Source organism: Lagenorhynchus albirostris, chromosome 6, assembly GCF_949774975.1.
Source record: "Lagenorhynchus albirostris chromosome 6, mLagAlb1.1, whole genome shotgun sequence".
NCBI classification, from domain to species: Eukaryota; Metazoa; Chordata; class Mammalia; order Artiodactyla; family Delphinidae; genus Lagenorhynchus; species Lagenorhynchus albirostris.
The window spans coordinates 46954301-47242658 of NC_083100.1; the positions used below are offsets into that span (position 1 = coordinate 46954301).

Here is a 288358-nt window from a genome sequence, read left to right on the forward strand (position 1 = left end):
ATTTTCATTGTCTCAAGTTATTTTTTGATTTCTTTATTAACCCATCAGTTTTTTAGTGGCATATTGTTTAGTCTCAACATGTTTGTGTTTTTCCCACTTTTTTTTCTGTAATTGATTTCTAGTTTCATATCATTGTGGGTTAAAAAAAATGCTTGATATAATTTCTATCCTCTTAAATTTATTGAGACTTGTTTTGTGGCCTAGCATGTGATCTGTCCTGCAGAATGTTCCATGTGCACTTGAAAAGAGTGTGTATTCTGTTGTTTTGGGGTGGGATGTCATGTAGATATCTTTAAGTCCAACTGGTTTAATGTGTCATTTAAGACTACTGTTTCCTTGAATGTAAATTGATGCAGACACTATGGAGAACAGTACGGAGGTTCCTTAAAAAAACTAAAAATAGAATTACCATATGATCCAGCAATCCCACTACTGGGCATATATCCAGAGAAAACCATAATTCAAAAAGACACGTGCACTCCAATATTCATTGCAGCACTACTTACAATAGCTAGGTCATGGAAACCATCTAAATGCCCATTGACAGAAGAATGGATAAAGAAGATGTGGTACATATATACAATGGAATATTACTCAGCCATAAAAAGGAACTAACTGGGTCATTTGTAGAGACATGGATGGACCTAGAGACTGTCATACAGAGTGAAGTAAGTCAGAAAGAGAAAAATGAATATCATATATTAATGCATATATGTGGAATCTAGAAAAATGGTACAGATGAACTGGTTTGCAAGGCAGAAATAGAGACACAAATGTAGAGAACAAACATATGGACATTAAGGGGGGAAGGCAGGGGGGTGGTGTGGTGGGATGAATTGGGAGATTGGGATTGACATATATACACTAATAAGTGTAAAATAGATAACTAATAAGAACCTGCTGTATAAAAAATTAAATTTAAAAAAAGATATCTACAGATCACTTATGTGCTTTTTTGTATCACCTAGTCTGCTGTTTATTCCTTCTGGTGTGTTTTTCATTTTGGTCATTGTATTCTTTAGCTCTGACTGATTCTTTTTCATATTTTCTAGTTCCTTATTAAAATTCTCACTGTATTTATCTATTCTTTTCCCTGGTTCAGTTAGCATTCTTATTACTAATGCTTTGAACTCTTTATCTGGTAAATTATCTCTGTTTCATTAGTTGTTTTTCAGGGGGTTTTTTTCTTTTTCTTTTATTTGAAACAAACTCCTTTGTCTTCTCATTTTTTTCCACCTTCTCTCTCTCCATGAGATTAGGTGAAACAGTTACCTATCCCAGTCTCAAAAGGATGTCCTTGTGTGGGTACATCCCTATACAGTCTGAAAGTGCCCAGTGTCTTTGGTGGAAGAGCTGGATCTGAAGTGAGCAAGACATGTCTTCCCCCAGGGTGTGCTAGTGGCTATCACCTTGCTGGGAAGTGGGGCTGGAGATGGAGGGGCTAGAGCTAGAACCAGGTGTGAGTCAGGACTTCTCCTATGCTTAGTGGCTGACACCATCCTACTGGAGACAAGGTCAGGTCCCAAGGTGCTGAAGCAGAAGCCCTGAGGCTCAGGGGCTGGCTCTGTTCCCTCTGTGTGCTCTCCCCCATCCCAGCATTGGCACCTTTGCCCCAGAAGAGAGCAACATCTGGAGAAAGAGAGGCTGGATTGGGCACCCAGTGCATGCTACTACACATGCTGGGGTGGCCCCAGCACACCAGTCAGAATTCCAGACTGCTCCTGATCTGCTGCCTCCTAGCATGCCAGCAGTGGCCACCCCTGCCCCCTTCAGATGTACTGCCAGGTCCTAGACAGCACTATCCCTCACAACTGAGCACTCTCATCAGCAGTGACAACCTTCACCCTAGTGGGGAGCTGCATCATGGAGCAGGAGGGGCAAGACTGAGCACTTGACATGGGCAAGAGCATGCGCTGGGGCTATCACAGGAAACTGGCCAGAGTCCCAGGCACTCTCAACCTGCTTCCTCTACCTTGTTTTGGGAACAAGCAACCATGTGTATGCTCTTTATGAATGAAGTTCATGTTGCTCAAGCACCCCTGACAATCCCACTAGTTGTCAAACTAGCCAAGGGGACTAGTTTCCTAGTGTTGAACCCCAGGACTTGGGTACCCCATATGTGTTTCAAACTGCTCACTCCCCAGGGAGGATATCTGAGCCTGTGTAATCCCCCATTTCTGTGTCCCCTCCTAGAGGTGCATAGCCCTACATGATCACTTCTCTTCCCTTCCTACCTGACTCCAAGTGGATATTTCTTTACAGCTTTCTTTGTATAAGAGTCTTTCTCCCAGTTTCCAGTTTGCTTTCAGTAAGAATTGCTACATATGTAGATATATTTTTGATGTGTTCATGGGGGAAGGTAAGCTCAGCATCCTCCTACTCTGCCATCTTAATCTCCTCCCCTAAAATATATTAACTTTATGTTGTAACCAGTGTAAATTCACTCATATTACCTCTAGAAAATTAGTATTTTATCTGATGTTTAAAGCATTTAAAAAAATTAAATCTGAAATGCATCATATCTGCATGTATTCTCTAACTATCCAAATGCCTTCAGTATTTTTGAAGGATGGTATAAAAATGACAATACCTGATTTCCTAGAAGCCAGGGAGTCCTGGACTTTAATGAGAGAGTATTATATAATTTAATGGGAAAGAATGTTGTCTAGGGAAAAATATAACCAAAGGAATATGCAAGAACATATCTTTAATATTCTATATGAGAATTTAGCTATACAATTCCTAGTAGTTCTCCACATAATTCACTAAAGATTAACTTTATTTTTTCAGCTTTATTGAGATATAATTAACAAGTAAAATTGTAAGATATTTAAAGTGTACATCATATGTTTGTCAAGGTATATGTATTGACAGACATATATATTGTGAAAGGATTCCTCCCATCTAGTAATACATACATATATATGTATGTGTACATGTATATATATACACTTATGTGTATTTACATATACACATACATATATAAACATTTAAGTTTTACTCTCTTAGCAAATTTCAATTATATGATACAGAGTTATCAACTATAGTCACCATAACATGTTATTTTTGAGGAACCTCCAAACTGTTTGCATAGGGACTGCACCCGTTTAATCCGAAAACAGTGCACAAGGGTTCCCTTTCTGCCACAACCTTGCTAACACTTGTTCTCTTTTTGGTGATAGCCATTCTAATAGGTGTGAGGTGATCTCTCATTATGACATTGATTTGCCTTTTCCCTGATGATTATTGATGTTGAGTCCCTTTTCATGTACCTATTGCCCATCTGTATGTATTCTTTGGAAAAATGTCTATTCAGATCCTCTGCCCATTTTTTAATCATATATTTTGTTTTACTCTTGAGTTTTGTGAGTTCTTTATATATTTTGAATATTAACCCCTTATCAGATATATGATTTGCAAATATTTTCTCCCCTTTTATAGGTTGCCTTTTCATTTTATTGCTGGTTTCCTTTGGTGTGCAGAAGCATTTAGTTTGATGTAATCCCACTTGTTTATTTTTGCTTTTGTTGTCTTGTCTTTGGTATCAAATGCAAAAAACTCATTACGAAGATCGATGTCAAGGAGCTTACCACCTATGGTTTCTTCTAGACATTTTATGGATTCAGGTCTTACATTCAGGACTTTAGTCTATTTTTGAGTTGATTTTTGTGTATGGTGAAATATGGTGTAACATAGTTGTCGAGTTTCATTCTTTTTCCCAACACCACTGATTGGAGACACTGTTATTTCCCCATTGTGTATCCTTGCCTCCTTTGTCATAAATTAATTGACAATATATGAGTAGGTTTATTTCTGGGCTCTCTGTTCTGTTCCACTTATCTATGTGTCTCTTTGTATGTCAATAACAAACTGTTTTGATTGCTATAGCTTTGTATATACTTTGAAATAAGGAAGTGTGATACTCCATATTTGTTGTTCTTTCTCAATATTGCTTTGGCTCTTCAGGGTTTTTACTGGTTTTATACAAGTTTTACAGTTATTAGTTTTATTTCTGTGGAAAAAAATGCCGTTTAATTTTTATAGGGATTGCATTGATTCTGTAGAATATTTTGGGTAGTATGGACATTTTAACAATATCCTTCCTATCCATTTGCCTTATCTTCAGTTTCTTTCATCAGCATCTTATAGTTTTCAACATACAGGCCTTTCACCTCCTTGGTTAAATTCATTCCTAGGTATTTTATTCATTTTGATGCAATTGTAAATGGGATTGTTTTCTTAATTTCTTCTGACAGATTGTTATTAGTGTATAGAAATGCAACTGATTTTTGTATATTGATTTTGTATCCTACAACTTTACTCAATTTGGTTATTAGTTCTAACAGTTTTCCAGTGGAGTCCTTAGAGTGTTTATACATAATATCATTTCATTTGCAAACTATGACAGTTTTGTTGCTTCCTTTCTGATTTTGATGCCTTTTATTTCTTGCTTAATTGCTCTGGCTAGAACTTATAATACTGTACTGAATAAAAGTGTTGAGAGTGGGCATCCTTGTCTTGTTCCTGATCTTGGAGGAAAAACTTTCAGTTTTGCATCAATGAGTACAATGATAGTTGTGGGCTTGTCATATATGGACTTTATGTTGAGGTATGTTGCCTATGTATCCACTTTGTTGAGAGTTTTAATTGTAAAGAATGTTGAATCTGATCAAAAGGTTTTTCTGTGTCTATTGATATGATCATATGATTTTTATCCTTCATTTTATTAATGTGATGCATCACATTGATTTTGTGGATATTGAACCAATCTTGCACCCCTGGAATAAACCCACTTGATCATGGTATATCATCCTTCTAATGTATTGTTGAATTCAGTTTCTTAATATTTGGTTGAGGAATTTGTATGCCTTTTGTCCAGTTTTATTGAGATATAATTGACATACAACACTGTATAAGTTTAAGGTGTACAGCATAATGATTTGACTTACATACATGGTGAAATGATTACCACAATAAATTTTGATAACATTCATCATCTCAGATACAATAAAGGAAAGAAAAAGAAAAAATATTTTGTGCCTTGTGATGACAACTCAGAATTTACTCTCTTAACATTTTTCATATATACCATACAACAGGGTTAACTTTAGTCATCATGTTGTACATTATATCTCTAGTACTTTTTAATCTTATAACTGGAAATTTGTACCTTTTGACACCTTTCATCCAGTTTCCCCTCCTCTCACCTCTGGTAACCACAAGTCAGATCTCTTTTTATGAGTTTTGTTTTTGTTTGATTATACACATAAGTGAGATGACACAGTATTTGTCTCTTTTAGACTTGTTTCATTTGGCATAATGCCCTCTATGTCCATCCATGCTGTCACAAATTGCAGGATTTTCTCTTTTATTCATGTTGGATTAATATTCTGTCATATATATATATATATATGTCTCACAATCTCTTTATCCATTCATTTGTCAAAACACTTAGAATGGTTTCATATCTTGAAAATTGGAAAGAATTTTCCTATAAACATGGAGGTGCAGATATCTCTTCAACATAGTGTTTTTCTTTCCTTTCAGTATATTTGCAGAAATAGAATTGCTTGATCATATGGTAGTTCTACTTTTAGTGTTTTAAGTAACGTCCATGCTGTTTTCTATATTGGCTGGGATTGGCCACTTTGCAATCCCTCCAACAGGCATAAGGGTTCCCTTTCTTCCCCATCCCCACCAGCCATGTTATCTCTTGTTTGTTTGATGTTATCCATTCTAGCAGGTATTAGGTGATATCTCACTGTGGTTTTGATTTGCATTTCCCTAATTTTCAGTAATGTTGAGCATCTTTTCATGTACCTGTTGGCCATTCATATATCTTATTTGGAAAAATATCAATTCATGTCCTTTGCCCATTTTAAAATTGGATTATTTGGGGGGGCTTTGCTATTGAGTTATATAAGTTCTTTTTATATTTTGGATATTAAGCCCTTATCAGATATAGGCATACCCCAGAGATATTGCAGATTTGGTTCCAGACCACTGCAATAAGGCAAATGTCACAATAAAGCAAATCACACAAATTTTTTCGTTTCCCAATACATATAAAAGTTATGATTATTATCCAGTAATCCCACTCCTGGGCATATACCTGGAGAAGAACATGGTTCAAATGGATACATGTCCCCCAATATTCACTGCAGCACTATTTACAATAGCCAAAACATGGAAGCAACCTAAATGCCCATCGACAAAGGAATAAATAAAGAAGATGTGGTACATATATACAATGGAATGCTACTCAGCCATAAAAAAGAATGAAATAATGCCATTTGCAGCAGCATGAATGGAATTATCATACTAAGTGAAGTGAGTCAGACAGAAAAAGACAAATATCATATGATGTCACTCACATGAGGAATCTAATTTTTTAAAAAATGATACAAATGAACTTACTTACAAAAGAGGAAGCAGATTTACAGATATCGAAAACAAACTTATGGTTACCAAAAGGGAAATGTGTGGGGTAAGTGTGACTCAGGAGCTTAGGATGAACATACTCACACTACTATGTATATGATAGATAACAAACAAGGATCTACTGTACACCACAGGGAACTCTACTCAATATTCTGTGACAACCTATATGAGAAAAGAATCTGAAAAAGAATGGATATATGTATATGTATAATTGAATCACTTTGCTGTACACCTAAAATTAACACAACATTGTAGATCAACTATAGTCCAATAAAATTTTTTAAGTTATGTTTACACTATATTGTAGTCTATTAAGTGTACAATACCATAATGTCTAAAACAAGTATATACCTTAATTTAAAGATATCTTGCTAAAAAGTACTAATCATCATGTTAGAATACAGGGTTGCCACAAACCTTCAATTTGTAAAAAAAAAATCCATATCTCCTAAGCATAACAATGTGGAGTGCAATACAATAAGATATGTATGTACATGGGTTGCAAATATTTTCTCGCATTCCATAGGATGTCTTTTCATTTTGCTGATTGTTGCAGTGCAGAGGCTGTTTGATGTATTTCCAGTTCTTCATTTTTTATTTTGTTACTTGTGCTTTATATGTTATGTCTAAATTATCATTGCCAAAACTAATGTCAAGGAGCTTTTCTTCTTTTCTTTTTCTTTTTTTTTCTTTTTTCTTCTTTTCTACATTTTCTTCTAGGACCTTCATGGTTTTTCATCTAACATTTAAGACTATAATCCATTTTGAGTTAATTTTTGTAAATGGTGTACAATAGGGGTCTATTCTATTTCTTACATGTGAATATCCAGATTTCCCAGCATCATCTATTGAAGAGACTTCTACTGAGTATTCTTGGCTCCCCTGTCAAATATTAGTTCACCATGTATACATGGTGAACTAATATTGACTAATATTATTTCTGTGCTCTTAATTCTATTTAATTGGTCTATGTATCTGGTTTTGTACCATTACCATATTGTTTTAAAAACTGTTTAAAAATTGTTTAAAAACTATGTTATAAAACTGTAGTTTTATAATATAGTTGGAAATAAGGAAGCATGATGCCTCCAGCTTTGTCTTTTCTTAGTATTGCTTTGGCTATTCAGGGACTTTTGTGATTCCATACAAGTATTAGAATTGTTTGTTCTATTTCTGTGAAAAAAATATTGGAATCTTCACAGGGATTGTATTGAATATATAGATGGCTTTGTGTAGTATGAACATTTTAACAATATTAATTCTTCCAATCCATGAACATGGGGTAAATTTTTGTCTTCTTTGATTTCTTTCATCAATGTCTTGTAGTTCTCAGTGTAAAGTTTTCACATTCTTGGTTAAATTTATTCCTAAGTATTTTATTATTTTTGATGCTCTTTTAAATGGGATCATTTTCTTTATTTTTTTATCAGATTATGTATTGTTATTGTATAGAAGTGCTAATGATTTGTTTTGCTAATACTGTATCCAACAACTTTACTGAAATCACTGGGTAGATATAATATTTTTTCTGTGGAGTCCTTAGAATTTTCTCTAATAAAAATCATGTTGTCTGCACATAGACACAATTTTACTTTTTTCTTTCAAATTCTGACCTTTTTTAATTTCTTACCTGATTACTCTGGCAAGGGCTTCTACTACTATGTTGAATAGGGGAGAGTAGGCACCCATGTCTTGTTCCTGATCTTTGCAGAAAGGCTTTCCTACTTTCACCACTAAATATGTTAGCTGTTGGCTTGTCGCATGTGGCTTTTGTTATGTTGAGGTACATTTCTTCTATACATAATTTTTAAGAGTTTTTACATTAACTGATCTTGAATTTTGTGAAATTTTTCTTCTGCATCTATTGAGATGATTATATATTTTTTTTCATTCATTTCATTAATGTGATATCACATTGATTTTGTGAATGTTGAATCATCCTTACATTCCAGGGATAAATCCCACTTGATCATGTTGAATGATCTTTTAAATGTGTTGCTAAATTTGGTTTGCTAGTATTTTATTGACAATTTCTCATCTATATCCATCAGGGATACTGGCCTGTAGTTTTCTTTTCTGGTAGTGTCTTTGTCTACTTTTGGTATCAGCTTGCCTTGTAAAATCAGTTTTGGTGTATTCCTTCCTCTTGGTGTTTTTCTATGTCTATGAGTCTGTTTCTGTTTTGTAATTAGGTTCGTTTGTATCATTTGTTTTAGATACCACATATAAGCAATATCATATGATTTTTGTCTTTCTCTATCTGACTTACTTCACTTAGTATGATCATCTCTAGCTCCATCCATATTGCTGCAAATGGCATTATTTCATTCTTTTTTAATGGCTGAGTAATATTCCATTGTATGTATATGTATGTATGTATGTGTGTATATATATATATATATATATATATATATACCACATCTCCTTTATCCATTCCTCTGTCAGTGGACATTTAGGTTGCTCTCATGTCTTGGCTATTATAAATAGTGCTGCAGTGAACATTAGGGTGTATGTTTCCTTTCTTTTTTAAAAAAATATTTATTTATTTATTTGGCTGTGCTGGGTCTTAGCTGTGGCATGCAGGATCTTTACTTTTGGCATGCAGGATCTTTTCTTGCAGCATGCAGGATCTTTAGTTGTGGTGTGTGGGCTCTTTTAGTTGTGACATGTGGGATCTAGTTCCCTGACCACAGATCAAACCTGGGCCCCCTGCGTTGGGAGTACGAAGTCCTAACCAGTGGACCACAAGGGAAGACCCACATGAATCCTTTCGAACCATGTTCTCCTCTGGATATATGTCCAGGAGTGGGATTGCTGGATTATACAATAGCTCTGTTTTTAGTTTCTTAAGGAACACCCATACTGTTCTCCATAGTGGCTATACTAATTTACATTCCCACCAACAGTGTAGGAGGGTTCCTTTTTCTCCACACCCTCTCCAACATTTATTATTTGTAGACTTTTTGATGTTAGTCATTCTGACCAGAATGAGGTGATACTTCATTGTAGTTTTGATTTGCATTTCTCTAATAATTAGTGATGTTGAGCATCTTTTTATGTGTCTGTTAGCCATCTGTCTGTCTTCTGTGGAGAAATGTCTATTTAGGTCTTCTGCCCATTTTCTGATTGGGTTGTTTGTTTTTTTAATATTGAGCCACAAGAGCTGTTTGTAAATTTTGGAGACTAATCCCTTGTCAGTCACATCATTTGCAAATATTTTTTCCCATTCTGTGGGTTGTCTTTTTGTTTTGTTTGTGCTTTCTTTTGATGTGCAAAAGCTTTTAAGTTTAATTAGGTCCCATTTGTATATTTTTATTTCAATTAATCTAGGAGACGGCTCAGAAAAGATACTGATGTGATTTACGTCAAAGAGTGTTCTGCCTATGTTTTCCTCTAAGAGTTTTATAGTATCCAGTCTTACATCTAGGTCTTTAATCCATTTTGAGTTTATTTTTGTGTATGGTGTTAAAGAATGTTCTATTTGGTTTTTTACATGTAGCTGTCCAGTTTTCCCAACACCATTTATTAAAAGAGACTATCTTTCCTCCATTGCATAGTCTTGCCTCCTTTGTCATAGATTAATTGACCATAGGTGACTGGGTTTATTTCTGGGCATTCTATCCTGTTCCATTTATCTGTATTTCTGTTTTTGTGCAGTACCATACTGTTTTGATGACTGTAGCTTTGTAGTATAGTCTAAAGTCAGGGAGCCTGATTCCTCCAGTTCTGTCTTTCTTTCTCAAGATTCATTTGGCTATTTGGGGTCTTCTGTGCCTCCATACAAAGTTTAAGATTTTTGTTCTAGTTGTGTGAAAAATGCCATTGGTAATTTGATAGGGACTGCATTGAATCTCTAGATTGCCTTGGGTAGTACAGTCATTTTCACAATATTGATTCTTCCAATACAAGAACATGGTATATCTTTCCATCTGTTTGCAGCATCTTGGATTTCTTTTATCAGCATCCTATAGTTTTCAGAGTACAGGTCTTTTCCCTCCTTAGGTAGGTTTATTCCTAGGTATTTTATTCTTTTTTATGTGATGGTAAATAGGATTTTGTTTTCTTTAATTCCTCTTTCTGATCTTTCATTGTTAGTGTGTAGAAATGCAATAGATTTCTGTGTATTAATTTTGTATCATGCAACTTTTCTGAATTCATTGATGAGCTCTAATAGTTTTCTGGTAGCATCTTTAGGATTTTCTATGTATAGTATCATGTCATCTGCAAACAGTGACAGTTTTACATCTTCCTTTCCAATTTAGATTACTTTTATTTCTTTTTCTTCTCTGATTGCCGTGACTAGACTTCCAAAACTATGTTGAATAAAAGTGGCAAGAGTGGACATCCTTATCTTGTTCCTGATCATAGAGGAAATGCTTTCAGCTTTTCACTGCTGAGTATGATGTTAGCTGTGGATTTGTCATATATGGCCTGTATTATGTTGAGATATGTTCCCTCTATGCCCAAATTCTGGAGAATTTTTACCATAAATGGTGTTGAACTTTGTCAGAAGCTTTTTCTGCATCTATTGAGATGATCATATGGTTTTTATTCTTCAATTTGTTGATGTGGTGTATCACACTGATTGCTTTGCAGATATTGCAAAATCCTTGCATCCCTGAGATAATTCCCACTTGATCATGGAGTATGATCCTTTTAACATATTGTTGGATTTGGATTGCTAGTATTTTGTTGAGGATTTTTACATCTACGTTTATCAGTGATATTGGCCTATAATTTTCTTTTTTTGTGGTATCTTTGTCTGGTTTTTGTATCAAGATGATGGTGGCCTAATAGAATGAGTTTGGGAGTATTCCTTCCTCTGAAATTTTTTGGAATAATTTCAGAAAGAGAGGTGTTAACTCTTCTCTAAATGTTTGATAGAATTTACCTATGAAGCCATCTGGTCCTGGACTTTTGTCTGTTTGGAGTTTTTTATCACAGTTTCAGTTTCAGTACTTGTGATTGGTCTGTTCATATTTTCTATTTCTTCCTGGTTCAGTCTTGGAAGGTTATATACCTTTATAAGAATTTGTCCATTTCTTCCAGATTGTCCATTTTATTGGCATGTAGTTACGTGTAGTATTCTCTCATGATCCTTTGTATTTCTGTGGTGTCAGTTGTAACTTCTTTTTCATTTCTAATCTTATTGATTTGAGCTCTCTTGCTTTTTTTCTTGATGAGTCTGGCTAAAGGTTTATCAATTTTGTTTATCTTTTCAGCGAACCAGGTTTTAGTTTCATTGATCTTTGCTACTGTTTTATTTGTCTCTATTTCATTTATTTCTGCTCTGATCTTTATGACTTCTTTCCTTCTATAATACTAACTTTGGGTTTTGTTTGTTCTTCCTCTAGTTACTTTAGGTGTAAGGTTAGGTTGTTTGTATGTTATTTTTCTTGTTTCCTGAGATAAGATTGTATTCCTAAAAACTTTCCTCTTCAAACTGCTTTTGCCATGTCCCATAGGTTTCAGATTGTCATCCTTTCATTTTCATTTGTCTCTAGGTATTTTTTGATTTCCTCTTTGACTTCTACAGTGATCCATTGGTTTTTTAGTAGCATATTGTTTAGTTTCCACATGTTTGGTTTTTTTACAGTTTTTTTCTTGTAGTTGATTTCTAATATCATAGTGTTGTAGTAGGAAAAGATGCTTGACATTTCAGTTTTCTTAAATGTACCGAGGCTCACTTTGAGGCCTGGCAAGTGCTCAATAGTGGAGAATGTTCCATGTGCACTTGAGAAGAATGTTTTTTTTGGATGGAATACTCTATAAATATCAATTAAGTTGATCTGGTCCAATTTGTTATTTAAGGCCTGTGTTTCCTTAGTGATCTTCTACCTGGTTCATCTGTCCATTGATTGAAGTGTGGTGTTAAAGTCCCCCACTATTATTGTGTTACAGTCTATGTCTCCTTTTATGGCTGTTAGTATTTGCCTTATATATTGCGGTGCTCCTATGTTGGGTGTATATATATTTACACTTGTTATATCTTCTTGGATTGATTCCTTGATCATTATGTTGTGTCCTTCTTTGTCTCTTGTAACAGTCTTTATTTTAAAGTCTACTTTGTCTGATATGAGTATTACTACTCCAGCTTTCTTTTGATTTCCATTTGCATGGGATACCTTTTTCCATCCCCTCACTTTCAGTCTGGATGTGTCCCTAGATCTGAAGTGGGTCTCTTGTAGACAGCGTATATATGGGCCTTGTTTTTGTATCCATTCAGCCAGTCTATGTCTTTTGGTTGGAGCATTTAATCCATTTACATTTAAGGTAATTATCGATATGTATGTTCCTATTACCATTTTCTAAATTGTTTTGGATTGTTTTTTGTAGGTCTTTTTTCTTCCCTTCCTCTTTTGTTCTCTTCTCTTGTGACTTGATAACTAACATTAGTGTTGTGTTTGGATTCCTTTTTCTTTTTGTGTGTGAATATTTATTGTAGATTTTCAGTTTGTGGTTACCATGAGGTTTTGATATAGCAGTCTGTATATAAACAAGATTATTTTAAGTTGCTGGTCTTTTAATTTCAAATGAATTTCCAGTATCCTGAATTTGTGCTCTCCTCACAGTTGCTGATTTTGATTTATTTTTGTGAAGATGATTTCCTACCTTTACTTTATGTTTGCCTTTACCAGTGAGCTTTTCCATTCATAATTTTCTTGTTTCTAGTTCTGGCCTTTCCTTTTCCACTTGAAGTTGCTTTAGCATTTGTTGCAAAGCTGGTCTGGTGGTGCTCAATTCTCTTAGCTTTTGCTTGTCTGTAATGCTTTTGATTTCTCTGCTGAATCTGAATGAGAGCCTTGCTGGGTAGAGTATTCTTGGTTGTAGGTTCTTCCCTTTCATCACTTTAAATATATTGTGCCACTCCCTTCTGGCCTACAGAGTTTCTGCTGAGAAATCAGCTGATAACATTATGTGAGTTCCCTTGTATGTTACTTGTTGCTTTTCCTTTGTTGCTTTTAATATATTTTCTTTGTCTTTAATTTTTGTCAGTTTGTTTACTGTGTGTCTTGCTGTGTTCCTCCATGTGTTATCCTGTATGGGACTCTGCTCTTCCTGGACTTCAGTGACTGTTTCCTTTCCCATGTTAGAGAAGTTTTCAGCTATTATCTCTTCAAATATTTTCTCAGGTCCTTTCTCTCTCTCTTGTCCTTCTGGAACCCCTATAATGTGAATATTGGTGAATTTAATGTTGTCCCAAAGGTCCCTTAGACCAGCAGCCCCTAACCTTTTTGGCACCAGGGACTGGATTCGTGGAAGACAATTTTTCCACGGACCAGGGCAGGAGGAATGGTTTTGAGATGATTCAAGTGCATTACATTTATTGTGTACTTTATTTCTATTATTACTACATTGTAATATATAATGAAATAATTATACAACTCACAATAATGCAGAATCAGTGGGAGCCCTGAGCTTGTTTTCACTTTCCACTCACTGATAGGGTTTTTATGTGAGTCTGCAAGCAATTGATTTATTATGGTCACTATGCAGTCAAACCTCTCTGCTAATGATAATCTGTATGTGCAGCCACTCCCCAGCACCAGCATCACTGCCTCAGCTCCACCTCAGATCATCAGGCGTTAGATTCTCATAAGGAGCATGCAACCTAGATCCCCTGCATGCACTGTTTACAGTAGGGTTTGTGCTTCTATGATAATCTAATGCCACCACTGATCTGACAGGAGGTGGAGATCAAGCGGTAACACAAGTGATGGGGAGAGGCTGTAAATACAGATGAAACTTCACTCACTCGCCCACTGCTCACCTCCTGTTTTGCAGCCTGGTTCCAAACAGGCCACGGACTGGTACTGGTCCGTGGCCCAGGGGTTAGTGACCCCTACCTTAGACTGTCTTCATTTCTTTTCATTCTTTATTCTGTTCCATGACAGTGACTTCCAGAATTCTTTCAGCTCATTTATCTATTCTTCTGCCTCAGTTACTCTGCTATTGATTCCTTCTAGTATATTCTTCATTTCAGTTACTGTATTGTTCATCTCTGTTAGTTTTTTCTTTAGTTCTTCTAGGTGTTTTTAAAATATTTCTTGCATCTTCTCAATCTGTGCCTCCATTCTTTTTCCAAGATCTTACATCATCTTCACTATCATTACTCTGAATTATTTTTATGATAGATTGCCTATCTCCACTTCATTTAGTTGTTCTTCTCAGGTTTTATCTTGTTTCTTCAACTGGGACCTATTCCTCTGCCATCTCATTTTGTCTAACTTTCTGTGATTGCATCTTGCATTCAGTAGACTGCAGGATTGTATTCTTCTTGCTTCTGCTGTCTGCCCTCTGGTGGATGAGGCTGTCTAAGAGGCTTGTGTAGGCTTCCTGGTTGAAGAGTTCCTCCCCACTGGTGGGTGTGGCTGGGTCTTGTCCCTTTGGTGGGCAGGGCCATGCTCAGGAAGACTTTAAGGAGCCTGTCTGATGATGGGTGGGGCTGTGTTCTCACCCTGTTGGTTGTTTTGCTTGAGGCACCCCAGCACTGGAGCCTACAGGCTGTTGGGTGGAGCTAGATCTTGGGAAGGAGATGGCAGCCTCCAGAGGGCTCATGCCAATGAGTACTCACCAGAACTGCCATTGCCAGTAGCTTTGTCCCCACAATGAGCCACAGTCACCCCCCACCTTCACAGAAGACCCTTCAATACTAGGAGGTGGGTCTGGCTCAGTCTCTTATGAGGTCACTGCTTTTTTCCCTGGGTCTTGGTGTGCATGGGACCTTGTATGCACCCTCCAAGAGTGGAGTTTCTGTTGCCCCCAGTCCTATGGAATTCTTGCAGTCAAACACAGCTGGCCTTCAAAGCCAGCTTCTCTGGGGTCTCTTACTCCTGTTGCCAGAACCCCAGTCTGGGAAGCCTGATGTGGGGCTTAAGACTTTCACTCCTATGGGAGAACTTCTGTGGTATAAATATTTTCCAGTTTGTGGGTTGGTCACCCAGTGGGTATGGGATTTGATTTTATCATGGTTGTGCCCCTCATACCATCTCAATGTGGCTTCTTCTTTGTCTTTGCATGTAGGGTATCTTTTTTGGTAGGTTCCAGCATTTTGTTGTTATTGTTGTTGATGGTTGTTCAGCAGTTAGTTGTGATCTTGGTATTTTTGTAAGAAGGGGTGATCTCACGTCCTTCTACTCCATCATCTTGCTGGCCACTGTAGCACATCTTCTTTATCCATTATGTGTTGATGTATATTTAGGTTGTTTCCATGTCTTGGCTATTGTAAATAGTGCTTCTATGAACATAAGGGTGCATGTATCTTTTTGAGTTACAGTTTGGTCCAGGTCTATGCCCATGAGTGGGATTGCTGGATCATATGGTAGCTCTATTTTTAGTTTTCTGAGGAACCTCCAAACTGTTTTTCATAGTGGCTGTACCAACTTACATTCTCCACACCATCTCCAGCATTTGTTATTTGTAGACGCTTAATGATGGCCATTCTGACCAGTGTGAGGTGGTATCTCATTGTAGTTTTGATTGCATTTCTCTAATAATTAGTGATGTTGAGCATATTTTCATGTACCTACTGGCCCTCTGTATGTCTTCTTTGGGGAAATGTGTCTTTATGTCTTCTGCCCATTTTTCGATTGGGTTTTGTTTTTTGTTGTTGAATTGTATGAGCTGTTTGTATATTTTGGAAATTAAGCCTCACTGGCTGCATCATTTGCAAATATTTTCTCCCATCCCATAGATTTTTGGGTTTTTTAATTGTTTCTTTTGCTGTGCAAAACTTGTAAGTTTTATTAGGTCCCATTTGTTTGTTTTGGTTTTATTTATATTGCTTTGGGAGCAATTCCTAAGAAAACATTCATACAATTTATGTCAGAGAATATTTTGCCTATGCTCTCTTCTAGGGGTTTTATGGTGTCATGTCTTACGTTTAAGCCTTTAAACCATTTTGAATTTATTTTTGTGCATGGTGTGAGGGTGTGTTCTAACTTCATTGGTTTACATGCAGCTGTCCAACTTTCCCAGCACCACTTGCTGAAGATAATGTCTTTTTTCCATTTTATATTTTTGCTTCCTTTGTCAAAGATTAATTTACTGTATGTGTGGGTTTATTTCTGGGTTCTCTATTGTGTTCCATTGATCCTGTGTCTGTTTTTGTACCAGTACCACACTGTTTTGATTACTGTAGCTTTGCAGTATTGTCTGAAGTCTGGGAGATATATGCCTCCTGCTTTGTTGTTGTTGTTTTCTTTCAGGATTGTTTTGGCAATTCTGGGTCTTTTATGGTTCCATAAGAATTGGGGGATTATTTGTTTTAGTTCTGTGTAAAATGTCATGGGTAATTTGATAGGGATCACATTAACTCTACAGATTGCTTTGGATAATATTGCCATTTTAACAATATTAATTCTTCTAGTCCCAAGAGCGTGGGATATCTTTCCATTTCTTTGCACCCTCTTTAATTTCCTTCATTAATATTTTACAGTTCTCAGCATATAAGTCTTACCTCCTTGGTCAGGTTTATTTCTAGTTTTTTGTTTTGTTTTTGGTGCAGTTTTAAAAGGTGTTGTCTTTTTACATTGCCTTTCTGATATTTCATTGTTGGTGTAAAGAAATGCAACTGATTTCTGAATATTAATCTTCTATCCTGCTACTTTGCTGAATTCATTTATCAGCTCTAGTAGTTTTTGTGTGGAACCCTTAGGCTTTTCTATATATAGCATCATGTCATTGGCATATAATGAAAATTTTACCTCTTCTCTTCCAATTTGGATAGCTTTTGTTTCTTTTTCTTGTCTGATTGCTGTGGCTAGGACTTCCAATACTATGTTAACTAGAAATGGTGAGTGTGGGCATCCTTGTCCTGTTCCAGATTTTAGTGGGAAGGCTTTCAGCCTTTCACCAGAGTATTATATTGGCTGTGGGTTTGTCATAAATGGCTCTTATTATGTTGAGATATGTTCCCTCTATACCCACTATGGTTAAGAGTTTTTATCATAAATGCATGTTGAATGTTGTCAAATGCTTTTTTCTGCATCTATTGAGGTGATCATGTGGTTTTTGACTTTTCTTTTTTAATGCGGTGTATTACATTGATTGATTTGCTTTTTTTTTTTTTTTTTTGGTGGTATGTGAGCCTCTCACTGTTGTGGCCTCTCCCATTGCGGAGCACAGGCTCCAGACGCGCAGGCTCAGCGGCCATGGCTCACAGGTCCAGCTGCTCCACAGCATGTGGAATCTTCCCAGACCAGGGCATGAACCCGTGTCCCCTGCATCGGCAAGCAGACTCTCAACCACTGCGCTAACAAGGAAGCCCCTGATTTGCATATTTTGAACCATCCTTGTGAACTTAGGATGAATCCCACTTGGCCGTGGTGTATGATCTTTTTTATGTGCTGTTGGATTCAGTTTGCTAATATTTTGCTGAGAATTTTTGCATCTATATTCATAAAAGATAATGGCCTGTAATTTCCTTTTTTAGTGGTATCTTTGTCTGGTTTTGATATCAGGGTGATGCTGGCTTCATAAAATGTCTTTGGGTGTGTTCCCACCTCTTCAACCTTTTGGAAGAGTTTCAAAAGGATTGGTATACATTCTTCTTTGTATGTTTTGTAGAATTAGACTGTGAAGCCATCTTGTCCTGGACTTTTGTTTGTAAGGAGTTTTTTTGTTTGTTTATTACAGATTCTGTTTCACTTCTACTGATTGGTGTGTTCAAATTATCTATTTCTTTTTTATTCCGTTTTGGTGGGCCATATGTTTCTAGGAAGTTGTCCATTTCTTCCAGGTTGTCAAATTTGTTGGCGCATAATTGTTCATAGTATTCTTTTATGGTCTTGTATTTCTGTGGTATCAGTTGAGATTTTTCCTTTTTCATTTCATTTATTCATTTTCATTTATTTTGTTTATTTGGATTCTCTCTCTTTTCTTCTTGGTGAGCCTGACCAGAGTTTTGTCAATTTGTTTACCCTTTCAAAGAACCAGCTCTTTGATTTTTTTGATCTTTTTCTATTTTTTTTACTCTCTATTTTATTTATTTCCTCTCTGATCTTATTATTTCTTTCCTTCTGCTGAATTTAGGTTTTATTTGTTCTTCTTCTTCTAATTCTTTAAGGTGGTAGGTCAGGTTGTTTATTTGAGATTTTTCTTCTTTTTGAGGAAGGCCTGTATCGTTATTAACTTCCCTGTACAAACTGCTTTTGCTGCATCCCATAGATTATGTACGGTTGTGTTTTCATTGTCATTTGTCTGAAGGTATTATTTAATTTCCTTTTTGATTTCCTCCTTGAACCATTGGTTTCCTTTTTTTAACATCTTTATTGGAGTATAATTACTTTACAATGGTGTGTTAGTTTCTGCTTTATAACAAAGTGAATCAGTTATACATATACATATGTTCCCATATCTCTTCCCTCTTGAGTCTCCCTCCCTCCCACCCTCCCTATCCCACCACTCTAGGTGGTCACAAAGCACCAAGCTGATCTCCCTGTGCCATGTGGCTGCTTCCCACTAGCTATCTATTTTACGTTTGGTAGTGTATATATGTCCATGCCACTCTCTCACTTTGTCACAGCTTACCCATCCCCCTCCCCGTATCCTCAAGTCCATTCTTTAGTAGGTCTGTGTCTTTATTTCCGTCTTACTCCTAGGTTCTTCATGACTTTTTTTTTTTCCTTAGATTCCTTATACATGAGTTAGCATATGGTACTTGTTTTTTCTCTTTCTGACTTACTTCACTCTGTATGACAAACTCTAGGTCCATCCAACTCACTACAAATAACTCAATTTCGTTTCTTTTTATGGCTGAGTAATGTTCCATTGTACATATGTGCCACATATTCTTTATCCATTCGTCTGATGATGGACACTTAGGTTACTTCCATCTCCTGGCTATTGTAAATAGAGCTGCGATGAACATTTTGGTACATGACCCTTTTTGAATTATGATTTTCTCAGGCTATATGCCCAGTAGTGGGATTGCTAGGTCATATGGTCATTCTATTTGTAGTTTTTTAAGGAGCCTCCATACTGTTCTCTATAGTGACTGTATCAATTTACATTCCCACCAACAGTGCAAGAGTGTTCCCTTTTCTCCACACCCTGACCAGCATTTATTGTTTCTAGATTGTTTGATGATGGCCATTCTGACTGGTGTGAGATGATATCTCATTGTAGTTTTGATTTGCATTTCTCTAATGATTAATGATGTTGAGAATTCTTTCATGTGTTTGTTGGCAGTCTGTATATCTTCTTTGGAGAAATGTCTATTTAGGTCCTCTGCCCATTTTTGGATTGGGTTGTTTGTTTTTTGTTATTGAGCTGCATGAGCTGCTTGTAAATTTTGGAGATTAATCCTTTGTCAGTTGCTTCATTTGCAAATATTTTCTCCCATTCTGAGGGTTGTCTTTTGGTCTTGTTTATGGTTTCCTTTCTTGTGAAGAAGCTTTTAAGTTTCATTAGGTCCCATTTGTTTATTTTTGGTTTTATTTCCATTTCTCTAGGAGGTCGGTCAAAAAGGATCTTGCTGTGATTTATGTTTCAGATTGTTCTACCTATGTTTTCCTCTAAGAGTTTTATAGTTTCTGGTCTTGCATTTCGATCTTTAATCCATTTTGTGTTTATTTTTGTGTATGGTGTTAGGGAGTGTTCAAATCTCATACGTTTACATGTACCCGTCCAGTTTTCCCAGCACCACTTATTGAAGAGGCTGTCTTTTCTCCACTGTATATTCTTGCCTCCTTTATCAAAGATAAGGTGACCATATGTGTGTGGGTTTATCTCTGGGCTTTCTATCCTGTTCCATTGATCTATATTTCTGTTTTTGTGCCAGTACAATACTGTCTCGATTACTGTAGCTTTGTAGTATAGTCTGAAGTCAGGGAGCCTGATTCCTCCAGCTCCATTTTTCGTTCTCAAGATTGCTTTGGCTATTTGGGGTCTTTTGTGTTTCCATACAAATTGTGAATTTTTTGGTTCTAGTTCTGTGAAAAATGCCAGTGGTAGTTTGATAGGGATTGCATTGAATCTATAGATTGCTTTGGGTAGTAGAGTCATTTTCACAATGTTGATTCTTCCAATTCAAGAATATGGTATATCTCTCCATCTATTTGTATCATCTTTAATTTCTTTCATCAGTGTCTTATAATTTTCTGCATACAGGTCTTTTGTCTCCTTAGGTAGGTTTATTCCTAGGTATTTTATTCTTTTTGTTGCGATGGTAAATGGGAGTGTTTTCTTAATTTCATTTTCAGATTTTTCATCATTAGTGTATAGGAATGCAGGAAATTTCTGTGCATTAATTTTGTATCCTGCTACTTTACTAAATTCATTGATTAGCTCTAGTAGTTTTCTGGCAGCATCTTTGGGGTTCTCTGTGTATAGTATCATGTCATCTGCAAACAGTGACAGCTTTACTTCTTCTTTTCCAATTTGTATTCCTTTTATTTCTTTTTCTTCTCTGATTGCTGTGGCTAAACCTTCCAAAACTATATTGAATAAGAGGGGTGAGAGTGGACAACCTTGTATTCTTCCTGATCTTAGAGGAAATGGTTTCAATTTTTCACCACTGAGGACGATGTTGGCTGTGGGTTTGTCATATATGGCCTTTATTATGTTGAGGAAACTTCCCTCTATGCCTACTTTCTGGAGAGTTTTTATCACAAATGGGTGTTGAATTCTGTCAAAAGCTTTCTCTAGATCTATTGAGATGATCATATGGTTTTTCTCCTTCAATTTGTTAATATGGTATATCACACTGATTGATTTGTGTATATTGAAGAATCCTTGCATTCCTAGAATAAAACTCACTTGATCATGTTGTGTGATCCTTTTAATGTGCTGTTGGACTCTGTTTGCTGGTATTTTGTTGAGGATTTTTGCATCTATGTTCATCAGTGCTATTGGCCTATAGTTTTCTTTCTTTGTGACATCCGTTTCTGGTTTTGGTATCAGGGTGATGGTGGCCTCGTAGAATGAGTTTGGGAGTGTTCCTCCCTCTGCTATATTTTGGAAGAGTTTGAGAAGGATAGGTGTTAGCTCTTCTCTAAATGTTTGATAGAATTCGCCTGTGAAGCCATCTGGTCCTGGGCTTTTGTTTGTTGGAAGATTTTTAATCAGAGTCTCAATTTCAGTGCTTGTGATTGGTCTGTTCATATTTTCTATTTCTTCTTGGTTCAATCTTGGCAGGTTGTGCATTTCTAAGAATTTGTCCATTTCTTCCAGGTTGTCCATTTTATTGGCATAGAGTTGCTTGTAGTAATCTCTCATGATCCTTTGTATTTCTGCAGTGTCAGTTGTTACTTCTCCTTTTTCATTTCTAATTCTATTGATTTGAGTCTTCTCCCTTTGTTTCTTGATGAATCTGGCTAATTGTTTATCAATATTGTTTATCTTCTCAAAGAACCAGCTTTTAGTTTTATTGATCTTTGCTACTGTTTCCTTTATTTCTTTTTCATTCATTTCTGATCTGATCTTTGTGATTTCTTTCCTTCTGCTAACTTTGGGGTTTTTTTGTTCTTCTTTCTCTAATTGCTTTAGGTGCAAGGTTCAGTTGTTTATTTGAGATGTTTCCTGTTTCTTAAGGTAGGATTGTATTGCTATAAACTTCCCTCTTAGAAGTGCTTTTGCTGCATCCCATAGGTTTTGTGTCGTCGTGTCTCCGTTGTCATTTGTTTCTAGATATTTTTTGATTTCCTCTTTGATTTCTTCAGTGATCACTTCGTTATCAAATATTGTATTACTTAGCCTCTATGTGTTTGTATTTCTTACAGATCTTTTCCCGTAATTGATATCTACTCGCATAGCGTTGTGGTCGGAAAAGATACTTGATACGATTTCAATTTTCTTAAATTTACCAGGGCTTGATTTGTGACACAAGATATGATCTATCCTGGAGAATGTTCCATGAGTACTTGAGAAAAATGTGTATTCTGTTCTTTTTGGATGGAATGTCCTATAAATATCAGTTAAGTCCATCTTGTTTAATGTATCATTGAAAGCTTGTGTTTCCTTATTTATTTTCATTTTGGATGATCTGTCCATTGTTGAAAGTGGGGTGTTAAAGTCCCCTACTATGAATGTGTTACTGTTGATTTCCCCTTTTATGGCTGTTAGTATTTGCCTTATGTATTGAGGAGCTCCTATGTTGGGTGCATAAATATTTACAATTGTTATATCTTCTTCTTGGATCGATCCCTTGATCATTATGTAGTGTCTTTCTTTGTCTCTTGTAATAGTCTTTATTTTAAAGTCTATTTTGTCTGATATGAGAATTGCTACTCCAGCTTTCTTTAGATTTCCATTTGCATGGAATATCTTTTTCCATCCCCTCACTGTCAGTCTGTATGTGTCCCTACGTCTGAAGTGGGTCTCTTGTAGACAGCATATATATGGGTCTTGTTTTTGTATCCATTCAGCCAGTCTGTGTCTTTTGGTGGGAGCATTTAATCCATCTATATTTAAGGTAATTATCGATATGTATGTTCCTATTCCCATTTTCTTAATTGTTTTGGATTTGTTATTGTGGGTCTTTTCCTTCTCTTGTGTTTCTTGCCTAGAGAAGTTCCTTTAGCATTTGTTGTAAAGCTGGTTTGGTGGTGCTGAACTCTCTCAGCTTTTGCTTGTCTGTAAAGGTTTTGATTTCTCCATCAAATGTGAATGAGATCCTTGCTGGGTAGAGTAATCTTGGTTGTAGGTTTCTCTCCTTCATCATTTTAAGTAAGTCCTGCCAGTCCCTTCTGGCTTGCAGAGTTTCTATTGAAAGATCAGCTGTTAACCTTATGGGGATTCCCTTGTGTGTTATTTGTTGTTTTTCCCTTGCTGCTTTTAATATGTTTTCTTTGTATTTAATTTTTGACAGTTTGATTAATATGTGTCTTGGCATGTTTCTCCTTGGATTTATCCTGTATATGACTCTCCGTGCTTCCTGGACTTGATTAACTATTTCCTTGCCCATATTAGGGAAGTTTTCAACTATAATGTCTTCAAATATTTTCTCAGTCCATTTCTTTTTCTCTTCTTCTTCTGGAACCCGTATAATTCAAATGTTGTTGTGTTTCATGTTTTCCCAGAGGTCTCTGAGACTGTCCTCAGTTCTTTTCATTCTTTTTTCTTTATTCTGCTCTGCAGTAGTTATTTCCACTATTTTATCTTCCAGGTCACTTATCCGTTCTTCTGCCTCAGTTATTCTGCTATTGATCCCTTCTAGAGTATTTTAATTTCATATACTGTGTTGTTCATCATTGCTTGTTTCCTCTTTAGTTCTTCTAGGACATTGTTAAATGTTTCTTGCATTTTCTCTATTCTATTTCCAAGATTTTGGATCATCTTTACTATAATTATTCTGAATTCTTTTTCAGGTAGACTGCCTATTTCCTCTTCATTTGTTAGGTCTGGTGGGTTTTTATCTTGCTCCTTCATCTGCTGTGTGTTTTTCTGTCTTCTCATTTTGCTTATCTTTCTTTGTTTGGGGTCTCCTTTTTGCAGGCTGTAGGTTTGTAGTTCCTGTTGTTTTTGGTGTCTGTACCCAGTGGCTAAAGTTAGTTCAGTTGGTTGTGTAGGCTTCCTGGTGGAGGGGACTAGTGCCTGTGTTCTGGTGGATAAGGCTGGATCTTGTCTTTCTGGTGGGCAGGTCCACGTCTGGTGGTGTGTTTTGGGGTGTCTGTGAACTTATGATTTTAGCCTGCCTCTCTGCTAATGGGTGGGGTTGTGTTCCTGTCTTGCTAGTTGTTTGGCATAGGGTGTCCAGCACTGTAGCTTGCTGGTCATTGTGTGAAGCTGGGTGTTGGTTTTGAGATGGAGGTCTCAGGGAGATTTTCGCCATTTGGTATTACGTGGAGCTGGGAGGTCTCTTGTCGACCAGTGTCCTGAAGTTGGCTCTCTCACCTCAGAGGCACAGCACTGACTCCTGGCTGCAGCACCAAGAGCCTTTCATCCACACGGCTCAGAATAAAAGGGAGAAAAAGTAGAAAGAAAGAAAGAGCCTAAAATAAAATAAAATAAAATAAAATAAAGATATTAAAATAAAAAATAATTTTAAAAAATTTCTTTTAAGTAAAACAAAACAAACAAAAAAAAACGGATGGACAGAACCCTAGGACAAATGGTGAAAGCAAAGCTATACAGACAAAATCTCACACAGAAGCATACACATACACACTCACATAAAGAGGAAAAGGGGAAAAAATAATATATCTTGCTCTCCTCCTCCTCAGTTTGGAATGGTTCGTTGTCTATTCAGGTATTCCACAGATGCAGGGTATATCAAGTTGATTGTGGAGATTTAATCCGCTGCTCCTGAGGCTGCTGGGAGAGATTTCCCTTTCTCTTCTTTGTTCGCACAGCTCCCGGGGTTCAGCTTTGGATTTGGCCCCGCCTCTGCATGTAGGTCGCCGGAGGGCGTCTGTTCTTCGCTCATACAGGACGGGGTTAAAGGAGCCGCTGATTCGGGGGCTCTGGCTCACTCAGGCCAGGGGAGAGAGGGGCACAGAGTGCGGGGCAAGCCTGCGGCGGCAGAGGCCAGCGTGACGTTGCAGCAGCCTGAGGCGCACCGTGCATTCTCCCAGGGAAGTTGTCCCTGGATCCTGGAACCCTGGCAGTGGCGGGCTGCACAGGCTCCACGGAAGGTAGGTGTGGATAGTGACCTGTGCTCGCACACAGGCTTCTTGGTGGCGGCAGCAGCAGCCTTAGCGTCTCATGCCCGTCTCTGGGGTCCGCGCTGTTAGCCGCAGCTCGCACCCGTTTCTGGAGCTCCTTTAAGCAGCGCTCTTAATCCCCTCTCCTCGCGCACCAGGGAACAAAGAGGGAAGAAAAAGTCTCTTGCCACTTCGGCAGGTCCAGAGTTTTCCCCGGACTCCCTCCCGGCTAGCTGTGGCGCACTAGCCCCCTTCAGGCTGTGTTCACGCCACCAACCCCAGTCCTCTCCCTGCGATCCGATCGAAGCCCGAGCCTCAGCTCCCAGGCCCGCCCGGCCCGGCGGGTGAGCACACAAGCCTCTCGGGCTGGTGAGTGCTGGTCGGCACTGATCCTCTGTGCGGCAATCTCTCCTCTTTGCCCTCCCCACCCCTGTTGCTATGCTGTCCTCCGTGGGTCTGAAACTCCCCCCTCCGCCACCCGTAGTCTCCGCCCGCGAAGGGGCTTCCTAGTGTGTGGAAACCTTTCCTCCTTCACAGCTCCCTCCCACTGGTGCAGGTCCTGTCCCTATTCTTTTGTCTCTGTTTATTCATTTTTCTTTTGCCCTACCCAGGTACATGGGGAGTTTCTTGCCTTTTGGGAGGTCTGAGGTCTTCTACCAGCGTTCAGTGGGTATTTTGTATGAGTTGTTCCACGTGTAGATGTATTTCTGATGTATCTGTGGGGAGGAAGGTGAGCTCTGCATCTTACTCTTCCACCATCTGCCCCCTCTCCCATGCCCATTGGTTTTTTAGTAGCATGTTGTTTAGCCTCCATGTAATCGTTTTTTCTCATTTCTTTTCCTGTGGTTGATTTCCAGTTTCATGCCGTTGTGGTCAGAGAAGTTGTTTAAAATAATTTTATACTCTTAAATGTGTTGAGGTTAGTTTTGTGCCCTAGTATGTGGTCAATCCTAGAGAATGTTCCATGTGCACTTGAAAAGAATGTGTATTCTGTGGTTTGTTTCAATGTAATGTTGTGAAAATATCAATTAAGTATAACTGTTCTATTGTATCATTTAGGATCTCTGTTGCCTTATTGATCTTCCATCTAGAAGATCTTTCTTCTCACTCACATTGATGTGAGTGGGGTGTTAGTCCCCTACTGTTATTTTATTCCCATCAATTTCTCCCTTTTTTTCTGTTAGTATTTGTTTTATGTATTTGGGTACTCCTCTATTAGGTTCCTATATGTTGACAAGTGTAAAATCTTCTTATTGATCCTTTTATCATTATATAGTGTCTTTCTTTATGGCCTTTGTTTTAAAGTCTATTTTGTTTTAAAGTCTATTTTGTCTGTTATGAGTATTGCAACTCCCACTTTATTTTCATATCCATTTGCATGAAATATCTTTTTCCATCCCTCATGTCCAATTTATGTGTGTCCTTTGCCCTAAGATGCGTCTCCTGTGGTCAGCATATTGCAGCCTCTTTTTTTATTGTCAGCCAGTCTGTCTTTTTTTTTTTTTTTTTTGGCTGTGCCACGTGGTTTATGGGATCTTAGTTCACTGACCAGGGAGTGAACCCATGCCCACTGCAGTGGAAGCGCAGAGTCATAACCACTGGACTGCCATGGAATTCCCCACTCTATGTCTTTTGATTGAAGCATTCAGTCCATTGACATTTAAGGTAATTATTGATACATATTTATTTATTGCCATTTCAAACCTTGTTTTCCAGTTGATTCTATGTTTATTCTTTGTTTCTTTTTCTTTGTTTCTTTTTGTGGTTTGATGATTTCCTTTTATTTTATGCTTGTGTTCTCTTATTTTTAGTTTTTGTGAATCTATTGCATGTTTTTGATTTGTGGTTGCCCTGTTTTTCAAGTATGTTAACCCCTTCCTATATCTCCTTGCTTTAGACTGATAGTCATATAGGCTCAAACACATTCTTAAAAATAAGAATCTATATTTTCATACTCTCCTTCCCCACAGTTTATGATTTTGATGTCATTTTTTACTTCTTTATATTAATTCTTTTGCTGTCCCTTGTGATTATCATCGCTTTCACAAATGGTTTTTTTTTTTTTCTGATCTATATACGGGCTTATTCAAGTGATTTACTTTCCAACTGTGATTTCCTCCTTCCTGTATCTTCTTCTTTTCTATTTAAAGAAGACATTTCAATATTTCAACACTAAACCTATTAGGATAGGTTTAGTATTGTTGTATTTTTTTAGTTTTTGCTTGCCAGAGAAATTCTTTATTTCTCCTCCTATTCTATTCTAAATGATAATCTTGCTGGGTAGAGTATTCTAAGTTGAAGATTTTTCCCTTTCAAGACTTAGAATATATTTTGCCATTCCCTTCTGGCCTGCAGAGTTTCCGTAGAGAAATCAGCTGATCACCTTATGGGGGTTCCCTTGTAATTAACTCTTTGTTTTTCTCTTGCTGCCTTTAGAGTCATCTATCCTTAACTTTTGCCATTTTTATTATATGTCTAGTTGTAGATCTTTTTGGGTTCATCTTGACTGGGACTCTCTGTGCTTCCTGTATCTGGATATCTGTTTCCTTCTTTAAGTTTGGGTAGTTTTCAGCCAAAATTTCTTCAAATACATTTTAAGTCCCCTTTTCTCTTTCTTCTCCTTCTGGAATCCCTGTTATGCATAGATTGGCATGCTTTATATTATCCCATAGGTCTCATATTGCTTTCTTTCTTTTTTTTTTCATTTGGCTTTCTATCTGCTGTTTTGATTGGGTAATTATTCTATCTTACGGATCACTTATTTCTTCTGCATTATTCATTCTGCTATTCATGGCCTTTAGCTCGGCTTTCATCTCAGCAAATGAATTTTCTAATTTTTCTTGGCTCCTCCTTTTAGTTTCTAGTTCCTTTTTACATTTCTGTTGATAGCCTTTCTTAATTTCTTCAGTATTTTCATTACCTCCTTTTCGAAATCAGTGTCTGTTAGATTGAAGAGGTCTGTTTCACCGTTTGTTCCTCCAGGGGAATTTTCTTGGTCTTTCATCTGGGAGTGGTTCCTCTGCTTCTTCATTTTGCTTATATTTCTTTTACTCTGTGAGCTTAGGAGAGACAGTTATCTACTGTAGTCTTGTGGGGCTATTTATATGTGGGAGTGTCCCTGCCTAGCTTGTGTGGGTTTAATATTTTTTTCACATGAGGGCTGTTTTTGGTTTGGATGCTGGCTGTCTCTTTCCTTAGCATGTGCTGGCCATTATTCCCTTGATAGGGGCTGTGCAGGTGAGTGGCCTGTGCCTGCCCCCGGGAAGGTGGGGGCAGCAAGTGACACCTACTCGCAGGACCCTTGGCAGTGACAGCAGTCTGCACCCACCTCTGGAGTCTGAGATGGCAGCGGCATCTTGCACACACCCCTGGAGCTTGTGTAGGAAGTGCCCTCCTGCCTGAGAGCACACACACGCAGAAAAAGAAACTCTTATGGTGGTCCCACCCCTCTCCTTGCACACCCTCCTCTCCTTGCCTCTCTGGCGGGCCCAGGCTTCTTCCCATACTCCCTTGGTTGGGGCGCACCATACCCCAGGCCCCTCAGGCTGTCTCCACACAGCCAACCCCAGTCCTTTCCCCAGGTCTGACCTCCACAGCCCGAGCTTCAACACCCAGTCCCCACCCACCACAGTAGATGAGCAAGCATCTCAGGCCAGGGAGTGCCAGGCGGTGACACAGACCGTCTCTGCAAGTCTCTCTCCCCTTTGCCTTCTGCAAACTGGTTGCTGCACCCTCCTCTGAAGCTCCAAAGCTCCCCCTCTGTCCTGGCTGATCTCCCCACCAGTGAGGCAACTTCTCAGTGTGCAGAAACCTTTCTTCTTTCACAGCTCCCTTCCAGGGGTGCAGGTCCCATCACAATTCCTTTCTTTTTTCTTTTTTTTCTTTTTTCTTTTGTGCTACCCAGTTTCATGAAGATTTTCTTGCCCTTTTGGAAGTCTGAGGTCTTTTGCCAGCATTCAGTAGATGTTCTGTGAGAACTGTTCCACATGTAGATGTATTTTTGATGTATTTGTGGGAGAAGGTGAGCTCCATGTCCCACTCCTCTGCCATCTTGATCTGATCCAAAAAAGAATTCTTATTCCCACCTGGTGGCATCACAATGCCATCTCCCACAGTACTTTTCCCCCACTTGCACTAGGACAGGACAGCAATCCAATCATAGAAAGAGATGTCTGTGTCCCCTTATTGTAGATACCCCCAAACTTCACTGGTGATCCTCTTGTCCCCCCACTGAAACTTCTGGGAGGAGTACCAGTAAAGTGCTCCTTTCACCACCACAGGGGGTAAGGTGAGGGGTAGCTCCCTTCAATGACAACCTCTCCCCAGAAAGGGCACTTCTCTGCTTCCCCATCTTCCTCTTGCATTAATGAAATGGGGTGGGGGGTGAAGTTAGCACCAATTCTGCAAAAAAACTGCTCTCAACAGACATTTTGAAGAGATGGTTGACCTGATAACTGAGGGTTCTCTGGACTGAAAACACACGTGTTTTATTCTTCTTCTATGGACTTGATCCTTCGGGCTACCAGGAAATCTCCTACTCAATGTTTTGGTCCATTTTTTACAAGTTTTAGAATACATTAAAAATATCAGTGAAGAGATAAAGAAAAAGTTTTCTAGAAACAATCTGTTTCTGAAGGAAACTGTATAATTAAATACTTCTAGTTTGTATAACATATTTCAGATTAATAAAAATGTAGGAGAAAACTACTAGGGTGAGGATGTTTAGAAATAACTCAGGTTCCTTTGATTCATGAATCCTGAATAATGGTGATTTTTTTATGCCTCTTTGATGGTTGTTGCTAAATCATTCTAGATAGCTGAGCAGTTATTGAGTTATATGAGACAATATGAAGTATGGGAGGCAGGATATGCATGAGAGCCGTACCCCAATTTATCAAATTCCCTAAATAATTTGAGTGGTTCTCTTCTTTCCCCAATTCCTAATGGTCCTAAGTGAAAAAGCACAATAGTGGCTGTAAGGAGAACTCTGGCATCTGGAGGCTACACTCTGATAATTAGCTATCAGTGATATAGGTGTTAGTGTGCAGTGATAATCAGCTCTTAACTGGAGATAATCCTATTGGTTAAAAAGGATTGAATCACAAAAGTGACCCCTTGTAATTTGTAAATTCATCAAACGTAGTGCCATAGGTCAATAACTAATATTTGCCAGGTCTGTGCTTTTCCTTTGTACCACCTTCAGTCTTACAATATTACTGTTCTGAACATTGTCAGAGCCAGGTAACATGAGGAAACTGAAGTTTACTAGAAATGTGAAGTGTCATGGCTTGAACCCAGATCTCCTAACGTTTGCTCCACTACTTGTAAAATATTTATTGAAAATCTACATTGTGAAAATGCAAGATAGAAAAAAGAACAAATTTAGTAATGAAGAAATTGACTTATTTGCCACTTATTTTTAAATAAGATTCTACTTACAAAAATTAAAATTATATTCAACTTGAGATGTAAAGTGAAAGTCGTATCTATGAAATATAAAAGGAGGTGCTGAAGTCACTGTCTTTTTACTTTCAACTTAAATATATACACATCAGTTTGTTTGTAAAACCAATATTCTTAAATAGAATTGATATTTTACTTATATTTTTAAGTTATTTTTTACATAAATAATTTAATGACATCAGTGGGAGTCTTTTCTCACCATACATACTCTTTCTTGACCATCTCACCTTTGCCTGTAGCTTCAAACAACCATCTGAAATTCTCCAAATCTCTACTGCCTGCATATCTAACATCTGATGTGACCCTAATAGCTAACCCAAGATGGATTCAAAGGTGCACAGGAAATCTCCTAGATACCACACTGATCCTTTTAACTTGGAATATCCAAAAGAAAATGACAGATCTCCTTTCAAGCCTTCCTGCAGTCACCTAGTTACCCAAATAATCAGTAACAAACACCAAATTAAAAAATTAATAATGAGAATATATGTAAAAGTACATGTTAATAATTAAACATTTCTGTATTTAATGGACAAGTCTTTCAGCAGTTATCTAAGTTAGAACTCAGGGTTTCAAGATAGTATTTATTTCAGAATGCTGGATATTAGAGATAAATTTAAGCTGAATAAACTTACTTTAAAAGTATTTTCTACATAAAACAAAAAAAATCTTTATTTTCCAGACTGAAATATGGGGATATATAAAATAAAAATTATTTTGAAAAAATATCTACTGCACATTACTTAATAGCTACAATTCTACTTTTCAATACAGTATTTAGGAAATGTTCTTAACCAAGATGTTCAAGTGTAATAAGGCCAGAGACTCCTGGGAATGTAATTATCTGGTTTGTTTTGAATTAGAATGTCTGCAGTTAGCCTAGTGTTTTAATAAGGTCTATAGGGATTAGAACCAGTCAACATATGAATTATGAAACTTCTAGTCAACCTGAAGAATATAAGTAGAAAGAAATAGACTAAATCATTTGGGAAACTGGAGTATCCCTACCGGACTGTGGAATGTTATTTACAATTGTAACAAGTGTAGGTTTGAAAACCAGGAAATATAGGGTTCAACCAAGAAAAGTTTTGCCACCAAAGGTTAAAAAAATACCATATGCTTCTTCTCAACACGTGAACTTTCCCAACAGAAACAGGCAGATATTCATCTACTATAGCAAACACAAAGTGGAGAAAAGTTTTACTGCAGTGTTTTGACAAACACCACAGGTAATTTTAAAATGTGACCTTTAAGCTTAGCTATCTTAGGAAGAAAGTATTTATCAAGAAAAATAGTTATTTTTCCCTTAAGAAATTTTTCATATATATCTAATGAAAATGTTTCTCCATCATTTGTAATTGAGTTAACTTTTGGTATTTAACATTATAAATTGTGATTGTCTAGAAATCAATTTTTTTTAATTTTATTTATTTTTGGCTGCATTGGGTCTTCATTGCTGCACGTGGGCTTTCTCTAGTTGCAGCAAGCAGGGGCTACTCTTCGTTGCAATGTGGGCTTCTCATTGTGGTGGCGTCTCTTGTTGCAGAGCATGGGCTCTAGGCACATGGGCTTCAGTAGTTGCAGCACACAGGCTCAGTAGTTGTGGCTCATGGGCTCAGTAGTTGTGGCTCGTGGGCTCTAGAGCTCCGCCTCAGTAGTTGTGGTGCACAGGCTTAGTTGCTCCATGGCATGTGGGATCTTCCTGGACCAGGGATGGAACCCGTGTCCCCTGCATTGGCAGGTGGATTCTTAACCACTGCACCATGAGGGAAGTCCTAGAAATCAATTTTTCTCTAGTCAAACTGAAAATGTTTTTATAACGAAAAATACTAAGTCAATGGTGAGAAGTGCACAGTCCCAAATTAGAGGCCCAAAATAAAGGAAAAAGATAAGAAAACAAGTCAAAGGAAAAATATTTATTTATTTATATAAATTTATTTTATTTATTTTTGGCTGCGTTGGATCTTCATTGCTGCATGTGGGCTTTCTCTAGTTGCGGCGAGCGGGGGCTACTCTTCGTAGTGGAGCACGGGCTCTAGGCACATGGGCTTCAGTAGTTGTGGCTCGCGGGCTCTAGAGTGCAGGCTCAGTAGTTGTGGCTCATGGGCTTAGTTGCTCCGCGGCATGTGGGATCTTCCTGGATCAGGGCTCGAACCTGTGTCCCCTGCATTGGCAGGCGGATTCTTAACCACTGCGCCACCAGGGAAGCCCAAAAAGTATTTATTTTGATGGAGAAAACATATCCAAATCTAAGACAATAGGGCTGATTTTGCAAAAGAAATTAACTCAATTTATTGAGAGAGAGCTTACTGTTGGAATCAAGCTATCTCACTGTAGCTTATGATAAAGAAATCCACCTATAAAAAGGCCAAAAGATGATTTTATGAAGTCTAGATAAAGCAACACTACCATATAGTTTAACATTTTTCCAGCATGTAGTTCAAAGGAAGGGTCCCTGATTAGCTGTCACAATTATCAAGAACTGATGAGTGAAGACTTTTGATAAACTTTTAAAAATACCTACTAACTCCATTCACTTTTTTTCCTGTAGTTCCTACATATCCGTCTTCCCATATTAATTTCCCTTGAGAATGTGATGAACAGTTCATGAACTTCAGTCTGTTTGGAAGCTAAATTTCTGATTGTGATTTATGAAATCTCTTTTCTGTTACAACCAATTCCATGTGAGGTTGGGTCCTGCATGATTCTTCCAGGGGCTACATCATTTCTATTAAGACTCCACACTCTCCTAGATGGAGACCAGGCCCTGAAAAAGGTGGCCATAGCCTGGCTTGCACTTGGGGATCCAAGCGGAAGTGTCTATTTCAACACCAGTGTTGAGGGTCATAATCTCCACTGTGTTTGTGAGTAGATTCAGAGCCCAATTCCCGTTAGAACTGACCACAGGTATTTCTAGTACCATATTTATTTAAGTTGTACAAAATGTCTAAAAACATGAAGTCAGGATAATCATTCTAAAAGATCTAAAGCCCCAAAATACAGACTGCATGAACTTGGGCATTGTTCAATTAACTGAGCAGAAAGCGTCTTGAAGGAGATCTAACTCTCTAAGTGTAAACAGCCTTTGTGTCATCATTTAGTCTTTGGTTTAAAGTCAAAAGAAATTTTTTTGCAGGGGCTGTGGGAGGGTGTATTGTATCATTTCTCCTTTAGAATATAAAACTGCAACTACCTAAATATCTATCAGATTATCTTGAAAAGTATTCTCATTGAATGGAAAAATAATGTCTATACTCAGCTTTAGTAGTAAAAATGTGAACCTTGGAGAACGTGAAATACAAAGAGAAATCAAGTTCATTATATAAACAAAGGGTATTCAAATGTTTATTTTACTATAGGGAGTGTAATGAAAAAATAATTGAATATCCGCTATATTAAACAACAGTTTGGGAAGGAATGTTTCATAGTTTACCCAAAATAAAACAATGCATCAAGTACATTTTTAGATTTATTTTATTATCTTTACTGAACTACGTTTAACATTTTTCAAATCTTCAGATTGTTAACAGTTTTCAGCAGTAAATATCCTAGTAATGGCACTAAGTACACTGAAATGTGAGATTCCTCTGATGAAAAAATACAAAAGATAGAAACACTTGGAAACAAGAGAGCAAAATGTCAACTCTAGGTCTGAGATGGAAATTAACATAGTCAAATTCTTTACAACTCTAGTACATGGAGAAATGAGTACTTCATTCCCTATAAATGAATACGTAACTTTGAGCTTCACCTTCCTGGGAAGTTTTGAGGGACACAATTTGACCCACAGACCCCTAAAACTCTATACTATGTATTGATACCAGAGGATTCAAACACATAGAAAGTGATCTGAAAATGACTGCCAAAGCAAAGAAGTGCTTTTATTCCTCAATACTGGTGACCTTCGTGCTATACTGTGTATTATAAAAGGGCGTAATCCCTATACAACTGCATAAATGTCATAAAAATGGATTTTATAAATTCAAGATCATAATATGTATTCAAAAATACATATAGCTGTGCTTTAGTAAATGAACCCATCAGTTAATTAAGGGATAATTTTGCCTTTAAGATATATCCAAAGTATATATAAAGGATCCACAGATGTTAACATTTGTGACCAAAATTCTCAAGGTTTTCATTTGCAAAAAACTGTTGGTTTTCAATTTAAAAATTTTAAGAAAGTTGTGAATATTGCAGGTTTATTATCACTTGGGTTAAGAAAAAGTAGATGGCTTCAGCTTTTTAACAGGAAATCTGCGAACTACTCACATTTTGTTTGGATCATTAGAAAAGATAAATTGCCTATACTTCCCAATTGAGAACAGAATGTGCAGTGTATAAAAAAATAAGACTTTATTCTGAAACCAAAAACAGTATTTCTAGAAAAGCCCTTGGGGATACATCTTCTCATTTCCTTTACACAAGAATGAGTAAGTGGCATACCTGAATGGTATACCCTTATATCAATGTGTGTATTCCATTACCAAGATAAGAGATTAAACATTTTTAAGGGTGGGGAAAATATACACTTAAAATATTGAAGTGCAATATATTACTATATAGTTTCTAACTTCATTCCAACATAAACAATGTATCAATATAAACTGGATTCAAAAAATAATTAAACACACAAAGAGATGTCACTGGCATGCAAAATTCATTGTTCCAACGTGAAACACGAGGTCTATATTTTTAATTAATAAAAACGGCACATCTGTTTAATTTGGCTAACAGAAAAATGCACATTTAAGAAAGATGTTATCATATCCTTCTAATAAAGCAAGTCTATATCAAAGGCACTTCAGCAGAGCACTAACTCCTTAACCTTTTCCAAATCATTTTCATTTATGCCGCTTTTACTACATCTTTCTGTGTAAACCAATAAGAAGCCGCTTCTAATTTTGGACCTTATCACTCCCCCCCCCAAAAAAAAAGTAAATCTAGGTATTATCCAAAACATTTATCTGTTTCATGGATTGGGGTAGAATATAGCAAACTTCTGCCTAGGTCTTAAATTCTTCGGGTTAATACAGAAAGGTAGGAGTGTTATATCTGACATGTTAGATGCCTCAGAAATGGTTGCAGGAAAAAACTGGCTGAAGTCTACTGTCTTGGGGAAAAAGCTGTTGCCTTTTGTTGTATATCTATATAATTTGACTGAAGCTAATGTGGCTAATTTTAGTTCTTTCAACTTGTTTATGTGCCTTGGGTCTCTACGTTGCTTCCAAGTTAATTAGTAGGGCATGAGAAATAAAGCAATTTAGTTTCATTTTTTCCCCAGGGGAAAGGGGAAGCTGCTTCAGACATCTGTCTTTATGGAAATTAAGAAAAATGGGATGAGCTGATTTTAATTAACAAAGAGCTTCATTTTTAGGACATATGAATGATAATTTGGAGTTGAAAACACATAATTAAAAAGAGCTGTTGAATGTGTTCACACTGAATTCTTTGCTATGATGAAAAGAATATGAATATATGACTTCCAAACTTGGAAAAAATGTTATATAACTTAAAGCATTTAAGTGATTTAAGAAAAATCTTTTACTTTTCCCATGAAATTGAAACTGTTTTTCCCAAACATTTTTTATGAATGTCAACTGAAAAAAAAGATCTGGATATACACCTAGTATCATTAAGGTATTTTTGAGTCTCAGGGAAATGGCATTTTTTTTTCTGCTTGACATTTCAGAAAATATTGAAATATTTACTTCCTTTAGCTCCACATATTTTAATTTTCAGTGTTCATAAGAAACTTTCAATTCATTGATTTTTTAAATCAAGTTTAATAGTGTTTAAGTGACTAAATTTTTTTAAATAGAAGAAATACCTTAAAACTGATTTTAGCCTACATGTATCAGTGAGTCTTAAACTAAAAATTGGGGAGGGGGGAGGAATGTTTGGGTTTTTTTTTTTTTTTTTTTTAGATTGGTAAGTTTTCCTTGACAGCTAAGCTCACTTCACTTTTGGTGATGGGGAAGGGGGTAAGAAATTTTTAAATAAAAATTCAGTATCAGGGCATTCATTTCTCAGATTTCTAAATAAACTAACACCTTTTTATTCTGTCACGTTCTATCCAAAAACAACCAAAGAGCTGGCATTTCCCTCTCTAACAACCAAGTAGCTTCTTGCCCATCTTATGTGAGTATGGAATTTACTTTTGGGTTGATAACAATACACATGCTGTTTTAAAAAAGAAAGAAAATGAGGTTTGGCCTTTGAACTCTAGAATAACATCAATCCAGAATATTTATCAAGTTATTTTCAAGTATAGGCAGTGGAGAACATAATAGTAACATTTCACAAGAATATGATGCCTGAAGAATACAGTTTCATTTCTAAACATTTCACAGGGGTAGTCATCAAAGCAGAAGCAACATTTTTGGAAGCAACTTTAGGAGTACACTTTTCACTGTTATTCTTCAGAGTCAGGACTCAACTTGCTGACTGAGCAACATTTTTGGATAACTAACATCTTGAAGCTATTTCACATTTTGAACTCTTGGATACTTCAAATTCATCACCCAAAAATAAATGAAAAGAATAGGCCAGAAAAAGCATTCCTTGGTATCTTTCTCTCACTACTGAATTACCATTTTACTATTTACTCTGCTTGAGACATGTCCAGGGACCATGAGATTGCTCAGTCTCAACTTCTGCAGAAGTTCATACGGCAGTTTACAACAACAAGCAAGAATAAACAGCACGAGACAGCAGAGACACAACCACTCTTGCTGTTAATTGATGGGAATCAGTGGGCGTTCCTCTCGCTTCTTCCAGATATTAGTCTTGCTATCTTTTTTGACTAGTGGTGGTCTTCCCCTTTTTTTAGTGGGGGATATATTGGCTTCAAAATCTTCAACGGTGCTTTTTCTTCCTGGGGACTCTTCCCCAGGGTGCTCCATGATAGCTCCACTCCCTCCATCTAGGAAGTGCCTTAAAGCTGGGTCCTCGGGGGAGCAGACAGTGGTTCCACTCTCACTACTGCTCAGGTCTAAATCTTCTAAGTAAAGGATCTTAGGCTGATGCATACTTTTGATGAACGTTTTTTCCCTCTCCAGTTTTCTACCTGAGTGGTGCTCATTCATGTCTACCCCAGAGTCCAGACTCGTGTCGTTGCTCTGGGCTCTCTTGCCCTTTTTCAGGTCTATGAAGGAATGCCTCACTTGTGCGACTGGCTTTCCATCAAGAGACACAAACCAGGCTCTGGGATGGGGGGAGGGCTTTCCTTTGGACAGTTCTAGGAGGGTCTGTTCTGAAATTCCTTGAAGCTCTGATGAAAAGGGAGTCATTACAACAGCTTCATTTAGTGTTCCAGGAACAGAAACAGATTCTAGTAGGCTGTTTGAATACCGGCTCCAATCTGCAGTTTGGGATGGCAAGCTCTGTTGACCTTCGAGTGGGATATTCTCTTCCCTGGCATCTGGTGGCTGTACATGAGAATGCATTGGCATTTTGGGCAATGTCTGCGTAAAGTTCTCTCTATTTACTGGTTCCATCAATTGGCCATAGACTAACTGTCCCTTTCTTGGCAAAGTAGCTGACTTAGCAGTATGTAACTGCTCTGGAGTGGAGAAGAGGTCAGATGTCTGAAGGATGGCAATGGGCTGGCTGTAGATATGCATAAGCTGTTCTGGAATGTGAGAATGCCCATACACCTCTTCACTACCTGTGAGATACCTCTTTTCCTCTTGAGCATCACCTAGAGATGAAGATATATTGTTGTTAATATGTTTAGGTTGTTTGGACCCTACATTGGGCTCCAAAGACTGAGCTGGGTTTCTTGAGTAATTATTTTGATTGACTGACAGAAATGAAACATCTTCATTGTAGATTTTTAAACTGTCCCGAGTTTTTACCATGGAAACTCTTTCTTCTGCTTCTACCTTTGATGGTTCCTTTTTCTGAGGGTTGTATGAGGAGCTTTTGGCACTGAATAACTGTGACTTGTCCTCGGTTTTTAATGCAACTTTGACTGAACTGATGTGATTTATGTGAGTTGTTGACGTTGTCTGGTCTCTCTTGAGGACCTCAAGTTTAGTGATATTTCTTTCTCTTTTCTGTGGAGTACCACACTTATCCCTAGAGTAGAAGAGAAGGCAAAAAAATGTTTAAAACTTATCTAGAAGGTTTCATTTTTAAAAATCGTCTCATAATATGTTTATTAATATATGCAATGCTACTCTAAGAATATATCCATTTTTATTTTAATCTACATATTTTAAAGATCAAACCATTGATTTCTACTAATATTGTAATACACAGAACTGACATGATACTATAGTCTGATAGTTTCTGTGTTCATACACATTAATATTGTTCTTACCTGCAATAACAAAGAAGTACAGCAAAAAATCCAATGACAATAACTATTGTTCCTCCTAATATGGCTGAAAGAAACACTGTGTGGTAGGCAGTTATGTCCTTTGAATCTCCATTTATACCTGACCCTAAATGGTTCAAAATAAACAAATAAAGAGAAAATATATTATTTTAGGTCAAATTTTCAATGTCCTATCTTGGGCAAGGCAGACTAAATACGTGTATACACAGTTGTATTTATTTGCTCCCCTCCCATGGCAGGCTTCCCTGTGGGTGGAGATTACTTTCCCTACCCCCTTTGGGCTTAATCAATTGACTTGTTCTGCCCAGTGAAATGTGAGCATCTTAACTGAGGCTGCCTGAATGGCCTGTCCTCTTGCCAAGGCCCTCTATTATGTGAATAGTATATCCCAAAGTTTTGCTATTCCTTCAACCTAGGTTCTGGAACGAGAAAAAATGTTGAGCCGAACCAAGCCAAGCCCAACAGTCATGAAGTGAAAGCAACAAACAAGTGTTTGCTATCGTTAGCTGCTGAGATAACAGGTTTATTTGTTACTTATGGCTGAGTATTGCAGAAAGTGGCAGTGAGATGCTGAAGTGCTGCTATGACAAAACCTAAAATGTGTGACACTGGCTTCCAAGCCAGGCAGTGAGGAAACTGTTGCAGGAGGCAATAAAAATGGTGGCCCAAGCCATGTGGTAGCAAAATATTTGCTGGAATAAACTGGGAGAAAATATTTCTAACGAGAGCTTTGTGCAAAGAGGTTTTGAGATAGAATGGAGTGAGCGTTGACTATGATTAGCTGCATTTGATTAAAAAAGAAATTTTAAAGATAAATCCAAAAAGAATTTGCCAAAGTAAGCAGGGATGAAAAGGACCAAAGAGAATGCAAAAACTGGGGGACCTGAGGAATTAAAAGTTGCAACTTTTAATTGCAGGCTGGACTCCAGAACAAGATGACGCTATGATCCCAGCAAGCTAAACCCAGCAGCGGCACAGGTGAGCCATTATTCTTCTTCATGAGCACATATATACAATGAGCACACATATACAGTGCTGTTGTAATTAGCTTAACTGCAGTAAAAGCAGACTAAGCACTGGGATGATCAGGGCAGGCTATGAATATTCTGCACGAAAATAAATGCAACTTATCTTGAGGTAATGTTTCAACGTCACTAAGACCTAATTTTGCTCAAAAATGTATATAACAACAACTCTACAGATCAGTATCAACTGGATTTTAATATGTATTCAAGGTGATGAGACACCCGATTTTTTGGTCATCTTGACCATGAGATGATGTCCAGCGTGAAGCTTTCAGCTTCACCAAGGACACTGGAAAGACTAAGGATCATGAGGCCTTTAGATCCTTTAACTTTTGCATCATCTAAGTTGATTAAAGTAATAGTAATATTAAAGGATTTGGAGAAGCAGTGTTGTGGTTATGCATTCAGACTTTAGAGCCAGAATGCCTGAACTGGAATCCTGGCCTCACCCTTTCTTCCTGTGAGGTATTGGGCAGGCTTCATTTACTTGTGTCTCAGTCCATAACTGTCATACCTCACCCATGTGGGTTGTTACCAAGATTAAATGGGTCAATACGTATAAATATTTACGACAGTGCTTAGCACATGATAAGCACTCAGTAAGTGTTAGCTGTATTATACCACTGTTGTTAAATGAAACATCAAGGTTATAGAAGAACAGGCACTTCAGTATTGACCATGCTTTCCTATATGGTAACTGATAACAAAATGTTTATCATATTGGATAGGCAACCAAGCACAGCATCGCACAATATGAAATTTCTTCAAACAAAAAAGAGATAAGAGTAACAATTCTCCCTACAGATTCTTATTCAGGATCCAGAGCTGCAACAGAGTAAAGTTCGGCTATTCACTGGGTGAAATTCAACTTCTTCTCCAAAAGAATATTGAATATATATTTCCACAATAGAGTAATGCTAACAATTTTCACTCCACAGAATTCCAACAGAACTCACTTTTGGAATTAAGAGGCTGACATTGTTGCATTTGTCCCAAATCTTATATGTATGACAATAGCAAAAAAGCATACATCTGCATGTGTGTGTGGGCGCACTGGGTGTATATGCGCATGCCCAAAAGGGGTTAGAAAGGTAGAAAATTACAATATATTTTCATTCAAATATACCTGAAAATGCATATTTAAAAAAAGTAATGGTACTTGTTTAATAAATTCTATACTCAGCCACCTATTTACCTGTAGCAATCTGTGAAAAACCAATTGATTTTAATTTCTTGCACTTAAACAGATTTCTAGAATTCCTTGAAAAAATATTAAGATTTACTTTAAAAACAGATTTAGTATATTATTAACCAAATTATAACTAAAGTAGCTCTAGCACACCAGACACTAACTGGCCCATCATAGGACCAATTTTGAGTTTACTGTAACACTCGCATCCTAAAATGTTTAGGGACATTAGTGATCCTCATATCCAACTCCCGCAATTTAGAAAAGAGAAAACGAATACTCAGATGGGTAAGTACCTATTTCAAGCTTACCCTGTTAATTACTGTCAAAGCCAGAACTACAGTCAAGTTATCAAGTTATCCATATTTCTCGTATGGATTTTTCAAAACCATCACTAGAAGGTATCTAATTCAAACTGAACGGGAATCCCACACTTCTGTGTTAGTACTCTGATTCACACAAAATCGTTCCTGACATACAAGCTAAAACAAAACTTCCACCTATTTTAGAAAATTATTTCAGCTTTTAGAATTCATAGTCATCTTGTATAGATTGGTTGCTTCAGGTATATTTTCAGTGGAAAGCACACTTCTCTATAAAACTCAAGTGCCCCTTAGGTCATTTTTATTAGAAATGAAAGAACTTGGATTTAGCTGAAGTATTAAATATTGTTCTTTTTCATCTTTTCATCATTTTATAGTTGCAAATCTAGAATGGGATATGGTCAGATAGCGGGCAAGACTGCATGATATTTTGCACCATGAAAAACAAAAGTAATCACCCTCTGGTTTCTGAATAAATCTCATAAGCACTAAGTTCAAACAAAAACAGAACATCCTCTTGATCGTAATGGTTAATATTAATAGCTCATATTTCTTCTATTGAAATACTAAATTTTAGCTTCAATAACAAGAAGTCTTGTTACCTTGCATGGTTTAAAATTCAAAGGTTGTCAAATGTAAAATGAAAATATCAAACTATTTTTAAAATTGCAGAAAAAAATCAAAGCCTAACAAAGTTAGCAGATAAATTGCTAACAAAGTTAGCAGATAAACTGCTACAGAGAAATGTATGTAAAATATCCACATCCTGGATCAGGGTGTGCACTGGGACTATTCCTGAACAGCATGAAATAGCCAGGTTGCAGCTGCCTTTCAGCTGGGAACCGAGACACTAGATAAACCAAAAGAATTTTCTCTGACACATGATTAAAGATGAAGGAATGACATATGCATACGGCTTTCACACTTTCCCTAAACTTTACTAAAATGACACTGAAAGCTTTGTTTTTTTTTTATATTATTTTTTTCATCTTGGAGTACACTTGCTTTACAATGCTGTTAGTTTCTGCTGTATAACAAAGTGAATCAGCTATATGTATCCATATATCCCCATATCCCCTCCCTCTTGCATCTCCCTCCCACCCTCCCTATCCTACCCCTCCAGGTGGTCACAAAGCACCGAGCTGATCTCCCTGTGCTATGCAGCTGCTTCCCACTAGCTATCTACCTTACGTTTGGTAGTGTATATATGTCCATGCCTCTCTCTCGCTTTGTCACAGCTTACCCTTCCCCCTCCCTGTGTCCTCAAGTCCATTCTCTACGTCTGCATCTTTATTCCTGTCCTGCCCCTAGGTTCTTCAGAATGTTTTTTTTTTTTTTTTTAGATTCCATATATGTGTGTTAGCATACAGTATTTGTTTTTCTCTTTCTGACTGACTTCACTCTGTATGACAGACTCTAGATCCATCTGCCTTGCTACAAATAACTCAATTTCATTTCTTTTTATGGCTGAGTAATATTCCATTGTATATATGTGCCACATCTTCTTTATCCATTCATCTGTTGATGGACACTGAGGTTGCTTCCATGTCCTGGCTATTGTAAATAGTGCTGCAATGAACATCGTGGTACATGACTCTTTGAATTATGGTTTTCTCAGGGTATATGCCCAGTAGTGGTATTGCTGGGTCGTATGGTAGTTCTATTTTTAGCTTTTTAAGGAACCTCCATACTGTTCTCCATAGTGGCTGTATCAATTTACATTCCCGCCAACAGTGCAAGAGGGTTCCCTTTTCTCCACACCCTCTCCAGCATTTATTGTTTGTAGACTTTTTGATGATGTTTTGTTTTTATAAATAGACAAAAACCCATAGGTTAAGGCAGACTGAGATAAGAGACAAGAGCAACAAGATGCTGACTGCTGGAAAGTTGACTTAGCAGAGCTGGCAGCAGGGAAAGCCAAGAATTTATACGAGTGAACACCCAGATGCCCTAGAAAGTGGTAGCAGGTCCATGATGCAACCAGTCTACACTACAGTAGGTTAGAGTATTTCTTTTTTTAAGATGAATTAATGGAGTAAACATGCAATGTTTGAGTATTTTGAGATAGAAATCCTACATCTTGAGTTGTGTTTAAGTACAAAGTAAATAGATAATTTGATACCATGTTAAATCTAGGAAAAATGAAATACTTATTTCTCCTAGAATATGAATAGGCCATTCCTAGCAGATAGCTCTTGGTTTTTGTCCACCTTCTGTGCATATGTCAGGCCACTCTCCATTTGAGCTATCACTTGTCTTATCTCGGAAACAGTCTGGGGACGCTATTATTCAACAGCCCCTCCTCCTCCGCACCACAGCCCCACCAAGGAGAATGCTCACGACCTAAGTCTGGGCCCATCTAAATTCCACATCTCTAGAAAGGTCAGGAACAGTATGAGGAAAGGACTGCAAAGGGTTAGTATCAGCTGTTATGAAGCAGCAGTCTTCCAAAGACAGTCAAGTAGGTCTGCTAACTAGGCCCTCTAAGATTCCTGCCTTTTATAATCTGCTTCTTCAGCTTTCCCTAGGATCCTGCAAACTCCCTATATCCTAACACATTTTTTTAATTATCTAAAATCTATTCCTGTTTTTTGCAACCAAAAACTCTAACTGATCTGGGTAGAATTTATTCATAAAAAGTAAATTAAGGAAATTCTTGATTTGAATACACTTCATACTTCAGATTCATCAGATATTACAGCTATAAAGGACCTTCGAGTTCATGGAATTTAATCTTTCCTGATACACATGGAAAAAATAAAATAAAGCTGAGATCAAGAGACTAAAAGCTTTTTCCAGTGTCATACAGTAAGTGGCAATGCTCAGAATAAAACAGGAATCTCCTAATATCAATTTCAGCATGACTATTTGGACTTTTAAAAATTTACTCTTTGTTTCATTTTTACCATACCTCTAGTTCCTGGAAGTGGAGCTGCTATCCAGTAGCCCAAATGAGGTGCCTCGTATGTCCAAATTAAATGATTGTTATATTCCTTGACCATTCCCCGGCCATGATTTACCCAAGCACCTACAAAGGAAGGCAAGTAAAAAATACTAATCAATTAGTTTATATATCTTTAACGCTGATAGGAGTTTGCTGATAGTCATGTATAGAATACTTTGCAAGACTTTTTCAAAGATTATGAAAATTGTGGCAATATATTATCATGGGATAATATATATATTACATCATAATACAGTACATATTATATTAAATAGAATAATTTGATTTGTTAAGACTAAAGGAAATAAAATCAATACTAATAAACTAAGGATATAGATCTATTTAGGGAAATCATGACTCCAAATAATGTCTACATTGTGCATATTGAGATATGTCTTAATAAGAATGTGAGTAATTAAATCCAAATTTATCAACAGGTGGTTGTTACCTATTCTGGGATTCTGATGAAACACTTATAGTCTATGTTTTATGGCCTTATTATTTATTAAATACTGTTTTGTTCTAGTACTGCTGGCATAGCTCTTTTAGAGCTCAATTTTTTAAAACTTTAAAAAATGCTATTTGGATTCAATTAACTGTTATCCACAGAAAAAAGCATTCAGTAAAGCCAGTATCTTTTATGAAGTCCAGCATAACAAAGCTATTTATAAGTTTGGTGTATAGTTGTATTTGGTTTATTGATTCCTTGTAATGATGTATATCTATAACATGTAAAACAGTGTTTTTAATAAGGTAGACAAACTTGGCATTATCAGAATAAGTCAACCTACTGCTTTTTAAATAGTCACATTAAAACTAAGCATTACATATGTGACAAATTAATTCAAAAATTTTGCCACTGGAAGGTACATTAGAGACAAAAGCCTTTTCCAGGAGAAACAATCAGAAAGCAGAACTCAAAGCAGATATTCTTCTTTAAAGTGTCTTAAAACAATTCTCTCATTCACAAATTAGGAAATTGAGGCCGGAATAAATTAAGTGATTTGTTCAAAATCACACTGCTGGTAAATGGACCAGAATCCAGGTCTTAGAGCTCTTAATCCAATGTTTAACAGTAGTATACCACTGTGACATTGTGATTTATAATAAGAAATATATATGTGGTTTTAATCCCCAGTCCTGGCACAGAGCTCCTAAAACCTCGGAATTTCCTATGTGATAAGGTCCAAAAAGGTGGAGAGTGTCTTTTGTTGTTCATAACAAGCTGCTTTCAATGACACCTGAGTTTATGTTAATGAGATGAATTTTGGAAAGTCCCTGTGGATAGGAGGCTGGTTGCCAGAGGAGCCAACCACGTGATCAAAGAGTTGGACCTTTCATCCCCACCCCTACGCACCCCTGTAGAGGAGGAAGAGGGGCTGGAGCTTGGACTCAATCACCAGTGTTCAACGATTTAATCAAGCATGCCTACATAATAAGGCCTCCATAAAAATCCCTGAACTCCAGGGTTTAGAGAGCAGAGTTGGTGAACACGTGGAGGTGCTGGGAGGGTGGAGCCCCCAGAGGAGAGAGCACTGAAGCTCCAGGCCCTTTCTCCCATACCTTGCCCTGAGCATCTCCTCCATCTGGCTATTACCAAGTCGTACCCTTCTATAACAAACTGATAATCTAGTTGGTAAACTGTCTTCCTGTGAGCTGTTCTAGCAAGTTATCAAACTCGAAGAGAGGGTCATGGGAACCTCCAATTTATAGGCAGCTGGGCAGAAGCATGGGTGACAAGCTGGACTCGCAACTGGCCTCTTGAGTTGGGGGCTGCAGGACCGAGCCCTTAACCTGTAGGATCTGACACTAACTCCAGGTAGAGAGTGTCTAAATTGAATGAAATTTTAGGACACTTATTAGCTTGTGTTAAGAGTCCTGCTTGGTACAGAAAAAACACCCTCACACTTGGTGACCAGAAGTGAAGTTTTGAGTGTAGAATAGAGTTGAGAGAAGAAGAGTTTGTCCCTTACAACTACCATTGTTACTTATATAGTTTCCAGTCTTTCTTAAACAATAATATATCCATGTTTTTATCTTCTATAGTGAACATGTGTGTGTTTGTGCCTCACTACCTACCCTTCCAGTTACAGTGAAACCTCATTCCAAATCTCCTTTGAGGATCTACTGCTCCCTATTCTCAGTCCACATGACTAGTTTAGGGCTCCAATCCCAGTTCCAACACATGACTTAAGCCTAAGTAAATTTGTGCAATCTATTTGCAGACCACAAAGACTGGTTCCAAGATGGGCATGCAAACCCCATTCTACAAATGCGGTGAATCCAAGGGCTTAGGTAATAGCTACTAGGAAAAGAATTTCTCTTTCCGTTGGACTTTAACCTGGGTGGTATAAAGTGAGAGCACCTACAGCCTTCTTGATACTCAGAAGGGAAATCCTATTCCAGAAAGGTATTAACACAGGAAACAGATGAGAAAGAAATCAGGTCCTGCAAAACTGTCTAGGTTGTGTAACATGACTTAACCCAAGACAGTTCTAGCCCTGGACCCAGTTTTGGACTGATCATCTTTTCTTGTTTTTGTTTTTTGGTAAAGATTCCCACCTTATTTACATGGAAACACAAGAAAACCAAGAGAAGCAGAAGGGAAAAAAGTGCATCCAGCTGCTATTTAGGAGGATAAACTCAGGGAACAAAATTGGTACGAAAGATTTTTTTTTGGAAAATAATCTCTCTACTCTCTCTCTTTCTCCCTCTCTCTCTCTCTCTATAAATATAATACACATACATATATACACACACATACATATAAAAAACAGTGTTATTTTCATGAAATTAGCATATATTTATCAATTGCTTTAGCCAAGCTTTTATATATAACTTCATATTTCCTATCAAAACAAAAATAAACTCATAAGAGCAGAAATAATTTTAAAAATTTTATTTATGCTCAAAATATAAAAACATGGGAATGTGAGTAAATAATGCTATCTTAAAATGTAACAGTGATATCCTTTTCCCCACAATTGTATTATATTAATCAAAGTAGGGTCACTTTTCGTCACTAACAAAGTGCTTAAAATTATAATATTACTGATTTAGTACTCTACTAAAGATAAAACATTCAAATATAAATATTTTAATGTTTTAAATAATGCATATTAAAATTTAATATTGTGTATAAAATATAGAAAGTTTATTTGTCAATTATACCTCAATAAAGATGAAAATTTTAAATAAAAATATAGAAACATATTTCTAAAATATTCAGAACCTTTTCACCTAGCTCACATACCTGTGTTCATATCAAATGTCCAGGCAGGTATGTGATCCCCTGCACTTATACCATTTGTACGTAGAAGTGGGAGAGAAATTTGAATAGAGCCATCCACCTTTAATTCTTTTCCTCCAGAATATATTTTCACACATATTGCTGCAAGAGGAGTCAGTTCATTGCCTTCAAAACCTAAAAACAGAAGACAGTTCATTAAAATCATATGTAAAACACAAACTGTAGTTGTGTATTAACAACAGACTAATATGGGCCTAAAATATCTAGTTCCTCTATTTCACCCAGGGTTATCCATTTTAATATCAAATAGATACTGGATTCTACTTAAGGATTTTTAAAGTATATAATATATCATAAATAAATGCTATACTTATGTAACATTGACAAATCAGTATGAGCCTGAAGATCAAATTCTCTCTGAGTCCTCTGATTTAAGGTCACTGGAATCTAATTCAATGTTTTTAAAAACCTACAAAACCAACAGGAAGGCTGCCTCTCTGAGGGGGAGACATTTGAGCAGTGGCCAAATGAGAAGGTGCCATCCATGCAGAGACCTCAGAGAAGAGCCTTCCAGGCAGAGGAAACCAGCACAAAGCTCCCAAATCGGAAGTGATCTTGGCATGTGTAAGAAAGAAAGAAGCCTGGAGGTCAGAGAGAGATGGAAATAGCATAGCGCCTTGGAGGCCATCGAAAGGAATCCTTATTATCGCTGCCACCGAATCTGGTATATGTCTTCAGTTATCAGACAGGGCAACCACTGGCTTATTGGAAATTTTCTGTTAAATGTAAGAGAATTAACCTTTGCAAACGTCCTGAAACTCTAACCATAAGGTAAGCAAAATAATGCCATACGTATTCTGTAGACTAGTTGCACTGGTCAGTAATGCACTGTAAAAAGTACTATGTAATCTGTAAGTAATTATAATCTCTTCTATCAAACTATTTATAAAGCCAGCTGGCTTTCTTAACTCCACCCCTCAGTTCTATACAGTCGGTGGCGTCACATAGTGAATGCAGCTGAAACTGATGAAATCAGCATCCCACCATTTGGGATAAGGCCAACTCAAAGAAGAAAGAAAAAAGAGTCTGCAAAACAATGAGGAGGAAACTTTCACAAAGAATTTTCATACTCGTAGAGCTCTAGAACTGTACAATCCAGTAGAGTAGCCAGAAGCGCATGCAGCAATTTAAATTTAAATGAAATGAGCAACACAGTTTCTCAGTGCACTGGTTATGTGTCAAGAGCTCAACAGCCACATGTGGCTCAGCAGCTACCAGACGGGGCAGAGCAGAAATTCCCATTTGTCAGCACAGCTCTAGAACTTTGAAAATGTTAGCAGTTCTAGAACTTTGAAAATGTTAGCAGCATTCTCAGGACAATTGAAATGTTTAATGAATAATCTCAAAAGCAGGGGGTAGAGGAACGCTGAAGGGCACAGCACACTATGACTCCTTCCCACTGAATCTAATGAGTGTTGTTCATAAAAACCCTCCAATGCACCGTGAGCTTCATTTGCAATAGTGTATATATCGGTACCATTCTTGTGATGTTTTTATTTTGAAAGCATCCTGTAACTTACAACTGGAAAACTTTGGCAGGTATCTTAGATTGGCTTCCTCAAGAAGCAAACCCTGAAATAACAATATGGAGGAAGCACCCACCACTGAGGGACTGGAGGAGTAACACAGAAGAAGGAAGCCAACACAGGATGTGTTAATGAACAGGTGTGTATGCGTTATGTGCTCTTTATCTGTCATTGGTTGAGAGCTTGCCCCTTGTGAGGGCCAAGTCTGCATCCTGGACCAGGGAATGCCCTTAGGCAGAGTCGCAGTAGGAAACATAGGCTTGTAACAGAAGACAGGGTCATGTGGCTGGGGTATCAACAGCATCAGCTACAGCAAGTTAGGAAAAAAAAGAAAAAAAAAGCCTATCTAACCATAACATCTATATGCTTATTACTCTAATTTCTGACTACTCCCCAAACGATATGGACCAAAAATTTGACTCAAGGGAAACCATAAAAATTACATATTGTCTGAGGTGATTTTAAAAACAGTGGAATAAACAGAAGTTAAAAAAAAAAAATTGCCAGGGGACGTTCAAGATGGCGGAGGAGTTAAGATGTGGAGATCACCTTCCTCCCCACAAATACATCAAAAATACATCTACATGTATGTAACAACTCGTACAGAACACCTACTGATGCTGGCAGAAGACCTCAGACTTCCCAAAAGGGAAGAAACTGCCCACGTACCTGGCCGTGTAGCTAACAGGGTCTTGGTGATCTGTCCGGGTGTCAGGCCTGAGCCTCTGAGGTGGGAGAGCCAAGTTCAGGACATTGGTCCACCAGAGACCTCCTGGCCCAGCCTCATGTAATATCAATCAGCAGGCGCTCTCCCAGAGATCTCCATCTTAACGCTAAGACCCAGCTCCACTCAATGACCAGCAAGCTCCAGTGCTGAACTCCCCATGCCAAACAACTAGCCAGACAGAAACACAACCACACCCATTAGCAGAGATGCTGCCTAAAATCATAATAAGTTCACAGACACCCCATAACACACCACCGGACACAGTCTTGCCCACCAGAAAGACAAGATCCAGCCTCATCCACCAGAACACAGGCACCAGTCCCCTCCACCAGGAAGCCTACACAACCCACTGAACCAACCTTACCCACGGGGGGAAGACACCAAAAACAATGGGAACTACAAACCTGCAGCCTGTGAAAAGGAGACCCCAAACACAGTAAGATAAGCAAAAGGAGAAGACAGAGAAATACACAGCAGATGAAGGAGCAAGGTTAAAACCCACCAGACCAAACAAATGAAGATGAAATAGGCAGTCTACCTGAAAAAGAATATAGAGTAATGACAGTAAAGATGATCCAAAATCTTGGAAGTAGAATGGAGAAAATACAAGAAACGTTTAACAAGGACCTAGAAGAACTAAAGAGCAAACAAACAGTGATGAACAACACAATAAATGAAATTAAAAATTCTCTAGAAGGAATCAATAGCAGAATAACTGAGGCAGAAGAAAGGATAAGTGACTTGGAAGATAAAATAGTGGAAATAACTACCACAGAGAAGAATAAAGAAGGAAAAGAATTGAGGACAGTCTCAGAGACCTCTGGGACAACAATAAATGCACCAACATTCGAATTGTAGGGGTCCCAGAAGAAGAGAAAAAGAAAGGGACTAAGAAAATATTTGAAGAGATTATGGTTGAAAACTTCCCTAATATAGGAAAGAAAATAGTCAATCAAGTCCAGGAAGCACAGAGAGTCCCATACAGGATAAATCCAAGGAGAAATGCACCAAGAGACATATTAATCAAACTATCAAAAAATTAATACACAGAAAAAATATTAAATGCAGCAAGGGAAAAACAACAAATAACATACAAGGGAATCCCCATAAGGTTAACAGCTGAGCTTTCAGCAGAAACTCTGCAAGCCAGAAGGGAGTGGCAGTACGTATTTAAAGTGATGAAAGGGAAAAACCTACAACCAAGATTACTCTACCCAGCAAGGATCTCATTCAGATGCGACAGAGAAATTAAAACCTAAGAGAATTCACCACCAACAAAACAGCTTTACAACAAATGCTAAAGGAACTTCTCTAGGCAGGAAACACAAGAGAGGAAAAGACCTACAATAACAAACCTAAAACAATTAAAATGGTAATAGGAACATACACATCAATAATTACCTTAAATGTAAATGGATTAAATGCTCCAACCAAATGACACAGACTGGCTGAATGGATGCAAAAACAAGACCCGTATGTATGCTGTCTAGAAGAGACCCATTTCAGACCTAGGGACACATACAGACTGAAAGTGAGGGGATGGAAAAAGATATTCCATGCAAATGGAAATCAGAAGAAAGCTGGAGTAGCAATTCTCATATCAGACAAAATAGACTTTAAAACAAAGACTATTACAAGAGACAAAGAAGGACACTGCATAATGATCAAGGGATCAATCCAGGAAGAAGATATAACAATTGTAAATATTTATGCACCCAACATAGGAGCACCTCAATATATAAGGCAAATACTAACAGCCATAAAAGGGGAAATTGACAGTAACACAATCATAGTAGGGGACTTTAACACCCCACTTTCACCAATGGATAGATCATCCAAAATGAAAATAAATAAGGAAACACAAGCTTTAAATTATATATTAAACAAGATGGACTTAATTGTTATTTATAGGACATTCTATCCAAAAACAACAGAATACACTTTCTTCTCAAGTGCTCATGGGACATTCTCCAGGGTAGATCACATCTTGGGTCACAAATCAAGCCCTGGTAAATTTAAGAAAATTGAAATTGTATCAAGTATCTTTTCTGACCACAATGCTATGAGACTAGATATCAATTACAGGAAAAGATCTGTAAAAAATATAAACACATGGAGGCTAAACAATATGTTATTAAATAACCAAGAGATCATAGTACGGAAGAAATCAAAGAGGAAATCAAAACATACCTAGAAACAAATGACAATAAAAACATGATGACCGAAAACCTATGGGATGGAGCAAAAGCAGGTCTAAGAGGGAAGTTTATAGCAATACAATCCAACCTCGAGAAACAAGAAAAATCTCAAATAAACAACCTAACCTTACACCTAAAGCAAGTACAGAAAGAAGAACAAAAAAACCCCAAAGTTAACAGAAGAAATCATAAAGATCATATCATAAATAAATGAAAAAGAAATGAAGGAAACGATAGCAAAGATCAATAAAACTAAAAGCTGGTTCTTTGAGAAGATAAACAAAATTGATAAACCATTAGCCAGACTCATCAAGGAAAAAAGGGAGAAGACTCAAATCAACAGACTTAGAAATGAAAAGGAGAAGTAACAACTGACACTGCAGAAATACAAAGGATCATGAGAGATTAATGCACGCAACTAATTATATGCCAATAAAATGGACAACCTGGAAGAAATGGACAAATTCTTAGAAAAGCACAACCTTCCGAGACTGAATCAGGAAGAAATAGAAAATATAAACAGACCAATCACAATTGGTCTGAAATTGAAACTGTGATTAAAAATCTTCCAACAAACAAAAGCCCAGGGCCAGATGGCTTCACAGGGGAATTCTATCAAACATCATAGAAGAGTTAACACCTGTTCTTCTCAAACTCTTCCAAAATATAGCAGAGGGAGGAACACTCCCAAACTCATTCTGTGAGGCCACCATCACCCTGATACCAAAACCAGACAAGGATGTCACAAAGAAAGAAAACTACAGGCCAATATCACTGATGAACATAGATGCAAAAATCCTCAACAAAGTACTAGCAAACAGAATACAACAGAACATTAAAAGGATCATACACCATGATCAAGTGGGGTTTATCCCAGGAATGCAAGGATTCTTCAATATATGCAAATCAATCAATGTGATACACCATATTAACAAACTGAAGGAGAAAAACCATATGATCATCTCAATAGATGCAGAAAAAGCTTTCAACAAAATTCAACACCGATTTATGATTAAAAAAACCCTCCAGAAAGTAGGCATAGAGGGAACTTACCTCAACATAATAAAGGCCATATATGACAAACGCACAGCCAACATCGTTCTCAATGGTGAAAAACTGAAAGCATTTCCACTAAGATCAGGAACAAGACAAGGTTGCCCACTCTCACTACTATTATTCAACATAGTTTTGGAAGTTCAAGCCACAGCAACCAGAGAAGAAAAAGAAATGAAAGGAATACAAATCGGAAAGGAAGAAGTAAAACTGTCACTGTTTGCAGATGACATGATACCATACATAGAGAATCCCAAAGATGCTACCAGAACACTACTAGAGCAATCAATGAATTTGGTAAAGTAGCAGGATACAAAATTAATACACAGAAATCTCCTGCATTCCTACACACTAATGATGAAAAATCTGAAAGAGAAATTAAGGAAACACTCCCATTTACCACTGCAACAAAATACCTAGGAATAAGCCTACCTAAGTAAACAAAAGACCTGTATGCAGAAAACTATAAGACACTGATGAAAGAAATTAAAGATAATACCAACAAATGGAGAGATATACCATGTTCTTGGATTGCAAGAGTCAACATTGTGAAAATGACTCTACTACCCAAAGCAATCTACAGATTCAATGCAATCCCTATCAAACTATCAATGGCATTTTTCACAGAACTAGAACAAAAAATTTCACAATTTGTATGGAAACATAAAAGACCCCCAATAGCCAAAGCAATCTTGAGAAAGAGTATCAGAGCTGGAGGATTCAGGCTCCCTGACTTCAGACTATACTACAAAGCTACAGTAATCCGCATAGTATGGTACTGGCACAGAAACAGAAAGATAGATCAATGGAACAGGATAGAAAGCCCAGAGATAAAGCCACGCACATATGGTCACCTTATCTCGGATAAAGGAGGCAAGAATATACAATGGAGATAGACAACTTCTTCAATAAGTGGTGCTGGGAAAACTGGACAGCTACATGTAAAAGAATGAAATTAGAACACTCCCTAACACCATACACAAAAATAAACTCAAAATGGATTAAAGACCTAAATGTAAGGTCAGACACTATCAAACTCTTAAGAGGAAAACATAGGCAGAACAATTCATGACATAAATCACAGCAAGGTCCTTTTTGACCCACCTCCTAGAGAAATGGAAATAAAAACAAAAATAAATGGGACCTAATGAAACTTAAAAGCTTTTTCACAGCAAAGGAAAGCATAAACAAGACCAAAAGACAACCCTCAGAATGGGAGAAAATATTTGCAAATGAAGTAACTGACAAAGGATTATTCCCCACAATTTACAAGCAGCTCATGCAGCTCAATATCAAAAAAACAAACAACCCAATCCAAAAATGGGCTGAAGACCTAAATCATTTCTCCAAAGAAGATATACAGATTGCCAACAAACACATGAAAGGATGCTCAACATCACTAATCATGAGAGAAATGCAAATCAAAACTACAATGAAGTTTCAGCTCACACCGGTCAGAATGCCCATCATCAAAAAATCTACAAATGATATATGCTGGAGAGGGTGTGGAGAAAAAGTAACCCTCTTGCACTGTTGGTGGGAATGTAAATTGATACAGCCACTGTGGAGAACAGTATGGAGGTTCCTTAAAAAACTAAAAATAGAACTATCATACAACCCAGCAATCCCACTACTGGGCATATACCCTGAGAAAACCATAATTCAAAAAGAGTCATGTAGCACAATGTTCACTGCAGCACTACTTACAATAGCCAGGACATGGAAGCAACCCAAGTGTTCATTGACAGATGAATGGATAAAGAAGATGTGGTGCATATATACAATGGAATATTACTCAGCCATAGAAAGAAATGAAATTGAGTTATTTGTAGTGAGGTGGATGGACCTAGAAACTGTCATACAGAGTGAAGTAAGTCAGAAAGAGTAAAACAAATATTGTATGCTAACACATATATATGGAATCTAAAAAAAAAAAAAAAAAGGTTCTGAAGAACCTAGGGGCAGGACAGGAATAAAGACACAGACGTAGAGAATGGACTGAGGACATGGGGAGGGGGAAGGGCCAAGTGAGAGAGTGGCATGGACATATATACACTACCAAAGGTAAAAGAGATAGCTAGTGAGAAGCAGCCGCATAGCACAGGGAGATCAGCTCAGTGCTTTGTGTCCACTTAGAGGGGTGGGATAGGGAGGGTGGGAGGGAGAAGCAAGAGGGAGGGGATATGGGGATATATGTATATGTATAGCTGGTTCACTTTGTTGTGCAGCAGAAACTAGCAAACCATTGTGAAGCAATTATACTCCAATAAAGATGTTAAAAAAATAACCTTGTAAAGTTTTAGCAAAATACACTGTAACTCAAAGTGAAAAAATAATAATAAAAAAATAAAAACAGTGGAGTTTGTTAATTGCAACAACTGGTAGAAATGGTAGAACAAGTGTGGATGTACAGAGGGAAGATACAGTTTTTACAGGTGTCATTCATAAGTTAATTGTTAAATAAAGTGTAAGATTCCATCATCTTCGTAATGTAGGTCATGACAGCCTTATGTAAGTGTACTAGTGCTGCTGAATATAAAAAGTACTTTTCAATATTACCGTTTTACTCAGAGTATATCAAATATATTTGAAAAGAAAAATTTCCAGTTGCTTACTCTAATCTATAAACTTTTTTATATCTAACAATTATTGACACTGCTGATCAATTTGGTAAGAATGAATAGGTCAAATTATAATATATATGTAAACTTCTTAATCAAATTTCCACTTTCAATATTTTTTAATTTGCAAAATTATACAATAATCATTACTATTTTCTATACCTTGATTACCTCCTTTGGATAAAAATATCCTGTAAATTAAACTCTCTATTAATTTGAAATAATGTATGCAGAAGACTGGTATAATCTTTCATTGGATCAAAGGGACTGCCTATAAACACTTTAATAACTATATTTATGTTTCAAAAGTGACATGTCTCCTCCAAAGCTTAAATGAATTTCAGACATCTAAATAAATAGTACTTGATGAGAGATTTATGTGCTGTTTTTATAAATAGATTAGATTATAAAAAATTAGAAAATACCTGACTTATTGAGAGTAATTCCAGTCGTATACAGAAAATTATCCACTGTCAAAAACTGTTGTAGGACTGTAAGGTAGCCTGTAACGTTGCTAATGTGATGGCTGTTGGGTAGTCTAATTAAGGCTTTTGAAAACTGAACACTTGGTTGAGATTTGGCATCTGGAAAAAGGAAACCTCATTAGCAAATAGACAAAACAAATGCATATTAAGCACAGCACTATTGGTCAGGACATTTTACTCTAAGTGAACCAGTTATTTCTAAAACATTACTGACATCTCCTAATTATAATTATTATTTTATATTCAGATCTGAATAAATAAGAAATGCCCCTTTCTTTAGATCATACAAGGCACCTTTAGCCTAGAGAGTGCTTGATTCGCTTGCCCAGAATTTCTTCACCCTTTGAGTTTCACTTCTAGGGAACCACACATTGACCCATGTGGTTCACTTGGGGTTTCATTTCTGTAACAAGAGTAGAGGTAATGGTGCATGCCAGAATGGGCTGAAACCAATCAAAAGCATCTCATTATCCTGTTGGCCACAGTGATTTGTTGAACTATGGGACTTGTGACAACCACAGTTAATGAGATGCAAAGTGAGTTTTGCTTGGACTTCTAGGGGAAAAGACCTTCTATTCCCCACTAGATTTTATGTGAGCAGATATATGTCTGGGAGTTGCAAAAGCCATCTTGTGACCAAAAATGAGAGCTCCTTTGAAAATGAGACAATATTTAAGGACCGGAGAGTTGAGAAACAGAAAGAGTAAAACTAGTTCTCAATTATTTCAACTGAAGCCCTGATCAAGTCATGTCTAAAGGTGGTCCCATCCCTACACTTATCAATCATTTGAGCAATAAATAAGTGCTTCCTTTGGGCTTAAACTAGTTTCGGGTTGGGTTTTCAGCAACTTGCAACAGAAAGTATCTTTGATGATAAGCCATATACTTAAGTGGGTAGGTTTCTGCATCAGGCAATTAAACATGCATTAAAAGCTTTTCAAATGCCAGGCATTCAATTTATAAATATTATCTCATGTAAATAACTTTGAATTGACTATCCTCTAATTTATCGAGAACCCAAGGACAATATTGATTTTTTTCTGTATTCAGCAGATCTTTAACAATTCAAGGGTCAACTCATATCATTAAAACTAAAAATTATCAGAAACAATCAGTTAAGTTCTTAGGACGAAAAAAGTATCCATTTTTAAAGAGTTACATGACAATAAAAAATAAACTATACACTGACTGAGAATTATCTTACATTGTTTTATTTATCATTTATGTATGAAGCTAGAAAAATGGTACCTGGAAAATAAACAGTTAAGGGATATAAAGAAAAAAAACAACACATCTATATTATCCTTGTTAAATTGCTTTAAGGGAACAATGTAATACCTTTTGATCCCTTACAGGTACTATCTACAACTTACTTTTTAAAAATGTGTGGCTTAATTATGATGAAAATCCAAACTTCTTTACAACTGAAAACATGTACACTAAAGGAAATGTCTAACTGAACTTCTCTAAGGTTTTACACATTTCTGAAGTTCCCAATTTTTGCTGCTCCTTTTACTACAAATATATTTACACACAGGCCTAACACATTTTTCACTACACAAAATGAACAACTTCCTGATAAAATCTTAGAAGGAAAAATATTAACGTTTTCTGGAAGTTAAGAAGTGAGGATGCGCACTTTCCTAAGGAAAGATTTAACATCATCAGAAACATCCATCCTTTCTTGGTTGGCCTCACCAGTAGGTCAACTCTTAGGGAAATGAGGCAGTAAAAGGAATTCCAGAGGGCTCACAGTGTTCTCACAGAGATGGGCACGTGGCATGTGCAGTGCCACCCAGACAGACGAGAGCTCACCACTGCTTTGTACAGTGGCAAAGGAGTGGTACATGAACACGCTCACGCTGACCCTTTTCATATAACCCAGCAGAAATTACAATTTGTGATGGGGTTTGAAGAATCCAGGAAGGAGTAGGATGTGTCAAGATAAAACCAAAACAAACAAATGAAGCAGGACTGTGGAGAACCTGATTTCACTAAGGTCCCAGCAGTGTACAATGTGGCCTCTCTCTGCAAACATGTACTTCCTATTTACTTTCCACCTTTCATACTCAACGCTACATCCACCCATTCTGCCATGCACCGGCAAACTCAGTGCAAGAGTAAGAGATTCTACTGCCTTGCTCAGTAAATTACTCTAAGATTAATCAAGCCCTAGTTAATTTTTTCCAAATGATAGTGTTAGGCTTTCTTTTTTAATACATTAGGACTAAATAAGATAAGCTTCTGAAGATGAAGAGAACTTCAAAAACAGTTCTTTTTACCATGACTCTTGTATTAGACTTTGAGGTTTTCTGCCTTTACCAGTCATTCTTATTATGCTTTAGTTCTCAACATTAATTTCCCAAAAGAAAAAAAAGGCCAATTATTGTCATTTATAGAGGTTTTACATAATATGCAGTTAAGAGTCACAAAATGCTGGGACTAGTTAAGGGGGTAAGGAGGTGAGGTAAGGATAAAACTGTCATCTTCGTGGTTGGTAAAGCAGAGCTGGAGGACACAGCTTGAATTAGACCCCAAATCACGCTTCCCGTATTCCTGCCCTTGGGATATGTGAGTGGGGCAAATCATGTCTGCCAAGCAGATACTTAACTCCCCAGCCTCAGACCCTTCCCACACAGGCAGCAAGATTAATGTCAGAGGCAGGAATGAAGGTGGCCTGCAAACTAGAAAGCCCCAGAGATCTGAGTCCTTTTCCCAATTTCACCAACCACTAAAGCTCAGTGAGAGATGTGATTTGGAAAGCAGTTCAGGGACTCTTTCCAGTACTTGTGCAAGTCAGATGTTCTACTGGGGGTGGCTAAAATGGTAAAAGAGAGAATGATTCCCACTACACACACACACACACACACACAAATGCTATAGTTTGATAGTGAAATAAGAATCAGTTCAGATCAACTTATAGTCAGTACTAATCATCCCTGATCAACTTAGATTTTTCCCACCTTATAATCAACACTGATCCACTGGTGAAGAAGTACAGTTATACAATATAGTCACAATATAGTCTCTTTACTTACTAGCTAAGTAAGAAGTGGTGTACTTACCAGCTAATTTTCCAGTAATTAAAACAGTGTCTTCAAATAGCCATATATTTGCTTGGCTTTGCGGGAACAGTGAAAGTGTAACTGATGAATATACTGTGAAATATAGCATAATTAGGATATTTTATTAGACATGGGGGGGAAAACTGGGACAAATATAGTTCTGCTCTGGCAGGTCCTAAAATTGTGGGGAAAAAGAAGTTCTGTGATGGGAAAAGCAATTCAAAACAAAGGAAGAATGCATGTATAATATGATGGAGGAAAAAAAGGAACATAATAAAGTGAGACGATTTGGCATCACTATTTTACTAATTTTTAAAAATTTTATAAGTAGTTTGTACCAAGGTGACTAATAATGTTCTCTAACTAACCCCAGATATATTTGGTCAAGTTAAATGCTTAAACAACCCTCTGCTATTTTCTCTATATAATCGTTACTTATTTCCTTCTTATACTGAATAATTTTTAAGCCGTTTTTTCCTGGCCCCATGATTCAAGGTTCTCTCAGATGGGGAGTATATCCACTCTTCTTTTTTAACTTCCCATACAAAGGTGCAGTGCTCTTCTTCACAGTGTGGTTCGCCAAACAGACTGTGCTTTGCCAAAGGAAGAAACAGTTTAACACATAAAATGATCCAGAGGCAACCTTTAGTAGTAGGGAGGATGGGGCTGGACCCGCCTACAAGAGTAGGCACCTGAAATGCCTGGTGGGATGAGTAAGTGCAGATCCCCTGAAAGATAACTAAATTCTTTCAAGATCCGGAACAAGAGGCAGGGACAAAAGACCATCGTTTTATAAGCAACACCAAATCAAACAACCTGACCAATCCTGCAAAAGAAAAATAAGTTCTGAGGCATCACCTAGAGTTCAAGTTCTCACTGACCTCTCTCCTCCATGCAATGCAAGTAAATATCAACAGAAATGATACAATACCCCTAAATCACTTAAGAAAGGATAAAACACACTTGCATGAGAATACTTTTAAAATTTGGAGATATTTCAAAGAGCTGTAAAGGAAATACGGAAAAGACAGGATAAAATATTAAAAGTATACAATGATGTATGGGTGGATGTAAAATAATATACTTGTTTCTTAAGTAGGAATAGAGGACTACCAAATGAAAGTAATTTTAATTGAGAATACACTAACATTTAGATGGATTGTTAGACGTATTAGATTGGAGAGGAGGTGGTTAGGGTAGTAGCTTGGACCCGAGATGATTGTATCCCATATTTGGATACTTTCTTAGTCCCAGGTAGGTTAAAAAGGGCTTTTCTATTAAACCTGAGGAGAATCTTTCAGAAAGTCACTTAAACTTAGATTCAGATTTCCTTTGAGTTTAAAAAATGTTTCTGATTATAAACGGGATATATATCCACTCTGGAAAAGTTGAGAAACACAGAAAAGGAAAGAAGAAAATGATGGTCATCACAATACCACCATAGAGACAACCACTATTAGTATTTCAGTGTAGCTCTTCCTGGATTTTTCCTGTGATTTTGTTTTTAAAAAGAGGGAGTATGATATTGTATACAGAATATTTTCACCCTGCTTTTTCACTTAAAATAATATTGTAAGCATTTCTGTTCCTCAATAGAAACTTTCATAACATTTTCAAGGTCACATATTTCTTAAAGTATCAAGATTCACTTAACCACTACACTGTACAATACTGTATATTTAGATTGTTTCCATTTTCACTATTACAAAATAATATTTGACTCAACATCCTTGTGCATAGATATCTGTCCACTTTATTTGTATGTTTGTTTTTAGGATATATTCCCAGCAGTCAATGATGATGAAGATTTCGAAGACGCTGACACACACATTTCAAAGTTGTTATCCAGATAACACTGCCGACTTCTCCCACCAGCAGTGTTTGAGGATGGCCGTCTTGCCCAGCTTGTCAATATTGAGTATGTCCACTTTTAAAAAATGTTTCTAAAGTGAAAAAATCTAAGAAATGTGTATTTTGGAGGCGTACTTGGATTATTAGGAAGGTAAAATATTTTATCGTATTTACTAATCATTTGTATTTCCTGTTTTGAAAACTAAGTCATGATTTTATCCATTCACCTTATTTAGGCAGGGCCTTGGTTTTTTACTGATGTGTATGAATTCTTAACACATTAAGGATATCATTCCTTATTATTTCATATATTTTTTTTTACTACTTTTTAAAATTATGGGGAAATCTACCTTTTATGACATCTTTCATTGCTTTTCGGTTTAAAAAGACCATCCTAAAAAAATAAGATAGTTTATTAAATTTAATATAATTTAATTTTCCATATTTTAACTTTTTGAGCAATATATTTTGGAATATGGATTCAAATTAATTTACTCCAAATAGTTAACCAAAGTATCCCAATATTACTTATTGAATATTCAGGTTTTTCCTCTATGATTTATGATTCCTATCATAGATTATATTTTTTATGCCTACTAGTATCTGATTTGTACCACATTACAAATCATAGCACAATATCACTTAATTCTGTAGCTATATATTTTAGTTATCTGGAATGGCAAATTGCCTCTAGTAAATCGTCTTTTAAAACAAGATTTCAGGTATTTTGACACATCTGTTCTTTAAGGGTTATTTTGCCAAGTGTTTTGTTAATGCATTAAATCTATAAATTAATCTGGGAAGAATTCAAATCTTTACAATATTCAAGCTAAGAAAAAATATTTTTCCAGTTTCTGGTGTTTTAGTTGATCTGGTTTTTTTTTTAGGTCTATCAGTAACATTTGGTAGTTTTATTTTCCCTCCCCACAGTTACTTCACTTTTTTTTGTAGGTTTCCCTGCATATTTTGTTTGTTCTTGTTGTTCTGAGAGGGATTTCTTTTCATTATTTTTCCTAATTGGTTATTACTTCTGGTATATAAGAACATGTATTGATTTGTAGCAATACTAATTTGTAGTTTTCCAGGGATATGATCATAACCAGAAAAAATGGTTTTGATTCTTCCTTCCTAATAGCTATTCCCTTTTTTATCTGTTAATATCTTTTTGCTCTGATAATAACTTCTACTACAATGTAAAATAATATAGACATCTGTGTTTAGTTTCTTATTTTAGTAGGATCACCTCTAATATTTTACAGTTAAGTATGATTTTGAGATACCTAAGGATATCTTTGTGGTCCTAGTTTTTAAAGAGTGTGTTCTTGGTTAGGCATGAATGGTGAACTTATAAAATGCATTTCAGGCAACATTTCAGGCAATTGTTGATATTATCACATATTAGTTCTAATTTGTTCTACTAATATGATACATAAAATTAATGAAGTTTGACATCCTTATAGTTCTGCAAAGAAGAAAAATCCTACTTGGTCTTGACAGTATCCTATATTTAAATAATGGTGAAATTCTTTTCTGTATTGTTTAGGAATTTTACATTTAGAGTTATAAGTATGACTGGTCAATAGAGAGGTGTGTGTATATGAGAGACAGTATGCACACATGAGGGCATTTAATTTTGTATTACCTTTGTTAGGTCTCAGAATCAAGGCTGTACTGATTCGGTAAAATGATCTGGGGCACTTTTCCTTATAGCCTTTGAAGTTATTTTTACCCAGAACATTTTACCCATGGTTATTAATCTACCTCATCTAAAATCAATATACCATTTATATTATCACAAAATTGTTTGTTTTATTGGATTTTTAAGATTATTGCCAAATTTTTTGATAATTTTTATGATTTTTAAAGCTTTTATGTATTTTTATCTTTTATTTCCCTCATTTTTGTTTAAATTAGCTAGATGTATGTATAATTTACTTCAAAGAACTAACACTTTGTCAATTATTTCTTTATATTTTTCTAATATATGCCAATCTACTTCAATCTTTTTATTTCCTTTTTCCCATTTTAGTTGGTTTCTTCTTTATTTTTCTCACTTTTGTTGAATGAATAGTTGTACTTAATTTCTGTCTTTAAAAAAATTTAAAGCATTTGAGACCATGAAGTCACCTCAAATACATCCTTATCTGGATTTTCCAGTCATTTTATTACAATTTTATTCACATGAGTCTTATTAAATTATCTAATTCATTTTTCATTTTCTTTCTCATTCTAAATTTAAATAGTTCAGGAATTTAAATGTTTCCATTATGAAACTAAATAAAATATCTAAAACCTAACAACAAGAACCACCACAATAAAAAATAAAATTTTTAGAAAGATTGACTACCTAATGTATCATCCTTCCAGTCAATCAGACTTGTATTCTGGTACCTTGTATGGCCAATTTTCCCAGTATTCAATTAGTTATAATCACTCCTACCAATTTTTTTCCAGCTTTATTGAGATATAATTGACAGCTAACATCATGTAAGTTTAAGGTGTACAATGTGATGATTTGATATATGTTTTTATATTGTGAAATGATTGCCACAATAATTAATAATTCTTTCTCCAGTATGCCTCTTGTACTCTCACCTCTCCTTTCCATTTCCTTTCTTACATCAGGCTACTGTCCAGCAGCACAACCACAGCTTCATAGCCAGGCTCCCTGAATCCATTTTAGCCCTGCTGTTGCCCTGTTCTTTATACACTGTAAATTCAGTTTCTAAACAACTTACTTTCATGTGCTCAAGAATCTACAAGAACTGTTTTATTATTCGTCACGTAAATCTACACTGTTCATCTTATCTTTTGAGACTGTCCTTTAATTATCTGGCCCTTTACTTTACTTTGGGCCAGATAATTTACTTTACTTTACTATCCTGCTTCTAACTAATTCTTTGGGCATGCCACACCCCTCTCCGCCACCTGCAGACAAGCTTTGTGACAGAGCAGAGCTGTAGCTCGGGATTCCTTCAAGCTTCTGTAGAAGGAAAAAGACCTTCATGTTTTCTTCAAACTGGCACGCCTTTCTAACCTCCTTATATTGGCTTCACATAGTCTCATTTTCGGTTTATCAGAACAAGAGAAAAAAATCATTTACATTTAGTGAAAGCAAAACATTGTTTAACTGCTTACTTGGCATTCTTCCAGTCTTCCAAGGCAGAGGTGTCAACACATAGCCATCTTTGTAAGCAATAATGGTTAGGCTGAGTCCTAACTTGTAGGGTACTCTTATCAACACTGCTCCATTGTTTCTAGTTACTGTGGAATTTGTCTTCGTGTGGTTTACAAACACTTCTACAACTGCTTGACTCAGGTACTGACGACTGATGATGTCATTCACCTGGACCTTCAGCATAAATACAGACACTGGAAGAGAAAAAGAAAATCGCAGCACGTTATATCCTAGAAAGCGTATGTCACTATACTTTAAAATGTCATTTAAGGCACCTGAACCAACAGTACAAAACTGTTGAAAAATTTAGGAAATACATACACATGGATGGATAGGAAGAGATGTTAAACATTCCAACAAATTCATTATTCTCCCTAAAACTGAATAAATTTGAATTTATTATTAATACGGCGCAGGATTATCACTCCATTTTCTCTGCCATTTAGAAGAAGAAGGGAGAACAGTGAATAATGGAAAGAGTTTCTGGCTTTAGGAAAATAATTTTTACTTTATGTTACTAATTTCTAATATTATCAAGTTATATAGATTTAATACTAATTTAAACTACAGTCAAAGGTCTTAGAATAAAATGCCATCTCACCAAACCCATTAGTGCATGGCTAGCTCCTTTATTTTGTTCTGTTGTCTGGAAAGCAGGGGATGTGTTTTAGTTCCAAATTACAAAATATCAAAACAGAATCTCAGATGCACCTAGAGAATATTATGCTTAGTGAAATAAGTCAGAAAGATAAATACTGTGATGTCACTTATATGTGGAATCTAAAAAATAACACTAATGTATATGCAAAACAAACACATTCACAGACATAGAAAATAAACTTAAGGTAATCAAAAGGGAGAGGGAAGGGGGAGGGACAAATTAGGGGTATAGGGTTAACAGATACAAACTACTATCTATAAAATAGATAAGCAACAAGAAGGTATTGTATAGCATAAGGAATTATAGCCGTTACTTTGTAATAACCTATAATGGAACATAATCTGCAAAAATACTGAATCACTATGCTGTATACCTGAAACTAATATTGTAGATCAACTATACTTAAGTTAAAAAAAACCCTTTTTCTAAAATATAAAAAAACATGATCCATTAAATATATAGATACAACATGTGAAAATAATAAAGTCAAGAAAATAAGAATTAAAGCTTTTTCTACTTAAACCTCCAGCCTTATAGATCTTGACAATGTGTCCATGCATTTACCAATGATAATGTCTGGCTACAAAAGAACTTTTACCATCATGGAAATGCCTTTGCAAAGCCTGTATCATAACACCTTTGCTAAAGATGCCTTATCTTCTACCATAATGGGCTCTGCAGCCAGTCAAGGTCCATCTCTGCCATTCCCTAGACATGTGACTTTGGGTGAGTTACTCACCTCTCGGTCCATTTGCTCATCTGTAAAATCAGGAGATAGCAACTATTTTGAGCTAGTAAAATAAAATAATGCAAATAATGTGCTCAGTACAGTGTTTGGTTGTCACATCTAATGTTAGTATCGTTATTTATAACAAAAATTATTACTTCACAACTGGAGACCACTTCATAAACATGAGTACTTCAATAAGAAACATCTCATAAGGATTAATTATGCTGTTATGCATTTGTGTAAACAAACCCATTTTTTAAAAAGAATTTTTAGCAAGAACATCACGTCAGGTAAAAAATCCTAGTCAACAATGATTGAGTTGCAATATTGCTACAAAACTTTTGTCACACCGTATCTATTTTTTGTTAAGATAAGCTAGACTTTAAATTGCTTTTGACCATACAAAGACATTTTAAATACAAATAGAACCACTGTAACTGCCCAGTCCTAGGAAAGGTACCATTCAGCAAGTTATAAAATAGTCCTTATCCTTTTAAGAATCAAAAAATGAGGTTAAATGTTATCCAAACACAATTCTTTACATATTCAGACACAAACATATTTTTCATATATTTCCTCATACATGATAATAATTAACTCTAATAAGAACTAAAATGTGTTGGCGGTTAATGAACCAGGCATTGTGTTAATTTTTAAGTGCATCATTCCATTTTCTCTTCAAGACATCCCCATTAGATAGATAACGACTGTCTTCATTTCATATATTGGTAACTGCAGGTTAGCACGGTTTGTAAGTTGGCCATGGAGGAAACCAGACACAAACTTGCCACAGTCTCTCCTCAAAGCTTGTGCTCTTATTGCACTACAATTGCCTGATTATACCCTTAAAAGCTACTCTAGTCCCACTTTAGAGCATGGAAATGGGAAGAACTGGGGGAAAAAATGACTCCTGTAGAGTCACACCTTAAAATGAGGTTCCATTAGTATATCTGAAAAGTGGTTAATTTCCAAAACAACTTTGTATATATTCAAATGTAAATATGGAGAATAGATTACAAGGAAAAATATAGATAACTGATGTTCATCCACACCTCTACTTTCTTGGCATTTTTAATAATAAAAAGCCTTTGTGGGAGGTTAAATTATTTGTGAGCAGTCATTACTATCATTACTTTTAATAGAAAAATTCAGGAGCATCTGGTACTAAAAGGTCAACTAAGCCTTGGGCCGTAACTCCAAGCTTTCCTCAAATTATTTAACTACCTCCCCATCATATAAATTCACACTAAAATAAATCATGTTGCTAACAATTTAAAATCAAAATATGGAAAAGGGCTAGGAATAAATACATGTTCCTGTTGCCAAGCCTTGTGTGTATATTATCAAAAAAAATCTCAATATACCTTTGTAAAATATATAATATCAAGTCCATTTTACTGATGAAGAAGTGAGATTTCAGACATTCAGGCAGCTATGCAAACTGCCTCAAATCTCACAGTCATTAAGAAGCTGTGTCAATACAGCAGAAACTAACACAATATTGTAAAGCAATTATACTCCAATAAAGATGCTAAAAGAAAAGAAAAAGAAGCTGTGTCAGCCTTCAAGTGTCCCCCCCATGAATGACTCCAAAGCCATCTTTACATCATGTTATAGTGAGTCCTGGGGTCACATTACTCAAGTTAATTCAAGGAATGTATGATTGCAATCATCACTGAGAACTTAAATTCTTATACAACATCAATTAAAAAGAAAAAAAGTAATCATACGTACATGCTGATGCCAAACCATGGCTTCAAATTCAAATGGGAAATACAACTCTTAGGCAAAAAAGTAAAAGGTTGCCATATGTAAATAGGGCATGATGGGCTTCTAAACCAATGTCCTTGAATAGAGCCACCTAGTACAAAACACTAGTTATGTGTAGAGGACAAGTAGCTGCTGCTCAATTCAAAGTAATTCCCCCAGTCACTTGCCCCTAATCCCCTAGACAAAATGTATTGAGCCACTGGCATAAAGCGTCTAACTAATTCAGGCCAGACAGTCTGTCAGGCCCTCAAAATGTGAATAAAGATACACAGAGGCTAACAGTTGCTGTAGCTGAATCATCTGAGAGAGTCTATGAACTCCTACTCTCTGTGATTTCCAGTGCTTACATGTCCCTCTCCTTCCAGAAGCTGGGTTGTACTGTCCCTCTGCTGATCTGTGAGCTATATCAAAATCCCTCCCCCGAATCTTGTAGCCAGAGTTGGGTTCTGTTGCTTGCTTCCAAAGCAAGTACCTTAAATGACATGGGATATAACTGTAAATATATGATATTTTATTTAATAGGCTACCCTATCTTTTATAAGAGAAGGCAAAGGAGGGAAGGCTAATGTACCAAAAATATGAGAAACCACATAAGAGGGAGACTGCACATAACTAGAAGATAAGAGAATTAACATTCCCTGTTAAAATTTGGTAATGGGTCTCATTCAAATCAAATGTACCTACAATGGTTCCTTCAACAGCATTTTCAGGAATGGGACTCAACAGGGAATTTTTATTAATTTGTTTGCTCCAAAGATTTTAGAAATTCTCAGAGCCTTTGGATTTATAGACAAAGTCCAATGTGTAGTAAGATCTTAAGCTAAACTCATTAAAAAAAAAAACCTCTGCATATTCCATATGTTTCATCTTTGTAAAAGTACAGTTGCCAAAATAAGACACCCTAAAGCCTCCTGGCATTCTGAAGCTGGGTTTGATTCATAAAATGTTTTCTAATCCAGAATGGATGATTTTTTTCCACATGTGCTAATAATGTTAATGTAATAAATTTGATGAGAAAATGAGTATCAAATTCAGAAAAAACAATTTGCAAAGGTCAAATCTTGGCTATCAAACTCATAGCCTCTCTGTCTGTGGAGATCCCCTATGTCTGTACCTTAGATTGCCTAACAGACTCAAGACATACTGTAGGCCTGACCAGCACTGTCCTCTCTAGCCCAAATGGGAAAAACTAGTTATTTGTATAATACACACACATTCACACACACATCCTGCTCTCTCAGGCCCAGTTCTAGAAACTTTACACATGTTGTCCAATTTCATCCTAATACAAACCTGCAAAACTTCCCCCTTTTAAGGCAAGGAAATCGAGGCTAAAGTTGAGCAGCTAATAAATTACAGGCAGGATTAAAAGGTTCATTTTACTCCAAGTTCCATGTGTTTTACTCCACATTCTCTCTCATTGAAAAGCCTTAGGAATTTGGTTTCCATCATATTCACTAGCTCACTTATTTCCTCCCAACCAGTGCAGAGAAGGAAGTGCTCATTTGCTGATTCTCTGACCTGCTCATCCCCTCTCTCAGCCCGGTTTTTCTGGCCCCGACATAAGCAGCAGCAAAAATAGCATTAAAATAAAAAAAAAAAAACCGAAAAACAAAATCTTGGCTGAAAGCCTGGTTACAGCAATTAAAGAGGCACAAACAACTCTTTTTCCTTCAAATAAAAAGTTATAAAGAATTACCTGCCATTGACTTAAACAGGATGCCTCTGACTTCTGTGATGTCAAGTTTGACCAGGCAAACAGCACTGGCAGCCAGAAGTAATATATATCCATAATAATCCCCCTCACTAGCTCTCTTCTCTAACAAAAATACTCTGGCATTTAGACGGGGCAGATTGTGTGATTAAATATATGATTTTCAACCAGAGGTGCTTTTGTCTCCATAATCTACCTACTCTTCTCCATTGTATTTTTCAGCTTTCCATGCCCATATTATTTTCTCTGTCATGTAATTATAATCATTATGTCTTGCCCACATAATTTTCTTTTCAGTATGTCACCATTGGTTTAAAAATGGTTCAATATCAAATGATTTCAACTGCACCCTAAGAAAACATATAATCTAAATGTTGAGAGAAACAAGGAAAAATAAAATACACACCCATGAGCGAGGTCTGAGGTTGCTGACAAAGATTTAACTATTTAGCACATGATTAGAAGCATTAAGGAATGAGAATCACAAATTCAAAAGACTACTAAATAGGTATAAAGAAATGTTCTTGCAAAAGCATATTAGAATCAACACTGTATTATGGTTTTGCTACAGGATATAGATAGGTAAATCAAAGTCCAAAATAGCTATTTATTTGACGACATCTGAAGTGGGGTGCGCTGAGAAATTACAACCCCACTTCTTTTCAAGAGAATCTGACATCATCTTATTATGTTGTTACTATTATGTAGGTTACAACTATACCCATGGAGAAACTTTTTCAGATTTCTCCAGTACAAAAACAAGCCTACTTCTTTTCAATTATGTTTCAAGCATCTACAATAATTTAATATACAACTTTTTTCCTCTCTAGGAATATAGTGCTAAAAATATACTAGGTAGATAAAGTTTTTATAAACAGATCACAGATAAAATTTAATAAAATATTTTAACAATGAAAATTTTAAAGCTTTGAGGTTTATGCATTCTAAATGAGAGCTATAAAAAAATAAAGAACACAAAAATATAGTGAAATTAAATAATTGGTTGGGAACAATTAGAAATGTTTACCTACATTGATTCATTCAACAAATATTTATTGACTGCCTGACTTTGGCCAGATCTGCACTAGCTAGGTAATGGGGCTGCAAACATTAATAGGATACATTCTTACCTTGAGGAAGATTCTAAGGAAACGTGAAAAAACAGTACTGCAGAATTATCTGATATTACTATAGAGGAAGTTTTAAAAAGGCAATATTGAAACCAAGAACAACTTTCTATAGTACCTAATACAATCTTCTATGAAATTATGTAGAAATTCAGAATCAACATGTGTCACTATTCCTATAAGTATCAGTCTCAGAGAGATGCCTGCACTCCCATGTTCACTGCAGCATTATTCCCAATAGCCAAGATATGGAAACAACCTAAACGTCCATCAGCAGATGAACAGATAAAGAAAACTCGTATATACATGCAATGAGATATTATTCAGCCTTTAAAAAAAAAGGAAATCCTGCCACTTGCAACAACATGGATGGAGCTGGAGGACATTATGCTAAGTGGAATAAGCCAGACACAGGAAGAAGATAATGTATGATCTCACTTATATGTGGAAACTAAATACTCAAACTCATAGAAGCAGAGATTAGAATGGTAATTGCCAGGGGCTGAGAGGAGGGGGAAATGGGGAGGTGATGGTCAAAGGGTGTGAAGTCTCAGTTATGCAAGATAAATAATACTAGAGATTTAGTATACAGCACAGTGCCTATTGCTAACAATACTGTACTATATATTTAACATTTCCTAAGAGGATTGATCTTACTTTAAGTGTTCTTACCACAAAATAATAATATTAGTAGGGGCGGGAAGAAACTTTGGGAAGTGATGGATATGTCTATGGTTTTGATGGTAGCAATGTTTTCACAGGTGTATAGTTATCCCCAAACTCATTAAGTTACATTAAATATCTACAGCCTTTACATGTCAACCATGCCTCAACAAAATGGTTTTTAAAAAATGTGGATCTCATATCTATTTTGGAATCAGTTCACATTATCATTTTTTGAACAGGGAAACTGTGGACATTTTGAGCTCAGATCTCCAAAGGGCCTGCCCATTCATTCTCTCCTGTTTTCCATGATCTGACTTTTTGGTCCATTCCAGTGGAGACTTTATGTTATGACTCAAAGATGTTATGACTCAAATCAAACTTTACTGGGGGCATTCAGAGGCCTAGAGTTTGTTCTCCACCCACCATTTTCATACAAAATATTCAGTCAGAGAAATCTTGGAATAGAGCTAGCTATACAGATATCTTAGGATGTAAATAGGAAACATCTGGTTCCACATTTAAATGTTAAGGTATTTAAAGCCTTTAGTAGAGACATCATCATGGTTTCACTAAAGAGAGTTTCAATTAATTCCCAAGCCTTTAGCCTAGCATTCAAAAGCTGACATCTGGCTACCACCTTCCATTCCAGCCTTATTTCCCACTAACCACTCTTTTATGGGGATTAGCAAACTACAGCCTGCAGGCCAACTCTGACCTGCAGCCTGTTTTTGTAAATAAAGTTTTATTGGAACACTGCCAATATACTCATTTATGGATTACCTATGGCTGCTTTTGCTTCAACAGCACAGGCCATAGGGTCTACGAAGAAATTATTTGCTCTCTGGCACTTTACAGAAAAAGTTTGCAGAACTCTGCTTTATATCGTCACATGAATGGGTCACTAAGTCACTATCCAAGACCAACCCACTCTCCTGCTATATCATTCCTTTCTTCTATCTGAAAAAAATCTTAATTTTAATCTCTACCCATCAAAAATCCTAAGCTATCCTTCAAAGTTTAGGTCAAACGACACTCTTCAAATAAATGTGGCCTTATCCCAGTTAGATGGGCTCTTTTCTTCTGTACTGATTCGTCTGATAGCACATAGTATTTATGGTGTATGTTTTACTTTCTGTGCATTTGTCTTCTCTGTGAGAACAATCTCTTTGACAGCCAATACTGTTTCAAACTCAGCCTTGTGTTTTGCCAGAGTTTAGCATGTAGATTCTAGATGAATGCAACAGGGGTGGGGAGGAAGGGAGGGAAGATGAGAAGAGCAGGAAAGAGAAGAAATGAAGGAAGAGAGGAACAGATGATCAGAAGTGACCACGAACTGGGGAAAGAATGATAATTATAGGATTTCTACAGAAGCCACTTGAAATTACAGCCAGCTTTCCGGCCCCAGTATTTGGTGAAATTTTGAGCTTAATCCCACAGTTGCCAATAAGAAACATTTTCCATTATTACAATAATCACAAAAACAAATATTAAGATTCCTTTTCCTTTTGGAAATTAACACGACTTTTCCTTCTTTCTAAGAATATTTAACTTGGAAATTTTGACTAGAGAACACATAAGTAGCAAAACTTGCTAAATAAATATAATGCAATTGTATTACATCAAAGATTAACTTTACTTTCACTATTACAAAACAATACCAACAAAGTAGTTTTAAAATTCTTTCTCCCGGGTACCAGCACAATTTCCGTATTTAATTGGAAGGAGGGCCGAAAGTTTAGGAAAGAGTGAGGACAACAAAGGGGCTTGTGAAAGAAAGGAACATATTATTCCACATTCTGTAAAGCAGGGTGGAAAGGGCTTCAACAGTTTAATCTTTACAGCATTTCAAATATAGACACACAGCCTCCTTCTTTTAAAGGAACAAAAGGGAGCTGAATTAAAGAAAAAGTTCAATAAATTAGAAAAGCCTCCTTTTCATTGCTTAAGCATCAGATTGGATCCAAAATTCTTACTGGCTATGGAGTTTAAGAGAAAAAAAATCAGTGCCTGTTTGAAGCAAAAACAAATTTATTGTACTAATATTCATTACAGAGAAAATGTCAAATCTAAGAAGAAATTACAGAGATAGAATAAGGACACGATCTCCAAAGGTGAAAAATGTTATACACCAAGTAAAATGCACATTTTCTCCATTAGGACCAGAATCTTAAATGAGTGTGATTCACCAAAACTAATGAAATGAATGACATAAAAAAGAGTCCTTATAACTTAAGAACAAGCACATTGCAGATGACTGAATAGGGAACAAATGAGAAAGTGAACCATTAGTACTTGGACTCAGTTCCTTCTTGCCTACCCAAAGGGCCCCTTCCCTCAGTAGAAATAAATCAGTCTGATAAATAAACAAATCAAAATCCTAAAACATATTGCCCAAGCTCACTCCACAGGCATTTCTCATCCTAACTTTTATCTTGTCTTCTCAATTTTTCATCCTGCCTCAGAATCACAATTATTCATTCACTCACAAATTTCGCCCAACATGCATTAATTACATACACTATATACGAAGGTGCTAAGTATGGAGTGACAGAAGAACTGACAGCCCAATGGCATCACAGATGAAAAGACTGAGAGAAAGAGAGATTTCTTTTCCTGAGAAAAATCAGCAAAAAAAATTTTTAAGACTGAGGAAAGAACAATGAGGTTAAACAGAATATGTGAAGTCTCCACCAAAGACAAACGATTGAGCTAAGAAAACGTGAGAAGCAGATATTCCTCCTTAGAGGAAAGATGGGAATTTAGTGACTTACCCAGCAAGCATATGCTGACTGACATCATCCCCTTCCCTCAAGAAGGTCCTTGCCTGAGATGACGTGTCCCACTGAGTCTTTGAGCTTAATCCTCGCCACTCCATCCTCACTCCTCTGATCCACATTGGCCCCTTGCACTTCCTTGAGCCAGGCAAGTGCCCACCTTTGGGTCTTTGCACAGGCTGTTCCTTCTGCCTAGAGTTCTCTCTCCCACCCCCCGCCCCCTCCCACATATCCAAATGTCTTACTCTCACCTCCTTAAAGTCTGTGTCAAAATTATACTTCTCATGAGTCCTACCCTCCCAGTCCTTCTTGCTCTATGTCTCAGGGGTCCCAAGACCACTTTCACGTTCAGTGATTCAGCAGAAGGCAAAAGGTACCACTTACTGGCAGGTCACACTCACAACTAAGATTTGTAACAGCAAAAGGATAAAGAGTAAAAAACAACATGAAAAATAAACACATCAGCCATGCCCAGAGAGGTCAACTTAATAACTGCAAGGGAGGATGCAAGTGTGTGATATGAAGTACATAAGTCTTGCAGTGGAGGGAGGGGCAAGGAGATAATGTGTAAGCAACCATTTCTGTGCAGAGAACATTCATAAGTTATGTACTTTAAGCAAAGTACAGATTCTTTGATTCTTTACCAGTTGTTCTTTCAATAACTTCTTCAACAGATACGTTCACTCTTGTGATGTTGAGAAAGAACTTTACAAAACAAGATTAGGGCAACCATTGTGGCTTTTCCTTAGAAAAGCAATTAAATGACGATTAAGTTCTACCAATTATTGCCCAATTCTAAATAATTAATTGGAAAAATCTCTGTAGCAGATCATCAAGGAGCCAAAATTGAAGTTGACAATAAAAATGGAAACAAGTAATATGGGTGAAAACAAGAGACTGCTATAAGGGAAAAAAACCCATTTGGGAAAATAATTGAATTTAAAAATATAAAGTTGTTACAAAATCTATTTCACACAGACTTAGATTTCTTAATAAAACGCTATTTAAAAGGAAAAGTCCATTAGGAATCTGTGAGTGGTAAATGTTTTTCCCTTAGGTATTTCAAATATATTAATGATCGTATATAGGAGAGAAGACCTTTAGAGAACCAACAATCAATGAATGTTCCCTCTCGTGAATGTAACAATGGAAATCGGGTTAGATGTGTTAGCTGGTGTACGATACCCACTTGGGAATGAATTAAGTATGAACTCTTTGAACTGAATACAGAGTACTCTAGCCTCCTTTGCAACTTAATGACTCAATTTCCTTAAGTATCCCTAATTTAGTAAAATTGATGGATGAAGTCTGGAAAGGACTATGTCGTCCAGGCCAAAAGGAGAATCAAGCTATTGCTATTTATATAATTAATATCCTGAAAAAGATTTAGCATACCAAACTAAAAATGCCTCCCTCAAATTATTCCCCCAAAATATTCCCCACCAAGTTCCCAGAAAGGATGTAATACTCCAAAGAGCAAATAATTGTAAAGTGGGATTATTATTTTGGGCTGCACAACTCCAAGCCAGGGGACTTGTAAGAGAGAACTCATTCCTGGAGCCCGCGTTAGCACGTTTCTCCAGAATGGGCTTTCAGGTAGGGTCACGGTCCATCCCAACTGGAATGGACCCTCCACCTCCTGCCAAGAGCACAGTCAAGCACTGCCCAAAGACCACCATCTCTAAGCCCAACACAACAGGACAGACAGCCTATTCCTCTCTGTCCTGCATCAGGGAAGTTTTGTGAGATCGTTCAATTTCAAAAACATGATAGAATCAAAGAATATGATACTATAAAGTACTTATTAGTACAGTGCCTTGAATCCAAGTGCTTTTTCTAAGTATCTATTTTTAGTGGTTCCACATCTTAATGCTATAAAAAAGAAAGACTATGATTAGTCTTCTGTTAGAATGTACGCGTAGGCTTAGCAATTGGATATCTAAAGCAAACAACATAAGCAACAAAAACTTAGTAGACAAATCCTCTGTCGTGCCTATAACAGAAAAACATTAGAAGCCCCAGATTTGGGGCCACAAAAACCTAAACTATGCTCGAAGCCACCAAAGGTGACACAACAAACTCAGAGGTGTCAGAAGATATTTTAAATTTTCATGAAAGCAAACTAATTTGAGAGTCCATAATTCAACATTCTATACTCAAATCAATGACATGAGATCTTTGAGAAGTTGAGTGCTCAGTGATTGTTCTGCTAAAAAGTAAACACTGCATGAAAACCAATGTTGAACAGAAATGAGGATGGCAGTGTTCCATCTCACTCCAGGGTCAGAGAAGTTGTGCAGTGTCTAACAGACAAGTACATCCCATTAAGTAATTAGCAAATAGGATTATTTTTTTCAAATGACTACTAAGTTGTTAGAAGTTGCTGTCCGGCCACAAAAAAAAAAAAAATTACTGAGGCACTAAAAGGACTGTGAACCAAGAAAGTTCCAGAGTCTGGGTTTGAGCAGTCATTTTATGCTACACATGCACCTACAATATGCATGATCTGTACTAGTCACTGTGAGAGACGCAAAGAAATTAGTTGCCTTCAAATACCTACCTGAGAGAATCAAATGAAAAGAGTGATAGTGCCAAAAAAAGTGCACATAAGAGAATTGTATGATTAAATTATTCTGGTTAACAATGTTAGGCAAGAAACGAGTCACATGTGAACTCTTAGCATCCATCTTTCTAAAAGTTCTGTTCACTTTGTCTTAGTAAGAACATTCCAGAAAACAATTGTTCTTTGGAAAAAACACATTTAGAATTGTAAACATGCACGTGTCTACTCAATTATTTTCTGAATGTGTGACTGATTGCTTGAATAAACAAATACATGAAATATTAAATGAAAATCTAACAAAACCTCAAAATTATCAATTTGCATGATGTGTTACTATTGTTACCTTTTCCAGCATGTGCAACTCTCTTGGCCTAGGACAGTGGTTCTCAACCCTGTGTAGATATCAAAATTACCCGGGGAAGCTTTAGTATATTCCCAGGCCCCACCCCAGTCCAATTAAGTCAGAATCATTGCAGATGCAGTCCAGGGAATCAAATTTTCATAAGGTCCCAGATGGTTCTAATGCACAGCCAAGGTTGAGAACCACTGACCTAAACAATAAGTATATCCCAAGGGGATAGGATCATGACCTAAAGCCATCCTCTTCAAGTATTCTGTTTCTTTTACTACAAAAGAATTTAAACTTCTTATCTTTGAAACGGGCATGCACATTTATTCCATGGCTTGCATAAGCACCCCAGGGAATCAGAGACGTGGGATACTGACATGAAAGAAAGCTGACCTTGGTGGCTACGGCTACTAATAGTTACTGTTGGTGGTTTGGGGTATTTTTTAAATCACTGATATCTGCTATTTTTTAATCATTTATCTCTGTGTCCTTCTCACATTCAAAATACCTGGTTAACTCAGGTATGGCTTCACTCAGTGTTTTTTTTAATGTTCTATATAGATAATTTGGAAAATACAGAAAAATAAAAAAAATTTCCTAATCCAATTTCTCAGAAATAACTTGGATTCCATCCAAGTTACTTATAGATTTTAAAAGTACTGGATTCCATACAGTACTGGATTTCACCCAGTACTTTTAAAATCTATAAATAGATTTATAAAATTAAAAACATATTGTATATATGTATATAATTGTGTATATGTTTATATAAGCATGAAGGTGTGAAGGAAACTGACCAAATTGTTAACACTATTATTATTATTATTTATTTTTTTTTTTTTTGCGATACGCGGGCCTCTCACTGCCGTGGCCTCTCCCGTTGCGGAGCACAGGCTCCGTACGCGCAGGCTCAGCGGCCATGGCTCACGGGCCCAGCCGCTCCACGGCATGTGGGATCCTCCCGGACCAGGGCACGAACCCGTGTCCCCTGGATCGGCAGGCGGACCCTCAACCACTGTACCACCAGGGAAGCCCAACACTGACTATTATTAATTGGGTCATGGGGTGATACTATCTGACTTACTACATACAACATGCGATGTGACTTACTACAGTGAGCATGCATTATAGTAAGAAGAAAAAAGAAAATAGATAAAGAATGTTATATGCTGTGTTTTTCAGTTAAGATTGTGTTGTGAACATGTATCCATGCTATTAAATATTTTTCAAAATTACCGTATTCATTAGTGAAGAATATTTTATGGGTTGTTATTCATTTACCTATTCTCCCATTAGTGTGTTTAGTCATTTATAATTTTTCGCATTTGCAAACAATGCTTTAATTAAAATCCATGTACATATATCTCCATCTGAATTTTCAATTATTTCCTTGGGAGGAAAAATAATAGGCCAAAATGTATATAAACTGTTTAAAGCTTCTTGATATGTATTATTAAACTGCTTTCCAGAATATGATACCAATTTATAGTGTAAACAGAAGAGTATTCATATTTTATTTTGCTGTAGTCAATATATCAATATGACTGCTCCTGTCTCCCCAGGGAGTTACCATGAAAACTATTCAGTAAAGTTTTGAAATCATTTATTCTATTTTCCTTTTACTTTAAATTTCATTCCTAACACTGTTGTTTTTTTTCCTTCACACCCTCTTGATAGGTTGAGAGAGCTTTCTTATGAACAAAACTAAATAGACAAACAATAGCCTGACAAAGAGCCCAACATATACTACGTATTTTGTTGTTCTGGGATGGCATTGGTGAATTTATAGACTTTATTCACGGGAAAATAAAGTGGAAAGGACTTAATAAAACATCCATTTTCCCTTTTTCAGAAGACATTCTCCTTGTTCTCTCCTTGTTCTTTCTACATGCAAAATATGTCTAAAGCAGTACAGAGAAAATGGAACTTATTTAGAACCTGCCAGATACATGCTTCAGCATGGCTTTTTTAAAAGGGTCTTAAACTTACTGTCAGCATTTCGTTTAAGCAGATGAGACCCACCCTGTGGGGAGAGTGGTTAGATTTAAACAGAATGAGTACCAGAATTTTCTCCAATGCTCCTCTGACAACTTAGTAAAACGTAGCAATTTCCCTTTAATTAGACATCTGAAAGGAATACTGACCAGTAAACAGAAATTCAGGTGTTTGAAGAACAAGTGCCTAAAGCATGACCATAGCATGACTACTACAGCCTGAATGGGATGCAGTTTACAGTATTAGCAGAGAGGCAATATACTGGCCTGGAAATTTCAAGCAGAACAAATCATTAATCTCTTTTTTCAGTGAAAAAAATAACATGAAATCAAAAGATCTTAAAAGGTAAAGCAGTATGCATTTTGTATGAAAGAAAGGTCCATAGGTAGCATCACAATATTTTCAAAACTCCAGATGAAATTCACTTGAGTGACCAGTTATTGAATATTGACCAGGCATCAGGTTAAATGCCAGATCCAGTGGAGCACATATCATAACTTTTATTTATTCAACACCATCTTTGTATCAGAAACTATGCTCTGCTAAATTTTTATGTTATTCTATTTAATAGTACCTAGTTTCAGGTCTGAAACAGTTCAAAATCTAGCAGGAAAGGCATACAAAAATGATATGAACAAAGTATTATAGGTATGCAGAAAAGGGAAATATGAATTCTAAGTGAGAATGTGAGGTATTTTCAAGTAGGAATTAACTGAGGCTAAACTCGAAAGAGTAGCTAAATTTTATAATAGACTTGACGCAAGGTCACATCAGGAAGAAGGACTAGCATGAGAAAGGGCACCAAAGTTAGGGGCCTTCAGTTTCACAGAATTGGTTTGCAACTCCTTTAACCAATCAAACATTGACAAGTTGCCTCAGTGAACGCCCCTCTGTAAGGCAACCACTCAGCGACCAACACTCCTAAGCATCAGCCTATCGGGAGCAGACTCACTCCAACGACTGTGCCTCTGCCCTGCCACCCAAACAGCAAAAGCCTCACCTGAGGAGCCAGATTCCACTGCCAACATCATCCCACAACACCTCTGAAAACCCGTCAATCCCAGAACTCAACACTTCCTCAAAAACCTCCATGTAAGGTCAGTTTCCTGCTCTACTGAGAAAAACTGTGCCCGACCAACATAGCTCTCCCTATCAAGCATGCGATAAATTCAGCATTTTGCTTTTGTCTCAGATATCGAATGGTGGTCTCATCCTTCGACACAAAGCATGCTGTGTTAGGCCTAAGCAAACATCGAAAGTGATATTTACCACATTAAAAAATAATTTTGCTAACACCCTTCCAAGGCTAAGACCGCATCCTTCACACCAGTACTAGGTATGACATGAATCGTTTTCCTTATGAATTGCTTTCATTTTGAATGCTTTGAAAGCAGTATTACTTCATAAATAAAGAGAACAGAATACATATTTAAATAATTATTATGCACCAAATACAAATAACTGTACATATTGAATAAAAAGTATAGGTGCTTTTTAAATTTTCTCATATTTCTTGAAGCTTATTGAAAACTGAAAAAAACACTAGATAAAATCTAACTGCCCATCAGTGTGGCTTTTATATACAATGGACTATTATGTAGCAATTAAGCTGAATTAATGAGATGTTAATGTATCAACAATGAACATGATATTGAGTAAAAAAAAAATCAAACTGCTAAAGGACATGTATAATATGTATGCACATCTGTTCCAGTTTTTGAAACAGATTAACACCAGTTTCAGGATAGTGATGAATTCTGGATAATGAGGGAAAGGGGATGAAAGTGGGGCTTGATTTGACCCTTAATTTTTATTTCCTAAAAAAAGACGGAGAAAGAAATCTGAAACAAATAGAGCAAAAGGCTAATATTTGATTAATTTCAGTGATGAAACTATATAGACTATATTTCTATGTTTGAAATCTTTTATAATTAAGATGAAATTGTAAAAAATAAAAACAGAATAGAAGTGGGAAAATGTATTCCTACAGTGAATAGGTGAGTAAATATAAAAACACAAACCAAAATCTTAGTTTCTATTTCCTCCTTCTACCATCTGGCCTTCTACTGAGAGACAATCAGCACAAAAAACATTCTCCTCATTGCTTTCCAGCCACCCCCTGTAATGTAGGCTCTAAAACTGTGGTGACGAAAAAGCAGGTAATTAAACCATAAGCAGTTGGGAAATCAGTCCCTTAATGATTGAAAGTTTGTCTCTCCTTCCCTTAGGTTCCCACAGCACTTTGAAACTCATAATGGGGCATATTATGGCAACTTATGTTAAATTATATTTACATATGTTTATGCCCTCTCCATCAATTAAATGTTAAGTATCTTGAGAGCAAAAACCTTACTTTTCAAAGTTCCTTCAAAAAGTCAAAGAGACTTTGCATAATAAATGTTCACCTGCAGTTGCTATATTGACTTTGAGTGTTAGACTATACGCCCATCTCTCTATCTGACTGAATAATTTTCCATCTTAGAACTTCAGTATATCATTTAATTTTTAACTGTTGGACTTAATAGATTAAGAAACTACCACTTCTAAACTAAGTGCTTCTAATTCTTTCTCATGACAATGCCTGAGAAGATAGCAAAAGCTGCTTTAGGTTAAGAACTGAGCAGTAGAGATCAAATCTTATATTTAGCCAGCCATCACTTTAGACACAGCTGCCTTATTAGCCTTTGCCACACCGGTCAATCAATTCCACCTAACCCATCAGGAAGCATACATTTATCCACTGATCCAACCATTCAGGAAGCTATTACTGTGAACCCAACACAAGTCCAGGGTTGATAATGCCTTCCTGCCACTTGCCAGGCTCTGAAAGTACAGAGTAAAAAAAAAAAAAAAAATCAGTCTGACATAGCTGAATCCTTTGTTTCCATGTACATTCAAAGTGGACTAAAAATAATTCCTAAACTACTTGCTCTGATTTATTTTTGTCCTACGAACTTTGTAAACCTTCATCTGGTTTACTACTTAAATTTGAACACAACTGTATCATCATGACTAGGAATTTTCAGTAAACTCCTGATGAATCCTATTTGGCCTTTACAATTCATGACTGTCTCCTGCTTCCTACTTATAGAGAGAAGAATGGCAAATAATTTCAGAATCCTTTTCTCTTAATGTGTAGTTTATAATAATTCTATTTCATTCTTTCATCCCATCTTTTAATGAAGACTCCTTAAAATGTTGTTTTACTTGTGAATGTTGTTAACATTAGAAAATTTTAAACTGGTTAGATGCAACTGCCATACCAATCGAGAATTCAATCAGCCTTGAATTTTACAGAACACAATCTTCCAGATCTAATCAATAACGTTAATCAATCAGCTGGCTCCACTAGGATGTCAATGCCCTTATCTGCTGTGGGGTAGTAACCGTAATACTACAAAGAAACATAATTTACTACTCCTCTGAGACACGTATTCAAAACTAAATTAAGATTTCATCTGCTTTGCAGAATTCTTTTCTAAAGAGAATGTTTCAAGACACACCATTTTAATGGACAGATCTGACTCCCCAGCACAATGCCAAGGCTAGCAAAAAGAGAAAGGAGGCGAGCTGCAAAACATTCCTGTTTGTTCCATAAAGAAGAAACACTACCTTTTCCATACAAAGTTTTCCAAAGGACCACAGCCAGTATCCGTTGGCTTATTTGTATGCTGAGAATATTCCAGCTCATGTTAAGATTTTCTAGACAGAAAAAAGAATAATAAAAACTACTGTTTGAATTCAGCCTTTCTTAAGAGCCAATTTGTCTTCTCAGCAAAACAAAAGGAATCAATATAGTAGTGAAAACATGAAGCTCACAGATGAATACCCTCCCTCTGATTTTTGGCTTTCAAATATATTTTGCTTGCTTGCTTGAGGTAACGTTCCAAAGACAATGTTGTTTCTAGGTTGCTTTAAAGGAAAAACAGAAATTTTATTCCACGATATGTTTTAATACTTCTTACTATATAAACATATTCTCTCTAGAGTCAATTTATAGGAAACGCAATAAAGCAATGAAAAGAAATCCAGCCTCATTTACTAGAAAGTGGTAAAACTGACACGTTACCTTTTCTGTCTACTTATTCAATCCTTACCACCATAGAATATAAATCAAGACAGAATATTCATATTTCTGAAATATTTAATTTACTAAAAATCATCTCTAATTCTAGCAGTAATTGATAGGTATCTGTTAAGTTCTAGGTATTTCACATACATCAACTCTAATACTTAACAATGCTGCAAGGTAAGTATCATTATCTCTGTCTCAGAGAAAGTTTAATTAGTTTGCCCAAGAGCCTACCTAAGAAGAGGCATAGCAGATTTTGAACTCCAGTTGCTCAAACTCCAAAGGCCATGGTCTAGCCACCAAACCACGCACCCTAGAAGGATTCCTCTTCTGGTAAAGACATCAACCACAGAAGCAAGTAGGAGTGCACGGAAGCCAATGTGCTGCCATAACCAACCATACCTGCATCCCTTAACCACCCCATCCCCCCCACCCTCTCATCTCACTCTCCCCAGGGCAGCCACACAGGCCTTCTTCCACAGCTCAAACTCACCAAGGCCTTTCCTCTCCAAAATTACAATCATGAACTGCAATTCAGCTAGTCGCCCAGTTTTTTAAAGTGCCAAAAAATAATCTTTAACGACTACCCTCATTTGTTATGCTTTTTGTGACACAGAACTTTTATTTGATAATTATTGAGGACTAGATTAATTAAATGTACTTGTTTGCAATGTAGATTTAGAAATTTGCTTCTGTGAGTCAGAGGCCTGAGGGCAATATTCGGAGAAAATAAGATCCCTTTATGGAAACCTAAGGACATCTAAATTAGTACTGTGAAGTGAGGGGGAAATGTAAGTGAGAAAAAATGGGAAGCGGGAGTGAGAGGCATGATGTTTTTTCATCATGGACCAGAAAGTGACAAAACTAAGTGCTAATGAGAGATAAAAAATAAAGGTAGAAGTAAAAGGAAACAAAAATATAGAAAAGGGAAAGAAAATGGCTCTGACCAAGTACTCGGGGTTTAAGAACTGTACATGGTTGACTGACAGTTCACAATCTTAAAGCATCATAAAGTATTATTCAAATCATCATCCTCAAATTCATTTTAATATCATCAGCATTTACCCCAAACTCATAAATCTAAGAACAAATATTTTTTCATTAACATGAATTTTAAAGCACCTACCCTATGTCTAGCACCGTGATAGGCATGAGGAGTAAATGAATAATATGAATAACAAAAGATCCTTGGTTCTTAGATAGTTCTCTTAATATATACTATCATAGCATGTTATGAATCAACATGCCATGCTTTTATTGAGCACTTACTTAGTGTTAGGTATTCTGGAATGTAAAAACGAATGAAGGAATATATCTATGCTCTAAAGGAATTCAGAAGTGCAAGAAAGACAAAATAAACACACCAGAAACAATTAGGGACTAATTCTAAACACCATATTATCAAGTACTGAATCACCAAATAGAGACTGGCTGATGTAGTAAGAGAAAATAATTGTGGACTGAAAAAGCTTCATGAGAAAAGTAGAGCTGGGCTTCCCTGGTGGCGCAGTGGTTGAGAGTCCGCCTGCCGATGCAGGGGACACGGGTTTGTGCCCCGGTCCGGCCCACATGCCGCGCAGCGGCTGGGCCCGTGAGCCATGGCCGCTGAGCCTGTGCATCCCAGGCCTGTGCTCCACAACAGGAGAGGCCACAACAGTGAGAGGCCCACGTACCGCCAAAAAAACCCCAAAAAAAACAAAAAAAAAAGGAGAGCTAAGTTGGTTTCTGGTGGAGTTAGAGATAAAAAAGAGGTAGGGCAGTGCCAATGGGGAGGGAAAAGAGTCAAAGGATTTAAAATTTCCTTGGAGCTAGGACTTAGCTCGGGAAATAACATATTAAGCTATTAAGCTAGTTACGACTTTTTCAACTAAAGTTATAGAAATCCAACCAGAGTTTCCTGAGGCAAAATGGAAATTTATCAACTGATGGATACTAGAAAGGGTTGTACAAGAAAACCACAGGGATGGCAACTATCCAGCCGATCTGGAGAATGACTGGGACCAGGAACTCCATCTCTGAATACTGGCTTCATCATTTCCATTCATAGGCTTTCTCCACATGGTGGGCAGCATGGCTGAAGACAACTCTCAGGTTTTACGTCTTACCATTTCCAACATCAAATGTGGATGGATAAGGGCGGCATAAGCAGAAGAAAGGGGAAGATAGGTACCAGACAGACAGTTCTATATACGTCCACCATAAAAGTTACAAGTAAAAATTTGATTAATGGGAATTGATCCTAGATTGGTGGGAAACGACCAAAAAACAAAGTAACTTGAAAGCCTGGCAGAACCTCCCATTTTGTAGCATAATGTAGCTAAATTGCTACCTTTATACAAAACTCAGTCTTATCACAACCTGGTGGATATGTAATGTGTTATTTGCACAAATATAACAAGCCAAAGTGAAACCTTCTTAAAAATTCCATATACAATCTATAAGATTCATTTACTCATTCATTCTTTACTTGAAGCTCTATACCTTTTCTTCATTGATGTTATACAGTTCAATTAAAAGTTTTTAATAATTGTTTTACCATTTCAAAAAAAGTGTTACTTGCCCACTGAATGTACCCCAGATCTTAAGAGAAGCATGCTAAAGCTTTTACGGATGAGAAGTCAGGATGTATAAATTTAAGTTTCAATTGGTTCTGCAATACTGTGTGTGTGTGTGTGTGTGTAAAGACAGATAATAATAGAGATAAAGCAAAAATGACAAATGTTAACAATTGTTGCATCTTGGAGGATATATGGATACCCATTACACTAATTGAATTTTTCAGTATACAGTATTTCAAAGTATTCATTATAAAAATTTGGAGGGAAGTAGAAGCCTGACAGAAGACTTCAAATTTTAAATGACAATATAATGAAAGCATAAAAAATGAAAGTAGTGTTTCTGGAAGATAATGTAGAAAGGGTATGGTTTGAATTAGAAGTAGTAAAAAATAGAGAGACCTAAGAGATTACTGTATAAGTCCAAACAGATGGGGGGCGGGGCAGCAATGGGCTGGACTGAGAAGGAGGCTGTGAAAATGAAACAGAAGGAATGGATACTAAAGACTATGATGAATACTTAAAAGAACCAGTGAGTGACAGGTGAGTGTGGGAGAGAGAGAAGACAGAATCAATGATGATCTCTGGTTCCCCAAGTCAAATGATTAGGGAAGGGATAGAAATAGATAAGGTCTAAAGCAGGGAACAGATTTGTCGGGTTAAGACAATGTCTTTCATTAAATATGTTAATATATTGCCTCTTCCATGTAAATATAGTTCATATTCTGACTATGTGGTATAATCTCCTCCTATAGTCTGTGAAAACCCAAAGACAACGTACCACACAAGCACCCTAAGAACGAGAGGCAGACACACTGGGCTAGAGCCTGGGGGAAAACAGCCAGAGTCAGCCCATATGCTCCCCCTGTTAAGCCACCTGTTTCAGTGTCTCAGTTCCCCTAGCCTGGAAGATTTACAGAATTTCAGGGATTTTTTAAAAATGCAAAAACTGCATGATAGGGTGCTTTAAAGTGGTAAGAGCAAACTTCGACTGTATCCACAAAAATACCTCAATGTATATAGCTTCAAGTAAATGTGAGAACTTTTCTCATGCATTGGTAATTTCAGCTAAATGGCCTCTTGCTATGAGTACACCTCTAGATTAACCTTAATGGAGAAAAAGTTCATGAATATATAAAATTCCTATCTATTATTTTTCATATACTTTCTGATTTAGCAGAAAACCAGGCAACTGCTATGTGCAATTACATTTTTTTAAAGTCTCAATTCGGATGGTGCAAACACAATCATTAACAAAATAAATCTTAAATCACTCACTGCCTTGTGGTGGGGTGTGGAAATAAAATTTGGGGTCACTGAGGAGGAAAGAAGAGAAGCCAAGTTGTTCCCATGATAGGGTGGGGAAATGGCCAACAGGCTGGCCCAGATGGGAGAGAGAGGCTACAGGAGACGCCAAGACACAGCTTTCTGTGCTGTGTTCATGTGGAGAACTGAGATGTTAAGAAAACAGCACAATTTGGTCAAGGTGGTGATACCGCACTGTTAAAGGCAGGGGAGAGTTATTTCTGCTATATATCAATGTAAAGGCAAGACACAGTCACTGCTAATTCACAGCAGACCTAAATTGATAGAAATGGGGCTTATCTTTGAATCCTGAATTCAATTCCTTTGTTTAGAAAGGAGAGGGCACATCTGGTGTCTTCAAGAAATGAGGAAACGGTGGAAGAACTATGTTATTTTTTTCTAACAGCATGGAATGATGAGCGGTAAAAGTATGAAATAAAGAGAAATTAAAGAAAAAAGAATTCTAGAGGATACTAAAGATAAAAGGAACAGAATTATTATACTGTTAATCACAAAAGAAATGGAAAAAATAGATCTAAATCAAAAATAATAAATAATTTCCTTTTGCTTTTCTATATCACTTTGGGACAGACTTTAAATGTGCATTCTTCCAAGAAACAGGCCAAATTATTTCCCCTCAAACCTGTGTTCCCACTGTCCCCTATATACTCCTCGAATAAAGCACTTATCACACTCTGTTATGATTTGTGGTCTCTCTTTGTCTCCACCAAGTGTTCTCTGCAATTAGTGAGATTTAAAAAAAAAAAAAAGAAGAAAAAAATGAAATCATTTACTGTATGAATCTTTATGTTATCTCTAGCCCCACATATAAACCAACATATGATGTGTTAACTCCAAATAAATACCAGTTCCTCTTTCAGTATATTTTTTTCAAATCATGGAATTGCTCTTGATATAAAACCTGCATACTTTGGCCACTCATTCTGCATGTCTTACAGTCTTTTCCCTATATAATATTCTTTTCATACATATACTCTCTAGAAGCCCACTCGAGCTTGGGGATGAAAGAAGATAATCAACTGCACAAATATCTATCTATATTCAGTCATTCATTTATTCACTCAACAACTATTTATACAGGAATACAGTCCCAACCAAAACAGTTATTGCACCTGGCTTCATCTTGCTTCCAATCTAGAGGTGAAGACAAATATGGAATTATGGAATAGATGCCTAGCTACAGATCAACTACAGACCATGAGTGATTAGGAAGTGCTTACAAGAGCACATTAACAGAGGAACCTAGCTCAGACTGGAAAGCTAAAGAAAATCTGTTTAAACGAAGTGGCACTTAAGCTAATACCTGAAGTTTAAATGAATTTAGCCAGGACAGAGAGAGAGTGAGTGAGTGAGTGTGTGTGTGTGTGTGTGTGTGTGTGTGTGTGTGTGTGTGTGTGTGTGTGTGTGTGTGTGTGTGTGTGTGTGTGTGTGTGTGTGTGTGTGTGTGTGTGTGTGTGTGTGTGTGTGTGTGTGTTGGATGGATCAGGGAAGTACTGCAAGCAGAGATACAGAGGAACAACCTGTACAAAGGCCCTGAGGTACAAAACCTGTCACACTCAAGGCACAGAGAACTGGAGCTGAGACTGGGGTGGGAAAGCATGCAGGCCCTTATAGGTCACTGGTTCTCAATGTCATGGGAAGCCTGATAAAATTTGTTCTTAAAAATAAACACTATTTGTAGGGTGTTGGGGGAGGATTCCCATAACTGGAGTATGGATTTTTAGAGCACCAAGAATGGAATAAGGAGGCCAGTTAATATGCTAACCTGAACTAGAGTGTTAAGAGTGACCTGGGCTAGAGCAGGGGCAGTGAAGATGAAGAGAAGTTAACAGATGAGGAATATTTAGGAGATAAACTTGGTGGGTTTGGTGATGGACTAGGAGAGGAAGGTAGAGGAAGCGGCAAGGACAGCACCCTCAACTCTCCTTATTGGCCAGAGGGGCACTTTAATAACAGTGGGGTTTTTAGTAACAAAAGGAAGAATGAATGGTGAAGGTGGTCGAAAGCTGAAAACTGCCAGTTATAAGTTCTGGAAGGTAATGTACAGCATGATGACCCTAGTTTAAAAAAAATAAGAAGGGGACTTTTTTTTTTATCCTGGAAGGTCTGGTGAGAAATGAAGAGTCCAGACTTAGACATGCTTAAACTGAAATACCTGTGATCTATCCACATAAAGATGTCAAAATAATTGGTGGGTATATTCAGGAGTGCACTCTGGGAAGTCTTAGCATATAGGTGGTATTTAAAGCAACTAGAGTGGATGAGATCACCTTGTGAGAGAGGAGAATGAGAAGAGAGAATGTTAAATTAAATGGAAAAAAATTTTTTCTACTTTTAGAATATAAAGATATTTTAATTACCTACATATTACACTATCAAGTATTTTATGCCTATAATACTTAAGTATAATTTTACAATATAATGTAATTATTGCATAGCAAATTATTTAAGAGTTACAGACTTGAGACTGTATTACTGACAAAGGATATTGATAGGGAAGAAAGGGGAGTAAATTGGGTCACCATATTTTCATCTTCCTTTGTCAGATCTATCTCTAAGCTGCTGGATCCATGAAGGGCCCCATATACAGTCCCTGCATACAGTTCCAGTCTGTGAGCCAGTCCTTACATACAGGAAACACAAAGGCCACAGTAAGATGGATTTGTCAGGGGAAGCTTATGTCTTTTTTGACCTCCCTGTCTGTTCCCCCGTGCCATTCTCTGAAGCTGTAGCTTTCCAAGTCTCAGCACATGCTATTATTTATCTTTGGAACATCAGAATGTGTTGAAATACAAATTTTTCCATTTGGACTTTCAAATGAAAGAAAAATTTTGCAATATAAATCCATTCCTCAAAACAAGGCATCACTCTGCTATTCACTCTTCCTAGCATCTAGCTTTTCCAATGTAGTCAGTTATTAGTGAAACCAGGAGAGGTGTGAATCAAAAAAAGTAAATAAGGAAAACATGAGTTTCAATGAGTTTAGAGATGATATTAATTCTGAAAGTCGAGAAGAGCACTGGTGATGAAAAGAGCAAGTTCAATCACAGACGTAAATCACAGTAGCCTGAAATTACTATTTTGACCCCCAAACTGTTAAAACACCAAAGATTAATACTTGTTTCAGCAGGTGGGAAATGGCTTAGGTTTTTATAAATGCCTTCTCTGAAGGCTAATAACAACCAGGGCAGGCCCTCATCTGCTAAAATGCATTGAAGTTTATAATCAGGCCTGAGGGACTGGATGAATCACAAAGTAATCAGAGCCCTTATTAAGATTATTAACTTGGTCTTAGTGACCCTATCCTTCAGTGCAAGGGCCAGGAGCCAAGATGCAGAGAGTTTCTGGGTTGACTGCCAAAAAATTCTGAACAGAGGGTTTTTTTCAGGTATAAGATATCCCACTAGGTTATTATATAATGAAACCTGGATATAAAACAATTCAGAGTCATATGGTTTATCAAAAGATAATTATTGCATTTTGGTAGACATTATACAAACAGAATGGAAAAGCCAAAGGTTGAAAGAAAAGCCAAAGGTTGAAAGAATCGACCAAGGTACGTGCATCCCACACAATCAGTTTCTTCAAGGGTTAAGGCCTTCTGGCAGGACGGGTTATGTTGCTGTCACGCTTACTAATTCTACCCATCACATGTACACAATAACAGAAACCTCACATGTTAAGAAAACACAAAAATGTTATTTGAGTCTGAACGTTACCTTTGTTCTTTTCTTATTGAGTCCACTTACAAAGGTCTAATCAACCATGGCAGGTTTTCTTAACCTTTTGGGGGTGGTCAAGGATTCCTTTGAAAATCTTACAGATGATCTCAACACTAGATAACTGAGATTGTATAATTAATTTCAGGGTGCTCATAAACCCTCTACACCCTTCCACTGGTTCCCTAGAACCTCTGCCATATAGGGTATAAGGGACAGTGAGTCCCTTACACAAACAGGGGAGAAGAAGATTCACCATTTGTGAGTACTTTATCTCCCTATGAACTTACTTGACCTCCCCTCAAACTTGTCACAGCGAATTATATTACCTCTCTCTTCTTTTCTTATGAGCCTCCAAAATCTTCACCTTTTACATCTTGACACCCTATATCTACCAAACTTTATGGATTCACAAGACTTCTTTCCTATTTGAAATACTATGGCACAGAAGCAATTTAAAAAGGCACATTCTTTTGACTATTCTGACTCACAAAATTGAATCCATTGGTAGGGAAAAACTATTAAAAAGCTCACTTATCTTAGTTATATTTGCTATGAAGAAAATCATCAAATTATCCTTAAGTAACAGTTTTATCAGAATCTGTAACTGCCAGGTGGTACCACAATTTCTTTTAAGATGTGAATGTGGCACCTAGAGATTATCATACTAATTGAAGTAAGTCAGAGAGACAAATATCGTATATCACTTATATGTGGAATCTAAAAAAATGATACAATGAACTTATTTACAGAACAGAAACAGACTCACAGACATAGAAAACAAACATGGTTATGAAAGGGGAAAGGCGGGGGGAGGGATAAATTAGAAATTTGGGAATAACATATAGAAATTTAGGAGTAGCACATAAACAACAAGGACCTACTGCATAGCACTGGAACTATATTCAATATCTTGTTAAGAAACTATAATGGAAAAAAATCTGAAAAAATATATATATATTCAATATATGTGTATGTATAAATGAATCACTTTGCTGTACATGAGAAACTAACACAACATCGTAAAGCAACTATACTTCAATAAAAATTTTTAAATAAAAATAAAACAAATAGTACTTCAGATATAGAGAACAAACTAGTGTTTACAGGGATGGGGGAAGACAGGGGTAGGGGATTAAGAGGTACAAACTACTATGTATGAGATAAATAAGCTACAAGGATATATTGTACAGCACAGAGAAGATAGCCAATATTTAATAATTATTATAAATGGTGTATAATAACCTTTAAGAATTGTGAATCATTATGTTGTATACCTGAAATTAATATAACATTGTAAATCAGTGACACTTCAATAAAAAATAAAATAACTGTCTTTAAAAAAAAGAAAATTTACAAATTACCAGATTAAAAAAAAAAGAAAAGACGTGGATGTGTTCCAGCTTATGTTATATACTTTTAAAACACTGCCAGAGCAAAGCACTTAGGAGAAGGTCATTTCTACCCCATCCCAATTCCAAGAGCGTATGATTCCAAGTCTTATTTCATTCTATGAAGTGAAAACTTTTGGTTTTTTTAAATTACTGCATATTTTAATTGATATTAGACATCATTTCGTTATAAATAGCATTAGAAGATCAGATTAGTTGTTTCATACATTAGTACAGAGATACTTTTCTTGCATATGATTATGAATGAGACTTAAATTCTGATTACTTTAAAGAAACACTGGAATTTGGGGAATTATTAAATCATAGCTTTTCTGCTAAAAGTCCAGAATCTAACAGCACAAAAATATTGTAAAATATATTTTGGAAAGTACTTATTTTATGAGGAGAAGTAATTTGTTTTTAAATGCAAATATTTGGAATACACCAATTCATTTAAAAGTAAGTGACCAGATAGATTTTTTTTTAACTTCAGGCACACAAACTGAATTAATCATAATCTGTGCTTCATGACACACTTATTGATCCATGCATGGTTCATTTTACTTAGTAAAATAATTAAATAAGTCGTACTATACCCATTATCCTTGGTGACATTTTTCCCCTTACGTAAAAAGTGTGGCCTCCCTCTACTTCATTTTTACAGTAAATGGATATTCTTTTGGTAATCCTGTCTCAGTCACCCAGACATTATAAACAAATCCTACTCATACAAATATGAAAACATTAGCAGCATGTTTAAAGTTTTGAAGAAACATAATCCATTTAACTATATAGAGCCATATTTTGACAGCTTAATTTCTATCATTTTCAAAAACACTGGCAGTTGGGGGCAGGGGTGGGAAACAGGCAAGGGTGGAATGGGTCACAAAATCCAGGAACTTTGCAGCTTCTATTCAACTCCTGGTTATAGTTAACCCATTAGAAAAAACAAATAATCCATCTACCCATCCTGTTTCTGTTTGTGTCACATTCCTGTTACAAAAAAGTCACAGAACAGGTAGGTGTGAATAAAACCATGGACACTGGTCTTATTTTATTTTAGAAAGAACAATGAATATGGAATTCTACAACATCCCTGGAGCACTTACCCCCGAGGTAAGCCAAAGGCCTTACAGCATGAGCCCCAGGTGAGGCTGGACATTTCTACGAGTTTCCAATTGATCAAGTGGTCACTGAAAGCCCAACTAGTATTTAGGTCCACAGATATGAACTGCTAATGGCTTAGCTATATATGTGTTCTAAATTTTAGCAGAGCTAACAAGTGAACTAAAACTATATAGTTTCTAAGTGCTGTTTCTCTAGTGAATAGGAACAAAACTAAACTAAGTACAATAACTGATAATACTGGCAAATGTTTAATTTTAAATTAGACCCTCGTGTCATGATATAGAAACCTACCTGAGAAAAAAAACCACATTAAATAACAATTGAAATCTCTGTCACATATAAATAAAATTAATTTTAAATCTTGGTTTTTGTGCAAGACACAGAAACTTAACATGGAGAAATTAACAGGCATTATCAACTCAAGGCTTCAGAGAAGCCCAAGACGTTGCTGAGACATTTTACAGTCTAGGTTCACTAGGTCACAGATTTGACACGTTATTAACATGGAAAGCAATTGCCATTTCCTTGACACCCTCTACCCTACATGAAAGGGCACCCAGAAACCATTCCTCATTTCAGGCCCAAGTGAACTGGCCTAATTATACTCCGAGACATTATCAACACGTAGTTAAGAATACTGCCTAGTCCTCATAACATAGACAGTGATAAAAAAAAAAATTTAAGGGCTTCCCTGGTGGTGCAGTGGTTGAGAGTCCGCCAGCCGATGCAGGGGACACGGGTTCGTGCCCTGGTCCGGGAAGATCCCACGTGCCGCGGAGCGGCTGGGCCCGTGAGCCATGGCCGCTGAGCCTGCGCGTCCGGAGCCTGTGCTCCGCAACGGGAGAGGCCACAACAGTGAGAGGCCCGCGTACCGGAAAAAAAAAAAAAAAATTTAAGAGGCACAGAATCTGATATGTCTTGGACATATGGATTGTGCTTACACAAAAGGGCAATTAAAGAGACATCTCCAAACAGAATCTTCAAAACAAACAGAAGCTGTTTTCTTAAGCCTATGATGTATTTCACTACAATGCATAGCTTTCATAGTTTCAGAATTTTCCAGGTAACTATTCCAAAGCGTACTTTTTATCAATAGCAGATGGAAAATATTATGTCCATTTCCTAGCTAAGGCAACTTGGAGGAAAGGAAATTAAGACACATTACACTAAGCCAGGTCAATGAATGACAACAATACTGCAGCTAGTACCTAGTCAGAATGCTGAAAGAGAATTAAGTTCAATATTTATATACTTGGGGGAAGAGTTCTGTTTCAGAAAAATATTTGGTTGTTTCTGTTCAGGCACATTAAGAACACTGAAAAACCACCACTAAAACAAACTGGACTGAAATTCAACACAATGGCATGTGTTTTTCCACCTGTAATCAACACCAAGAAATAGCTCCCTTTGGTTATTAAAATCCTGGAAAGAAATCATAATTACCCCATCTGGGAATACGGCCTTCAAAGCATGAGTACTTTAGATAAAACAGCCAATGTCTAGTCCCACTCTATTGATTTTCAAATTCCTTGAACGGAAAAAAACTAAACAAATGCTTTCATGGATAGGAGATTTTCAATCAGGTTTGCTTAAATCAAAGTTTAAATCAAGTTATTTGAATTTAATAAAAAGTATACAGTAATACTCTATACTGAATTTCAGTATTTTTAAATTAACATTGTTAAGTAGGTCCCAGCTACATAGAATATGAAAAAAATCTTTAACTTTAAAAGTACAAGAATGTAGGGACTTCCCTGGTGGCGCAGTGGTTGAGAGTCCGCCTGCCGATGCAGGGGACACGGGTTCGTGCCCCGGTCCTGGAAGATCCCACATGTAGTGGAGCAGCTAAGCCCATGCGCCACAACTACTGAGCCTGCGCTCTAGAGCCCACAAGCTACAACTACTGAAGCCCGCATGCCTAGAGCCTGTGCTCTGCAACAGGAGAAGCCACCACAATGAGAAGCCCGCACACCGCAACGAAGACTCAACGCAGCCAATAAATAAATAACTTAAAAAAAAAAAAGTACAAGAATGTAGCAGTTTCATTTACAATAGCTAAAACTGGAAATAACCCAAATATCCATCAGAAGTGATAAACCAAACTGCAGTAATTGATACAATGGAATACTGCTCAGCAGTAAAAAGGAATAAACTACTGAACATCCATAAAACAACATGGATGAAACCTATGGAAATTAGACTGAGCTGAAGAAGCTAGACACAAAAAAGTACATGCTATATGGTTCTATTTTATGAAGGTCTAGAAAACACAAAATTAATCAGTGATGAAAACAATCAGAACAGTTGTCAATGGGTCAGGAGCAAAGATTGCCTGGGGGCATGAGGGAACTTTCTAAGGTGATATAAATGTTCTATATCTTGATATGGTAATGGTTACAAAGGTATATCCATTTGTCAAGAGAATACAGTTTATGTTAATACCAGAATCTGAAGTATGGACATCCATTAAGTAGCTTTTACAGCTTTTTTTCATTTTATGACTTTTGATATTTTTAAACCAATACTTACAAAATGTATATAATCATAAGCTCACTTGAAAATTACTTTTGAATATTTTTGTAAGGCAAACATAGAGTGATAATAAAATTTTAACATCAATTAAAAGATATATATTTCGGGCTTCCCTGGTGGCGCAGTGGTTGAGAATCCGCCTGCCGATGCAGGGGACGTAGGTTCGTGCCCCGGTCCGGGAAGATCCCACATGCTGCGGAACGGCTGGGCCCGTGAGCCATGGCCGCTGAGCCTGCGCATCCGGACGGCAACGGGAGAGGCCACAACAGTGAGAGGCCCACGTACCGCAAAAAAAAAAAAAAAAAAGATATATATATTTTTAATATTTAAAAATATATATACATAATGTGGCAACTCTGTAAATCAAACACCACTTTCCCCACCCAATAAACTATAGTTTATTGTTAAAAAAAAAAGGAGTACAGTTTAGGTATGTACATTTTAATGTATGTACATTTTACCTCCCCGCTCCCCCCAAAAATCCCACATAATGGAAATGGATGGAGGTGTGAGTGAAATAGTCACAGCAGAATTTGATCATTGTTAAAGCTGGGTAATGGGTATGGACTGTTTTTAATACTATCCTGTTTACTTTCTATATAGTTGACGTTTTCCAAAGTAAAAGGTTTAAAAATATAGATCAGTGAAACGTACAATCAAAAATGTTTATACTGTGAAAATATATCCCTCAAGAGGCTTTCTCTGTATTCAGAAGACTTTTATAAAAATCCACGGAGATCCCCAGTGTCTGTGCTTCGCATGGAGAATTTGAAATGGAGCTTGTTATTTTCTCCAGCTCCCCTTGCCCCCATCCCCAGCATGCCTCCCATCTAATGGGCCATCAGACTGAATATGATATGGTTGTCTCCGCTACCACCAACCCCCAAATTAATTCTTCCCTCATCCCTCGAATATTTATTTCTAACAAATACTGGTGCAGATGGAGAAATCAGAGCTGCTGCAGACACCGGAGAAAACAGATCTCAACCTTAGTCTTTATTCTCATTACTCTCTGAGGATGGTGTTTTAGAAGTTAGTGAGAAAATGAAAATTTACTTTTTTTACATCCTGATTTTTTAAAATCTCATATTCAACTTCTTTTAACCTCACTTTCTTATTTCTCAGCAATATGAAGAGACATAAATTTTCAAAATAATAAAATCCAGAGTAACCAGAGTCAGCAGTCAGTTTCTCTACTATGGACTTATGAGGCTCAATCATGTATCAGTCACTAAACAAGTCTTATTAGTTTTCTAAATATTGCCTGAGAAAAGTCCTATAGCTTTTCACAAAACATGTCCAAAGAATCAGAAGCACCACACAGAGGCAAAGAATGAATTAAAGCTCAGTCAGAGCTATTTAAAGGTATGTTAATACCCTCCTAGAGCTATTTAAAGGTATGTTAATACCCATAAGAGGATTATAAGTGCACCTGGGTAAAGAATCTTCTTGACAGAACCTAAAAAGTGGACTTAAGTATTGTATCTAGCAGTTCTCTGTAGTGAACATAAGATAAACACTGAAATTAGCTAAAATTAAAAGTCCAAAATATATATACTTTATAACCTCCACTTAAAATATTTCTACCTAACATTTCTTTATGTTTATATGACCCTGCTAAATTCCAATGAAGAATTTCACAAGATGTGAAATAACAAATACTCGTAAAGGAGATCCTTGATGCCAGCATTTTTGTTCATTCATTCATTCATTCAAAAATATGTGTTCCTATGAGTAGCAAGTGCTCTTCTAGGTGCTAGAAATATATGTAATAATTCAATGTAATAACGAACAAAGCAAAGTTCATGCCCTCAGAGTTTACATTCTAGTAAGGGGAGACAGGCTTACAAGAAGGCTGAGGATAGTAAGTGCCATGGAGGAGAATCAGTAGGAAAGAGCATGCAGATGGCTATTTAATACAGCTGTCAGGAAAGGCTTCTGTTAGCGTGATTGGAGCAAACCTGAAGAATCGAAGGTCCAGAATTCCAGGCAGAGAAAATGACAAGTGCAAAGGCCCCACACCACAGCCCACTTGCAAACTGAAGAAACAAAGAGCCAGTGTGGCCCCAGCGCTGAATTAGTGTCAGAACTGAGGGAGACGGTAGTGAGAGGGCCGCGGAGGATCTCAGCCTTTGTGGGCCATTTTCAGGCTCTGGGCATCTAGTGTGAGGGAGATGGGAAGCTATTGGAGGGCTGTGAGCAGAAATGATCCTATTTAATATTTTAAAAAGATCACTAGGAAAAAAAAAAATCACTAGGGCTTCCCTGGTGGCACAGTGGTTGAGAGTCAGCCTGCCGATGCAGGGGACACGGGTTCGTGCCCCGGTCCGGGAAGATCCCACATGCCGCGAAGCCGCGGGGCCTGTGAGCCATGGCCGCTGAGCCTGCGCGTCCGGAGCCTGTGCTCGGCAACGGGAGAGGCCACAACAGTGAGAGGCCCGCGTACCAAGCAAAAAAAAAAAAAAAAAGTTCACTAACTGTGTGAGGAGAACAGACAGAGGAGCAAAGGTTGAAGCAGGAAGACCAGTTCAACCTAGAGATCACAATGTGCTCAGAGGAACATTTTAAGTTCATTTGTTTATAGGTTATGTTTCATTATACAACCCAAATACTCTAACTAAAACAGCAGTCAATTGAATTGCTCTCTTGTTTGCCACTGGCTTGGAGGGTTAGAGTTTTTGAGGGAAATGCAAGAGTCATGTTACTTTTCAGGCTGTAGTTTGATCTGTTGGCTAATGGTTCCTTTATCTCCATTAATCTAATAGGTAAATAAGACAAAAACTGCTAGTTTCCCCCAAAATAACCCTTTTCAAAAATATTACATCACAAATATCAGAAAACAAATATTTTCACACGTACGCTGGATACAGATGTTTCTCATATTATTTCCGTTATTCGTAACCTTCATCACAACCTATCTATATGGTAGTAGCCAAAACCCATTTAACTAATATTCCTGAAAGACGATAAATCGAAATAAAAATATACTGCAAATCATAAAATCCATCACCACTCTGACTTCTGTTTCATCATTTATGAAATCACTCCCATAATGAAGACAGGCTCTCGATCACTCTCCTATCTTTCATTTCCTTAAGTTTACCCAACAGCATATCTAATCGCTGCCTCGCCGTACCCTGTGGTTAGCGCTTTCAGTTATAAAAAGCCAGGTAGGAAAACCACCACACACAGCACATCTTTCAGGAGTTTCAGCCACGCTCAAGTGTTATTAAATGGTTTGAGAGGGTGTCAGAAACACATGCTTTCCGGCACACTTTGGTGATTTCATCCTATGCTCAGAGCACTCTGATAAATTAAATCATTCTGGCTGTGTCAGGAATCGCAGCTGGTGTACCTGAGTATTGCTCTTTGATGATGAGCAAACAGTACAAAATAAGATACCGAACCCTACTCTTTAAAATCTCATTTTCGGCATCTCGTATAACGTTACTAGGCAGGATTTTAAAGCGAAAACAATGTTATAATTCACTTTGGTTTTGCAGAAACCTAAGCCCACTTGCCCAAAAAAACTGATGGCTTTTTTTCTTTCCAAAGAGCAGGCAGCTTCTACAGTAGGGAAGGGGACTGGGGTTGGGGGGTAGGGAGAAGCTATTAATATGGATAATCCAGCTTTTTGCTTACCGGTGTAGCTTTAATGGAGGGGAACCAGGCAGGAACTGAGGGACTGTTACAGCCACGTATACCAAAAGGGCTTTCCTCACCCTCAGCTGAATAGTGTGGAGAATCTGCCTCATTACCTTCTACTAACAAGTAAGGAGATTCCCCTCTCTGGGGGCAGGCTTTGCTGTACTAACATCCGCTACAGACTTCACCTCATCCAGCCCCCTCTCCTTTTCCCTTTCCTTCAGCCACAAGCTCCTATTTCTTTTTTGGTTTGTTTCATCTTATTATACTGAAGGCATTCTTGCAAACTGCCTTCAACCATTCCCGGGATAAGAAGAGACAGAAATAAATAATAAAATAAATTAAGATTTCTTTTCTCCAGAGCTAAATTTAAATATATAGGCAGAGCGAGATGGTGAAAAGGGGTGTGTGGGTGTCTACTGCAAGATTTTTCAGTCTCTAGGAGAGAAAAGGATAAAGAACAGAAGGCTAAAAGGATTTGAGAAGTGTGTGTGTGTGTGTGTGTGTGTGTGTGTGTGTGTGTGTGTGTGTGTGTGTGTGTGTGTGTGTGTGTGTGTGTGTGTGTGTGTGTGCAATCATTCCTAGGGCGGACGGAAAAATTCAGGAAGGGAGGGAGAAGAAAAAATCAATCCAGGCAGTCACTCACTCCCATCCCTCCCGACCCCTCCCCACCTCACTGCAGTGCTCTGCGCTTCCCAGAAAGCTCACCACCCAAAGGGCAGAGTCCCAAAACCAAAGCAGAGCCCGAATCCGGGTCACGCAGGCAGGCGTTTGGGGGGGTGGGGGGTGTAGAGGCAGGCGATGGGAAACCATCTGGCTAGGGAAGCGGCGAGGAGGCCAGCAAGACCAGAGGAGGAAAGGCAGGGCCGGGCTGCCGGGACCTACCGGGAGCAGTGACGGTAGAGGATGCCCCGGGCACCTCTGGCCTCTCCTCCTCAGCTTCCTCCCGCTGCCGTTGCTGCTGCTGCTGCTGCTGCTGGATGAGGCTGAGGTCGGAGCGGCTCAGCTCAGCTCTGGCGGCCGCAGGGACCAGCCTCGCCTTCAGCAGCACCGCGGCCAGGCCGAGGAGCAGGGTGCAAGGGACGCGCCGGCTGAGCCTCGCCATGGCCGAGAGCCAGAGGGCCGCGGCGGCATATTGCGGCGGAGGTCCGGGCGGCGGCGGCGGCGGCGGGCGCCAGGGCTGCGGGCTCTGGCAGCGCCCGCCCGCTCGGTCCCCCTTGCTCGGTCTGCTTCGCACACCCTCACCAGAAGGAGGAGGCTGTGGCGGCGGCGGAGACGCCGGGGGAGGAGGAGGAGGGGGAAGTTAGCATCCTCGCGCACGTGACGCGCGGGGCGGGGTGGGGCGAGCCCCACGCCCGGCGCCGCGTCTACGCTCTCACCCCGGGCTCAGCTGCTCCGGACGCGCGCGCTCGGCGGGGTGCTGGGGCGCAGTGCTGGTGGTGGCTTCCTAGGGTAAACGAAAAAGGAGAGCCTTTCTGGGGGCTGGAGACCTTCAGATCCTCTAGCCCCTACCGAGACACCGGGAAATTTTGCAGAAAGTGGAATAAAATTCCCTCCACCTGACCGCAAAGTAGAAGAGAAGGTGGTGTATTGATTACGCTCCCACAACACTTAACGCAGCACCAGCGGATCAAAAAGCCAGGATCTCTTAACCATGTGGGCTTTGGGGCATCACAGCCATCACTGGTTAGCTAGAAATTAAACTGCGGCTCTCCAGATTTTGATTAAATTCCTCTTTCTGCCCAAATTGGAATTTCTTTCTATATCGTAAAATATTCTTAATTACGTTTTGTCTAATTATAGTCTATACTTTTCATTTGCTCAAAAAATATTTTTCTAAATGCCTGCTAGGTGCTTACCACGTGCCAGTATTTAGTCAGGTGCTTGGAATAAGCAACATACAATCCCTGCGTTCTAGGAGCTCATTACCTGTTAGGACAGAGGAACATATAAACAAATTATAATCCAGGGTGGTGCCTGCCACTGGAGAAACACTACAGCATGCAGAGATTGCACTGAATTGGAAGAAATTAACAATGTGGTATATGGATGGGGGCTATGAAACACTAGGAAAGGTGGGGTTTAAAGAAGAATAAGAGTTCCACACATAGGTGGGTGTAACCAGGTCATCTAAAAAGTGTAGCTGTGTGTGTGTGTGTGTATGCCCGTGCACACGCACCTAGAGGTGTGTAACAGCACAGTGTGCTTGGAAAATTGTCAGCAATGATTGTGACAGAGTGACAGTGTTTTAGATTGAAAAGGAGAGTGGAGATCAGATCATTAAAAAAATAATAGCAGGGACTTTCCTGGTGCCGCAGTGGTTAAGAATCTCCCTGCCAATGCAGGGGACACGGGCTCGGGCCCTGGTCCAGGAAGATCCCATATGCCGCGGAGCAAATAAGCCCGTGTGCCACAACTACTGAGCCAGCAGGCCACAACTACTAAAGCCTGCACACCTGGAGCCGGTGCTCCGCAACAAGAGAAGCCACCCAATGAGAAGCCCGCGCACCGCAACGAAGAGTAGCCCCCACTCTCTGCAACTAGAGAAAGCCCGTGCATGGCAACGAAGACCCAACGCAGCCAAAAATAAATAAAATTTAAAAAAAAATAAATAACGGCAAACACTTCTATAGTACTTACTGTGCCCAGGCACTGTTCAAGCACTTTATATACATTAACTCCTGTAATAACCTTGGATGCTATACAAGGAAACTGAAATTTACATTGCAAGTGATTATGAAATAGTGAAAGAAATTAATCAGGGAAGGGACTTGCTACCAGTCTGTGTTTTCACTTTGCTATCGGTATGGAAGAGGAAGAGGGATAGATTGGCGGAGAGGAGGCCAGTTTAGTGGTGTCTGCAAAAGCCAGTGAGGAGATACCAAAGGCTTGTGAGACCAGAAAGGAGAAAAAAGGAGTGGGAGATTCAGTATGTAGGGCTAGAATCAGCAAAAATGGTTGATTGTTTGGGTGAGGAAGAGAAAAGGAGAAAGATGGGCATGTCTAGTATGACACTTAAATTGCCAGATTGAGATCTTGGGTGACTGCTTATGACATTATCAAGATTAGCTGGTACTACTGACTACAGAATAAGTGATAAGCCATGGCTTGTTCAGTTGTAGTCTCTTTGTATTTGGAATGTCTGTGGGACATCTCATAATATATGTAAAATGTGATCTGTGACATCACATCCTTTACCATCATAGTTGATTCAGATGATTTGGCTGATTGGACAGTCCCTTTCCACACTCACCACTCTTTTGTGTGTTCGTCCCAATGTTTCCAACATGCTGGAAAAGAACAAATTTCTCACTAGTGGAAAGTTATTCTTTGGTCAAGGATGTGAAACTAGTGCCTATATAACCATAACTATATAGTTATAACTATAGTTATATAGTTATAACTATAACTAATAATAATAATAGGCATTTTACATACATTATCTCATATCCTCAAAGCAGTCCTACAAATTAGCTCTCATTATTCTGTTTAGCAAATGGAAACACTGAAGATCAGAGAGGCAACTGTCTTGCCCAAGGCTACACAAATAAGAAGTGACTTTACCTTTCAGCACTGTTTGAAACTTTCGCCATGAGCTTGCATTGTTTTTTAGTGATTTTTAGATGAAAATAAACTACATAATATGGGCTACATAATTTTTTGAAGAGAGATGCCAAAGTGAGGTCCCTCACACAAAACACCACTATTCCATCATGGCTTTGCCTCACCTGTGTGAGCAGGAATTATGGGGGGGGGGAGGCTGAATGCAGAGAGTCTTCATTAGTTTCATCAAGCTGTTTTTGTTGCATTTTCCTCCAATTTACCTCTGCTCCTGGAGAGAAGAAAGGAGAAAATGGAAATGCCTCCAGAATCCTGACTGGCAGATCAGAAGGAAAGGAATGCTGCCAGGATTCCTGTCATCCTGCCTTACGGTGGCCAAGTCATCTTTAATATATTAGAAGCTGACCTTCCAGAGGCAAAGTTGCTGATTTCACAGCCCTCAGTGGAGGGTAGACGTGAAATCCTTCAGTACTACAGACTGTTTAAAGAAATAAGCTTTGCTAATCAAGATGGGTTTTAGATGGTTTTTAACTGCTCCATTACTCATATAGTTTATGCTTAATTTCTGTGCAATATACAAAAGCCATATTATTGGATGCAATCAGGGCTAGTAGTTGGTGAATCAAAACAGGTCAAGAGACAAAAAAAATCAATATATTTTAAATATATTTTATGCTGCTTATTTTATCTTAAAATAGGCAAATATATATTCATTTACCAATCTTTTGACGTAGGGCCAATAATTTGTTTTAAATCTAACCACATCCTAGGGTTTGAAGTAGTAAACCACAATTACAATGCATCCCTATTATTAATTGCAGTTTTCGATTAAGTGGAAGGAGTTCTTAAAAACTCTTGACAAACAATTTGAATGCCAAATCCTTCTATTTTCAATTTTTCCCCAATTTTACCATTTTCTCACCCACTTAGTATTAAACTTAGTTTTCATAGAAAAATATACTTCATTTAAATTGATATTTCATCCATACCTTATAACACATAGAACTGCCAAAAACAACTGTGTAAACAAACATAACTGACTTTCGGCACAGACACAGACCAACTGGTGGGGGCAAAACCAAGTAGATGTTCAGGAAAGGGTATCCTGCTAATTTCATGTACTTTACATGTCAGCCAGTGTGTTTTACAAAGGAATGGAAGATGCCGGTTGATCTAGGAAGTTATTTTCAGGTTCCTAATCCATGATACTGTTCATGCTTAATACAATGTAATCATTAATGTTAGAATGTCTTCATTTTTATAAATATACTGCAAGAGCCATCGGAAAGCAGATTGTAATACCATATGTATATAATAATTCTTCCCTGCTTAAGATCTACTGGTACCTCCTCATTGCTCGTCCAAAATCCCCAAGAGATTTACAAAGCCCTTCACAATATATCCTCTGACTATGCAGGCTCACCTTTTAATATTTCCTACATAAACACAGAGATGGTGGTTGGTGGGGGGAGGGAAGGGAAGGGAAAGGAAGGATTTCTTTTATTCCCTTGAACTAGACTTATTTAGGTTGCACATACTGATTTCCTCGCCTGGAACTCTACTCCCTCATCTCTAACTGACAGGCTCCCACAGAGCCTCAAGGTTAGCTTAGGTATTACTTCCTCTAGGGTACTTTCCCTGACACCCTTGGCTTTGATTAGGAGCCTTTGCTATGAACTTTCATGACCCTTGTATTTCCCCTTAGGACTCTGTTACTTAAAGTGGATATTTTCTTGCCTGTATCCTCACCAGTGTAGGCTCCACAAGGGTCAGGGCCATCACGTTCACAGCTGTATCTCCAGCTCCTGCCACAATGCCCAACAGTGGTTGTCTGATTACTTGGTTGATTAAATCAACAAATCGATTTTAAAGCGGCAGAACTGTTAGTTAATGGAGAAGAGCCCGGAGTCAGACGGCTCTGGTATCCACCCCTCACAGCTATGTGATTTACAGAAGATTCTCGGCCTCAGTTTTCTCAACTGTATAGTGGGAGAAATAACAGAGTCTAAAGGAGATAACAAAATAAGATAACATATAAATACTTAGAGCTTCTTGCTATAGGAACTGTTCAGTAAATGTCAGCCATTACTTCTTTTATTAATGTTATGCAGTATTGTTCTGTTTCATTTGTATATTTTTATAATGTATATACAATTTTATATGTAATCAATTCTTATTTTTCTTGTTATATTTTATATAGTCACTGCAAACACTCAATTAGCAAATACTGAACCATTGTTCCTAGAGGAACAGAGTGAGTTAGATTTAATAACATATTAAACAGATATATATGTATGTAAGGGGTAAGAACGTTTACCTTTTTGGAAATATGATTTGCAAGGTTTAGTAACTGACTGTTTCCTTAAATTATGACTCTTCCTCCAACACTGCTGCCTTCATTTGATAGTGAGCCATTTAATTTGAGTTTGAAAACCAAAGGACTAACTGTTAAAGAGGGTTGAACAAAGTTCAAATTTGTATTTCTTTGACTAAGAACGATTTATCCGGGTAGGGTTATCCATACAGATAGGGACAGTTTGGGATTATTAACCAAAGTGGGTCATATGGTTCAAATAGTCACTAAACTCTGGGTTTAGAGGTCCTTCTCAGGTACAGGCATGTAAATCATTAAGACTCTCTGGGGTCAGCATGCATGGATTACCTGCTGTGCAATTTTATCCATGGCATTTCAGGTACTTTCCACCCTCACCCCCAACAAGTTTGCTCCAAATATGGTGGCTCGGTAGAAAAGTTCATTAGGCACTATGGCTAGGATGGCCCAATGTGTAGTGGGAAGTGATGGAGCCAGCTCAAACTAGATTAAAAGGCTCAAGCCAGAGTTTACTTCAAGACCAGATCTAGATTTTCAAAAGATTGGATTGTTTCAGGGACAAGACTGTTGAGGGCCTATGTGCCAAGCCCTCTGACCCCACTCTTGTGTGTCTTGACCTTAACTATCTAAATTCATTAAATAGATATGAATCTTTAAAAAAGAGAACCCAGGAAGCCAGGACTTTATGATTTGGGAAATTTTCAACATATCCAGATTGCAGAAGATGCTAAAATTAAGAGATTTATATATTTAGAGAGTTTGCTCTAGAAAGAACACAGAGACTGTACAAACATTTGTTAATATCTCAGAAATTTTTCTTTGAAGAGATTAAGTGTGTGACTCATAGATTCTCCTCACACAACCCAACAGAAGCCAAAAATAGAGATGAGATTATTTAGGAAATCTCTGTGGAGTAGCCTCTAGTCTAATGGGGTGAAATATCCTTGACATACACAGGCGATCCGTAAGGTTCCTGTGAATTTTATATCAGCAGAAACACTGCCAGCTTAGTCTAAAGGGATAGTGTACAAAATGAAAAGGCATACTGAACCCACACAGTCTTATCAGTAGGAAGAAAATGATAACAATACTCAGCTGTAAACATTTGCTACATTTCATGAGGGGAGAAACGATGACTCATAAGGTGAAGCCATGAGCCACAGAGTTTGAGAACCACATAGTTTGAAACCACAGAAATTCATAGACTTTGAAACCAAATATAGATTGCTCAGCTGGATTTTGGAATTGCTTGGGACCAGTGACTTCTATTATTTTCCTTCTATTTCTTCCCTTTTTTAAACCAGAATGTCTATAATTGTTATCATATGCTTGTCTTACTGTGATATGTTGGGAGCAGAAAACTTGTTTCTTTAGTTTCACATGTTCACATACAGAGACAAATTGTACCCCTGGATGGTTCATACCCAAGCCTTGCCCATAATTTAGATGATGAGATTTGGGACATTTGAGCTGCTGAGATTAAGAAGTCATTTTGGACTTTGAGTTGATGTTGCAGTGGTTTGACTTTGGGGGACTTTAGGAATGGGTTGAATGTATTTTGCTTGTGAGATTGATGTGAACCTTTGAGGGCCAGACCATGGACCGTGGTAGACATAATAATGCCCTCCAAAAGATGTTCATGATCTAATGCCGGATTCTGTGAATATGTTACCTATCATGGCAAAGAGACTGCAATAATTTAAAACTAATTCACTATCCAAGGCATGAGGTCACCAGCCTCATGCAATGACCAAGCCTGCGTGGATCTAGGAAAGGATATGGAGTAGATAAAGTTAAGAACTGGATTTGGAGAATTAGAGGTGAGAAGAGGGAACTATTTCCGTACAGTGTGTAAACCAGATTCTCAGCTCTGTTATTAAATCACTCCTATACTGCCACTATTTTAGGGTTCCCTTGAGAGGCTAGGACTGTTCAGTGGGCATATGGTAAAATTAGTTTCTGTTCTGTCATCTCTATTACTTGGTAATCACTGAATACCTACCTGTGTAGTGATTGAGAAAAGAAACTTCAGGTTCAATTTTTGCTAGTAATTTAGTACCACATGATAGTGAAGTGCTTCGCTCTGGTTTAGTAGTAAAGGTTCGTCAGAAAGTCAAAACTGGCATTACTAAGAAGTAGGAAATTTGCTTATTCTTTAATAAACTCTTCCCTTTTATTTCCTCACTAAGGTGTACTGAAAAATTCAAAATCATTCACTTGTCTGCCAATCAGGTGATGATATTTCTGAATTTTAAAGGGGTTTATGTCACTTACAATCTCAAAAAAGAACTTGAACTGCAGTGTTGAAAGATGAGAAAATTTATAAGCCACCAGAACTTTCTTGCTTTCTATGGTAAACTTACCATGACCCTATCCAAAATCAAGAATCACTTCTATTACTCAAGTGGAGAGCATAATTCTCCAAATTAAATACTGCTACATTTGTACATTACTTAGTGCTTTTTTGTGAATAACTTTGTAACAAGTAATTAATATTCTGACTACAAGATTGACTAAAAAGTAATCCCTAAAGATTCCATTTCAACACTCTAATATCTGAGAAATGATGTAGAAGAACTTTGAGAATTACTTTGAAAAAAAATTAGGTTAATAACATGCAGGTAAGTTACTGTGTGAAGTTCAAAATCTAAGTCCTCCTTCTATTAAAACAACACCAATTTATGTATTTGCTATGCTTCAGGAAGTGAGGTTGACAAGGAAAGTGAACCTGAGTGTAAAAGCGAACCTAACTATATAACTCTCTAGGCAATTCAGGACAGTTTAGAAAATGAGTAAAAATATTCCGGTTGACCCTTGAACACAGGGGTAAGGAGCTACGACTGTCTGTGAAAATCAAGTATAATTTATAGTCAGTGCTCTGTATCTGTGGTTCCTCCATATCCAAAGTTCCACATTTGGGGATTCAACCAACCAAGGATCAGGCAGTACAACAGTATTTACTATTGAAAATATCCATGTATAGGTGGAACCATGCAGTTCAAATCCTGTTGCTCAAGAGTCAACTGTAATCGGAAAAATATCAATTGATATTCAGGCATCCCAACCTATCCCCTAGATAATAACAAATCTATTTTATAAACTGTGACTAGTAGTTCAGGCAGTGTTGCACAGCAGAATGCATAACGTACTAGGCGTTTGAATATGCAAGCTTTAGTCCCAATCCTGCCAGTAACTTCTTTAGACAAGCAATGAACCCTCTGGGCATGGTTAATAGTACGAAGGGAGTGAGGTAAACTCCTTCTGACGTGTGCTTTTTAACAATCTGACCATGACCTGCATAGATGGTGTTATCTGCAATTGTCCTGTTTAGGGTTTGTTGAGCTTCCAGAATTGCAGGTTGCTCTTTCTGATGAAATTTGGAAACTTTTTGCCTTCGAATATTTTGTCTGTCCCATTTTTCTCTCTCCTAAGACTCCTTTTGCACCTAGATTTGTCCCACAGATCACTGAGGCTGTTTTTTTGTTTGTTTTTTGGGTTTTTTTTGCCATCTGTGCTTCAGTTTGGATAAGTCCTATTGATCTATCTCTAAGTTCATTGATCCTTTCTTCTGTCCTACCCAATCTACTTGTAATCCCCCTCCAATGAATTTCTGACTTCAGATATATTTTTTCAGTCTAAAGATTTCCACTTGAGTCTCTTTTGTTAGTTTCCAAACCTCTCTTGAAATGCCTGTCTTTTCATCCATAATGTTCATGTGTTCCTATAGACTCTTTAACATATTTATCATAGTTATTTAAAGTCATACCTGCTAAATTGTTTGTGGGTCTGTTTCTATTGACTATTTCTTCTCAAAGCCAAGCATCACATTTTCCTTTCTTCCCATTTACACACACACATGACCTTATGAATGATACACTGCAGTCTTTTGGTTGTGTTACCTTCCTCTGAAAGTAACTGCCTTTACGAGCAGACAATTAAATTTCAGGTGGGTCACCTTAAACTTGTGGAAGCTTGGTTTCATGCTTTGTTAGGGTGGGACACTGGTTTTACCCTTTATCCTAGGGTGAATCAATCAATCTTGGGATGTAGTATTTATTCCCAAGGAATAGATCCTCTGGGGTTTCAATGGAAAGACAGGGGGTGTTTCCAAGGCTCTGTCACTGGGTAAGACTTGAACTACAGTCGCTTGTTTCTCCTGCATTGGACAGTAGCTGGAATAACTGCTCAGTTCTTTCAAACTTCCATCTGCTGTTTTCCTTTTGGGGCCTCACTAGAGCAGAGTCAGGGTCAGCCAAGGCTTTGAGGGGAAAATGTTCCCCTTTCCCACAATGTGGCTTCTCCCTCCCCCCATCCCTCAATTTCTAGCCATGATGGCAGTCCCATCATTCTAGGAAATGAGGGGGCACTTTTCTGCTTGCATTCCATCCACACAACAGAGAGTAAACTCAGGGAAAAGTGTGGTTCCCTTCCTTGAGACCAATTCCCTCCAGTTTCTGCCTACTTTTAATATCTGCAGTGTCTTTAAAAGTTTCTTTTTTGCTTCTTATTCCTCATTTCATTCATTGTTATCTGATACAAGCTACTTTGCCATTATTGAAATTGGAAGCCCCTTTAAAATTTTAAATGTCTGTGATACTATGATTTGTAATTGGTGTATTTTAACATTAGTTTCCTTTTGCTCTGTTTGTGACACCTTTTTTCAAATAACCAACACTCTTAAGAATGTGGACTTTTAAAGAGGTATGTTACCTCTTTGAGGTCATCCTTTTAGTGCACTACTGCTAGCTCATGTGATTAAAAAACAAAACAACATAATAGAAGGAAAATACAAAGTCCTTGCACATAAGTGGCACCATATGCTCAAGTTTATTGAACAGACACAAGTTACACACTGGAGACTAATAAGCAGAACACTGTACCAGTTTTCACTAACTCAAATCAAGTTAGCAAATGACAAATTTTAGAAGACACTCATTTTATGTCTCACCCAATGTGGGTGATCACAAGAGAGCTAAATAAAGAAAATTACTTTCTCTGTTACTTAGGTAGGAAATTAATTGATATACACAGCTTCCAAGTTACTTTAAGATATTGCAAAGTGTTTCAAAACTAGTGGGGAATAGTTCATGTCCAGCCTGAAATAAAGTGTAAAATGGACCTTTTAGGGGTAAATAACTTCATTCGTATATCCATCTCAGAATCATTCCTTCTTGCTAACAAAAATACTAATAAATCTCCGTTTAGATTAGGTTTACTAAGTTAATAATGACTTTGAAATATCTAGGTTTGGTTACATTGTTATATTGCACTTGAGAAGAATGACAAGAAAAATCAAAGATTCAGTACCTCTCCCAAGAAATTCATTATATATCAGAAATTACAATGAAATACAAGCATATATGCATGCTACATGTCCATAGGTTCATCGTTCAAACTAGCCTACCAACAGGTTAAAAGAAATACTCTCCAAAACACTGAGTATTAAGTCATTTCATTCACCATTTTGGATCCTATATTCAATTTTCAAATTTTATATTTTTTTCTTATTAATCAAACTATCACATATACAAGCTATCCAAGAGCACTAACACAGTGACACTGAGATAAGCAACAGTCATACACAAGTATTCCACGAATGACTTATTCTTTGCCAAGCTCAACACTACATTCTGTAACACAGGAACATCAATCAACTTACAGTTGTTTGCCTTATAAAAAACCAGCGGATCTATTTATTATATACTATACTTTTGCCACATACATCTCTCTTAGGGTCATGATTCACTATGAAAAATCTTTCACATCCTCTTAAGGAAGCCAGTATAGTCTCTAATACTTGAATTTTCTCTTTATATAAAGTATCAGTGAGAATTGACTATGACTAAGTAGTTTCATAACAGGTAGAACTGTGGCACTAATATTTTGATTGTTTTACAATTCAGTATTAAGAACTTAATCAGAATTACAATAATCACCAATTACAAGAAAAAGGTAAAGGGAAGAAAAGGAAAGCGCCTCCCTCACACAAATATTTCTCAAAATATCAAGTCTGAAATAAATGCCTATTTAAGGAATCAACAACAGCATCAATATTTCTTACCAATATCAAATGTTTTAAATATTCTCAACCCCAACCATGTGTATTTTCTTAAACTGAATCAGATTATAAGAATTTTACACTCAAAATGGCTTTCAATTCTCAATAAATCACAAACACAGCAGTGATTATTTTTTGACATTTTATCTAAAACATTCACATGCTACTTTAGGGTAAAAAGAAACTCAACATTTCCCAAATATTTTCCTCAAGGACTAGGTTTTTAAATTATACTCCTACCATATTTTTGTACAGATATAAATCTTCATTTTTCTTAAAGAAAATACTATTGCTTTAAACTACATTCCATAAGAGCAATTTAAAGCATCATGTTAATTTCCACGACAACACCCTTCAATCTCCTCCAGTCTCAGGCTCTCCCAACTGAGCTATTTTGGCTCCTCCTTCAATCTCTGGTAGAAGATTATACCTTGAGATAAGAGGCCATAAAAGCAATAGACTGTGCAAAATCAAACAGTAACATTTTTTTAAAAGAGTGACTTTCTATCCAAAAGACAGTTTCAGGAATGACTGCTATTAGGTGGGAAAACAGGTAAGGTGAACATTGTTCTAGACCAATTCAGTGACTGTCTGGTGGCAGGCCCTAGGATAAAAATATTTTTTTCTTAAAAAACTTTAAATTTATTGGTAATAAAAATACTTACTGCATATGACTAAGATCTTTTGAGACTAATAAAATCTATATTACAACACCTATTAATTTTAAAAATCACTAAAGCTAAATATAGGGTCTTGTCAACGTTCTAACTTGTATAACTCATCTACATATGCCTCTGTTTTATGAATATATTCTAGCATAGGCACTTGTTAGGGAGTTATAACACAAGACATGGCAAGATAAATTTCAATTATTTTTAAAACATAGAAAAATATTCAGTTATTTAAGTGAAATATTTATCATTGCCTAATGAAGACAGTAGTTAAAAAGCTATCAAACTCTCAATTTCTAATGTACAACATGATGTAATTGCACAAAAATAGGTATAACTAATAGTCATCCCCAGGCCTGGAGGAACTGTGAATAATTCACATATTCCTCTAGAAGATTCATCACCCTACGGACTTATAAAACTACAACTTGCCACCTGTGCAGCTTTTATTTAAAAATCCTAGAAAAGTAATTTATATTAATAAACCTAAAAAAGTTTAAAAAGGTTTCCAATAACTTGAATTGCTTATAAAATAACCTCTAAGAAGTCATTTTGATAGCTGAGACTGGTTTTACATGTTACACCTGGCTTCAACTGAGGTAATATCCATCTGAGCAGTACTACACTATTGCTAGAAGTAAACCAGTGAGCTACTTTAAGAATTTCAATTCCAAGCATTTCTTGCAGGGTTGGGAGGTTGAGTGCAGGCTCCTCTAAGTTGTAAAGATTCCTCATTGATCTTGACACATTCTCAGTAACAGTTTTGGAAATGGAAGGAAAAATACATAAATAGGAGGAAAATAAATTAATCCCAACTAAAAACTCTTGCTTTAATCTAAGAACAAACTATTAATAAGCAACTCTGTCAAAGAACTACAAACATAGTCTTTTAATTTAAATGCTCCTTTTTCTTTTTTTTGTACTGTATTGTATATAGCCAGACTAATGCAATGGAATAAATGTACTTGGGAAATGATTTCCAACTCCATATGGCTTCAAGCATCATGATGTTTAGCAGAAATTAAATGACTACACAAAAGGGGCATTTTTGATTATAAAACTAATTTTTAGTATAAGTTGACTTAAAGGATTTGAAATAGAACTTAAACTTATACAAAATAAAATGTAATCAAATGGACTGTGGATAAAAATATAAATAAAAATTTAATAGCATGTATTCAATTTTCAGATTAAAACAAAAAACTGTACCTTTGCTATTACAGGAAAGAGTTTTGATGGGATCATGCATTTTCCTTTTTTAAAAGTTCTACCATATAGGTAATATTAAAATCCAAGTTTATGCAGTTATAAAGTTAGCTTGAAAACTCAACTGTAGTGTAATGTGTATTAACAGTAGGTATCTCTACAAAAGATGTGGATCCTAAGGTCCAAATTTGGATTGCTTTAAAACAACAAAAACAACAACAAACAAAATCCAACATACAAAATCAGAAACAATAATTGTAGGAGGTACTATTTTAGATAAAGTGGTAACTCAGGCACTACCTGTCTTATGTACATTGAAGAAGATCTATCCTTAAAATGTTATTATTTAAATACCTAAAAATACAAGTCAGTGGATGTGTATTAAATGTATGTCTGAACTTAATTATAATGAAAAAGGTTGACAAATATTGCTTTCACTTTGTGGTTAATACCAATGGGTACCATCAGCAGTAGAGTCTTGGAACTTTATTCCTCATGAAGGAAATTTTAAAATCTATATTGAAGTTGGTACTTCTAATGGGACAGGATGTAGCACAACTTAAAAATCACAGTTAAGTTTCTGAGTTTCCTTCACCATTTTCATGAGGTTGAAGCTGTTCCCTTTCTTGTTCTTCTTGAGGTGGCCGGACACGTTTAAAGAAGCCCATCTGCCAGTTGAAAAAAAAAACACCTCACATTACTGCACATCACTGAAGAATACTGAAAGTATTCTGAGTGACCATATTATGACCAAGAAAATTTAAATGGCACTTAGTTGAATTTTTCTTCCTTCAAATGATAAGGACTGCTCATCATGCATCATCATTAAAGGTCCCTTTCTTCTTTCCCTCCCTTCTTTTGCTCCCTTCCTTCTCCTTTTCTTCTGCTTCCCCTCCCTCCCTCTCTTCCTACGTCCATCACTTACCCTGTACATTACAAATACCAAAACAGCCAGTAACAACAATCCTGCTAGAACTGCTAAAATGATCACCCACACAGGTACAGGCATGGGTGCTGGCTGAATGCCCCAGGTGACATTAGTGGTAACCTGTTGGGGGAAAAAGTTCTTGAGTTTTGAAAATAGTTCACTGAATCATTCAACAAATATCTGAATGTCTACTATATTTTATGTCAATGTTACTCACATTATTTTCTTTTCTAGTACATGATAATTTATGATTACACATTTGGTATCAATAGCATACACACACACACACACACACACACACGAAACTCTCAACAGGTTAACCTCTGACTGACTCTGAAATGATTTTTAAATAATCCAACCCAGTTTACGATGTGTTGGTCCCATTTTAATCCTCAAATTAAAGATTTATAAAATGCCCTCACTTAACTGCAGTTAATTTCCAACTTTCTAACTCTGTGGGGAGAAATTCCCAAAATTTTCCCTCATGAAATTTAGTGATGCTAAGTATCTTACATAGGACAAGATGCTAAAGTAAAAGGTCTACCTTTAATAATTCTGGGATGGGGGGGAGGAAAATAGTAATATTAAACTAGTTTATACTAGGTTATAATCCATTCAAATAACGCAAGTTACTTTAAATTATCAAAATAATTAACTGCCATTATTTAAAATAAAAATATCTATGGTATTGAACTGAGTGCATTTATTCCATTTCCCCAAATCAATGACTTACCAATGTGGAGTTGAAGATGTCCTCAATTAGAAGGTTCTTATACGGAAACTCTATAACATTAAATGAAGCAGACGACTTCAGAGAATATGAATGATTCTGGTTTTCCTTCTATATGGGAATAACAATAAAATGATTTTCTATATGTCAGGCCTTTTTTATTTCTTTGAAAAAATGGATAAGTTCGCTGAATGCTGCATCTGCCCACTTACATTCATAAAGGTCTCAGTCCACAGCAGAGACTTTACATACAGGATTGCACTCTTTCCTCTGTCTAGTCGCCCCACCTGGCAGACAATCTTCAAGCATTCAGCAATTCCACAACCCTGCCAAAAAATTACTTACTTAAAAGAAAAGATCATTCTATCATCTCTTCAACATATGAAAAGCAGACAATTGACTTGTTTTATGTGAAGGCTAAAGAGATGATCTAGATTCTTTTGCCTTAACAGCAGTAACATTTAAAATGAGTAGGCTAACAGTTGAATCTATGAATGCTTCTTGTTATGAAGGGGTTGGTTTTAATGTGATTTGTTATGGAAGGATAAGTGCTATAATATTAAAATATTTATTGTTATAGCTAGAACTCAACATTCTTTAGGCAAACCCAGAGCATGGTGATTTTAGTAAGACATGAAAATCAGATCACAATAGGCCTGTGGAAAAGAAAAAGAAACAGAGTGAATCTTTAATAGCTATTCCACATCAGACCTGTAGAAATCAAGTGGCATGAGTGTTTTTATCAGTAACCTGAAGGCAGACAGTCAAAAGTAATAAATATTCACCACCTTCTACGTGCTGGTCAAACTGCATTAGACATGTCATATGCATATACCTCACAACAGTGTTATCCAGTAAGTGACACCTCCAGTTGATGAATAGGAATAGAAGTGAACTCCCTTGACCTGGTAAAGGGCATCTATGAAAAGCCCACAGCTAACATCATACTTACTGGTGAAAGAATGGATGCTTTTCCCCTAAGATCAGGAACTGGACAACAGTGCCCACTCATGACACTTCTATTCTACATTGTTCAGAAGGTTCTAGCCAGTGCAATGAAGCAAGAAAAAAATTAAATAAACGGTATCCAGATTGGAAAGAAAGAAGTAAAGCTATCTCTATTCAAAGATGATAGAATCTTACTTACAGAAAACTTTAAAGAATCCACAATAAAACTAGTAAAGCTAATAAACAAGTATAGAAAAGGTACAGAATACAAGATCAGTATACAAATATGAATTGGTTTTCTATACATTAGCAATGAAAAATATGAAAATGAATTTAAAAAAACAATTCTATTTTAAATAGCATTTAACAAGAATAAAATATGTAACTAAGGAAGTGCACGACTTGTGCACTGAAAACTACAAAATATTTTTGAAAGAAATGAAAGAAGACCTAAATAAACAGAAGACAGCTCATGTTCAAGGACTGAAAGACTTAATATTAAGATGGCAATATTACCAAAATGATAGACAGATCCAATAAAATTGCTATCAAAATTCCAAAAAAAAAAAATTCCAACTACCATTTTTGTAGAAATGGACAAGCTAATCCTAAAATTCATATGGAATTGCCAGGAACCCCAACTAGCCAAAACAATTTTGAAAAAAGATGAAAACACTGCAGGGCTCACACTCCCCAATTTCAAAACTTACTGCAGAAGGACAACAATCAAAAAAATTAGGATGCATGTATAGATCAATGGAATAGAATTGAGAGTCCAGAAACAAACTCATACATTCACAGTCAATTCATTTTCAACAAGGGAGCCAAGACCATTTAAAGGGAAGAGACAGGTCTTTCCAACAAATGATGCAGGGAGAACTAGAAAACCACATGCAAAAGAATGAATCTGGGCCTCTACTTCACACCATATACAAAAATTAACTCTATATGGATCAGAGATATAAAAGTAAGAGCTAAAAGTATAAAACTTAGAAAACCAGGGACTTCCCTGGTGGTCCAGTAGTTAAGACTCCATGCTCCCAACACAGGGGGCCTGGGGTTTGATCTCTGGTCAGGGAACTAGAGCCCGCATGCCATAACTAAAGATCCTGCATGCCACAACTAAAGATCCCACATGGCACAACTAAAAGATCCTGCATGCAGCAATGAAGATCCCGCACGCAGCAACGAAGATCCCGCGTGCACAACTAAGACCCGGCCTAGCCAAATAAATAAATAAATATTTTTTTAGGAAAAAAAACAACAACAACTTAGAAAAACAGAAAACTTGTGTGTAAATCTCCAGGACTTTGGGTTAGGCAATGGTTTTTAAAATATGACAGTAAAAATATAAGCAACACAAGGAGAGATAGACTTGAGAAAAGAAATTTGGACTTCTTTAAATTTAAAACCTTTTTTCCATCAACAAATACTATCAAGAAAGTAAAAAAGACAACTTACAGAATGAAAGAAAATATGTACAGTAACAGCTCTGATAAGGGTAGTATCCAGAATATATAAAGAACTCCTCATGACTCAACAACAAAAGGCAAACGACCCAATTTAAATATGGGCAAAAGGTTTGAATAGAGATTTTTCGAAAGAAGATATACCAATGGCAAGGTGCTCAGCATCATTAGTCATTAGGGAAATCCAAATAAAACTACAATGAGATGCTACTTCACTCCGATGAGGATGACTACAAAAAAAAACCCCAGGCTTTGCAGTCTCTGGTTTTCTCTCTGAGTTAGACAGGAAGACACTGGAGTGACATGACCTGACCTACTTTTAAAAGGATCATTATGGCTTCTATGTGGCAAATAGACTGTCGTGGTGACAGGGGCAGGAATATGGAGTCCAACTGGAGGTTTGGCAATAGTTCAAGTGAGAGAGGAAGGTGGTCTAGGTTAGGTCGTGGCAGTGGTAGAGATGGCAAGAAGGGGCCACATTCTGGCTATTTTGAAAGTAGATAATGATAGAATTTGCTGATATGTAGGATTATGAAGTTTGAGAGAAAGAGGAGAGTCAAGCCCCATGCCAAAGTTTGGGACAGAGAACAGAGTTGATATTTACTAAAATGAGGAACACCATAGAAAGATCAGAGTTGAGAAAACTCAAGGATACGTTCTTAGAATTAAGTTTAAGATTCCTATTAAATATTTAAGAGGAGTTCCAGAGGATAATGGAGTCTGGAGTTCAATGCAGAGGATCGGGTTGGAAATATTAATCAAAGTCATCTACATAGAAATGGTACTTACCAGCCATACGAATGATTAAGATCATCTCATATGGCACTGTCAGATAGAACTTTCTACAATGACAGAAATCATCAGTGTGGAGATACCTGTGCTTCCCGAAGTGGTAGCCACTGGCCACATGTGGCTATTGAACACTTGAAATGTAGCTGGTGTCTACAACACTGGACTGCACAGATCTAATGAATGACTGTAGGTGGAGCAGACAAGAACTCTGAGATCTGAGCCCTGGAATACTCTCTAGAGCTTAAAGGTCTGGAAATGGAGATTGAGACAAAGTAGCCAGTTGTGGTAGGTGGACAACCAAGAGAGTAGTGCCCAAGAAGTGAGAGAGGAGTGTTTCACAAAAGAGGAAGTGATTAATTGTGCCAAAAAGTCACTGTGCAGTTGAACTGAATGAGAACTAAGAAGAACCATGGCATATGGAGATGTGAAAGTAACTGGTGATCACTAATGAACATAAACACTATACCAGGTTCTCTGTTAGTTGATGGTTTGCAGATCTGTTAAATTTTAAAAACTTAAGTGACAAACCTCTTTATAACATTATAGTCATTAGATAGGCTGACTCAACAAAAGTTGATCATAATGCTAATTATTCTTATATTTCTGTTGAGCCCTTCTGTTTTTTTCTGCAATATTGAACATAAGTTTCAAAGATTAGGGTGAGACTGAGAAAGAGGTCAGTTAAAGGAGTGCAGTCAGAGAAATAAGTTAGAACATAAAATATTTTTATTAGTAATCTACACAAAGACAGATCATTTGAAGAAAATGTGGCATTAATTCAATTAGGAACAAGGAAAGTAAGAGAAGTGAATGGTATAAAAATATACGGAGTTCTTTCCAGCACAGCTGTTGTTACTTTTGAAATGTTCTTTAGCATCAGTTCTATAATCACATATTTTAAAATATTTAAAGTGCTTGTTGTTGAAATGCCACTTACCAAAGTGTGCACATCTCCTTCACTGAGTGTGAGATCCCGCTTAGTGATGAGATGGTTCCGGTCACCTTGCCCACCAATTGTGTCATTCTTTTCAGTTGTTTGCGAATTTGAGATCTAGGGTTACATAAATAAACTGGTGGTAAATAACAATGGAAAATATTTGGCACTGACATTTTGGCATAAACTGTTATACATGATTAAAATATAGTGACTAAAAATTTGGTATGACAGAAAATTCACCACTTAATATACTGCTAAAACTAAGCAAAGGAAATAAAGATTAGAGTCCTTAATATGCGGGAAAAAAATTACCTCTACCTAGCCATCATTTTCTCCCCTTGCATAGCTAGAGGGGAAACTGTAAAATACTTAGAAACAGCTTGAAATTTCACAGTGTACATCTGTGATGTATGTCAATCATGAGTATACATTTTTTGCTTTGTTTTCTTAACTTTCCTTACTCTGACCTGTGAATAGCTTCTTATCCAAACATATGTGCTAGGATGGAGAAGACTATATCCAAATAGAATTCCATAAAATGACATTTTTCTAGGTCAAGTCAAAAGAGCCAAGAGTAAAATGTTATATCTTATCCCAAAGACAAAAATTTCAACATCCAAACACCCTTGACACATATTACATGTGGATAAACCACTCTGCAATAAAACCAAAGTCAAATTGGGTCACTTAAGAATAACTCCGGATGGGAATTCCCTGGCGGTCCAGTGGTTAGGACTCCGCGCTTTCACTGCCGAGAGCGTGGGTTCAATCCCTGGTCAGGGAACGAAGAACCCGCAAGCTGCGAGACACGGCCAAAAAAAAAAAAAAACAAAGAGTATCTCCGGAGGCTCACTAAACACTACATAAATAAATGGTTTACTAGGACTTCACAAAATTCATCCTTACTCATTACACAAATAAACAATTTAATTCATAGTATACTGGTTATGAGCTAAAATATTTTCGCAGAATAGATTTATTATTAAAACAATTGTTTATTTCATGCATTTCTTTTATAGATTTAGAAAGAAAAGCAATAAAATATCATCATAATAAATAGCTGCTATTAAGTACATTACCTTAATTCTCAAAGGGTTGATCTCCATATCTGAAGTGCAGTTCATTGGCCCATCAATATCATATTGAAGGATGTACAACAAAGTGTTATTGTTATATTTGTAAGGCCACTGAAGATTTAGCATTGCCTTGCTGAATGAACTCGGACCGTTATTTCTCAGCTAATGAGGAGAAGGAAATGTAAATACTTAGGGCAAAAATCTATTCTATAATCCTTCCCCTACAGCAACTTTAGGAATCATTAAGCAACAGGATTTGAATAACAGTTTCCATAGTTACTCTAATATTACAACATAATCATTATTATGCAAAAGAATCAAACTCAACATCTGCCTCTGTGTAGGGCAGTATAAATCAGGATGAATATATAAACAAAAGAGGAAAAAGTTACTGATAAGTGGCATAGAAAATTTTCTTCCTACAGAACCAAAATTTTACTCAGTGACCTATTCTTTTTACTCAAGTAGAACTAACTGGTTTTATTTTATTATTAAAATAATAATAATAAAATATTACTTTTAAGTTAATTTTTATTATTTTTTTTTACTAATTGGTTTCAAACAACAATTTGTATAAACAGCTTTCTTTTACTACTGGAAGCTACTTGTCTAATAAAAATGAACTTAAGAATAGGGAAAAAATTCAAAGAAATCTCTGGTACATACTTAAACTATGCAGAGTTTACGTAAAAGTTAAATAGACTTGTTTTTTAAAAAGAGCCTATCTATTCCTCTCTTTGTTGGCTGTCTACCAGGTATCAGTTAAATCCAACAGCTGCAAACCTCGTAGATGTGCTGAACAACTGGCCCAACGTCTTCTTCAGTCTCAGGGTTCTCCTTGTGCTCCCAATTTGGAATCGGAAGAAAGATATGATCAGGACTTGAGACTCTAAACAATGACCAAAGAAAACCTACCATGAATATCAAAATGATATGGTCAGTTCATTTTCAAAAGTACCTAGTGTCCAAATGAATAAAATCAGAATTAATTAAAAAAAAAACCCATACATTTAACAGACAAAACAAAAACAGAAACTATACTTGTATGTGTACATGCACAGATGGACATACAAACTACTCTTTATTGAATGTAATGTAACAGGTGAATTGATAACAGGTGAACTTTTGCATAAAAGTTCAATAAATTTATTTTGTGCCACTTTTGCCATGTCTGGTTTATTTCCAAAGGATTATCAAATAAATATTTGGGGCTTTGGAATACACCCAGGACCTTCTTCTTTCTACAGAAGCTACAGTTCTAGTAAAACGACACCGAAACATGGAGTGTCTACTATCCAAAAGAAGCTAGGGGCCCTAGGACTTACTTTTAGGAAGTAACTACTTTTAAAGTAGTTTAAATCATGAGAATGAGATACTCAACTGGGTAATCATACTGACCCTCTTATCTCAACAGCAGCTAAAACAGCAAGGTCAACTTTGTAAGATACAACCGGGCTTACTTTGTCAAAAAGATTGGAGCTGAAAAAGAAAAAAATATATTTAGGACTGACTAGAGCATAATCGTCATCAATAGCATACAGAGGCAAATGCAGTGAAACTAAAAGTAAACAAATTAAAAGCAGTAAAGAAATGACAAACTACAAATCAAAATAATTACTTTCATTAGCATTTAATTCCAAGAAGATGATTTTTAGTTAACTTTTAGTTTTGTTTTACAAACTCAAAAGCAACATAAATTATTCTTATGATGTAAATATTGATTTTAAAATGCTACAATTAAGTACTAAAATTTTAGTCTATCCTATTCCAGAATATTTAAGTATACTGCATAATATATTTATAACAAATAATATTTCCTCCATAGTTATTATAAACGGAAAAAAGTTGTTTTCATACCTTTGGATTTGTAAGTCAAATTTCACGGAAGTATCCATCTCTGATTGCTGGTGCACACTGAAACGAAGACCAGCTAGGAGCTGAAGGAGGCGGGAAAGATGGCAATGTTAGTTAGAACAGTGTCAAATTAGTGAAATTCCAAATCCACCGTCCAAAGAAAAAAGAATAGGGTTTCTCTGAACTTACAATAAAACTGAAAGTACTCTAGCAAAGGTAATTAAGTCTGATCTTCTATCAAATCTCTATTATTTCAGATACTTGGGCCAATCCATAATGGAGCCTGTTTAACAATGATTAACCATAATTATATCTCCTTATAATATTAACTAATTATCTCCTTATTATATTAATATTAACCTTCTGAAAAATGCAAGAGGAATTGCTTGTTGACCCAATGACAGTATAGTAGTTATGCACAATAATTTGGTGACAGGAAGCTAACACATGAACTTGTGTTAATGGAGCAGGAAGGAAGAAACAGATGGCTTACAAGAGTGAGAGAACTTGGCTAAGAAGGACAGGTGTAGGGCCAGAAGCAGAATTTCTCCACGTCACCCACAACTCCATCAATAACAAACATCTTAACTTCTGCAGGAGGAAAATTGTTATTTTAAAGAAAAAACTGAGCTACAAGGTAAGGGAAAGCAGCCTTCTTGGGGGGGGTTACATAAATGACATCTAAAAATGGCCCTTCTAGGGGACCTTGTGAAACTGCCTCCCACTTTACAAAGCTTGGAACCAGCCACAAGAATCAACCTGGAAATATCTATACTGAGTGAGCAGTGAGTGAGAAAGATAGAGAGAATGAGAATATAAGAAAATAAAAAGCATGCTCACTTGTTAATGAAACATTGTAGTTAAACACTGTGTTAAATACATGTGAAAAAATGCAACTCTGGGTACTTTGTTCAAGCCCTTTTCCCTAAGAGACCTTATATCTAGAAATAATAATGACTTTTAATGGAAAATATATTTAAAGAAATATGAAATATTTATTTTTATTGAAATATATTTGACATATAACACTGTAAATTTAAGGTTGATTTGATACATTTATACACTGTTATATGATTGCCACTGTGGCAATAATTGCACCTCTGTCACATTACATAATTATCATTTCCTTTTTCTGGTTGGAATTATTAAGACCTAGTCTCTTGCAAGTTTGATGATTATAATACGTTACTGTTGTCTATAATCACTATGCTGCACATTAGAGCTTTAGACTTACTTGCAAGTCTGTACCCTTAAACAACATCCAATAGGAGAGATGCTGTTTATATGGGTAGATATGGAATATTCAGCCCCATAATATCATAGATCTTCAAATTACCAATATCTATGTGCTTATTAAATTAAATTCTATTGAAAAGGTAACATGAAATATACTGCTGTTTTTTTTTTTTTTCATTGATAATAGGAATTCTACAAGGTATATTTTTGTTTCCTTTTTAGAGGATTTGGGAAGCAACTCACTGAGTGCTTCTTCTCAAGCTCCTGGGCTCCCTTCTCCACCCCCTGAAGGGGAGCCTGATCCAACCACTGTGCTCTTTGATCCTACTGGGATGACCATATAGGTTTCAAGTTAATGAGATCATTCTAACTCACTTAAGAATGACAGTCTTGGTATTTGTCAGAGTAGCTTTGAGGATGCATTAAAGTGTTAGTTTAAAATATCAAAGTTACAATCTCAGTCCTTAGTTTCAACCATGTTCTCATCCATTTACCAAATTGAAGGTGAAGAGCAGCTTACTGAATACAGGTAATAACACAACCCATTACTTTAGTATCTTAATCAAAACTAAACTCTGATAATCATTACATTCTAAATCAAAGCCAGTTTACACACTATTTTGAAGTGCTTATAAAAAAATTACTATGGACAAACCCACAGAAAAATATGCTATTCTCTATAAAAGAAAAAACAATCCATTTAATTAAAATGCCTTACTTGAGTTCCAGCCTTCATTGGGTTTCCAAGGTCACATACCACCTGGCGGGTTTGGTTTTCTGTCTTAAAGGCACAGGAAAGTCTTGCTAAAGCCTTTGATAGACAAAGAAAAAGGATTGAAAGGAAAATAAATTAATGACCAAAAAAATGCAGAAGCCATAATAAGACTTTAAAGTTCCTAGACAATATCATGCAGTTGGATGATTAGGTTTCTGGCTTTACAAAGCAAATGCATCTATTTGAGCAATGAGGGGTACAAGGGAAAGCAGAATTGTGTACAAGTACCACATATAAAGTCAGAGTGTTTCTGAACGATCCCTAGAGGACATAGATACATAACCATATTACCTCTGAAAAATTATTTGATGGCCAGGCTTAGACACTTTATCCATCTGACCCTGTTTCAGGCACTTAGCTAGCAGTTTTGTAAACGTCCTATCAATGCATTATGCAAAGTTATTAGGCTTGAAAGGAATTATGTAAGATAGGCACTCTATTGTCTAGCAATTTAGCCTTAGGTAGAAAGGCTAAGCTTGTACTACACTAAATAGGGGAGCAGCTCATTAATGTTAATGTGAACTATGAGTGCATTTCAATTTTTAAAGGGGCAGCTTGCTTACTTCACTGTTGCGGACCACCCCGATGAAATCGGCCTGCGGTGGGATGGAAACGATGAGCTCAGCTTCATAGGCACCTTCCCCCTGATTCTGAGCCTTAACAATCAAGGTCAGAGGGTTGTCGTCCCCAATATAGATCTTCTTTTGATCACTACGAGTTAATACAAATCTAGACAATGAAAAAAGACTGCACGGCGAGAGCATGACTATTCAAAGCACTGACATGTTCAACAGTGTCTCGAGATTTTTTAAGACTACTCTACAGCTCAACAGAAAACTGGAAATAGCACACTGGGTGCAAATCCAATGCTTCTCCCAGTAAAAGAACACTGATGCCTTTAGCATATCACTATCACTCATATGTATTACGGAAGTAATTTTATATCTCTTTGTACTTATTAATCCCCTGATTTTTTTTCTAAAGGCTGAATTAATCATTTGTCATGATACTCACAATATTCGCTATAATTTGTACATCGTATAAAATGGTAATGAGTCCTTTGGTTAAGAGTATCTTTAAGAGGATATAATGTTACTTTGTGACACTACTCCATGCTGAATAGGAAGAGATCTGCTAACCTAGGTAGCCAGTGAAAACATAGCACCTATTTTTTTTAAAGCTCAATATTTATAGCTTTACTGAAAACCATGCATTATCCTCCAACATAACTAATTCTCATTACTATTACTTTAATAGAAAAATGTGTTCTTTCATTTAAATTTCTTATTATACAGTCTATAATTTGGAGCAAAACTTACCTATCTACAGAAACTTCCAGTTTGGGTTTACAGACATTGTCTTCACCACAGTCAAGCAGAATATGAGCCTAGAAAAAAATTTTATTTTTCTCTACATGAATAAATACCAGTACAGGTCACATATGCAGTGTATACCAATATATGTGTGGATGTATATGAATATACATTTATGCACACATGTATATATTTATATATACTCTACTTGTATATATACCTGAATTCAAAAGGGATCATGGCTGCCTGTTTTTAAATAGGTCAGTCTTAGCTAGTAAGAATGAAAAGGAAGAAAAAGATTTACAGGGTGTAATACAACTAGTTGGAACCTTTTAGTTCTACCTCAAATTAAGCTGTTAAGATTTTGGAATGAAGTACAGAAGAGAAAGTAATATTCAAGAAATGAGGGTTCTACTTTACTCAGCTGCTGCTAGCCAAGTTGTGTGACCTTAGAGGGATCAAGAGGGATCTTAAAGGGAAAAAACAGTGACAGGCTTTCTTAAAAAACAAAACAAAACAAAAACTGTATGTTTCCAAGTCACAAGGGAGGCACAGCTCCCCAGAATAGAATTGTATGGTAGAGATCTTAACTGTCAGTTTAATTGGGATGAAACCCAACAGTACATGTAAACTAATTCAATGACCTAGATGTAAACAGCTGCTATGCACTTCAAGAAGATGGGGGGAAAGGTCAGGACCAGTAGAAGAAACTTGAGGTGACTCCATAAGTGATACCAAATACAATCACTGCTAATTTAGTTCATGAACAAAGAACGGATTTAATGATATGTGATATGGTGTGTATTAAAAGTCCCAGTTAGAATGATGAGTATCTGAAGTTTGGAATGAAAAGTATTATGAAATATTTTTTTCAACATCTTTATTGGAGTATAATTGCTTTACAATGGTGTGTTAGTTTCTGCTGTATAACAAAGTGAATCAGCTATACATAAACATATATCCCCATATCTCCTCCCTCTGTGTCTCCCTCCCACCCTCCCTATCCCACCCCTCTAGGTGAACACAAATCACTGAGCTTTTGTGTATATAAGTCAATACAACTCTCTCACTTCCTCCCAGCTTACCCTTTATTATGAAATATTAATAAACTATGGTAAAGGGATATTCGACTAGCTACCATTCTACATTGAAGAGAGAGGATTAAACTGGCATTGGTGCAGCTATAGCCTTAAAATATGCTGTCAGGAAAGATAGTTTCAGAGATGGAAAAGAGAAAGCAATGTCTTCCATTCACAGAGAACTAAATCTCTACGGTTACATACTTAATATCTTGTACAGAGTAAGAACTTAATACATATTTGAATGAATAAATGGAGGGTAGGAAAAACAAAACTCTCTTTCTGCAGGAAGCATGAAATCTCTAACTCCAAAGGATTAGGGTACAGAAAGGGAAACTCAAAAGCTGCCCTGTCTGATATAGTAGCCACTAGTGAGCCACATGTGGCTTTTGAGCACTTGAAATGTATCTAACGCTACTGGGGAATTGAGTTTTATATTTCATTTAATATTAATTAATTTAAATTTAAAACTGATACTTGATTCTGCTACCGAAAAACTTTTAGTATGTTTAGAACAACTTGGCTATGTGAATCTACTTTTTCAATTATAAATTATATGAGTTCTAAATACAGAAAAAATATTTCTGATGAAGCTTTAGCATCTGAATTGAGATGCGTTGTAAGTATATAATACACTCTGGATTTTGAAGACCGTAAAAAACAGAACTTAAAAAATTTCACAGAAAATATGACTATTTGGAAATATGGTCTTAAAGAAGTAATTAAGTTAAAATGACATCATTAGGGCGGGCCCTAATCCAATATGACTGGCACTTTATAAGGAGATCAGGACATAGACACAGAGGGGAAATGATGTGAAGACACAGGGAGAAGGTGACCACCTACAAGCCAATGGGAGAGGCCTCAGAGGAAACCAACCCTGCAGACACCTTCATCTCAGACTTTAAGCCTCCAGAATTGTGAGAAAATAAATTTCTATTATTTAAGCCACCCATTCTGTAGTATTTTGTTATGGCAGTCCTAGTAAACTAATACAGATATATTATTAAAATTAATGTCACCAGTTTTCTATGTTTTTTTTTAATGTTACTGACCAGTATATTTAAAATTACAAATGTGGCTAACATTATATTTCTAACAGACAGCAGTACTTCGTAGAGAGAGTACAGTAAAAAAGTTTGTAAAGTGACCAGTGAAATAAAGGGCCATTTTAGAGAGAAGTAAATAAGAATGATGGGATAGGTAATTAACATCGAAATGAGAGTACATAATAAAGCTAAGAATACAGAAAAAAAGATGCCTAAGAGTAGGTAATGTTGGTGCTGAAACAAATGTAGAACACAAAGGAAACAAAGATTCAAATAATGAAGAAAGTGGGGTGGGGACAGGGAAAAAAACCAAATATTACTGAAGTTATTATTCCCTCAAAGTGGTTTCAAAAGTTAACCAATTTGATTAGCTGGCTTTAAACTGTATTGGTATTAAAGAGATTGGTGATCTCAGTAAACTAAACAAAAGTAATGTTAACACTAATAAACAGTTTCCAAAAAATTATAATGAGAAAATAATCATAACTCCTATAACAAAACACATAATGTAAAAGGACAAGCAATGATTAACTTTTCTAAAAAATGTAAAATTGAATGACAGACTCTAAGAGGCTCAGCTGTTCATTATTAAATTATTAATCAACATAATATTGTATATCCCCTAAAAATAAAAATTGTAAGAAATATGAACACAGAACTATGTTTTAAAGTTCTATATTAATGGGTAGTAGAAACTAGCACGTATACTATTCATGTGCAAAATGAAATATAAAATAAATTGTTAAAATATAAAAATTACAAAAGACTTTAAAAAATTTTAATTTGCCTTATGCTGCTGTCATGTATATATAGTCTTCTCAAATTACGAAAAAAATAGTTTATGAGATCTTAACAAGTTAGACAAAGAAGTAACAACCTAAATGTAGGGTAAAGCATTCTATGAGAGCAGAAATATTAATCTAAAAATATGAATATGTAATAAAAGAGGAAAAAATAGTAAATACAATAACATTTGAATGTATGGGTTTTACATAGGATTTTCTAAAAATATTTTAATATAGTCTTTATAAAATTTTATGTTGCTATATTTGGTTTTATGAAAAGAATGATTTATGTACTATATATGCATATATGTGTGTACATATACTATTTTTTACAATTAAAATATAAATCAAAGGTAATATAAATAAACTTGTTTAGCAAAATAGAAAATACTATGTAAGTAAATTGGCATTTTGTTGTTTTCCTTGAACTATTTTACTGGTTTATGTGTATGAAATGTGACCCTGTCTTCCTCTGCATACCTCTAAGTTCTGAGTGGCTTTAAATGTCTTTGACCTGAAAATCCAGATTCCTTCTCCTGACTTCTCTGAGTAAAACCCAACATTATAAAAGCAATCCCTTATGCTACTTAACAATATGAACTATAAGACTTTAAAAAGACAAAAGTATAAAATTAATGATAAATTAATAAAGTACGGTACCTGTCGACTAATATTGGCAGGAGTGAATTGGTTAAGAATAGGCTGCAAGCCTGTCGCATCAGCAGCTGTTCTATAATCCAACCGATACTCCATAAAAATAGTAATTGGAGTGAGTTTGTCTCTAAATTCAGATTCATCCTAAAAATGGAAAAGCTCTGAATTAATGATGACACCAACCTATGACATCAAGCTATCTGGAGAAATCCATAAGTACACAATACAAAGCCAGCTGTATTCACTCACCCCTTGATCAAATTCTACAAAAACTCTTTGAAAAACTACACTTACATAAGAATAGAATATCCAAAAAGAAGATTATCATTATCCAGTGAGAACACTTAATCAACTTTGTTTTATAATGTAATACTTGATTCACGCAAAAATATATGAGGTATGTTAATAAAATGAGCACTCAAATACACACCCAATATAAATAATAACTAGGACATAACCTATATTGCTAAAGCTACCCACATGCTCTTTTCTCTTTTCATCCCTTTGTCTTCCTTCCAGAGGTAACCATTCCCTTGTTTGCTTTCAGCAGTTTTACTCTAGTGTGTGTGTCCTTGAACAATATGTTCTTCAGATTGCTTTTCCTGTTTATTTTAAAATGAGACCATACGTATTCTTCTGTCATTTGCTCTCTGTTCAACACTTTTTAAGATTCATTCATGCTGTTACATGTAGCGAGGTTAATTTTTACTGTTGAGTAATACTTATCATATAATAATTTATTTACAATTTATTTATCAATTCTTCTGTCAAAGGTTACTAGGACTGCTTTGGATTTTTGGTTTGTTTTTGCTATTACAAAAAAAATGTTGTAATGTATTGTTCTACATAGTGGCAAGGAGATTTGTCAGCTCTGTAAGATACAATATTATTTTCCAAATTCTTCATATTGGCAACTTATACTGCCACGAGCAATGTGTAAGAATTCTGATTAACTCACATCTTGACCAAGCAATAGGTACTGGCAGACTTTGAGTGTAAAATGGTATTTCTTCATAATTGTAACGAGGTATTTGTCTTGTTTGCTCACATCATGAATAGTTATTTAATTTCATCAAAAACCTTTCCCTGCACTTAAGTAAGATGGCCATGTTTTCAGTCTATTCATGTGTAAAGTTACATTTCTATACTTTCAATGTTAACCCAACCTAGGATACATCCAAGTTGGTCTGTTTTTTAATCTTTTTTTATAAACTTCTAGGATTTAGTTTGCTTATATTTGGTTAGTAACTTTACATCTATGTCTTTGTATAACACTGTCATGAATTCTCCTTGCTTATACTAGCCTCGGTCAGTCTGGGTATCAGTTACACTACCTTCACAGAATAAGCTGGAAATATATTTTATTTTTCTATTCTAAGAGTTTAACATTGGAATGTCTCATTCTTGACAGTTTGTTAGATATTGCCTATAAAACCATCTAGGTCTTGTGATTCCTTTGTGTAAAGATTTTTAACTGCCAGTTCAATTTTTTTAATGGCTTATATGGTTAAATGAATTGTTCGGGTTCTTCAAATGACAGCTGTGTTGTGTTTTTCTAAGAATGTCTGCTTTCTCTCAGTTTTTCTATGTCTTAGGAGAAGGTTATTCATAATATTTTATTAATTCCTCCATTATCTATAGGTACATCTTTTTCAATTCCTATTTTTGTAGAGGCTTTTGGGGGTTTGTTTTTCCTTCATCTTTTTCTCAATCTTTCATTTAAATTAAATATCATTTAAAGCTATACATTTACCTTTACATTCTGCTTCTGGGATATCCTACACATTTTGATATGTAGTATTTTCATTATAATTTACTTCTAAGTAAATTCCTAATATGATCTCTTTTTTGATCCATAAGTTACTTAAAAATCACAATTCCTAATTCCCAATTTATCTTTGCTATTGATTTCTAAAGATTGCACTGTAATCAAATAGCATATTTTCCATGATTCCAATTGTTTCATATTTGTTCAGACTTCCTTTATATGTATATATGGGGAAATTTTATATTCTCTAATTGTTGGATGTCAAGTTCTATATAGGTATATAGGTCTACTAAATCGAGCTTGTTAATTATGTTGAGTCTTCTAAATCTTTACTGATGTTTTTGTCTTTTTTTTTGGCCATACCATGGGGCATGCAGGATCTTAGTTCCCCAACCAGGGATCGAACCTGTGCCCCATGCAGTGGAAGCATGAAATGTTAACCATTGGACCACCAGAGAAGTCCTGATGTTTTTGTCTTTTAAAAAAAATTTCATCCTTTATTTCATTAAACATTTTATACACACTTATATTTTGTAACTGATAATTCTAACATCTCAAGCTTTTGCAGGACTAAGATTTATTTGCTGTGTCTTCTAATGGCTTATTTCCTGGTGTGTTTAGTACTTTTTTTAGAAATGAATTCCTATTTGATTGAACTTAACCTATGGGACCCATACTAGATTGCTCCAGTGAGACCTTGTATTTACTCTTGCAGAAGTCAGGGCGCATCTTTGTTTTGGGAACACTTTAGCCTTGTGGAAGACTCTGGACCTAATGCAGGAGGCTCAGGTCAGACCCCTGGTTTGCAGAAGGCCCCAGGCGAGCCTGAACCCCTGTGCTGGTGTCTGCAAGTACAGCTCACCCTCCGCCCAGGCTCCATCCCTCCCTCCCTAGCCATCCTGGCTCACACACTTGCTTACAACTCGTAAGTCAGGTTTAGCCAATGTAGTTTTTTCATTGATTGCTTATGGTGGGGGGCGGGGGGGGTGGATTTCTTTTACTGTCTTGAGAGTCCAGCAATATTTAAGAAATATGTTTGTCATAATTTATTCAGTAGCATTGTTGTGGAAAGGCCACATGCAATATCCAGTCTGACAAGCGTAGAAGTCCATTACTCAAGTTTGACTCTTTAAAAAGCCCAATTTCCTCAAATGCATTTTTCTGTCTTCTTTTTGATTTACTACCAAAAAAATTTACAGAAAGTGAAAATCATTTAGATGAAAAGAAAAAATAATAAGTAGAAAGAAGAGATAATGGATAATCTCTTACCCGCAGATATGCTATTAGTTCTTCACATTGCATCTGTCCCCCCCTTGAGATGGTCATGTTCTTGGAGTGACCCGGGGACCTGTTATGGAGAAATAGTGCTCGTCGAATTGCTCCTTTTTGCTTGAGTTTATCCAAAAGAAGCTCCACCTGGAAGTCTATACAAACCAAAGGATTTATAACCAACATAATCTTTATGGACACCTATCTGTCCTAAATATCTCAAGTTTTCATTTAAACAGAGATATTTATCCCTTAAGAAGTAATCTGCTTCTAACTCATTAAAAATGTCTATACACTGCAATGAGATGACAACATATTAATTCTGAATAAATATTTAATAATTAAATAACTGATCCAACTATCCCCAAATTAATGTCATCTATTAAATTGAGACAATAGATAATGATGGTAATAAAACAACTATCAGATAGAGGGGAAATTTTTTCTTTTAATTTAAGCTGAGAGGAGGAAGTTCAGAAATAAAATATATGAATTAAGACTTTTATCACTAATGCAGGTAGCAGGACTCTTGCTGACTGTGATTAAGAAATGTTTACTAATATGCACCCATACCCCATACCATTACATTCACCATTATGATGAATGAGCAGTTTGCATCACTTGCAACTCCTACTTCTAATGAAGCTATTGTATCAAACTATCAGGTAAATATGTCCCTCGTGAAGCAAATAACCAAATATGGCTGACTGGGTCAAGAATCATCTTAAAATGAATGTGCAGCCAGTGAACAGTCTGAAGCACAGTTGTTAGACTACTGCCTTCTAAAATCAGTTCTTCTTTAAATAGTTTCTTCAAAGGAGATGAGAGTGCAGATCTTTAAAACCACAAGTCTCTTTCTAAGTTTCTCTAAATGCTGAACTTCATGTCAAATCTGAGTGAAAAGCCAGGGTCATTTTGCTTCTTGTTCTGTTCCACCCACCCTGTGAGAAATAGCAAGCTCCTGCTTCTGGCCTCTTGAAATTGCCATTTTGCCTGTGCAAAATACTCCTCCAGACATCGCTTAGCTCCTTCATTTCCTTCAGGTCTTTACTGAAAAGTTACCTTCCAGAGAGACCCGTTCTTGCTACTCTATGTGAACTTTCACGCACAAACACACCCCCAAGAGACTCAGTCCTCTATCCAGAGCTTTACTGTTATTCCTTAGCACATATACCGACAAATCTCCACAACAGTTACTTAACTCTCCTACCTTGCTCTCAGAATCACATAAACCATTTTTTGGACCGGAAGAGTCAAGTTAGAATTTGCTGTGTGGGCTAAATTTAGTGGTCTAACTTTTTTTCCTTCTCTCTGTTTCTAAACCACCTCTACTCTGGAGATGACTGGGGCTTCTCTAAGACAAAGTATAAACTTTTCAGTAGGTCACTGACTTATAAACAGTGATACTTATTTCTCCTAGAGTTCACTTGTCTCATAATGATAACTGTTTAACATTGTGAAGGCCATATTTACCACTAACTGTTCACAATGTCAATAAATGTATTATTTCTGAATTGGCTTAAGAGTTGCCAAACAAAATAATTATGTTGCAATATTAAATGTCTTTAAGCATAAACATTCAAATAAAAAAGCAATAACAACTATTTGAATAGCTATTCAAATGTCCTAAAACATTTTTTAAGTGCTATGTATGCAGCATCATTAAAATAATATAATTTTTCCATAGAACACTTACTAAGTTTCGTGGGAAGTGCTCCTTTGCCATCTGCCTTTAAGCAGAACCTGACATTAAAACTGTAGAAAAATAAAAAATAAATACAAATCCCATAATCCAGGTTAGACATTTTTCCCATTTATATAGCATTACTTATTTGTTTATTTATTTATCTTGGAATTGGAATTACAATTCAAACTTTAAAATACCAAAAAGTCACAATGCCTACAATTAATTTTTATAAAAAGACAGTAAAAGAGATTATCTATGCCTCTCTTATTCTCTTATTTATTATTTGAAAAACTCACTATAGGTGACATAATCTGATATTACCATGTAACAGTTTCCCCCTTTCCCCCCAAAATACACAAAGTAGATGAAATTATAGTATATTGCTTAAAAAATTAAATATTTACTATGCCAGTTTAGGATACCTAATACCCTCTCATTCTTCATAATAATCTATTAGATAAGCTATCATCCCTATATTACAGATTGAAAACTGAGGCTTGGATGTTATTAATTTTCCCATTTTCATGGAACACATATTGAACAGAATTAGAATACAAACTCTAGTCTGTACGATTCTAAAACTTTTGTCGTTGTTACACTTTTGTTACACTGATAATATTTATTTTTTGTTGTTGTTGTTATACTTTTGTTACACTGATAATATTTACTTAGCTAGACATTTTTTTATTATGACCCAAATCTCACATTTCTTTGTTTTTAAATCTCATATTTCTAATACTTAATTCACATTGTGAAGCCTTGTATCTTTCTTTATGTCTTAATGTTATTTTTAAAACATGAAGCTATACAGAATAATCTAATTCATCCTTCAGTAATTTAGGCATGTTTCCTTTCATGGAAAGGAATGAGACAAAAAAAAGAGAGAAAGAAAAGAATTTCCTAACCTCCTGTCAAGCTTATAGAATCTGTTGATAAATTTAAATGAGGGAAATGACAGTCCAGATTTAAAATAAATGTCTCACTTATGAAAAAGCCCCATAAAGCTCCCTTTAATTAGCAAGCTCCTCTAGAACAGTATTTTCACAATTTATTACTAGGTTATGACATCAGTTTAATGGGTGTGTCCAGCATCTTAAAAAAATGAATATGTAAAATTGAGTTAAGTATCAAGGGTGAGATTTCATGAAACTTTTGTTTTAATTACATGCATGTGTTTACTGGATTATGATGTAAAATGTATGTCATCCTACACGTCATATTCGAAAACATATGAAAGCTACTGGTCTAGTTAGTGTATTCGAAGCCTTCACCTTGTTGCCATAATCATAAGCACATCATCAGCCATGTGCAGCAACTTCACCAGGACACAAAGGGTGAGCGAAGGGATGGAAGTCAGTAAAACTTACAAAATCTTGAGAACAACTTCACTGCCAGTCAATGAAAATGAAGACTAAATATTACTGAATTTTTAATGCAATCCAATGAAAGAAATAAAAATTTTATTATATACATGTTTATTTATTTAATATATTTTATTATAAACAAAATTTTGAAAAATGATTTTAATAACAATAATACATAATTCAAAAACAAAATCAGAAAAAATATCTTTTCTTTTTTTTTTTAAATATCTTTTCATTAGCTCTTCTGAAGGAAAATTTTCCCAGCTTCCAATCATTTTACCCTTCTTCTGTAAGTTCTCTCTGATTTTTCTATGTGAGCAAGGAACATGAAGTGAACAGTGTTTCCCAAAGTGGAGTACTCATGGTGAGGTTTTTTTTTTTTCCTTTGGCCGTGCCATGCGGCTTGCGGGATCTTAGTTCCCCGAGCAGGGATTGAACCAGGGCCCGTGGCAGTGAAAGTGCAGAGTCCTAACCACTGGACCACCAGGGAATTCCCCATGGTGAGTTTATATATGGGTCAAGACTTTTCATTATTAATTTTAGGTTTATTTTGACATGTATGAGAAAGACACTGGTTTCTCTATTTTATTTTAATATGTTTTAAAGTAAATCATGAGTCAGTTTAAAGAAAAAAGCCTTAAGAAAATTATAAATACAGGCAGAATGAAAACATAGCAAAAAAATCATACAACATAGAGAAAAGTAACATACAAATAATGGAAACTTAAGAAATACTGGACTAGAGAAGAATTCAGACATGAAGCTTACAAAACTATATTTTTCTTTAGAAACTAGTAAAAGAACAAATAGAAGACCAATACATTAAAACAAACTATTTTTTTCGTACAGCTAGTCACAGATATTAAATCTGAAAAAGATCATTAGTTTTTAAAAATTAAAATGAAAATGTTCACAGGCTTGTTTAGCATTAAATATGAGTTCTGAAATCTTATTGGCTTTATTTTTTAATATATTCACTGAGATGCATAATTTTTTAAAATTAGTTTCCTACTAGTTTATAGCATATTTCTAGAGCCTTCTACATATCTTCTTTGGAACAATATTTCTATAATTCAATCTATGACAAGAAAATAGAGTGTACCCATAGAAACTGCTTTAGCAATATTTCAGCCTCCCCCTCCATTTTCAATTGTTTTTATAATGACTGAACCAATAATCACAATAATAACTATTACTAAACAAACATCCTTACCAGGAAACTTTGAGATCTGTCCCAGGCAGTGGGCAGGTTTTATTGTCTTGATTTAAAATGCTAGGATACACTTCAAGGCCAGCGTTTACAGTGATAACTGGTCTGGCCCTGGTTTAAAAGAAAAGAAAAGAAAAAAAAAGTTATTTAAAATGTTAGATTGATCTAAGCATTTCAGGTTCACATTCATTGCATATACAGTGTGATGTTCACTAAAGCAGTGTTTATAATAGCAAAAAGAATGGAAACAGCCTAAACTTAGCATGACCAAATATTCCAGTTTGCCCAGGACTGTCTTGACTTTATCAGTGAAAGTCCCATGACCTGGTAAATCCCCCTCAGTTCCAGGCAAAGCAGGACCACTGGTCACAACCTATCTGAATGCAGCCCATTAAAGCAAGATGGTTAAACAAGTTGTGGGATATCTACCTAATGCAGTGCAATACAGTGGGGGAAATGAGTGCTGTAAAGCCATCTGTGCTAATATGGGATGATAATAGCCAAGACATAATGAGAGGAAAAAAACACCATGTACAAAGGATGCATACACACACACACACACATAATTTTTTAATGCTCAGAATACTTCTGATAGGATATACTAATAAAACTAGTAACTGGTGTGAGAGGAAGTATATTTCTCTTATTGTATGCCCTTTTTACATTGCTTGAATTTTTACCACATGTATGTATTACTTTGTTAATAGCAATTTAAAAAACTGAAACAATAAATTAAAATACAGTTTCCAAAGTTCAGATGCACAGGTTTACGCTCTGTACAAAAATACAGCAGCCTCAAGGCAGTGTATCTGTCTCAATCATGATAAATCCTGGAATCTGTACAGACACAAGCTGCCCCGAGAAGCACAATCAAGTTGACCCATCACAACCTCCACTACACAGTACCAGTGTTAGTTTTCCTGCCATGTATAAGCACAGTCCATAGAGGAGTAAACATCTTAATCTACTTGGGAGGCTAGTTGATATTGTAAGGCACGAGGAATTGATGAAATTCAGAGAAATACTGGGAATATGTATGAAGCTGGGAAATGGAGATATGTGGATTTATACATATTGCTCTAATAAAAATATTCATTTGGGGAATCATTACATACTGCCCTTGTGGTCACAGAATGCTATGGCACAAACACCAAGTTAAGTTCTTGTCTCTTAGAGGAAAATGTAAACTCCTCTAATTTTAAACTCATATAATCTAAAACACAGGAGAACACCTTTGAACATAATTTAAAGAACAAAAAGGGAAAATTCTGAATGCTTTCCTAAATAAAAAAATCTAGGGCTTCCCTGGTGGCACAAGTGGTTGAGAGTCCGTCTGCCGATGCAGGGGACACGGGTTCGTGCCCCGGTACGGGAAGATCCCACATGCCGCGGAGTGGCTAGGCCCGTGAGCCATGGCCGCTGAGCCTGCGCGTCCGGAGCCTGTGCTCCGCAACGGGAGAGGCCACAACAGTGAGAGGTCCGCGTACCGCAAAAAAAAAAAAAAAATCTATAGCTTTCTCTACTTTGGGATCTCCTTGTATCATTACTACTTGCCTGAAGCAAATCTTAAATAGAAAGAACAAATTTTATCATTACTTCAAGAAAATTAAACTGAAATTCAAACACTGGTGCTTAACTATAAAACTTTCATATAATTCATAATATTCCTATATTACCAGATAATGGAAATGCTTACCTGTATAACACAGCTCTATCTACACCAAAAGCTCCTACAATTAAGTCTTAAAAGAGAGCAGAAAAATATGTTAATAATGATTTTTTTTAATTCACATATCATTCCATAAAGCTCTCAATGCATATAATAAAGATACAGACATAGTCTCAAAACTATTCTTCATTAAGTGGTTGTAAGACAACATCTAAAAGGCTAAAATGTATATGAAAACTTTAAATATGCTATCATCAATGGCAAACACTCATCATAAAACTAATTTTTTCATTCATCCAGGTAGACAAGAATCTTTTTAATGGATACGTAGTAAAATTCAGCAACAATAAGGAAGTGTATACCACGCAAACACACACACATCCCCAAAGGAAAAAGCTTTATAGATGCCTGTGGATTTTACAATTTCATTGTAAAATTTCTCTTTTTCATTTACTTATTTTGTTTCAAAAACAAAACAAAACCAAAAAAGCACAATACATATACACTTGATCCTTGAACAACATAGATCTGAACTGCGCGGGTCTAGAACTGCGCAGGTCTACTTATAAGTGGACTTTTTTTCCACTGAAAAAAGTCCACTTTTTGTTCCACATACTATAGCACTACACAACCTAAGGTTGGCTGAATCCGCAGAGGTGGAACTGTGGATACAGAGGGCCGAGTGTACAGTTAGTTATATGTGGATTTTTGACTGTGCAGAAGGTTGGCACCCCTAACACTCACGTTGTTCAAGGGTCAACTGTACCTAGAATGCTTAGAATGACAGCAGATAGCATCCAAATCAAAAAGAATAGAATGCATTAGTTTTTATAAGTAGCTGGTACCACTGGTTCACAATTAGGAAAAAATGAAATCAGAACTCTCTCTCAGTATACCCAAGCTAAATTTGACGAAGCCCTTTCTAAGCAGAAAAGTACATGAGAAACCATAAAGACAGGTACAATGGATTACATAAAAATTAAGAATTTCTTTATGCCCCCAAAGAAAACATGACAAAACTGAGAAATATATGTAAGAGTTAAGGAGTTAAAACCTTCAATATTTAAGGAACAGCCAGAAGTTTAAAAAAAATGAGTGAAAGAAAAGAAAAACAACATTCCAATAGAAATGGAGAAAAATAGATGTAGAAAGGAAATTCACAAAAGTAAATATATATATGCAAGTAAACAAAAATGCTTATTACCCTGACTAATAATCCAAAACTGTAGATTAAAACAAAATAACATTTTCCACCTACCATATAAAGTTATTTTAAAAAGAAATAAAAGATGACCACCAGTGTGGGCACAAATGTGGGAAAATAACTCACTTACTGCTGGTAAGTGCTTAAAAAAGTTGCAAAACCTTCTTTAGAGGGATTAGGATTGTAATTTGACAAGGTGTATCAACAGCCTTAAAAAAAAAAGTGCCTAATCTTTGACATAGCAATTCTAGAATTTTGTCCTAAGGAAATAATCAGAGGAATGCACCGGAATTATATATAAGGATACAAATGCCCCCAAATAAAGTTAAATAAGATATGATACAAATATTTGATAGAATGGAAAACATAAATTCATGCTTCAGAAGAATAATAACATGGGGAAATATCTAATACTTTAAGTGAATAAAATATGCTAATAACAGTGCATAATTGTATTTTGTTAAAAAAATTGTGTGAATGCACTGGAAAAAAGAAAGCATATTGAATGATATGCTTTGCTATATTTTCTAAAAGTTCTATAATAAATATATTACATTTATAACAAAAAATTCTTGAAATAACAGTAACATAGATAAGAATCAACTTCATGTCCTGTTTCTAAAAGCACTTCAACATATTATATATTGAGCTCATTAACTGTTTGAACAGCAAAGTAATTAAATTTTCCGCATTATACTTCACTTAAAGAGTATATCCGTTATGATCCTAGATCCATTAAAATATTCCAAAGTATATAAGAGCCAGAAAAAGGCCTCACTTCTTGTACCGGCACAAACCAGTGGGCAAGCTTGGGCAAATTACCTTTCTCAGTCCTTTTTCTCATCCAGAAAATGACATAATAATGAGCTGAGCTACCTCATATTCCTCACCAGCCTTATTGTGAGAATTTACTGAGATAATATATTTCATAAAAATCACGATGATTAGTCAAGTCCATAAAACTGCTAGACCATTAAAAACAAAAAGAGATGGCTGACATTTGAAAACTTAGACTAAGCTTTTGTTTATAGCTTCCACATTCTGACATTTCATTACAGACTTCAAGACAATAAAAGAAGTACGTGCTTTATATTGGAAGCTCCCAGGAAACAGCTGTCTGTGCTTTGTATGCCCTCAGTAACGAGAACAGTGCCTTGAGCAACGGCAAGGGCTTGAACAGTAGTTGAAATACTGAATTTAAATGATTTATAACAGAAATCAAGAGAGCAGTAACTAATACTACTTGCTATTAGGACGGAAAAATCTAAGATGCTCTTTGTATTTCTAGGAAAGCACCTGGATATCCATTCTTGTCTATATCCGTGGCTCCTTTCATTGAATAGCCGAAGCTTGGTGGCATGCTCCGAGCAGCCCACTTCCCTTCAAGGATCTGAGATGGTATCGCATTCAAGCCTGTGGGTCTTCCATTGAAAATATAAACAATTCCTTTTTTATCTTCACCCCCATATGGAGCAGCAATTGCAATATCTGAGGGGGAAAAGGAAGAGGGGAAGAGGGAGGAGAGGGAAAAGAGGGAGGGGAGAAGGCGAGGAAGAAAGGAGGAAAGGAGAGTGGGAGGGAGGACGGCAAGGATGGAGAGAAGGAAGTCTTAGTACTCATCATTATTTCTGTGGAAAAGATCTTAACATCTTTAGAACCCATGTATCATGTTTATCGATTCAAAGTTCAGTAGGGTACTCTTTTTTTTTTTTTTAAACCAATGCCATAAAACCTTTATTTCCACTGGGATCGCATGTACAATTCTCTTCTCTTTCTGGGAAAGAACTTTTCCCATTCCCCATTCCAGGACACATCCTGGCCATTCTCTCCTCTCCCTTTGGCTGGGCTACCCCATGGGACCTAGGAGACTTCCTGCGGCCGGGAGTTGCACAGGAAGCAGAGGCAGCTGTGGTCCCACGGAACCCTCATGTGGTCATGTCCAAGATAACAACCTACTACTCAAAGTAGGAAGCCCTCGAAGAAGGAATGAGTCCTCTGGGCAGCCAGGCTCTCTACTTCAGGCAAAGCAGCCATGCGTGGTGGCAGTAGGGTACTCTTAATTCAAAAGCAACAACCAAATTCAAGGAGATTCAAGCAAAACTGTATGGAAATGACATTAATTTGGAGCCAGATATTCCAGGTCTGTCCGGGTTTGTCCAAGCTTAATTAATCACTTGGACAAATCGCTTAACCAGATATTCCGGGTCTGACCTTGGACAAATAGCTTAACCATTCTGGACCTCAAATGCCTCATCCTTAAAATAGAGGGGAAGGGACATGTAAAAAGATTCCTCTAAGGTTCATTCTAGCTCTTAAAATTCTAGTTAATTTAGTTGGGCATGGTTTTCAGGTTTTTTGAGAAGTCAACCTGACTCAGAAAGTTGAAAGTTATGATTTCATCTCTATCTTGCTCAACTTATACTGAAATGAAATAAACAATAAAAAGTTTGAAATGCTTTAAAAACAAAACAGTACACCAAATAGTCACTATGACCTTTCCTCACTCTAGAATATATTACAAATAACTATGCCCACTTCCCTCTATCTTTGCTGGTCCCACCCTGGACAAGCCATTCTCATTCTTTGCCTGGACCCCTAAAGCAGCCTAAGTGGCCTCCTACTTCTACTCTTGCCCCTATAATCCATTCTCTTCAAAACTGCCAAATGTTAATATCATGTTATCTTCCTTCTTAAAATCCTTATTTCCCAAAGCATTTACGTGTTACCTGGTTTGTCCATTCATCACCCCACTCCCAACCCCAAGTCTACCCTCACTCACTCTTCCTACCAATCCCGGCCCTTTTCTCTGTTTCTTAAACTCAGCAAGCTAGTCCCCATCTCTGGATTTATACTTGCTGTTCCCTCTGCCTTAACAGTTCTTGCTCCAGAGCTTTTCAAGCTTTGCTCCTCCTGTTTGTCCAAATCACAGTTCAAATGTCATCTTGTCAGAGAGGCTGGCCATGCTATGGAGCAATGCACTCTCCCCTCTCCATCTAGGTACTCTATCACGTTACCTTGCCTTTTTCTGTTTAAACCCACAGCCTTTATCACTATCCGAATTTCCACTTTAAGTGTTTACTCTATGGCTCCTCCACAAAACATAAATTTCATGAGAGCAAGGATGTGTCCATCTTGCCTATGATAGCCCCTATATACCAGCCATTCTGAACTGACTCTATTTACTTAATATACCTGAAATGTTTTCAGCCCCCTCAATGCTGCAACCCCTGAGACATCAAAGACACCTTGGTCACTCGTCTTTTCTGTAAGACCATCATGCCCAAGAATATCTCAAACACTGTGATGACTACATTCCAGTGTTTACTTGTTCACATTAAACTTGCTCCTACTGATGCTAAATTCCTTAAGGACATGGATGGGCTCTAATTTATCCTCTCATTTTTAGCAGTTAGAACAGTGCTTGGCCTGCAGTAAGCACCAACTAAGAATTTGTTATCCTTAAATAAAAAGTAGTATTTAAATTATGTAAGAGTCCTTCCTTATCTTTTTCAAGTTTCAAAAGATAAATATAACTTCTAAATTGACACGTGCATTAAGAAAGTTTTAATTAAAATACAATTTTCCAACAGAATATGGCTCTACTGTTGAGATATGGTTTTTAAAAATTCTCCTTACCTTTTCTAAACCTTTCATTATTTTGTACATTCTAATCATCTTTTCTCTTGGCTGGTATCTGTCTAGTCTGGAGAGCCCTACTTTTTCATGTCATCAGTCTCTTCCTTTGATCATTTTAGTTTCTCTTTTCTGTGTTTTTTCCCTCTGCCTTTCTGGAGAAGTATTGACAAAAACTCCACATAATTGTGGAACATAATTTTATTGTTTTGTTTTCGGCAACCCTCTTGATGATACCTAGGGTTTTTCCAGTGGGTGTAAGTGGAAAGGGAGGAAAACAGCAGCAAAGACATAACAAAGAGTCAATGTCATCAGGTCTGAACAAGGAAAAGATCCAGGTTACAACTAATCCTTCATTATATGTATATATAAACTATATATACATATAAACTACAAATACATATATATATACACATATAAACTATATAAATATAGTTACATAAATAACAGCTCAGATCATTTTCTCCTGAAGACACTGTCAGTCACAATCTACTCTTTGGGACAATAAGACCCCCAGGAGACACTTTGGGAGAATAAAATCATCCTCTATGGTATCTATCTCTAAAAGTAAAATCTCTTTGTAAAATCGTTGTAAACCTCGATATTTTTTAGCTGTCATTGCTTATAATTTTTGTGTTCACAGATAATACATTTTAATAGAAATAGGGAAAACAGGATGAGATGTTGTCTGGATCCTGATATTAAAGAAACATTCTTTAAAGTGTGTGGAATATCCTCAAGACAAGATGACAGCAAACACGTCCAGGCTCTACCAAAACACCTGGAGACAGGCCCAGCTATAGCAAAGAACTCAGGTGTGTTCAAGGTAGAACCTCGAATCTGGCCCTGTGTTTTCTAGGTAGTCTTTGTTATCAATAAGTAATGATTTGGTCTGTTCTATAGTATTCTTTTACAGTTCTATGTTGAACTTTATACCAGAATTCCATTTGATTTATGTTAAGTTCTCTTGGTGGTAAAAAATCTTTAAGACTATTTTAGGAAGCAAAATGTCCCCTTGAGTAGTTTTTCACTAACAATGAAAACTTCTAGGGTGAGAGATGACACTTCTAGTGTGACATAAAACTACCCACAAGGCAGGCGTGGGGTCTTGAGGCCAAACAAACATTTCCCTTTTCTACTACTAACTGGGAGATTTGAGAGTCATCTGCATTTTTGAAGCTTTCATCTTAATTTATAACTTTCTTTACATTTTCAGGGGCATATCCCTATATATTGTTGATTATATAAACAAACCAACAGTTCAATTCTTCATTTTGTGACCTCTAGAAAGGTTTTTAGCAGTATTCTTTTTTTAAAAAAAAAACTTGGTAATTTGTAATCTATATTTTACTCTATAGTAGATGCCAACTTTGATTTTTAAAGATATCTACAGCTATTAATTAAATTTTTAAACGGGACTATTATAAAACACTGAGCTTATACCTTTTTACTTGTCCCCATGAAGGGAGATATAACCTCCCTCAGAATATTCTGGACAGCTACAACAATAAAATATTAGTGGCAAATAATACCTTTGAGGGATGCATTAGGGTCAGCATTGCCTTGACAATATGCCTGGGAGCATTTTTTACACTTGTATCCAAATGGACAGCAGAGGGCACTGCTGCTAAGCAGGACAGAGACACAGAAAATCACCAGCTCACACTGGGCTCCCTGGGAATGCAAGCTCCTTTCTAAAATGAACCACTTTGATAAACTGGGAGATTGGGATTGACATATATACACTACTATATATATAACAGATAACTAATAAGGACCTACTATGTAGCACAGGGAACTCTACTCAATACTCTGTAATGACCTATACGGGATCTAAAAAAGAATGCATATATGTATAACTGATTCACTTTGCTGTACAGCAGAAATTAACACAACATTGTAAATCAACTATACTCCAATAAAAATCTTTTTTAAAATTAAGCACTCTAGGGCTTCCCTGGTGGCGCAGTCGTTGAGAGTCCGCCTGCCGATGCAGGGGACACGGGTTCGTGCCCCGGTCCGGGAAGATCCCACATGCCGCGGAGCGGCTGGGCCTGTGAGCCATGGCCGCTGAGCCTGCGCATCCGGAGCCTGTGCTCCGCAACGGGATAGGCCACAACAGTGAGAGGCCCGCGTACCGCAAGAAAACAAAACAAACAAAAAAAAAATTAAGCACTCTAACGCTCTAATTTGAGGCTGCATGAATAATAACTCATGAGAATCAATTTTTGAAAATTTTGCTCTGATTTTTAAGGAAAACGAGCAACTTGTCACAGAACCTCGTGTGTCACTCAAATCCTTCTTTCCAGGAAGGAGGTTTGCTCAAGTGAACTTCTACGGGTGGGGTACAGGACTTTTCCAGGTGGACACAGAAAATCAGGACACACAGCTGTTATAAACTTTGACCTTACCATTGAAGCCGTCCTGGTCCAGATCTCCCAAAGGGGCTATGGCACTGCCGAACCTTGCAAAGACCTCAAACCCATTCAGTTTGGTTGTCTGGAAGTCTCCCGAAGCTCTTTGCAGAGACACTGAGACCTGCCCCACCTCCTGGAGTTTGCCATCGGAACCACGATCCATGAAGAGAGGCGCTCCAATAAATACGTCTGCGTAACTAAAAAACATAATCTTTTTCACCAAAAGCAAGATCAAATTCCATGTGACTACTAATAATCATTTTCTTTCTTATTAAAACTCAAGTTTTCCTCTTTCTACAGCTCGTATAGCCACATTTGAAATGATCGTTTCTAATTCAAGCCTTCCTTCAGCTCTTTTAAGAAACTATGAGTAATTCATAAAGTTACTTTATTCCTTCATATTATAAAAGCTATTGAAAGAAATTATTAACAACATAAAGGTTTTCTAGTATTTGTGATTAAGGTTGCTTCAAATCGGTTCCTTAAATAGAAAGATTAGCAGGAAGGGGACAGAGAAACAGAAGAAAAAATGTTTAGTTTTAGTAAAGCGTTCATAAACACAGACGAAAACTGTTTCTGGAAACATTTTTTTAAACTTACTCATCCCCATTAATGTCAGTGGCAGCGACAGAAAATCCAAAATATGCAGCCATCTGGATAATAAGATGAAAATGAAATGTTTACATTTCATCCAACTAGCTTAGACAGTTAATATTTGTTGTATATTTATGAAATAGAAAGGGTTATTTTTTTCTCAGCATATAGTGCTTCAATCTAAATTCCTTCTTTCGTTTATCCTACCAAAACAATGACAATCAGTTAATGAGGCTTGCATACTCTCCTAGATTTACTGGCAAGACATAGCACATGTATATCATTTTGGTGTCTTCAGCACATGCCATTTAAGTCCAAATACAATCAAGCCTCCTTCCAAGGCCCCACCTACTGTCTCCCTTCCTCTCCACTTACCCAAAGCACACCAGACAAACACACTACCAGAAAGAGAGACAGTCACAAACAGACGTTTCAACTGAACCCAAGAAGTTATAAATGACGCCTATGCAGTAAAAATAATAATTATTAATAGGTCATAAATGGTTCTTCCTACGTGAAACCACTACAACTCTAAAGAAATTACTGTTCGGAAAGATAGAGACTGGAATTCATTTTTGTTTCACATCTCAATCAACTATGTGCCAGTGGTTTTGCTTTTGAATTACACACAGTACAAATGTACTTGGTTTTATCATGGGCTTGTTTTGCAGAGGGAGAAAGAATGTCCTCTCCCCACCACAGGAGACTGCTGGCCATCACAGACAGAGCAGCCTGGCTGGAAATACATGTGAAAAAGGAAAGTTCTAAAGAGACTCCGACATACAAAACTAGGAGAGGTGACAGATTAAAGACAAACTAAAATGAAGGATGAGTCAACAAACCAAAAAAACGTAAAGTTAGCAAAGCTTCCAAAATTTGATTAGCTGAGCTATCAGGAGGGAATGATATGGGAGATTAATATGTTAATCTATTTTGAATTTATACAGTGTAATTGAGAAAATGAAAAGTGCAATCTGTGTTCAATCACAAGGTAATAAAGTGCATTGTATTTGGGGTACCATGATGAAGTGCTGACTGGAATTTAACAGAATACTATTCTTGGGCCTTGGTCTCTCAGGGCATCAGGCCTGAAACTGTAAAGAAAGGATGGCATTTACTGAGACAAGTCCTGGCCTGGGTATTATCACTAAAATATTTTCCTTTGATTCTCACCACAACCCCATGAGCAAGTTACCAGTATCCCTATTTTTATACATGAGCCACCAGATTTACAGTGGGAAACACCCTGCCCAATGTAGTAGTGAGTAGTGAGAGCCCACGTCTGTCCTAATGGAAAGCCCGTGCTTTCCCCCACAAAAGAGCTGAGGAAGAACAGAGAAAGCATCAAGGATCAAGTACAACAAGAGCCAGAGACACACGTGGTCATCGGACAGGAGAAGCTGCTTGAGGTGAAGAAGTCACAACAGCACAAAGGGACAGCCACCCCTGCCACAAGCCTAATGGCTGTCAACTGCAGGTGTCAACCCTGACCACCACACAAACGGAAAGAGGTTACTGGGGACCTCGGGTCTAGTTTCCCATCCTATCAATCCTCTCACAAAGCCCAACAGAGTCAACTGAACAAGAAGTGGGCTTAAATCCCAGATCTGCAAACTAGGAGACGTTTTTTCTCCACCTATTGATTAATTTTTCCTTTATCATTACAGGCGTACCTCGGAGACATTGCAGGTTCAGTTCCAGACCACCACAACAAATCAAATAGCCTAATAAAGTGAGTCACACAAATATTTTGGTTTCCCATACATATAAAATTTACATTTACACTATACTATATAGTCTATTAAGTGTGCAATAGCATGATGTCTAAAAAAAACAATGTACATATCTTAATTTAAAAATACTTTATTGCTAAAAAATACTAACCATCATCTGACAACTCAGGGTTGCCACAAACCTTCAATTTGTAAAAAACGCAGAATCTATGAAGCATAATAAAACAAAACACAATAAAACAAGGTATGTCTGTACTAACTTACCACTTCAATCTTTGAGTCATACAATACAGAATATTATAAAACGCCTGTAATTGTAGAGAATGTCTAGTACTAAGTTTTAACTGAAGAATGTTTTATTTCTTGTAGCACAAATGAAGTTTACTTGTAATATCTATAGTAAACACATCTGGGCCATGCTTTGTTTTACATCTAATAAAATTAAAAGGCAGAGATCATTCTTTAAAAGATAATTTAATGTCATCAGCAAGGAAAAAGGAATTTTTTGGTTTTGTATGTGTGCAATTAGATTCTGCACTTCCTTTAAAAAAAAAAGCTATTAGGGCAATTACAAGTCTTTACTTAAACAAATCACTTTGGTTAAAACAAAGGAGAAATATTTAAAGCTTATTTTATATCTATAATATCAAATATTAAAGTTACTATATATTGAATATTAAACCATCAGAATATTACTAAGAAAAGTTTTAAAGACATTGGGAAGTGCTGGTGTTAAAATGTTAAGTGAGAAAAAAAATAAAACACAACACTTTAAAAGCATACCTGTTCACCAGTAAAATTGTGTAAGGAGGACATATTTTTCCCATCATAAATATAAACCTGTGCAGGAAAAACAAAAGCATATGAAATAGAGTAAAATATAAAACAACCCAGATATTTTTAGAAAACACCTTTTAACTTTCCTACCATTCCCAAAGTCCTTGCTGCTCTTGGAACTCCTGAAACAAAGTCTGAAAAGAAAAAACTTAATTACTCATTTTTAAGGCCAGTATTGGCAACTGCAGGAATAAGTGGTTATGTCAGAAAGCTTTAAGTATTATTTCAGTAGACAATGAATAAGAGATTTTAAAAACTTGGTACTCCATAATAAATGACCCCAGCATTTTTTAACCACAAAATCAAATCTTTAAGAAATATGGAAAGATTCTTGAGAACCTCAAATAAATGCATGTGTGCCCTCAAGGTATTCACAGTCTTGTGAAAGAGAAGAGACAAGAGCAAAGGGCTTAAGAATGAAGAAAAGCTAAACATACAGTAATGAAAGATAATTCAGAGCAAAGTGAAACAGGGTAGAGGTGGCAGTGGCACAGAAATGTGATCAAAATCAGGTAGAGCTTAGGATCCCCAGATTGAGCTCTGAAGATGAACAGAGAGAGGATGGGGTAACAGCCTTACTGACAGAGCTTGGAAGGTTACAAATTACGGGCCTGAAGAAAGAAGAAACTATTAAACTATGCCTCTCCAAGAGAACTGAATCTGCTGAAATCAAGAATGAAGGAGTTGAAGAAATAACTGAAGTGCTGGGGGCTGGAAAGGAGCAGACAAGAGGTCACTGAGGCCCTCAGCCCCCTTGGCTGCTAGAGAAAGTTTACCAGAGACCAAGCTCAATTTCAAAACTCTTTAATTGCTGAAATTTTTCTATGCCACTTGTTTCAAATGCTTAGCCTCATTTTTTTAAAGAGGATTAAATATAGTTCAAGTGCATCATACCATCTATGCCATCACCGTTGAAATCTCCGACGGCCACTGAGTAACCTAAAGGGGAACCAAAGGTAAGACACCATCAGGGCAGGACTGGTTATCTTCAGCGTACTTGCTGACTAAGCTTTCCTGGAAAATATCTTCAAGTAATTCCTTTAATTATGTAATATTTTGTCCTCTAGGAGTAATAGATTCATATGTATATGATAAATATATCTTAAAGAAAATAATGGAGTTAAATACTTAAACAGTATATCTCTGTTAGAAATATAAACCTGTTTTATCAACTTTACAAAGGAGTCAGTTAAAAACAGGGTAAATCTGCATCATAAAGAAGCGAAAACAGGTTTTCTCAATCAGCAAAATACTATTTCTGTCATATATTATTTGGTTTAATGAATATGAGAAATTTAAAGAGAGAGAACAAAAGTTAATAAATCCTAAACCAAAACTGTAGTTTAACATAGTGAATAAAAGTTCAGGAGTCAGACTGCCTGGGTTGGAATCTCAGAAAAGCAAGTTACAAGTGAGGGGCTTTAGGCAAATTATTTTGCCTCTCTGTGCCTGTTTCTTTATCTATAAAATGGGAGTAAAACATTAGGACACTTTCATAGACCTGTTGTGAGGACTAAATGAGTTAATACAAGTAAGCACTTAGAACAATGCCCAGGATGGGCCAAGCATATCTTAAAGGTTATCTATTATTATTATCATTGTGTTAATAATCATGCTCTTAAATTTCAGTTACTGACATACAATATAACCTAAGTATTCATAACAAATATGTTCCCTATATTTTAAGAAAATCTTAATCTATTTCACATAAAAGATTTTCCTACTGAAAGCAGCATATGTAAATACAGGACAAATCCACCATAACACCAGAAAATAAATCCATATTTTGATTTTACCTACCCAAGTAACTGTCATCAAAAATAGCTTGTGCAGTCCGAGTTGCTAACTGGTTATTATACTTGATGCTATAAACTTTGGGGTCATATTTAGATACAATTTCTGCTATTTGATCTGAAATGAGCTGACCTGAAATAAATACATAAAATAAATTATAATTTGAAATGTGTGGACCTGAAAAAAATATATAAAATAAATGACAAGTTTCTAATGGGAACTTTATGACACAGATGATGGATAGCACCTGCATGAAAGAAAATAGATTAGATATGTCTTTCTAATTATTAGCCTTAAATAACTCTTCTTCATAATACTAAATCTGATTATTTTTTAAGTCACAATTGTTTCTATTCAAGCTAGTACTTAAAATTAGTCTCTGCTAAAAAACAAAAATTTATAAATGCAGAATTAGTTTTAATTCACTAAAAAAAATCAATGTTAAATAAATGGAATCATAAAATCAAAGGTTGTTTCCAAACCAAATTTCAAGTTAGAACTTGAAAAACCTACTGAAATAATTACTTTTACCTTCATAATAATTTGTTAAACTGATTTTTTAACAAGTTATTTGGACACTTTTATGAAAGCAGCCTGAATGAGTGAGTTCACTTTTCTTCCCAACCTTAAGTTATTAAGTACACAAGAAATCCAGACAACTACATAAAAATCGACTGCCTCCCTGCCCCAAGAAAGGTTGTTTGATTTATCAAATGCCATCTCCATAACATATGAAAAATAATCTCTTCATTTCTGCTATTTCAGAAAGAAAATCATAATAGCTAAAGATATTAATCTTGTTCCAATTTTTCCAGTCACATAAGCTGAGTTTGTAGGGCAGAAACACTTTCTGTCTGGGTCACTACTTTACCCTCTGTGCCTAAACAGTACCAAACACATAGGAGGGATTCATTAAATATTTCTTGAATCAAAGAACACAGGAAAATTTATCATGTCTTTGGAATAAAACACCATTATCATTTTCTCTATTCTTACAGAGACAATTCTGAGATCTATAGAAAAATTCATCCTAATATCTTACCTATTCACAGTGAAACGTGCTGATTTTAATCTTATTAAAACAAAATATTCTCCATCCAGTCACTGAGTTTTCAGTTACATATTATATACCATTTATAATAAATCTCTAGTGAATATAATATTAATAGTATCTGTCCTAATTTATAATAAACAGGAATGCATACATTGTGCATGCTCAAGGTATTAAAAGAACAAGTCATTTAAACATGTTCACAGCTGTGTCTCTTAAAAAGGCAGAGTTAACAAAGAGTCCTGACTGAGAATCACAAAATCTATCTTTGGTTCCCTCACATGCTCATCAGACACTTCCCTCCCTTCCACTGAATGACATACCTAGCAGTAAAGAAGAAAAATAAATCCATGTTTTATAGCTAATTAGAAAGCATTAATATCTATTTTCTTACATAGAGTCAGAGCTGCTATTTTAATTTTTATTGTAAAACTGTAAAACTCAAGTGTAATTTTCCTAAATCATTTCATTTTCCAATAGAGGTACAATTCATAGAAATTCAAATTTTTCAGTTTTAGTATGTTTCTCATACTGATCCTCTTTGCCTGATTTTTCTTTTTCTCCTTTGCCATCCCTTCCAATTTTTCACTTATTCCCATTTCTCATTCCTTCTTATTTTCCTTCCATCCTGTTTTCCTTCAGCAAATCTCTTTTAGTTTCCCTTTCTATAAAGCAAAAGCACGGGTTTTCCTACAAGGAAGCAAGTAAAGAAAGCAGAGTGCAGAATACAGAAGTAAAATTCAGAATCAGAAAGTACTTGCAAATCAATATAGTCATAGATTTTCCAGTTCTTCCAAATATTGACAATGCTTGAATAACAGAATCTGGTAAATGGCACTTTTTAGCAGAAAATAAACATGTGACTATATTGACTAAATAAATGTGTCTCTAATGATAAATGAATCATAAGCTAAGAAAATAAGCAGATATAGTTACCTATTTTCAAACTGTCAGAAAATAATGATCTGTTATACATTTGTTCAAATGGTAATTTTATTAGTCCTCAGAAAATGACTAAAGAATGTAGTGTTTTATCTTTACATCAATCGTCAATGCCAGTTTAATATATTCTTTTGAAACTTAATAAGATCCTCTATTTAAAAAACTCCCCAAACACAAAGAAATCATTCTTGATGTCAGCGATTAATGAGAAAATAACCATTTAAATATTTTAATGTGCAAATTCAAATGAAGTTTAAAACCATGAGCTTTTGGAAGGCCACAATTTACCTATTACAAATCAGTTCCACACACTTTCTAATGCTTAATTACATCATTTCCTCTGAAGTACAGAGATGAAAAAGTACATATCATAAACAATAAAAATAAATTATTTTATTAATTTACTTTATAATTTACTTTTAAAATATTCAGTTTATTTTCTACTAGGAATATATATAATATACGTTATATATTATGTTATATATTTATATATTTTACATACACCTTATATGATGTTATAGTCCTTTTTAAAAAAAATTGTACACAATTTTTATACAATTTATACAAAGATAGCGATTATACATTTAAATTTTATTTTTCCATTTCTTTGTTTAAAATAATTTGAAAGGTCTCATAGGCACATGATAAGCCAGATGAGTCTGAAACACAGTCATTATTGGGTAGTTTTTGAAAGATTAACCTACCTTGCCAATAAAAGCTACCAGGACCACCAAGAAGTACTCTGTCAGCCTAGATTAAATCAAACAAAAAGATACATATTTTAAAACAGGTAGCTTTAAAAATGGAGAGCAATGTAATAAACATAAAAGCTACATATACAAGTATATATGTATATATGACATATATATGCAAATATTATATGCATATATTAAACATGTATATATTAAAGCAAACAAAATCATAAGTCTTAAACTCATCTAATTCAGTAATTTTCACTATACTTTTTCTAAAACACAATGCAATAAATATCAAAAAGGAAACTTATAATATATTCACTTAATATGTGAAAATATACAAACATATATATACATATAGATGCGTAGATCTTGGCTGCTTCACACACGTGGTATGACGTGCCATCAGCATAGTATTATTGGTTACAGTAAGAAAAAAGTCACTCCTTAATTCTGTATATTACCTTTGTGACTACATAGGCAAATTTCCTTTCTAATAATCATTAAAAATTTTTCAGCTAAAGGAAAAATTTTAGTGTCTTGCATATCTAAACAAGAGTGAGGTTAGAGGGTAAATTTTTCAGGGTATATTATATATACAAATTATACCTGACTAGCATTTCTTACATCTGTAACAAATTATAAGTATCTAATTCAAGGTAGTGTTTGAACATAGTATTTTTAAAATTTCCTCTTGCTGGAGGTTAAGAGAAAATTTTTCTCTCTCCAAATGGACATATAGCCTTTCAAGCTTTCAACAACCTCTGGCCATGGCTATGTAAAAGATATTTCTAAGTTGTCTGCTTTAAAATGACACCATTTTTCAGAAATGAGTTGAAGAAAGCAAACAGTTAATATAGCAATGACTGTTCATAGTATGGGAATATTTCTGGGGTTATAGTTGTACTGGCATAAGTACAGAAAATAAGGACACTTTTTGCTTTAATACAACACCTATTTGAAAACACATCATATGAGTTGAAACCTAATATGCATTAATATACTTTATCTCTCTTTGTTTTGCTTCCTTAAATTTTAAATTATAAGTAATTATGAATAAGTTTTGAATTATGAATTTCAAATTGAGTGAATTAAAATCAATTACTTAATAAGGAGAGTCAACTATAATTACCAGTATCTAATCTAGAAAAAAAATTTTAATACAGATAAAATACAAATTAAAAAAAATAAGAAAATGCTTTATTAGTTTTTCTGAATCATGATTATAGTTTCTGTTGTTTTAATAAATTTAAGGCACTTCTGTTTGCATTTTCTAAGAAAGCCATATTAAGCTTTCTAAGGAAGTTCTACTTTTAACCAAGCAATGTATTTTTGAGACTTCTCTAGGAGTAATTAATAGTCTCAATTTGATATTCAAAATGTTCATATATCCCACAAAAAAAAAACCCACACACAAAAGAAAATTACATAGAGAAGTACTTAAGAAAAATTTCCTTTGAAAATATAAATGGAATTCTTATTTTTAAAAAATAGCTTAAAAACTATCAACTCTAGAGAGCACATCAGCTTAGCTAAAAATACATAGAGCCCTGTATATGAGATTTCTTACAATAATTAAATTGCTTCAACTTTACTTGTTGCCTTAGGCACATAATAGATGGTAAATAAGCATGTTTTTCAACTTTTATGTAACTAAACTCTGATTTTGTAAGAAAGCTCCCATTGCTAGCTTTTACAAAAACTCAATTTCAGTCAAAAATAGAAAGGTTTAATAGTCTATCAATTTATCCAACTGGAAATTGTAATATTAATATTAAGTCATAACAGCTATCTATCTTCTACTCAGGAGATTTTCTACTGTCCTTCATTCCATTTTGATGTCTATTTCAAACAAGCAATGTCTCCTAGGGAGAGAATAATATAAAGCAACGGATATCAAAATGCATGGGTCATTTTTATTAGCTGTTTTCATAAAACAGGTAATAGTTACAGAGAATCTGAAGTATTAACCAGTTAATTTTTAACCATGGCTTAGATAATAAGGTAGATCTGAATCTCACTCAGTCTTAAATGAGAACTTACTTTAGTAAAATCAATGCTGAATCCTCCTTGACAAAATCCCTGTCCATCAGCATCAATATTTTCTAAAATAAAAAGATTGGAAATATACACAAACCCCAAAACAAACAACACAAAACAAAACATGAGAAAAATCTGATATCACTCTAACTGTAAGATAATGTACTAGTCTCTGAGAGTGTTCATTCACTCAGGCACTTAATGAGTTATTAACACATTCTAAACAAGTTAGTATGGGGCTTCCCTGGTGACGCAGTTTTTGGGAGTCCGTCTGCCGATGCAGGGGACACGGGTTTGTGCCCCGGTCCGGGAGGATCCCACATGCCGCAGAGCGGCTGGACCCGTGAGCCATGGCCGCTGAGCCTGCGCGTCTGGAGCCTGTGCTCCGCAACGGGAGAGGCCACGGTGGTGAGAGGCCCGCATACCACACACACACAAAAAAAGTTAGTATGCATGTTTACCAGCACCCATTAATCAGAAATGGCAACAGAGAGAGATGAAAGTACCTGGACCAGTCAGCAGGGGACAGAAAGATCACCTAAGACGGTGGATTTCAAACTTTTTATTTTTAACCACAACCCACAAGATTATAGTTTATATCATAGCCCACACAACCCAACATACACACATTATATTTCATTCCATTTTTTAAAAATTACTGGTTATGACTCATACTTTGATTTCATAAAACAATGATGAGTTGTAATCTTTGAGTTAAAAACTCCAATCTGAAATTTCTATTTCTTACTATTATTCTCCTACAGTTGTTAGGTCTTCACTAAGTTATTATGAATACTTAAAGGAGATACCTACATTCCTGATACATTTCCTATATATACACTTATATCCAACAACAACAACAAACCTGAAAAAAAGTAGTTCAGAATCTGGGGAGATGGCCAGACCCTAATTTAATATTCTGCAATGAGCAAAATACGAAAACTACTCCTACTCTCACAACACATTTAGAAAGTCAACTTTTTTAAACATGACACTTTTAAGTATTCTCCAAATGATAATAGACTCAACTGTTTTACTCCTTTATACTCAATTATTAAATTGGCCAATAATAATTAACTCTAATTAATAATAAATTAACTCTAATCATGAGTAATACTGTACCTAGAAGTAACAGTGAGCCTGAAAACTCTTCCTTGTTTTATTTTGAGGATAATAAGCAACAATGAAAAACAGCTGCTCTTCAGTCATCAAGGAATTCTTGTAGTCAATGTCACAATATCTAAATAATTTTGCTATAGTATTCCTGTATTTACCACCCAAATACAGGAACCAAAAATATCTACTTTCAGTCATGAGGACAACTTGCAAGAATTTTTGTCAAATACTCCCATCTAAAAGTTTGAACCCATTTTAAAACCTGGGAACTGCCCCAAGATTACACACTTAATATCTAAATTTAGAATTTTTTTTAGAAAATAGCCTCAAGAGTATAATGCTACCCCAATGTAAATTTTTCTAACCAAGAGGCAATGGGAAAATGCAGTGCTGGGGCTTCCAGTGTCTAGTGAATCATACTAAGGAATTCTGCTCTGACCTGAAGTCAGCCGTTTATTTCCTTTATTCAAGTTGCATCTGGGGAACTATTTCAAGCTATTTATAAAGACATCCTTTTTTGATTATCATACTGTACAATTATCTACTTTATTTGGTTTCCCAGAACATCCAGCTAGAAACATAACCGTCCTTTAAAATTTTAACAGGTACCTATTAAACAGTGCGAATGTAAAGAATTTTATGTTGACTATAATCTATTTCAGTGAAGGCTTTTGTTTTTATTTCTATGGACAATTAATATTTCTGCTATTTGTTAAGCCTGACAATATTATAAATAATGTTATTGGTTATGATAGTAAGAGCAGCTAATGTTTATCAAGCCCTTAATTTCTCTGAGCCCAGTACCGTACTAAAGCATTTAAAATCTTTTAAAATCTATACAGCAATTCTATGAGAGATACTATTATTAGTCACAATTTACATATAAGAAAACTGAGGCTCACAGAAATTAAGGAACTTGACTATGGTAAACCACCTAGTAAATAAAAGAGCATGGATCTGAGGTGAGGAGTGTCTACACCACTAGGCTGCACTATCTCAAGCCAGCAGTGCATTTATAATTCCCTAAGCAACCATCAAGGGGAAGAAAAAACAAACTAGAAATCACAACTGAGAAAAATCTATATGCAAATAACATTATCATCAGAAAGTAGACAGAAAGAACAAAGACTCAGTCTGAGCATGGAGATGAAAGAGTATTTAAATCATATGATTTGTGGTTCAGGCACTTTTAGAACAGAAAGACATTTAGCCTATTGTATAATGCCAAGAATGGTCATAGATACAGTAATGAGAAGCCAAAAGCAAACATAATCAGTAATAAGGTAAACTTTTATAGAGTGACGTTCCACAGATCCATATAGGTCACATTAAAAACAAAAGCATGAAAAAAAAAAAAAAAAAAACCAAAAGCATGAGGTGGATGGACCCAGAGTCTGTCATACAGAGTGAAGTAAGTCAGAAAGAGAAAAACAAATACCGTATGCTAACACATATATATGGAATCTAAAAAAAAAAAATTGGTTATGAAGAACCTAGGGGCAGGACAGGAATTAAGACACAGACGTAGAGAATGGGCTTGAGGACACGGGGAGGGTTAAGGGTAAGCTGAGACGAAATGAGAGAGTGGCATGGACTTATATATACTACTAAATGTAAAATAGATAGCTAGTGGGAAGCAGCTGCATAGCACAGGAAGATCAGCTCAGTGCTCTGTGACCACCTAGAGCGATTGGGAGGGTGGGAGGGAGACGCAAGAGGGAGGAGATATGGGGATATATGTATATGTATATGTATAGCTGATTCATTTTGTTATAAAGCAGAACCTAACACACCATTGTAAAGCAATTATACTCCAATAAAGGTGTTAAAAAAAAGAAAGCAAACAACAAACAAATGAACAAACAACAAAACCCACAAACTACCACCACCAAAACAAGAAGTTGGCAATGTAGCCCTACAAAACTGGCAGCCTCGTGTAAAATCAGCCATTGGGTTACACAATTTATTGAAGTATGAAAAAGACATAAAATACAAAAACTGCATCTCTGAAGTCTTTTGCCTAAATCAGCGTTTTACCAGTGATGAATCACCCATGACTATAGATATACAGGTTGTTGGCAGATTGCAAGAATATAACCCAAGTTCTGAGATTCCCACTCTTGAGCGTTCTTCTCTGGGCAGGTTGCCCCTTGCACTGTGGGCTGCAGGTAGCTTAATACTTCAAAGGTTGAGCCCTAAAGTACATACAATGATCAAGAGATATTGAAAGCCAGCTTATTAAGAAGAAAGGCATTCACTTTGATATTTTTAAGATTGTTCTCTCTGCTTTTTCTAATATTTGAGGTATTACTATTGAGATCGGGGATCAGCAAACATCTTCTGTAAAGGGCCAGATAATAAATGTTTTAGGCTTAGGGGCTATACAGTCTCTGTGGCAAGGACTCAACTCTCCCTTTATAGATAACATGTAAACAAATGGGTGTGGCTATGTTCCAATAAAACTTTATTTACAAAAACAGACTCACAAGCCATAGTTTGCTGATCTGATTTGGATGTTAAATACTTCAGAAAATAAGGTTAAAATGTCTGTGCTTAAACCAAATAAGTGAAAGCATTATGAGCAGCTACATCACGCAGTCTTAATCCTTTAAATACATGTTAAGAAGAGAACTGGTCGTTACTGAAGAGGCATAATGATGAAAAATACTAGCTGAACATGGCAGTATATCCTCAAGGGATCATCGTTAGAATGCTTGTTTTCAGAAGGGTTCTTGTCCTCTTACATCAGGAATTATCCAAACCTGCACTTTTTTTTTTTAAGTGTTTCCCTTGTAATGTTTAGCAATTTTCATGACATGTGAATAGTATTCTAAGCTGTTAAATGGTAGAATGGGAGCTGCCTTGTCCTGTGACTATTATTTTTTTTTAAATAAATAAATTTATTTATTTATTTTTGTCTGTGTTGGGTCTTCGTTTCTGTGCGAGGGCTTTCTCTAGTTGCGGCGAGCGGGGGCCAGTCTTCATCGCGGTGCGCGGGCCTCTCACTATCTCGGCCTCTCTTGTTGCGGAGCACAGGCTCCAGACGCGCAGGCTCAGTAGTTGTGGCTCAAGGGCCCAGTTGCTCCGCGGCATGTGGGATCTTCCCAGACCAGGGCTCGAACCCGTGTCCCCTGCATTGGCAGGCAGATTCTCAACCACTGCACCACCAGGGAAGCCCCAAACCTGCACTTTTGAAAGCAGTATTCTCTGTAGAAAAGTTGTGCTTAATACAGAGGAAATAGAAATGGAATACATTTTCTATTGTTAGTAATACAGGGAAAAGATTCCTTTGGAATAAGACAGACCTGGGTTAAAATCCTCATTAGATCACTCACTACCATAAGATGTAGGAAAAAAATGACTTCAACTGTCTGAATCTCAGTTCCCACATGTATCAGAAAAGAATAAAGGTGATTTTACAGGTGTGTCCATCACATAAACAATAGGTTACAAGCCTGGCACACAAGGGTTAGCTCATCCTTCAGAGCTACGAAATTATCTTCTCACCATAGGAACATTTTTGCAATACAGAAATTAAAAACACAAATTTAGTCCTCACATTTTCCACATGCCACCAAAGACAACAGTACTATGACCAAAACACCAATAGAAGGTGGTGTAGTCAGACACTGAGGATACATCTGCCCACCTCCTCCATTCTCGCAGGGTGTGCTTTCTGACCTACTCTAATAAAGTGGTTATGGGTATGTATCATTCTTTTCATGTTTACCTCCCACTTACAACAAGTAGGGCCAGGGCAGTGGGCTAACAAATAAGTGTTTCATGAAATCATTTTGCAATTTCTCAGAGGTTCAACTGCTTAGAATTTTGAAGACTAAATAGATACTTTGGTGTCACAAGTTACCTAACATGGAAAAAAAGTCTAGCAATAAGAGTCTTACATGTTGTACTTTTGTTATTAATTCTCTTTACTACACTACTTGGTGACCAGTGGAACAGAAAAAGTAATGGCCTAAAAAGTGGTCCAGGTATAAACACCACACTGCATTTCAAGAAGCTATTTTTATGTTTCTGATATAAAGAGGATCTGGAGTGGTGGCCAATTCAACAATAGTGGAGAAGCAAAAGGACTGCAACCTCCAAGAAGGAAAAAGTATACAGAGTTTGGAAAAGCATAATCAGAATTACAAGTGCTCAAAATCATCTTTAGCCACAATATAAATTTCATTGGAAATTTCAAATAATATTAGAGAACAGGGTGAGATCTTTTAGATCAAGAGGAGTGAGCTTAGTCGACAGACTGACAAAGAGACTGATTAAAAGCAAGGAAATTCAGACTCCGGCTCCTGACCCCAATGTTTCACCTTCTTATAAAAACTCTGGCTCCTTATGACAATTATTTTTTACTTTTAACATCATTATTAATATAGAGCTGCAGTTCTCAAATTTTGGTATCCATCAGAATTACCTTGTAGAGTCTGTTAAAAATGAAGGTGGCTAGGCCTGACCCAGACCTGCTGAATCAGAATCGTTAGCTGTGGGGTCTGCATCTCTGTTAGAGAAGCTCAAGGGAGCACCTTTTGACTAATAGTGACTAAAAATGCAGATTTCCAAAATCAAATATTAATTATTACTGACCAAGGAAGATGAAAACTAGTTCTTAGGGAGAAAGATAACCTGTTGACTGCATATTCTAAATTTCTTTACATTAATAAAATTGCCTTCATTTTGCTGTCATCAAACAGCACGGTATGTCTATAAATTTTAACACACACACACACACACACACACACACACACACTTTTTTAACAGCCTAGGCTTCCCAAACCTCTTTGTAAAAGCTGGTCAATTTCCTATACATACTTGATCTGCATGGAGCATACTCAACAGTCTTTGTACCATCCTGAAGAAAGCATGTTCCAACAGGCTCTCTCTCCTGTTTCATTTCAGTCCTCCAGTGGTACAGTGGGGCACAGGCCTGAAATCAAAGGGGGTAGTCCACACATAAAAATTCTCTGAAAAAAATTAGTGTTTCATATAATCTATACTACCTCAGATTACAATATACCTTTATAAGCATTTATAAAAATTAATCAAACCTATCCTTTACCTTAAATTCCTTATCAGAGTAGTGGATAAAGATTTTTAAAGTACTCTTCTCATATGCTTCTAAAGGCCATATTTGGAGTCTAGGTATTTTTTTTTTCAAAATAGCAAAATCATTATTTTGAGTAGCACCTTTCTTGACGTTAGGTGCTAAACTGAAGGGCACAGACCAAATGAATATTTAACTAAATAACACTTTCACGTGTGTAGAATATACCCCTAAGTTATAAAGCAAATAATTTATCAAGTAAGAAGAGAGTAAAAGAATTTGCAGTGCTTATTTTATTTACTTTCCAAATAAACTATGACCTTTTTGCTTTCAGATTTATAGACTTCAACACCATGTAAAAGTGGTAGAATGCATGTTTTTTAACAGCATAGTAATCTACCAAAGTATAACAATTTAATTTGCTGGAAAAAATTCAATGAATTTTCTATAATATCCTTTGAAGCAAAACATTTTAATACAAACACTACAGATAACACTGGGCTATTTTATATTTACCCTAAAAACTTAAAGTAAGAAATCACTGCCACTTCTCTCCATGCACCTGATGTTCCAGAGTGGAGTATTTGCCACTTCTGCATATTTTTGCTTCTTTGTACCTCCTTCTGCCTAGAATGCCACCATTCTCAACCTCTCCTTTCACCTCCAATTGCTAAAATTTGACACATCCTTTGAAGCTCTGCCGAAATTTCACTTCCTAAACAAATCCTTCCCTCATGCCCCACAATCTGATGGAAAAAAGAAGAAAATAATAAATACTATGCAAGTAGTTAAAATAGGGAAGGGCTCTCTGAGGAAATGAAAGTAGAGCTGAAATCAGAATGAGAAGGAGCCAGCCCAAGTGAAAAGCAGTAAGATGAGCATAAGATAGGCAGAGGGACAAACACTAAGGATCTAACTGAAATGACTTGGTATGGAAGGAATAAAAAGACTAGTATAGCTACACATGTGAGGTGGAGTGAGATGATACCAAAGAGTCAGCAGCTGGTGACTGGATTACGCAGATGCTTATAAAAACCAGGATGAGCATGAGATTTTTTACCCTGAGAGGGATGAAAAGCTGCTTGACTGTTTGAATCAGGCAGGTGAAATGCTCTGGTTCACTCTGGTCCTTCTATAAAGAATGGGTTGTAGCTGGGGCAAGAGAGGAAGCAGAGGGATGAGAACAGCCACTGCACTGACCCAGGTGAGGAACGACGGTGGCTTGGTACAGGGTAGAAATAGTGGAGATGATGATTTACTGAGGGCCGTGGGATATATTCCGGAAGCTGGAGACAGAACTGACAGGGCTTGCTGGTGGATGGGGTAGAGAGTCCTGCCTCTAAGATGGGGAAGTTTATATGGAAATACTTATTTTTGTGGTTTTTCCTTTATGATGGAGGGTAACAGTTCCATTTTGGTCCACATTCATTTTGAATAATATATGAGATATACAAATGAAAATGTCAAATTGGTAGTTTGGAAATACAACTTCTAAAGATCCAAGGAGAATTAAGAGCTAGAGCTATAGATTTGGGGATTATGATATATAGATTGTATTCAGAGCCACAGGATAGGATAGGAGCAGCTAGGTAAAAGGTGTAGTTGAAGAAGACAAGGGCCCAGAACAAAGCTCAGAGACACCTCAACATTTAGAAGCTGAGCTGAAGTAGAGCTATTAAGGGAGATGGCAAAAGAGCGACCAGCGGTAAAGGGGAAAACCAGAAAAGTACAGAGTCCCAGGAGCCAAGGAAATAAAAGTATTTCAAAAAGCATGGGTCAAATGACCTTGTTGAATGGTTTTGAGGGGGCAAGAAAAGTATTCTTGACCTGCAAGTCAAGGATGACCTTGCCCATGCCTACCTGAGCCTGACAGGAGGGGTTGGGAAGAGGATGGGAAGTGAGGAAGTGGAGATGGTTACTATAGAAACCACTTTCAACAAGTCTTTGAAAAGGGGAGCAAAGGAAGGGGACTGTAGCAGAGGGGACGATGAGGCAAAGGCAGGGGTGTTTTATTCGTAAGGAGAGGAGGTACTAGGGCATTTGATTAATCAACGGCACACTATTCCTAAACCTGGCTGGATAGAAACAAACTGATGGGAACCATCGAGTAGGGCAAAAAAAATGAACAATGTAGGAATGAAGGTGAAAGTAGCAAAAGCCAAGTCTGTGAAGGGTGAGAGAGAGGGTATCCTTAGAAGGGGTGGCCTTTGATCAGAGCTAAGTGATCTGATTAAACTCTCTGCCCTTTAGCACACTGAATTTTACTATCAGCTTTCAAGCATAAAACTTCCTGTGTTCCCACATAAATTGACTAAAGTTAACTTATTAAATATCTAAAACACTTACCAAAATTTTATCCTGTTTTGACCTCACAGATGCTCCAAACCACTGATGAGACTTAAACTCCAACGGATCATCCTTGGCATAATCTCTATTGCCTAAAATAAAATTAAATTAAGTTAAAAAATAATTTAAAAAAAAAACTGTGAGGGGTGAGAAACAAAATATTCTTACTTAGTATAACATAGTTTCTTTCAATCCAACCAGGTTTATGACTAGTGTGCCTTTGATTAATCAAATAGTACACTGGCTATTTATCTCATATACTTTACACACGTTGGGGATTTTCAACTAATTAGAAAAAATAAAACACAGGATGACTTAGAAGTGTCTCAGATTTGTTATTAATCCTACCAATTATCACAATGCAGATTTGTTATTAATCCTACCAATTATCATAATGCAGAAGTGAAAAAGTAACAGCATGTGAAATTTTCCAGTTGCTAAATTGTAAGAAAATTAACTATTAAACAAACACTTATGATTACCGTCTGTACTCCCAGAACTTCTTTCTGTGGCATGAAGATATTTACAAAAATAGAAGGCTATGAAACACCTTTATAGAACACTAGCTAACACTGAGTCAAAGACTAAAGACTTAGTAAAACACTTAGCTAACACTACAGTAACACTTAGTAAAAGACTAAGATCTTACCAATGACATTATAATGTGAGTCAGAATCCAGAACACATGATTTGGCTGGTTGGAAAAAGAATTCGATTTGGCACACTACATGCAAACACTTATTTTTCAGCCTACATTATTGAGGAAATTATTCCTGATATAACAGGCACTCATGTAAAGCACTGTAGATTTAAAAAGATAAAGATAAAAATCTTTTCCATGAGAAAGCTCTTGATCTGGTCAATGAAAAAATTACAGAAATATATGCATAAAGTATTTGGGGAAGGAGAGACTGTTTTTAAAGTCCAGTCTGTTCCTCTTAAAATCTGTTTATAATAATCATTCCTTATAAACATATATTTCAATAACTGTATTGGACAAATACATCAGACAAGTGTCAATTTTAAGAATGCCAGCCAACATGTTAATATCATCAAAAGGTTTGGTTAAATCTACTCCCTAAACCCCACCAATCTAAGGTAGAGCTTATGGTTATTCAATTCCATTCTGAGGACTTAAGACCAATTGAAGAGTTATACATAATTAATGATCATTTCAATAATGCCAGATGTCATCTAGGCAAGGTGTTAACATATTAGTTGTACTATTCTTTGAACATTTTCATTGTTTTGCAAAAAAATTTTAATGTGTCAATTTCCAAAGTCCTCTATCTGTAGTCTAAACACCACTCACTGTTTTTTGTCAGTGGTCACAAAGGCACCATTTACTAGTAAAGGGAGGGAGGAAGGAGGAACAAACTAGCTAGTACATGCCTTTTACCATATGAATCAAAGTTTCCCAACAGTAGCTGGCTTGCCTTTGAAGCCTATGTTCACATGCCGACCTCACACATCAGTGACCTATAGATCACCTAACAGTTCACGTGCTCCCTTACATTTCCCATTCTCCCATAGTTAGGTTAAAGCCGCATAACTCATTTTTATCAATAAAATGAGTTCTGCTAAGAGCAGAAGTGGCATGTGTCCCTTCCAATTCAAGTCAGTTAAGAGTGGATATGAGTTCAGTAGTCATCAAGGAAATGCAAATCAAAACCACAATCAGATATCATCTCATATCAATTAAGGCGGCTATTATCAGAAGATGTGGAGAAAAGGGAACCCTGATACACTGTTGGCTGGTAATGTAAATTGGTGCAGCCATTATGGAAAACAGTAGGGAGGCTACTCAAGAAATTACAGACAGAACTATTGTATGATCCAGCAATCCCACTCCAGGTATATATCTGAAGGAAATGATACCACTATCTTGAAGAGACCTCTGTACTCCCATGTTCACTGAAGCATTATTCACAATAGTCAAGGTGTGAAGCAACCTAAATGTCTATGGTCAAGTGAATGAAAAAAAGAAAATGTGGTATATAATTAAAATGGAATATTATTCAACCTTAAGAGAAGAAATCCTACCATGTGCACCAACATGGATGGACCTAGAAGACATTATGATAAGTGAAATAAGCCAGACACAGAAAGACAAACACTTCATTATATCACTTATATGTGAAATCTCAAATTGTCATTTCATTTTAAAAAACAAAATAAAACAAAAACAGTGGATAGGTGTTCTCCATGTTTTCTTTCTCCCAGCCATGAGGTTGAAAGAATAGATGGTGTGGAATCCCTTAATGGAAGCAGCCTCAGTCCAAGTTTCTAAACCACCAAGAATAGCCAAATGACCTACACAAGATGATGACATGAGCAAGAAATTATCCTTTTTTAAGTGATTGAGATCTGGGATTTGTTTGTATATTACAAAACAAAACCAAACCATGTTGCTACTGCAGTATAGCCTAGCACAGTTTGAGTAATATATGTTCTAAAAACAAAATGCTATATCCAAAATGGACTAACCTACAACTACAAAGAAGCTCAGCCCTTGGAAGAATTGGATTCAATTAATAGTTTTTTCAAGGATTTTAGCCATAAAATATATGCTTACAAGTTATTTAATAGAATTTAAAAAAAATTCCACTGCAAGCTGTGTTCTCTCACTGTATTACTGGATTTCTATTCTATTCTTTTCTACAAAGGAAATAAAGGCATTTTCCCCCCTTACATTAATGAAGCAGGAGAAATACAGTATGACAGTGAAACAGTCGGTGCTTGGAGGGATTCACTTCTATTCATTGTCCCTTGAGACCATAAGCATCATGATAAACTCAGGTAAGCTTAGCCTGAGGGAACTGACTTTATGATCTAATGTATCTGAACAAAAAGTACAGCATTATCACAACTGCTACCTCCTGCTTCTGCTTTCATTTAAAACAGCCTTTTCAGCAAGACCCTAAAGATGTTAAAGCAGAAGCAAAACTTTTCTATATTAGAGGAAATCTTCCATGAACGAAAGTACCATATTAGAGAGGTGGTACTCAAATTAATTTAAGACTCCATGTATTTCCTCACACTCTAAAACTTCGATTCAGAAAAAAAAGAGAGAGATGTAGGGACTTCCCTGGTGGCGCAGTGGTTAAGAATCCACCTGCCAATGCAGGGGACACGGGTTCGATCCCTGGTCTGGGAAGATCCCACATGCCATGGAGCAACTAAGCCCATACGCCACAACTACTGAGCCTGTGCTCTAGAGCCCACGTGCCGCAACTACTGAGCCCTCATGCTGCAACTACTGAAGCCCACGCACCTGGAGCCCGTGCTCCACAACAAGGGAAGCCACCACAGTGAGAAGCCCATGCACCACAACGAAGAGTAGCCCCCGCTTGCCGCAACTAGAGAAAGCCCGTGCACAGCAACGAAGACGCAACACAGCCAAAAATAAATAAATAAATAAATTTATTTGTTTAAAAAAAAAAAAAAAGACATGCAGACCCAACATCACTATATTCTTGCCAATACAATATTCCTGCCTACAAGACACCTGGTAAAGTTTCCTCAAAAATGTCAATGTCATGAAAGACAAAAAAAGTAAGATTCACGATTAAAAGAGAACAATCTATGGCAACCCAATGCAAGATGTGATCCTTGATTGAATCTTGTGTCTGAAGAAATTTTTCAAGTTACAATGGACTTTATTACATAACAGTATTGTAATAATGACATATTTCTAGTATGTGATGATGATGACAGTACTGTGGTTATATAAGGGGAAGTCCCAGTTATGAGGAACTGCCTGCTGAAGTGTTTTGAGGTAAAGTTTCACAATGTCTGCAAGAATACTTGAATCTAGGTGAAGGGTATATTGTTCATTGTATTACAGTTTCAAATTTTCTGTAAGTTTAAAATTTTTCAAAATAAAAGTACAGCAGTTAGCAAGTACAGATATTATGTACTATAAGGCCAACAACAGAATATCTTCTATTTCTCTTTATTTGTACTCTTTATTATATGTACTCTAATAATAATCATTAAAAATATTACAAAACAAATGAAAACATAAAACACAAAATAAAGCCATATGTAAAGATGAATCTAAATACCACCATCCCACCATAAAGAAATATCCTCTGATCACATTTTAGTGTCTATTCTTAAACACTTGTTTTAGGAATACATGCATATCCTTTTATGCAAAGTAGATATTAAGCCAATATTAAAAAAAATTCAAGCTATTACTATATATGTAAATGTATATACTTTCTTCCCTGTAACAATATGTCAATAAGAGTAGACCTACAGCACCGTTTTCATTGTTGTTGAGTACAACATTATACAGCTGTACAGCAGTTTATTTAATCAACCCCCTGTATCTCCTTCAGTTTCAAGTTTAGGAATATTTCTATTTTGATTTAAGAGACTTACATATTCCCTCAAAGTCACATCTACTTACTCTTCCAATATACACGGAAGTTCATTATAAGCTATCTGAGCATGAGCTCTTTGCTAAATGAAGATGATAAACCTTTTGGAAAATGGTATGTAATATAGAGTATTATTCTAATGGCTAAATTTTAATCAAGGTTCCAAGATAAACTTATTTCTCTATGTAAGAGTTCCCTTACCCTGAGTCCCCAGTCCCTTACACAAGCCCTGTAGGCCTCTGTACCCAAGGGCCTCTGACCTAGAAAACCTTATTGCTTCCATGTTTGATCCAAACCCTAACTGAAAAGTCAGGTGTAGCTGTCCATGACCCTAACGCATGATGAAATGGTAGTCTGCTCCTGAAGGAAATATCTGATACAAGGGACAGTCATGGGAACAAGTAATTACAGTGGAGCAATGGTAGAGGACTGTGTAAAGAGTAATGGGAAAAGGGTGGCAGAGTACAAGTGAGGGAATGCTTTCTGGGCCAAGAGAAGATCCTACGCAAAGAAACAAAGGAGTGGATATTCTTGGATTTTTTAGAGACTTGTGAGTTGTTCACTGTGACTAGAGAAAAGGGTCTAGAGGGGAACAGTGGTCAAGAGCTTTCATGCAACACTAAGAGTGGACTTCATGGCATTTCTGAATTGCCCTCTATGCTAAGCAATTTTTCTTCAATTATGTTTCTGAAAGGAGGAAGAGAAGTTTCCTCTGTAAAATGTTATCCCATTCTCTTCCTACTACTTTGAAAAACTGCTTCCATAGATTTTAGTTTTCCTAAACAAATGGACTTTTCTCTAAATTTGTAAGTGGTGGCATAGGACGCTGCTATGCATGGTCAGGTATTATGTGCTTCTCATTGCTACCATGTTCTATGTCCTGTTTTTTTTTAAAAAAAGCATCAAAAACATCCCCTACCATTATGATTATGGTTATCTGCCTTTGTGGACATCAGGTTTAGCTTGAGCTAAAAAAATGTCCTGGAAAATAAGTAGAAATTTTACATATATTTTGTATATATATTTTTATACACAAAAATCCATAGTTCTTTCCAATATGGCAAGCAATTTACCCACAGCATTTAAGAAAAATGAAGCAGCACCAGTCAAAGGTGAAAAAGCACCAGGCAATATGGCTCTTTTTGATTAAAAAGTATATTTGAAAAACCAAGACAACAGCCGTATCTTATAGCATCCAGTGATTAAAGGTGTTTTCAATTACATTAACAAACACAAGAAGTCAAATGTATTTGGCTATAACGCATTGGCATATATTGGCAGCCAAAACTTGGTCAACAGTTTTCCAAAAAAATATGTTATCACCCATTGCTTTGAACGCCTTCAGCTTCAACAGGGTCACAACCTCAAATTACCATCTTTTTAAGAAGTTTGCTCAATGGGAAGTTCTTCTTTACCAATCAGAACTTTTTTATCCAGAGACCAAGTCTTAAAATACCCAATTCAACCTCAGGCAGAAGTTTCACTCAGAGGAAGTGTGAATAGAGGTGGGTGGGGAGAAAGAAAAGGAAAGCCTGTTCTCCAAACACACTGACAAGAAGTTCATTCATGACCTGGCTGAAACTGGCAGCTAATCCAGAGCACATGACGGAAGTAAATATTTTGAGTCACAGCCCTGAGTCACCATTTCGAGTGATGCCGGAACTCCCCAGGCTGCTTGGACCATGCCACCAACCTTGAAAGGGATACAGAGTACAGACAACTGCAGAAATTCCAGTGCTGAAGGAAATGCTTCCTCAGGGAACAGTCGACAAAGAACAATGATTTCTGTCCATAATTCTGTAAAACACCTTGAAATATTAGCTCTGATCTCCCAAGTAAATTAAAAGGAAAAAGAGTGTCTCACACAATGGCAAAAATGAGAAGAAATTGCCCCGTATTATGTAAATTAACAAAGGACTCCATACTATCACTTTCGGAAATTCATAGAAGGAAATGCTGCTAGAGAATCTTAAAGTTAATTAGCAAGTACATCACCAGAGACTTGAAAATTTAACACCTATTTTGGTCAGCTTTTAAACTTGCCAGTTGCACTTTATCAGACTCCCGTGATTGAAGACTTCAGGACAGAAGCATATTGGATGATGCAAACTGTCATAGCTTTAGACTCTGCCCGCTGATTAGTAACCAACTCCTCTCATTTTTTTCTCATTTCCTCCAACGGTTTGAAAAGACACTGTCGAACATTTAACTTGCTGGAGAATTACAGGAGATGCTTATTTTTAAGACAAAGTTACTTTATCACCCTAAAGCTACATTTTTTTGTTTCTTCTTTTCATGCCTAAAGAATATCCTTCGGAACAACAAGACTACATCACCTTTTTTGAAAAGGCCAAAGGCCAGAAGAATGCCAAAACATTAGAAAAGCAAAACAGTAAACTTTTATTTGGAAGTGACCTGTGTATTTAGTCATTCAGCTCCCATTTGTTACTTTACAAATAATGATGTAGGTCCTCAGAGGGCTTATATTTTGCCCCAAAAAAGTGGCTATTAAAACGATGTAATGTACAGCATGGTGACTATAGTTAATAATACTGTGCTGCATATTTGAAAGTGGCTAAGAGAGCAGATCTCAAAAGTTCTCACCACAAGAAAAAAATATTTTGTAACTATGAATGGTGATAGATGTTAATTGACTTATTGTGCTCATCATATTGCAATATATATAAATATCAAATCATGATGTTGTATACCTGAAACTAGTATGTCAATTATACCTCAATTAAAAAAAAAATGCCATCCCATATTCACCCTTTAATAAAATAGACAATTTGCAGTCTTCCTTAAGCAGCTTTTTACCTCAAACATCACTTTTGCTCAGTCACACTTCCTATAACAAATTTGCCTGAAAGAAAAATCTCCCAATATGGTTTACTTATTTATGTGAAAATTAACAGGACAGAGAAAGAAATCTCTTTGATCATTCAGTTAAATAAATAAATCACGGGTAACTCCTATGTCTAAATGAATGGAATATAGCAGTTAAATGAGACAGATAAGGTCCCTGCTTTCAAGGGAGAGAAATAATAAAGAATTACATAAAATATTTTCAGAGTTACAAATACTATAAAAGAAACATGAGAGAAAATGAAAAAGTAGTCAGACAGCAGCTAGTATCATGTATTTGTAACATAATGCTATTGTGAAATAATGTATTTCATTGACTCAGAGCTGCAAATATTCAGATATCAACAGCTTTGAAATATGAATGTGTATTACAGTCAATGGTAACATAATTATAACTAGCAGCATTTTTCAGTAGTACCTAAATAGCACATTTTAACATCAGTGGGGGTGTAATTGGGCAGTGGCTGGCATTGAACATGAGGTTTCTTTTTAGAGAGTGATAGAAATGCTCTGAAATTAGATTATAATAATATCTGCAAAACTCTATAATTATGTACCCTTAAAACAGGTGAATATTATGATAAATTATATCTCAATAAAACTGTTTTTAAAAGATGACAAACTTGTCAGGTAGAAAAGCAGCTGCCACATGACAGAAATGCATGTATATAATAAAGACTTTTTCAAAATTAACAAAAAAAACAAACAGATGTATTCAGAAGGGAAACAGACCAAGAATACAAATAGACAATACAAAACAAAAACACAGAAAGAGCTAATAAACATATGAGAAAAGACTTAACCTCATTAGAAATCAGAAATGCAAGTTAAAACAAGATAAATGTTTCACCCACCAAACTAAGAAAGATTATATCAAGTTTGGTTCAGAGATAGGTTGTATCGATGTTTTCCTACTTCGCAAATATCTATCAAATGTATGTTAAAAAACACATCCCTTTGACTTCCAAATTTCATTTTTAGAAATTAATCCTAATAATTTAAAATATGAACAAACACTTAATAAACATGCTCAAAGCACTGTTATAATAGATTTTAAAAACAGCAAAAAAATCTATCTCCAACACAATAGGACATAAATTGAGTAAATTATAATTTTACATATTTATACACACAGACACACACACACACACAGTATATACAAAGGCCACAAGGTACATGCACAAACATGTTATACACACCCATCCAAATATATCCTATGGCCATTGATTTCCTGGGTGATGGGACTTGGGAGATTTTTATTTCCTTTCGGCCCCTTGAAGTTTTCTCATTTTTTTCAGTCAATGAATATGCATTATTTCCATGTTTTAAAAGGTTAAAAAAAAAAAAGTAGTGTGGATACGTATCCAATAATCTTCACATACAAAAGCTTAGTTACAAGCTTCCACATCCCCTCTTAATTAACTTTGTTTACATTTTCATCTCCCACACATAAAAGTTTTAGTTCATGAAATTCAAGAACACTTAAATTGAGCAAGCTCCTCCTAGCAATTTTTATAAGCATTATTCTTCCTATATTCAATAAACATTATACTTCCTAGTACTCAAACTACTAGAGTAGAATACTGTGAAAAATAATTCATTAAAAAAATCAAAATTCCAGATATTACTGAAGATCAAAATGGAGGTTAATAACTTCTTTGACTTAGTAAGAAAATACAGTTTCTTAATCTACGAAACTCTGAAAGACAATATGCAGTGGTTAGGTATCAGTATTAATGCAATGATGATTTGTTGTATAACTTTAAAGTGTCTTTAAATGTCTCTAGAAGCATAATTGCATTGACTTAAAATAACAAGAGATAAAGGTCTCTAAATCCAGTGTTTGGGTCCACAGACTATTGAAAAACTAATCACTTGTGAATGTAAAAACAAGTTCTGAAATCACAGTCTATGAACATGAGAAAGTGATATTAATTTACCTAGAGCTATCCAAAAACATCTTTTATATAAAATTAGATATAACTGTTTTCTAAAAGCAAACAAGAAGAGTCAGAAAAGTAGAGCCAGAAAAAAATATGATGAAGCTCATTTCACTGGGGACTGGCATTTATTTATTTATTGAATTATTACCACCACGGGGAACAGAGAATCAAAATCTCCCTCTCCTTCCGTGAGCAATTCTGATGCTTCTCATGGAGCAAGCACAAAGAATACAGGCCCTTTGAAAACACCCACTGCTCCATCAATGCTGGTTTGTTTCCTCCTAGTGATGAGAAGGAAATGATCCTGAAAGCATCTAACATTTTAAAACAAAAACTCTTTACTAAAGTTAAAAAAAAAAAGAAACCCAAGTCAATGTTAAGTCTTAAAATAATGGGTGTGAGTCAGGTCAAAATGAGCCAGGAAGAGGATAAGTTTAAAGGAATACATGAACTCAGTTTTGGTAAAACATTTAAAATGTTAAAATACCAACTAACTGCATGAGTTAAAATAACAACTAACTAGTAATAAAGGAATTGGATTAATTGATTTCTAGGTTGCCTGCCAGTTCTCCAATTGTATAATTCTCTATTGGGGAACAACAGATTATATCAGGAGAAACAGTTTCATTAAAAAACACACACATATATATAATTCTTTAGTATAAATTTATTTTGTATTAACAAAGGGAAGGGAGACTATTTTTCTCTGTGTTCTTTAACTTTCTAATTTGCAGAACTGTTGCAACTGGACAGATATCTAGACACCACTCTGAAAGACAGAAAATTCACCTAGAGGACAAAAGCAAACTTCGGAGGCTGTTTTTGAGATGGCCTGATTGTTTTAATTGCAATGAGCTGGCAACTGTACGGCAGAGAGGCCAGAGAGCAGCTAAGTTTTCTATTTTTTATTAAATACAAAGTGCTGTAATATCCAGAAAATACTCCACAGCATCTTTCTTGACTGGAAAATTGGCATGGCCAGGGTTTGCCCAGCCTACGGCCAAGCCCTTAGGGGAACAGGTAATAAGTGTTCCAGCAAGCCATTTGGGTGGCAGGGCAGTGATCTGACTTCTGACCTTCTCTAGAACAGATATTGTTGGTGAGAGGTGACATCCATTCACTGAATTTGGAACATAAACATAGGCGCTTCTCCTTTTATTAAGGGACGTATTTAACAATCATGCAGGCAAGCCCATCTTTCTACACAAAGAGACTTTGACCGTGCCAGGTGCTACATGTTCTCCTCTGTCAGTGCACATCATCAGTCTATCTTTTGAGAAAAGACTTACTATTAAGAAAACTGGGCAATGGTCAGTCTGTTAGTAACATCTGCTTCCTAAAAATGGAAAGCATGCTGCAAGGAGATTTTCCCAAATGCCACCATAACAGAGGTTACAACACAAACCAAGATATAATCCATTTAAGAATATCCACAATTATCTTTAGTTTTTTTCCTTTTCCATAATCATTCACTTCCCCACAACTGTAGTATGGGCATGATGTAAACTATCCTTTCTTCATTTGTACACTGCTTCATCGCTTATAAAGTACCTTCATAGACATTATCTCATTAAATGCACATGACAAACTTGAAGGGTAGGTATTATGCTTATTTGACAGATGGGAAAAAGTGAGGCTGGCAAACTTAAATCACTTGCCCAGGGTCGCATCTAGTGCGTGTCAGAGCTTGAATCTGAGCCTTCACCTTCTAGTTTGCATTCCCCATGACCACAGAACCAAAGCAAAAACAACAAGAGAGGGAACAAGGCCGACTTACATACGCATGGCTGTGCCTAAAGTAGCTTATAGTATAACCAATATGAAACAAAATAGTTAAAAGGGCACTGTGGTAACAGAATAATCCCCCCCCACCCCGCCACCCAAAGATGTCCAAGTCCTAACCCCTGGAAACTTACATTTGAATATGTGACCTTACATGGCAAGAGGGACATTGCAGGTGTGATTAAATTAAGGGGCTTGAAATGGAAGGTTACTCCAGATTTTCTCTGTAGGTCTGATATAGTCACAACCGGGAGGCAGAAGATTCAGTGTCAGAGTGGTGTAGCCTGAGAAAGATTCAACCAGCTACTGCTGGCTTTAACAACGGAGGAAGGGGCTACAAGCCAAGGAAGGTAGGTGGCCTCTAGAAGTTAGAAAAGGCATGAAAACAGATTCTTCCCTAGAGCCCCCAAGAGGAATGCAGCACTGCAGACATCTTGATTTTGGCCCAATGAGACAGCTGACCTTCAGAACTGAAGATAATAAATTTGTGTTGTTTTTAAGCCTCCAAGATTATAGTAACTTGTTATGACAACAATAAGAAACTAATTGAGGCATGAAGACAAAATTGAGATAACAGACTACCCCTAGCCTGCTACATAAATATTCTTGATATTGTTTTGTATACCAACATAATACAGTTTTAGAATATTTTTACTTCCTAAAATACATAGATCATTAATCCTTAAACTAAAGCAGATTTGCTTAAGTTCTACTTTTCCACATCTACATTCAGATAAATTGTGTTTTCTACATGACAATCATCTTTTTTTTTTAGGAGTAGGGGAATAAGATACAACCTACTATGTATAAAATAAATAAGCTATAAGGATATACTGTACAGCACGGTGAATATTGCCAATATTTTATAATAACTATAAATTGAGTATGAGCTTTAAAAATTGTGAATCACTATGTTATACATCCAAAATGTATATAATATTGTAAATCAACTATACCTTAATTTTTTTAAAAAAATCATCTTAGTACAAAACAAACAAATCATACTCCAAAATGACCTTTTAATTTTCACTAATTCAACAATGTTTCCAAGTTCAGATTATTCTGTCAATTTAGGGGAAAATCAGCTTTCAGCCATTATGCAAACCTTGGTTAAAACCTACAAATTTTGGGCTTCCCTGGTGGCACAGTGGTTGAGAGTCCGCCTGCCGATGCAGGGGACACGGGTTCGTGCCCCGGTCCGGGAGGATCCCACATGCCGCGGAGCGGCTGGGCCCGTGAGCCATAGCCGCTGAGCCTGCGCGTCTGGAGCCTGTGCTCCGCAGTGGGAGAGGCCACAGCAGTGAGAGGCCCACGTACCACAAAAAAAAAAAAAAAAAAAAACCCTACAAATTTTGTGGAGTCACTAGATGAAGGGGTTTAAAAATCCAAGTGGGCAACTAGTATTCTGAAGCAAGGTATAATATTTCAATCACCATACAGGCATGTAAAATAAGACACTAGGTTTTCCTTTTTAACACTGTAGTTGTGGTTTTCTTTACATATTACATCAAGAAAATCAGCAGGAAAAAGAAAAAGAAGACAAGTCACACAAAAGGACACAACTAGAAATGTAATAAAGTTCATGTTTAGAAGTTAACAAAACAAAACAAGACAAGCAAAAGTCAAAAGCTTGAAAGAAAAAACAGAGAGCATGTTTGGGAACTAAGTTTCACAAATCCATGAAATAAGAAATTTTAGACTGAGGTTTCCTTTTATTGCTGCAGACTCAGTAATGCACAAATACCATTCAAAAATCAAAGCACTAAGTAAGCTTACCATCTTGGATTGAATTTTCTGCTAAATTAAACTGTTCATCGCAGAACCCTACATTTTCCCTTAATTTTTTAAAAGGCATGTCTACAATATTTTGGAGATATCCACATGATAATATTCATTATTTCATGTAACTTGTATAATTCTACCAAAAATAATGACTAAGAAAATTAATAGAATGGGTACTGAAAGTGTTACTTTCTCTGTAATGGTCACATCAAATCTACTTAGCATGGCAAGGAACCAAGATCTACCCATTGAGCTCTAGATCCTTTTATTTTTAATACAATGCTCTTGTGTGTGTTAGGCTTGATGGTGAATTTATTTGATTGGACTGCTGGTTTAGAATATCTTTAAAGTTCATTTAGATCCTCCCTCAGTTTACTTCCAGCTTCATTTCTCAACATGCTCTCAACTCTCTCACATTGCACATATAAATCTTATAGATAGATGCATATACGCGGGTCACATGGAATTGTTGATTTTCCTTCATAAACATCTTTTACTAATCTATGCATATATTGTTTCCTCTGCCTGGAACCCTCTTCCACATCTGGTGAATTCTACCTCATCTTTTATTAGCTACCTAAAATATCACCAACCGATCTGGGAAGCCTTCCTCAAAGGCCCCAAGCAGAATTAGATACTTTCCAGGTATGCCTCATTTATTTTGGTATAAATCTATTTGTGTCTACTTCTCAGAGTTAAAATGAAGTAAATTTAGATTGGTCTTCCAAACATATTTCTGAAATCTTCCTTCCTCTCCCTCTACCCAAAATCATGCCTGGAGTAAGAAGAAAAGCACACTGAAAGTATTCATATTTCCTCTTTAAGAGCTAAGAAACTAAGTGTTACACTATCCTAATACCAAAATCCAGACTTTCTTCCTTAGCTACTACTACATGTCTTAATGCATGTGACGACCCACAATAAAATGGCCTACTAAATTATACATCGTCTAATATCTAGGTACATCTTTGGTAAACAGAACATAAAATTGGTCCATGAATTATTGATCAGTAACAGATACACACTGGATTTGTAAAGGATGTTTTCTGACTAGTATCTTTTTTTCCAGCCCAAAAGAGAAAAAGGTACCCTCTTACTACTATTCTTTTTCTTCTTTTGAAGGACCCTAAGTTTTAGTTCTCTAAACAAGCTCTAATCTATCATTTCTTAGCTGTGCCAGATAAGATAGACTTTTTCTGACTTTCATAGGCATATGGCTTAGACTCAGATACTACCATAAAAGCTTTGAATCTCTAGCAAGTGTTGCAGAGAGCCAGGGATGGGTAAGAAATTATTCCCATGGTGTTGCCCCACAGTCAGTAAGAGCAATTCCAATAGCAATAAAACCCTACACTACTGGTTCCTCTGTTAGCTTCTCTTGCTCATTTTTCAGAAAGCTACAAGTTACCAATATCCTGCCAATAAATTCCTATTCAGCAAAATTCAGCCAAAGTCAATTTTTATTGCTTTGCACGAAGAACCCAACACCTGCATGCAATAAACACACATATACAACCTACCATATGCCAGACACTTCTCCATACACTAGCACACAATGGTGAGCAGAAACACATCTGTTCCCTCTCTGGAGAGTTTACAGTCTAATCAGGAAAACAAACACATCATAAGATAACCAGAAAAAAAAAGAAAAGAAAAGAAAACAAGTATAAATTTCAGCTAAATGAAGAAAAAGAGCTGTACTTAGTGCACTGACAGCCTGTATAGCAGAACCTGATCTAAAAGGAAGAAGAAGGAAATGGGAAAGGACATTGATAATATACTATTTAACACCAAGCATTTATAGTATCTCCAAAAAGTACCTTACTCTAAAAAATTTTATGGTGATCCTGGAGCTAGCTGAAGTTTGTTCTTTTTACAGGAAGGGATAAAGTCATTATTCTGTTTTTTCTAAAGAGAAATAGCCCAAGAAACAAATGAGCCTAGAGCAGTACTTCAAACAGTTACAAACTTCAAATGTTGATGCAACAACTATCAGGAAGTCTTCTCGGGGCTCAGCTAAACTTTCAGACTCACAAAACTACCAAAGGCCACACACAGCACCAATCTATTTAGAGGCTATAGTACAGAACCAGGCATAACCTCCCCGATGAGAGTCCTTACATGAACTTCCCTGTGCAGCAGTACACACAGCTGTCCAGAGCTCTTCTCTTTGCCTCATCAGGAGACAGCTCAGGTATGAAGAAACTAGATGTGGTGGGTACAGCAGCTACCCATGCTTCAAAGCCTCCTGCCCCATAGGAATGGTATCTCTTGTAATGACCCCATAGCCAGAGCTTCCAGAGTTCCCGCAAAGGACATGCCAGTTGTAAGAGTCACTGAACTCAGGGAACTCCAAAGCTATGGCTTCCCCATCAGGTATTTATTAGTCTATTTACAGTTTCTCCCAGTCTAAATGCAATATACCAACCAGGGGCTTATTCTTAGCATAAGCAATGATACCTAGTCACTTAGCCACTCAGGACCCAGTAAAACAGAACAAGAAACTTAACAGAAGATCGAGTTGGCATACAGAATAGGAAAGAGTTTTAATGACCATTTTCCAAAAGCTGACTACTGATAATTTTACTCAACTTTAATATCCCTACGTGTATTATTCAGTTAGGCTGCATTACACTATAGTAACAAGCATCCCCAATAACTATTAGTCAAAAATAACAAAGGATTATTTTATACACATACATTGTGGGTCAGTAAGAGTCTAACCTTTATGTCTTCCTCACTCAGGGACCCAGGCTGAGGGAGGTTCTATTATTTACACTATCACTACTCACTATGGCATCTGGTAAGAGAAGAAGCAGAACAATGCCCCAACTTCTAAACACCTCCACCCATCAACGACACACTTCTGCTCATGTTTCATTGGCTAGCAAAAGTCACAGGGGCTTACCGAAATTCGAGGTTATTCCCAGAAATATGATACTAATGAACAGTTGTAATATCTACCATATCATGTAAGAGATAATTTAAATAAAATAATTTTATAAATTTTACTTCCCAAATATTAAAAACATGAGGATGGAGCCCTTTTAAGCACTAAAGTCTCCTCTGGATTCAGAAACACAATAAAGTAGAGAAAATAAGCTAACTAATTGAAACTTTTCATGATCACCCTGGGAATGTAGTACAGCTGTGGAAAGGTAGGTAATTTTCCCAAGGTAACACTGGAAGAACGGCAGAGTCTGGATTTGAACCCAGGCCTGTGTGACTCCATGGCCTATTTCTTTTTCATGACACAACAATGCATAGCAAATATGGATGGAGTGAATGAAGAAAGAAGAGTTAAAGGGTAAACTCCACAAGAGTATCAAGAAGGTTAGGAGGCAGGGAACTATATTCAATATCCTGTGACAAACCATAATGGAAAAGAATATGAAAAAGAATACATACATATGTATAACTGGGTCACTTTGCTGTACAGAAGAAATTAACACAATACTGTAAATCAACTATACTTCAATAAAATTTTTTTAAAAAGGTTAGGAGGAGTAAGGGGACAAGATATCAATAGTTTCAGACAGGCAAAGAGTGGAGACATTAAATATGGAAGGAATGAAGAGTGAGGCGAATTATAAGAGAGAGGTTCAATAAGATGAGGGATCAAGTCTCCACTGAAGGAGGCTGCCACCAGCGATTGCAGTTCGGGCCACTGCTGGGCTGGGCTTAGGGAGCTGCCAGATTGAAATGGCTGAGCATGGGAAGTGATGAAGAGAGGCACCGTGTTCAATACCCTGTTTGTGAAGAAAAGGAGAAAGGAAAATGGCTAAAAGAAGACACATGCTCAAGGGAAAGCTGTTTTGATTAGTTTTCCAGGTAGGAAAAAATTAACCATGTTTGAAAGTTCAAAAAAAAAAAAAAAAAAAGAAGGGAGCAGGGGAAGAGCAGGAACATAGAGTTAAATGAGAAGGTTCCTGAGAAGGGAGAAGTAATAAAAATATAAAACAGCTTGGGCTTCCCTGGTGGCGCAGTGGTTGAGAGTCCGCCTGCCAACGCAGGGGACACGGGTTCGTGCCCCGGTCCGGGAAGATCCCATATGCCGCGGAGTGGCTGGGCCCATGGGCCATGGCCGCTGGGCCTGCGCATCCGGAGCCTGTGCTCCGCAATGGGAGAGGCTGCAGCAGTGAGAGGTCCGCGTACCGCAAAAAAAAAACAAGAAACAAAACAAAAAAAACCCCAGCTTATACTAAGTGAGCCATGATAGTGTGCCCAGTCCCTACACTAAGCACTTTACATGTCTTAACACATGTAAATCAACTCATTCCATTTAATGCATTCCTATGGAGCAGGGTTGATGCCTCAGTCAGGGAGAGGGTAGTAACCTGTTAGTAACTTGTGCAAGTTAAACCGCTGTAAACTACAGGGCTGGGGCTTGAGTCCCAGGCAGTTTGCCTTCAGAAACCACATTTATCCACTCAGCTACTGTCTCCCAACACAAGACAGGGGCGAGGGAGAGAAAGAGGGAAAAGCCACTATTCTCCCTCGAGATAACGGAGAAGATAAAAGGCATCAGTGGGGCAGAGATGTTTATGTGTTTGGGCTCAGATGGGACAGAGGTGTGAGAAAAGTTCAGGTGGATTCTGTAAGTTGTAAGCATTTCTTCCACAGTCAAGACACAGTCTAATGGTGCTGTGTCCAGATATATGTACATGCTCATGACTAGATTATTGAAAACTATATTCTCCTTTTTTCTTAAATTCAAACACTATTTGGATAAAAATTCCAATGTAAAAAATGCAGTCAATTTGTATATTCTTTTCATAAGAGAAGTCTCAGAGGTTATACAAAATGATTAAGAGAAATATCATAAGCAAGGACAAAAAGAGAATAGAACAAAAAATCCGTATTTGTAAACATATAATGAAAGGACTTTAGTTATTTCCTCATTATAGAAAAAGCTCTTATGATTCATTCATCCATCTATTCAATTTATTGGGTACCACTTGTGCCAGGCACCAGGCATTGTTCTAGGCCCTGGGATTTCAGCAGTGAACAAAACAGATAAAAACTATCCCGGTGGAATACATATCCTAATTGAAAGAAAGAGGCATTAACTAAAAATAAATAACTTCTATAGCAATGTGAGTACTAAGGAAAAAATAAAGCTGAAAAGTGGATGGAAGCACAAAGTGGGAAAAGGGGAACTGGCATTTTAAATAAGCTGGTCAGAGCATTACTAAGAAGATAACACTTGAGCAATTCCCACAGGAGGTGGTGGAGGGGCACCCAATGTACACTGGAGGGATCAATGCTCCAGGCAGCGGGAACAGTCCAGGGGAAGGTGAGGTGGAAATGTGCCTACTGTTCACAAGCCATTGCAAGGAGCTCCAGTGAGGCTGGAAGAGCATGAAGAAGGGGAGAACACTAGAAGATGAAGGTAAAGATAGAAATGGTGGGCTGGAATACTCAGTCCTCTCGGCTACTGCAGGACAGATGGGGAGACATTAGTGGAATCTGAACGGGAGTGTCATAATCTGAATATTTTAAAAGAATCACTCTGGCTGCTCTAGAGAACAAACAGCAGGGGGTACCCAGGGCAGAATCGGGGAGAACTGCGAGGGGGGTGCCGGCTCTCTTCCCTCTGCCCCTCCAGGTCTCCTCTCCACCGTCCCCCACCCTGCTCTTTGCCCACGACACTGACCAGTGTGAACTCATGGGCAGCCGGGCACGCTGGCTCCCACTTGGATTCAGCCAGTGGGGAGCACGCACAGAGATGAAAGGGAGGAAGGAGAGTGAGGCCAGGGTTTTATTCCCGTGTTCTTTCCAGTCACCTTGGGCTGGCTACTGTCCTCTGACAAAAGCCACAGTTCCCTCACGTGGCTCGCCCCACTGCCTGGATTCTGGTAACTGCTCCCTTCCCTTTCTCCCTTCAGGCTTAGAGGCCAAATTTTAACTAGTGCCCACTTACTTTGTAAATAGTCCCCTTACTAAAAGCTCCTCAAACTATCCCAATTTAAGTGTGCCATCTCTTTCCTTTACTAATTCAGGAGCCCAGGGCAACAGTCCAGGTGAAAGACAATTGTGGCTTGAACTAGGATGTTAGCAGCAGAAGGACAAAGAAGCAGTTAGACTATGACTTGCTGAGATTTTATGTCAAGCATGACTCCAAATTTTGGCCTAACTAACCAAAAGGATGGAGTGCCATCAACTGAGATTCATTTTTTTTAATCCACTAATCAACAGAAAATATGTGCAAATATATTAAAAGTGGCTCAGAGGAAAAGGAATACTATGGCTTACAAACAAATGCAAAGGTGATTAGTCTTACTGTTAATTAAAGGAATACAAATTAATATAATATAAAATAATATAATAATATATTACATATATAAATTATACATATATAATACATAGAATAATGATATGATATATAATATAAAATTGACAAAGATAAAAAATATGGTGATAAATGGTATTGGCATGGATGTCAGAAAACACTGGAGCTTTGTAAACTTCTGTGAAAAATAATTTGCAATTTCTATCAAAACAGTACATATACCTTTTTTTCATTGAACTATAGCTGATTTACAATGTTGTGCCAATCTCTACTATACAGCAAAGTAACTCAGTTCTACACATGTAGACATTCCTTTTTTTATATTCTTTCCCATTATGGTTTATCACAGGATAACGAATACAGTTCCCTGTGTTATACAGTAGGGCCTTGTTGTTTATCCATCCTATATATAACAGTTTACACCGGCTAATCCCACACTCCCAGTCCTTCCCTCCCCCAGCCCCCTCCCCCTTGGCAACCACAAGTCTGTTCTCTATGTCTATGAGTCTGTTTCTGTTTTGTAGATAGGTTCATTTGTGCCATATTTTAAATTCCACCTAAAAGTGACATATGGTATTGGTCTTTCTCCTTCTGACTTACTTCACTTAGTATCATAATCTCTAGTTGCATCCATGTTGCTGCAAATGTTATTATTTCATTCTTTTTCATGGCTGAGTAGTATTCCATTGCATATATGTACCACATCTTCTTTATCCATTCATCTGTTGATGGACATTTAGGTTGTTTCCATGTTTTGGCTATTGAGAATAGTACTGCTATGCACATGGGGGGGTGTATCTTTTTGAATTAAAGTTTTGTCCAGGTATATGCCCAGGAGTGGGATTGCTGGATCATATGGTAGTTCTATTTTTAGTTTTCTGAGGAACCTCCACACTGCTTTCCATAGTGGCTGCACCAACTTACATTCCCACCAACAGTGTAGGAGGTTTCCCTTTTCTCCACACCCTCTCCAGCATTTGTTATTTGTAGACTTTTTAATGATGGCCAATCTGACCAGTGTGAGGTGGTACCTCATTGCAGTTTTGATTTGCATTTCTCTAATAATTAGTAATATTGAGCATCTTTTCATGTGCCTACTGGCCATCTGTATATCTTCTCTGGAGAAATGTCTATTAAGGTCTTCTGTCCATTTTTCAATTGGGTTGTTATTTTTGTTGTTGTTGAGCTGTATGAGCCATTTGTATATTTTGGAGATTAGGCCCTTGTCGTCACATCATTTGCAAATATTTTCTCCCATTCCGTAGGTTGTCTTTTTGTTTTTTTTATGGTTTCCTTTGCTATGCAAAAGCTTGTAAGTTTGATTAGGTCCCATTTGTTTATTTTTATCTATATTGCCTTGGGAGACTGACCTAAGAAAACACTGGTACGATTTATGTAAGAGAATGTTTTGCCTATGCTCTCTTCTAGGGGTTTTATGGTGTCATGTCTTATGTTTAAGTCTTTAAGCCATTTTGAGTTTATTTTTGTGCATGGTTTGAGGGTGTGTTTTAACTTCATTGATTTACATGCAGCTGTCCAACTTTCTCAGCACGACCTGCTGAAGAGACTGTCTTTTTCCCATTTTACATTCTTGCCACCTTTGTTGAAGATTAATTGACTGTAGGTGTGTGGGTTTATTTCTGGGATCTCTATTCTGTTCCATTGATCCATGTCTGTTTTTGTACCAATACCACACTGTTTTGATTACTGTAGCTTTGTAGTATTAAAACAATACATATACTTTGATCTAAAAATCCTGCTAGGACTTTATCATACATATTCACACACTTGCACAAATACCTGTGTATAACATTTTCACTATAGCAGTGTTTAAAATTACAAAAAAAACAGAAACAATCTAAATGTCCATCAACAGGAAATATGAGTTAAATAATTTAGGCTATATATACTATAAAACACAATACTATCAGTGGTTTTCAAAGAATGAGGTAAATCTATATATGTCTACGAGAGATTATATTGGGCAGGGAGGGGCGGGGGGCTGAGTCAGGTAGCTAATAGTAATATTTAGTATATTCCTATTTGTGAGTTTTTTTTTTTAAGGATATACAGATATATAGGAATAAGAAAATTCTAGGAAGATCAAAGAAACTATTTAAAGTGATTGCCTCTAAGCAGGCTAATGTGAGCAAGTCCTATTTTTTCACTGTCTACCCTCTTGGACCGTCTGAAATTTTTTCAATAAAAATAATACTAAAGCCAAATTTCAAAATGACCAGTAATAAATTATCTGGCACTGCACAAAACCTGTGGTGTTGAATACAGAAATATATCTGAACAGTTCAACATTTTTTTATTAGTGTTCACATGTTGTTAGAAGATATAAATGCCCTGACCCATAACATCCTGGATCCCAGGTATATTTCTCCATTTGTGGTAAAATTGAGCCTATTTACATACTCTTGGGGTTTTCCAAATGCCAGTCATATATGGAAAAAACAACAAAGTTTAATGTAGATAGTTTCAAATGGAAAAAAGCAAACATGTGACCCAATCCCTGTGAAGAACTGGCTTAACGACACTCATTTTGGTACTGGTCACGATATCAAATGTAACAGTCCACAACATGATTTCTGTTTCACTGGTATTATAATTCCCAGAATGAATATGTTTCAGAACCAGCAAGAAATAACAATATGGAAAAAAATATTAATTTTCTTCAGGCTTATCTTAAAATATTTTGTCAAAGCCAGCAAATCAAAACTGGTAAAAAATTTTGCAGAACTATTGTACCAGAAGAATGTCACACTATTTCTTTGAGGAGTCTCTAAATTTTCACATATGTGGATAAATATATCAATACAAATGTATACAGGATTATGTATATTTTATTTTACTGATGTAAATGTAAAACTTATTTCTTATTTGTCATCTTCCTTATGCTATTTTCCTCCTTACCACCACAATCTGACACTTGAATTTGTCTCTGTTAGATAAAAATTTAATGTTATCAGAACCATAACATATTATTTTCCCAATAAATTTTGGATAAGAATTTGTTTTTTAAGTCAACCAAATCTACTTGAATACAATATATTCCTCAACTGGTTTTGACAGCACAACCCAAGACTTTAGATTATTTCACGATTAAGGAGTCAGTGAGTCAATTTTGCTGACAAGAGAAAGGACAAAAGCCTTTCTCAGAAGAGGTGCAAAAACATTTTAACAGATTCTCCCCAGACTTCTGCAGATTGACATTATCAGGGAAGTTGAAGACATCCAAAGCAGTGTGGAAACACAATATATTTTTAAGGCTTTTATATGCCACAAAACTGTACAAAAAAATCATATAATAAGTCATTTGTCTTTATATAACTTTCTCTGGGGATCTGAAGTGCTGATACATATTACTTCACTAAATTGTTACATTTAAGCTAAAGCAAGTACTTTCAAAAATTAAATCATATTTTGAAACATATCAAATGGGGAGGGACTTCCCTGGTGGTGCAGTGGTTAACAATCTGCCTGCCAATGCAGGGGACACAGGTTCGAGCCCTGGTCTGGGAAGATCCCACATGCTGCGGAGCGACTAAGCCCGTGCGCCACAACTACTGAGCCTGTGCTCTAGAGCCCGTGAGCCACAACTACTGAGCCCACGTGCCACAACTACTGAAGCCCACAAGCCTAGAGCCTGTGCTCCACAACAAGAGAAGCCACTGCAATGAGAAGCCCGCGCACCGCACCACAACGAAGACCCAACACAGCCAAAAATAAATAAATAAATAAGTTTATTAAAAAAATAAAATTCTATTCAAATGGGGAGAGGCAAAGGTAGGCGGAAAATATCAAATAACAGAAATTAAGAAAAGGGACCACGGCATCAACATTTACCTGTCGCATCAAATTCAATTGGCTGGCACCCACGGTGAGAAGACCAGTCACACTTGAGGACTTGCCCTCCTTCCACGATCCCAGGCTGGGTAGTGTTTGCTTTGGGAGCTCCCACCAGAAGAAACATCCTGCTAAAATACAAAAGGCAAGACAAGACTTTAAGTGGCAAAAGCATAAATAATATCTTATGACTTAGGAAGAGCAATCATTCTCTTGATTTTATCTACAAATATTCTTTAAAAACCACTCACTGAGAGCATAATCCACCTTCATTATTCACTTGGTGCTCTTTTACATACATACATTATTCAATATAGTTTACTCATCCTAGTAACACATTATAAGGCAACTTCAGGGTTATATGTCATTTAAAAATTTATGCTGGCCAAACTGTATACTTTGAATAGGTACAGTTTATTATATGTCAATTATAGCTCAATTAATTTGTTTAAAATGTATGCTAGCTAGAGACAGGAACATTTGTCTTGATTTTTGTTTTTTTTGTGTGTGATTTTTCTGTACACTTTCCATATCCTGAATAATGAACAAAAAAAATAAATGATTCTAAATAAATGGTTCTAAGGTATGGTAATTTTAAATATTATCATTTTTCCATTGGGAAAACTTATCTTGTTTTAAAACTACATACTTCAATTTTTTTTTTAATAGTGACTAACGAATGTCTTTTTTCACTGGATTAATCTAATCAATTCCTGGTCAAAGAATAGAAGCACTATTCAATTTCTTAACAGGATAAAATTAGCAAAAGACAAAATAATCAGGAGTCAGATTTTTAAGTAAAAGAGATCTTTTCTTTAGTTGTTTCTATTCATTCAGAAAAAAAAATATGGATTGAGTGTCTCCTCTACTAAGGCACAGATATGGGTGGGCACTAGAGAAACGAGGATGAATAAGACAATCTTGGTTCCTGCTCTCAGTGGAGCTTACATTCCCTTTGGGAAGAAATCCAGAAACTTGCCAAGAAAATTAGTCACTGTTACAAGTGCTACGAAAGAACCAACAATTGGCTGAGAGGTATTATTTGGGAACAAGGAGAGGAGACCTTCTTTAGATTAAGGGAAGTTACCTCTAAGGAATGGAGGGGAGACACTTCCTTTGGATAAAGGGATGTCTAAGGAAGTTATCTTTCAAGAACAGGGAGAAGAGACCTCTTTCAGATAAAGCAGCAAAGGGATTTACCTCTAAGTAAATTGAGATGTACGGGATTAGAAGAAGGTCGCCAAGGAGTGTCTGTGTGTTGGGAGTGAGGGGCTAAGTGAGTGGGATGGAGAGGTGGATGGGAGGGCCCCAGGCAGAGGTACAAAGACTCAAGGCGGGAAAGAGCTTAGTCTCCAAGAGTTACAAGGAAAGAGGTGTGGCTAAAGGAGAGCAAGCTGGGAATGGCACAAGATAAAACTGCGGAGCTTGGCAAGAGCTAAATCACACAAGGTCCTTTAGCCAGGTAAAACTTTTGGATTTTATCATAAGGTCCACGTGAAGCTTCTGAATGTTTTTTAAAGCAAGGGAATGACATAATCTAATAAAGAAAATGAAATGTGGCACCTTATGGGGAAAGTATTAAGGGGGAGGGGGGGCAAAAATGGAACAAGAAAAGCGAGAGACTTTGAGCACCTGAGGGAGGAGGTGACGGTAAACTAGGCTGGGAGGACAGATGGAGAAGGAGATGGACGGGCAGATTTGGGAAATATCTGGAGTAGAATGAACGGGAACAGCTGGAGGCTTGAATGTGGTAGAAAGGGAAGATTAGAATAAAGCACGTCACCTAGGTTTCTTTCTGGAGTGCAGGGATGGGAGAACCACTTACTGTGCTAGAAAAGCCCAGAGAGTAGGGAAGCAGAAGGCAGACTAAGTACTTACAGGAAAACCAAGAGTTCAGTTCCTAACATGTTAGCTTGAAATACCTGTGAGACACCTAATTGGTGGTCTGTTGCTCTGAGGAGAGTTCTGCCCTTAGAGATAACGTGTTGAGAATGTCAACTTGGAACGGATGGGTTCACACAGGGAGAGGCTTCAGAGAGAAGTGGAAAGAGAGGAAGCAACAACATTTAAGTCAGAGAAAGAGGATAGAGTAAAAGAGGCTGAGAAGCAGCTAACTGAAACATAGGAGAAGAAAACAGGATACAGATAGACACAGAAGGCCCTCAATAAATGCTGTCACCATTATCATTTCATTTCCTTGTTAAACACTAAGCCACTTACATTCTTCTGGCAAAGAAAATACTCATAATTGCTTTTCACTTTTTTGTGAAGTTATGAACAAACCTACATCTTAAATATGGAATGCTTTCATTTTAACTTTTATTTATCAATTTCATTTCTTCTGGATGTATCTGCTAAATCATATTTAGACCAGTCAAAAGATGGCTGCATGAAATGCTGGAACCCCGTTTTCGTACACTTATCTTAAAACTCCATACTCAAGATAAAGACAAAACTCCCAACCAAACCACACCCTGTTTAATAAAGCTTTATGCAGTCATAGTTGGCATCAGTAGAACACCAATGCTGGCTCTTTCTCCTCATAGCCAACTTAGTTTTCATTCAGCAAGAAATATTATAAAGCTGACTAAGATAGCCCTCAGCCTCCATGAATAAGAGAGCAGCTAAGTATCATTATGCCCTCCTTTTCTACAGCAGAGCTGGTTAACAGCTAAATTATACACACACACACATATATGAAATTTACCTTTTTCAACAGGTCAAAAATTTGGCCACAAAATCACAAAACTGCCCCTCCCCATCTGGATTAAATGATGTTTTAGTACATGATAGGCAAAAAAAAAATATTTCAGATAAGTATACTTTTCAGGTCTACATCTGAAGAGGCATAGGCTCATTCCTGCAATAGCCCTAATAAGGGTAATACGAGCACAGGTATGTGTATGATTTTCATATTGTGGATAATGGCCAGTTCCAGGAGATCAGGACAGGAGCTGATTCTCAGAATTTGCCTAGAAACCTACAAGCAAACTCATTTCTGGACTGTCCTCACATGGCACACTACAGAATCTTTAATACTTTTTTATCAAAGCACTTCTTCCTACCTTATGATAAACTGCTTCCTTGAATGGAGGGGACCCTCAGTCATCTTTGTGCTGCCACATAACAAGCACTCAAGAAAAGCTTTTTAAATTGACAACTGAGTAGCAAGTAAATTTGATAGTTATAAGTCTCAATCAAAACAGCCATACATAAAAAGCCATCTCCACTATCACCAACCCCTGTAGAATGCAGAAATCATCCTCTAATAAACATCTGATTATTTAAATTATCCTTAAAATAATTTTTTTCTGTAACGTTTCTCTTCTTAATTTTGGATTTCAGATACTTTCTTTACTTGGCACTAAAGACAGAGAGGGCTGGAAAGTTATTAGGGGACACAGACTTCAGCAAAGACAGAAAAAAGGGCGTCGAGGAGAGTTCTGAATGGAAACTGCACTCACTATTGGCAGCACAGAGCTCTAGTTCCTTGGATAGGATCAGGAACAAGACTGCTGCTTTTCATCAGACCATTTGCACATTATAGGCATGAAATGATGGTAATTAGATGTACTAATATGGGTGTTCATCAAGTTTTCCTAAGCATACCTTCATGTGCAGTCTTGCACATTGGTGAAATGCCACAGAAATGGTAGAATAATATAAAAGGAATGTGTGAACATTCTCAGTTTCTAAGTGCTAGGTTAATGAGGGGAAAAAGCTGAGAAATAAAGTTCTTTGTGCAAAGTGTCAACATGATATTTAAGTTCCTTTTAAGAGTGTTATAGAAAGTTTTAAAAGAGAAAAATGGAGAGATAAAGACAGTAAGACTGCCTTAGACAAATGTTAAGTCCTAAGAGGGAGGTGTGGAGAGAAAAATTAAGTATTTGTAGAGATTAAAGGGTACCGAATGGTGAAAGATGCTATATGAGAAAATTAAGGACTATAAAAGCAACACATATTACAGAAAACAAAAGCCTGTTAATGTGTCGGGAGGGTGAATTTTATGTCTGTGTCTTTCTGCCACAATAACAAAAAACAGCCTGTTAATGAAACGCCTTGCAAAAATATTAAATCATTACGACTTGAAGTTCATCTAGGAATGTCTAATGAATGTCTACAACAGCTTAATTAAAGTAAAAGAAGTGACAGACCAGAAAAAATTTCGCAATATAAGCAGCATTGTCTAATGGGCAGTTTGGGGCTAAAGGTTCCAGTCACCATATAAATCAATTGAGAAAGTCACTTTAAATCTCTGAGCCTCAGTTTCCTGTTCTATTGAATGGAAATAACAATGCCCACTACAATTACTTAAAAAAGAAAATTTCTGAATGTGGATAGTTTAGATAAAAGTAAACTTAGAAAATGTGAACGCATCATAAAAATACAAGATGATGACAGCAGAACTAAAAACAATAAAATACTCCTTAATAAAGCAGGAATAAAAGTTAAAATCTGTTTTCAAGGGCCATTAATTAACCCAAACGCAAGCTCTCGAGAGAGAAAAAAAAAAGGATAGGTAATGGTTGGCTTGCAACATTTCCTGACAATGGTGGAGAGTTGGGGAAGATACACAGAGTTAGCTGAGGCTGACAGAGATTTCTCTGGTAAGCAGCAAAAATCTGAAGCTGAGCAACTTAGTTTCATATGCTTGCAACTTCCTCCTGACAGAATCCATCTCCCTTCCAAAAAGTTTGCCCAAGAACAGTATCAGGATCCCCATCCTCACCATTCTTTTTATTATTTATTTATTTATTTATTTTTGCGGTACGCGGGCCTCTCTCTGCTGTGGCCTCTCCCGTTGCGGAGCACAGGCTCTGGACGCGCAGGCTCAGCGGCCATGGCTCACGGGCCCAGCCGCTCCGCGGCGTGTGGGATCTTCCCGGACCGGGGCACGAACCCGTGTCCCCTGCATCGGCAGGCGGACTCTCAACCACTGCGCCACCAGGGAAGCCCCTCACCATTCTTTTTAAATGACTCGAATCATTTTCATTAAATGACTTTAAAATTAAGGTTTACATATATGAGCAAGCCATTAATATCATGCCAAGAAATTCTGAAAGATAAAGAGTAGCAATGTGTGTTTGGGGGAAGAGGGGTAAGAGAAGAAGAAAGAGGGAGGGAGGGAAAGTGGGGGAGAAGGGAGAGAGGGAGGGACAGAACGATGGAGGGAGGAGAGGTAGCAGAGCAAGGGCAAGGGAGGGAGAAGGAGAGAAGAAAGGGGAGGTAGTAACGGAGAGGGGGAGGAAGGGGAAGAGGATGGGAGAGACAAGAGGATTCGAGAAGCCAACCAGGAGGATGCCCTTCGGATGCACTTTCAATCCAAAGTGTACTTTAAGGGCAGCTGCTTCAGGGAACATGACCTTGACTACCAAGGAGAGACAACCAGCCAAACAATGACAAGTACATTTTTCAAAGTCTCCAAATGAACTAAGTTATTTGGCTGCTTTCAGCACTGACTTTTCCAAGATATAGCATGGTTAATATATTTTGGCTGACTCTGGCTGACCAGTGAGGCTTCACCAAAAGGAACTTCTGAAAAATTATCATATACGTATATAGAAAGAAACGTGTTACTGAATGTTACTTAAGAGCTATAATTCCAGTCTCATTTACCTTTCACTAAAAAAAAAAAAAGCTACAGTCAACATTTATGTGATGTAAAACAGATGCATTAACTATAAATCCTATACATTTTCCCTTCTCTTCTATAGTATCCTATAAACCTTGGGCCTTAAGCAGGAGAAATCAACATAGGATTTGCCTTCTAAATATATAATGATGATAGAATCTATGCATATATATTATTTATGATAAGAAAAAAGAACCAGGGGCTTCCCTGGTGGTACAGTGGTTAAGAATCCACATGCCAATGCAGGGGACACAGGTTCGAGCCCTGGTCCCTGGTCCGGGAAGAACCCACATGCCGCGGAGCAACTAAGCCTGTGCGCCACAACTACTGAGCCTGCGCTCTAGAGCCTGCGAGCCACAACTACTGAGCCCACAAGCCACAACTACTGAAGCCCGTGCGCCTTGACCCCGTGCTCCACAACAAGAGAAGCCACCACAATGAGAAGCCCAGCACCGCAACTAAGAGAAGCCCCCGCTCTCCACAACTTGAGAAAGCCCGCGCGTAGCAAAGAAGACCCAACGCAGGCAAAAATAAATAAATAAATATTTTTAAAAAAGAAAGAAGAACCAATATAGCCAGAGCCACAGTAAAATAAGCTGGTGTCGCTTTGTAAAGGGTTGTGAAGATGGTTACAAAGGTGAAGAGAGAAACGGGACATAAGCTTTTAAAAGTAGATGCAGACTGGGACAGACTGAAAGGGGCCTTCATTCAGTTTAAGCAGTTTGGACTTTATCTCTGGACATGAGAACATTTTCGAGGAAATTTTAGCAGCAGAATACCAGGATCAAAAGATGCTTCAGAAAGATAAAACTATTAGAAACATGTAAGACGTTTTGCAGGTCTGAGAGCTAAATGATGGGCAGAGGGGTGATGACCTGAGTGCCACAGACCACGCTTGTAACGACTGGTCAAACTACAAGTGCAAAGCAGAGATGGATGCAAGAAACATTAACAAGGGCTTCCCTGGTGGCACAGTGGTTAAGAATTTGCCTGCCAGTACAGGGGACACAGGTTCGAGCCCTGGTCCGGGAAGATCCCACATGCCGCGGAGCAACTAAGCCCGTGCGCCACAACTACTGAGCCTGCCCTCTAGAGCCCACGAGCCACAACTACTGAAACCTGCAATGAGAAGCCCACGCACCACAAGGAAGAGTAGCCCCCGCTCGCTGCAACTAGAGAAAGCTGCACCCAGCAACAAAGCCCCAATGCAGCCAAAAATAAATAATAAATAAATTAATAATAATAAAAAAAAGAAACATTAACAAGGAAGAATTTCTAGGATCTTCTGCCTGGTGACTAATCACTGACTAATATTAGGGGTGTCCAGTAGGAGAGACAAAGAAAAATAGAAAATGAGAGGGAGGAATATGAAATTATTTGCACGGCGACCATTAATAGAAACAGACGTACAACTGACATCACTTGGTGAAAAAGAGTTCATTTTTTGTAAAATTCTTTCTACTCAAGAAGAAATGATCCACAGGCTGTTGAATATAAAGTTAGAGCTCTGCTTTTAGATCGAAGATGAAGCCAGGGCAGCAGTATGGTTTTAAAAGCTCTCCAAGTGTTGCAAATAGGAAGTTAGGATTGAGAACCATTGTATGTTCTGTGGGACCTTCTGCGACCAGGGCACACTCACCCACACCTTGTCTTTGGGGTCACAGGACATGAAGTAACTGTAAATAAGGCTCCAACAGTGTTTAACAGGGGAAAAAGCAAGTCTTGTAATCCGGTGTTGCTCACTATAGCATTATTTTAAAATAAATATATATGTAAAATGAGAACTGTATAACATATCTTAAAAGTAAGAAAATTATTCATTTTCTTAAAATTTTAAAATTTGAATACGAAAAATTAAATGTAATTTGAATTTCATTTCCTCTGCGTTTTGTTCCCATCTTTTCCCTTACCCCACACCATCCCACTCAAACAGCTAAAGGCTGCAAACTCTTCCGGCTTCAGTTTCCTGTTCTGTAAGCGTGAATTTATCTGCTTCCCTATTTCCCCTGGTGCTCTGTGGTGTAGAGTAAAATGAGATATCACAAGTAAAAGTGCTTTGTAAATTATAAAATAGGTCAAGCAATGTAAGATATCATTTTTATAACTAAGCCTAGGGTGTAATTTTTAATTTCTCCAATTATTCTCCACAAGAAAAACATGCCTTTAGTTCTTGGCCTGTATACAGTATTTAAATTTTACGTTAATTTTGGCAATATAGTCACCATAAATTAATTCATACAGGAAAAATAATAGGGAGTGCTAATGTTTTATTTTTCACAATTTTTTTCTTTTTAAGTATAGCTAATTTACAGTGTTGTGTTAGTTTCTGATGTACAGCAAAGTGATTCAGTTATACACACATATTCATATAATGTATATGTTCTTTTTCATATTCTTTTCCATTATAGTTTATTACAGGATATTGAATATAGTTTCCTGTGCTATACAGTAAATCCTTGTTGTTTATTTATTTTATATATAGTAGTTTGTATCTTCTAATCTCCAAATCCTAATTTATCCCCCCCACCTTTCCTCTTTGGTAACCATAAGTTTGTTTTCTATATTTTTCAAATCATAATTTTTGTGACTTTTCACTTCAAACCTAAGACTCATTTCTGGAGGAATTTTATTGTGGAGTCACCTTAATGTTTTTGCTTAGTACTTTCTTTTTCCTTCTTTTTAATTAACATTGATTCATTAGTTTTCACAACAATATGGATAATTCAATAACAATTTTCTGTAACAAGAAACAAGAAAAATGAGACAGAAAACAGTTCTATAGCTTGCCAGAGGTATTTAGACACCTATAGAAACCGGAAGCAGCAGGAGATCTCATTACCCTTGCTTCCTCATTAAACTAGCACTCTTCCTTCAGAAGAAAGGAAACTTTAATTAGCACTTTTCTATTATGTGAATTTTTTTTCCCTTTAGAAGTTTATTATCACACCAAATAACAACAATAAATGCAGCTGGTAATATTGTAAATGGCATCCTCATGCACCCTGGATTCCAATGCTTGTTAACTTTAAAAGTACCCTTTTACAAAATTAAGCATAAGTTTGCATTAATCTTTGTTAAACCTGAAAAGCTCAGAAGTAGAAACCTTTGTTTACATATATTTTGGGGTTTTTTAATCTCAAAGTTGATTTATATTTTTTATTTAGGCTATACCTAGACCTCACTAGTCTATCAGTAATAAAGTCACTGAAGAAAGTTTCAAAATGTTATATGAAACCAAACCAAGTTCAATTTTACCTTACCATTAAAGGCCCACGTGGGAGGTCATGTAAACAAACCTGTGAGGTCATAGTATATTCAACAACTACAATGACTAATCACAAATTAGCCATCCAGCCTCGCAACCAAAAATAGGAAATATGCTAACAGTTCAGTATTACTGCATTTTCCATAGTAAAAACACTTAAAGTTTATCATTTTGTCATGTGTCTTTACACTACAGAACTCAGAGGGTTGCCACCGAATCAAGAGCAACATTTGCAAACCACTCCATCAATTTTTAAGTATTTAAGTGCTAACTCTGGCTACTCTAAGTACCAACTCTTGACAAAAGACAATATATATTTTCAAAATTATTAGAATTTCTGTAGAAATTAAATCCAAAACAGCACCCTTGGAAGCAACTAAAATCCTCTGCACTATAAAAGCATACATCCTGACGAATGTTGTAAGAGTCATGGAAAAATATTTAGATCATCCTCAAATTAGGCATGTATGAATAGGAAAAATAGTACTAACAAGTAATGACCATTACAATTATCCTCCCTCTCCCCCCAAAAAAAACCATACTTTAAAGTATAGAAAAAAATTAAGAACAAAAATACGTTGTTACAATTTCTAAGAGCTTAGAAAGAACTCTAAGAACAGTTCTCCCTCTTGGAAACAAGATTTAAACATCAGAAGACATCCAGGGAACACATTACATCAGTATTTCTAACGCTAAAAAAGGGGGTGGTGTGGTGAGAATGACGTCAGCGTTCGGTAAGGTCAGAGACAACTTTTAATCCAATAATGACAATAACTCTGTTCCAAATCCTGTGCAACGCGAAACGCTGGCAATTTGAAACATAACTGAATTCTTAAATACTACAGTATTCAAATGACCTTTAGTGAGTGAAAACTCAGCAAACATGCTTGTTCTTTCTGAACAATGACCTAAATAATGAATCACTATAAAAAGAACAGATGACACATCCAATTCATCTGTTCACCCTCAAATGTGCAAAGGTTTGACAGTCTCAGAGATAAGACACAATGAATTTACTACGACAGAATGGTCATTTTAGTCATCAGAATGTCTGGAAAAGGAGATGAGGAGAAACAGAATCAGACTGAGAGGAGTAAAGAATTGGGAAGGGCTTGTTTAGGAAGAGCGAAAAACACGGGTGTTTAAGTCTGTGAAGCCAAAAAACAAAAAGACTCCAGGGAAGGCTAACTAGTACGGGAGAAAAAGAAGTTCGGAAATGAAATTGACCAAGTCCCGGACACCGGCAAAGGCGGCGCGGTGTCCAGCCATACCAGCCTTTGTTGATTTCCGACTTTCCCCTAATTTCAAGCACAGGTCTGCTTCAAAGCGCTCCCTCTGAGGAGAGGAGAAGGGGGAACTGGGTGGTGGGAGGTGCGCGGGTTCACCTCCCCCAAGCATTTCATCCACCCAGAACCTAAATCGCCCAGTGGGGGCAGGGAGGGTTAGAGGAAACGGACAGAAAGGCGCCGGGATCTCTTGCAGAGATCTCTCCCTGTGGGAAATCGCAGGGTGGGTGCGCGCGATGGGGGAGGGGGCCGACTCCCCTTCCAAGTGCGGCCACTTACGAAGACGCGCTGGGTACGAAGAAATCAACCGCGAAGCCGAAGTAACTTCCCTCGGGGCCAGAGTACTCCGCAGGACTGTCCACATCTAGATTGAAGGCGCCGCAAAGAGGCAGCAGGAATCCGGGGAGAAGGAGAAGGAGGCGGCGGGGGCGAAGGCGCAGCCGCCGCCGCGGCAGGGAAGCCATCGCCGAAGTGCGCGCGGGGCGCCGAGCCCGGAGACGCGGCCACCCCGCCCGGAGCGCACGGTGCCCGCGGCCCGCCGCCTGCGCGCGCCGAAACTTGCCAGCTGCTCGCTTCCCGGCGAGTCCCGGACAGCGCCGGGGGAAGCAGGAGGGCTGAGCTCCCGAGCGGCCGCCCGGGAAGTGGGGCGCAGGGCGCGCGGGGCGGGGATAGCAGCGCGGGCGGCCCCTCGCCTCCCTCTCGCTCGGCCGCTCAGCGCCGCGCCTCGGGCTCGGGACTGCTGGTCTGGGCGCCGCACCCCCAGCCAGAGCGCTGCCGCGGCCTGTGGGAGGAGGCAGAGCAGGAGGAGGAGCCGCCCCGGAGGCTGAGCCAACGCGCAGGAGGAAGTGGGGGAAGAGAGTCGGCCTCGGCCTGGGACAAGTCGAGCGCACTTCCGCGCGCGCTGTCGTCTCCTGTCCCGAGAACAGAGCTCCTGTACCGAGGCCCCAGACGCTCAGAGCCCTCTGGGAGCACTCCTGGACTAGGGCCTCAGACCCAGGACCGGGAGGAGGGAGGTGGCGGGGTGGGGGGAGATGCTCAAGCGTCCCAACCCGCCCGCGTCCAACAGAGCGCCAAGGGCACCCGAATGCCGCCGGCAACTCCTGTGCGACTTTTATTTAAAAGTGAGGAAAGCTTTATCCGTTTCTCGTGTTTCTGCTACTTAAAAGCCTCGCAGGCACTCACAACCGAAACTCTATAATTATGGTCGTTTTCCTCCCCACTCGAGCCCACACGCAAACACTGAACTTAATTATAAACTTTCAGAATGCTAGCACAGCCTCTTCCAGGCAAGTTGTATTAAAGCTGAACTTCAGCCGTCCACGAAAGGATGGGCAAGGCAAAGAATCAGCAGAAATCGTTTTAAATCACATCAGATTAGTCGAAACCTTATTCCTAGTTTATTAGGGGAAGTCGCATGATTCGGATAACTAACTGGTTGATTTAGGACATTTGGGTAGAAATACGATTTTAGAGTTGGAAGAAGGAATATGCACCTTGGGGTCCCTTGGGGCTTGCTTGCTGCTGGTGTTTTCCATCCAGGCCCCCGCCAGCGGGACTGAGGAAGGAACCTTGACCTTCTCCTTTATATTCACAAGTCCTAGCACCTTGCCAGGCAGACAGTAAGCAATCATTAAAATGTTGAATGAATGAATGAATGGAGATGAAATGATGAGTAAACTTTGCCCAGAGAAGTGACTTCCCCATATTCTGTATCACGTGCTAAAGAATTTGGTGAACAAAACAGTATAAATAGCACTTTTTGGATCTTAAAAACTTACAAGTATTAGAACAGTAATTTCGAATGTAACTATTAACACTCAATTACAATGCACATTAATTGAGTTTAATCCTGTGAAGGGATATGTACGTAAATTGAAGTCTCTAATTTGAATATATAGTACTTCATTGCATCATATATTTTGATTTTTAAATGTGACTAAAAGATATGCAGCAAAACCTCAGGCATGTTTTACAAGATACGGTCCAGCACTTGCCTAAAGGAAATTACCATGTGAGACAGGCAATCCTACACAAATACTTACACATAAATACAAATGTACCTTTCTCCTCACCATGTTCTGTGGTACACAGAGAGGCCACGGGTATGTACACACAAACCCAAAGGGTCATTTATGCCTTAAAAGCCTGAGAACCAATCCCCTTGGAAATCCACCCAGATAGGGAGGGGAGAAGAGTGTTTGAACGCTGACTGGACCCAGTAAGCTCTCTCACTCCTCAACATCTGATGCAGGACAGAGGTCCAACAGACCAGAGGTGTGGAGGGAAGAAATGAGAAAACCAGGAAAAGGAAAAAGCCAAAGCCATGGCAACATGCATGTGCCCCCTGAAACTTGAGTGAATGAGGACCACATTTCTATGAGGAGACTGTGAACCAGGATAAGCCAGTATCTTAAGGCACCCAGGGTTGTAAATGCAGGCATTTTTGTAACAGAGTAGTCAGGCTTGAGCGGTCATCTATCCAGCAACTTGCAAATTGAGGGAGTTTATTACAGTACATATCAATTCAGCCAGCGCTTATTCAGAATCCACAATGTGCTGGGTACTGTATGTATAGGAGAGGGAAAGAGTGTATTTTATGCTACAGATGAAAACCTATGCCCCTCCCCCATTCCCATGGCACTCTTTAAACTACATTATAACAATTTTCCAATTTAAGACAACTATATATTGACATTAAGTATAATCACTTTTTACAGAGAAAATAAAATAGTAAATAGTAAAAGGATTTTGACTTTGAATTTTACCCCCTATTGCTTTATCCTATGATTAAAATCTTGATTCTACTGATTTCTATAAATTCAAATGCCTGAGTTCAATTAGTTTTGTGACCCTAGGCAAATGACTCCAATCATTATGTGCCTCAGTTTTCTTATCAAAGGAGCTCAGTCCAGTTACCATAAAATAATTTAAGAGGAATTTCAAATTTTTATTTTTCAGCTGACATCAAGGAGGATTCAGTTCATAATCCACAGAAACCCTTTTGAAATCCCCTTTTTCCACTCTCCATTTCTCTACAGCCCTTAATCCACTAAACCCAACAGACCCTACAGTGTTTGTTGCATTGCTTTTTTGTCCAACTCTCGCTTGCCTCTCCTCTCCCAGCTATTTATTAGGGAGATTTACTTGGCCACATCACCCCCAGTACTGCCTTTCTTTTTTATATTTATTTTTATTGAGATAACATTGGTTTATTACATTATATAACTTTCATGGGTACAGCATTATATTTCTACTTCTATGTACCCTACAGAGAGCTGCCTTTTCCTCTCTGTATCACAAAAGATCCCCGCCAGCCCTTGGGTGTGTGGAAGAGAAGAGAAGGAAGGCAGAAAACTTGTCTCCTTTCTGGGCTTTGTTTCCTAATCTGCTCCTTCAATGTTAGGGTTGTCCTGGTGTCTGTGTTTGATTCACTGCATTTCTCATCCGACACATCCCCAGCATGATCTTACTCACTGTCATGCCCTTACCACTCCCCACCTCACAAAGTACTTTTAGCCATATTAAATCAATTACATATTAAATTATTTACGGTGTCCCCAGAATGCCATCTTTGTTCACAGGTCTCTATCTTCCTAGAAAACATTAGCCCTCCTCCTCAATCAGCCTTCATCCTTCTGCCACATACAAACCTACACAATGCCCTCTACCTGGCTATTTCTTACTCTCTTTTCAAGATGTGTATCAGGCATCATCATGTCCTCTAGGAAGCCTTCTATCAGGAACCATGCCTTTTGCTTTTGTATCCTCTGAGCTCAACACTGAGCACAGCAATGGAATTAATTCCATTGTTCAGAGACAATAATAACTAACATTTTTATTAAGTATATTCATTATGTACTGGGAACTGTGCTAAGTATTTTGTGTATATATTAAGTCATTTGTTAGTTTCTATTAATATGCCCAATTTAAAGACGAAGAAACTGATTCTCTACTAGATCGAATAATTTTTCCAAGGTCACAAAGGTAGTGTGGCAGAGGCAGATTTTGAATGCATGATGGTCAGACTCCAAGCTCACACCCATTAGCACTAAGTTGCCTCTTACGGTATAAAGATACATAATATAACAATACAAGGATAACAAAGATAAAAGGGTAATATATTCAAAGTGATCTGAAAGTTTACTTAAATTATCTTTACCCTTAATCCATGCTGTAGCATGTTTACCAATAAAATATTTTAATCAAACTTTATTATTGGTTGTATTCATCACTAACTTGGCAAGGTTTGTCTAAGAAGAAATTATAAAAGAGTAACTGAACAATGGTAGTAAAGACTAGAAATCGTCTTAACCTACTAAAGTTTTATTATGAAGAAAATAGTTGTAAGTGAATTTTTTGTGATGTTAATATGAAAGAGAAGAGACAATTTCGTATGTATATTCCATCTTCTAATCTCTTCACATCTTCTGACCTCCATATCCTTGTGGTCAAGGAAGGGCACTGGTGATGATCTCCAAGGTCCTCCCCACCCCTGAGAACCTGGGGCCTCAGTGACCTCCCCAGAGTAACTAGGGTGGTTGTTGACAGCCCCCATGGAACAAAGTCATCTGGTCTCATTCTTATCTCCTTCCCCCACACTAGGCAGAATAATGATGTCCACTAAGGAGAAATTGGCTCACATCCATGAATATCAAGGAGGAGAATTGTTTTTCATCCTCATCTATAAGTAATATATTTATATTTTCATAACAGTAGGAAATCAATTATTTGTGGCATTTAGAACACTTTTTCCACGTACTAGGAAAAGTTAGTTACAAACTTGAGAAGTCTGAGATAAATGCTGGGAAAAATGTGGAAATATCTTCATTCCCTTGTTTAAAGAACAAGACATGGATAACTAATCTTTCAAAGTTTCAAAAACAAAAATGCAGCTCTTCTCTAAACTCTTTTGTTTTTAATGGATTTAACTTAAATGGACTATTGCTTAATAGAAATATTTACTATCCAGGAAACTTCTTTGGATTTTTTCCACTCAGCACTGAGTATGTTGGTAAGCCAAAGAAAACATGTATTGTCAAAAGATTAAGATCTGTCCTGATTAATAGGTAACATTTCACCATCTATATATTTCTTTTCTCTCCAACATGCATTTAGTTTATTCATCTCATACAATCTGGTTTTTAAATTTTCATCTTTTCTCTTTAATATCATGGGACTTAAAGGTCAAACTGAAAAGACCATATTGATTACTTTTGTATAAAAATCCTAAGAATGTACATGTATGAATGCCAAAATTGAAAATAATGACATCACTACATAATCTCAAGTGTGAAGAGAAAGTTAGTGAATGGATTAAGAAACTATACATAAAACATATGGTTTCTATTAGATTCAAACTTAGATTTAAAATATCCAGCCATATTTCCTCCTGAAAATGCATATTTATTGAGCATCTTTTTCCTGGTTCTATTGCCTTAAGAGTCCTTTCTCAAACAACTTTCAGGGTTTGAATAACCTATGATAGAAGATATCCTAGAAAGTTGAGATTCAAAGCACCAAAATCGAAATCACAAAACAGGTAACTTTCATGCCTGTGAACAGAACAAGCTCTTGTTCTGTGCCTGAAGGGAGCAGAGCACTTTGGGCAGGAAGCTTCAGTACCAGTACGGTCGGTAAGCACCCGTGCAGATCTCCTCCAGTCTTATAAATATGCCGCACTCACCCCTTCCTCTGTGCCTCTGTTCCTGAGGTTCTTTTTTCCTCACCCTGGAATATCATTCTTTCACCTGCTCTCCTATCGCAATTCTACCCAAACTTCAGCATTCAGCGCAAGACTTCTCCAGGGAGATTTACATGGCTTCATTGTCTCCCTTTTCTTTAAAATGGCTTGTATTTCCAAGTCTAATCCACTCACAACTTAGCATTTAATTATTCCTGTGTTAATTTCCTGGTGTTTTTGACAGTATTTGAATATAATTCTATTTAATATTAATTCTTGATATATTCAGGTATCTTAGATTCTTCCTAGTGAAATTATCAGTTCCTTAAAAATAGCTATGTTTTCATAATTTATATATTCTTCCATAACATTGAATACAGTGCTGAATTTATATTTCAAAAAAATCACAAAGAACCTGTTGATGAATTTTGTCTGTAAATTCCATGGGAGAAGCGGACATGTTGATCTTTTCCCCCCAGCTTTATTGAGGTATACTTGACAAATAAAATTGCAATGACTGTGTTGATCTTACCCATCATTAAATGCCCAGTGCCCAGCACAGTTCTTTTTGAATAGCAAGAAACCAAGAAGTATTTGTTGAAGGATAAATGAATGAAAGTGTGAGTAAAAAAGGAATTGTGACCTTAAATTGAACACACGAAGGTAACAAGTCAATAAATAGTCTTGCATAAATGAATGAATGATGTACTTTTCAAGAAGTAGGAAAGTCCAAGGATATCTAATAGATTCATTTTATAAGTAGCAAGGAAATGGGATTAAGCTACTAACTTCATCTAGAAGAGTAGCTGTTTTCCATTCCTTGTTGCAATTTGGGATTAGGATATGGAGCTTATGAAGGATATAAAAATTAATCATGAATAGCAAGAAACATCCTGTGCACTCTTGGGGTTCTCTGCATCTCTTTGTGAAAAACCACTTTACTTTCATGATAGGCATTCTTTACTCCAAGGACATGCCTGATGGTTTTCAGAATTTCCCTTCAAATGATCAACATGTAAAAATGTAAAAGGAAGATCATGCATATTATTCCATTTAAACTAATTAAATATTACAGACTCCTCTTACATTATAACTGCTTAAGGGGATTTAATTTTTTTTTAAAGGCTTAAAGTGTTGATGTGTACTCTGATGTGTGCTAAGAAATAGATCACACTTCTCAGTACAGCACATATAATACAAGAAAAAAAATCCATGTGTGGAAGAGGGTAATGCTGTCTGCTACTCTTCAATCATTGGAAAGTCAAATTAGAGGCTTAGATATAGAGAGCAAAGTGTTTGTAGTATATTCAGAATTAGCAAACATATTTTTTAAAAATAATACATAAAAACCATAGACTTTTTTATAAATCACTGTTTTTTTTAATGCCATGAGTCATAGAAGGAATCGTGGTGTAAGTTTAAATGTTTTTGGCCCTTGATAGATGATTGCTAATGCTTTCCTCCTACTAATCATTTAGTATAAATGTAGCCTTACTTTTACTGGAGATTATAAACCAAAACCTCTAATTCCTTTTTTTTTTTTTTTTTTGGGCTGTGCCATGCAGCTTGTGGGATCATGGTTCCCCGACCAGGGATTGAATCCGGGCCCGCCAGGGAATTCCCAAAACCCCTAATTCTTTTTTCCATCAGATTTATAATAAATTTAAACACTCATAATCAGAAGATCTTTAAAAAATAAACTCTACAGAGTCATGCATATGTTTATTTCTTGGAAAAAATGGCAAGAAGATGTGTCATTAATGACAAAACACAGTATTTGTATAATATGTATGTATAGGTCCTGAAATTCTTTTCCTTAGATACATGATTTAATCCTACTATTGTTTAGTAATGTCATCTAAATGATTGTTATTTTCTTATTAAAAATTATCTCCAAAAAAACGAAAAAAAAATCATCTCCATGTCGCTAAAAGACATAGCTAGACATATGTCTACATAACACAATTTTGCAGAAGACACTTCAATATCAAAAACATAAGAAGGTAATCCTACAATAGCATTTTTTGTTTTTAACTTTTTAATGTTTTTTTTTTTGGCCACACCACACAGCTTGTGGGATCTTAGTTCCCTGACCAGGGATCGAACCCGGACCCACGGCAGTGAAAGCACCAAGTCTTAACCACTGGACTGCCAGGGAACTCCCACTACAATAGCATTTTATACTAGTGAATAATATTAAAATTATGTAACAGTATACACTACATTAGTATGCACTTTTTCATGTTCTATTATATAAACAGCTGTGAAAAGCTGATTTTTAACACAAATAAAACATAAATTCATTCACATGACTATTGAATTTTCTTTCCACTTTCAGAAACATTCCACTTAACTAGTCTTATTAAAGACTAGTGAATCATTCATTTATTCATCAAATATTTATTATTAAGTGCCCTCTATATGCCCAACACTGCAATTGGAGCTTGAATTACCAAAACAAAACAGACATGAACCCCCCTGCCAGGAACCTACAGTTTAATTAGGCAAATACTCAAGTAAATAAAATTAGCTAACAATTAAGGGACATATTTCACAACTTGCCAAGTGCTGTATTAAAATGTTTTATATGGATTACACCTCTTCATAACAATACGATTACTGCATGTGGGTAATTTTAGCCCATTTTACAGAGGAAAACAAGTGTAGCGATGTTAAAGTATGTTTCCCTTCAGGAGGTGGAGCCTAATACCCCATCCTTGAGTGTGGTCTGAATCTTGTGAATTGTTTTCAATGAATAGGATTAAAAAAAAAAGTGACCATGCAACTTTGTTGACTAGGTCATAAAGGGTGTCCTTTTGCTCTTTCAGATGGGAAGCCAGATGCCTTGTGGTGGGAACTTACAAGTTGCCCTATGGAGAAGACCACATGGTGAGAACCTGAGGCCTCTTCCCAACAGCCATGTGAGTGAGTGACCTTCAAAGTGGCTGCTTCTTCCCAGTCAAGTCCTTCAGATGCTAGCAGCCCCTGCCAACATCTAACCTGAAGAGAGACCCTGAGCCAGAAACTATCCATCTAAGCTGTGGTATAATTACTAACCCACAGAAACTGTGAGATAATAAATATTTGCTGCTTTGAGCCAATACATTTGTTACTCAGCAATAGATAACTAAGACACAGAGTTTAGAGGAGTTATGTAATTTGCTAAGGTCACAGAGCTAGGAAGTGTTAGAGGTGTTTCAGCCAGTAAGTTATAGCTAAAGTAATCATATAATTTATTGTCCAACAGGGACACTTTTTAGAGAGTAATGGGGATAGTGATAATAATTATAGTGGTTCAACAGCTAGGCACCAGAACTATCTAGGGCAAACTGGGACACAGGATCAGTCTAGTCACAGTCTATGCTCTTTACTGCAACACAACTGTCTCCTATATAAATAATTGGATAAAGTGTGAACTATCCAACAATGGAAGTATAGCACAGGGAAGGGATAAACCACCTGCTCCAGCAGAGACCACTATCTACCTACCAAATATTCATTGTCCCCTTTGGTAATACTCCTATGTTGTGTGATGGCAATAATGTGTCTAACTGGGAAAAACAAAGACAAAAAAACCTGCATTTCCCACCTCCCTTATAGATGACCAAAAGATGTCAGTAGAAGTTGTCATGTGGGGCTACTAGGAAACCTCTTACAAGAGGGCTAGCTTAACTATCAGGAGCCCTTTTTCCTCTACAGTTTCTTTACAGCTGATGCCTGGGACATGGGTGTGCTGGTTGGAGCTGCAGCAGCCTCACTGCAAACAAGAGGAGGTATATTTGGTAATGAAGGTCATGATTTAAGAATTACAGCAGAAAGTCTGGGTTTCTGATAACCACAGACCCATCATTTCTGTCTTAGAGAGTAAACCTCTCTATTACGTGAGAGAAAAAATATGCCTCTATCTTTGTTTAAATAGATATTACAAGGGTTTTCAGTTATACTGTGATTAACCTAATCCTAACTGATATACCCACCTTAATTCCTCAAACAACAGATTTAAATTTTGAGTACCAAACATTTGGATTCTTACCCTATTTTGACAGAAATTGTTCTAGATATATTGACCACTCTTCCTACTTTTTCAAGTAACTAAAACAAAAGCATTGACAGCTTTCTTGATGATACAAGGTTATTATTATTTACAGAAAGCAGGGTTGGTTCACTTTTTTAGTGCCTCATAGAGTTTTGTATGCCCTGTGGAAGCTCGTTCAACTGTTGGTATTAATAAAACAAGTATGAATTAAGTTCTTGTGAGCAATACTCTTTTAGATAGGCTGGTGCCCTCACCTATTTTGTTCCTTTTAAATGAGTCATTTGAGGGTTTTTCTAAACTCTCCACTCATACTTCCTCTAAAAACTTGAAGACTAATTAAAGATTTCCACCTTTCAGTCATTACGGAAATGTGCCAGGGGATTTTCATGAAATGTTAAATATCTGGATTTAATAGGAAATGATTACATTCAGAAAGGAGTTAGATGCAGAGCTCTTAATCACATAATTGTATTAGGTTTAGCTCATAGAAACATAAAAGAATTAAATAAAAGCTTTGGTACATGTTCAGCATTTTTGTGAAGCATAAAGGCATTTCCGTAGTTAGTTTTTCTTTTGAGTTTCGAAAAAATAAACTACTATTATGGAGATAGTTACAACAATGCTACTCTTTAAGCAGAAATGAGATTCTTTAAGAAACTGAGTTAACTTTTTTATTCTAAATATTTCAGGTTAGTTATTCTATTTCAGTTCAGAATATCCTTATCATTAACAAAAATTTTGAAGTTATTGTAATAAAATGCTTCCTATAGAGAATAAATATTTTCATACGTGTAAAATATCTAGGATAAATATATGGAAGAAAACTTCAAGGACAACCTAACAATTACGTCTGACCCAAAATGCAATAGTGAATGACATTCGTAAAAAGAATTTAAGCTAAGGCTGGATGATCATTTGATAGGGATATAATAGACCTTTCTGCAATTATGGAAATATTCGACCTTTCTGCAGTTATGGAAATATTCTGTATCTCTACTGCCTCAAATACTTACATTAGCCACATGTGACTACTGAACGCTTGAAATGTGGCTAGTATGACTGAGAAGTTAAATTTCAAATTTTATTTAATTTTAATAGTCACATGTGGCTAATGGCTCCTGAATTGGATAGTATAGTTATAGATGGTATTCATGGAGGTGAAAGAATTGAATTTGATGGATTCTAAACTCCCTTCCAACTTTATATCGCCATAGCTGCAAAAATGAGTAGTTAAACTTTATTTCTTCTCAGTTTTCTTCTCCATTCTGCACTGAAATTTCCCTCTTTCTAATACCTGGAATTAACCAAGGCATTAATTTAGTCATTGCAGAACTACAGTGTGCCAAATGCAGTGAAAAAAAAAAACTTGGATCTGCTCTGGCATTAATATTTCCAACCTTTTTTTTTTTTTTTTTTGAGGTATGCAGGCCTCTCACTGCTGTGGCCTCTCCCGTTGCGGAGTACAGGCTCTGGACATGCAGGCTCAGCGGCCATGGCTCACAGACCCAGCCGCTCCGCAGCAAGTGGGATCTTCCCAGACCGGGGCACGAACCCGCATCCCCTGGCAGACTCTCAACCACTAAGCCACCAGGGAAGCCCTCCAACCTTCTTGATTTTCCTCTTACTACCTTCAATAACCTTTCCCTTCTGGGACACCTCTCTCATCTTCAAATATGATGTCTAGGTAGCAGGCTGTGGAGACCGTACCTAAATGCTGGAACTTCCAGATTCACCAGAGATCTCTCTGCTTGGATGGAGCAAAGCCACAGGAATTGATGGTGTCATGCAGGAGAAATAAGGGTTCTGAATCAGATTCAAGTCGATTTTAAAGTAAAATGATATTACTTGCACATGTGAGATGTGCATCTGGTGAGCTATAAGTAATTCCTACTATTGCCAGCCTCTTTCCCAATGTTTCCCAGGATTCTCAAAGGAGCTTCAGCCTATATGGAGTTCTCAGTCTCACTTGTACCTCAGTCCTGCATCTGGTCTGTTCATTCAACCCTGCATATACACGCAAACACGGAACACAGTCCCTTTTACATTGATTCCACAAAACAACCTAAATGCAAGGTAGTTACATGTAGCAGAATTCTGTAGAAAGTTGGAGGGTAATAGTGGAAGGGGCTGTGTTACAGGTGAACATTAAATAACCCTGTTCTTTAAAGACATCAGCATTCCTACTGTGGCTTCTTCCTACCTGTGGCCCTTTCTCAGATTCCCAACCTCCCATCATGTTCGCACCCACCTCCACCAGGTCCTCTTCTTTCTCTTCGCCTCATTCCCAAACCCCCATTTCTTCACTCTGGGTCAAGGCCATGTCTAAATCTCCCTCATTTTTTCATTCTGAGCAGTTCAGTCTTCTCTGTTTTGCCCTAATTTTTCAGATGTTTGGGACTTATATTGCCAGACTCAAAATTTCAAATAAAAAAGTAAGTATAAAAAACTTCTTACCCTAAAAAAGGATTCTACTTCCACATTTTGAAGTAAAATTTTCTCTTTTTCATATAACTACATATGCTATATAACTGTATATTACTATAAAGTAGTTTCAGAAAAGACTTGGCCATGGTCGTAAAATTAATAAAAGGTGTTATGGCGACTGGAAGACAAAACTCTTGAAGAGAATTTATCCTTCCATTAAATTATAGCCATAAACTATATGGGTTAAATAAGATTTTATAAACATGTAGGAGAATCTCACAACCACTTACAATGTGGTCTCCAATTGGAAAAGTTCATGAGCACTAGAAAATGGCATGACAGACGCAGACATCTGGGGGGGGGGGAATCATATAAAAATGAAAACTGTACAGATTTTAAAAGTGATTGAAAATAGCTTGATATATATATATATACATACATACACATATATAGAGAGAGGGAGAGAGAGAGAGACCGACCATACTTATGCTATTTCCCATGGGTACATTAATTAAGAATTCAAGATATATGTATATGTATAACTGATGCACTTTGCCATATGCCTGAAACTAACACAACATTGTAAATCAACTATACTCCAATAAAAATTAGAAAAAAAAAAGAATTCAGTTACACTGTGAGGATCCAATGTTACACCAAGGAAATGGAACTTTAAAGAAGAAAATAATTTTTTTTCTTGAAGTTGAGTTAAAGAAGCAAGTAGACAACAATAATTATTTTCACAAAATTATGTGATGGCACCTACCACACCTTTCAATGATGCCGGAAGATAGATTCATCTATGCTTTCACTGAGTTAAAACCTTTACTGACTCAGCACTGTATGTAAAATACCATGGCCACATGGCAGATCCTACAGGGCTTCTAAAAATGAAGTGTTTGTCAGGACCATTTCAATTGCAAGTGACAATAACCCAGCTCACATGACCCAAAGCAGAAAGAAAATGGATTGGTTCACATAACAGGAAGCTCAGGGTCGGTTCTGGCTGGAAACACAACACAATTCCCAGGGAATGTGGTGTTTTCCCCGCACCCCATCCTCCCTTTTTTCTGCCTCTTCCTTTTCCAGCTCTACTTCCTTCTTTGTTTTAGTCTTCTCCTCTCCTACTGCTTCAGCCTCCCCAGTTGATGAGGGAAGATAGTTACCCACGATCTCAGACTATGTGTCATACTTTAGCAATCCCATCCTAGCTAAAAATACTGCCTACTTCTCAAACCGGTATATCAACTCCAGGCAATGATTCTTATTGGCTCTGTTTATAATAATTACTTACCCCTGAACCAATCACTGTGTTCAGAGGAGTGAGATATTAGGATCGGCCATGCCTGGGTCACGTAATCACTCCTGTAGCAAGGATGTGGCACAGCACTGTAGTAGATAGGATGTTCTTAATGATTCAGGATGGAGGAAGGGTAGTTCTGCAAAGAAAGGGATACAACCAAGCATATAAATACATCTGCCCACTGTGGATTGATAAGTAACAAGTCTTGTCCTCAAGGAGTTTGTCCCATATAAATCTTAGTATTTATATATGGGAAAATATCCCCACATGTGCCCCCAATTTTTAATTCCAATATTAATCAGTTATCTCAATTATAAAATTTAAATATTCCCCCAGTCCTTGTTGTTATATAAATCTGGTTTTGTTAGTTTTAAACTACATGTGAAAATTACTTGATCATTGGCGTAATATTTTTGTGGTGGTCAAAGGCAATGTTGGTTTAAAACTTTTTCTTTATATGATAAATGACAAATTTGTCTTTAGACACTGTGAAAACTATGTCAATCTAACAAGTCATTTCCTCAGTTAATCTTAGTTTTGTGGCTATGATGGCTTGAAAATTGTTTCTTGTCCTCACCACACATTGGTTGCTACTATATTTAGAGACAATTTGTTTTAGCCTTGACAGAAAAACTTACCATTATTTTCATAGGCATTTTATTGGCTAGAAAGCATAATTTGTGTTATTTTCTACTCATGCTATCTTGGTATATAGAAAGAAATAAAAAACCTGATGTTTGTATCATATTTTTACTAAATGTGTCTCATGCAATAGAGTGAAATACAAGCTTTTGCTGGGTTAAGTCACTGAGATTTCTGAATTAATTTGATACTGAAATATATCCTAGCCAATCTGATAAATGCAGATGTGTTAAGTTGCAAGTTATCATACTTTATAAACAAAAAGATTCTCACTGTAATTACACAAATACTATATATTTTCCCTTATTACAATATGTATAATTTATGTTCTAGGCAAACACACACGTATGTTTATGTGATTTCCTAAGAGTGACAGCTAATTCTACTTTTTTCCCAAGAGAAAGGGGGAAAAAATCATAATTTGGTGAGTGTCAGAGAGCCTTCAAGCCCGTAAAAAGCCAGGGAGGATCTTCAATGACAACTTTCTGTACATATCTATGATTTTTTTCTTACTCTATTTCAGCCACTTAAGTTTCACAAACAGCTCCTAAAAAGGGAGACTTCTGAGGAGAAGTTATGTTACTATACAAGAAATTGGGGTTTTCACCACAAGTTATTTCACTTTCACTGTGGCAAAGAAAATGCAGGTTGAACTCACCACAGGACCCGGGGACATGGCAGTTGTTGAAGGTTTTATGGGTTCCCATCACCTACTGAGAACAAAAGAGAATCATAAGAAGACTGAATTTGACTATATCTGCCACTGAGAAGCAGTGATGTCAGAAACTAAAATATCACTGGTCTGATCATCTTTCTCTTCAATTAAATAACATTGCCTTCATGCTTTAACTCCTTGGTTTTCAAATGTTTCCTGGCAGTGGAACCCTTTCTTCCAATGGCACGTTAGCAGAAATCACATGTATGAGACGGATAAAAGCAGGACCCAGACGCTCCGAGGATCACCATCATCCAGCACAACCGAAAAAGCTAAGGCTTTAAAGACGCACGCCTGCTAGGGCTCATGATGCACCCATCGCGGTGCGTACACATAAGTAAAAGACTCAGCTGTTTCTATCTAGCAGATTTGCCTTTGTCTTTCTACAGCAGCTTCAGGATATTCACCTGCAGTTGGTCTTGCCCCTCACTCCGATAAACCTCCCTGAGCATCTGTCTTTCCAATTCTCCTGCCTCCTCCTTTCACGACGCTCTAAGAAACCTGCACACTCTTTTTCTCTTTCTGCCTCAATTGTGCTGCATTTTAAAAAACACCTACCCTCTCTTACTTCAAGACTTTAGCCCATATCAATTTCATTCAAAAATCTCCCACCTGGGCTTCCCTGGTGGCGCAGTGGTTGAGAGTCCGCCTGCCGATGCAGGGGACACGGGTTCGTGCCCCGGTCCGGGAAGATCCCACATGCCGCGGAGCGGCTGGGCCCATGAGCCATGGCCACTGAGCCTGCGCGTCCAGAGCCTGTGCTCCGCAACGGGAGAGGCCACGGCATTGGGAGGCCAGTGTACCGCAAAAAAAAAAAAAAAAAACTCCCACTAAATTTTTGTTCCCCCAGGAGGTCTGTGCTATTACTGCTTCCCTATTCAACCCCCTCCTCAATCAATCCATATTAGGCAAATGGGGAAGCTTAAAAATAACATTTTTGATTTCTATTTTATGTTATATATATATAACAAATATATGTATATATAGCCACATATATACAGTCTATCTTTTTATGCAAACATTAAAAAAAGTTTCTATCTGTACCTGGCCATTGCATGTGTTGATGTAAATGTGCACTGCACAAATGCAAGAGCACCATTTGCAGGGCTGATGCACAATTATGCGGCCACCTGCCTCAGGCCTGCTCTGTGCTGAGAAAAATCTCACTAGGACATTCTCTCAAAGGCTGGTCTGAGGATCGCCTCCATGGGGTCCTCGTGTGAAAAGTGTGATCAGAATCCCAAGCCAGGCCTACTGAATCAGAATTTCTGGAAAGGAGACCTGGGATGTGCCTTTTTAACAATTTCCTTTGGGAGTTTTAGTTACTTACTGTTAAGTAGCAATCCTCCCCCTACCCCCCAAACATAGTGGATTAAAGCAATGACTTATTACTTCTCGTGATTCTATGTGCATTGACCAGCAGTTTCTCCTGGGCTCACTCATGCAACATCACTCTAGCCTGGAAGGTCCAAAATGGCCTCACTCACATATTTGCCAGTTGGCGCTGGCTGTCAGTGGGGTGCCTCAGTTCTCTTTTCCTGTGGCTCCTCAAACTAGGGGTGGCTTCTTTACATGGCATTCTCAAGGCAGTGTTCCAAGAGGGCACAAGTGGAAGCTGCAAGCTCTCCTGAGGCCTAGGCTTTCCTGGCACATCATTTCTGCCACTTCTATTAGTCAAAACAAGTTACAAGGCCAGACCAGGTTCAAAGCATGGGAAATTGATTTCATTTTTTGATAGAAGAGTTGCAAAGTATTTATAGCTATACTCCCCAACACACCATAGTGTATTGCTAAGTATATATGAGGTACTTAATACTTTCAGCCTTCATCATCATGTCTGCAGAGATTGAAACTTCTAGAATATGTTATTCGTGGGCTTTGCTTTTAAATGAAAGTTTCTGCCTGCATTTGCTAGAAAAATGTTGATTTGCTTTCAGGTCCTGAAACTAGGATTGTCAAAAAAAAGTGTCGGTATCTACACTCACGTTTTCAACCTACTCAAAATCAACTATGGAATTATTTTTTAAAAATCATTAATATTGCATACTTTTCACAGCTATTTTATTCAGACTTTTCTGATCAAAAATTTTCCAAATTAAAAACCAAAAGGTCAGAATTGGCTAACGTAAATTTAGTTTCCTCTTCTACCAAAGCTAGTCTTTCAGTGATTTTGATAACAAGTGGTCTTAATTTAAAACAGTAAAATTGTAGGACAGAATAGAGAAGGATTAAAGACAACCTGAGAAATTAGGTACAGAGTGTAAAACTAAATAATCATTCCAGGAGGAAGGACTGAGATATCAGCTTTGCCTATAGTTGCAAAGCCTGTTGTGAGTCAGTGACAAAGGGAGGGTAGCCATCAAATCCACACCCCCATCTCTGCTCAAAAATGTGCTACTTTATTTGAAAACTACATGCAGTATTGAGAAAACGGATCTAACATGTATTCTTGGAGAGTGGCCTCTGAGGGTGCTTAAGTAGCAGTAATTCTAAAGAAAAATACCAAACTCTGAGTGCAATGGTGGAACAAACCATGAAAATATCTTTTAGTCAACTAATGGAAAACATGCTATTACAAGTCCTTGAATTTGCTGCTGCCTCAAGTTAAAGTGTTTTATATATTGTACTGTATTTAACATTTGCTTTGGAAATCTTTTTCTTTTGGTTTAGGCTGAAGGAAAAGTTTGCCAAGTTTTATGTCTTCCTGAATCAGCAAGTAAATTTCCCATTACTCTCCCAGTTGGGTGAGTCATCAGTCCAGTTTAGGGATGTCACAGTCCTGGCTGTCTGGGCGGGATGAGAAACAACATTACAGTCAATCAGTCTAGACAGCCACTTGGCCATTTATGGTATCATTTCCCCTTTATTACTGAGAGCCTAGAGAGCAAAGAGACGCTCCTGGGAATATATGTAGGGTTACCAGATTTAGCAAATAAAAATACAGGATGCCCGGTTAAATTTGGAATTCAGATAAACAATGAATACTTTTTTTAGTATATGTATATTCCATGCAATATTCGTAACCCACTTTCACTTGAAAAAAAAACATTTCTTATCTGAAATTCACGTTTAACTAGTCATCCTATATTTTATCTGGCAACCCTACAAACATGGATCTTACTTCATATCATCCACATTTTATTATCTGCAGAATGTCAGAGATATGAAAGTCTGTTTCCTGAGTTTTTGAGAAGAAATGTTGAGCCATTTTTCTTTCATATTTTATTAATCATGTAATTACTGTCTAACATTATAGAAAGCAAAAAATTATCAAAGACAAGAATTCCTTCGAGCATTGATTCTCAGACTTTAATGTACATTTAGGTCACGTGGGGATCTTGCCAAAATTCAGATTCTAGTTCAGCAGCCTGAGGTGGGCCTGATGTTCTGCATTTCTAACAAGCTCCCAGATGATAGCAATGCTGCTGGTCCCTGGGCCCACAGTGGCAAAGTTTTCAGTGTTTCTCAAACATTGCTGCACATTAGAATCAGCTGAGGAGATTTTAAAACTCTTGATGCCCAAACTGTATCCCATCCAAGTTAAATCCGAATTGTGGCTGGTGGGAGCCACGTGTCAGTATTTTTTAAAGCTCCTCGGTTGCTTCCAGTGTGCAGCCAGTGTTGAGAACCACTGTCTTTGATGCATCCACTTTGATGTTGGTTAATGTTTATTATCAACTACCTGGGAGGCAAAGCTTTTTTTTGTTTTAAATTGACATGGTGCTTTATTACACATTAACTGTAATCTTGAGAGACTGATGTGTGGAAAGATTGTCACCACAGTCTTTTCAATGTGTCCACTTTCAATTACGCTTTCTAAGTAACTGAGGAGAGCAACAGATTTTATTATTTTAACTATTAGATCACCAAATATTTTCCAAATTTGGAAATTTTATATCTGTAACACACATTTTCCCATGAGTCCAAAATAATTTATTTCTCTTAATGTTTCTAATGGAAACCAAACAGCCACCACCTCAGAGTCAGTCTGGCTTGGAAAAAACTGGAATTTATAGTCCATTACTCTTTGTGAGGCTTGGCTAGAGTCAGGAAATGTGACTTAGGGAAGAAAATCAAATCTTTAAGTTCTTGTTGTTTTCCACACAAAGATGTCAACAAAAATAAAAGCATGCCTTCAAAGCTACTACTAAGAATATAGCATGGATATAACACATGTTTACACAAAACAGACAGGTGCTGACATAAAGTTAGCTGTGGGAAATGTCTATAAAAAGCCTTGCTTCTTAACCAAACACCCTCCTCTTTTTTCTTCTAATTATGTCATTTAAGTGTCATCAATTTTTATGCCATCTTCCTTAAATCACGATCTTTTCTGCAGTATTGTTTAGCTCCAAGAATGCTTTTTGGGTTTCTTGTACCTTACACTGAATTTTTTACTGAAAGATTTTTTTTTTTCTTTTTAAAACTTTATCCTGGTGGGTGTTTTTGTTTTTGTTGTTGTTGTTGGGTTTTTTTGGTTCACTTGATTCATCATGCATTCTTTTCTCTTGTTCATGCCTAGCTTACACCCTCCATCACTTCTCTGCTCCATTCCTTCCCTTGGGCCCAAACATTCTAGAATCTGTGAACAGACCTTTAATTGACCTGCATCCCTCACCAGCTCCAGCAGTCATCACCATGCCCTGGGAAACAACCTTAAGAAGCCCACACATGCCCATGACCCTGGGTGGGCCCATTTGCCAAGATGAAAAGTTGGCTCAGAAGAAGTACAACAAGACAGTTATCGAGTGGGTGGCAAATTGCCGTGCAAACATTTAACTGTGGGTTCTTGGTGTGCCCTTTCAGAGAACTTTTGCCTGGGGAGGGAAAGGTGGAAAGTGGCTCTAGGCAGCAGAAGTCTCCCATGAAGAGGAGGAAATTAACCTGATCTGTCCTGCATACAAAGTAGCTACCTAAAAATGTATTTGTTCTAAATTATGGTAATTTACTCTTCCTGCCATGAAAGGCTTATATACATTTTCTTACGGAGCCCACAGTATAGCATTGCACTGTACAATATAATAATAACTAAGCTAACATTTATTAAGCACTATGTGTTTTTATATGCATTAGACCTTTAAAGCTTTGTAACCACCCCAACAAATACTATCACTACTCCAATTTTAAAGATAAAGAAACTGAAGCTTAGAGAACAATGATTTGTCCATGGTCACACAGATAATTGGTAGTAAAGCCAGGATATGAAGCCAAACAAATCAAATTAGAGGTGAAACCCTGCATATACCTTAGCTACCACGTATTTAAATATATCCAGGGACTCCACTATGTGATACTGCCTCTTATGTGATACTTGCAGGGAATAATAGAATCCTAAAGGACCTTAATTTTAAGTATTAATGGTAGTAAATGCATTCACTGTAGTAGTTTTCTCCAAACTAAACCAATGGTTAAAGAGATTATTTGAAGTGTTAGCTAAGTGAATCACAGTAAGAATTTTACTCTCTTTTCAATTTTCTTTCAGTCTTTCTGATTGTAACAAAAGTTAAGTCTCAGATTGGTGCTAATTTGTATTAATCTTCCTTTATTAACAAAGAAGGCAGGCCTTGGACTAGGGGAGACAACAGTATCTACTGAGAATTTAGTAACATTGCTTTGTATTCATTTCTAATGTTGCCTTCTACTTATGGCAAGTGATTCTGTTTTCTTTCCTTTTGTTTTCCATTTATGGTAGGGATATATATCCTCTTAAAATAAAATTTAAATACTGTTATAAAAAAGTATGTAGGGGGCTTCCCTGGTGGTGCAGTGGTTGGGAGTCCGCCTGCCGATGCAGGGGACACGGGTTGGTGCCCCAGTCGGGAGGATCCCACATGCCGTGGAGCGGCTGGGCCCGTGAGCCATGGCCACTGGGCCTGCACGTCCGGAGCCTGTGCTCCGCGGCAGGAGAGGCCACAGCAGTGAGAGGCCCGCGTACCGCAAAAAAAAAAAAAAAAAAGTACGTAGTAGAGTTGATATGCAGATATGTCAAAAATCATGGCATTAGTACTGTGATGGCTAAAGTCTAGAATACTTTAAACAAAACAACAAGAAAAAAACCAAAAAGACTCTGCAGTCTTATTTCCATTAGCTGCATGAAAATGTCTGAATTAAGGAAGAAATGAAAAGTCTAACCCTAAAGAAAACAATGTTAACTGCTTTTGAATTCCCCTAGGCTCTAGATTCTAGAGTTCCAGACTATGGAAAAATTAATTATTCCTCATTCCATGCTATGAGGGTGTATTATATCGTAGAAAGAGCTCTTGATTCACTTTCAGAGGCTCCCGGTTGGATCCAACCTCTGCCACTCACCTTACACAGGCCCTAATACCTTCCTTGAATTCAGTTTCTCCATCAAGAAATAAAAGATCAAATTAAGTTGTTTCTTCTAGCTCTTTTATTCTAGCTTTCTTCAATGTATCTGAAATGGTCTGCACATTTATTTGCCTTTCTTCCAAAGTGCTTATCTAGGTGAAGCTTTGTGTAGCCTGTACAACTCACATGTTTTTTGAGAGAATATAAGCCATGTTAATGCTTTATTTTGTAAAGCTTCTGTTTTTGTTACGAAAGGTTACCTAACTTAAAGGCTCATTTGGGGGTGGGGGGGAGGGCACTATTACAGGTCAGCTGCCTGTTACAACTTGATATCATTCTGGAAGAAATCGAGGCTTCCACTTCCTTTGCACCATTTAAAGAAACTATTCTGAATTCCAAGAATGCCCGTGGCATTTACCAGACACTGCGTTTTCTCCTGTATGTGTCTATTTTTACACTGGGCACAAAGTACAATTAATTACCACTGGTCACTGGAATAGAATGTAATTATGGCCTGAAAGGGTGACCAAACTGCCTTCTCTAGTTGATGACTAACTTCAGACATTCTTCCAGAGCTGCTTATCTGTGTGATCAGCTTCACGCTGATGGCCCAGCTTAAGCTAGTGCCCTTAACTCTCCCAGGTCTGGTTCCCTGACAAAAAGTAAAATCAAATCACACACTCAAAACACAAAAAGGAAAAACGCAAGGCCAGTCCTTGTTAGCTGTATAAGATCACTTAAACCCCTAGATGCATAATTCAGATTTTAATAAACACCTTTTTCAGAGGTTCTAGCATATTTGGAAGAGAGGAGACACAATTTGCCCTGTAATCAGAATTAGTTAGAAAGACAGATATAGCACGTTCATTTCACTACAGTTTAGCATATGGCATCAACCACATAACTCTCACATTCTATTCTTCTTTGTGTTTGCTGACATTTTAAGCACTTTATGCATGAGATGGCTTTCATGAGACATAACAAAAAGTGGGGAAGGAACAATATGAGTATAGCTGCATTGAGATCCTGGGAATGCAGAGATAAATACCTGCAAAATAATGCTAATCTACAAGAAGGGCAAAATGATAAGTTTTTATTAACAATAACCTTTATAGGTCCTTACACTGGAGACTGTATTACCGGAAGACAATGAAGTATTTGTTAAGTGTCCAATACAACAAACCTCATAAGAGAAGTTTGATATAAAAAAATCTAGCTCCTTGAGCTGGATATGGCACAGAGTAACAGTGTTTCCGTAATCTAGTTATGGACAGTCCTCTAGAGCAATAAACCTGAGCAAACTCTCAGTTGTCATTGTTGTTCAGTTTGGGGTAATCATCTACAAAGCGCCTGTTTGTCAGGATTGGTGGAATAGTTAGAGAGGAGAAGAAGAGAGCCGACTGTAGCAGAATCTGAATAATGTAAACCTTTATTGGCTGAATGCTATCACTGGTATTGTCAGGATTCACCTGGGATTGATCTCTGACATGACCGTTGACACTTCATGACAGCAACAATTTGACAGGACTACTGCAAATCACCAAATTACCTTGGTGATTCTCTCCCTGCTAGATGCAATAGCAGCTTTGGTTGTCATGGTTGGCTCCTAGCAAACTAGAGAGACCCAGGGGTTGGGATCTATCAATATACCTCTCCCCCGTAAAGGTGGCAAATTGACAGCAAGGAAGCTAATCCTAAGGGAAGGAGGGGAATTAGTAAAAAGCTAGCAAGATTGGTGGTAAACTAGGACAGGTTTTCAGTTTCCAGGATAAAGGGTCAAATATCATAGGCTAAATTTGGATATTGCAAATTCAGTCTCATGAAGCCCGGGTATGCAAAGTCCAAATCAAAGTCATAGTTTAGGGGAATGGAAAGAAGTTTTCAAAGTACAGAGCATAAATGATGGTCAAATAGGACACAGAGTCCAAATATTCTAGAAATGTCATCTGGAAACAAGGCAAAGCAGAGTGTGAAAAGAGGCCAGCCTCTGGAAAGTAGTTTTGAGCAACCAGAACAAGTATAATATGGCTCTGCAGCCAATAGGAAAACAGTGAAACTATCCCCCAAATATCATGCTTGGTGTCAAAGGCCTGAGAGTCTGGAAAATTCAAGTATGGGAGACACTTGAACAAAATTCATCCAAGTAAGTAAAACATACTACAGGAGTTCTCAGGGAGATTACCTGATGTTATACCTCGAATGGCCCATGTTGGACACAGGAGTGGGCTGAGACTGGCACCCAGGCGGTAGGTAATGCAGCAGACAGAGATACAGCGTCTAAAGGAAAATGAAAATCCAGGCAGATAGTGCAAATGAGGTGTCATCAGAAGAGATCTGGCAAATAGACAAAATCTAGTCATCAAGCAAAAGTCTGGAATCAGGAATACTAGAGCAGAAGGTTTGAAATAGCACCCAGGTAGTAGATCACAGAGAGATGCACTGAGTGGCTGTTGGAGTAGAATGCAGTTGCTTTTAATAGGGTACCCAAGTTCTCATCCCTTAGCAGGTGGAGAGGGCGCCTCTCAGTGCCCTACATTTATTCAGACCCAATTTAACTTTCTTCATGAAATAGCCTGGTGTGACAAAACTGAAAACATGAAAACTGTGAGTATTGGTAGGTTATGACATGTGTAATAATCATACTTGAATGTAGGATACTTTTCTAAGTATGGATTAGAATGGCAAGTAAATGAAAGAAAAAGTTGTGAACATCTGAAAATGGGGCCCTGTATATTTAAATCATGCTGCACCTATGCAATGAACTATGATGCTGGCATTAACAACAATAATCACAAAGAGTTTTCAATAACTTAAAAATGTTTTCCCTTTCCCACAATACCTCACTCTCTTCCTTTCCAACCTGGGCCCGGAGAATGGCTCAGGCAAAGAAGAATGGTTCTGCCATCAAGGAGGTAGAGACCAGAAGATACATCCTTGACATTCACCAGCTCATCCACGAAGTGGGTTTCAAGAAGTGGGGCCCTCAGGCACTCAGAGAGATCTGGAAATTTGCCATGAAGGAGATGGGAACTCCAGATGTGCACTTTCACACCAGGCTCAACAAAGCTGTCTGGGCCAAAGGAATAGGAATGTCCCATACTGTTTCCAGGTGTGGTTGTCCAGAAAGTGTAACGAGGATGAAGATTCACCAAACAAGCAAGCTCTATATGTTGGTTATCTACGTACCTATCACTACTGTCAAAGATCTACAGCCAATGTGGATGAGGGCTAACAGCTGATTATAAAATAAAGTTGTAAAACCACAAAAAAGAAAGCTTTTAACCATTATTCAAAAAGACACGTGCACCCCAATGTTCATTGCAGCACTATTTACAATAGCCAGGACATGGAAACAACCTAAATGGCCATCAACAGATGAATGGATAAAGAAGATGTGGTACATATATACAATGGAATATTACTCAGCCATAAAAAGGAACAAAACTGGGTCAGTTGTGGAGATGTGGATGGACCTAGAGACTGCCATACAGAGTGAAGTCAGTCAGAAAAAGAAAAACAAATATCGTATATTAACGCATACATGTAGAATCTAGAAAAATGGTACAGATGAGCCTGTTTGCAAGGAAGAAATAAAGACACAGACATAGGGAACAAACATATGGACACCAAGGGGGTAAAGGTGGGTGGGATGAATTGGGAGATTGGGATTGACATATATACACTACTATGTATAAAATAGATAACTGATGAGAACTTGCTGTATAGCACAGGGAACTCTACTTAATGCTCTGTGGTGACCTAAATGGGAAGGAAATCCAAAAAAGAGGGGATATATGTATACACATAGCTGATTCACTTTACTGTACAGCAGAAACTAACACAACATAAGCAACTGTACCCCAGTTAAAAAAAATAGACATTAAAAAAAAAAGGAAACGAAAGCTTTTGCTGTGTTAGGTGGATACAGGAGATACTTTATAGAATTGCAGATTTTATGTTATAAATTGTATTCAGCTGCTAGAGTACTAAAGAACTGAAATACTAGTGCTCAAGCAAGAGAGAATTTTGTATTCCTCTCACAGAAAATAAGTCCAGAGCTGGCAAGGTAGTTCCAGTCATCGGGCACCCTGTCTCTTTCTATTTATCATCTTCAGAGTTGGCTAAAATAGCTGTCAATGCTTTGGCTCTGGTGTCCACGTTCCAGGCAAGAAGTAGAAGTGAAGAAGAGCAAAAAAGCTGCATGCTAACGATATGTCCTCTTTTAAGGGGTCTTCCTAGAAGTGTAACAGATGTGCATAACAACAGTGGCTTAAACATGATCAGAGTTTTTTTCCTTACGGAGCTACACAGCCTAAGGTCATTACGGCAACCCTGATCCAAAACACCCTCAAAAATTCAGTCTCCTTTTTTTCTTGTTGGATATCTCCTAGCAACTTCCATTCCAAGATCACCTCAAGGATCAAAATAGCTGCTCAAGCTCCAGCCACCATGTGATATTGTGATTCATAATAAGAAATATATATATTTGGTCTTCTTCCTGGTTTCTGGCACAGAGCTCCTAAACCTTTGGAATTTCCTAAGTGATCAGAGAGATAAAGGTATCTTTGGTTATTCATAACAAGCACCTTTCAACTACATCAGAGTTTATATTAACGAGGTGACTTTGGAAAACCCATAACGATGGGAGCTGGTTGCCAGGGTAACCAACCCTGACTAGGTGCTGGGAGAGTGGCCTTTCCAGAGAAGGCATGGAAGCTCTTCGCCCCTTCCCACATACCTGTCCTGTGCATCTCTTCCACCTGGCTGTTCCTGCAGTGTTTCCTTTTATAATAAACTGATAATTTAGTAGTATACTGTTTGTCTGAGTTCTGTGAGTCACTCTAGAAAATTAATTGAACGCATGGAGGGGGTTGTGGGAACCTCTGATTTATAGCTGTCTGTCAGAAGCACAGATGACAACCTGGGCTTGCAACTGGCATCAGTGGGGGTGTGGGAGTGGCAGTCTGTGGGACTGAACCCTTAACCTGTGGGATGTGACGCTATCTCCAGGTAGTGTCAGAACTGAGTTATATTTTAGAACACACAGCTGGTGTCACAGAACCGATCGGCATGTGGAAAACCCACAAATCTGGTGTTACAAGTGTTAAGTGTTCCTAAGTAGAGCATTGAGAGTTGAGAGACACAGAAAGAGTAATAGGAGTGTGTTTTTTCAAAAATTTTACTTACTGTATCAATAATCTAGCCAGCTAAAAAAGAGAAAGAGATAGGAAAGAAGGAGAGGCAAAACAGCCTACACTTGCTGCCTTTTCAGGAAGTCTTCTGGGAGCTTTCATGTAACCTTTCTGCTTATATCTCCTTTGCTAGAACTTAGTCGTATGGCCACACCTAGCTTCAAGGGAGGTTGAGAAATACAGTATTTTCAGGTAGGCACATTAATAAATCAAATAAAGTAAAAATTCTAATACTAAAGAAGAAGGGACCAGCAAACATTGGCCAGGCAGTTGGCAGCCTTTGCCACATCTGTACAATGATTTTAAAACATAACCACATGATTTTAAAACAGAAAAAGCCTTGGGGAATGGGACAAAGACATAAAGACATACATTTTGATTGGGACCAAGGTTGGAGACTTGGAGCTTGGGAAAGGGTATGGAAAGGCAGGCACTGTGAGTGTGGGGTTGTGGGAAAGTGTGGACATTCAGTGCAGAGGATGTAAAAATGTTAAGAAGTTAAGGATAAGATGGGCTTCCCTGGTGGCGCAGTGGTTGAGAGTCTGCCTGCCAATGCAGGGGACACGGGTTCGTGCCCCGGTCCAGGAAGATCCCACATGCTGCGGAGCGGCTGGGCCCATGAGCCATGGCCGCTAAGCCTGCGCGTCCGGAGCCTGTGCTCCGCAACAGGAGAGGCCACAATAGTGAGAGGCCCACGTACCAAAAAAAAAAAGAAGTTAAGGATAAGAAAGAAAATAATGAATGGGAGTGTCTCAACTGAAACCAACGTGAGGACTAAGAGCCTGAACAAATGTCCTCCAAATATATATCTTTTATTTTTTTCTTTCTCTTTTGCTTGGCCTCCTTCACTGGGCACATCTCCTATCCTAGGCTCTCATAGATGTGACCATCTGTCTCTCTTTCGTAAGCTTACACCTATTTGTATAATATATAGATCGACAGTGTAGCTCCATTAACTCAGGCACACTAACCCTTTTTTGCCAGAGATTGTATCCCCATGCCTGGTGTGGTGCCTGGTATGTAATAAACAAGCAACAAACATTTGCTGAGTTGGAATAAATATGTAAGGACACAGTGATAGGAAAAGAATGTTGACAGAGCACATAACAAGATAAGGTTTCCAGAAAGGTGCCTTTCAAAGATAAAAGATACATGAATTTGTGAGGCATCACATCTTTCCAGAATAGTCTTTACTATGAACAATTACAAATTGGAAGTTATTCCATTATTATTGAAATGTTATTTCCATTATTATTCTGTTCTTTTCCACCCCAGAAAGATCTTACATATATTCTTTTACTTTATCTCTACTTAATTGAATCATCTTGTCTCTGCCTGACCCTGGGCTCCTTCTTCCACATCCCCTTCCAGTCCTGTGACGTACATGAATTACCAGTATCTGGGTGGAGTCCAGAAAAGCACAGCAAGAGGATGTGATATTCCTTCCCATTTTATGCTTACTGGTTGTGTGACCTTGCAAAATTTATTTAACTGATCTATGCCTCCACTTGCCGACCTGTAAAGTGGGAATAATAAACTGACAGGTCAGGGTTGTTGAAAGGATTATGTAAAACTTTTAGCAGTCATGGTCTCTAATGTGCATTCAACATATGTTAACAATTACTACTTGTCCACAGAACAGAATGTTAGGAGATGATGCTCACATTTTCCATGGGGAGGCAAGACAGTTCCTCAACTATCAGTGCTGAGAGGAAGGACTCCAGCAGGGGTGGCAGTGAGAGAGGAGAAGGGGGAGGCAAAGAGAGGGTTTTCCAAGGTCCCACAACAAGTAAGGGGCAGTACCATGAGGTGGGAAGGTGGGAGAAGGTGATAGAATCCCACCTATACTTGCTCTTGGGGAACTTCCAAGGTCAGGTGGGTGGTAAAGAAAATCTGACTTGAAATTTCCTCTCAGGGGGAGCAACGACCTTGGCTGCAGCCATGTGAGTCATGGGTTCTGGAGAAGAAACAGCACTGACTCAGTGGATTTGAGACAAAGGGAGTTTCCTTAAGGACTAGCTCCTGAATCAGCCACTGTTTGCCTAAGAGAAAATAAACCACACTTGCCAGTTGCATTAGGTAAAACCAAAACACAATATTCTCAAACACAAACTAACTAAGAAAGGAGTTTACTGGCTTGCATAACTGAAAAACCCAGGAGAAGGAAGCTCTTGGCTTCTGTCTTTTTAATCTCCATATGAAGATTCATGTGTGACATGGTCATGCTCCATTCTAAGTCTCCCCTTGGTGACAAGAGAGCTGCAGCAGCCCCGGTCTCACAACGCTTCTGGTTGGAGTCCAGCAGGAAAGAAGTCTGCCACCTTGATGGCTCCAACAAAAGTCCTGGAGTCTCATTAGCATGATTGACCTGCTTGTGAATTAGTAACTTGGCTCAGGCCAAGTATGGGTCACGTAACACCCTCCAGAGTTGAAAGTGGAATTATCTGCACAGGAACCACATGGACTGAGCGGGGAGGGGAGGTCAATCCCCAAACATAAATTGTGGGCTGTTACCAGAAGTAGGGTAAATAGATGTGCATAGCCAGAAAAAAATGTTTACTACACTACCCATTATTTTCTCTTGCCATGTGTTGTAGGCACTGTTGAAATGCTACTGTATTATACACAGTGGGAACCCTGAGAAACATACCCTTGCTTTGGCATTAAGTGTGAAACTTCCTTAGAGGCTAAAGGGCACTAGTAATTGTTCCACACTCCAGTTTAGAGAGTCTTAGCAGTACTAAGCAATCCTACTCATTGGATATAATTCAAACTACTTTTTAGTGTCAATGATGTTGTTCATATCAACGCATTTGTCTCCCCGTTACCCCATAAGCTGCTAGAAGGCAGGGGTCTAGCTGATTGCCCCACATAATGTCAGTATTAATAAATGATTTATTTACTGATTCATTCACTTAAGGGCTCTGTTTCCAGTCAGATCCGAAACAGTCAGAAGCGTTTGAGCTTCCACTGGCTTCAAAACAGGAATTATAATTCTTTTTGGCAAGTGTGAAATCATTGTAACTCGTGTTCTTTAGAAACACATTTGAACAACATCCTGCTGACTGGAAAAATGTATACAATCCTTCAACAGAACAATTGCTCATTCACCACTCCCATTTTAAATAGAAACAAAATTTCTAGTAATTAATTTTAATCATTTACCAGTCTGTTTTTTAGCAGATAGGCCCATACTATTATTCTTTTGGGCACAGACAATTTTTTCCAGAGAAGGACAGAGAATTTTTTTCCCTTTCAATTAGAACTAAGGTGTAAAGTCATCAATTTAAAGGTTGAGAAGTATCCATTTAAATCTGAGGCACTGAACTTGAGTTCTGATCCTCTGGTAGGAGCCTGTGTATTTGAGAGACAGAGAGATAGAGATGGAGGGACATATGGAAATTGACCAATTGTCTGGGAAACATGGAGGTCAGGGTGATACAAGACAATGCCAGGAAGCAAAATCAGAGTCCAGGGGCTTTCCTGGTGGCGCAGTGGTTGAGAATCCGTTTGCCGATGCAGGGGACACGGGTTCGTGCCCTGGTCCGGGAGGATCCCACATGCCGCGGAGCGGCTGGGCCCGTGAGCCATGGCCGCTGAGCCTGCGCGTCCGGAGCCTGTGCTCCGCAACGGGAGAGGCCACACAGTGAGAGGCCCGCCTACCGCAAAAAAAAAAAAAAAAAAAAAAAAAAAAAAAAAAAAAATCAGAGTCCAAACAAGATATAAATCTAAGAGGAATAATCAGAGAAGCTGAATTCTCTGAAGCTTGAATAGGCAAGAAGCAATAGGAAATAATAATAATAAATATCAGTGTAGCACTGACTATGAGGTAAGGACTTTCTTAGTGCTTTACACAGGAATGTGTATTCCCCTCTAGTCTAGACTACAGATTTCATGAAGGTAGGGACTGTTATTTTATTTCCTTCCTTGCTCAATAAATATTATTGAATACTAATGACACTGTATATGCCAAAACAAAGCCAGTGGGATAACGCATGGAAGGTCGGAGGCAGATACTGAGACATTCCCTAAGCAGCTAAGTGAAACTGTCACTCTTCCTAAGGGGTGTCCAAGGCCTCGACTATGGTTTAGGAAGGGCTGTTCAAAGACAGTGGGGCATATCAGTTTCTACCCAGCTTTTGTCTACATTCCAAAGATAATTTAAACCTTGCTTTTCATTAAAGCAGCCATCAAAAGGCAATGCAATGACTGTGGCACTATAAAAATCAGTCCAGGGGCTTCCCTGGTGGCACAGTAGTTGAGAGTCCGCCTGCCGATGCAGGGGACATGGGTTCGTGCCCCGGTCCGGGAAGATCCCACATGACGTGGAGCGGCTGGGCCCATGAGCCATGGCCGCTGAGCCTGTGCGTCCAGAGCCTGTGCTCCGCAATGGGAGAGGCCACAGCAGTGAGAGGCCCACGTACTGAAAAAAAATCAGTCCAGGTGTGTTGCTCTTTTCACCTTATCCTGATTCCCCTCCCTACCCCATCCTACTCAGGCATCCTAGGGTATTCTGGGACTTCTCAAGTGGAGGCAGTCACATCCCTGCTTGCAGTAATGCTGGGCACAGTTTGTTATCTGGTGTTAGGCTTGTGTGTCAGTGTCTTTCTGGAGTTTCATACTGGTTGCAGCATAGGAGGCAACTGACCTCAGTAACTGGGAGCTGTGGATACCTACTTCTTTTCATAGCACATTGCTCTTGAGTAGTGCTAACTCAGCAAGTCCCAAGAGACAATCAGTCTAGCCTGTCAGGTCTGCATGTAATCAGCAAGGAATTTTTCATTCCCGGGCTAATGCCTACATGCCATACAGTCTCTATCATGTGTTCTTAGTTAAGCGAAGTATCCTAGTAGTAAACTGAACTTCTAAAAACCCAACACATTCATGTGCTGGAGAATGGGAGTGAGGGTAAAGAGGAGGCATCTCCAGACAAGAGATTTTATCACTTAAAGACACATTTTACAATGGAAAACCAGGGCAGTAAAAAAATAGAATGACTGGAGGATGCCTTTTGCTACTTGAAGGGCATCTAGATTCTGGAAACCAATCTGGGGTTTCTTTATTGATGTAACCGTTTAACGGTCTGATCACACAATAACAGACATTCTTTATTTGCAGACTCCCAAACCAATGGTAACCTAACTGTGACAAAGAGAAACTTCGAGTTATTGGAATTGCTGGGGGTAGGGAAGTGGCGTATGAGCTGGGGAGGTTTAGGTAGCACAGCAATATGAAAAGCATTGCTAATATTTCTCGGCTTATAAACAGTTGGGTTCTAGAGGGAGACTGTCTTTGAATCCCAGCTTTACCACTTACTGGATGTGTGAGCTTGGACGAATTTTTAAACCTCTCTATATCCCAGTTTCTTTGTCTGTAGAGGGGAGATAACATTAGTACATTCTTTCTAGAGGAATATTAGTACATTCTTTCTAGAGGCTTGGAACAATGTCCTAACTCATTGTAAAATTCAGCATATATTGCCCCCCAGCCCTCTCATTATTATTACTTTCATGTACCTCTCTAAGTTTCTCTATATTAAATCATTTTTCTTCTATTCCTTATTCCATAAATCTGGTTAATCTGGTTGGGTGTTAGTTGAAGATAGACTGTCCTTTCAGTTTTCATCATTTCATCAAGGCCAATCCTCAAGTTGTCATGTGGAGGGACTTCAACTGCCAAATACCTCAGGTTTCTGCCTTGTCACTCACTTCTCACCCTAGAGGGTTTGGGAGAAGGACCTGGGCTGTGTGGTCAGTGGATCTGTCATTGTGTCGACCAGATACATTCTGGTGTGGCTCTCCACCAACAGTCAGGCCTGGCCCTGTGGGGAAGATTTGAGTTTGTCTAGCTCTTCCATGACAAGGTAGATGATAAGTGTACTATTTTAGAGCTATGATATCCATTATTTGGACCTATTTTCCAATCTACTTTTTAGCAGTAACAAAGCTTATATTTCTCCACCATATGACTAGGATGTCTTTTTCTCAGTTGGTTTTGACTCAGAGGGAGAATAATATTTTATTTATTGGGTCCCCAAATTCTCAAAACCTACTATGTGTAAGGTTCGCAGAGGTTTCTGTAGGTGATACATTAATGTCTAAGGTAACTTCTTTTCCTCGGGGAGCTTGAAATCTAGTAAAAAGAATGATAACTTTTCATAAGTAACTATAACACAGGATGAATAATTAAAATAAGAAAAGCAAATCGTGGGGACTTCCCTGGTGGTGCAGTGGTTAAGAATCGCCTGCCAATGGCAGGGGACACGGGTTTGATTCCTGGTCCGGGAAGATCCCACATGCCACAGAGCAACTAAGCCCATGCACCACAACTACTGAGCCCATGTGCCACAACTACTGAAGCCCACATGCCTAGAGACCGTGATCCGCAACGAGAAGCCACTGCAATGAGAAGCCCGCGCACGGCAATGAAGAGTAGCCCCCCACTCGCCACAACTAGAGAAAGCTCGCATGCAGCAGCGAAGCCTCAATGCAGCCCAAAATAAATAAATAAATACATAAAATAAAAAAGAAAAGCAAATTTTGTGGGCAATTCAAAGGAGGGAGAAATCACTTCCTTCTGGAGGCATCAGGAAAAAAAAACTCATGGAAGAGATAGTATTTAATGTGGTTATTACTTTGACAGATTGAATGGGGGAGGGAGAGAGCATTTTAAACACATAGCAATACCATAAAGGCAGAAAAGCATGAGTATGTGTGTCAGGAGAGGAAGGGTGGCAAGGAGATATCTGTGGAGAAACAACAAGTAATTCATTCTGGCTGAAACTTAGAGTATAAGTAAGTTGGGGAAGAGGCTGGACAGGCTTTGACCATGCTGTGGAAACACATGGAAAATTTTTGAACAAGGTACTCACTTTAGAGTTGCTTTTAAAGAAGATGAATCAGGCAGTGATACATAAGGCAGTTTCAATTCAGAGATAAGGGAATGGGAATAACTGAGATGGAATTGAGATTCAATTCCCTATTTGTATGATTCTAAGCCTTGACTTATCGGATTAAAGCAAATAAAAAACGATTTGTGTTAGAAGGATAAAACAATGAGCTCAGACTTACATAGTAAGTTTGAGATGTTACTGGGACATTCAAGTGAATAACTCTAGTCACTTCTGGCTCCATTCTGTCCTTCAATTGGTAGGGAAATAGACTCCACCTCCAATTCTGCAAAGAATTTGTTGCCACCTTGAATGTACTACACCAATTTTACAATGTATTAGCCCTGTAACCTAGGGCTTTTACCTTAATCCTTCTCAGCCTTAGTTTCCTAACATCGCAAAAGGAAAACCTATGTCATAGACTTCCGAAGTTAGATAACATATGCACCTACCTTGCACAGGTCCTAACATGTAGTTGGTGCTAAGAAACGATAGCAATCACCATCATCATCACCCTTACAGAGTCAGGTCCAAATACTGGCTCTGTCATTTACTAGCTGTGTGATTAATCTTTTTAAACCTTCGTTTGCTCATCTTTAAAATGGGGGATAATAAGAATAACTACAACAACTATGGTTGTTGTAAAGACTTATGAGATGATCTATGCATAGAACTTCTTAAGAGGATAGCACTTGTAGCTCCCAAACAGAGCTCTTGTGAAGATTCAACAAGTTCTTGAATGTATTCAGCATACAGTCAAGATTCTAAATGTTAGGTATTATTATTATAATTACATTGCTACTACTACTACTACAACTACATTGCATTAGGTAGATATTTGGTTGTTACCTCTCTATTAATTGTGGGTTCTTTAAAGAATTTTCTCAATATGTAGTTTACTTAGAAAATAGATAGATAGATAGATAGATAGATAGATAGATAGATAGATAGATAGATAGATGTTTTAAAATATAAATTGAAGATATCTAGAGGGCACTTTGCTCTGTTTATTGGGAACTTAGGGTTTGGGGCCTTAAGGTATGGATTTTAGAATACATGCATAGAGATAATAATTGAGAACCTTGAGGGAGTATAGGGAATAAGGAGGCCTGATGAACCTTACCAGGTGTTTGCTCATTGAAGATGGGAGGAGGAAGAGAGGCCAGGAAGGGATTCATAAGAAAAGATGAGTGATGCAGAAGTAGAATGACAGCCGTCACAGTCCCAAGAAAGGAGGACACTGCAGGAAGGACAGGGATGTTCAACATTGCTAAATGGTACATAAATGCTTGAGAAAAACTGTAGGCTTTGCCAATTATGGGGTAATAGGTGACCTTGAGAGAACAGTTTTAGAAAGAGAATCAAGAGTAGAATCCAGGGCTTCCCTGGTGGCGCAGTGGTTGAGAGTCCGCCTGCCGATGCAGGGGACGCGGGTTCGTGCCCCTTTCCGGGAGGATCCCACATGCCACGGAGTGGCTGGCCCCGTGAGCCATGGCCGCTGAGCCTGTGCGTCCGGAGCCTGTGCTCCACAACGGGAGAAGCCACAACAGTGAGAGGCCCGCGTACCGCAAAAAAAAAAAAAAGAGATGTCCTTGGTGGAATAGGGACCCAGAGGAAACAGGGAAGAATGGGAATAGAGGCTAGGTTGAACTTTGTAAAAGCAGAGACATGAGCCTCTCTTGGAGGCCAGAGTAAAGCAAAGGAGTAGGCAGATTAAAATTACCAAGAGATACTAAGATGGAGCAAATGGAATGGCAAGAGGTCTCCATCAGCTATCTTGGATCTTACTGGTAAACAAGAAAGTGACTACAGTATTCTGAGAGATTGCCAGCAGTGGGTGGGAACTGAAGGACAAGGAAAGCTGTATGGAAAGGCTGCTGTGCAGAGCTGACTGTAGCTGAATTCAATAATTTCTGGGGCAGTAGAGAGCTTAGCTGAAATTAGGTAATTAGTTTAGTGCCATTGGTTTAATGATATCCTGTAGACCCAATCTATTGACTTTCCCTAGAAATGATCAATCTTCAGGAGGAAGAGTAGGGAAAGCATATTTTGCATTATATTAAACTTGATAATGCTGAGGCAGAAATGAGGGAACATAAAAATGGCAAGGGATGCCATGAAATTAACATGCCAGGTAATTAACAGTAAGTTACTAACATGGCTTGGTATATACCTGACATAACAAATGAACCCAGAACAGAGAGAATATATTGAAGAAAAGAGAGAGTTCAAGACACATATGGATACCATTAGGATTAAAAACAGGTTAGGTGATCATGAAGATATGGAAGGAATTGAAGTTGAGATTAGAATGTAGATTCTCAGGGGTTTTAAGATCTTAGAAGTGGAGCAACACCAAGTGAGATGAAGTCTAGAGGGGCCGTGTCAGGGGGGTCACCTCGTGGAGTGGAGCTCAGCTTCCAAAGTCCAGAAAGCAGTGAGGAAAGGTTGTGTAGGAATACGATCCAATGGGTCAGTCAGAGTGGTCTGGGTTCTAAGCCCCAGCTCTATCACTCTTCAGTTGGGTGACCCTGTGCAAGTTACTAAACCTTTCCACATCTCTTTTCTCATCTGTACAATGGAGGTCATATTGGTTCCCAACTTTTAGAATTGTTGGGAGGACTAAATGGGATAATATATGTGAAGTATCTCACATCTGACACCTGATAAGGGCTCAGAACATACTCTTATTAATATTTAGTGTTAGCTTTCAGTATTTTCATGAATCATACCTTAGTGTCTATCCTTGCGAGGATGACAGAGCTTAAAGTGGAGAGGAAGACTGTGGATGGAATACTAAAGTCAGTGAAAAAGATACTGTATCAGGTTTTAGAGGTTAGTGGATGATTGGGTAAGGACTGTTAGAAAGCCTAACTAAAAATGCCTTCAACAATACTGACTACCTCAAAACAACAAATCCCCAGGTAGAACTGCTCCAAAGTTTAGTGCCATTGGCTTAATGATATCTTGAAAGACCCAGATGCTTTCTCTGCTTGTTGGCTTGTCCCCTTGGACTATTTCTCAACATGGCCCCAATATCATGGCTGAAGCTTCAGGTACCGTTAGGCACTGAGTTTGACGGATCCTTAGTGGATCTCTCTACAGTGTGAGAGGGCTAGCACCTATTGATTTCAGTTTGGGGAATAAGACAACAGAGAAATACCATTTAACATTTTGTTGCACAAATGATGCTGCAATGAGCACGCTTGTAGATGCCTCATTATGCATATGTGAAGTATTTTGTAGGATGAATAGGGAGATGTCAAATTGTTTCCACAGAGGGCAACATTTAAGTGTTGCAGAATCTTAAAAATGCCATTACCACTTTACACACTAATTAGTAGTACAAAAAAAAATTTCCTTACTTCCTATCCAAAGTTTGATAAGATTAAACTTTTAAATATTTGTTAATCTGGCAGATGAAAATCTTATCACATTGCTTTTTCAGTGTGCATTTTCTTGGTTACAAATGAAGTTGACTAGCTTCTCAAATGTTTGGATTATTTGCACTAAATTTTCTATGAGTTTCCTGTTTACAACTTTTGCTTGCTTTTCTATTAGGTTGTTCATATTTTCTTCACTTATAGAAATTCCTCATATAGTCTAGATACTATATAACAATCCTTTGATTGCCATTTATGTCTATCTTTTGTCTTTTAGCTTTGTTTAACGTGTCTATTGTAGGAAGCAACTTTTAATTTGCACAAATTTTTTGTACTCTTAAGGTTCTTAGGTTGTTCTACTGGCAGTAACTATGCAGTTGTTTAATCTCCAGGTCAACCCTGCCCAAAGTCAAGTACAGGAAGCTGTCTACACAGTGTCATTTAAATGATAAGGAGAGAAAGGCTCAACTGCTCAAATATATTTCAATCCATGAGTCTGATGCCATGTCTGAATTTTCCCACATGAGTCATTCCCAAGGGACTTTCTGGGACCTTGGATTTTAACTGTGTGAAGGATGTTATTATCTTGTTGAGACAGGATATTAGCCTATTAACAATAATTGTGCTCTCTGATTAAATTTTGCCCTTTTTTTGCAGTACGCGGGTCTCTCACTGTTGTGGTCTCCCGTGTTGCGGAGCACAGGCTCCGGACGCGCAGGCTCAGCAGCCATGGCTCACGGGCCTAGCCGCTCCGCGGCATGTGGGATCTTCCCGGACCGGGGCACGAACCCGTGTCTCCTGCATCGGCAGGCGGATGCTCAACCACTGCGCCACCAGGGAAGCCCGCCATTTATTTTTATCAGAGGGAATGAGATGTACAGGGAAAGTAAAGAATGTTTGAAACAGTGCATGGCTCATGTGCTTGAAGAAATTTTATGGAAGGATTCGGGTAGCAAGGAGGTAGCTTCAAGACAACTTTTCTCTTTCTCAGGAAGGAAGAAAAGAGAAAGACAAAAAGGGAAATACACTCAAAACAAACCTTGATATATTTTTTTCTCCCCTTAGGCTAGAGTCCTCTAACATTTGGGTTACTTGCTAGGTCAATATCAAAATGTGATAACTTTCCACTGAAAGTAGATGGTACTTTGATTATTTCCTTAATTAAAGCAAACTTAAATAAGCAGTTCCACAGTTATGATTCAATAAATCCTTTCAAACATTCCTCACGAAAGAGTCCTGTGATAAAGTCATTTCAGATGGAAAACAAGGGAATTAAAAAAGAAAAATGGCATAAAAGACTTCTCTTTTGCCATGTGTTAAGTTGGGGGAATTTTTTCTATCCTTGTAAGCGGTTTTTAGTCTCTGAGGAAAAAAATACTTAAAGAAAGCAGATGTTGATGAGTCACATTTAAGCTCTTATAGTTCGAAACATATTTTTTATTTGTGTATGAAGCTGTGGTCTGGAAGATAACTGGCTAAAGTCCTTGACTTTAGGGTTTTAACCCTATGTTGTCAATACCAAAGAAGTTGGACTAGAAAATCTCTACGAATACTCCCAACTCTTGTATTCTACACTTTTTAATGAACTTTATGCTTTTTTTGCCTTTGCCCCAATTATGTAGCCACAAGATGATATAGCCCCCAGCCCCTTTTCTCCTCTGGCTATTTCTTTAAGTCACTGTCCAGGAATGAACAGTGAAGGAATTAGGAAGAAGGAGAAAACTTTCAAAGTGTGAGAATGGGAGCAGCGGTCAGTCACTGTTCAGTAGATTTTTACAGATTGCTAACCACAAGTAGACAGACTAACCAAATGATCACAAGCGTGATTACAGCTGAAGATAAGTCTCTTTATAACAAAGGACTGAAGACCTAACTGCGAAGTCAAAAAAACCCACTTCTCTCAGGAAGAACCAACACCTGAGCAGAGATCTGAAGGAGGAAGAGGGGTGACAAAGTGAAAGAGGGGTGGGTTGCCTGTGGTAAGAGCATGCCAGGCAGAAACAACTAGCACTTACAGGGTCCTGCAGCAGGGGGCACAGTGTGTTCAGGGAAGTTGGAGGTAAGGGGATGTATCCCCAAGGTAGTTAAGGGAAAACAGACAGGATTTAGAATTGATTTGGATCACTGGAGCTAGTTCTCCCTCAGAGTCCTTGCTACTCTCTTCCTCCTCTTTCTCTCCTAGCAGATAAAAAAACACTTGAGCTAGGCATTGTTTTAAGCACTTTACACATATGAACTCAACTCTAACTCAACAATAACCCAATGAGTATATGGTAGAATATATGAACTCATGATCCTACCTGAAAATCTCTGCTTCACCTTTTTCTTCCATATATATATATATATATCTTTAAGATAGCAGACATTTTTTTTTTGCTAGGGACAAGCTCGGGGTTATTTGAGAAAAGAAAACAAAAAACAAAAAAACGATGGGAGTATTCAAATGCGGTTTGGACATGCTCAATCCCAAGGCATGGGACTTAAGAAAATTACAGAAAACTACAGTCCATTCCTGTGTAATTTATTTAATTGAAATATATAATATCTATTGAGTGCATATTGCATCAAATACTATTCTGAACATTTTATATATTAGTTTATCTTCACACCTAACTCTATTGTGATGCCCATTTTACAAATGAGAACACCAAGGGAAATCTCCAAGAATGTACAGCTGATAGTAGTGAAGAGAGGTGGGTGCTGATCCTGGGCAGTCTGTCTTCAGAGGCCACTCTTAAGCACTAAACATCACTTGCTCATCTGTATGAGTACCCAATGCCTTGCTACCTCCTAAAATGGTTCTCTTCTTTCTTCTCCACTGGACTCCCTTATGATATATTAGGAAACAAAGGTCCTCATGACAAACATGATATAGTCATTGAATTAACAGAAAATAAAGAAACTGGTGGAACTCTATAAGGACAACTACCAAGACTGCTTTTTCTTCAACAAATGAGAATATGGAAGTCATTTTGTGGCCAATGAACATGAAATACTTAAGATCTGAGGCAAGCCGCCATGTAACTCTAGATTCCTGAAACTGGTAGTATAAAAACTGCTCTAAGGCTGCTTTTGAGCAGGGATTATAGTCAATCCTACACCACTAAAGTAATTACAGCAGAAAAAAGAAAGACCATTTTCAACAAAGCTGCAGAATTTCTCTGATTTGCATTAAGAATTTGTCATTTTCTTGGCACATGTTTCTCCTTTCATTATTGAACTCTATGAGAGATCATGTGTTTCAAGTCTGCCTCACTTTCATTTAGGCTCAAATCAAATTCCAGAATGTTCTTTTGGATGAAGGGGTTTCCCTAAAGCTAACTGGAGTTTCCTGCACTTTTGTTGAGATCTAAACTAGCAAGATTTCAGTACCTCAGTCGTCACTCATCACTTTAATCGTTCAGTTGTATATATCCTCAGCTTTCTTGCTACTTTATTCCTCCATCTTACCCTCTTAGAAGATAATAAAGTACTTCTGTTGTGTTTTCTCTGTGCCCTTCCCCTCTCCTCCCCACCCTTCCCCTTGCCTCCTCTTCTTTCAGTGCTTAGAACTGTCCATCTATTCACTCAACAACACCCTCTGAGTATACGGCAGAGTACGTGGGCCCAGATGCAGGTAGGTTGAGAGACAGGGTGGTGGAAGCATGTAAAAGATCTCCTCTAAATGTTCCTAGTTTCTCTGTAAATGGGAAACAGACTATACTCATTTTACAGGTGAGGAATCTGAAGCACAGCGAGAGTAAGCAGTTTGTTCAAGACCACCTAGCTTCCAAGTGGCCGAACCATGATTTAAATCTAATCAGTCTGACTCCAGAGTGTATACTCTTCGCCTTCATGCACTGCTGCCAAACTCCTCTCTGGTTAAATTCAACTCTGTACTTCCCTGCCTGACCCACCAGGGTCCTTCTGACACTGCTCTAACAGCCCTCCTCTGCACTCCCACCTGACACACTAGGTGCTATAGGCGCTAATTCAAGGAATTTCCTAACTTCTTGCTTCTTTCTGAAAGACAAACAGTTGGTAACTTTTGTGAATTAGGCTGTAACTGCTTTATAACTAACATGTCCTGCCCATCATCTGTCAGCTGCAAGGTACTCTGGTGAGCCACCACTTGAGAGCTTTACTCATTTTAACAGATTTCATTGGCATAGCTCTGGGTGGCAATCCAGTTTTTTGAAAATGTGCTCAGCCATAAAGGCCCAAGTCCACGCAGCTGTGGCAAAGTTACAGTTCTGTGGTTTCACGTTAGTTACCTTATAGTTATTGTGTAATTAGCGCCGCTTAATGTATATTACCAAAATAAATATATCTACCCCAGGAAAAAAAAAAAAAAAAGCTGAACATAGCTGAAGACTAATGACCATGCTGATTATTCTTCCTTCAGATTCATGCTTTGGCACAGCCCTGAAAGCCTACTCTACTTTCCCAGTCAGTTCATTTCTTAATTACTTTACCTCTTACCTCTTTTCAAACTTTTGTTGCCACTTCTCCAGTCTTCACTCTGTAATGACTTGTTTCCCATTTCATTGAGAAAATGGAAGCAGTCAGAAGAGAACTTCCACATACTCCCCACACCACATCTACTGACCTACTTGCATTGGGCCCCATGTACTCTGCCTGACCTTTCACCATGGATGAATGTCTGTGTGCTTATCTAAATCCAGTAGCTCCTTATTGAGCACTGGATCCCATCCCCTCACCTTCTCCAGGATCTCTCTCTTTCAAATATACCCTCTCTTCTGTATCATCAGTTTTCCTACCCCCACAAGTCATTTCCCATCAGTAGACACATATTCTGTAATATTCCTATCTTAAAAACAAAAACAGACTTCTGGTTTCTGATCTGGCCTGTAAGGAGCTTGGCAATTGTCATTCTGTCTTGACAGCAAGTAAAAAGCTGAACAAATCGAAAAATCAACAATTTTTCTTAGCTCCATCAGAGAAGTGAGGTCATGGGCAAACCACTACCTCCCAAACTGGAGAGACAGGTAAATACAGAGAATCACAACTTACTGGAGCAGAAACCTTCATGAGAACCGGTGCTGGGATATGAAAACCTGAACTGTAATTGACAAATTGCTGGAGGCTCAGTGTGCACAAGCCTGAGAGTTAAAAACTCCAGGGGGACCCAGTCATCAGCAGGTCCCCACAATTTTGTGAGTTTTATCTCCAGGAGCTTGACCTGGTTCTTGCAGTGAATATCAGAGGAAAATTTGCTTGGGTTTCTGGAAGGAGGAGGAGAAAAGAAATCATTTTGAAATACGTAAGAGCATTTTTTTCTTAACAAGTCCTGCCCATAACAGAAACTATTTTACAGAGCCTAAACTACTGAGATTTTATCAGAAGGGAAATACCCAAGTCTAGCCCATTCTAGCCTTCCACGTGGGAGAAAGGAAATACCCAATCCCAATTCCTTTTAGCCTTCCATGTGAGAGAAGGGAAGTAGCTAACTCCATCTCCCTCTAGCCATTCTGTCCCACCTGGGGGAAAACACTGAGACACACTCGTGAAGTTCACAGTTCAGAGGCACAGGCTCTCTGAAAGACTGAGACCTGAGAACACTTTCCCTTCCCCCACACCTTACTACCACATTACTAAAGGTCTATTTACCACAGTGCCTTTTAACCAATATATTATGTCTGGTTATAAAGGCAAAACATGCAGTTTGAAGAGACAGCAAGCACTAGAACTAGACTCAGATATTGCAGGGATGTTGGAATAATCAGACCAGGAATTTAAAACAACTATGATTAATATGCTAATTAAGGGCTCTAACAAATAAAGTAGACAGCATGCAAGAACAGATGGACAATGTAAGCAGAGAGATGGAAATTCTAAGAAAGAATAAAAAGGAAATACTAGAGATAAAAAAGCTGTAATGGAAATGAGGAGTGCCTTTGATGGGCTTATGGGTAGACAGGACACAGCTCAGAAAAGGATCTCTGTGCTTGAGCATATGTTAATAGAAATCTCCAAAACTGAAAAGGAAACAGAAGACTTTAAAAAAAGACAAAAAAACCCAGAACAGAATATCCAAGAACTGTGGGACAATGATAAAAGGGGTAACATACACATAATGGGAATACTAGGAGGAGAAGAAAGAAAGAATTGAAAGAAGGGACATCACAAAATATCCCATGAACATTTTAAGGATAATTATGCCCTTCACAAAAATTAATTCAAAATGTATCATATAGAAATGTAAAATACAAAAATTATAAAACTCCTAGAAGATAACATAGCAGAAAACCTAGATGACCTCTGATATGGCAATTACTTTCTAGATGTAACACCAAAGGCATGATCCATGAAAGAAAGAATTATAAGGTAGAGTTCATTAAAATTAAAAGCTTCTGCTCTGCAAAAGACAATTCAAGAAAATGAGAAGACAAGCCTTAGAGTGGGAGAAAATATTTCCAAAAGACATATCTATAAAGGACGGTTTTCCAAAATATACAAAGAACTCTTAAAACTCAACAATAAGAAAATCAACAACTGCATTGAAAAATGAGCCAAAGACCTGAACAGACACTCTATCAAAGAATAGATACAGATGGCAAATAGGCATATAAAAAGATGCTCAACATCATATGTCATATGTCATTCGAGAAGTGCAAATTAAAATAACAATGAGATACCACTATACACCTATTAGTTGGGGCCAAAATCCAAAACACTAAGAACAGCAAATGCTAGTGAAGATGTGGAGCAATAGGAACTGTCATTGCTGGTGGGAATGCAATATGGTACAGCCACTTTGGCAGACAGTTTGGCAATTTCTGTCAAAACTAAACATGTCTCACCACAAGATCCAACAATTGCACTCCTTGGTATTTACTCAAATGAATTGAAGAGCTGTATCCACGCAAAACCTTGCACATAAAGATGTTTACAGCAGCTTGATTCATAGTTGCCAAAACATGGAAGCAACCAAGATGTCCTTCAGTAAGTGAATGGATAAATAAACTGTGGCACATTCAGACAATTGACTATATTCAGTGCTAAAAAGAAATAAATTATCAAGCCGTGAAAAGACACGGAGGAATCTTAAATGCATATTACTAAGTGAAAGAAGCCAATCTGAAGAGGCTACACATTGTATGATTCTAACTATATGCCATTCTAGAATAGGCAAAACTATAGAGACCATAAAAAGATCAGTTGTTGCAAGGGTGGGGTGGGGGTGAGGATGTGAATAGGCAGAGCACTGAGGAGTTTTAGAGAATTTGGTTCTGGAAAAGGCAAAACTATGGAGAACGTAAAAGGATCAGTGGTGCTAGGGTTTGGGGGAGGGAGGGATGAATAGGTGGAACACAGGATTTTTAGGGCAGTGAAACTACTAGGTATAATACTATAGTGGTGGATACCTATTATACATATGGCAAAACCCAAAGAATGTAAAACACCAAGAGTGAACCCTAACGTAAACTATGGACTTTGGGTGATACTGATGTGTCAATACAGGTTCATCAATTGTAACAAATACAGCACTCTTGTGTGGGACTTTGATGGTGGGCGACGCTGTATATACATGTATGCTCAGTAGACATGTGGGAAACCTCTCTATCTTCTGCTCAATTTTGCTGTGCACTAAAACTGCTCTAAAAATAAAGTCAATTTAAAATCAAAACAAAACAAAAACAAAATAAAAAAACCTTCCTGGACCTACATTTGCTTCCAGCTGCCACCTTATTTCTCTGCTCCCTTTAGAGAAAAACCCCTCCAAAGAGTTGCCTGTACTCGCTAGCTGTCTCTATTTCCCCTCTTCCCATCTCTCTTGGATCTATTCCCACCAAGATTTTGCCCTCACTATTCCACTGAAATGTGGTCAATTCTCAGTCCTCATGTTACCTGAAATATGAGCAGCTGTAAACACAGTGATAATTTCATCTTTTTCAATAGACTGACTTCACTTGGTTCCTGGGACGTCCATTTTTAATGTCCCCCTTCTCCCCTGTGGGCCACTCTTCCTTAATCTCCTTCGCTGGTTTCCCCTCATATCTCTAAATGCTAAACATTGGAGTGTACTGAGCTCAGTCTTTGGTCTTCTTTGCTGTATCTACACTTACTTTCTTGGTGGTCTCATCCAGACTCATGGCTTTAAATACTATTGATAACCGAGGATGCCTAAAAAAGACAAAAAAAACACACCAATTCATGGGGTTGTAATGAGGATTAAATGAGTTAATGCACACAGGCACTTAAAACTGTCTAGAACACAGTAAGTACTTTATATAATCAGCTAAAAACATGCTGGCTGTCTATTAGGCATCACAAACATCACGTTTAAAACCAAATTTCCCATTTTTCTCCCTTAAGTTCTCGCTCCTGTAGACCTTCCTAACATCTTTGACTCCTTGCTTCCTATCATATTCCCCATTTAGACTATGAGAAAATCCGGGGGGTTCTACCTTCAAAATATATTCAGAATTCAAACTTTCCCACTATTTCATCACGATATCCTTGTCCAAGGTACTACTATCTTCTACCTGCTCTATTGAAAATTCGCTGATCTGTCTCCCGGGCTTTCTCTTATTTCCCTTTGGCCTAGTTCAACACAGCAACCAGAGTGAACCTTTTAAAATGTAGGTCAGATCGTGCCATTCCTTTATTCTAAATCCTCCAATGGCTGTGCATCTTACTCAGAGCAAAAGCCAGTATCTGTGCAATGGCCTGGGAGGCCCTAGATTAATTGGCTGCTTGCTGCTTCTCTGATTTCATCACTTACCACTCTGTAGTTCACTCTGCTTCAGCACACTAGCTTCCTTGCTCTTTCTCCAGATATACCAAATACACGCCTTTCGCCATTAATTTTGCATTTGATTTCCCTCTGCCTGGAGTGTCCTTCCACCCGGCAACCTGCTCAATGTCTCTGCTCGTCCCCTCTTGCCTTCTCCAGTATCTCTCAAAGAATTTCCCTCTCCCGCATCATCAGGGCCACTAGGGGAGGACCTAGCCTGTATATTATGTAAAAACTTCAAAACTAAGTTCTTGATGACATCCTTTGAGCATCTAGATCAAGCCTGGCCTAATGATAGCCCTACTCCTGAGCTGTTATATGAGGCAACCATGCCCTTTAGAGCTTATTACAATATGTGGCAAATAACTTGGAAGGTGTTGTACATAAAAAATATCATCATCATTATTATATTTTAATCATAATATACTGTTCATATTTTAATGTGGTAGAATTGTATAATGAGTATTAGCAGAAGGAAAACTTTAATTTGTCTAAATAAAGGATGGAGAAATGTATTGCTGGATCTTTTCTTCTGGAGTCATTATTATGTTGTACAACATGAAGAGAAGAGAAGAGAGAGGGGAAGGAGCTGACACTTATAAACTGTCAGGCTTTGTGCTAAGTGCTTCACATGCATTTTATTCTTCAAAAACTCAGCGTCCCCAGGACAAATCTTTTTCTCCACATTTTACAGATGAGGAATGTTAGAAGGTCAAGGTAATCTAGCTATTAAGGGGAATAGTCAGGATTTGTGACTAGGGCTGTGTTACTCCAAAATCTATTCTCTTGCCATTTTCACCATGCTGGGTTTGGTCTTTAAATCTTTCTCCAATAAATAAGTCCTGTTTATTGAGTCAGTGAGTGAAGCCAGAAACCAAGTGGAAAAAAGAATTCTCTTCAGTCTGCAAATGTCAAGGGTAATAATATGTAGCTGTGTTTTTACCATTGAGCTTAAAATCTTGCAATTCACGCTTTGTAGAAATATGAGGAAGAAATTACCCATCAGCACTTCTAATGAATTAGAGAATGATAAAATGTTACTGCACAAAGTGACAACATCCCACTTATCTCCTGGAACCCATTCAATGATGGAGAAGGATATGAATCAACTATAAATAGAATATATCGGCTCATCTGTTCTTACCGGATGCAGTGAAATTTAGTATCTAGGGCAAGGGTTGGTTTAAGGGTGCCTCTGAGCTTGCTTTTCAGTGAGCAAGTTTTTTTTGAATAGCATACGTTTAATAAATTATGATTAGTGGACTTCCCTGGTGGTGCAGTGGTTAAGAATCTGCCTGCCAATGCAGGGGACAGGGGTTCAAGCCCTGGTCCGGGAAGATCCCACATGCGGCGGAGCAACTAAGCCCGTGTGCCACAACTACTGAGCCCACGTGTCACAATTACTGATGCCCGCGTGCCTAGAGCCTGTGCTCTGCAACAAGAGAAGCCACCGCAATGAGAAGCCTGCGCACCACAACAAAGAGTAGCCCCCCACTCGCCACAACTAGAGAAAGCCCACGTGCAGCAATGAAGACCCAACACAGGCATAAATAAATAAATTATGATTATTTACTTTTACACTGTGATTTAAATAGTATAACATTAGAAACATTTAAAGAAAGATAATTTGATATTTGTCCCAAAAGAGATTGATTTTAAACTACAGTAAAAAACCTAGTTAATCCATTCAAGTCAACATTATTTATTAAGTGCCTATTTGTGTTCTGAACTCTGCTGGATACTAAGTACAGAGAGCACGGTGTATTCAAACTAGTCCACAGCCCCTAGAAACCCTTGAGGAATCCTTCTTCTTTTTCTCTTTTGTGAGTTAGCAATGCAAAAGCTATTTGGGATGAGCTATATCCCAGGCACAAAGTAGTCATTTAAATGGTTGGCCAGTTCACCTCCTTCATGGAACAAGGAGAACTGAAATAAGGGCAGGGTATTCTTTGTCAATCCGTTTCATAACCAACCTCCATTTAATCCTTTAGATGTCTTCTAAATTAATCTGTCTCACATATTTTTATTGCTAATCTTTGAATCTATGCCAAAATACATTACATATTCCCAGTATTGAGATGCTGAGAAATGGATACAAAAGTTTTCCAATACTGCTTGTGAATAAATATATATTTAAAAACTCTACATTTGGGGTTTTTGTTGGGACCACTGTTCTACCAAGGTTTATGGTTGATATTCTACCGTATTAATTTGATATCCACTTTCCTTTTAGAGTCAATGTTCAGTTCATTTGTTGCTAAAGATGTCCTCATCCCCATGAGCATTTTATACTGTGTCAATCAAAACAATATTTTAATCTATATAACATTTGTTTGTTTCTGCTCTCCCAACAATTTGCAATAGCAGCCAATCTCCATTTGGGGCCACCAGTGTGTTATCATGCTTTTCTTTCATATAACAAAGAAGTTGTTCATGGTGTTATATCATACAATTAAAAGATTCCAAGAAAAAGTTTATTCAAGTCCAAATCAGCCACACCTTTCAATACACATATACAGCAGTGTCTATAAACAGATGAGAAAAACACTTGGCAAACAAGACTCCAATACAGCTGGGGGAGGAGGAGGGATGACACACTGGCTATGAATTTTTACTTCTGAGGCCAAGAGGGCCCTTGTGCCTACACTTCTGTACTCTTCAACCCACTTTGGGTCCAGATTCAAGAAATCCTTACTAATGCTGGCAACCATGCCTTGCTTACATGGTTTCTGGCCATTGGGTGAAGCATCTGATGCTATGAATGTGCTTAGACATGAGGTAATTTTCAGGGACCCTAAGAAGCAAGGAATCATGACTTCTAGGTAAGCTGCTTCTTTCTTCTTTATCCAGTTTTGGGATATACAACTTTTGTCAGTTTGTGGTCTGTGCTTAAGTATGGGGGCCAAGGATGGAGTTATGTAAGGAGAGAGAAACATTTCTTCTTTTTATGTTCAAACGTGGGACTCCAAAACATATGTATAGTAACACCTTCCAATCTGCAGGAAATATTAAGCTCCAATGTATTATTTTGCTATTTTTCAGAAAGAAAAACCTAAGGGAATTGTTGAAAGACTCACACAGTTGATAGAAACTAACTTGAAATTTGGGTAAACTCTGAAAATAAGATTTTTTTCATTTTAATATTGAATATATGAAGGAATTCAAGAATAAATTTTGTATATTAATACCAGACATGTATAACTTAATCCATTATTTCAAATTTTTCATTTATCAAGTTAATTAGAGATTATTTAATTCTTTTTTTTTCTGGGTTATCTAATTAAATAAATATTAGAGAATTTGGTCAATGTAATTAAATCAAATCTAATTTATGCTCTAAATGGTCTAATGTCTATTGAATTATAAACATATTAGACCGAGACATTAATAATAACTATACTTGAAAGTTATTTTTGAGTAATTCATTAAGAACTGGAGGAGACTGGGGTGAGTGGGATATGCAAGTAAGGGGAAAAATCCACCATTTGGAGATCAAAACCTGGCTCTTTGATGGCATAACATAGTAGAATTAACTTGGCTACTGCTTGGGTTTGATTAAATTGACTGCTAAAGGAGATGACTATCTCTGGTAATATTCAGGACTCAGTAGGCAGCAAAAATTTTTCAGCCATTTTAAGAAGCAGGAGGTGATGAGCTCTTTACTGTGCGGGCTCTTTCTCTATCTCAGGTGTAAAGGCTCACTGTAGGCTTCATTCCCCTGCACAAGCCCCCTCAGTACCTCAGGACTTCAAATCTCACTTTCTAGCCTAATCTAAAGGCCAGAAGTACTAGTTTACTTAAGTCATTAAAAGTCTTAGAAGAATCCAAGAATTGAGCCTATGATATTCCCTTACTTTAAGCAATGTTATTATATTTGACTGTAAACTTTCTTTTGGATTTTTAAGATCCTGAATCTTAATTATGGTTTCCTATGCCTAGAATGCTTTCAACCATGAAATCAGAAATCTCCCACGACCCCTTTTCATGTTCCAATTGTACTGAACTATGATCCACGCTTGCTCACACTTCTGTAGATTTAGTTAAAGTATTATTATAAGAAGGTGTCTGTGGGATACCTTCTTGATCTTCTCTCGAGTTAAGCTCTTCCCTCACAGGCTTCCATAGGGCACATGCATATCTCTATTACAATGTATTCAATATTAAAATCATCCATTTATTTTCCCATCTTCCCATGAGACTGGGGTCTCGTGAAGATAGGTGGGTTGTTTTGTTTTGTTTTGTTTCTACCTCTGGTATCCCCTACACCTAGTGTAGTGTATGCACATAGTAGCTGCATAAGTGTTTGCTGAATAAATGAAAAAGTTGAGATGCTTAACAAAGGCACAGAACTAGAGGGATTTGAATACTTTTTCCCCTCCATATTTGACTGAACTAAAGTCATTTCTAAGAAGACACAGCACCCAAGTGGTCCCTTCTCCTATAATGACTTTAAATGAATTACTCTGTAGCAACAAGTTGTCCATGTGAAGCAAGCACAACAGCTTCACACAGTAAATGCTATGTATAATGACAGCATGTTGTTCTAACTAAAAAGTTGTTATAAGAACTGTTGTGAGGGAAATGCCATGTGGAGAAGAAACGAATGAGTAGGTCCAGGAATGAAATGAATAGATTCATTAAATGGTTAAGTTTTTGCTTCAGGAGTTCACTGGTATCACTGCATGATCATTTGGATCCCAGGGTTCAGTATTTATTCTGAATGGCTCTGCTGTGCCTTGGCCCAATTAATTCATCTTGCAAATCCATTGCCCAGAAGTAAGCCGTCAAATAGACTCAGATATTCTTCTAGTTAAATCATAGTAATGCCAATTTTCATATTGGTGATCACAATAGCCCCACAGTATATCAGCTATGGTTAAGAATAAAGAACTATTCATAAAATAATACCCTTAAAAATGACTGAGCTTTGATTCTGCTTCTGACACTTATTGGCTATTTGACCTTGGGACATTTTCTTAACCTCTCTGGAACTCAATTACCTTTTATGTAACATAGGGATAATAACACCCAGCTCACATGGTTGTTATGAGGAATATATGAGATGACCAATCAAGTTACAGACAATCAAGGGTACAGACATAAAAACAGATATATAGACCAATGGATCAGAATAGAGAGCCCAGAAATAAACCCTCACGTATATGGCCAGACAATTTGTACAAGACTGAAAAAAGGAAAAGGAGAGTCTCTGCAACAACAGTGTTGGGAAAACTGGATATCCACAAGCCAAAAGTGATTTGGAAGCTTACCTTATACCATATTAAAAATTAACTCAAAATGGATGAAAGACCTAAACCATAAGGTCTAAAACTGTAACTCCTATAAGAAAACTAGGGGAAAAGCTTCAGGACATTAGATTTGGCAATGATTTCTTGGATATAACATCAAAAGCACAGGCAACAAAAGCAAAAATAGACAAATGGGACTATATCAAACTTAAAAATTCTGCACACCAAAGGAAATAATCAAGAGTGAAAAGGCAACCTACAGAATGGGAGAAAATATTTGCAAATCACATATCTGATAAAGGGCTAATATCCAGAATATATAAGGAACTTCTGTAACTCAACAACAAAAAGCAGATAATTTGACTAAAAAGTGGGCAAAGGACTTGAAATGATAATCCTCCAAAGAAGATATACAGATGACCAACAAGCATATGAAAAGATGCTCAATATCAATAATCAGTCATAAAAATACAAATCAAAATCACAATGAGATATCACCCACACCCATTAGGATGGCCATTATCAAAAGAACAGAAATAACAAATATTGTCAAGGATGCAGAGAAATTGGAACCCTTGTGCACTGTTGGTGGAAATGTAAAATGGTGTGGCCATTATGGAAAACATTATGGAGTTTCCTTAAAAAAATAAAAATAGAATGGCTATATGATTAAGCAATCCCACTTCTGGGTATATATACAAAAGAATTCAAAGCAGGATCTTGAAGAGATATTTATACACCCATGTTCATTGCAGCATTATTCACAATAGCCAAGAGGTGGAAACAACCCAAGTGTCCACTGACAGATGAATGGATAAAGAAAATGTGGTATTTACATACAGTGGAATATCATGTAGCCTTTAAAAATAAGGAAATCCTGTCCCATGTTGCAACATCAATGGACCTGGAGGACATTATGCTAAGCAAAGTCATCAGTCTCTCTCTCTCTCTCTCTCTCTCTCTCTCACACACACACACACACACTGTATGATTCCACTTATATTAAGCATCTAAAGTCATCAAAATCATAGAAACAAAAAGCAGAAAGGTGGTGGCCCATAGCTTTAGGTAGGGTGAAGGATAAAAGAAGAATTAGTGTTTAATGGGTATAGAGTTTCAGTTTTGCAAGATGAAAAAGTTCTAGAGATCTGTTGCAAAATAACATGAACATACTTAACACTATAGAACTGACGCTTAACAATGGTTAAGATGGTAAATTTAATGTTATGTATTTTGTGTTTTTTCTTTTTTGCCACACACACAGAAAGAAAAAATCTGAAAGTCAAGGGTCTCTGTAATTACATTCCCTTCCTACTACAAACAACTACAAACATACTACATAAACACCATACTACAAAGACAAATATTGTTAACAGGTATACAGTTTTAAAACATTCTTTTTTTTTATTTTAAAGGAATATAGATATACCCATACATACTTTTCAGTAGAGTTCTCATACTTGCCTTTTTTCTTTTTAAATACTCAATAGAATATCATGGTCATCTTTTCATGTCAGTAAATGGAAAAATCTACTTGATTCTTTTAAACAACTGCATAATATTTCACTACATGAATGTACCATATTTGGCAAATGTAGTACCATAGTTCTCAGAGACTTCATACATCCAAAAAAATGAGCCCTTTAATGAAAAAAATTTTTTAAATTAACAAATATTCACTGACTAAAAGCACAGCACTGGGGTGTGGGGAAGGCACTATAATGAATGACAGAGTTCCTGTCCTCAAGCAAACAATGCTCTATTATGGAAGCAAAGATACACACACAAATAAACAAGGTGGAAAGACATATATATTAATCATCATGTGAATTTTATACCCCCAGTTTGCAGGGAATCAAAGGTAGTTTCAAGGGAATACATCTTCGGAATATTCAAGGATAGGAAGGATTTAGGAATGCGGAGATAGGGAGACTAGAGAAGAGGAAGAGAATATTTCACAAAGTAGAAACAGGTAGATAAGACATACAAAACTACAGTATGTAATAATATAATAGCTACCAGTTCCTCAGTGCCTATGTACTAAGTACTTGGCAAGTACTAAATATCTATGTACTAAGCTACATTCTTTACATATAATACCCCTTTCAGCTTTATAACTGAGAAATAAACATTTTGATCCCCATTTTACTAATGAGGTAACTCAGGATCAGAAAAGTTAAGTAAATATTAACATTGTGAGTTACCTGACTAAAGAAATGATAATACTGCAACATGGATGACCTTAAGGGCATTATGCTGAGTGGAATAAGTCAGACAGAGAAAGACAAATACTGTATGATCTCACTTATATGTGAAATCCAAAAAACCAAAAAAACCCAAACTCACAGAAAAAGAGATTAGATTTGTGTTTGCCAAAGATGGGAGGTGAAAAACTGGATGAAGGTGGGCAGAAGGTACAAACTTCCAGTTATAAGATAAATAAGTACAGAGGGTGTAATGTACAACACAATGACTGTAGTTAACATTGTTGTATGGTATATTTGAAAGTTGTTAAGGGAGTAGATCCTAAGATTTCTCATCACAAGGAAAAAACATTTCCCCCACGTTTTTGGTATCTATATGAGATGATGGATGTTAACTAACCTTACTGTAATCATTTCACAACATATGTAAGTCAAGTCATTATATTGTACATCTTTTTTTTTTTTTAATATTCTTTTTGGCCATGCCACACAGCATGTGGGGATCTTAGTTCCCCAACCAGGGACTGAACCCATGCCCCCTGCATTGGGAACGCAGAGTCTTAACCACTGGACTGCCAAGGAAGTCCCTACACTGTACATCTTAAATGTATATATTGCTGTATGTCAATTACATCTCAATAAAACTGTAAAAGAAATAATAATGTAAGAGAAGGAAGCTGAGATCAGACTAAAGAAGACTTTGAAGAGCATGCCTGAACATTTAGATTCTATTTGGTAGGTAATTTAGAGCCACTGAAGAATTATGAAGGTGGAAGACATGATTAAAACAATGTTGTAAGAAGACAAGTCTGGGAACTAGCAATACTCATATAAGACAAAATAGACTTTAAAACAAAGGCTATAACAAAAGACAAAGAAGGGCATTACATAACGATAAGGGGATCAGTACAAGAAGAGGATATTATACTTGTTAACACACACACACCCAATACAGGATCACCTAAACATATGAAGCAAATACTAACAAATATATAGGGAGAAACTGACAATAATACAATAATAGTAGGAGACTTTAATACCCCACTGATATCAATGACAGATCTCCAGACAGGAAATAAGGTAAGTGGTCTTAAATGACACAGTAGACCAGGTGGACTTAATTGATATCTACAGGACACTACATTCAAAAACAGCAGAATACACATTCTTTTCAAGTGCACGTGGAACATTCTTCAGGGTAGCTCATATACTAGATAACAAAACAAGTCTCAACAAACTTAAGAGGATAGAAATTGTATCAAGCATTTTTTCCAACTACAACAGTATGAACTAGAAATCAACTACAGAAAGAAAAACAGGAAAAGAACAAACACATGGAGGCTAAACAACATGCTAATAAAATCTAGTGGATCAACAATGAAATCAAAGAGGGAACCAGAAAATACCTTGAGACAAATGAAACTGAAAACACAATTTTCCAAAATCTATGGGATTCAGAAAAAGCACATCTAAGAGGGAATTTCATAGTGATGAAGGCCTTCCTCAAGAAACAAGAAAAATCTCAAATAAACAACCTAACCTATCACCTAAAAGAACTGGAAAAAGAACAAGCAAAGCCCAAAGTCAGCAGAAGGAGGGAAATAATATAGATCAGAGAGGAAATAAATAGAGTTTAAAGAAAAACAATAGAAAAGATCATTGAAACCAAAAGCTGTTTTTTAAAATAGATAAACAAAATCAATAAACCTTTAGCCAGGCTCACCAAGAAGAAAAGAGAGGACTTAGATATGAAAGAGCAGAAATAACAACCAATACCACAGAGATACGAAAAACCATACAGGAACACTATGAACAGTTATATGCCAACAAACTGGACAACCTAGAAGAAACGGACAGATTTCTAGAAACATACAGCCTGCCAAGACTGAGTCAAGAAGAAACAGACAATTTGAACAGACGTATCACTAGAAGTGAAATTGAATCTGTAATTTAAAAACTCCCAGCAAACAAAAGTCCACAACTGGACAGCTTCACAGGGGAATTCTACCAAACATATAAAGAAGAACTAATACCTATCCTTCTCAAACTATTCCTAAAAATTGAAGAGGAGGGAATACTCTCAAATTCATTCTACGAGGTCACCATTACCCTGATACCAAAACCAAAGACACTACAAAAAAAGAAAATTACAGGCCAATATCTTTGATGAATATAGATGCAAAAGTCCTCAACAAAATATTAGCAAAGCAAATCCAACAACATATAAAAAGGATCACACAACATGATCAACTTGGACTCATTCCAGGGTCACAAGGATGGTTCAACATATGCAAATCAATGTGATACACCACATTAACAAAAGAAAGATAAAAATCACTTGATCATCTCAACAGACACAGAAAAAGAATTTGACAAAATTCAACATCCATTAATGATAAAAATTCTCATCAAAGTGGGTATAGAGGGAACATATCCCAATAATAAAGGCCATTTATGACAAACCCACAGCCAAAATAACAGTGAAAAGCTGAAAGCCTTCCCTCTAAATTCAGGAATAAAACAATGATGCCCACTCTCATTGCTTCAATTTAACATAGTATTGGAAGTCCAGCCACATTAATCAGACAAGAAAAAGAAATAAAATGTATCCAAATTGGAAGGGAAGAGGTAAAACTGTCACTATTTGCAGATGACATGATACTCTATATAGAGAACCCTAAAGTCTCCATCCAAAAAGTATTAGAACTAATAAATGAATTCAGCAAGGTTGCAGGACACAAGATTAATATACAGAAATCTGGTGTGTTTCTATACACTAATAATGAAATATCAGAATGAGAAAAAAATTTTAAATCCCATTTAAAATCACATTAAAAATGCCTAGGAATAAATTTAACTAAGCTGGTGAAAGACCTATGCTCTGAAAACTATAAAATATTGATGAAGGAAATTGAAGATGATTCAAAGAAATGGAAAGATATCTTGTGCTCTTGGGTTTGAAGAATTAATATTATTAAAATGGCCATACTACCCAAAGCAAGCAATCTACAGTTTTAATGCAATTCCTATCAAAATACCCAAGACATTTTTCACAGAACTAGGACAAATAACCCTAAAATTTATATGGAACCACAAAAGACCCTGAATTGCCAAAGCAATTCTGAGAAAAAAGCACCAAGTTGGAGGTATAACCCTCCCAGACTTCAGACTATATTACAAAGATACAGTAATCAAAACAATATGGTAATGGTATAAAAACAGACACATAGAACAATGGAACAGAATAGAGAGCCCAGAAATAAACCCATGTACCTATGGTCATTAATCTATGACAAAGGAGGCAAGAATATACAATGAAAAAAAGACAGTCTCTTCAACAAGTGGTGCTGGGAAAACTGGAAAGCCAAATGTAAAACAATGAGATTAGAACATTCCCTCACACCATATAAAAGAATAAACTCAAAATTGTTTGAAGACCTAAATTAAGACCTGAAACCATGAAACTCCTAGAAAAGAACATAGGCAGAACACTCTTTAACACAAAGCACAGTAAAATTTACTTGGATCAGTCTCCCAAGGCAAGAGAAATAAAAGCAAAAATAAACAAATAGGACCTAATTAAACTTAAAAGCTTTTGCACAGCAAGGGAAACTATCAACAAAATGAAAAGACAACCTACATAATGGGAGAAAATATTTGCAAATGATGTGACAGACAAGGGCTTAATATCCACAATATACAAACAACTCATACAACTTAATATCAGAAAAACAAACAACCCAATCAAAAAATGGGCAGAAGATCTGAATAGACATTTTCCCAAAGATACACAGATGGCTAACAGGCACATGAGAAGGTGCTCAACATCGTTAATTATTAGAGAAATGCAAATCAAAACCACAAGGTATCACCTCACAACTGTCAGAATGGCTGTCATCAAAAAGTCTACAAATAAACGTTGGAGTGGGTGTGGAAAAAAGGGAACCCTCATATACTGTTGGGGGGAATGTAAATTGGTGCAGCCAATATGGAAAACTATATGGACAGTCCTTAAAAAACGAAAAGTAGAACTACCATATGATCCAGCAATTCCACTCCTGGGTATATATCTGGAAAAAACAAAAACACTAATTGCACCCCAATGTTCATAGCAGCACCATGTATAATAGCCAAGACATGGAAGCAACCCAAGTGCCCATCAACAGATGACTGGCTTACAAAAATGTGGCATATATATGCAATGGAATATTACTCAGCCATGAAAAATAATGAAATACTGCCATTTGCAGCAATGTGAATAGACCTAGAGAATATTATGCTCAGTGAAATAAACTGGACAGAGAAAGACAAATAGTGTATGCCAGCACTTATATATGAATCTAAAAAATAATACAAATGAATGTATATGCAAAATAGAAACAGAAAAATAGACATAGGAAACAAACTTGTGGTTAAGAGGAGAGAGGAGCAGGGAGGGCCAAATTATGGTTATGGGTTTAACGGATACAAACTACTATACATAAAATAGATAAGTGGACTTCCCTGGTGGTGCAGTGGTTAAGAATCTGCCTGCCAATGCAGGGGACAAGGGTTCGATCCCTGGTCCAGGAAGATCCCACATGCCAAGGAGCAACTAAGCCCGTGTACCACAACTACTGAGCCTGTGCTCTAAGAGCCCGCGAGCCACAACTACTGAAGCCCATGTGCCTAGGGTCCATGCTCCTCAACAAGAGAAGCCACCGCAATGAGAAGACCGCACACCACAATGAAGAGAAAGCCCACACGCAGCAACGAAGACTCAATGCAGCCAAAAACAAAGTTCTTAAAAAAATAGATAAGCAACAAGGATATGCTGTATAGCACAGGGAATTATACCCATTATCTTGTAATGACCTATAATGGAGTATAATCTGCAAAAATATTGAATGACTATGGTATACACCTGAAACTAACACAATATTGTAAATCAACTATACTTCAATTTAAAAAAAAGAAGACAAATCTGGTATTGCTGTGGATGGATTTGTTACAGGAAGGAAGGAAATAAATTAATTAACTAGTGTACAGTGATCATATGCCCAAGTTTGCAAGGGACAGTCTGAGTGTATAACAGTTGTCCTAGTATAAGTGTTAAAAGAGCCTTCTTCACTCTTCATAATGTCCCTTTTACACTCCAAAGTGTCCTGGTTTGGAAGAGAAATAACCATGTGACTAAATATGAAGGGAGATGAGAATCTGAGTAATATAGGATAGTGGCAGTGTGAAAAGAAAGGAGGATGGACGTGAGAGAAATCTTGGCATGGTAGAATAATAGGTATTTTTTTAGTTCAAGTGGCCGGATAAGAAAAAAAAAATCTCAAGAATGGGTTAAAAAAGAGATTAAAGAAAAAGGAAGGAGAAAAGAGTTAGGAGAGAAAATGATGACTTTAGTTTGGAATCTGATATACTGGCAGGATATCATGTTGAGCTGTGTGGTAGCTTACTGGAAATATGAGGTTGGAATACTGTTGTACATATGGAAATTATAACTGAAATCATGAGAGTGAATGAGATTGCCAAGGAATAGAGAATAATCAAAGATGGCAAAGAGGCCTGAAGGACCTCAAGGAATACCTATTTGGAAAAACTCTCATCTTATAAATACTAAATGAGGTTAATAGACAGTTCTATAATTACTGATCATCTTGAGCCCAGTCAAAATTACCAACTGCCCACGTGGAATGCTGAGTTTGAAAGTAGCTCATCAGGAAACCAAAGGGCACCTTCACAAACTGTTTCCTGCTTTTTATCATTTCATGACATTTTTATCAACTTTTTTCTTTTGATGTGAACTCCTGAGTGTTATGTTATAAATATATTTTTAGCTCAGGACTACAGTGATTGATAAAAGAAGATTAAAAACAGCCGTAAGTGATATGGGCCACTCAAGTATCTACATTCTGTCACTCATTTTCCTGTACATTAATAAATGTATAAGAATAATAATGTTATTGTTTCCTACATAACTTGCTATAGATTGTCAAGCTGAGGGTTCTCCCACCGTTATCAGTGATGACATGAAGACTAAAGAACAGAATTAAGCTCTGTATTATTAGTGCATTCAGAACTATATGGTATATTGACAAGTTGCTTAGTGTTCATATGGGAAAGCCCAGGACTTACTCTTTCACTTATATAGAGAGATAAATTTTACCTATGAAAGACCAGGTACACCTTCAAATTACTATACGGCACTGATAAAAACATATAAAAGGGCATTTCAGTTTAATTTCAAGGCTGCTTTGACAAGTGAGAAAAAAGGTGCATTTAAAATTTTTACATTTTGAAAGGCAAATTCATATTCTTTTGCCCTTAAAACAAAGCCATATGAAAATACTTCAAATGCAAAACTCTATTTAACTGTCTAGAAAGTTGGAGTTAAACAGCAGGAGTACTGGCATGCTTTTTAAGCTTGTCTCCTTTTAAAAAAACTTTGATGTTTCAATAAGTATCAATAATATACATCATTTACTACAAGTCTAACTGAAAATAGTGACTTTGTAATTATTTAACTATCTTTTCCATCATTTAACAAAATTCATTTTTGGAGGGAAAACAGTTTTAAAGTAGACCACGTATTTCTCCATCCATACATCTAAAAACAAATGGTAAAGTGCACTGGAGTTATATTAAATTTATGGAGGAGAAATAGAGCAGGATAATGAATCTTTTCAAGCAATTTCAATAAATTTCAAACCTTAAACTACTGTCAGAAAGACATAGTGCAGCAACTCTATGATTCTCTGAAAAGTAGACAATGTGTTTTTAATACCTGCTTGGAAGAGAAACATGTATGTATCCAGTTAAAAATTCAGATTCTTTGCCAATATTATGAAATGAATTCAGGCAATATGGGAATCTGCAATATGCAATTTATTACTCATCAGTGCAACCAATTTTTCCAGGTTGGCATTGGGCCTTTCAAATGTAAAACTGATAATTTTTAATATGAACACCGTGGGAAGCTTGCTCCTGATGGTAAAGCACATTCAATAATAAGTTGTAAACAGTCACTAAATGACTGGCTAGAATTTCTCTAGACAATACGCTGTTTGACATTATAAATGGCTTCATCTTTGTTTTTTGAAAATGGACTGCAATATTCATGTCATTAAAAAAATTCTGTGAGGGACTTCCCTGGTGGCGCAGTGGTTAAGAATCTGCCTGCCAATGCAGGGGACATGGGTTTGAGCCCTGGTCCGTGAAGACCCCACATGCCGCGGAGCAACTAAGCCCGTGCACCACAACTACTGAGCCTGCGAGCCACAACTACTGAGCCTGCACTCTAGAGCCCGTGAGTCACAACTACTGAGCCCGTATGTCACAACTACTGAAGCCCGTGTGCCTAGATCCCATGCCCTGCAACAAGAGATGTCACCGCAATGAGAAGACCACGCACCACAATGAAGAGTAGCCCCTGCTAGCTGCAACTAGAAGAGGCCCACGTGCAGCAAGACCCAATGCAGCCAAAAAAAAAAAAAAAATTCGGTGACCTGTTTTTGGCAATATGTTTAGTAAATAGCCTGTGCAGATGCTGAGCATCCCAGGATGATTACACAGCTAAATAATTATGTGGATGATATGTACAGAGGTTGAGGTAAAATAAACTGTTATCCTCTATGTTCCCTGAATTTCTAGAGCCTAAGTTTTAAAGTTAAGATCTTAAACAGGTTATTATCACTTCAAATGTTTTCCCCATTTTTAGGGCGCTGTTAGCTTCAGTCTTCATCATCAATATATGGGTAAGTAAATGAACCAAGAAAACGAAAGTGGTCAAATGTATCCAAATATTTCTTGAACCAAGAAATATATATTTCTTTATAGTACATTCACATATAGAGAATTTCTACTCCGATACTTCTGGAACCAAGAGATCCAATTTTAAGCAACAGCTTTTAATTTAAACATATGGAAATGAAAACAAGACATAAAGATATATTTGTATCTTCTCTGAGAAGGTCATCCACTAAATATTTCAGCTTCTATAAAGTTCTATAGTTATTGTGGGTTTTACATTAAAAGCCTTGAGAAAGAAAGAACAGTAATTTGGGGGAATCTTCTTTGTTTCACAGAATCATTTTAAATACTGATATATCTCTTCAACAGTGAATTCAAAGAACTACGTAAAAGATCATTTTCTCAGACACTTAGTAGACTCCTGAAGTTCTTTCCCTTGAAGTTCTTGACATTTATTTATATTACATCTGAGTTGCTTTCATGAGATTTTAATACTTTATACTATATTCACATATAGAGAATTTCTATTCCAATACTTAATCATTAAAAAAGAATCTGGAAAACCAGATTTTTTGGGGAATATGAACATTCTTAATATTGGCAAAGCTATTTCTGTCAAGTAGATTTTTATGAGTAGTACTGACTAAAACCATAAGTTACCCAGGTAAACATAGGAAATGTGGTGAAGAATTAACTAGGGGTTTGGTACTTTGTGAACACCCACATTCTTAGCAGATTTTGTAGAGAAAATTAATCAGCTTTCATTTAAATATTTCCTGTATCAAAAAGTGGTGAAAATCTAAATTCAGACTTTACTTCTACTTCTGGCCAAGATGATGCAATGAATCAGATTTACCTCCCGCTTGAAACAATTAAAAAATCAGATGTAATATATAAACAATTGTTTTCAAGATATAAATATCAGACAATAGGCAATGATTTCTAAGAGATGGGAAACAAAAGTGACCCCCATGATTTTTCCAAGCTTACTGCCTGGAGTTTCTAGCCAAAGGATATGAAGGGGAAACCCAGGAGGAGATGGAGTCTAGGGAAGCCAAGGCAGCTAGAATTTGCAAGGCAAAGTGCCAGGGATGAGAGCCACACACAAAGAGAACCCTGGAGACACACAAAGGGTCTCTCTTGTGTCTTCAACTGAGTACTGCTGACTAGCCCATGCATGTTAGGAAACTACTTAAGGCTGGAGAAAAAAACCACTTGACAGTTTTAGAGAGAATAATAATAACAGAAATACCTGTTAATTGAATGAATAAAAGCTAATTCTTTCTTCTTTGCCTATAAACAGAAAGCAATGAACAGTGAAAGGGTAAACATACAACATTAAAATGGGTGGGGAGGGGAGTATTTGGAAATACATTTTGTACTAATGCCATTCAGGTTTATTTCTGAAGATGTCATGAAATTCTGTGGATGTTACTAAATTCTAGTTTAAAGTTAAAATGCTGTGGGCTTCTACTAATTTCAATCTTTGTAGTTTTTATTGAGAAACAAGGTATTATCTTTATTAAGAAAACACTGCTATTACCAATGGGATATGCACCAGAAAAAAGACAAAAACCCAAAACACAAGACTTTGGTAGTCCACCTACCTCTCATACAGTATTCCTTGTGATACATTCATTGCAACACGTATATGAGTTCATACGGTGCGAAGTGTTTTAATACCTGGAAGCTTTAATATGATAGTATATGTATCAGAATCACAGACCTGAACTTAATATATAGAGTGAGGAGTAGCCTACAGCTTGTGATCCTGAAAGTTCTTTATACGAAGTTCAATACCCAGAATACGAATGGAACTCATTCAGTAATACTATTAATTATCTGTATTAACTTGTCACAAACTCCCTCCGTGTACTTTGTGTGTTAAAACCTGAGGATGGATGCAATGCTTTCTTAATGATGTGCTATACCTAAATGTGTGATCCTGCAGCTTCATTTTTATCACATTCTAAATCACTCAATGATCAGAACGAACTAAAATTCAAATATATGGTACAACAATTACACAATTTGGTATCAGTCCATCCATGGTGGGCCTATTATGAAATCGTTTGTGCAAAAATAAATTAAAATTCATAATTTAATTATTTTCCATTAGAAATATTTTGGCAAACAAGGGATCATTATAGGTTGTAACTGTTATTGAGTACAGGATAAAAGAGTGTAGGGGTGATGTAATTCCTAGATGTTAACGAGAACATAAAAAGTTCTTATGTTTTGGAAAATGATCTCATTTACAAATTATATGGAAATAGGTGCAAAGCCACAGTTCTCCTCCTGTAGAAGGCTTACACTGTAAGTTTCTAAATTTCTAAATCACAAATCTTTAAAAATGAAGCTAAGTCATCACATAATTAAAATTAGATTACAGAGACTTACTATGTTTACAATGGAAATTATATAAAAGAGCAATGTGTAAGAAAAAACTATTTAAAGTTATGTGTAAATGAGTTTGAAAAACAAGAGCCAATTTCAGATTTATTATACTAAGACAGTGTAACTGCACTGTAAACAATATTAGGTATACCTCGGAGATATTGCAGGTTCAGCTCCAGATTACCACAGTAAAGTGCATATTGCAATAAAGTGAGTCACACAAATTTTCTGGCTTCCCAGTACATATAAAAGTTAAGTTTATACTATAGTCTATTAAGTATGCAATAGTATTACATCTAAAAAAACAAACATTAAAAAACAGCATTAATTTAAAAATAACACTGTTGGAAAAATGGCGCTGATATACTCGCTTGATGCAGGGATGCCACAGATCTTTGTTAAAACTGCAATACCCATATTTTATTGTACTTCGCTGAGCAAGTCTATCGGTGCCATTTTCCAACAGCATTTGCTGACTTTGTGTCTCTGTGTCACACTTTGGTAATGCTTGCAACATTGCAAACTTTTCCATTATTATATTTGTTTTAGTGATATGTGATAGGGGATCTTTGATATTAATGCAATGACGTCCTGAAGGCTGAGATGACAGCATTTTTTAGCTATAGCTTTAAATTCAGGAATGTACATTGTTTTTTGGACATAATGCTATCGCACACCTAATAGACTTCAGTATAGTGTAAATATAACTTTTACATGCACCAGGAAATCAAAAAAATTCGTGTACTTGCTTTATTGCAATACTTTGCTGTACTCTGGTGGTCTGAATCAAACCCTCAATATCTCTGAGGTATGCCTGTATATGTTACTTTAGAAGCAAATTTAATTTTGCATTTTGATTTTTTCAGATTTAAATGCTTTTTTGCGTTCTCTGAGCATATATTGTTTTTCTAATGAAAGACACTTATAGGCTAGATGAAGAATTGTGGGTTTCAAAAATTACTTCCACAATGTAGCATTTTCCTTTTAACTCACTGATTAAAGAAAATTTGGTTTTCAAAATCACATGCTTACTGTAAGGTAGTAATACTTTAAACTGAAAATGTTTCATTATTAAATCAAGGATAAGTAACATTTAAAACTTTTTAATAAAAACAATGAAAAAATCTTCCATAGAAAGTATTTAAGTATAATTCCACTGTAGATGGGAAACTTGGCTCATGACATTCTACATTTTAAAAATGTCAATTATGTTATAGTACTGAACAGCCAGGAACTCAATTTCTTTACCAACTTTGATGTTATCATTTGACAAAATTTACAGTCACGTTTTCTTAGGTTTTACAATTCAGAAGCACTTTAACTTCTCTATGCAGATGAAGAAACTAAGGTTCAGAGATTTAAAAATCATATAATTTATCTGAGGCAGAAATTAATTAGGGCCCAGGTCACCTGACCTTTTAGTGCTATTATCTTAAAATCCACTTATATTTGCAAATAACAAAAGAAGCACTGTATTAATATTTGAAAATATACTTACATAAAAATGATAAAAAGGTATAACTAGTATTAAATGTTACTGGCAAATTATGTCCATTTTAAATGTATCACCCTAATTTTTCAGGGGATCTCAATGTCAAAGGCCCCCGGCCCAGTTTTCTTGTGGATTTGTTTACACTCTCTCAAACAGAGTAATCAAACTTTATCAGGTACTATTATAACACCATGGATCTCCACAATGATGCTTTAGTAGTATCTAGTTCAACTGTAGGTGATACTTAATTAGGTTGATGATCCTCAATTCAGTAATTACCCTTTCATATAACATCACCTATGGTCTCATTCTGAGGCTAAGTATTGGTGTTACTAAGCTCACAGTAGGGCTATCAGCACTCTACACAGTCCTATAATCAGTATTAAGAGACCCCTTTAGGTGTCTGTGCCTTCTGTGATAGTTAACTCTAACAGATATTTAGTTAAAATTCTCAAGCTAGAAATGGTAAGAAAACTTTCATAGAAAAATCTTAAAAAAAAAAAAGGCCCATACTTGGATTTTAATGTATCACGGTCTTTATTTACAACTTCATTGGCAAAAAAGAAAAGGAATAGTTTAAAACAGTTTAACACAGGGCACTGCAGCTGATCCTGGCAGATTAATGAAGTTTCATTTTAAATGTCCATCTAATTGTCCAAAGATATACAATACTGAATCTGCATATGCAGTTTCCTTTATGAAGTACAGGCTCATATCTCAGGCAGTCTTTTAAACATATAAATACAAAGGAAATAAAATCACTCATTAAAAACTGCATTAAATGAAGGGTAATTTACATTTATGTTGTCCTTGTAATAACGCATGCCCACTGAAAATCAAAAGCTGGAAAAGCAGTTACACTTCCTACTTGAGTGGACAGTTACAACAATCAATCATTTTCTGCAATGACCATTATATTTTTAACTTACCATGAACTACTCTGAACTTACTATGAGATGTAGCCAAAGTCAGAAGACAAGATGTAGGGAGAATATTCCTTTTTTGGAGAGTAAGCCCTCCAGAATCAGCATGGGAAACAAACATCCTGTTGAAGAATTCTAGGTGGAAAAAAATTAATGTAGTCAATTTCAACTCATGCTGAGCTGACTTAATTTTTTCATTGACTTCTTTGGTGTCATTCTTCTAAATCAAGTGTGTTTAATTCTTCTTCTAGTTCATCCAAATCTTCCCCAGTAAAAAGATTTTCATCAACAGGAACAGCATCGATGACTCCATTTTCCTGTCCCTCCCCTTCGTTGTCCTCTTCCAAATCACTTCTTTCACCATTTTCAGCCCTACCTCCAGAAGCTTCACTTAATTTGTTTTCTAAAAATAAAAATTGAAATCAGTAAGGCCTAGAAAAAGAAAACACTAGTCCATTAGCAACGGACAGTCACAGACTGATACACTTCTTTTCCTTTTTCCATGAAAGCCTTCCCTAAGATTATTCCAACAAGAACTGCTCTTCTTCTGAGCTTATTTGTATCAATTATCTATACCTACTATAACATATGTCTTTCACTGTAGACATCTGACTGCTTAACGGTTCATACATTTGAGGGCAAGATTTATCTTATACAACCTTGTGTCCTCTATATGACCCAACAATTAGGTTTTTAAACAGTCAACTTCCACATATTTTGTTTGAATAAATGATTATGGAATAAAAAAAAACATTTATGATATAAGCAGCTACTTAGCTTTTGGTTTTACAAATAGCAGTTAAGTCACACTAGTTGTAATGCTGTAAATGAGTGTGAATGCAGAAATATTTCATCTTGTCATCAAACTGTGGGAAAAAAAAACAACAACCCTGGGGCTATGGAGCTACTTTTCCTTTCAGGCTATAATTATATGACTGAGAAAACAAAAATGCTGCCTTTTCTTGTTCAATGACATCAATACTGAACACACAGAATTTTTAATAGCCTAATTTAAAGTTATTTCAAACATCTTTGATGACAAATTCTTGGGAATTATAACCTCTGAGGTACTTGCAATTGTGCCTATTGTCACCAAAGCCCTACTTTTCAAAGGAGCAAATCAGTCTGCAGATTGGCATTAAGACAGTAGTCTGACAGCATTCTCAAATCTCAGGAGAACAGGCCAGTTTTTCAAGTTATAACTTTTATTCCTTTATTGTAAAAACAACGTTTAGCTTTTTTTCCCTCAACTTTTGCCTTGATCAGTAGTCTACCTTTTTCTCTCACAGCAACCATGCCAAACTTTTACTTTTTTCTTCAAATCCTCACTCAAGGCACAATTAGATATAAATTGTATCAGCAATCCTTATTTCCAAATACACCTAGCCAGCCTCTCCTCCATTCTCACTCTTAACTGAACTCATTATTTATACTTCCAGATCTTGCTTCTATACCTGATATTGTTTCATTTTTAATTTTTCATTCTTTCCCAGATCCTTTCTCTCTGGCCAACAGATATATTTAGATTTCCCATATCCTAAAAGGCCATTCTCATGACCATGTCTCCCCATCAAAGTTCTTAAGAGTGAGTGATCTGTAGTCATTTTTTTCTCCTCATTCCTCATACCACTGCAGTCCCAATGAAAACTGTGTACCCTATTCCTACAACTCCTTCCCTAATCACAATTAAGGAATTATTTCTAATTCTCATCCTACTTAATCTTCCTGAAATTCTTCTTAATTTTTCTCTGTCCTTCTCAGTGTCTTTCCCAAGCTTTTTCTCTTTTGACTACTCTAAAACATTGATATTTTCTGCAGTCTGTTCTAGAATGTTTTCATCATATGTATTGTGCCTGGGTGTGTTCATTCACTCTCAGCTACCAATGCAGATGACTTTCAAACCTTTTCCTCCTGGTAATGTCTACACAGTACCCTAGACAACGCCACTTTTAATAACCAAAATATCTCATACTCATGAGGTCCTGAAATGAACTCATTAGCTACATCTCGAAACTCATTTTGTCCCCTTCTAGTTTGTTAATGGCTTCAATATCCAACCAGCCACCCATTTCCACAGCCTCCACTGTTTACTACTTTTATATACGGCCAAATCACATGTTTATATGTTACCAGTCAGATACCTGCAGGCATCTAAGTTTGCCAAGCCTGGCCTAACCCCCTTTAGACAGTTTCTGAATTCTCAGAATTACACAAAAGTCAGCATACTTACCATCCTTTTCTGAAGTATATGTGCTGAATCTTTCAAGACTGGCTACAGTAATACCTGTCTCATCTACATCTCTTGGGATGTACAGGCTTAAATCTATGTCATTTATGCTCACTGAATCATCAACCTTTAAAAACACATAGAAAAGAAAGTGTTACTAATAAGTTTTCATAAATTACTTGCCTTTTACCTCTGACATTTATCTTAATGAAATAAAATTATTAATAATGCCAAATGAAAACAAATGACTATTGCCAAAATTCACTTTTCTAAATTTCTTGAAAAAGGAATAGCAATGCCATACTTGAAGCTTCTTCCTCTGACATCATATTTTTACATATATATTTCCATCTTTCAACTCAAAGGCAGAAGTCAGAATTTTATGATAATCATATGAAAAATGAAAAGCTATTTGCTAATACTAAGTCTCTGTATCACCAAATAATTCTGCTGCTGTCTCCTGTTCCCTTCTCTGTACTTTTTAGTGTCTGTCTCATGATTTTTTTTGTTTAGTATAAAATATTAAACAAAACGCTTTTTTCTTTTAGAGGGAGAAAACAACATATTTTACAGCTAATACACATAAGCATTTAACTATATATTAGGCACTGACCTAAGTTCTATAAATAACTGTAAATAAACATAAACTTATAAACTCATTTAATTCTCACAAGTACTCTGTGATGTAGGGATTATCATTATGTCCGTATTACAGATGGGGGTGGAGGCCTAGCGTGTAACTAATTTCCCAGGTTAGAGTCAGGATGTGAACCAAGGCCCCGAAGTTGGTACTTTTAACTATACTGCTCTACTGTCACTCTCTACTGCTTCTCTCAATCAACATGAGAAGATAAGGTGACAACGCTTCCTCTTACCTCATCACCACCTGTTCCCTGGGTATAATGGGTATCATCTGCTTCTTCATCATCATCATCAACCAATTCAGGACGAAATTCAAACACCTCACGACCACTGATCTATTCAAATACACACATATATCAACTCAGGACAAAATTCAAACATTTCTTGGTCACTGATTTTAGACATACACATAATTAAATAAGGATAAAATCTTGCATAATACAGAAATTATAAAATGAAAGAAAGAATAGAGAATCTATTTGGGTGAGTTTGGGACATACCACTAATGCTTTCCCTGCTTTGAAGTCTGCTTTCCTTCTTTCCATATCTTGCTCAAGTTTATCAATCTTTTCTTGTCTTTTTCTTTTCTTCCATGCAAGAAAAGATTCTAGAGTGATTTTGGTAACATTTGGACCTAGGGCAGAACGCTGCAAAGATAAAAAAGTTAATTTTCTCCCCCTAAAGTCATCTATGATACTATGATCTAACAGGTTTCTCCTACTTCAATTAAGCCCTTGCCTATGACTGTTATGAAGACATTAAACTTAGAATAAACTGATTTATTTTCACTTTACATGGCAAGGAGCAAAATGCATGTCCAGAGATACAAACATTTCTAAACATTATAAAATATATTATCCTGAGCTAGATGTCTTTTCAAAATTGAAGATGAGTAAAACTCGTCACAAGAAATAGTTTTAAAATAAGTCAATTGCTGAAAACAATAAATACGAAAAGCACCATGACAATATCCAAGTTTCATTTGTGATCCTCAAGAGATGAGAAAACAAACTAAGCAAAAGGCACCATCTGCTTTCCTCAGGGCCAATAATCAAATAATAAATATACAGAAAAATAATACTTGCTGAACATCTGCCAGGTATTCAATGTTAAATACTTCATACACATATGCTAACACATCCATCTCCACAAATAAGCAAACAGAGGGTGATGGAAAATTTACCAAAGGTTATTAGCTAATATGTGGCAGAACCAGGATACAAATAGTAATCTCAAATATATCTGACTCCAAAGTCTACATTTTCTATCACAGTATATTGCCTATGTGAGACACCAAACAGTATGTCCTTTTAAGAACAAATGTATATAATCTCAACATTAGACATGTACACAACACATTTAGATTACCCAAGACAAGGCAAAATGGATACAGTCTGAAGCATACAACCCTAAATCTAGTATTTCCAATAATCTCAACATTTTTCATGTCAAGGCCAAGAGCCTATCTGCTAACTCAGTAACCCTATCTGCTAGCTCAAGAATAAAACTCTTGTGCTGAGCCAGAGATGAGCAGCTGAAGAGTCTTTGAGTCCAGGAATGATGATAAAACATATAGCTGAAAAACTGTAGTGGAGTTGTCTGCTTCCACACATGTTAAAAACTACTAAATAATTAGTAAAATGACAAAAAAATAAAGACACCAAGGAAAATATCTAAAACTTCAAGTTCAATCACTCTGAATACTGACTAAGCATTTTCACAAACTGATATACCAGTATATCAATCTTATGGAAACAGTTTATTTGATAAGCCAGCAGCTAGTACTTAAAAAAATATTTCATAATCCTAAAATTAATGTCATGCTTGGCTAATGATTATGGCTAGGCTTACATTTCCTTTTCATAACAACATGCTATTGCCCCCAAGTGGTAAATATTAGAATTTCACAATAAATACTGCTTTAGTGTTTTATGGTAGGAAAAAGATACTAGTTACCTCTCTTTCAATTAGATCTTCTAATGAAATTTCATCTTCTTTTTCTTCTTTCTTTTTATCTTTTTTCAAGACGAACCCAGGAGGAAGTGCATGACGATACATGCAAATATCACCCCCTCCAGGGCATACCCAAAACCAGCCATATTTGTTGTTTTCAATAGCTTCAAGGAAATGCTTGCACACCTATAGAGACAATATTCACAAGCAGTGGCTCAGTGTGGTCCATTTCCAAGGTAAATGCTTAGGTATATGGAACAAGTACACTCAATTCACATCTTTTTTAGGCTAACCACTTACGTACAGAGCACCTTGCGTGCAGAAATGTAAATATAAATTAATCTTAAAATACTTAATACAATGGTAAATTCCCTTTAGAGAGGATCTGTATAAAATTTCTATTTTTGACATTGCTCTAAACTGAATTATACAAAAAAGATTTGCTGCCATTTAGGCTTTGTAAATGTAATCCAAAAGTCTGGTTTTCAAATATGAGAAAATAAAAATGGTTACAAAAAAATAAAAACCAATAACTTTGTTTTGATTTGATCTTTCCTAAAAACTAATCACATGCGTAAAGATACTAACACTATTTGAATTACCTGAAATTATAGGCAATTTCTTACATCTAAGAAAGGAGCAAGGCACAAAAGAAACACAAAGGATAGTGACCCTTTAAAACATGAATGGGTGCAAGATGCAACTGTACTGAAGCCTTAGGTAAACACGCTTTACAAACAAGAAGGAAAAATTAACTAATAAGTATCATTTTTTTCCTGAAAAAATACAATAGAAGTAAAAACAATACTTAGAATTTTTCTAACACGGCAAGGTTTTTCATGGGAACTATACTACAGAATAAAAATTCATTTTGCAATTCATATGCAACAATATTTTCACCCTTGTGATTTATTAATGTCTCCCTACCATTAAAACAGAATATGTTATGAATTAAGTGGGTTAATTTAATAGTTCTACCTCCATTCATTTTGCACAAAAAAATAAAGAATTCTGCATGTTTGAGAAAGTAAAACCACCTCAGAAAACGGCATTTGAAGGACTTCAGTCACATGGTTTTCAAGTCACTTTTAAACAAGAAACAAATTTTGTATAACTTACACCTGTAAATTCCAAAAACAAAGCTTGATTCACCTAATCTTTATGAAAAGAGGCAATAACTTAAAGAATAATCCAGTAGAAAACAGCAGCAAATACCTTGCCACTTAATTCTCCCTAATGATAAATACCACAGCAACTCAATTCAAGAAAAGGACATACTATTTGAGTTTTTGGTTTTTTCTTTTCCGCCTCACCGTGCTTCTTGTTCACTACTTCTTCCAGTTTTTTCTCATCCCAATTATCCATAGTATCTAAATAAAAAGAGATATGGAGACTAAATACTGTAATTTTATCTACTGTCCCCAAAACACACTGCATATATCCTTACACAGGAAAGTTCTATTTTAAGACTCACAACCAAACACATTTCCTTTAAAACACCAAAGGTAGGAATAACACTGTTGTGAGATTATCCACTAAAATCTAAGTACTTTAGGCAAATGAGAAAGTAGTACTGGAAGAATGGGTAAGAGACAAATACAAAATAATCCACTGTTTTTTAAACATCTTCATTTACTTAATCAAAGGGCATAATATGGTAAATTCAGATTTTATGAAAAACAACAACACACAACTATTCTTTAGGACAAACACAGTCCTACTAAGACTGAAATAGTCTTCAAGTTATTAAATATCTTATTGACAACAAACCAAAAGTAATATACATTTATTTTTAAGAGAATATCTTAAAAAAAATACCTTTTTCAAGCTCTTCATCTCTTGCATCAATGTAAACACTTCGTTTTTCACATTTTCTCTCCAGAGTCAAGTCATGAGAGAACTTACATTTATCTCCTTTAGTACACTGTCCTTGCTTGAAGAATGCACATACCACGGATTTGGGATCTGCACCTATGTCAAATAGCATATGGTATTTGTACTATACTCTGCCAGATCACAAAGTAGAGCTTCTATCTGAGATATAATTACTTTTGGTTAACTTGTTATTTTCTATTACTGGTGTGAGAGGAAATGCCATATATAAATGAACAATAAGACATTTCTTCTAAGTTCTTTCTATAGCATTTTATATCTATTTTTGTTTCCTTTTATCTTACCAAAAAGAAAGAGAGCAGGGGTGGGAAACCAAGCAAACACATAGGTTATTCTATCATCACTTGTCTAGTTAGCGTCAATGAGGCAGGAGGCAAAAGAGAAATATAAATGCAGGTATACTACCAACAGTTTGGGATTTACAGTTTTTACAACCATAGGTTTGCTTTGCCCACTACCAAAGATTGGATATTATAAATCAACTAGCAGACTGCCCCAAATCCTTAATTTTCCCTTAAGTGAGGGGCTAACGGCTGGTCTTACAGTTGTATGACACAGCTATGCACATGTATAAAGGAACCATAAGAAAGTCACTGACAAAGGTAACTTTGACAAAGGGAGTATTATTTTCATAGCATACACAACTGGCTTATAATCTGAAGAAAACATAGTAAGAGTGTTAAAATATGAATTACATTTGATAAAAATAACGTTTCTGAAATTTAAAGTTTACCTTTACTTATTTTTTGAGCAGCAACTACAGGTTTGAACAACTCATTTAGCTCTTGCAATTCTTTCTTCTTGTCATCTTTCTTCAACTTCTTTTCAGCTTCACTTTGTGCTACCTATAATATTCCCAGGTATAAAATGTAAATTTGATTTCATATAATGAATTGTTTTTACTATATAGTAATATACAATATCACTGACATAAAGACAAGTGCATATTACATGTATATAGTTCTTACTTCTTAATATCAGTGTTACAATGGCCTTCCAGTATATATTAAATGGTGTGGTTAAACTATTAAATGAAATTGCTAAATTTTGTAGCAGCTGACTTTTACAAAAAAACCCCTATAAATGGTACCATGCCAAGTTAAAAGCATATTCAAAAGCTTATAGCAATAGTATTTATTAAGCATATGCTACATGCCCAGCATTTTTAGCAAATGGTTCTCACCTGGGAATTTCTTCTGTGACAACAACCCAGAAACAAGTAGGTGCATTTTGAAGATTAGAGATACAAACATCCTGAAATGCACAGTCCCACACAATGAAGAATTGTACCAACCCAAATACCTATAAGTACCCTTGTGGAAAAACACTGGGCTAGGTCAATGGGGGAGATCAAACAAAACAAAACAAAACATGACATATGACATAATTCCAGGCACACAATTTACATACCTAATATGATTAGAGGATTCATCCAAACATTTATATGTCAGGTCCTATGTTAGATGACAGGGAATACAAAGATGAAAAGACAAAGATGCTTATTTAAAGAAGCTCGGAATCTAGTGGGAAGACAGACATGTCAACAACTATAATATAATACATGGTGCTCTGAGAACAAAGAATGCCAATATGCCTAAGAAAATTAGACTGAGCTAATACTTTACGGATGAATTCTTTTGATGGGCAAGAAATGCAGAGAGTGTCAGTCAGTGCAAAGATATGAAAAAGGTATGAGAGACATCAATGAGAAATTTGGACTGTATCAACAGGTGACAGGATAAGACTCAAGAGTTTAAAGTAAGCCAGTGATACAATCAGATTGTAGTTTATAAAGATCACAACTTTGCGAAGGGTGGACTAGAAGGAGCCCAAGAATGAAGGCAATAAAAATTAGGAAGCTAATGAAATTGCTGTATGCAAGAAAGCACAAGAGTTTTAATTTAAATAGGCATTAGTAGCAAGGATGGAGGAAAGGGGAAGGAGAGCTCTTAAGGAGGTAGAACTGTTAAGACTAAGTGACTGGACATGAAGTATAAGGGAGAGGGAGGAGTCTAGGATTATCATTTGCATGGTTAGTGCTGTTAAACAAGACAGGGAATATAGGAGGAACAGGTTTCAGGGCAGGAGGTGGGGATGAGCTCAGTTTTAGACATACTGAGTATGAGATGCTTACAGGGCATCTAGGTGGAGCTATTTAAAAGGCAGCTGGACATGGATCTTGATTCCCGGAGAGAACGTCTGCTTTGAGATAAAGATTTTAGAAATAGCTGCTTACAAATAAGTAAACTTTGGGTGTGTATCAGATTACGCAAGGACAGCATAAAAAAGTGGTAAGAGCAGAGAACAGCTCCCTGAAGAATACCAATATTAAACAAGCCAACAGAACCTAAAAAGCCTGTTAAAGGAACAAAGAAACATCAAAGAAACAGAAATCCAGGACAAAGATGTATTAAAGGAAGAGGAAATTTTAGGGAAAGATTGGCCAAATACTATAATAGGGTTAAAGGCATTCTAAATCCTGACTTTGACCATGTGGGTCGGATGTGTTTAAACAGAAAAATGGGAGAAGTTTTCTAAAAAGAAAACATTTAAGTCACTTTATTTTTAATAAAAAGTATTCTTTGCTCATTAGGCCCATCTCAGACATTTGTGGGACCCCAAGCAAGAGTTCAGTGGATGCCTACAAATCATTTTTGTAAATATTTATAAATTAGAAATCAAACTAATGTTAAATAAAGTATGGTTTGTACCTAGTATGGTTTGTACCCCTACTTGACAAACATACCTTGTGACCTGGAAGGACAGTTTCAAATTTAAAACGCTTAGGCTCCATGGAGTTCCACACTGGAGCATGGCAGTAAAGTGAGAGTCAACCCCTGGCTCCTCCGCTTCCCACCCTGAGTTTTATCCCACCACATTTGTGCAGGGAGAAAGAAGGTGCAGAGGAGAACATGGAATGGATCAAGGCTCTGTCCACACTCCTAGCACATATCCTGCCTTTGACTACTTCAGGCATATTGGCAGTGCAGTATACCCTAAGATGGACTTGGGGTAACTGACCTTTGCAGGCCCTGAGCTGGTGTGGGGAGAGGTACATCTGGAGGAGACACAGAGTAGGGTCATCCTCGGCATCACAGGGTTTAGGGTGAGGCATCCCTTGCTTGGCTCCAACAGCAAGACTGCTGCTCATTTCCAATGTTACGTATGGTGTTTAGATAACTCAAGCTCACAGATAAAAGGTCAGGTACCCAAGAAATTATCAAAAATATATTACTAAATGTACTATCAAGCCTAACAACCACAACACATTTTATGGCTTTCTCAGGTCTATAAAATTTGAATACCAGTCAATATACTTCCCACTAGAAGAAAAAACAGGGGGGAGGGAACATGTTTGAAATGAATTCTTATATTATGCCAGATGATTTACATTATCTTCTCTTTTAGTTAAACCACAGAAACCCTACAAGGGTAACTGCCCCCCTTATACTATACTACAAATTAAAGACCAGTGTCACTAAATAATTTAAGATCATGTAACAAATAAGATAGGCGGATGCATACTCAAGTTGATCTGATTCCAAGGCCTGAGCATGCATTTTTATGAAACCAAGCTATTAAGTCAGCAGTGTGGAAGATCAAGCTTTTGGCTTTAGAGTCAAACTGTGTAAGAGAAACAAAAGTGTTGGAGGCACTAATTTGTAGACAGCATCAGTGACAGAGGTTAACCATCTCACAAATATATATTCTGATATTTTCAGATGGAAAAAAAAAGTGTTTCCAAAAGTTGAGGAAAAGGAGATAGGGTGGTGAAAAAAGTACTTTTTAAAATAAAGGTCCATGTCTGTAAAATCCTGAACTCAATAAAGTGAAAGATCTATATAAAATGAAGAATTGAGAATACAGAGATGTGAAGAAAATGGAGCTAAATTTTTTTGAATAAAATGGTAAAACTGATGAATGATAAAATAATTTCAAAATTCATATGGAAAAATAAACGCCTAAGAACAGCCAGGAAAAACAGAAAAGGAGTAACATCGTGGGGGGGAAGGACTTGCCTTAATAGCTAACAGAATATGTTACTAGGTCACTATAATCAAAATCAATGTGATACTGGTTTAGGGAAAGACAATAAACAGAAAAGAAAAGAGAATCCAGAAATAGATCTGAACATATATGAGACTTCAATATATGTCAATATGGGTATTTCAATTCAGTGAGATGAACGATGCTGGTATAAGTGGCTATTCATTTGAAAAGAAATAAACTTAGTATCATACAAAATAAATTTATATGATAAAATTACAGACTGTGCAAATAAAATAATTAGAAAAAAATCGAGGAAAAACACACATAATCTCATGGCAGGGGAGACCTTTTAGCCATATAAAAGAAAAACTAGACATATCTGACAATACAAACTGTTGTACAACAAAATGTAACAGAAACATCACAAATTATCTATAATGTAGACAGAAGGTGTCTCTCATAAATTGACAATAAAAAGACAAAAAATAACCAAAAAAGCAAAGGATTTGAATAGACAAGTCAGAGAAGTACAAACCAAATTAGCCAACAAGCTTATGAAAAGGTACTCAAACTCACTAGGAGTAAGGGAAAGAGTAAAAATGAGGTATCACTTTATACATAATCAGATTGGAAAACATTAAAAAGAGCTTTAGTACCTAAAACTCACATACTGCAAATGAAAATCTTAAGTATTACAATCTCTATGGAGAATGATCAGGCAAATTTATTAAAAATTAGAAATCCACTTCCCTTTATTTAGAAATGTGTCACCAGACAGTTTATGCTACCGAAATAAAAGCACAAATGCATGTAAAAACACATGTATAAGGATATTTCTTGTACCATTGTTCTTAATGTCAGAAAGCTGGAAACAAAATGATTACTTATAGTGAAATGGATGGATACTGTACATCCACATCATAGTATGCAGCCATTAGAATAAATTAGAACTATATCAAAATGGTTTGGAGGAATATCTAAAAGGTATTGCTGAGTAACAAAGGCAAGATGTAGGAAAGTTTATAGAGTAGGATTCCATTTTGTTTTTGGTTTTGTTTTTGTTTTTTTGTGGTACGCGGGCCTCTCACTGTTGTGGCCTCTCCCGTTGCGGAGCACAGGCTCCGGACGCGCAGGCTCAGTGGCCATGGCTCACAGAGGGCCCAGCCGCTCCACAGCATGTGGGATCTTCCCGGACCGGGGCACGAACCCGTGTCCCCTGCATCAGCAGGCGGACTCTCAACCACTGCGCCACCAGGGAAGCCCTAGGATTCCATTTTGAAACACAATTACAATATCAAACATTTTTATCTGCAACGATGCTGTACTACATCCATATGAAGAAAACGAAGAAATTTAAGTTATTTACCTGACGTGGATTTTGTTGACCAAATTTAACTTGATGAGTGACAGCCTTGATAAACTTCTGTTGCTTTGCTCCTTTCTTATTCTTTAGACCAAAAGTTTTGTCCTAAATGAGAAAAATTATTGAGATATCTTAGCAATTTATATTAATTTCTTATCTATTTTTTCAGTCATGTCTAAAAATCATTCTTTCATTTACGCATTGGTAAGAAAATTATTCTTTCTTTATGCTATACACAGACATGCAAAACACTACAACGACAAGTCTAGGCAACATATGAGCTCAAAACATCACCCAGGATTCTTTAGGATTCAATACATACTTATAACTATCGTCAATAAGCTTGTTAGCCTATAATGCTTTTTCTGAATTGTGTTTTTAGAGTATCAGTATTACAGGATGTGCAGAGTTGTTACACCAGGATAATTAGTTCAACTGTCAAATAAGTTTAGGAAAATGCTTATTTAACAGGTTTTTAATTCTCAAGCACAAGATATGTGAGAGTCTTTACCAGAGGAGATACAGTAGGCAGCAATCCCAAATCTTATTTTACCTCAGAAAACATTTTTCTCAGAGTATCCTGAGGGATTATGCACCACTGAACACATTTTAGGGAATACTGCATAAGAGGATACATTAAGTTCTGGATTTTTTTTTTTGGGTAATAGAGCTATCCTCTCAAAACAAATTTATAGAAACCAAACTACTAAAGTATATACACTACTAATTGTTGCTAAAAAGGAAATATAAAAATTGAAGTATTCCTAACTAAAAAGCAACAATCTAAATTTGGAATATTATTAAATAGTAATTTGGGCAAGTTATTAATACAATAGCAGCTATCACTTATGGTATGCTCATTATGTGCAAGGCACTAACGGTGGTCTTTGACTACTTATTCATATTTAGTAAGTATACAGCACAAAAACATTTAGAAAGCACTGCACAACTGTGTGTGTGTTTGGGGGCTACAGTGGGTTGAATAGGGTCCTCCCCCCAAATTCATGCCTACCCCGACCTCAGAATGTGAGAATTTATTTGGAAATAGGTCTTTGTAGCTGTAATAAATTAAGATGAAGTCACACTGGATTACCGTGAGCCCTAAATCCAATGACTCGTATCTCTATAAGAAGAGGAAAGGACACAAACATAGAGAGAGAAGGCAATGTGAAGAAAGAGGCAGAGATTAGAGTGATACAGCTATCAGCCAAGGAATGCCAAGGACTGCCAGAAGCCACCAGAAACCAGGAAAAGGCAAGAAAAGGTTCTTCCCTAGAGTCTTCAGAGGGAGCACTGCCCTGCCTGCACTTGATTTCAGATTTCTAGCCTCCACATCTGTGAAAGAATAAATTTCTGTTTCAAGTCACCTGGTTTGTGGTAATTTGTTATGGCAGCCCTAAGAAACTAACACAAGAAGCTAGACTGAGTGAGTTTCACTCTAAGGTAAACGGGTGAAAAGGCTGTCAGGAAACCACCAAACACTGGGATCTGAAGTCTTTTTTCCTGTCTTTTCTGTTTCTCTGGAGAAGAATCTTCTAGCTAGGAGAGCAATAACCCTGGCTAAAGGACTGGAGAAGAGAGCAGGTGGGAGAAGGTGTCTCTTAGTTTACTACACAGACTCCTTAGTGGCCCTTTTCAGGCTCATATTTTAACCATGCTCCCCACATCCTTTGTGCCTAGTTACAGAAGCAGAGAGGCCTCCTGATTTACCCCCTCCACCCCCTTTCTTGCGAGAGGAATAGGTAAGAGCTATCAGCTACTTCTATACTTTTAACACCCAGTTTTCAGTCACTCGCCTTCTGCATTACCTAGTACCTCCCACTGTCAAGCTTTTGCAGACTTCTTCAGAGCAAACCCACCTGCTTCTCAATCGCACACTCCTAGGTGGGCCCTCAGGCCCAACTGCTCTGCTCTACTAAGCCAGTTAACCAACTCATCCATCTACTATCAATCTTCATATGCTGAGGTTCAAAAGTACAACACCATCTACATATGTCTCATCAGAGAACAGCGTTTCTGGGGTTCAACTCATGCCCCACATGTAACTACAGATGAGAAGCAAACTGTGAATAAACAAGGCCAAACGGCAAGGTAGATACTGATATATGAAAACTTAGGAAAGAAAAAAGTCCTCTAAGGGGATGTGGCCAGCTAGAGAAGAAAGTACTCATGACAACAGCTTCTGGTAGAGGTATATAAGCTCCAGATTCCAGGAGAAAAAGTTTTTCAGGTTTAATTACACTGCTTTAGCACATAATTAACCAGTCTAAAGAGAATGAATGAGTTGTGTCTTGGAAGTCTCTAATTAGGTTAGAACTTGGAAATTGTTATTTTTTTCCAGAGATAAGGGATACTTATTTACCTAGTATTCACTGAACATAAACTTCTGAATATATACTTTATTGAATCCTCTTAACAATCATATGATATACTATTACCTCATTCTGTAAATGTTGATACTGAAACTCAGAAATCTTCAACAATTCTTTTGAAGTAACACTGCTAATAAGGGGCAGGCTGTACAATGTAATGATTCAAGAGTATAAGCTCTGGAGTCAGACTGGCCAAATTCTAATCCCAAACAGGACTGGGCAAATTACCTCCTTTGTCAGTTTTCTTATTTGTAAAGTGGGTCTCACTCTAACCTCTTAGGGTTACTACAAAGAGGTGGAACACAGTGGTTAACATCAAGGACTCTGGAGCCAGAATCCTGACTCTGCCACTTGCCGGCTTAATAACCTTGGGCCAGTTATTTAACCTGTTTCTGTTTCCTCAACTGCAAAAAGGTACTTACCTCAGTGAGAGAATTAAAGGAGCTGTGTAAATTTATCACTTGTAGATGGCTTGTTTCTTTTCCTTCCTTTCCCCAAAACACTGAGAACTGTGTCTGGCCCAGGTACATCTGACTCCAAGCAAAGTCCTTGTTCTTTCCACCAGGAAAAACTACTTCCCAGAGAAACTAGTTAGGTTATTGGGTCGGTTGGTACACAACGTTTTCTGAATATTACACTGTGGACCTGGGATACTAACTGTACCTCTTGAAAATAGGATAGTTTGAAATTCAGAATACTTCCAAAAGGCTTCCTTTCCCTTTTTCTTGAGTTCAGGACAGACCTTACCTACAGATTAACCTGGATTTAGGGTCAGGGGATATGAGATGGGAAGACTGGAGGTTATACTCAACCCCAAATCATGGTTAAAATAAAACTAGGGAAACAGTGGTCCTCATTAAGTGATAAGGAAGGAACAGTGTGTGTTTCAGACTTGGGAAATTAAATAGGAAGGAGTTTAGAGAACAGGCAGTAATTCTAAGAAAATGACGACTCCCAGAGGTTCCAAAAGCCTTAACACTCAGTGAACTCCAGACTTCACTTAAAACTGACAGTTTCTCCCCCGTCCACTCTTCAGTAATCCTGCTTCTTTTACAGGACAGCCTCTACTCCTTAAATAAGATGTCTGAATAAAGGAAGGGGGCAGGAGTGCAGGTCAATAATGAATAGTACTCCAAGATAACTGGAGTCCTCCTTTTGGGACACTAGTATAAACAAAGGCCAGCACTGTTTTACCTCATTAGTTTGTTCCCCAAATGCACTCCAGTATACTTTTGTTGTCTATCCACGCAATGGATATTCTGCAGCTGGTTAATATAGATTCAAGTAATCAACAGCTGACCTTAGCTGAAGTTTTTCACTGGCAACGAGAATCATTTCTTTCTCCATCCTTCACATACCTGGATCCTATCCCTACAGGTCTCCATTACTACCTCCTTGCTGCTACAAGGCCTTAGCTGGACATCCTTTATTTGCTTGCCCTAAACCCAGATTATCCCCCCGTTTCCATTAACAAACCTTCCATTTCCCAAAGCTGACTTCAGTTTATTAAATTTTATCCAAAGAAAGCAAATAGTGCATGCCATTTGAGACAACAGTGTGAATGTTTAACAGAACCATAACCCTTTTTTTATTTTTTTATTTTTTATTTTTTTATTTTATTTATTTATTTTTTTTGCGTTACGGGGGCCTCTCACTGTTGTGGCCTCTCCCGCTGCGGAGCACAGGCTCTGGACGCGCAGGCTCAGCGGCCATGGCTCACAGGCCCAGCCGCTCCGCGGCATGTGGGATCCTCCCAGACCGGGGCACGAACCCGTGTCCCCTGCATCAGCAGGCGGACTCTCAACCACTGCGCCACCAGGGAAGCCCCCATAACCCTTTTTTTAAATAACCCTTTTTGATATACTCATTTCGGAAAGAAAATACTTATAAATGCAAATGAATTCATGAAATTTTGGGGAGTTTAAACAGGGAAGGAAAAAAAATGAAGGCACCATAAGGAAATTATTTCAAGTGATAGAAAGTAAGCACTGCATAACAGTACAGTTCAGTCTATTTCCCCTAACTAGCTTTTTATATTAATAAATTAACAACTGCCATTAATTGAACATATACCATACGTCAGGTACTTTACATGTCATCCACTGCTCTGTAATATAGGAATTAGCTCCATTTTGCTAATGAGAAACTGAGGTTCAGATAGGTCATGTAACTTGCCTAGAACTACAGAATTTGAAATATATATATATTTATTTATTCATTCATTCATTTATTTATGGTTGTGTTGGATCTTTGTTGCCGCGCACGGACTTTCTCTAGTTGTGGCAAGCAGGAGCTACTCTTTGTTGAGGTACACAGGTTTCTCATTGCGGTGGCTTCTCTTGTTGCAGAGCACAGGCTCTAGGCACGCGGGCTTCAGTAGTTGTGGCACGCAGGCTCAGTAGTTGTGGCTTGCAGGCTCTAAAGCACAGGCTCAGTAGTTGTGGCGCACGGGCTTAGTTACTCCGTGGCATGTGGGATCTTCCCAGACCAGGGCTCGAACCCGTTTCCCCTGCATTGGCAGGCAGATTCTTAACCACTGCCACACCAGGGAAGCCTCCAAAATTTGAAATTTTAATGTGAAATATGGGACTCAAATGCAGGTCTATCTCACCCCAAGCCAGTGCTTCTTTCATTAAATTAGGCTGTCTCTCGTGCCTCTTTTTACTTCCTTTACTTGGAGTTCTCAAAAGCTACGTGTTGCTGCTGTTCTTCTATAGTGAGTGCCTATGGTGGTGGCAGTGGAAGCAACAGAGGTACAGAAGATGGGACAGGCAAGTAGTGCAACCACTTATTTTAAAATCTCTTCAAAAGTACTGCTTAAAAAGCGTATGTTCTACTTAACTGTCAATTTTTGGTAAACTTAGAATTTCGGGTCATAGTCCTATAAAAACCTTCCAAAATTAACCAGACACTTAAATAAGTATTAGCCTTTTACAGGTCAAAGTATAGACTTTAAAAAAATATTTTTTTCCACAAATATTATGGTCATAGAGATAAACAACCAGTATGAACCAGGTTCCAATTACGTTCATTATAAGTCTGTTGCAGAATATATTTTACATCGCTAAAAATAGAACTACCATATGACCCAGCAATTCCACTCCTGGGTATATATACAACCCCCCCAAAACACTAATTTGAAAAGATGCATGCACCCCAATGTTCATAGCAGCATTGTTTACAATTGCCAAGATATGGAAGCAATCTAAGTGTCCATCAACAGATGAATGGATAAGGAAGGTATGGTACATATACATACACACACACACAATGGAATACTACTTAGCCATTAAAAGGAATGAAATTTTGCCATGTGCAGCAACATGGGTGGACTTGGAGGGCATTATAATAAGTTAAATGAGTCAGACAGAGAAAGACAAACACTGTATGATATCACTTATATGTGCACTCTAAAAAACACAACAAAGTAGTGAATAAAACACAAAACAAACTACTAGATACCAGTGGAGGGGGGAATATACAGGTGGAGAAGTGGGAGGTACAAACTATTGGGTGTATATAGGCTCAAGGATGTATTGTACAACACGCAGAATACAGTCAATATTTTGTAATAACTATAAATGGAAAGTAACCTTTAGAAGTTGTATATAAAACTTAAAAAATTAAAAAACATGTAGAATTCTTAAAAATATATTTTTTACTTCATCTTAACTTTTAAAGGCTTTGGTAATAAAAATCCTTTCTAGTATTCAAAATTATGCAAATTATACAAAAATTGATAAAGTGCTGTTCTGGATGAAATCTGATTGAGGAGCTGGGAGCTAAGCCTGCTGTAACTCTCCTCAACCCCTTCCAAGAGCCACTGAGATATGTTAGGGCTTTAGGTAAGTTTAAAAAAAAAAAAAGTCACATATGATATTTAACAAAATGGAATATACTGTTTCCTAACCAGGATGAATATTCTCTATAAATCTAGTTTCACAAAAAATGATATAACTTAACCTACAACTTAAAATATTGTCATTCCTCTCTGGTGGTAGCAAAGATCTATGCAGCACACTACCATTTAAAACAAAAAACAAAAAAACACACACTCATCATATATGTTAAATGTGAGGAAAAAAGGCTTAATTTCACCATTCTGTTAGAATACTTTTGGCTAAAGAATACAGCTATTTTGCAATTTTCTTTTGTGAAGTCTTCATTAATGAAACTAAAGTCCTCTTTATCTTAAAAATAACCTTGTAACAAGATGAATGAATCCATAATATAACTACCATTTTTAGTCGATGGGATACTATAAGTAACTTTCATTTACAATTCCTTAAAACAAAAATAAATATTTATTTAAAAACAGAAACAATCATATATAGTTAAAACTTGATAATGTGTTAAGTATACTTAAATTGTCATGTAACATTTAATTTCATGTCTATATGGGAGTTGTATTTGGCATCATGGTCTAACATGTTAATACAACCTCAGTAAAGGAAGTTAACAGGTAAAATGTCATCCCTAAAATGCTCCTGGTTTATTTACACAGTACCGAATGCCATCAGATCTCCATCCCCAGAGATCTACCTAAGTGCCAGGAGTCCAGATTGTTCAAAAAGGTATAGCAGACACAGGTGTGAAGGTGACAATCATTCTGTTTTCAAATCTCTGGTTATGCTACTCATGACAGTTCTAAATAGCACAAACTGGCAATAAGAATACAGGTTCTGTTTCAGTGTTGGAACTTGGCCAAGGCTACTAGAATTCTAAATAAGCATGTTAGTTTAACTCAACCAACAGACTAAAACTTTTGTGAAATTTGACAAAGTTCTGATTAGATTTATACAATGAAACCCTGGGGGCTTTCAATGCTATTTTTCAAGGCTATAAATACTAAATATTAAAAATAATAATCATTTATAAATAAACATCTCATTTCAAAACACGCACAACACGCATTTTGGTCGTGTTCTAATAAAAAGTTAACTATTCCGCAAAAGGCTCTGCATTAATTATTCAGATATACCTCATGCAGGAAAAACGGTCATGGCTTTTCCAATTACTTCTAACGTACACGAGGAACTGTTTAATTATGAGAAGGATTAATAACAGGAATTGAGGGAAGAAATATCTTGTTGGGGACTACACTATACGTTTATGGAATCTCAAATACGGTCCACTCTCTTAAGGAAACTCATTGATACAGTCGTTGGACTACAAACATAAAACATTTGAGAACGTCAACAACGTTCCTCTGCCATTAAAGGGCAACAGGCTTAGTGCACTAAATGAATATGTATAATATATAACAAATCCAGATACGGCACTGTACACAGCTAGTGACATGAGACCTAATCTCTCTTAAAACGTCATTGGATTTAATGTAACTCAGAATCCGTGACAAGCGCCATGTACAAGACGGTGGGCTACGACATGAAAGAAACCTCCTCTCTTTATGTAACTTCAAACAGTTTAGAGATGGATCGAGACGGCCATGAAGAACTAATTTGTTGCTCTGAAAGAAGTAACCACTATTCCTAGGTGACGGGTAAAGAAACAAGGAACACAAAGGCTCGTAATGAGTCGGCCTCCCAGAAACAGTCTGGTCCGGGGCAGTTCAGCGTATTTTTTAAAACACTAGCCTAAAAACGTCTTCAATTTCGGTGACTAGCGAAGGACACAACCTTGTGTGGGCACTGGGGTAGGGGTCGTTTTGCATGCGACCCAGTGAAGACTACCGTGTGGGCGGAGAAGCAAAGGCTGGGTGCGGGGGCGCCAGCGGCGTCACTACAGCGATGAGAGGCAGTGAGCGTCATCGGGGGCTGGAGAAGGAGCTGTGGGCACACAGAACCAAAGGGAGGGGCACGTGGCCCCGGAAGACGCGAACAGGAGCCGGGGAGCGGGGAACCGGGAGACTTCTTTCCTGAGGACTCGCGGCGTGAGTGGGGGAGGGGGTGGGTACTCACTTCGATAATCTTCTCCTTCTTTTTCTGCTCCGCCTTTTTGCTGCCCCCGGCCTGAGCCTGTTTCTTGGGGGGCATTGCGGAGATAGGTGGCACCGGCCAGACTTAAGCGTAGCTGGACTCCCTCAGGCACTCTGGCCCCGCGACAGAAGGAGGAGGGAGACGCGCGCAGCCGTTGCCGCCGCACCACACGGAAAGCTAGGCGCTCACTCGCCGCCGAAACGCGGCCTTTGCGACAGTTCGGTGCTGCGGAGCATTGTGGGTAGCGAAGGAGCGCGGAAGCGGAGGTGCGCGTGCGCTTCCGCAGCGGCCGGCCAGGATGGGGCAGGGACGGGACGTGGGAAAAATGACCGGGCGTCACACGTGATGTCACTTACGCGCCTAGCATTTTCTTGGTTGCGGCAGGCCTCATAATGGTTGGGGCGAGCGGGTTGGAACACACTGCGCTTGAGTTCTCCCTGCGCATCCTGTTCCGCTGAGGGTGTGCGACTCATGCCCATCTTCGCCTCGGGTGGAGGCTTTTTCTGCCTGCTGGATTAGTGGTCGCCTGTAGCATCCACAGCCTGGGTGATCACCGAGCAGCCGCAGCAACTCGGGGATGCTTGGAGGTTCAGGGTACCCAGTTACCTTCTTCTCGTGCCCAGGTGGGGCAGGGCCGGTCGGCCGGCGAGTGCAGCGTGCTTCAGGTTACTGTGAAGGTTTACGAAGAAGTAAACTTCGAAACTTTCTGCATAAGATAATGCCAAAGAATCCCGTGTGTGTGTGTGTGTGATGTATTTTACTTCATCTGGGATCCTATCCCTGGTTGATGGGTGGACTCCCCTGTCTTTTACTTATTTATTTACTTTCTTGTTTATCTTTTATTATTTGTGTAGTTCATGTCAGAAGACGGAAGGACCCCACCTTCTTCTCTATTCAGTATTATAATCTTTCTGATTCTTTGAGAATCTTCTTTAAGACTTCCCGTGGGGGTGAAATGTATTTGCCTTGTTTCTCTTTTTAGTGCTCCCAAGGATAGCTTTGGGCCCTTTGATTTTTGAAGAATTTTATCGGTAATCATTCTTATAAAACTGATGAATTATAAGTAACAAATATGGGGGCATTATAAAGAATCTAGAAACTAAATTATAGTAGTGGCCCCAGGTTCATAGGTCTTAATTCCCTTCTACGTCCGACCATTACTTTTGTTTCTGCCCCGCAGTTGTGATCCAGGCAGAAAAAAAAGATCCTGTCTTGCCTTAAGTGGAATATATACATTTTAAAATATAGTACCTCCTCTGATAGCCCTCGTCCCTCATAGTCATTTCTTCATAGATTAGAAATAAGTCTAACTCATTGAATTCACTGTTTTCTGAGATAATTGCTTGTTTGTGGTATCCAGTAGCAAATGAAAGTAGGATTAGGAATTCAATACCTTTTACTCCTTTATAATTTAAACTAAACTTCCACAAAACAAAGTTTAAAGGTGTAGTCCAGGGGTTACAAATTCAAATGCCCCAGAAAGCAGGGATATAAACATGGGTGTCAAGATGAATGAAATACACTAGGGCAGCAGTCCCCAACCCTTTTGGCACCAGGGACCGGTTTCGTGGAAGACAATTTTTCCACGGACTGGGGTCGGGTGGGGGGGGTGGGGGGATGGTTCAGGCGGTGATGCGAGCGATGTAGAGGGATGGGGAGCGTGCTTGCCCGCCGCTTACCTCCTGCTGTGCGCCCCAGTTCCTAACAGGCCGCCGGTCCGAGGCCTGGGGGTTGGGGACCCCTGCACTAAGGAATAGTGGACCAGCGTTAAACCTGAGGTAAATGCCCACCATAAAAGAGCTCAAAAAATAAAAAAGTTAAAAAAAAAGTTGGTCCTGGCTGATTGATTTGGTAGACAGGCTGTGGATTTATTGCCTTGGATGTAGTCTGTTCCCTTAACTTTACCTCTTTAGAAGACATCAGAATATATTACTTGGACCTGAGTCTCTAGGGAGTAGGAGATTTGGTACTGAAGAAGAAATTATTTCTTTGCTACCCAGCAGCCAAAGGTGCTTCCTGACTATAGTTAACAATATGGTAATATAGTATTATGAATCAATTATACTTCAATTTTAAAAAAGATGCATAATAAATTTTAGAATAAATAGTAAAAAACTCAATACTGTATTGTATACTTGAAAGTTGTTGAGAGTAGATTTTAAAAGTTTGCTCAGACACGCATACACACCCACACACACACACAGTAACTTATGTGAGGTGATGGGTGTGTTAACTAACTTGATTGTGGTAATAGTTTCACAACATATACATGTCAAATCACCATATTGTACACCTTAAGCTTACACAATATTATGTGTTAATTATATCTCAGTAAATCTGGGGCGGGGGTAAGAGAAAAGAATAGAGATCCAAGATCCAAAACAAACAAAACCAAAGGTCCTTCCTCTGTGTGTGTGTGTGTGTGTGTGTGTGTGTGTGTGTGAGAGAGAGAGAGAGAGAGAGAGAGAGAGAGAGAGGGATAACCCATTACGTTAAAATTCCCACTTTAGAAACTAAAGGGGCAAGTTTCTCCCTTTCCCTTATCCCACAGAACCAGATTCTAGCTACATAATTTAGGGTTGGGCAGGCAGATTCTTCCTGCCACCTCCCCCCACCCCCATGTCTACGTTTTTTATCTCAAAGGAATGAGACAAGACTCAGGAAGAGTTCTGGAGTCTTTCAGGGCATTAGAAGAATACACTTTATTACAAATCCAGGTGGTAGGTCAGTGGCAGTATCTGCTTTACACTTTAATTACATTCTTTGCTATTATCTCTTGCTCTTTAGGTTTTCCCAGCCTGATTCTCCAGGCTTCTCAAGATTCTGGATATCCTAAGTTTACCAGATTCCTTAGATTCTGTGGGCAACATTTCCTATATATATATATAATATATATATACAAAAAATATATATATATTATATATATTTTATATATATATATATAATATATATTAAATTGGGCTTGATTTTAGTTGTTTGCACCTAAAGACTCTGTTACGGGATGATCTGTGCCTCCCCCCACCCTTCCAAATTCATATGTTGAAGCACTGATCTCTAGTGCCCCAGAATGTGACTGTGTTTACAGGTAAGGACTTTAGAGAGGTGATTAAGTTAAAATGAGGCTTTTAGGTTGGGCTCTAATAGTGATACAATCTAACTGGTGTCCTTATAAGAAGAGGAAATTTCACACAGAAACATTAGGTATGCATGTGCACAAAGGAAATACCACATGAAGACACAGCAAGAAAGTAGCCATCTGCAAGCCAAGGTGAGAGGCCTCAGAAGAAACCAAATCGGCTGACATTTTGATCTTGGACTTCTAGCCTGCAAAACCATAAGAATATAAACTTCTGTGTTTAAGCCACCAAGTCTGTGATATTTTGTTATCACAGCATACTAATACACTAACTGATAAAGGACCAAACTATGCTGTGGGTGTTGTTACGGTGAGCAGAGGCAAGACTACTAGTTTATGTAAATAAATTCTTGTCATCAAGACAAGACTAATTTGACTGGCCATGTAAATTGCTGATTTATGGATTGAGGCAGTACCTATTAGAAAGTATTTTGATTTAAATATTGAGGGCTTCAAAATGCTTCTGACACATTGGCAGTTTCCTTAAGACATTTTTTCCTCTCCCAAATAATAAACTATTACAAAAGATGTGCCATTGTTTCAGTAGCGCAGGTAAAATCTCTTTTAACTTGTCAGTTTGAGTTTCAATTCTATGAACCTTCACTTCAGCCTACGCTGATGTAAAGTTTTCTTAAATGGGTGACTTACATGCGTGACTTATCTGTTTCTATTTGAAATATTTCTTGGTGCCATTATGATAAAATTATTATGGCATTTGTCAAGAAATCAAGATGTACAATTTCCAAATATTTTTTTGCTTCATTGAAGCTAAAACCATTTCTCATGATTCCCATCAATCACAGCATTTCCCTAGTACTAGCTTTCTGATGGTTTCCCATGTCCTTTTGAATTTAATACAAGGGATTCCACTCTTTCCTCCACCCAGTTATGTCTGCTTTTTATCTTCTATTATTTCAGTTTATACTGCCCATTTTAGGCCAACTTTTCCTATCTCTCACCTCCACACCCCACCTATTACTCTCTACTGCCTTAGAGCTTTTCATAAATACAGTAGTCCCCCCTTATCCATCGGGGGTATGTATATTCCAATACCCCCAATGTATGCCTGAAACTGCAGATGGTACCAAACTCTATATATATTATGTTTTCTTTTCCTGTACAGGGCTAACGGGCAGGTAGCATATATAGTACCGGTACGCTGGACAAAGGGATGATTCATGTTCTGGATGGGATGTAGTGGGATAGTATAAGATTTCATCATGCCACTCAGAACAGCTACTCAGAATGGCACACAATTTAAAACTTACAAATACAGTAAGTCCCCTACATACGAACTTTAGAGTTGCAAACTTTCAAAGAAGCGAACGTGCGTTCCCGTGTCCAGTCACATAAGTTAGTTCATGTGTCTGCATCTTCTGCAAGTGGTTGTGCTTTTGTGTACTTTACTGTACAGTACTGTATAGAGTACAGTAGTACAGTGTCTTTATTTCAAGCCCAGCATGTCTGGAAGCAAGTGTAAAAGCAGCGGTGATGTAGCTGGTACTGCTAAGAAGCGCCAGGAAATGGAGGCCCAGAGAAAGGATGAAGAGAAACAGGAGGAAGAAGTAACTGAAGAACTGATGAGATTCACAACACGGGAAATGGCAAGAGGATTTTCTTTATTTGAGGAAGCACTGTTAGTGTTTGAGGCACAGGACCTGAATGTAGAATGGTACACGAAATTTGCAGCAGCCATTCAGAATGCAATCCAGTGCTACCGTGTCATCAATGACGAGAAAAAAAGAGCTACTACCCAGATATCACTGGATCATGTTTTCAAGAGGGTAGATAGAATTGAATCCAGCAAGGAACCAGAACTTGTGCCATCATCGTCAGGCGTGAGTGAAATTACAGCTTGCCTTCCGTCTCCTATTGCTGATGATCTTTCAGCTCTACTATCTCCCACTTCCTCTCCCTCCTCCAGTCAGTAACTTTTCTTGCCTGTTCACTCGATGCCGGCCCCTGTATACCAGCTGTTGTACTGTACTACTGTACTTTTCAAGGTACTGTACTGTAAGATTAAAAATGTTTTCTTTACTTTTTGTGTTTTTCTTTGTATTATTTGTGTGAAAAGTATAATAAACCTATTATAGTACAGTTCTATATAGCTGATTGTGTTAGTTGGGTACCTAGGCTAACTTTGTTGGACTTAAAAACAAATTGGACTAACGAATGCACTCTTGGAACGGAACTCATTTGTATGTAGGGGATTTACTGTAGTTCATTTCTGGAATTTTCCATTGAATAGTTTTGGACCAAAGTTGACCACAAGTAACTAAAACCATGGAAAGCAAAACTGTGGATAAATGGGGACCACTATAGTTTTATGTATATAACGCCAAACAAAAACTGCTATCTATGTTCCATCTATTATAAATAGAAACTTTGGTGAGTCATCTTTGATTCCTTCTTCTACCTCCAAATCCAGTCAAGTCCTATTGATTCTATCTCTCAAATATCTTTCAAATTATGCCCTTCCTACCTCACTACTTTATTTCAGGGCCACATCTCTTGCTTGGGCTACTGCAAGAAACTTTTTCTCTCAATTTCAAAATTTCTCCTTCACATTTGTTCTTTAAAAATGGGCAGGCTGCTAGCATTTTTAGTTAGCAAGTCATAAAACAAATGAACAAAGAAGAAACCAGCAGGAATGGATGGATAAAATATTTCATGTGACTAAAAGTGTTTTTTAGACATTCCAAATAATGTGGAGCTATTTAAGTAAAATATAGTCTTATTTTCTGTTAGAAACATTAGATCTAGGTTTTTGGTAAAATTAAAGGTGTCATTGTTTTGGTTGTTACCCAAATAACACCACAACTTTCAGATGTCTGTTTTCTGAACACATTTCACAATAACTGATTTAATTAATCGAACACCATGTCACCTTCATAGCTGGATTTAGTGCCTGTTATCCCAGAATTTTAAAATCTTTAAAGTGGTACGTTTGTTCCTAGAGAGAACTGTCAAGTTAAATGCTTAATTTTTCTGTTATGAAAGCTAATTTTTTTACTTTTCTATGATATAATGTTTAAAAGATCAGATTTTAGAGTCAGAAAAGTGTAGGTTAAATCTCATCCCTTCCACTTCCATAGGGGACTTTAGGGAAATTGCTAAAAACCTCTAAGCTTCAGTTTCTTCATATACACAAGAGAAATAATCATACTGTTCATAACTCACAGGGCTATTGGAAGGATGAAATGACATAATGCATGTGAATCATTCAGAATGCATAACATCTGTTAAACACATAATTAGTTTATGTTACTATAACTCCAGTTCATAGTGTAAAGAAGTAAAGAATTCATTGTTGACTTAATCTGGGGGAACTCACGCCAAGAAACGTTAAGATTGTAAAACTGGGAGATTGGGTGACTGTGTGTGGGAGCTGAGGGGGTAGAAGTCAGGAAATAGGAGAGGACTTCCAGGTGTCAAGCATGGGCAAATGATCACTGATGTTGCTAGACAGGTTACATAGGCAATGCGTGGAGTATGTGGGCAGGGCAGGGAGTAATG

The 288358-nt window shown here is 37.1% G+C and overlaps 4 protein-coding genes across 6 annotated transcripts; 1 reads left to right on the top strand and 3 right to left on the bottom strand.

The window, feature by feature from the left end:
• Positions 1 to 33944: 33944 nt before the first annotated feature.
• Positions 33945 to 100149, bottom strand: FAM171B (family with sequence similarity 171 member B). The gene is made up of 8 exons (XM_060152488.1): positions 99930 to 100149; positions 64288 to 64521; positions 59299 to 59391; positions 56174 to 56332; positions 47567 to 47737; positions 44281 to 44397; positions 38815 to 38938; positions 33945 to 38570 (listed from the first exon to the last, which is right to left on the bottom strand). The coding sequence occupies exons 1-8, from the start codon at positions 100147 to 100149 to the stop codon at positions 37226 to 37228; spliced, it is 2463 nt and encodes an 820-aa protein (XP_060008471.1). The 3' UTR covers positions 33945 to 37225.
• Positions 100150 to 102779: 2630 nt separating this feature from the next.
• On the bottom strand, positions 102780 to 196730 carry ITGAV (integrin subunit alpha V). 3 transcript variants are annotated; one of them, XM_060152484.1, is made up of 31 exons: positions 196289 to 196730; positions 185827 to 185957; positions 162923 to 163014; positions 160345 to 160459; positions 154408 to 154469; positions 152374 to 152419; positions 149683 to 149808; positions 148777 to 148821; positions 147973 to 148016; positions 147829 to 147885; positions 145319 to 145371; positions 144713 to 144915; positions 139965 to 140156; positions 137492 to 137537; positions 135799 to 135906; positions 133231 to 133289; positions 131535 to 131689; positions 128504 to 128641; positions 124937 to 125004; positions 124181 to 124328; positions 123561 to 123653; positions 121610 to 121689; positions 121151 to 121231; positions 120536 to 120641; positions 119756 to 119914; positions 118677 to 118790; positions 114743 to 114856; positions 114534 to 114641; positions 113798 to 113920; positions 113468 to 113540; positions 102780 to 102876 (listed from the first exon to the last, which is right to left on the bottom strand). In XM_060152484.1, the coding sequence occupies exons 1-31, from the start codon at positions 196471 to 196473 to the stop codon at positions 102788 to 102790; spliced, it is 3213 nt and encodes a 1070-aa protein (XP_060008467.1). In that variant the 5' UTR covers positions 196474 to 196730; the 3' UTR covers positions 102780 to 102787. The 3 variants fall into 3 exon arrangements, with proteins under 3 accessions (XP_060008467.1, XP_060008470.1, XP_060008469.1); XM_060152487.1 differs by lacking the exon at positions 102780 to 102876 and having other exon boundaries at positions 109742 to 113540; positions 185827 to 185954; XM_060152486.1 differs by lacking the exon at positions 102780 to 102876 and having other exon boundaries at positions 109742 to 113540.
• A 23264-nt stretch (positions 196731 to 219994) lies between these two features.
• Positions 219995 to 220360, top strand: LOC132521522 (large ribosomal subunit protein eL31-like). The gene has a single exon (XM_060151176.1). The coding sequence runs from the start codon at positions 219995 to 219997 to the stop codon at positions 220358 to 220360; it is 366 nt and encodes a 121-aa protein (XP_060007159.1).
• A 40557-nt stretch (positions 220361 to 260917) lies between these two features.
• On the bottom strand, positions 260918 to 281896 carry ZC3H15 (zinc finger CCCH-type containing 15). Its single transcript, XM_060152489.1, has 10 exons — positions 281689 to 281896; positions 273399 to 273500; positions 268776 to 268887; positions 267968 to 268120; positions 267428 to 267519; positions 266153 to 266335; positions 264697 to 264843; positions 264430 to 264531; positions 263558 to 263681; positions 260918 to 261730 (listed from the first exon to the last, which is right to left on the bottom strand). The coding sequence occupies exons 1-10, from the start codon at positions 281761 to 281763 to the stop codon at positions 261540 to 261542; spliced, it is 1281 nt and encodes a 426-aa protein (XP_060008472.1). The 5' UTR covers positions 281764 to 281896; the 3' UTR covers positions 260918 to 261539.
• Positions 281897 to 288358: the final 6462 nt, after the last annotated feature.

Bases quoted from the DNA above. Each gene is read 5' to 3' on its own strand.
- ZC3H15 (XM_060152489.1), bottom strand. From the start codon at position 281,763: ATGCCCCCCAAGAAACAGGCTCAGGCCGGGGGCAGCAAAAAGGCGGAG. The intron at 268,121-268,775 runs GTAAACTTTAAA...TATTTGACATAG, and splicing joins TGCTCAAAAAATAAGTAAAG to GTGCAGATCCCAAATCCGTG. The intron at 267,520-267,967 runs GTATTTTTTTTA...CTTTTTATTTAG, and splicing joins AGATGAAGAGCTTGAAAAAG to ATACTATGGATAATTGGGAT.
- ITGAV (XM_060152484.1), bottom strand. From the start codon at position 196,473: ATGGCTTCCCTGCCGCGGCGGCGGCTGCGCCTTCGCCCCCGCCGCCTC. The intron at 114,857-118,676 runs GTAAGTGGCATT...ATTTTTTGGCAG, and splicing joins AAGGAGATGTGCACACTTTG to GGTTGTGGAATTGCTGAATG. The intron at 113,921-114,533 runs GTAAGTCATTGA...TTCCCCCAACAG, and splicing joins ACATCTTCAACTCCACATTG to GTTACCACTAATGTCACCTG.
- LOC132521522 (XM_060151176.1), top strand. From the start codon at position 219,995: ATGGCTCAGGCAAAGAAGAATGGTTCTGCCATCAAGGAGGTAGAGACC.
- FAM171B (XM_060152488.1), bottom strand. From the start codon at position 100,149: ATGGCGAGGCTCAGCCGGCGCGTCCCTTGCACCCTGCTCCTCGGCCTG. The intron at 47,738-56,173 runs GTATTTTCTAAT...TTCTGTTTTTAG, and splicing joins AATTACTCTCAATAAGTCAG to GTTTTGAAGGCAATGAACTG. The intron at 38,939-44,280 runs GTATGGTAAAAA...TGAACCATTTAG, and splicing joins TCCACTTCCAGGAACTAGAG to GGTCAGGTATAAATGGAGAT.